The sequence below is a fragment of the Vipera berus genome, assembly GCF_964194415.1.
Source record: "Vipera berus genome assembly, chromosome: 2".
Lineage (NCBI taxonomy): Eukaryota > Metazoa > Chordata > Lepidosauria > Squamata > Viperidae > Vipera > Vipera berus.
The window spans coordinates 112158150-112446507 of NC_138203.1; the positions used below are offsets into that span (position 1 = coordinate 112158150).

Sequence of the window (288358 nt, forward strand, 5' to 3'; positions counted from 1 at the left end):
AGGGATTCGCCACTGGTTGTAGCACTTTGGGTGATTTCCCTTGCAACCTCTTAGCAGCTGCACAAGTTGGGCAGCTGGCCACATAGCTTTCTATGTCCTTTTTCATGGATGGCCACCAAAATTTTCCTTTGATTAAATGTAGTGTTTTTACAAATCCAAAGTGCCTTGCTGATTTTGTATCATGGTACAGCTGCATGAAAGTGACTCTCTGGGTGGTTGGTATGTATAACCTCTCCCTCCCATGGCAGTCCGTTTTTAATTGTGGACACGTGTTTTTTCTTCTGGAACCACTCATTTGTTTTTAAGATTTTCTGGAATTCAATTCTGGTCTGGCTACCCAGTTGTGGCTTTACGTTAGCTTGGGCCCTGGTTGTTACTGGTGCTGCTAATTGTGGTTTGGGCATGAGTGGTTTAGAATCGGTGGTTCACGTGCTATTATATTAGGGCATGCAAGACAGGGCATCTGCCAGGAGGTTTTCCCCCCCCAGCAAGTGTTTGAGTGTAAAGCAGAATTGGTGAAAATGGTGGGACCAGCATGCTTGCTTAGGGGATTCCTGGGTGTTTTTAGTGCTTCCAAATTTTTGTGATTCATCCAGACCTGAAAAGGGATTTTATTCCCTTTAAGGGAGTGGTGCCACATGAGCAACGACCATCTCACAGCATACGCTTCCTTCTCCCACACTGCCCAGTGTTGCTCCATTTCAGAGAGTTTTCTGGATGTGTACGCACATGGTTGCACTGCCCCTTCGTCATTTTTTAATAGTACAGCCCCCACCGCCACATCGCTTGCATCTGCCTCTATTATGAAAGGTTTATCTAGGTCCGGGTGCGTCAGTACAGGTTTGGCAGAAAAGAGTCTTTTTAATCTTTCAAACGCTGCTTGGCATTCCATTGTCCATTTTAGTGGCTGGGTGGGTTTCACTGAGTTTTCCCGCCTCATTTTTAACAAGTTTGTGATGGGCAGGGCAATCTGGGCGAATGAAGGAATGAATTGGCGCTAATAATTTGTGAAGCATGTTTCTGACAGAGATGAATAAAGCTGAACTTCGAGGCTTGTGAATTCTTCAAAGAACATGTTCATTGGTTACAACGTATCGGTACGGTCAAAAGTAAAACCAAGTCTGAATTTCCCACTAAAAAGTACCCAGTTACAAAGTATAAAGCCCCACCCTCAAGAATATGCATTTTACTACATTTCCCACTAGAAATGTTTGTTGGGCTTTCTAATACAGCACCCTGTCCCTAGTCCCAGGAGTGAGATATGACCTTGGTTCCCACGGGACAGAATATTGTTTAGACTAGCAGAGAGTCTGTGAAACCCCCCCTCCCTCCTTTGCATGAGGCAACCTAGAATGAGACAGAGAAAGATGGCTGCGGCTAGGCTCATTATAGAGTTGACAGGCTCCTGGAATGGAGAGGCCTCTTGTCCTTGGGCTGGTCTGGTTGAAGAAATGGAATCCAAGAGTGGACTGGGGAAGTGGGCTTTGAAGTTCCTGCCAAAGGGAAGACCCCCACATAATGAAGGGCACCCATACCAATGGGCCTCCTGATGAGAGATCAGAGCAGTTGTGGAAGGGAATACCAAGATCTAAAAGAAGTATTTAGTGAAATCAGATTGGATGAGCTCCCACCCACAGATTGTGCTGTCGAGATTGTCCTGGGGTTAAATTACCTAAACCAAAACTCTAATCAATGACCCCAAGAGAGTTAGATGAACTACGTGCTTTCATCAACAAAAATCTGGCTCGGGGTTTTATCCAGCCAGCCTGACCTAGGGTGGCCACCCCCGTCTTGTTTCAAGAGAAGAAGGACTCTCCTGTCCAACACTGCATTGACTATCATGGACTAAACACGGTGTGCATGTAGAATGTGTATCCTCTCCCCTTAATGAAAGACATGTTATCCAAAGGGAGAATTTTCTCAAAGTTGGACCTGTGGGAACCTTACTACCATGTAAGAATTAGAGAAGGGGATAAATGGAAAACTGCTTTCAATTGCCTGCTGGTCTGCTTTCAACTTAATGTGCTCCCATTTGGACTGCAAGGGGCCCCCGCAGTCTATGCAACTGATAAATGAGGTGCTGCATGAGCATCTATGCTCACAAAGGGGTGTTAGTCTATCTTGACAATATCTTAATCTACACAGAGGCAAAAGTCAAACACATCAAACTGGTCAGAGCCATTCTGAAAAAACTGCTGCCAAGCTATATGCCAAACCATGTGTGACTTTCACAAAGACAGAATCGGTACCTGAGGTATCAGATTTCTCACAAAGGGGTGGAGATGGACCCATAGAAAGTGAGGGTGGTGTTGGGAATCAGCATCTCCACGCACCAGGAAACCTACAAACCTTCCTGGGGTTCGTCAATTTTTACCACCAATCCATCCCTTCTTTTGCTCAGATAGCACTTGCTATCACTAAAAGATGAAAGGGGCGGTGGGCAAGCTGAAGCCCAGCCAGCCACTAAAATGGACCATGGAATGCCAGGCAGCATTTGAAAAACTGAAGTGGCTTTTTGCCACCAAACCAGTGCTAAAGCACCCGGACCCTGAGAAAATATTTGTCATCCAAGCTGATGCCAGCAATGTGGTGGTGGGGGCTGTGCTGTTGCAGGAAAACAACCAGGGCTAGTTACAACCGTGTGCTTATACATCTAAAAAATTAACTGAGACTAAACAACTCTGGACTGTATGGGAAAAGGAAGCATACACAATAAGGTGAGCACTCCTCTTGTGGAGGCATTTCTTAAGAGGAAAGTAAAATCCCTTTTTAGGTCTGCACTGATCATAAAAACCTGGAAGCACTGAAGACACACACTCTCGAAAATTGTCCCCTAAGGAAGTAAGGTGGCCTCAGTACTTCCAGTGGTTCAATTTCTCCCTACACTGCTTATCAGGGATGAAAAATTCCTAGCAGACTCTTTGTCACCGATGCCCCAATACAACAGCAGAAAGTGATCAGGCCTTTACTCCCATCACCCCAGTTGGCAGCCCAGGTGACCACAAGAGCACAAAAAAAGGAAAAGGCACCAATGGACATTGCCATAGCAGGTTTTTTTCAAGAAGGGGATGAGTGGTTTGCTAGCTACAGAAATGTGTGCACTGTTTAGGATGGACTGGCTTGGGTGGGGGAAAATTTTATGTACCTGCTAGCCAGAGACTGAAAACTATGGAGGTGTACCATGACTCAAAATTAGCAGGGCACTTTGGATTTGTGAAAACTCTACACCTCCTTAAAAGGCAATTTTGGTGGTCATCGCTCAAAAAAGACATTGAGAACTACATCTCCAGCTGCCCAATATGTGCAAATGCTGGTAAAGAAAAATGCTGGGGCTTCTGAAAATAGTAGCTAAGCTGTCAGCACCCGAAAGTGCAGGGAAAGTGCAGGTTGTGACTGACCTGTTCTCTAAACAGGTCCACTTTATCCCCTGTCAAACATACCCATGGCAAAGGGACTTGAAAAAATGTTTTTATATCATGTCTATCACTTATTTGGGGGCCCACAAAGAATAATTCCTTACCGAGATGTCCAATTCACCTCCGAGTTCTGGAAAGCTTTTTTGAACTTATTAGATACTGACCAGGGACTAAGTTCTAGTCACCATCTGCAAACAAATGGCACACAACAAATGAACTCTGTTCTAGAACATACCTTCGACGCTTCATCAACGATCAACAGGACCTCCTGCCTTTCGCTGAAGTAGCATATAGCAACACAATACACACAATTACTGGCTTCACCCCTTTCTGGGTAGAAAGAATGCAGGATGTGAACCTCATGCCTGAACTCCCAAGTCAAGACTCAACGATACCTTCCCTGAGAGAGTGGATAGAGCAGCTTAAAAATACTTGGCCATTAGTACGCAAGGGCTGAGGCTCGGGAGGTGTACAAGGCACAAGCCGATAAGAAAAGGATTGAACCTAAACCATTCCATTTTGTATTTGTCCAACCATTTCCTCCAATTCTTACAACCCTCAAAAAGCTAGGACTGAAATATCTCAATCGCATCATTAACTCAGTTACAGTTCAACTGGAGTTGCCTAAGTTGAGACAGGTCCACCCTTTCTTCCACTGTAGCTTATTAAATAAGGAAGTTATCTCCCTTCTGTGCAACACCCCCCCCAGGCCCCCAAACAGTTTATGGTGGAAGGGGAACAACATTTTGAGATCAAGGGGAACCACAGAGGAACCACACATTATTTAGTCAAATGGAAAGACTTCCCAGAAGCATAAAATGAATGGGTACATAAAAAACACATTAGAGCCCCCATATTATTGAAATGTTGCCATGACTGCTATCCCAATAAACCCAAATAACCTTTTTTATTCTTTTCCTTCACTTTTATTATTTTTCTCTCCTCCAGGTAACTCTTCTTCTTCTAGGGGGCAGCATGTCAGGTCCCTGTTGGAATGCTGCCATTCCAAGTGGGAGGGGGATGGCTAGTTGGGATTAAGTTTAAGTTTAAGTTTAAGTTTATTTGATTTCTATACCGCCCTTCTCCCGAGGGACTCAGGGCGGTTCACAGGGCATATATAAATAGCAGTACAAAAATTAAAAAGAAATTAAACCAATGCCCAATTAAAATACAACAACAATAAAATAGTAAAAAACCCATTAAAAAACCCATATTCCCCCATCAGGCCAGACCAGCTAGTTCAAATAAGTGGGTCTTCAGCCCGCGGCGGAAGGAGCGAAGGTCCGATGCCATCCGGAGCTCAACCGGCAGTTGGTTCCATAATGCCGGAGCACCCACAGAGAAGGCCCTCCCCCTGGGGGCCACCAGTCGACATTCCCTGACCGGAGGCACCCTGAGGAGGCCCTCTCTGTGGGCACGCACAGGGCGGAGGGGAGTTGACGCCGGCAGCAGGTGGTCCTCGAGGTATCCCGGACCCATGCCATGTAAGGACTTAAAGATCATAACCAAAACCTTGAACCTCACCCGGAAGACAACTGGTAACCAATGCAGCTCGCGGAGCAAAGGTGTAACATGGGAGTACCAGGAAACTCGCAAGACAACTCTCGCGGCCGCATTCTGTACCAGTTGGAGCCTCCGAGTGGTCTTCAAGGGAAGCCCCATGTAGAGAGCATTGCAGTAGTCCAGGCGAGAGGTCACGAGCGCATGAGTGACCGTACACAGGGCATCCCGGTCCAGATAGGGCTGTTGTGACTCAGGGTCAGCCTGTGGGTCCGACAGCCGGCTCCGATGTATCGGAGGACTCAGATGTGGGGGAGGAGGGAAACGAACCGGCTGATGATGATTTGGAGACTTTGCAGAGTCCTCAGCCGGGAACCTCTGCTCAGCTGTGTGAGCCCGAGAGTGCGGAGGAGGATGACCCACAGCTGGCCCTGTTCAAGGACGCCCGACGCAGGAGGCAGTCGAGCAGGGACAAACAAAGGAAGGCTATGGGACTCCTCGGGAGGAGGCACAGGGAGACCACGCCCTGAGCTCTCTATAAAAGGAGTGTTTGGGGAGGGGCTGGTTGCTGAAAGCAACTCTTTTGCTTGAGAAGATAAACTCTTGTGTGTTTACTATTAAATCTTGGCAGAAGCCTTTTAGCCTTGGACGCTTTCCAGTCTCTTCTTTTGATTAGGGGTGCGAGAAGAGGGCTGGTTCAGAACAGTTTGCTTTCAGCCACCCACCCCTTAATACTACGATGGAGCAGCTTCTTGCCGAGAATGCCCAGCTCAACCAGCAACTCACCTTGCTGGCCACTCAGGTGGCACAACTGCAGGCTCAGGTACATGCTGCCCCCCCACCCAGGAGGAAATGTCAGATAGCTATGCCGGATAAATTTGCTGGTAAACCAGAACTGTTTCCTGCCTTCCTGGGACAATGCCAGCTTTATATCAGCGTGAGAGCAGCTGATTTCCCCACTGACCGAGATAAGGTGGGATTCGTGTTGAGCCTTCTGTCGGGAGATGCAGCTCGTTGGGGCACGCCTCTGTTGGCACAGCCTAGCCCTTTGTTGGATAACTTTGGGGGGTTTTGTGACCATATGCGCCTCATGTACGAGGACCCGATTAAGGCGCAGACCGCCACCCGACGCCTGAAAGCTTTGAGGCAGGGTCAGCGCCCTCTACAGGCCTATATCAGCGATTTCCGGCTGCTTAGCCAGGATTCCGCCTGGAATGAGGCTGCGCTCGTGGATGCCTTTCAGGATGGCTTGTCAGAGGAGATGTTGGATGAGCTGGCCCGCGTGGACATTCCCTCAGACCTGAATGGGCTGATCCATCTTTGTCTGCGGATCGATGCTCGGCTGCAGCAGCGTAAGAGTCGCCGTGCCACCCCACAGACCCCTGCCGCCCCTGTTGTGCGTGAGCCCCCAGTCCAGAGGGAGGAGCCAATGGAGCTGGGTGCCGCCAGGTCCCGTCTATCGGTGACGGAAATGGACAGACGACGATCGGAGGGGTTGTGTTTTTACTGTGGGGACCCTGGACATTTGGCTGCTTCTTGCCCGAAGAAGCGTCAGCGGGCGTCAGTGACCAAGCCTGCCCCGAGAAAGTCCCCTGCTTTGCTATCGGGAAACGGCCCGAGCCCGATCTAGACGGTGTGAAAGATCGGGCGACCCACAACGATCACGCCGAGCGACGCCGTTCCGACGGTGCCTGTGAACCTCCACGGCATTTGATTCTGGAGGCACGACTGATCCTCCCTGGCAAGCCAGAGGGGATTCCGGTCCATGCCTTAATTGACTCTGGGGCTACCACTAACTTTATGGATTCGGCCTTTGTGGCCAAATGGGCTGTTCCCCAGTGTCCAGTGGATCCGCCCATGCTTGTGGAGACCATCGATGGTCGAGTGCTCCTGTCCGGGCCTATCACGGCCGCCACGCAACCCGTGTGTATGGCCATCAGTACCCATGTGGAGGCCATTTAGTTCTACGTCACTTCGGATCTGCACTTCCCCGTGGTCTTGGGACTGGCGTGGCTCCGGGCGCATGATCCACAGATCTATTGGTCTCAGAACTTGGTCACCTTCCCAAGTTTGCAGTGCGTGGACCACACCCGCCATATCTGTGCCGGCCAGGTGGAGGGTTCCCCAGGGGTTTCCTTGCCTCCCGAACTGTCCGACTTTGCTGACGTGTTCAGCGAGTCAGAGGCGGACCAATTACCCCCGCACAGGCCCTACGACTGCTCCATTGACCTAGTCCCTGATGCGCCTCTCCCAGTGGGGCGTTTGTACTCCATGTCGGAGCCCGAGTTGGCTGCATTGCGGGACTTCCTGACAAAGAACTTGGCTCGTGGTTTCATCCGGCCCTCGTCCTCGCCAGTGTCTGCGCCCGTGCTCTTCGTCAAAAAGAAGTCGGGCGAGTTACGGCTTTGCTGTGACTACCGGAAACTCAACGCTATCACGGTGCGTAACCGCTACCCGCTGCCCCTCATCCCCGAGCTCTTGGACCGACTCCGGGAGGCTAAGATCTTCACGAAACTGGACCTGCGTGGAGCTTACAACCTCGTCAGGGTTCGGCCGGGTGATGAGTGGAAGACGGCGTTTGGTACTCGCTATGGACATTTCGAGTACACGGTGATGCCGTTTGGCCTGACCAACGCCCCCGCTGTGTTTCAGCATTTTATGAATGACATCTTTCGGGATCTGTTGGACCAGTTTGTTGTGATTTACCTGGACGACATCCTGATTTACTCCCCGTCGCGTGAAGCGCATCATCAGCATCTCCGTCAGGTCCTGCAGCGCCTCCGGAAACATCGGCTGTTTGCCAAGTTGGAGAAGTGCCAGTTCTACCAGGTGACCATTGATTTCTTGGGTCACCGCATTTCTCCTGAGGGCATCGCCATGGAACCGAGTAAAGTTGAGTCGTTGCAGAGTTGGCAACCCCCGCGTCGCGTGAAGGATATTCAGCGACTTCTTGGATTTGCCAACTACTATCGGACATTCATCCCTGGCTTTGCTGCCTTGACAGCCCCCCTCACCCGGCTCCTGCAGAAGAAGACTCGGTTCCAGTGGAACGCCCCCGAACAACAGGCGTTCCAAGCTTTGAAGGACGCCTTCATGAAGGAGCCCATCTTGAAGCATCCTGACCCGCAACGGCCGTTTGTCGTGGAGGCGGACGCCTCCGACATTGCCATTGGGGCCGTGTTGCTCCAGGCAGCGACGCCCAACGGTACCCTTTTCCCTTGCGCGTATCACTCTCGGAAATTGAACCCCTCGGAGCGCAACTATACCATCTGGGAGAAGGAGCTGCTGGCCATCAAGGCGGCGTTCGAGGCTTGGAGGCATCATCTGGAGGGGGCGCGGCATCAAATCGAGGTCCGGACGGACCACAAGAATCTGGAAAGCCTGCAGACCGCTCGGAATTTGAACCAACGCCAGATCCGGTGGTCCCTCTTCTTTGCGAGGTTTGACTTCCGGGTGCGGTACATACCAAGCGGGCACAACCAGAGAGCGGATGCTCTGTCCAGGAAGCCCGAGTACACCCGAGTGGAAGACAAGCTTCCGCCCAGGACCGTGATTCCTGTCGAGTCTTTTGCTGCGGTGCGGGAGCCGGTGGATATACGGGCTCGGATCCGGGAGGCGCAGCAGCAGGAGGCGTGGGTGGCTCAGCGGAAGGAAGAGGTGGGGCCAGATTCGCCTTGGTCGGTCACGGATGGACTCCTGTATTATCGTGACCGGCTCTATGTTCCAGGAGGGCCACTCAGGGGACTCGTCCTCAGCCAATGTCATGATAACCCGGCTGCGGGGCATTTTGGCCTGTTCAAGACTCTGAACCTGGTCTCCCGTACGTTCTGGTGGCCCCGAGTCCGACACGATGTCCAGTCTTATGTCACCTCCTGCGTCCCATGCAGGCAGGCCAAGTCAGCGACAGGGGCCCCGCCTGGTTTACTGCAGCCTTTGCCAACGCCCAAGAGACCCTGGGGGGCTGTGTCCATGGACTTTCTGACGGATCTACCCCCATCCTCCGGCTTCACGACAGTGTTTGTGGTGGTGGACATGTTGACCAAGATGGCGCACTTCATCCCCTGTCGCGGCTTACCGTCAGCTCGCGCCACTAGTCGCATGTTCATCCAACAGGTGTTCCGGCTGCACGGCCTTCCCGATAGAGTCGTCTCCGATAGGGGGGCCCAGTTTACAGCCCGCTTCTGGCAGGAGTTGATGCGGGCGTTGGACATTAAGGTTTGCCTCTCGTCCGCGCATCATCCTCAGACCGACGGGGGTACCGAGAAGGTCATCGGCATCTTAGAGCAGTATCTGCGCTGCTACGTTAACCTGCAGCAGGACAATTGGGTGGACTATTTGGCCATAGCCGAGTTTGCCTTTAACAACTCACAGCACACCTCCACGCAGATGACACCGTTCTTGGCCAATGTGGGTTATCACCCCCGGTTTTTCCCCCTTTCTCCCGTGGACTCACCGGAGCCGGCAGCGAACGAATTCATGGCGGAGTTACAGGCAATCCATCGGTTGGTGCGACGGCAGCTGGAGAAGGCCAAGGCCGACTACAAGAGGTTCGCCGATCGGTCGAGAAGGGATACGCCTCCACTATCGGTGGGGGATCGGGTCTGGCTGTCCACCAGGAACCTGCCATCCACTCGGCCGGCGAGGAAGCTGGACCACCGTTACCTTGGACCGTTCCCAGTCGAGGCCGTCATCAACCCGGTCGCCTATCGTTTAACTCTGCCACGTTCCCTGCGCGTGCACCCCGTCTTCCATCGGTCCTTGCTGGTCCCCGAACGACCGGCTTGTCCACTTCGCCAGGCGGAACCTCCACCATCAGGAACTCGTGATGGAGACAGCACCCCCGAGTACGAGGTCGCCAGCATCAGGGATTCCCGCTGGCTGAAAGGTCGCTTCCAGTACCTGATCGAGTGGAAAGGGTACGGGCCGGAGGACTTCACATGGGAAGACGCGACCGCCGTTCATGCCCCTGCGTTGGTGACTGCTTTTCACGAACAGTTCCCATCCCGACCGCATCCGGATCGGCAGACCCGGGGGAAGGGCCCTGCGGTGCGGGATAGTGTTGTGACTCAGGGTCAGCCTGTGGGTCCGACAGCCGGCTCCGATGTATCGGAGGACTCAGATGTGGGGGAGGAGGGAAACGAACCGGCTGATGATGATTTGGAGACTTTGCAGAGTCCTCAGCCGGGAACCTCTGCTCAGCTGTGTGAGCCCGAGAGTGCGGAGGAGGATGACCCACAGCTGGCCCTGTTCAAGGACGCCCGACGCAGGAGGCAGTCGAGCAGGGACAAACAAAGGAAGGCTATGGGACTCCTCGGGAGGAGGCACAGGGAGACCACGCCCTGAGCTCTCTATAAAAGGAGTGTTTGGGGAGGGGCTGGTTGCTGAAAGCAACTCTTTTGCTTGAGAAGATAAACTCTTGTGTGTTTACTATTAAATCTTGGCAGAAGCCTTTTAGCCTTGGACGCTTTCCAGTCTCTTCTTTTGATTAGGGGTGCGAGAAGAGGGCTGGTTCAGAACAAGGGCCACAACTGGTGCACCAGGCGAACCTGGGCGAAAGCCCCCCTAGTCACGGCCACTATATGATCTTCCAAAGTAAGTCGTGAATCTAGGAGGACTCCCAAGTTGCGAGCCCTATCCACGGGGGGTAAGGACTCACCCCCCCATAAGGAGAGATGGAATATTTTGAATGTCCCGGGATGCCGGAATGCACAGCCACTCAGTCTTGTCAGGGTTGAGTTGCAGTCTGTTCCTCCCCATCCAGGCCCGAACCGCCTCCAGGCAACGGGACATCACATCGAGGGCATCACTGGGGTGGTTTGGGGTCGAAATAAAAAGTTGGGTATCATCGGCATATTGATGATACCCAACTCCAAAACCACGAATGATCTCACCCAGCGGTTTCATGTAGATGTTGAACAGGAGAGGTGAGAGGACCGACCCCTGAGGAACTCCACAAGCGAGGGTCCTAGGGGTTGACCTCTGTCCTCCTGCCAACACCGACTGCGAGCGTCCCAGGAGATAGGAGGAGAACCACTGAAGAACTGTGCCTCCCACTCCCATTAAAAGAATCCATTGCTTTCACTTTGATGTATTAGTGTGGGAAACAGGGAGGGGGGAATGGGCTGCCAGGGCCATCTGGGTGGATTCCTTTCCAGCCAGTTTCAGCCTGCTACCAAGGTCACAGCACCAAGAAGACACTTTGTTATCACGTTTTCATCTTGGAGTTCTCAAAATACCTTCATGCCTGTGTATTGGTTCCTGATGGACTGGGTCGTTGGGGTGGAGTTTGAACAATGGCAAATTAGCTTAATGTTTTCACGAGGGAACTTTAGATTCCACCCGGCTTCTCTGCAGTCACTTTCTCTCAGTAAAAAAATCCTACTGAAATAATGCTTGTTTCATGCTTTCCTGAGTAGATAGCTCTAGATCAGACATGTCAAACTTGCGATATCACATGATGTCGTGCAACATATCAGGACAGTTTTGCCATTGCCGGCAACGGGGTGGGCATGGCTTCCAGATGACATGTCTGGCTCTAGATAGTAAGGCAGGACCTTACATTAATTATAGTTGAATATAGTCTACTTTCTTTTAACAGTTACAATTTAGGCCTTTAATACATTTATAAATATCAATGTTTGCTATTTCTAATAGCTATTTCTAATTTTTTTATTTAAAAAACAGGATATTTAGCTTTAATCTTTTTACAGATAATTTAAAATTATGCCTTTATGTTGAGGCATTAATTAATTAATTTAGATTTCTGTGCATGTAACTCCAAACCAAGTCTGGCAATAAACCGATAAACAATAAAAACATAATATAAAATAAAATAAGATTGGGTTACTATTTGTAAAACCATAGACAAAAATACATCCCACAGTGGGCTCCGTCCATCTTAATCCAAGGCCTTGGGGAAGAATCAGGTTTTCAAGTCCTTATGAAACAGTATAAAATGGGAGTCACCCTGATTTTTTGGGAGGGGGAGGGGGTCTTGTTCCAGAAGGCATGAGATTGCTTCACCTACTTAGCAAAGATCCAGTTACTTTTTGACCCAAGATTTTTCAAGAAAATTTTAATTAACAGAGGTAAATCCTTGGGAATATGTTCATTTTAATCAGAGGTATATTACTCATTCTAGAAATGTTACTAGAAGATAAAGAAACTTAAAAGAGCTTAAACATAAGCATTTATTTCATATGATGGGAGGATGTTTTTGTTTTTGTCTTCCTATTGCTAAATACTATTATATTTGCTACAGCCATGGTGACAGTGCTATATTCTTTAGTATGCAACTGATGACTTCTTTCTATTCTCTTGCAGAAATATACGGTGAGGGTGGTTTAAACTATGGCTCAGTTCTATTGTAAAAGAAGCATCAATGCCCCTTACAGAGATCGCATCCCTCTTCACATCGTACGAGCAGAATCTGAACTCTCACCTGCCGAGAAAGCCTATTTGAATGCTGTAGAAAAAGGAGATTATGCTAGTGTGAAGCAAGTCTTGGAAGAAGCAGAAATTTATTTCAAGATAAATATTAATTGCATTGATCCTCTTGGAAGAACAGCTCTTCTCATTGCAATAGAAAATGAAAACCTGGAACTCATAGAATTACTCTTGAACTTTAATGTCTATGTTGGAGATGCTCTGCTACATGCCATCAGGAAAGAGGTGGTTGGTGCAGTTGAGTTACTTCTCAATCACAAGAAGCCCAGTGGGGAAAAACAGGTATCTGGGGAAGCTACCAGTTTATGAGGGTATTCCAAAGAAATATCTAAGAGAAACAGTAAATCTTTGCACTAAGATCAAGTCTGTTTGAATCAGTAGGCTTGATTGTGACAGTAACTCATGAAGGTTGAAAATGTGAAGTATGCATATGAAAGATTCAGTACTATTTTATTATGCTGCTTTTTTGTCTGATTAATTACATCTTAAAAATTATTTCCTTAAGTTCATATCCCCCAATGTGGCTAAATATTGATTTTTTTAAAGCATCCTGTAAATCTTTTAATGTTAATGCAGGTGCAGGTGCCATGGGGGGTGGCATCAATGCCTGTAGTGAACAATGTTGAACTGGTGATGCACCAGCACTTCTAGGAACAGAAGCTTTAGCTGGTTTAGAAGCCATTTTGACACCCAATTAATTTTCGTTGCGCACTTTCACTTTTCCACTCAGCTTGCAGCTTTGTTTCTCCCCTATTAAATGTCCAAATCCTTAAATTCACTTTTAGACCACTTTCAAATATTTTGCGCAGAGTGACTTAAAAAAAAACACAATTTCTTCCTTCTCAGTCTTTATATTTTATGATATATTCCTTGTCCTTTTATTTTTCACTGACAATTCGCTCCTGCGCCATCTTTCTTCCTTTCTTTTAGTATCAACTGGAGTTAAAGGTCATATACTTGCTGTTTCAAAATTCTCCTGCACAGCTCTTTCTGCATCCAAGTAATCCAAAATACAATGTTGATTGCAGGGATGGTTGCAGCGTCCTGCTCTGTTCCAAAGCCTTGGAACAGAGGAGTCCCCGAGTCCGGAGCTAATTCAGGCTCTGGGGGAGCTCTCACCCTTCAACCCCCAGAATAACAATTCTAGGGGTCTAGGGGAGCTCTACCCCTACCTGAATGCTCCCCCTCCCTGAACCTCTCTGTCTTAATGCTCTCAAACACAGCCATGATGTCAAACAGGCTGGATGCTTTGGATATCTAAAAACTCTACATCTCATTCGTCGGCAATTTTGGTGGCTGGGACTAAAATGAGACATAGAAAGACGTAAAGAGCTGTACTGTATGTGCTACCATGAAAAGAATTCCAGGAACTTAAAATAAGAGATCAGGATTATAGACTGAGAGCCTTTGCGGATGACCTGGTTATTACAGTAAGTCAACCGACTTACTCAGTTGTAGAGTTGATGGAGATAATAACCTCATATGGGAAAGTTTCTGGATTTAAGACAGGGGTCTTCAAACTTGGCCCTTTTATGACTTGTGGACTTCAACTCCCAAAATTCCTCAGCCAGGCACACTAGCTGAGGAATTCTGGGAGTTGAAGTCCACAAGTCATAAAAGGGCCAAGTTTGAAGACCCCTGATTTAAGATAAATATAAAAAAACTAAAATATTGTCTAAACATATGACTATAGAACAAAAGGTTGTTTTAGAAGAGTTAACGGGATTTGAAATAGTTAAAAAGACTAAATATTTGGGGGTTTACCTTTCAGCTTCAAATGTGAAGTTATATAAGAATAATTATAAATTGTTATGGTCAAAAACACAAAAAGAGTTGGTTGGAAAAAATTACAACTATCCCTATTGGGAAGAATTGCAGCAGTAAAAATGAATGTCTTGCCAAAATTTTTATTTTTGTTTCAAATGATACCTATACTTAAAAAGGATTTAAATTTGGAGGAGTGGCAGAAAGGTATTAATAAATTTGTTTGGGCAGGGAAAAAGCCATGAGTCAAATTTAAGATAATGCAAGATACACGTGAAAGGGTGGTCTTAAAATGCTCAATTTTAAATTATATTATGAAGCTGCTGGCTTTATCATCAATAAGTGATTGGTTTAATTTAACACAAGGGAGATTATTAAATCTTGAGGGTTATGATTTGTTATTTGGTTGGCATGCATATTTATTGTATGATAAGGTGGATAATGTGTTTAAGATACATATATTAAGGTATGCTCTGTTGCAAGTATGGAAAAAATATAGTGAAGTGAATAATTTTGGACAGAAGGGTGCAGTTCACAGCGAAATTTTGGAGAAACTTTCTTAAATTAATTGGATCATCTCAAGGCCTATCAACTGCTTTTCACCCGGCTACTAACGGAGCCACAGAATCCGCCAACAAAATGGTGGAACAATACCTTAGATGCTACGTCTCTTACCAACAAACAAACTGGACCGACCTTCTCCCTTTTGCAGAGGTGGCTTACAATAATTCAGTACATAGCAGCACCGGCTACACTCCTTTCCGTGTAGCCACAGGGAAACAATTCAACCCCATACTGGAATACCCAGTTACCCTCCACTTCCAAGACTCTTGATCAGTGGGTGAGGAGTTGGGAAGAAGTTTGGAAAAATACAAAGGTGACCTTAAAAAAGACTTTTGAGACCTACAAAAAGCAAGCTGACAAAAATAGAGCTCCCCAAAGAACATTCCAAGTTGGGGAAAAGGTCTATTTGTCGACCAAATACTTATGCCTTAAACTACCCAATAAGAAATTGGGACCGAAATTTTTGGGGCCTTTCCCCATTGTGAAAATCATCAACCCAGTTACAGTAAAATTGAAACTACCCAGACTTTTGGGAAGAATTCAACCGGTATTCCATTGTACCTTGCTGAAACCTTTTCAAATCTCTCCCCCTAAGAAAGCATCTGAACCCCTCGTGGTAGCAGGTCAGACCCATTATGAAGTGAAACGTATTCTTGACTCTAGAATCTTTAAGGGAAAATTTCAGTACCTAGTACAATGGGTACCTAGTACCCATTGTCTGAAGCCATGTGGGTGAAATCTACCAATGTGAAAGTTGACACACTTATCAAAAGGTTTTATGAGAAACACCCCAACAAACTAAAAGCTAGCTTCTAACTTGTGTTTATTTAAATTACAAGATCTGTTATTTTGTAAGGGGAGCCGGATGCCAATGCTGCAAACATTGACATGTTTTTGCACTGACAATATAAGAGACAGCCTGTTATTTTAATTGCTTCAGTTGCAAGGGGGGAAGAGGAGGATTGTACCTTCAAGGCCATCTGAACCTAAAGAAGATAAGACCTTGGCGGGTTTTCTAATGGAAGGGAAGCTGATTCTTTAAATTAATTGGAGAATATGATTGATGACAAAATTAGAAAGGTGGAGAATTGTGTTTTAATATATTGTGCAAGGGGCGGAGACTTCAGATTCCAGCTTCCTTAGAGCAAGCATTTGCCGGTGTATTAGGCTAATAAAGGACTTTTAAGGTAAACAATGCCTCAGAGTCACTTGAAAAGCCCATACGTCGGAAACTTGACATCTTTTCCCCGTCAGTTCGAAGAGCTGCCTTGGATCAAACGGGAGGGCTGCTGCCCTTCCATGATCACTTGGGTCCTCTTCATGCTCGTCGCCCCTCCAGGGCGACTTTTGACTCTTATCAGGGTCACCCAGCGGGAGAAAACCATATTGTGGAATGAACGATCTCCCCACACATCTTCTAGCACCGTGATTGAAAGCCCCATCTTTTTTTTCTTTAAATAATACTGGGTCTCCCACGGCAGATTTGGCCCATTCTTTCTCACTAAACACCTCCACTAGGTCCCGGTACTTGCTGGGGATGAGTGGCTCACCTGGTGGAGCAGTGGGCTAATGCCTCCTTAAGTAACACCAGCTGCCTGCAATTAGTGCAGGTTCGCATCCCACCAGGCTCAAGGTTGACTCAGCCTTCCATCCTTCTGAGGTAGGTAAAATGAGGACCCAGATTGTTGGGGGCAATAAGCTGACTTTGTAATAATGCCGCTTTGGGGGGGTGGTGAAAGCCCTAATAAGCAGGCATATACATAGAATGAAGGCTATTGCTAAGCACATTGGTTTGTGCTTAAATTGTAAGCCGCCCTGAGTCTTTGGAGAAGGGCGGGATATAAATGGGATTAAAATAAAAAAATAAAAATAAATAAACTATTTGCACTAGCTCATTGGATGGGCTAAGTTCTCCTGAATGTCTGTCGAGTTAAGGGAGGGGCTAGGTAACCTCACAGTCTTCATTCCCTTCTCTCACCAGATAAACGGCTTCCATTTGTCTAGCCAGGCTAGCCCTAGGATCATGGCCTCAGTCATTTTCAGAGCCACCATGAAATGAATGAACTACCAGTGCTCACCTATTTCTAAGCATAGGCATTCAGAATTGTGTGACTAAAGTTCCTCCCATTAGGGAGCCATCAGCTTGCTCAAACCTCACAGGTTTGGAGAGCAGCCTTGCTTGTATGCCCATTTTCAGGGCAAGTGACAAGCTAATAACACTCTGGAGCATCCAGAGTCCACTAGTACTTTCAAATCTACCTGTGCCCCTGTCTTAGGGATTATGAGTTTGGCAGGTAATGAAAAAGGTGGAATGTTTTGACTCACCATCACATTCTCTCCGTCATCGCTGTCGTAGGAGGTTAGAGCAGCAGCAGGTCTGGCTTGGGTCTTGGCAATGGGTTCCTGCATGATCCAGTTGGATTTCTCTTTCGCTGGCTGCTGAGCTGGTATCTTTCTCGCTGGTGGTCCTGGTCTATTCTGCTGTTGAGGGTAAAGGACTGAGCAACTTGCTGCTCGATGTCCCTGTTGTCCACATCTGAAGCAGTTGATCGATGGGCCTGCAGGTGGCCTGGGATTTTTAGTAGCCACGGCAGTTGGAGGCTTTTTCGGGGGGCTGCCATTTGGGTTGATCTGGCCTCAGCTCGGCTTCTTGTGGAGGTGGCTTCTTATAACGGCCAAGCTGGACATGCAGTCTTACTGCTGCCTGGTACCATTCTTGCAACTGATTAGAGACTGCTCAATAGACACAAGCCTGGGAGAGATGGTTGTCTAGTCTCTCTTTAAAGTGATGGTCTAGGGATTGCTCGGGCCACTTCTCTATTCAGCCGACTATCTTGCAAAACTCTCGTATGTATTCCAGTGCAGGCCTGCCAGCTTGTCTTATCTTGTGGACTCTGCTTTGAGGGCAATGGATGGGTCCTCGAACCTTACTCTCAGTCCTAGGAGGAAGAGATGGGGGTCCCCCAACTTGGGTGCTTGCTCATTGTATAAATTGTTCAGCCACTCAGATGCTTCCCCTTTGAAGCTGGATGCAACCACGTCCACCATAGCAGCTGGGTTCGGATAGAAATAGACACAGCGGTTTAAATGAGAATGCACCTGGTTGAGGAAAAAGATCAACTTCTCTGGGTCTCCATCGAATGTTGCTCTAAGAGGTGGCACCATCAGAGGTTGCTGCACTCCCCAGGGAGCCTGCATTCCCAGTGGTTGCTGGCCTCCCCACTGTGGATGTTGCACCCACAATGGTTGCTGATCTCCCCGTGGTGGCTGCTGCATCCCCAGTTGCTGCAGGCCTCCCAGTGGTTGTTGCACATTCAGGGGCTGTTGCCACCCCCATGGCTGTTGCTGCATTGCTGGTGGCTGTGGCATCTCCAGTTGCTGTATGACCCCCAATGGTCTCAGTGGCTGCTGAAATGGCACCCCAGTTGCTGTGGGTCCCCCAGTGGTTGCTGCATGTGCAGGGGTTGTTGCCACCCACACTGCTGCTGATCTGTGGGCAGTTGTGGCATCCCCACTGGAGGTGGTTGTTGCTGGATCCCCATCGGTTGCGGGCCCCTCAGTGGTTGCTGCGTGTTCGGATATGACGGCCAGCCCCACTGCTGCTGCTATATTCCCAGTGGTTGCTGTCCCCCTGGGGGCTGCATCATCCCCAGTTGCTGCAAGGCTCCCATCTGCTGCATATTTGGGGGCTGCAGCCACCCCCAGTTCATTTGCTGCACTACCAGCGACTGCTGGGCTCCCACTTGTGGGGGCTGTGACATCCCCCATTGCTGTATGGGCCCCGGGCTGGGTGGCTGGTAAGCACATCGATCTGGGCTTCGGCTGTCCCAGTGATGGCTCAGGCTCTTATCTCACTGGCGGTGATCTGGGCTTTTGGACGGGCAACGACTGGAGCTGTCTCTCCCCATGAGGCTGGAGGCCATGGTAGATGGCTTCGAGGATGGGGAAGCTGCTTTACCTGCGCAGGTGGGACTGAGACTTCTCCTTGGCATGAGTTGGTGGCTGTCTCACCGATCATCATGATTACTCGTGTATGGAGAACAGGAGGGTTGTTCTCCATTTTCCATCTCTAGCTCCTCAAATCTTTCCACCAACTTCTCCACTGATTGACTATGGACTGTGGACAGGTACTTCCACTCACCCAAGTCCTCAGCGGTAGTCAATTTCATGGTTCTCCACCAGTCCAGGGAATGCGACTTGCAGGAACCCCTCTTTGCAGCTCGACCTTGTCCACCTTCGAAGCACTTGATTGTGGCAAGGCCGTCTCGCGGTGTCTAGAGTCTCTACTGGGTAAGGTCCATTCCAACAACCAGATCAGCTCTCCTCACAGCTTGAGTCTTGCCCCCATCTGAGAGGCCTGAAAAAGTTCCTTCTCCACCAGCGCGCTGGTCTGTGCTCCCTCCTCTGAGGTAGCAGCCACTACCGGGGTGCTGGTTTCAGGCGCTTCTCCCTTCTCCATGTTGAGATCTTCCCTGAATCTTTGTCGGTCTATCCCTCAATTCTAGGGACAGCGACTGGGGCTCGGGACCCCAAAATAGTTAGGTAAAAATTGGAGTTTTTGGTTTAATGTCATGGCTGCATTTCCATCTGTTGTCAAAGCAAGAACATCTGTTATTAGCAGCGTTGGCAGCAACATTGAAGTGCAATATTAGGGGCATCGCAATGGTGAATAGAATGTGAAGGATGTGTGTATATAATGTATGTTTTTTTTATTGAAAAGTTTTTCAATACATTTTATCTTTAACAAAACAACCCCTCCCCACCACCACCACCCCTTCCCAACCCAACCCAACCCAACCCTCCCCCCTCCCCTTCCCCCCTCCCCGACTTCCCAGAGCTAAATACAAGGTATAAAAGTAAAAAACAATCATAAACTACCATATGCTAACAACAATAAACTATTAGGTCTATCACACTTTAGCTCTTATAAAATGACTACAAGCAATATAAATGTCACATCGATACTTATTCAAATGCTAAATGAAACTTTTTAGTCCCATATTTATTCTGGATGTAATCAATCCATTTTTTCCACTCCAGGGTATATCGTTGTTGCGAATGGTCTTTCAAATACGCCGAGATCTTTGCCATTTCCGCCAGGTTAGAAACTTTTAAAGTCCATTCCTCTATAGTCGGCAGTTCTTCCTTCTTCCAATATTGCCCTACTAAAAGTCTTGCTGCCGTAATTAAGTTCAACATCAACTTAATGTCCACAACAGTAGTATCAGTAATAATACCCAGTAAAAACAATTGCGGACAAAACTTTATCCTCTTCTTAAATATCTTCTGCATATTCCACCAGATTTTAATCCAAAATGCTTTAACCTTTTTACAGGTCCACCATATGTGAAAATACGTTGCGTCTTCGCCACCACACCTCCAACATTTAGGCTGGTAGTTCGGATACATACTTGCTAGCTTTTTGGGATCTAAATGCCACCTATAAAACATTTTATAAAAATTCTCTCTTAGATTTTGGGCTTGCGTGAATTTTACATTTCTGACCCTGAATCACAACACCGATGCTGTAAAGATTTTTTCTCCATAGGAACCTGGAATGTAAGATCCATGAATCAAGGAAAGCTGGACGTGGTCAAACAAGAGATGACAAGACTGAACATCGACATCTTAGGTTTCAGCGAACTAAAATGGACAGGAATGGTTGAATTTAATTCAGATGACCATCAGGTATACTACTGCAGGCAAGAATCCCTCAGAAGAAATGGAGTAGCCTTCATAGTCAATAAAAGAGTAGGAAAAGCAATACTGGGTTACAATCCTCAAAATGACAGAATGATCTCAGTTTGAATCCAAGGCAAACCATTCAATATCACAGTAGTCCAAGTCTATGCCCCAACCACCAGTGCTGAAGAGGATGAAAGACCAGTTCTATGAAGCCCTACAGCACCTTATAGAACTAACACCAAAAAATGATGTCCTTATCATCATGGGGGATTGGAATGCTAAAGTAGGAAGCCAAAAGATACCCAGAATAACAGGCAAGTTTGGCCTTGTAGTACAAAATGAAGCAGGGCACAGGCTGATAGAATTTTGTCAAGAGAATACGATGATCATAGCAAACACTGTTTTCCAACAACCCAATAGACGGCTCTACACATTGACATCACCAGACGGTCAACACAGAAATCAGATTGACTATATGCTCTGCAGCCAAAGATGGAGTCAGTAAAAGCAAGACCAGGAGCTGACTGTGGCTCAGACCATGAACTTCTCATTGCAAAGTTTAGGCTTAAATTGAAGAAAGTAGGAAAAAGCACTAGGCCACTCAGGTATGAATTAAATCATATCCCTGTTGAATATACAGTAGAGGTGACAAATAGATTTAAGGAATTAGATCTGATCAGTGGCGTAGCGTGGGTTGTCAGCACCCGGGGCAAGGCAAGTAATTTGCGCCCCCTAACCCGTGGATTTTAGCACTCGAGTCTGCCGCAGGGAGCCCCGCATCCTGGGCGTCCGCCGCACCCCCCACCCACACCTCCCCCGGGAAAAGGGGGAAGGTCCGGCATCCCCTCCCTCACGTGCAGCAGAAGCGCCGGGACCCGAGCCTGTGCCAGGAGGCGGGCGGCGCAGCGGAGCCTCCGCTTCGGAGCCGGCGGGGGGGGCGGCTGGGGGCGCCGCCGTCCCTTTCTTACCTCTGATGCCTGGAAGAGAGCGGGACCCGCCAGCGCAGCTGCCCGTCTCGCTCAGGCATGCACCGCGGCTGGCCGGGGCTTCCGCCGGGGGCGCATCCGGGCACGGGGAGCGAGGGAGGGGGCCGGCACGATGCCCCATGAGCTTGGCAGCCCTTGGCCGGAGCTGCGGCTGAGCCTGGAGCCGCACCAGCCCACACCTGCTGCCCCGGGATAGCTCGGCTCGCTCCTCTGACCCCCCTCCCGCCACCGCCGCCCCCTCAGCCACGTGCGCCGGGCTGCCACCGCGGGGGCCACTCTAGCGCGGAGAGGGGGAGGCCGGTCCCCGTTCGGCCCGCCAGCCCCGGGAGAGCCCCGTGCGAGCGCCTCGCCAGCCGCTGAAATCTGGCTTTTGACCAGGAGCGACCTTGCCCTGCTTGCCCTTGCCCGGTGCCGGGAGCAGCCGCCGCTGACCGACCCGCTTTTCGCAAGCCCCGCTACGCCGCCGCCACCTGCCGCGGGGTGAGGGAGTCGGGGCCGCACCGGCGGCCGCTTCTCTGGCAGTGGGGCATGCTGGTGCCCTGCACTGCGCTCCGTCTGCGGGGGCCGCCCTGGGAAAGGTGGAAGTGCAGCTGTGGTCTGGGATGGCTCCGAGCCCTGTCTGGCCGGCTTTGTGCCTCCGTCCCCCAAGAGTAGCTGGTTGTGAGTTGCTGCTTCCCCGAGTGCGCCTCAGCCCCGGATCCCCCCTGCGGGACTCCAGCCGCGCGAAGGGCGCTTCGGCGCGTCTTCCATCCCTCCCGAGTGCGAGCGCGCCCCCCCCAGATGTTGCGCCCGGTGCGGCCGGCCCCCCCTGCACCCCCCATGCTACGCCACTGGATCTGATAGACAGAGTGCCTGAAGAACTATGGACAGAGGTTCGCAACATTGTACAAGAGGTAGCAACCAAAACCATCCCAAAGAAAAAGAAATGCAAGAAAGCAAAATGGCTGTCTGAAGAAGCATTGCAAATCGCTGAGGACAGGAGGGAAGCGAAAGGCAAGGGAGAAAAAGAAAGATACGCCCAATTGAATGCAGAATTCCAGAGAATAGCTAGAAGAGATAAGAATGCCTTCTTAAATGAACAGTGCAAAGAAATAGAAGAAAACAATAGAATAGGGAGGACCAGAGATCTTTTCAAGAAAATTGGAGAGATGAAGGGAACGTTTCATGCAAAAAGCATGATAAAGGACCAAAATGGCAGGGACCTAACAGAGGCAGAAGAGATTAAGAAGAGGTGGCAAAATTACACAGAAGAACTATACAAGAATGAGCTTAACGTCCCTGATAATCACAATGAGGTGGTCACTGACCTTGAGCCAGAAATCCTAGAATGTGAAGTGAAGTGGGCCTTAGAAAAGCTGAGCAACAAAGCTAGTGGAGGTGACAGTATTCCAGCTGAGCTATTCAAAATCTTAAAAGATGATGCAGTAAAAGTGCTACACTCAATTTGCCAGCAAATTTGGAAAACTCAAGAGTGGCCACAGGATTGGAAAAGATCAGTTTACATTCCAATTCCAAATAAAGTCAGTGCCAAAGAATGTTCAAACTATCGCACCATTGCACTCATTTCTCATGCTAGTAAAGTTATGCTTAAAATCCTACAAGCTAGACTCCAGCAGTATGTGGATCAAGAACTACCAGAAGTACAGGCAGGATTTCGAAGAGGCAGAAGAACTAGAGATCAAATTGCCAACATACGCTGGATCATGGAGAAAGTTAGGGAGTTCCAGAAAAACATCTACTTCTGCTTCATTGACTATGCTAAAGCCTTTGATTGTGTGGATCATAACAAACTGTGGCAAGTCCTTAAAGAGATGGGCATACCATCTTATTTGTCTCTTAAGAAACCTATATGTGGGCCAAGAAGCAACAGTGAGAACTGGACATGGAACCACTGATTAATTCAAAATTTGGAAAGGAGTCCAGCAAGGCTGTATACTGTCGCCCTGCCTATTTAACTTATATGCAGAGCACATCATGAGAAAGGCAGGGTTAGAGGAATCAAAAGTTGGAATTAAGATTGCTGGAAGAAATATCAACAACCTAAGATATGCAGATGATACCACTCTAATGGCAGAAAATGAAGAGGAACTGAAGAGTCTCTTGTTGCGAGTGAAGAAGGAGAGTGCAAAAGTTGGGTTGAAACTAAACATTAAGAAAACCAAGATCATGGCATCCGGCCCTCTCAATTCCTGGCAAATAGAGGGAGAGGAAATGGAGGTAGTGACAGATTTTATTTTCCTGGGCTCCAAGATCACTGCAGATGGGGACTGTAGCCAAGAAATTGAAAGACGCTTGCTCCTTGGGAGGAAAGCCATGGCAAATCTAGACAGCACACTAAAAAGCAGAGACATCACCCTGTCAACAAAAGTGCGTATAGTCAAGGCTATGGTCTTCCCAGTTGCAATGTATGGCAGTGAAAGCTGGACCATAAAAAAGGCTGAGCGCCAAAGAATTGAGGCCTTGGAACTATGGTGCTGGAGAAGACTCCTGCAAGTCCCTTGGACTACAAGGCGATCAAACCGGTCAGTCCTAGAGGAGATCAACCCTGACTGCTCTTTAGAAGGCCAGCTAAAACTCAAATACTTTGGCCACCTAATGAGAAGGAAGGACTCACTGGAGAAAAGCCTAATGCTGGGAAAGATTGAGGGAAGTAGAAGAAGGGGACGACAGAGAATGAGGTGGCTGGATGGAGTCACTGAAGCAGTAGGTGTGAGCTTAAATGGACTCCAGAAGATGGTAGAGGACAGGAAGGCCTGGAGGAATGTTGTCCATAGGGTCACGATGGGTCAGACACAACTTCGCAGCTAACAACAACAACAACAAGTCCACGCAGAGACGTAAAGACCCATCTTTTTTCTCTTTGAACAACACAGGGGATCCCACAGTAGACTTGGCCCATTTGATGAATCCCCTCGCTAGGTTTGTATCCACATATCGCTGCATCTCCTCCATTTCAAGGGGGGACATAACGTACATTCTTGGTCAGGGGAGTTTGGCCCCTGGTAGCAGTTCAATGGAACAATCATTGGGACTGTGAGGAGGCAAGGTATCGCATTCTTTCTCACTTAACACCTCCGTTAGGTCTTGGTACTCACCAGGGATGAGCGGCTTGCCAGGAGGCCCTAAGGCAGCTATGTGTGCTTGCTCATTGGGTGGGCTAAAATCCCCTGTAACATCTGTTGAATCAGATTGGGCCCTATGGGTAGTCTCACAGTTCTCATTCCTTTTTCCCACCAGATAAGTGGCTTCCATTTGTCTAGCCAGGCTAGTCCTAGGATCATAGTCACAGACATCTTTGGAGCTACTAGGAAGCGAATAAACTCCCAGTGCTCACCTATGTCCAGGCGTAAGGGCTTTGTTAATTGCGTGACTAAAGTCCCTCCCATTGAGGAGCCATCGGCTTGCTCGAACGTCACAGGTTTGGAGAGCGGCTTGACCCATATGCCCAGTCTCAAGGCACATGACAGGCTAATGATGCATCAGGAGCAGCCAGTATCAAGTAGCACTTTCAGGTCTACTTGTGCCCCTGAATTAGGGATTATGAGTTTAGCAGGCAATAAAAAAAGTAGGATGGGTCGACTCACCATCAGGTCATTGTCCCCTTCATTGCCGCTGTCAAAACCGGGTAAAGGGGTGGGCCCTGTTGGTGGGCCAGTGTCCTCCTGGGTGGGGGACGTAACCTGGGTAGTGGGCTCCTGGGTGGCCCAGTTGGACTTTTCTCTCAATGGCTGATATGCGGGTTTCTTCCTCGTTGTTGGATCAGGTCTACTCTGCTGTTGCGGGTAAGGAACTGGGCAGTTCGCTGCTCGATGTCCCTGCTGTCCACATCGAAAGCACTTGATTGGCGGACCTGTAGGTGGTCTAAGTCTTTCGGCAGTAGCAGATGTTGGGGGTTTTTGGGGTGGTGGTAGCCATCTGGATCCTGGTTTTGGTGCAGTTTCAGGTGGGGGAGGCTTTTTATTGCGGGCGAGCTGGACATCTAATTTCACCGCTGCCTGGTACCATTCATGCAGCTGGTCGGGTACAGCTCGATAGATACATGACTGAGAGAGGTGGTCGTCTAACCCTTCTCTAAAAAGATGAATCATTGATTGCTCAGGCCATCTCTCTATCCTTCCTGCCATCTTTCGAAACTCCTGAACATACTCTAGGGCAGGCCGGTCAGCTTGCTTTATCTTATGGATTGGTTCTTCTGCTTTGAGGGCAATGGATGGGTCCTCAAACCTTTCCCTCAGCCCCAGGAGGAAAAGGTGGGGGCCTCCAATTCAGGGGACTGCTCGTTATATAAATTGTTCAGTCATTCAGATGCTTCTCCCTCTAGGTTGGATGCAATCACATCGACCATCGCACCCGGGTCCGGGTAAGAGTGACCCCAGCGATTCAATTGAGAGCGTACTTGGTTGAGGAAAAAAGTCAGTTTCTCTGGGTCCCCATCGAAGGTTGTTCTGAAGGGTGGGCTAATCATTGCTTGCTGGGGCCCCCATTGCTGCTGGCCCCACCCTAGTTGTTGGTTCAATGGCTGCTGGGGCCCCATTGGTGCTGGCCCCCTCCTGGTTGTTGATTCACCGGCTGCCAGGGCCCCCACTGCTGTTGTGTCTCCAGTGGCTGCTGGCCCCACACTGGTTGCTGATTTAATGGCTGCCAGGGCCCCCCTTGCTGCTGGCCCCTCTGGCCCTGCTGTACGTTCAGGGCTTGCACATCTGGGTCCTGCTGCTGCCACTCTTGCTGTTGTCCTGCCACCAGCTCCTGATCTCCAGGCTTCTGCACCATCCCCAGCTGTTGCAAGGCTTCTATTAGCTGGGGCAAGCTCAGAGGTTGTTGGCCTTCCACTTGTGGGGGCTCCCCAAACTCCCATTGCTGCAGAGGCCCCAGGCTGGTATCCTCTGTCTCTATGGATCTGGAGCGCTTGGCAGGGGACTCCTGCCAGGATTTTCCACTCACCCGAGTATTCAATCTCAGCTGGCCTGGCTGCTCCAAGGCTCCTGGATTCTCTGCTGGGCTTAATCCACTCTCCTGGTTGTTTGGCTCCAGCTCCCAGCTGGGAGGATTGCTGAAACTCTTTCCTTGCCGGCTTTGTTATATATTCAGAGTTATATGGTTAGTATTATGGTTAAACGTGACAGCCAGCTGGGCATCAGCTGAGCCTCTCCTAGCAACAGTATGCTATTGGTCCGGCCGTTTTTGGCGGGATCCTTGAAGTATGTGGATTGGCCGGCGGCTAGCCAGCAACTGTATATAAAGAGCGGAGCTGTGGAGAGTTCCCCGTTCCAACCACAATAAACCTTAGTTCTAATGCAGCGTCCTGTCATCTGTGTCTGACGGTCAACCCACAATACACAACAGTGGCGATGAGGGTTGGATACTGCTTGAGCTGAAGCACTAGCTGAGTCACAAGAGCTGAAGCACGGACTACAGGAAAGGAGGGAAGAGTGAACTCTCCTGATTACATTCCTTCCCGTCAAGTAGTGACCAGACCAGACCAGAATGACGCAAATTGGACAAGTACGCGAATTTGATGTCCGCCACCCAGGGCAATTGGAGTCCCACCTGGGACAAGTCGAGGGGTATCTCTTCGTGAATAAAATCATGGAAGATTGGGCGAAAGCAGCAGCGCTGCTATGCATCAGCAGGCCAGCCGTGTACGACGTGGCTGTCGGGTTAAGCATCCCAGATCCAGTCTCGGCACTACCCTACGCTGACCTCGTCGGCAAGTTGACCCAGCATTTCATGCCAAAAAAATCCGAAATCTATTGGCGACTCAGATTCATCCAGAGGAACCAGCTTCCCGGAGAATCAGCAATGGACTTCGTGGCTGCCGTACGGCAAGCCGCCCGAATGTGCAGTTTCCCCGACCTCGAAGATCGGATTTGAGACAGAATCGTCTTCGGTCTGAGCGACAATCACCTCCAGCAGAAGATAATCACAAAACCCACCCTGAACCTGTCAGAAGTCGTCAATGAAATTATGGCTCAGGAGGCGATCAACGAAAAGAACGCGTTCAAACACGGTGACAATTTTTTTTATTAAATTTTTTTTAACAATTTTATTAAACAAATTTTAAATAAAAAAAACCAAGAACATTATTACAACATACTGAAAAGTGCATCAAATAGAAAAACACCAAAACATCCTAGACACCAAAAAAACAACAACATTAGACAGGACCGGGGAGTGTAATACTACCCCTAATTTCTTTTTCTCGTGCATCCCAGGCTAAGTAACCTTTAATTACCAAATATTAGAAATCTATAATTGTATATATCTCCAGATTCTATACCTCAAGTAATAATACACAATCATCTGGTATTTCCCCCGTTGAGATTAAATATTCTATTTTGTAACCATGAATACCAGGAGTCCCAACTTTTATTGAAAAGTGATTCACTTTTCCCTTTGAGAATATATGTCATTCGATCTGACTCTGCGCATAGTAATACTTTCTCTATTACTTGATAGTCCATTGGGATTTCCATCGTCTTCCAATATTGCGCATAAATCATACGCGCCGCTGTTGTAATATGTATTACTAGATACCAAACATTTTTTGGTACTTCTTGTGGCTTCATCCCCAAGAGGAAAATAGCTGGGTCCAATTGAAGATCATATCCTGTTATTTGAAATAACCAATTTTTTATATTGGTTCAGTAACACCTAACCTTTGGACAAGTCCACCATTGATGGTAGAAAGTGCCCCTGGCAGAATCACATTTCCAACATTTGTCATTTGCATTGGGAAACATTTTTGAAATTCGTGCGGGAGCTAAGTACCATCTATACAACATTTTGTACATATTTTCTTTAAATGCCGTTGCTAACGTTAATTTTATATTTTTCTTCCAAATTTGTTCCCACTCTTCTAATTCTATAGTGCGACCAATATTTCTCCCCCAGGCAATCCTTACGTCATTTATTGTTCCCCCTTCCATCCCATGGAACAAAAGTAGATTATAGGTCTTAGATAAAAATTTAGCATCACTTCCCCATAAAATCTTGTCTAATTCTTGTGGGATTATATTGATTCCAAATTCCTGCTTATCCCTATTAAACCTTGAGCTCATTTGAGAATACGACCACCAATCCAACTCTATACCCCCAGAATGTAACTCCTCCCTGGATTTAAGATTGCCTCTCAGATCTATGAGATCTTTATACCTATAGTTTCTGTCTGGATTGTGTAACGTTGAATAAGTTACAGCTTCCAAAGGAGTAAACCAGCCAGGTATTTTTGTATAGATCCACCCTCTCACCATACGCCAAGAGTTTATCAATACATCCCTAATATAATGATTAGAGAAAACTTTATATTGACTATCCTTCCTTGGCCAGAGATAGGCATGCCATCCCTGCGTTAAGTTATATCCTTCAATAGTTAACACCCTCCTTCTAGATAACACAACCCAGTCCCTAATCCAAGCCAAGGCAGAGGCATGGTAATACAGCTCCCAATGTGGGAGCCCCAGTCCTCCCCTTGTTTTGTGCTCCTGCAGCGTTCTTCTTTTAATACGCGGCTTTAGATTATTCCATATGAATCTACCAACTATCTGTTCTAGTTTTTTAAAAAATTTCTTATCTAGTTTTGCAGGAGCAGTTTGGAATAGGTATAACCACTTTGGCAAAATATGGGTCTTAATCACTGCAATTCGTCCTAGGATTGAGAGTTGAATGTTTTTCCAGCTGTTTAAATTCTTCTCCATCTCAGTCATCAATTTTTGATAATTTAATTCCTTTATAGATGGACACCTTGAAGATAGCCAAATACCTAAATATTTAACTTTTTTAACTATTTGGATCCCCATCACCTCTTGTAATTGTACCTTGGATTCAGTTCCAATATTCTTTACCAAAAATTTAGTTTTATCTCGATTAATCTTTAAACCTGCTTCTTCTCCAAAGGCACTAATTTCCTCCAATAATTTAGGGCCTGATTCCAATGGGTCTTCCAAAATAAAAACTAAGTCATCAGCAAAAGCTTGAAGCTTATATTGCTGATCATTTATTTTTAATCCTTTAATATTATTATTTTGCCTAATTATAATCAATAGTGGTTCTAAAGTCAAAATAAACAGTCGAGGTGAAAGGGGGCATCCCTGCCTCGTACCTTTTTGTATATCAATTTTCCCAGTCATTTCACCATTGAATAATACTCGGGCAGATTGCGTAGTGTAAATTGTTTGTATAGCTCTTACAAAATTTGGTCCAAATCCCATTTTAATCATCTGACATATTAAAAATTCCCAACTAACCATGTCAAATGCTTTCTGAGCGTCAAGAAACATCATTGCCAACTGTTTGCTAGGGTGCATCTCATAATATTCCAACGTATTCATCACTATTCTCAAATTATCTCTTATTTGCCGATTTGGAAGAAAACCATTCTGATCTGGATGTATAAATTCTCTTAAGAAAACTTGAAGCCTGCCCGCCAGAATTGAGGAAAAAATTTTATAATCTGCATTCAATAGCGAAATGGGTCTATAATTTTTAACCAAGGTACGATCTGAATCTTCCTTTGGGATCAAAGATATATAAGCCTCTGTCCATGACTGGGCTATTTTCCCTTCACTCAAAACCTCATTAAATAAATCTTTTAAATGGCCACTAAACATTTCCAACATTTCTTTATATAATTCCGCCGGGAGTCCATCCGTTCCCGGGGTTTTCCCATTCGATTGTTTCCTAATTGCCTCCTTTATTTCCCCTTCTGAGATCTCTGAATTCAAAATTTGTTTTACATTCTCAGGAACCTCCTGTAAATCCACCCTTTCTAAGTAACTTCCAATCCTTTCTTCTAAAATTGGGTCTTTCTTATACAATGCAGTAAAAAATTCCTGAATCACCTTTTTCTTTTGATCATTTGATCCCACCATATTTCCCATCCCATCCTGTAACCATTCTATTTTTCTCGCGATTGCTCGCTTCCTAAGCCTATAGGACAACCATTTTCCAGCCTTGTTGGCATGTTCAAAAAAAAATTGTTTATTCCTTTGAATTTTCTCTGCTAATTCATGTTGATCCAGGAGGGAAATCTCGTGTCGCGTAATATCTTTTCTCTCCCTCGCTATTACTGAGGATGGGTCTTTCTGAAGAGCCTCCTCAGCCTTATCAACTCCAATCTCTTAACTCTCTCTTTCTTCCACTTATATGCCGAATACTTAATTGCTATCCCTCGAATCACTGCTTTCGCAGTGTCCCATATAATTTGAATTGGTGTATCTTCCCTTCTGTTCTCCTCAAAAAAGTATCCCATTTCCTGGTTCAACAAGTTTTTGAATTGTTCTTCTTTTAAAAGAGCTGTTCTCATTGTCCATCTATACCTCTTCTTTTCTCCTTTCCAAACCAAAACTAACGGGCTGTGATCTGCCCAGTCATTAGTCATAATCTCTATTTCCCTAACCATCTCTTTCAATTCATGGGATGCCCATATCATATCAATTCGGGTCCATGTATGATGCCTGGGAGAGAAATAAGTATATTGCCTCTCTTCCCTGTGGAAATCTCGCCATATATCACATATACCTAATTCCTCCCTCACTTGATCCCACACCTTAGGCAATGTTCTTTTTACCCCTTTAAGTAAACGTTGCCCCGGGGTATAGTCTTTATCAACATCTACTATTGCATTGAAGTCTCCTACGATGCATATATGCTCGTATTCTAACCCTGCTTACTTTATATAAACCTTGAAAAAAGGCACACTGATTACAATTTGGTGCATACACATTTACCAATAAGATCTTCTTCTGAGCCAATCAAAGTTCTACCATCACTACTCTACCTTCTGTATCTGAATACACCCAGTGGGCCTCAATATTTTGCCGGACGTAAATCACTACTCCCCTTTTCTTTTGTTCTGCCAGGGACACAAAAACTTCCCCCAATTTTGGACACGCTAGTACATTCTGTTGACTTTTAATGATATGGACTTCCTGGATACAAATTATATCATATTTTAATTTACAAAGTTTGGACCAAGTTTTTTCCCTCTTAGTAGGAGCATTAAGACCGTTAATATTAACAGAAAAAAGGCGAACCTCTTCCTGAATGTCACTGCTTCGCTGTATTCTTTATTTTTTTTGCTAACCGTGTCTCCATTTGAGGGCCCGAGCCTCCCAATTCCCCAGCATCTTCCTTATCTATACTCTTCTTTTCTTTTAATCCTCCGCTTCTCCCCTTGGAATCCAATTGAACTTCTTCCTGGCTTTTGCCTTCTAACTCCTCCTCACTCTCCTGATTGAACTGAGATTCAAAAAATACATGGGCATCCTGTAAGTTATCAATACAATATCTCTTGTCCTGCCACATAAAAGCCAATCCTTCTGGAATCAGCCATCAGTAGCGAATGTCAAATTTCCTAAACTGACTTGTTAGGAAATCATATTTTTTCCTCTGATCTCTCACTCTTCTTGGTAGCTGCTTAAGAATAATTACTGATCTTCCTTTAAAGGATATAGTCTTCTCTCTTGCTTTCCTTAGGACCTGCTCCTGCACTGATGTTTTATTCAGTCGGACATGTATCTCTCGGGAGTTTGTTTCGACGTGCATAACTAGTGTAAACCCAAAATACGTCATCTATATCCCTCAACATCTCTTGTGGGTTCACCTCAAGCACTCCAGCCAAAATCTCTGTCACAATAGTTTCCAAATGCTCCTCTCGGTCCTCTTCAATGTTTTGTAAACGTAGGAAGAAGGCAGATTTATCTAATTCAAGGGCAATTATTTCATCCTCCAGGCGTTTATTAGCTATCACCAGCCGGTGTTCCATACTTTCCACTTTTACATCTGTCTTGTCCATTCTCGTTTCTACCACCTGGATCCGTTCCTCTTGACTCACTACCATTGTCTGCATTTCCTGAAGCTTCGTATGTATACTCCTTATTTCTCCCTTTAAGCCTTCCATCTGGTTACCCATCTCAGCCTTCATTTCCCTCTTTAACTCCTCAAATCCTATAGCTGTAGTCTCCTGATTTTTCAACATTAAGTCTTGAAGTGACTTAAACATATCCTGAACTCCCTGGACTTCCGGTGGCGACGCGACGCCGAAGACAGCCGTTTTCGGGCTGTCCGCTCCGCAGCTGTGTTTTTCCATCGTAAACAGCGCCGATCAGCTGTTTAGATGGATTTGAAGCCCCCTCCTCGGGAGAAGAGGAGGGGGTGAGGCCCCAGGTAGGGGTTGAGCTCTCCGGGGCCGCCTGAGCTGAGAGCTTGGGCGGCTGAAGGATTGAGCCCCCCCGAAGCCTGGGTTGCTCCGAGCTGCGCAGCGCCCCTGCTCTGGGATTTTTGGAGCAGAGCCAGGCGTTAGCAACCACCCCTGCCAAAAGGAAATACTTTTGATTATCCAGATGCAGGCAGAGCGGTACAGGAGGTCAAGGTGATGTGGACTCTTATCTTTACTCTCTAGCTCAATGGATTTTATAGCTTTAAAGTGAAAGTGCGCAATAAGTGAAAGTGGGGGAAGATGGCGGCTAAAACTTCTAAAGTTCTTCGGAGTGCGGGGTCTTCCCTGGTGCAACAGACCTCATTGCAAGCTTTGCTTCCTCCTGCACCTCTTCCGGCATTGACACTTAAGGATTTACAAGATGCTCTTGGAAAGCATTCACAATTGATATCTGACATGATGGGTGAAAAGTTGAAAAAGCTGGAGGAGAAAATGGAGGAGAAAATGGAGAAATTGGAGAAGAAGATGGAAGAGAAGTTTAGAGCAATGAGGGTGGACATGTTGTCTATGATTGAATCTGTAGCTGAATGTGTGCAACAGTTGGATGTAAAAGTGGAGGATCTCAGTCAAAAGAATTCTATATTAGAAGCAAAGGTATTAGAAAATGAAAATATAAGGGATAAAATGGACGGAGAATTGAGCCTTGTTCAGTATCATCAGATGCAGTATGCTATTAGAATCAGGGGTTTAAAGGAGAATTGTAAAGAAGATTTAAAGCAGCTGATTTCTGAGGCTCTGGAAGGGGTATTGGGCCAGCCAGCATCTGAAATTGAGGGAAATATGGACAAAATTTTTCGTGTAAATTCATGGATTGCAAGACAGAGGAAGTTACCCAGAGATGTGGTGGTCTATTTTACAAAGAGAGTAATTAGAGATGAAGTCATTCAAGCTGCTTATGATACTAAATTGGTAGTGGCTGAGCAAGAAGTCTTGGTTTTAAAAGAGATTCCTTCGAAGATTTTAAGGAGAAGGAAAGATTTTGCATTTTTAGTACAGGAACTTAAGAAATGTGATATTAAGTTTAGATGGGAGAGTCTAGTTGGACTGGTGGTGATGCACGAAGGTAAAAGACATTGTCTGGTTACTGTGGCCCAGGCACGTGATTTTTATAGCAATGTGTTAAAAGCAACCCCCCTATCATTTTTGGAAGCTGCAAAGGGATACGGCGAGGGAAAGCTTCAAGATGTTGCAGATAGACAGACAGAGGACAATGGTGTTGGAGGGGATCAAGTTACAGTCTCATCGGTTGTTGCAGGAGGCCAGAGGATGACGCGTGCCACCCTAAGAAGTGCGAGACGAGAGCAAGAGCAAGACCAGCAGAAAGTTATGGAATCTCCAAAGCGTACTTACAGTGAAGCTGTGGGAGGGGTGCGGTCCAAAGAAGTTATGGGGGTCATGTCAGACGTGCTCCAAAAGCTTTGGAGCGTCAAGATTGGTGATTAAATCTTTAAATTAGAATGTCAATGGATTAAAATTACCATAGAGGAGAAAGAAAGTTTTTTTAATATTTAACACAATTTAAGATTGATGTTATTTGCTTGCTAGAAAAGTATATTAGGGTTATAGACTAAAAGTATGTGTTGAACTAAGAATGGGTACGCAAGCTCCTAATTAACAACAAGTTGTCTTAGAGACTGCCTAAACCTTTTTTTATTCTTTTTATTTGAACTCAAGGATGATCTGGAACTGCGAGACATTTGGCGTGATACATGCAAGAACTATTTTTGATCATAGTTTAGTTTGGTTGGAGATTATTAAGGTTAACAGAGATAGGCGCTTTTGGCACGTAACTGAGAATTTGTTTAGAAATTAGAGAAAGGTGGGAGAATGTAAATAGTAGGTGAAAGTTTTTTTTCATTTTTTTTAAAATTAATATGAATAAGGATTGGGATTAAGAAATTCTATTTTGAGCAAAGCTCTTTTTCTGGTTTCCTCTTTTTCTTTTTTATTTCATTTGTAATATTAATATTGTTTGTATTCATTTTATATGAGCTAGAGGGAGATAGAATTAATAGTTTATTGTTGATAACATAGGGGTGCTTATGTTTGTTTTACGATTTTATACCCTGTATTTAGCTCTGGGAAGTCGGGGGGGAGGAGGGAATGGGGGAGAGGGATGGGGAGGGTTAGATAGGGGTGGGGGAGGGGGGGATTAAAGTCAAAATGTATTGTAAAACTTTTTAAATAAAAAAAAACATATCCTGAACTCCCTGTATAGAGAGTTTATTCCCTGTCACTGTCTCATCCGGAAATTTGCGAGCTGTCAGGGGTGTAGTTGACGGGGACTGTGTGGGCACAGGCACTATGGTCTTCTTCTTGGCAAAAGTTGTTATGGTCGCCATTTCTATTATTCTTTGGTGCTCTTCCAAAGTAGCCTACACTTACTCAATCTCCAAGACTCCTTCCCAAGCACCTCGTACTCTCAATATTATCCTAATAACCCAATTTCTTCTCTAAGTTTATTAAAGTAGGGGTTAAATATGTTGTTATTATATAAGGCATAAAAAGGAAAATGTAGAGAGAATATAGTAAATAGGCCCTATCAATGGCAAAAAAGAAAGGAAATAAGTAATAATATGAATAAGCCAATATTCAAATAGGGGGATGTAACCCAGTTCAGTATATTTAAATTCCTTATTTTTCAAGGGAGCGTGGCAGTCCAATTCAGTTCAGTTCAGTTCCTCTTCTCTTCTCTGCTGACAAATGTTACGATGTTAAACCTCCAAGAAAGAAGCAGAAAGAAAAAAAACCCCGATGCCAGATCAAATAGAAAAGGGGGTCTCTAGGCTGTTATGCATTAATGAATTAACAAGTCACCATCCAGATCCCAGATATTTCAAAAGGAGAAAAAAAAACACTTATCAAAATTTAAAGAATGAGTCTGTCCATCGAAGAAGAACACCAAAGAAGTAACTGGAATCCTCAAATCAGCCTGTGAGTCTCTCTAAGGCGGCTATTGTTAAAAGCCTGTATTGTTGTCTGCCGCTTTAATCAATTAAGGCTGGATAATACTTCACGCTGCTCACCTCTCAAACGATCAACAAACGAGGGGGGGGATTCTCATTCTCTTTTGATATTCACTCTTAACTCTGCCTGGAACGTCAGTAGCTTCCTTCTAAATTGCTGAGTCACAGCTCCAGGGCAGCCATTCTTCAGGTGCCTTCTCTCAATACCGGCACCACGGGAGGATTTCTCACTGCTAAGCAGGGATTTTGCAAGTTCCCTGCAATTGCCGAGCGTCCTCTCTTCTTTGCCTGCTGATCCCCAGCTGGCGATGGCTATGTAGAGCCGCACAGTATCGGGAAAACAAGCTGCGATCCGAAGAGATATTCCAGGACCCGCTTGTCTGCTGTGACCTCAGCCCCGGAAGTATCAAACACGGTGACAATTTGAGTGGCTCCATGCATCAGGAGAATGCCACGGACGATGAAGAAGGGGAACCGGCCAACGAAGCACAAATCGATGCCATTCTCCAGAGACTGGAGAAGTTCAAAACCTGACGGGACTACACACCGTCACAGAAGAAGCCAGCTGGAACCAACAAAAGCCCAAGAGTCCAAAGCCGAAACCCGAGGGGAACCAACGCAAATTGTGCCAGCTGCGGAGGCAACCATCCCAGAGCATCCTGCCAGTTCCGCGGTGCCAGATGCCATGCCTGCAATAAAACCGGCCACATTCAAACCGTCTGCCGAGCCAGGAACCGCGACAACATAAATGACATCGATGAACTGCCAGCAGGTATCAAAAACCCCCTCAAGCCCCCTGAGACCCGGGCACCCTTAGTCATAGAAAATTTGGAAGTGGCATGCCAGACAGCAATCCACCCCCCGCTCAAACCTAAAATTAAAATAATCAGTGTGGAAGGAATCCCTTGCCAAATGGAGGTGGATTCTGGATCACCTGTGTCTCTAATCTCGTTAGAGACCTATTCGGCAATTTGTTTTAAGAGCGGTCAGCGGGTTTGCATAAAGCCAACCAAAATTAGACTAACTGATTTCCAACGTTCCCCGATAAAATTAAAAGGGCAGGCAATTGTATTAGTCAAATTTAAAGAATTCCAGGGCCCATTACAAGTTTTAATTACAGAGGGAAAACAAACTAATTTAGTGGGCTTAGATTGGTTCCAGGCCCTGGGCATTTGGTTAGGGGGCATAAACACCATCCAAACAAACACCCTAGACTCCGTCTGTAACGAATTTACAGATGTGTTCGGGGGGGCTAGCGATATACACCGGGCCCCCAATAAAATTAAGATTAAATCCAGACATCTTGCCCATTCGAATTAAGGCTAGGAGGGTCCCGTTCGTGTTAAAAGAAAAAATCAAAAACAAGCTAGATAAACTAGTGAGACAGGGAATCCTAGAACCCATAGAAGGGGGGGAGTGGGAAACTCCTATTGTTACCCCCCTTAAACCGAACGGTAACATAAGAATTTGCGCGGATTATAAGGCCTCGGTAAACCGGGCCTTGAATCCGCATGCTTACCCGGTCCCCTCGGTGAAACACGTCCTCGCTGCAATACAGTCCGGTGCCATCTTTGCCAAGCTCGACTTGGTGCAGGCGTATCAGCAACGTCCGGTCACCTGCGAAACAGCTGAAATTCAAACAATTGTCACACACAAGGGAGCCTTTCGAGTGAATCGCTTGCAATTTGGAATCGCTGTAGCTCCTGGAATATTCCAGGAGATAATGGAAAAAACACTCAAAGGCATCCCTGGTGTGTGCCCTTACTTTGACGATGTGCTGATAGCTGGAGAATCGGAGTCTGAGCTAGCTGACAGGTTGAGAGCCGTATTGCACAGGTTCCGATTGGCCGGTTTAAAATTACAGAAAGACAAGTGCCATATCGGAGTTCCCTCTACAGAATTTTTAGGGTTCAGGGTGGATGCTCAAGGCATCCACCCCACTGACTCCAAAATAAGGGCTATTAAGATGGCACCTACCCCTAGGAACAGGGTAGAATTACAAGCATTCCTAGGATTAATCAACTTCTACCATTCCTTTCTACCCCATAAAGCAACAATTGCTGAGCCTCTGCATAGGCTACTTGATAATAACGCCCCCTGGAACTGGACCACCAGACACGACAATAGTTTTAAAGCCTTAAAACAGTTAATCTCTAACAATTCAGCTGTCACACACTTCATTGAAGGAAAACCCTTATGCCTAGCGTGCGATGCCTCACCCTATGGAGTAGGCGCCGTACTTAGCCACTTGGAAGAGACAGGGGAGCAAAAGCCTATTGCTTTTTACTCCAGGACACTTACACAAGCTATGCACAGATTGATAGAGAGGCCTTTGCCCTAGTAGCAGGAGTCAAAAAGTTTCACGACTACCTGTATGGTAGGAAATTTACTATCTTCACCAATCATAAACCCTTAGGGTTATTCACGACCAATAAAATTACACCTCAAATCCTGTCCCCAAGGGTTTTAAGATGGTCTGTATTCCTGTCTGCATATTCATTTGATTTACAATATAAACCTGGTAAGGACATGGGGCATGCAGACGCACTGAGCAGATTGCCATTGTCAATTTTTGAGCCAGATTCAGCCCCAGCCTGTAATGTCATCGCCATTCAAGAACTTCCTGACTCCCCCCTGCAAGCTAAAGATATAGCAAGTGGTTCAGCAACTGACAAAATCCTAAGCAGGGTAGCAACATGGGTGGCCTCGGGGTGGTTAGCACAGTGCCCAGGGAAGGATTTCTAACCATATTATACAAGAAGAAATGAATTATCATCACATAAAGGGTGTTTGTTATGGGGAAATAGGGTCATAATCCCAGACAAATTGAGGGCTAAAGTTCTAGGGGCATTACACGAGGGACACCCTGGCATTGTCAGGATGAAGGCCCTAGCTCACAGCTATGTGTGGTGGCCAGGCCTCGACAAGGACATAGAAGTGCAAGTCGTAGGGTGTTATAAGTGCCAAAAAACCAGACCCGAACAACCTCATTCCACTGTGCACAATTGGGAACCAACACAAGTACCATGGTCAAGAATCCACATTGACTATGCAGGCCCTTTCCAAGGTCACCTTTTTTTTGTGGTAGTGGACAGTTATTCTAAATGGTTGGAAGTAGTGCCAGTGTCTAGCATGACCACAGCAAAAACTGTACAAGTGCTGAGGGGGCTATTTGCAACTCATGGTTTGCCAGATGTCATTGTGTCAGACAACGGCCCACAATTTATTTTATTTTATTTATTTATTTTTATTCCATTTATATCCCGCCCTTCTCCGAAGACTCAGGGCGGCTTACAAGCTTAGCAGTAAATCTGCTGATTTTCAGGCTTTCATCAAGGCCAACTTGATTAGACACATCACATCCGCCCCTTTCCACCCGGAGACTAACAGCCTTGCTGAACGAATGGTAAGATCAACAAAAGACGCCCTGAAGCGAATTGTCATCGGAGACTGGCACCAAAGACTGGCACAATTCCTGCTAAGCCAACATACCACCCCGTCCTCAACCTCCGGTAAAAGCCCGGCAGAACTACGTTGGGGCCGTCGCCTCAGAACTAAACTGGACAGATTGCACCCTGATCGGGTGGCATCAGAAAGACTGCAACACTGGACCGTGTCAGGGCTAGCAATTGGGGACAATGTGTGGACAAGGAATTACTCCAGTGGAGATTTCTGGGTGCAAGGGGTGGTGATTGATAAAACAGGGCCATTGTCATACCTCATTGAGGGGGAAGGGGGCTGTCAGATGAGGAGGCATTTAGATCAGCTGAGGAAGCGGGCCCCAGAAAATCAACATAGAGAAGTCACTAAAGACAGGGGGCAAACTGGTGACCAGGGAGCCACAACAACACCTGAACCCCCCCCCCCCCCGTGGTGAGTCCACCAAACATGGAAAGGCCAGGGCCTCTTATGGAAGCACAGGACCAGGGGCACCAGCTGGGAGACTCCATGCCCGGACAGGGAAATGGACAGGAGGAACATGACCAACATTGAATGTTAGCAGCGTTGACAGATTAGATAATAGGAATTTTAAGCAAGGTCTCTAGGTTTGTTTTATGCCTTTCCAGATCCATTCTTCTTTTGGGGGCCCAGCATATCAAAGAAAAGATGAAACTTTGGCAGTGCCTCTGTGTTTCAATGTGCCTTTAGATTAAGGGGGGTGTTACTTTGAAGTGGATTAGATGAGAAACACAACTTGTATGATTCAGCTGAAGACCGTGAGAAGCAGAAAACTTTTCAAGGACACCAAAACAGGTGTGGATTTGAAGTATACAGTTGCCATAACAAAGTGAACTTGTTTATATGGACTATGTAAGATGTTGTGGGTTTGTCTGGGAAAATTATTATTTAAGTGTATGAATTGGTGTTGGAACCTCAGAGTTAGTTTTGCTTTGACGTTACCATGCAGTATATCAAATAAACAGTAAGATTTTCAGAGACAGAATGAACCTGGAGATTTATTCAGATTCTCAAGCTGGTTGGGTCGATAGCCCCCACAGGGTTTTTAATGCCTCTAGGTTTTTGTAGTTCGTACACACTTCCTTGCTCCCTTCAAGGAAATGTTGGCATGTTAAGAGCATCCAGCGCATACCATTGGAAAAGTACAGCCACTATCACCACATCACTAGCATCTGTCTGAACGATAAATGGGGCTTTTGGATCTGGGTGTTTTAGGGCAGGTTTGGCTGCAAAATAAGCATTTAAGTTTCTTGAACTCTGCCTGACAACCTATAGTACATTCTAAAGGCTGACTAGGCTTTAGCTTGTCTTCTTGTTTTGTCTTTAAAAGATTAGTGATGAGGAGTGCAATCTGAGCAAAAGATGGGATAAATTGGTGGTAGAAATTTGCGAAGCCCAGGAAACTTTGCAATCCTGTGCTGGCAGGCAGCTATTATGGCCGCTTTAATGCTCGGCTGGATCAAGACCTCCCCATTGACAGTCTGGTTTGGGCCTGGACCTGACCATGGTGGGAGGACGGTCTTGGATTGTTCATCGACCGCCCCACTGGTGTGAGAGACCAGTTGGGGCAGGCTTGGCCCTGGACTCTCTGCTCTCTCCACCCCAGGTTGGACTCCTCAGCCGGAGTGAGGGGACAGCTGGGGCTACCTTCCTGATCGCCATCTCAGGTGAGAGCTGAGCTGGACTAGTGGATTGAGAGACACACCCACCAGACTCAATACTATTCCATCTGGATACCATCATTTTATTGATTCACCCATTGTAAATAATTGTAATCTTTGCCCTATGTGGACATGTTATTGTTCCATGGTTTGTTACCGTTACTCTGGAGCTGATCTGTATGCCCTTAGGGGGGTTCCTCCCTCTTGGGCACGATCAGCCGCCTGTTTCCACACTCCCATTAATGACGAGCCCAATTGTTGGGACTCTGAGAGGTGGCTAGGCTTAGACAGGGGCCTAGTGTTGAGACACGTTAAGAGGCCCCTGATACATTTTTAGCCGGTTATTTTAAAAAGTTAGGGAGAGGGAGGGATAGTAGAGTGGGGAGGGAATTATTAACCGGTGCTCAGTCTGGGCCTGTTAGGGGTCCCGACAAGACGGGGTTGGGGGAGGTGGTTGCTGGTTCTGTGAATGTTGGGGTGGGGTTTCAAATCCCCACGACGATAGGGAATGGCAGCAGGTGGTTGCACTGTCTGCGTGCGGTGGCGCGCTCCGACCCTCCGGTTATCACCCTTTTGCCCGGGGATGAGGGTGATCAGGCCCCTGAGCTTAGGCTGGTTTATTTTAACGCCAGATCCGTCGTTAACAAGGCTCCCCTCATTCAGGACTTGATCGAGGAGGAATGTGCAGATCTGGTGTGCATCACGGAGACTTGGTTGGGCTCGGAGGGTTTCCGTGTGCTACACCAGCCACGGGCTCAGGGTAGGAGTGGAGGGGTGGCGGTGGTTGTTCGGGAGACTTTATGCCCGCGGGAGACCACCATTGTCCAGATGGCCGGGAGTGAGTCCCTCCTCCTGAGATGTGGCCCTCGGGCTCAGTTGGGCTTGTTGCTCACATACCTGGTGCCCAGCTGTGTGGCAACAGCCCTGCCCGAGCTGCTCGACACCCTCTCAGGGTTGGCAGTGGAGTTCCCCAGGCTTATAGTTCTGGGGGACTTCAATTTGCCTTCACTGAGAGGGTCGTCTGAGTTAGCTCGGGAGTTCATGGCTTCCATGATGGCCATGGCCCTGATCCAAGTGATTCAGGGCCCGACTCATGTGGGGGGGGGTCACACTCTCAACCTGGTTTTCCTGTCTGGACAGTGGTTGGATGATCTGGGAGGGGATTCACCAACCATTGTTCCCCTGTCATGGTCAGATCACTATCTCCTGCGGCTGGTCTTCCGTTATGTCACCCCCCGCCGCTGGGCTGCGGAACTGACCAGGTGGTTCCGCCCCAGGCACCTAATGGACCCTGAACGGTTCCAGATGGTGCTTGGGTCTATACCCATCACCCTCACCCACAGCCCAGTCGATGCCTTGGTGGATGCCTGGGAAAGGGCGGCCGCCGGGGCACTTGACCGTGTTGTACCCTTGCGACCTCTGACCTGGCGCAGATCCCGTTGGGCTCCATGGTTCTCTGCGGAGCTCTGGGAGATGAAGCGTCAGAGACGGGGTCTAGAGAGCGGTTGGAGGTCCAGCCGATCCGAATCTGACCGATTGCAGTTAAGAACCTTTATAAGGTCTTATCTTGCGGCGATGAGGACGGCGAAGTCTAATTACTTCGCTGCCCTCATCGCATCTGCAGATAATCGCCCAGCCGCCCTGTTTAGGGTGACTCGCTCCCTCCTTAACCAGGAGGTGAGGGAGGATCCCTTACAGGGACGAGCCGAGGAGTTTAGTCATCATCTGGCAGACAAAATCGCTCAGATCCGGGCCGGTCTGGACTCTGACTGGGCAGAGTCTGACGTGGAGGAATCGGACGGTCTTGAGCATGTTATCTGGACTGAGTTTGATCCTGTTTCCCCTGATGATGTGGACAGGATCATGGGGAGGCTGAGCACCACCACCTGTTTGTTGGATCCGTGCCCCTCCTGGCTGGTTTATGCGGCCCGGGAGGAGACACGAGGCTAGTTCCAGGCAGTATTAACTGCTTCTTTGAAGGAGGGTGACTTTCCTGCCGCCTTGAAGGAGGAGGTGGTGAGACCCCTCCTCAAAAAGCCTGTCCTGGACCCGGCTGTTTTAAATAACTATTGTCCAGTCTGCAACCTTCGCTTTTTGGCGAAGGTTGTTGAGAGTGTGGTGGCGCATCAGCTTCCTCTGTTCCTGGAGGAAACTGATTATCTGGACCTGTACCAATTGGGTTTCAGACCCGGGTACAGCATGGAGACGGCATTGGTCGCGCTGGTGAATGATCTCTGGCAGGCTCGGGACAGGGGATGTTCCTCTGTCCTGGTCCTATTAGATCTCTCAGCGGCTTTTGATACCATCGACCATGGTATCCTACTGCGGCGTCTCAGGGGGTTGGGAGTGGGAGGCACCATTTTACGGTGGTTCTCCTCCTATCTCCTGGGCCGTTCGCAGTCGGTGTTGATGGGAGGGCAGAGATCCGCCCCGAGGCCTCTCGTTTGTGGAGTTCCTCAGGGGTCGGTTCTCTCGCCCCTCCTGTTCAACATCTATATGAAGCCGCTGGGTGAGATCATTCGTGGTTTCGGGGTGGGGTATCATCAGTACGCTGATGATACCCAACTTTTTCTTTCCACCTCGAACCAACCCAGCGATGCCCTCGCCGTGATGTCCCGTTGCCTGGAGGCGGTCCAGGTCTGGATGGGGAGAAACAGGCTTCGTCTCAATCCCGCCAAGACTGAGTGGCTGTGCATATCGGCATCTCGGGCTAACCAGACTATTCCACCTCTAACGATGGGGGGTGAGTTGTTACCCCCCTTTGATAGGGCTCGCAACTTGGGCGTCCTCCTGGATTCACGACTCAATTTTGAAGACCATATAGGAGCCGTGCCCAGGGGGGCTTTTGCCAGGTTCGCCTGGTGTGCCAGTTGCAACCCTATCTGGACCGAGATGCCCTACGCACAGTCACTCACGCGCTCGTGACCTCCCGTTTAGACTACTGCAATGCTCTAGAGAGGGGGCTGCCCTAGAGGACTACTCGGAGGCTTCAGCTGGTGCAGAATGCGGCCGCGCAAGTTGTGACGGGGGTTTCCCGATACTCCCATGTAACACCTCTACTCCGCGAGCTGCATTGGCTCCCAGTTGCTCTCCGGGTGAGATTCAAGGTGCTGGTGATGACCTATAAAGCCCTAAATGGCTTGGGTCCGGGATATCTGAGGGAACACCTGCTGCCGGCATCAAGCTCCCTTCGTCCAGTGCGCTCCCACAGGGAGGGTCTTCTCAGGGTACCACCGGTAAGAGATTGCCGGCGGACAACAGCCAGGGGTAGGGCCTTCTCAGTGGGTGTGCCTGCCCTTTGGAACCAGCTGCCAGTGGAGCTTAGGACTGCCTCCGACCTCCGTTCATTTCGCCGGGACCTGAAGACCTGGCTCTTCGAGCTCTCTGGCCCAGGCTGAGAATTTTAATTTTAATTTTAATTTTAACTGGGGTTTTATTTGTTCAGGGACGGATATAATTTTTAAATTGTTTTTAACTTTTGTATTTTTTGTTTTAATCACCCTGTAAACCGCCCTGAGTCCTTCGGGAAAGGGCGGTATATAAATATAATAAAATAAATAAAATAAATAAATAAATTGCTTCCTGGTGCTAAGTGGAGCCCAGTCTAGTACTTCCTGGACCGTTTGGGGGTCCATCTCCTACGTGTGAGATGTGGTAGCCTAAATAATCTATTTTACTCTGGTGGAACTTGGAGAGCTTGGTATACAGCTGAGAAGCTTTTAGTTTCTTGAGCACTGCTCTCACCAATGCTCAGCTTTTCTCTTGTGTAAATCAGTATGTTGTCTAAGTCAGGGGTCCCCAACCCCTGGGTCATGGATTGGTACCAGGCTGCAGAATGCAAGCAACCACTCCGCACAAATAAGCAAAGCCCCATTTGTGGGGTGCAGGCAGCACACAAAACCATGCACCCTCCAGTTCATGGAAAAATCTCCACAGAACCAGTCCCTAGTGCTCAAAAGGTTGGGGACCTCTGGTGTAAGTACACCAGCCTCCATTTGTATTAGGTGCTCATGCAGTACCTTATTAATTAGCTGCATGAAGACAGCTGGAGCACCCTGAAGGCCAGAAGAGAGGACTTTAAACTGGAAATACCCCAATGGACAGTTAAAAGCAGTTTTCCATTCGTCCCCCTCTTTGATCCTCACATGATAGTACACCTTCCGTAGGTCCAACTTAGCAAAAAATCTTGTCCTTTTGCTAAGTAGGTTAGTATGTCTTTCATTGGGGGCAAGGGGTAAATGTTTTCCATGCACACCCTATTTAACCCTCTATGGTCCACACACAGGTGACGTAATCCATCTTTTTTCTTCTGAAACAAAATGGGGGAAACCCCCAGAGCCACATCAGCCATGGGCAAGGTTCTTATCAATGAAAGAGCACAAATGTCAATGGGATGCCCCCTGCTATGGATCTGTCTAGCTGGCAGAATGCCACTGGAACTTTCAGCTGTTTTAATTGTATCCCAAACTTTTTTTACTAGGGCTGGGTTAACCAGGCATCTGGTACAACCTGAGTCCAGGAGTTGGCTTTTAGTCCTGACAATTGGATAATTAACTCTATGCGGACCATTACTGGCATCACTGGGCCACTTACTAAGGGGTTATCATCAATGTCAGTGTTGCTAAGCCCCTGGCCTTCAGTCAGTGAGATTGGAGTTCCCTCACCACTTTGAGGAGATGGGACGAACTCACCAACCTCCAACCCTTTCAGTGCCATTTCTCAGGATCACTGTGGCAGTTTAGCAGTTCTCCCAGTGGAACCAGGGGTGGCCCTCTGCTGTCCAATGCCCCTCCTGACTGCACTTGAAGCAAGCAGTTGAATGTGTCTGGGTGTTCTGCAGCTATACCAGCTCTCTCTTCTCTGAAAGTGGTTTCTTCCACCCGCACCCCAGGTGGTAAATTTTATGTGCCTGGTCGATCTCTACTTCTTCACCCAAAATGTACCAGCCATTGGGAGGGATTGAAATGCAGGCATTGTAAATATCATCTTTCAACCCATCCTTGAAACAGCTGATGAGGATATCTTGCAGCCAATTGATGAGTCAACATGCAAGATCCAGGAATTCTTCAGGGTACTCTGCCACCCCTCTGTGACCCTGGCAGAGTCTTTATGTCACTTTGTGGTCATCTAGGGAAACTTCAAATCATCCATGGAGTGCTGCCATAGAGCACTTAAAAGTTCTTCAACTTGGGGACATTTTCCTTGTGAAGTATGACCATCCAGCATGCGGCGGCTCCTTCCAGTGCCAAGGTGACACACCTCACCTTGCCACCTTCAGTAGGTATTTCAGGGCCATACTTCTGCATGTAGGTCAGGATATGGGCCAAGAAGAACCCCAGTTGTCGGGGGTCACCATTGAACTTCACCCTGAGGGCTGGAGTTTTCTGACTCTTCCCCCTGGCCAGGGCAGGCCTGGCTGGGGCAGCAGCTCTGGTGGGTCCCCTTGGTGCTGCTTCTGTGGCTGGGATCACTGAGGCATCTGCCATGGTGGCCATTGATAATGCTGTCCCATTGTCATTCTCCACTTGGGTCTGTTGGGCCTCGGTGGTGGTAGCCTTGGCAAGGGATGCCTTGAGAGTTTGGAAGGCATTCATCATGAGCTTCATGGCTTGCTTCATCATCAGGTAGCATGGTCTGGGTCTCCTCCTGCCTCCTCTTCATCCTTGAGCTCTTCCAGCTCTGGTTGCCACTCCCATCACCAGGCTTCATGGCTACCACAGGTGAGGGTCACTCCCTTGATCCTTCCTTCCCAGTTGTCCTTTCTGAAGCCTATGGACCATTGGGTCTCAATGAGTCACCAAGGCCTCCAGCCTCCTTTGTCCATTCAGAGAGGTCCAGTTTGGGAGGAGGTCCTCCTCCTGATCGCTGCCTTGACCTGTGGTACATTAGCATATGGCAGGTGGTACACGGCCCTACCCAGCCAATTGTAGTTGGGGGAGGGAACAAGCCAGTGCAGCACAGGACTTACTGTGAGAAAATCCTCCAGAGCTGCAGAGTGGCTGGGGTGAGGCAAAGGCCCCAGGCTCACTTCTGGCTCACCCAGATGAGAAAGGAGGAGGAGGAGGGGGAAGGAGACAGGAGAGGCTATAAAAGGAGGCAGTTTGGGTGGGAGAGGAAGAGAGAAAAAAGAAGCTTTGGGAGGAGGTAGAGTCACTCTAGCTGCAACGAAGGGAAAGAAGGAGGAGGGTGGGGGAGAGGAGAGGAGATGAAGCAAGCCAGCCATGAGCTGATCTACAACTTCTGTGGCAGCCACCTGTGCTGGCAACAAACAGGCAAGAAATGCAGCGGGGAAGGGGTCACCCTCCACAAGGAATGAAGAAAGGCAGCATCAGCTGGAGGTGAGGCAAGGAGGGAGGGAGATGGAGAGTGGAAGGATTCTTATGTGCTTTTGTGACTTTGAAGTTCTGGGATTTTGTGCAATGTGGGCTTTGTGTTCTTGAGTGTTTGGCAATTTCTATTTGGCTGATGGCTGATGCCTCATGTTAGATTCTATTGCTCTGCTATTGTTAGCTGTAAGTTTTGCTGCAAGGGATTTTGAAGTATTTTTCTCCTAAATGGATTTTGCCTGCAGCATTCCTTTACTTATGAATGGAGCCATCTGGGGAGGCTGTACTTAAACTACTTTTTTTTCTTCCTTAAGTGCCAGCTGCCAGCTCCTTAACTTTCCTTTCTATCCAGTAGCTAATTCTTAAAGGGGAATCCACCTTTTTAAGCTAGTTCCCTCAACACCTTGTCTTTTCTGTCTCTGGAGGCTTTTCCTTGTTAGATGAATATATGGGGGAGGGTTTTCAAATTGTTCCTTCAGAAGGAGATGGGCATCAGAAAGAGGGAGGCAGGGAAGGAGGGAGGGAAGGAAGTCCCGCCTTAGCACTTGGCCACCAGCAGCCCTGCCATTGATTTTGCTTGTCAAAAAGTTGCAAAAGGGACCCTGGGATACTATGACCATCATAACTATGAATCAATTGCCAAGCATCCAAATATAAATCACATGACCCTGGGAATGCTGCAATGGTCATTAGTGTGAAAAATGGGCATAAGTCATTTCAGTGCAATTGCAACTTTGAACAGGATTTTATTTTTATTTTTTATTTTAATCCCATTTATATCCCGCCCTTCTCCGAAGACTCAGGGCGGCTTACAATCTAAAGCACAATGTGCTTAGCAATAGCCTTCATTCTGTGTATATGCCTGCTTATTAGGGCTTTCCCCCCCCCCCCGAAGCGGCATTATTACAAAGTCAGCTTATTGCCCCCAACAATCTGGGTCCTCATTTTACCTACCTCGGAAGGATGGAAGGCTGAGTCAACCTTGTTTTGTGTTTTGTTTTGTTTTTGTTTTGTCATCAAGATTTTGACACCTTGCTCGGTGGTACTTGAATATTGCTATCATAAAAGTGGTACAATCAGTGAAAAGGTGGAAAAGCCCTGACATAGATCAAGGAACCTCCCTGGGTTTGTTTGGATGCTTATTATAAAACCTACACATAAGCCTATCTGCTTTCAAATTGGTACATTTCACCCAAGTAGCTTCTGATAACGGCTAACCTTTCCATTGTACCAGATACTGCAATTTCTCCTTGTACAGTCTAGCGTCTAAAATCCACTTCACTTTGTAGTGGGTCTGCCCCACTACCACTAGGGGTCCAGGGGCTTTCTTTGGAGGGGGTCTCAAAGTCAACACTCTATAAGGCTTCAGTAAACTACAATGAAAAATGGGATGAATCTTGCCCAAAAGACAAGGGAGCTTTAACCTTACAGTTACTGGATTCAAAATGCTTACATTGGAAAAAGGTCCTAGGAATTTCAGTCCCAATTTCCTGCTGTGTAATCTGAGTCTCAAATATTTTGTGGATAGATAAACTTTTTCCCCCACCTGGAATTGTCAGTGATGAGCCCTTTTCTTGTCAGCTTATTTTTTATACATTTTTGAGGCTTTTTCCAAAGCTTTCTTTGCAATGACCCAAATTAACCTTCCATGAAGATGCCCATTGATATAAAGTCTGAATGGCAGATGGTTCATGTGGGTATTCAGGTATTGGGACAAAATCCCTTCCAATGACAACCTTAAATGATGTAAGTCCCATGCTACAGTGGACAGTGTTGTTGTAAGCCACTTCGGTGAAAGGCAAGAGGTCACCCCCAGTTCATTTGTTGGTAGTCCACGTAACACCTAAGGTATTGCTCCACCATTGAGTTTGCCTTTTCAGCCCTCCCCCCCATTCGTAGATGGGTGAAAAGCCAAGACAACCCTTGTGAAGAACCAATCAGTTTCAGAAAACTCCTCCAGAATTTGGCTGTGAACTGCACCCCTCTGTCAGAGATTATTCTCTTCAGAATGCCATGCAGTCGATAAATACATTTAAGGAACAGTTTAGCTAGTTTCTGCACTGAAGGGAGTCCTTGGCAGGCAATAAAATGAGCCTGTTTTGAAAAGAAATTGATTACAGTCCATATTACCGTATTTCCCCTACTTTCAGGTAATTCGACAATAAAATCCATAGCAATTTCTTCTCATGGTAGAAAAGGGTCAGCAAGAGGCTGCAATGGTCCAAGGAGATTTCCTGGAATTCTTTTCATTGTAGCACACACTGCACAGTGTTTTACATAGTTCTCTACTATATCCCCCTTTAACCATGGCCACCAAAACTGCCTATGTGTAATATATGAGTTAAAAGAACATTTAATGTTTAACGCAAGTTTGACAGTTCTTGACAGCTGACAGCTCCACACGCGGTTTCCGCTGACAGCTCCACATGCGGCTACCGATAAACAGCTGCGAGCTGACAGCTCCGCACGCGCTCACCGCAGATTGGTCAAAATCGGAAGCGGCGGGAGAATCCTCCGGTGGGGATTGGCTGTAGGCTCGCCAGCTCAGCTATAAGAGGGGGGTTTGACAGCGGGCTAAGTTGTTCCTGTGGAGATGTAATAAACCAGCTGATCACATCCCTGGCTGCTGTCCTTATTCAATCGGGAACCCGCCGAGAACACTACCTCTGGCGACAATGGGATCAATGTGTACCCTTCCAGGGACAACTATTCCTCATCATAGTACTCAAGGTGGCTAGAGGTCATCCCAGTCAAAAGCCTAACCACAGCTAGCACTGTACAAGCGCTAAGGGGGCTCTTCGCTACGCACGGTCTCCCTGATATCATAGTCTCTGACAATGGGCCACAATTTACGTCTGCCGATTTCCAGATCTTTACCAGGGGCAACTTGATTAAACATATCACCTCGGCTCCCTTCCGGCCATCCACTAACGGCCTGGCAGAAGTCATGGTCAGGACAACGAAAGACGCATTATGACGTATAATCTCTGGCAACTGGCACCAACGTCTGGCACAGTTCCTATTAGCCCAGCACTCTACCCCCTGCACAGCCACTTGCAAAAGCCCCACTGAATTACGTTGGGGCCGCTGCCTGGTCACGAAACTGGACAGGCTGCACCCAGACAGGGTGGCAGCTGAGACGGAGCTCCCAGCCCCTTCCAGACATTTTAACACTGGGGATTATGTGTGGGCCAGAAATTTCAGACTTGGAAACAAATGGCTACCTGTGGTGGTTGTTCTTCGCACAGGGCCTATCTCATATCTGTTTGAGGTGGACGGGGGCTGTCAGCTGAGACGACATTTAGATCAGTTAAGGAAAAGAGGGTCAAATAACCACCCTCCAGCCCCTGAGGAGCAACTTGTCTCATGAGAGCCAGACGCCCTTAACCCCAGCACCCAGGAGACATTCCAGCAAGAGGAACCGGAAGATCCCCCAGACCCTGAGGAAACCCCTCTCTTTGGAGCCGAACCCAGGGCTGCTCCAAACCACCAAAGCAGTAAAGACTCCGGGGAAAATACTGTTGACATTCCCCTAAGATGCTCCATCAGAACAAGAAAGCCACCTGCATATCTGAAAGACTATGTATGGCCCGGGAGCCAAGAGTCCGGCTAAAAAAGAACATTGTACAATAGACCTTGTAAATAAGTTAACTTTTTAATCATTTTGGAGGGGGGGAAAGGGATGTAATATATGAGTTAAAAGAGCATTTAATGTTTAACGCAAGTTTGACAGTTCTTTGACAGCTGACAGCTCCACACGTGGTTTCCGCTGATAGCTCCACATGCGGCTACCAATAAACAGCTGCGAGCTGACAGCTCCGCACGCGCTCACCGCAGATTGGTCAAAATCAGAAGTGGCGGGAGAATCCTCCGGCAGGGATTGGCTGTAGGCTTGCCAGCTCAGCTATAAAAGGGGGGGTTGACAGCGGGCTAAGTTGTTCCTGTGGAGATGTAATAAACCAGCTGATCACATCCCTGGCCGCTGTCCTTATTCAAACAGGAACCCGCCGAGAACACTACACTCTGTATCAAATGCAAGGTTTTTAAATAGCCAAAGTGACCAGCCTGTTTTACATCATGGCTTCGCTGGAGTGCTTGCACACAGAGAGATTCAGGCAAGTATAACTTCCCTCCTTCCAAGCCAACCCATCCTTGTGGGTCAGGATAGTTTGATGGTTTTTGAGCCATTGGTCCTTGATCAGTTCTTGTTTTAGTTTCATAACAAGAGGATTGTCAGGTTTAGAAGAGGCAGTAGGATGTGGGTCTCGAGTCACCTGGGAAATGAGCTGTGGTGCTGACATGATAGAGTCCACAATCTGTTTGCATTGGCTTTTGTATTGCGGTAATTGGATAGGGCATCAAGCAGGAACTTTTTTCCACCTGGTATGTGCTGAAGTTTGAAATTGAAACAATTAAAGTACTGCACCCAATAAACTTGCTTAGGGGAGAGCTTACGGGGAGTTTTCAGTGCCTCTAAATTTTTGTGATCTGTCCATACTTCAAAAGGTTCCTCAGGGTGAAGATGTTTTAGGACGGGTTCAATGGCAAACAGTCTTTTCAAATTCTCAAAAGCAGTCCACAGTCCACTGCAATGGCTGGCCGAGTTGTGGTTTGCTTTCATTTTTGCCTGTTTTTAACAAATCCATAAGGGGCAAGGCAATCTCAGCAAAAGAAGGGATGAATTGGCAATAAAAGTTGGCAAATCCCAGGAAACTCTGTAGTTGCTTTTGGGTTTTTGGAGGTTGCCATTCAATAACAGCTTTTACTTTGGCTGGATTCATTTCTATACCTTCACTGGAGATTCTGTAGCCTAAGTAATGCCTTTATACAAACATTCATGTAGCACCTGGTTAATCAATTGCATGAATCCTGCAGGAGCCCCTTGCAATCTGAATGGCATAACTTTGAACTGGTAGCTACCCAGGGGCAGGGCTTTTTTTCTCATAGAACGCTCAGAACGGCATTCCGGCACCTTTTTTTGCAAACATTGCAGGGCTAGACAATCTTGGTTCTTTTTTATGACTTGAGGACTTCAACTCCCAGAAATCCTGAGCCAGCCATGCTGAGGGGAAAGGGAGAGATTTCCAAGCTGAGCCATGCTGGCTCAGGAATTCTGGGAGTTGAAGTCCTCGAGTCATAAAAGAGCCTGCACTAGAGGAGGAAATTAAAATTATTTACAGGATTACTTCTTTAGGAACTAAACTTTTAGAATCTAAAACAGCTAATTCAAAAAAGCCAACAGGAAAGAACCACACATCTGCTTCTGTCTTTTGGAAGGTAAAATCAGATAACTAATCTATTTCTTATGTTAACATCTCTGCAATGAAATCAAAGGTAACAGGAAAAAAATGAGAAACATTTTTCTCAATGTAATGTGCCTAATTTAGCTGATTCTAAGAAAAAAATAGTATCTTTTGTACACTCTTGAAAACTATTTTGAATCTAAACAATTCTTAAGAATGAAATATTCTTAATTTGGACTTTACTTTTACTGTTTGGACTGTTGTGTGTTTTGAAAAATAGATTATTTAGAATCTAGTTATGTTGCACTTCAGTCTTTAAATAATTAACCTAGTATATACATAACAATATATGATGTTTTTCCTGGTGAGCTTAACATCAATAAACATTTATTAAAAAGGCTAAAATAATTTCTGGTGGTATTATCTGTATATTAAAATTTTGGACAAACAGTGATCATGTATCCTAGCAAAAGATGTTACATATGTGCATAAGCATAGTCAGTAGCATATGCCTTTTTAAAAATATCAAACATGCAAAGATTTGTTTGTCCAATATATCTATATTACATCCAGAAATGCCAACTTTGCAACCAATATTTCTCATCCATAACTATGGCACCCTAAGGATACCTGCATACATGCAAATGCTTCTCTGGGATCAGTAACGCAGCAGGGATTGCTTTTTCCTTCCAGTAACATATACCTAAAACCAGTTTATTGCAGTTGGCAATTGTACTAAAAAAAATCTCATTGTCAACCAATATAATTCATTTAATTTGAAATCAAGTGAAAAATTGATTTAAATTATTTTATTAAAAAAATTAATGGCAATTCTTTTATAAGAAGTTGCCTCAAACAAAATGAGTTTGACATGCCTGCTCTAGATAGTTGAATGCTCCAAAATAAATTCTAGACCAGGCCTGTACATGCAGCCTACCAAGCAGCCTTGGACAGAGCACAGACTTTAAAACAAAAAAGTAATAAAATCACCACCACTGCCCTGAAAGTCATGTTGCCTAGTGCCTCCATGGCTTACCATGACCATGAGCTCCAACACTGTAGATGCTCCTCTAGTCACCAAATCATTGATTAGCCCACCAGCATTCCTTTGCAGACCACAAAGATTTTTAATTTATCAGTGTGGGCCTTTCCCTTGTACAAGTTGCACAGATCTCTCCTAGATTTTCCTCTTGCCTTTCCGAGTTAACTTGGTCTGTCATTGAGCAAGAATTGACTTTGTAGGGAAGCATATTATCATTTGATGTATATTTAACATATGTTCTACCTTTACTTACCAATTATATAATATTTGTATGCAATCCACATGGCGAGGTTTGGGGCAACTTACAATAGAAAAAATATATATATTTAAAATCATAAGATTAAAACATAAAAGCAGGGCTTATTTTCCTCATAGAACGCTCAGAATGGCATTCCGGAACCTTTTTTTTTTTTTTGCACAAATAAAAAGAGCTTTTGCACAAGCTATGCTACTCCCTTTATTGGCTTTCAAAAGCCTATTGGTTTTTGAAAGCCAATAGGAATTGCTGCTCAGTGCGCCAAAAGACCTGGCTGGCAAACGTTGCACCGGCTAGTTGTCTGCAGCAAAAGTGAGTAGGCAGGAACTTTGCATCCCTCCCTGCTGCCCAACTATACCATCTCAACTAGGTAAGAGAGGACAAGGAGTGGGAGGTGGGTTCTACGGAGTCCATGTGCACTCCTTCCTTGTGCTCACCCATGTCAGCCAGGCTGGTGGCCTACCTAGTGTTGTCCACCTAATTGCTGTTGTCCCCCCAGCTGCGGTTGCACACCCAACTGCTGCTGGCCCCCCAGTGGCTGCTGTGCACCTAGTGGTTGCTGTCTGTCCAGTAGATCATGCAGTCACCCCAGCTGTTGGATCAAGTTGTGTTGAACATCCAAGTTTGGGTCAGCTCTTCGCGCCGGTCCTGGGCTTGGGTGACAATGGTGGTGATAATCAGGGCTGCGTGACCGATGGTAGTAACTGTTAGGGGTCTCACAGTACTGGTAGAGATCAGGGCTCTGATGGTATTGGCAATGGTCATGGCTTCAATAGTGAGGGCATCTCTAGGGGCTGTCAGAATGATTCCGCTGTTTGGATCTTTTGTGATGGTGACGTTTGTCAGGAGACTGTGACAAACGATGCCGATCAGGGCTTCTCCTACGGCCAGGACTTTCACAAAGAGGTCTCTCGGGGCTGTTGGAATGATCCCACCATTTGGATCTTTCGTAATGGTGACATTTGTCAGCAGACCATGATGAACGCTGATCAGGGCTTCTCCTATGGCCAGGACTGTCATGAAGGCATCTCTCAGGGCTGTCAAAATCTTCCTGCTGTTTGGATCTTTCATGATGGTGACACTTGTTAGGAGACTGTGGTGAATGACGCCAATCAGGGCTTCTCTGATGGCCAGGATTGTCACATCGTGAGTGGCATTCTGGACTCCTTGACGATTGATGACAATCTGGACTGTCATGTCATGGGTGATGGAGAGGACTCTTCCTCCCCACTGGGTTTGAGGTCAATGCTGGTGGCTCCAAATGTGGAGTGGCTGCTCAAGCTCTTCCAGTAGGGCTAGATTGGCACTGATTCTGCCAGTCATCATGCTCACTAGTAGGCAAGGAGCGGGTGACCTGCCCCTTGTTTCCCATTTCTAGCCCCTTGAACTTCTCTACCAACTTCTCCACCAATTGGCTGCAATCTGCTGACAGGTATTTCCACTCACCCAAATCTGCTGCTGCTGCCAATCTTTTGCTCCTCTATGATCAGGAGAGCATGATTCCCATGAGGCACCTGCTTGCAACTCCGACTCAGCTACTCTTGAAGTAGCTTCTTCGGTTGGGTTGTCTCAGGATGCTTAAAGTTTCCACCAGGCAGGGTCCACTTCAAAGACCACAATAGCTCCCATGTTTTGGGCTGTGCCTCTGCTGCCAGAATTTCCAAATCCACTTTCTCCAATGACGCAATGGCTTGCTCTCCCTCTGCTGAGGCAGCTGTCATGGCCGGGGTGCTGCTCATGGGTGCTTCTTTTCTCTCCATACTGAGATCTGAATCTTTGTCAACCTCCCTCCTAGTTTTGGGAAGGTAAGTGGAGCTCAGGACCCCGATGATGTTAATGTAGCTGGGAGTTTGGAGTTAATGTCATGGTTCCGATAAATGAAACCAGTCAAAAGAACTTCAAAGCAAGAAATTAATCCTTAAAGAACATTTTATTTGGAATCAAAATATCAGCACTTACATAGTTGAACCCAAAACTGAAAGTTCCCTCCCCTGATACAAAGTTACAAATCGCAATTCCCACCCCAAGCCAAGCTGTCGCAAATCACATTCCTCAATTACAAAAAAACGGGCTTTTCTCCCCCATCCTTCTACCGCCAAAATTCTTCACTCACATTGACCTTGATTATAACCACAGCTGCAATTGTTATGACTAACTAAGAATGCTCATACATCTCCCTACCCTCTTTGTCTGTCTATGAGGAAAACCCCAGCTATTGAGTGGAAAGTTGTAAAGAAAAATAAAATTAAAATGGCTACAATTTCTTCTGTTGTCACAAAACTGACATCACCATTCTGTGGAGGGCCCACCTCCTCACCCTCAACTCAGAAGTGCACCAGTTGCTGCTGCAAAACTGCAAAGAGCTCCCAGAGGGGGAAGAGAGAAAACCAACTGGGCACCTCAAGGCCTGGATGTCAAGGCCTCCCCTCCCACCGAGCTCGAAGCCAAACCCCAATCCGAGCCACAGCAGATGCTGGCACTTTACGACAGTGATGAGGAAGATGAGGAGGACTCCATGGTGAGTCAGCCCATTTCCTCTTTTGCCATTCCTGCCAGGCTGATAGTGCCCAAAACAGGGGCTCACATGAGTTTGAAAGTCCTAATAGACTCGGGTTGCACTTGGTGCTTAATTAACTTACCCACTGTGCTCAAACTGGGAGTCCCAGCCAAGCTATTGCCCCTCCTCATGAGGTTTGAGCAGGCTGATGGGTCCCTCATCAGAGGTACCTCTGCCACAAAGCTAACTAAACCTGTGCATTTGGAAATGGGTCGGCATTGGGAAATCATCCATTTTGTGGTGGTTCCAAAGATGACTGAAGCAGTAATTTGGGGGCTATCATGGTTGGATAAATGGTGTCCTAACATCTGGTGGGAGGAGGGAATATGGAAATTAAGATGGGACAGGACCCCTCTCACCTGACACTGACAATAAAACAAAGATACTGGCCATCTGTGAGATGCAAGGGGAGCCCCAGGAAACCCTAAAGACTGTAGCCGAAAAGCTACCAGGGATTCAACTTGTCGCCACTGTGTACCGTGATTTGGTAGAAACATTTAGTGAGGAGGAATGTGACATCCTCCCCCCACACTGGGCTTCGGACTGTGCTATTGAAATTCTGCCCTGTGCCAAGCTCCCTAAGCCAAGGATGTACTCTATGACACCCAAAGAGATGAAAAAACTGAGAGAGTACATCGATAAAAACTTAGCTAGGAGTTTCATTCAGCCAGCCAAATCACCCGTGGCTGCTCTTGTGCTTTTCAAGGAAAAAGAAAGATGGGTCTCTTAGATTATGCATGGATTTTAAATCCTTCAATGCTGTCAGCATGGAAAATATGTACCCCCTCTCCCTGATGAAGGACATATTAGCCCATCTGGCTAAAGGAAAAATCTTTACCAACCTGGATTTAAGAGAGACTTATTACCAGATCTGGATCAAGGAGGGAATGAGTGGAAAACAGTGTTCAATTGCCCATTGGGGAGTTTCCAATTTAAAGTGATGCCTTTTGGACTGCAGGGGTCCCCCACTGTGTTTATGCAATTGATAAATCAAGTGCTCCATGATCATTTATATAAGGGGTTTTTGGTTTATCTTGCTAACATTCTTATTTACTCTGAAACCATGGATGAACACATCAGAATGGTCCTTGAGGTATTAAAGAGACTGCTGAAAGCCAAACTGTAAGGAAAGCTGTCAAAGTGTGTCAGAATCCTCTTTGAGACCTGTCCCAAAGAAGCCACCGGGTCCAATGGTGGTAGAGCAGGGAGACACATTATGAAATAAAACATATTCTCTTGTACAACATAGGTTGTACAAGGGGAAATTACAATACCTTGTTCAGTGGAAAGGTTACTCCCTTTCAGAAGCTACATGGGTGAAATGTACAAATATGAAAGTGGATACATTGATAAGAAAATTTTATGATAAATACCCTCACAAGCCTCAAGGGAATGCTTAACCTGCTTTTTCTTTTCCCTGCAGGCGAATCTTTCTTTTTGATGGGGAGCCGACCGTCAACTTTGAAAATTAGCATGAAAATTATTCATTTTCAGTTGACACATTGAAAGAATGGAGGGGGGATTGCCAGGTGCTTCACAAGTCAAGTCATGGGAACTAAGGTCATCAGCTGCTCTCTAGATTGCACGCTGGATGTTTCATGATAAGCCCACCAAGAAGATGTTTTGGGGAATGTACTTGCTTGCATAGCCTTAGGGGTGGGATTTCTTAACTTTGTATTGGGGAATGTTATGTGTGTCTTCAGACTTGGTTTCACCTTTGACGTGCTGATTCTTTGTAACTAATAAACATGTTATTTGAGGAATTTCCAAGCCTTGGATTTCTGCTTTATTTGTCTCTTTCTGTTGGAACTATGACAGTTTGATTTGTTTTCTTGGGATTTATGGCTGGTTTTGTGTTCTAGAGATTCTAAAGATTGGTCACCCTTCCCCCTCAATTTTAGTTTAAAGCCCTTCTAATTAGTTGGGCCAGTCTTTTTCCAAGTACATTTTTCCCTGTTTTTGTGAGGTGCAGTCCATTGCTTGCCAAGAGTCCTTCATATAGGAAATGCAGTCCATGGTCCAGGAAACCAAAGTTTTCCTGGTGACACTAACCCTTTAGCCAGTGGTTTATTTCTATAATTCTTTTTCCCCCTCAACGGGGGTTGGCCTTTCATTGGGAGTACTGATGAGAATGCTACTTGTGCTTCTTCCTCCTTAACTTTATTGCCTAGTTGCTTATAATCTCTCAATATTGTGCTCAGGTTCTTTGTTGTGTCATTCGTCCCAATATGGAGGCGGAGGAAAGGGTAGTAATCTGTGGGCCTAATTATTTTGGTTAGGTTGTCGGCCACATCTTTGATTTTTGCTCCAGAGAGACAACATACCTCCCTAGATTGTACGTCCAGTCTGCAGATGGCTGATTCTGTTCCTTTGAGGATAGAATCTCCTATTACCAACACCTGCCTTCTTTTTTTGTGGTGTGCCATCTGGGGTGCTTTTCTGTTTATCTCAGGTGTGTTTGTTGATGTGACTCTTTTAGAGATGTTTGGTGTTATTTCTTTGCTAGGTGTCTGCATGTTTTCTTTGAGGGGGAGGTTGTGGATCTGTGTATTTCCATCTAGGGGGAGAAATCAATTGCTCAGTTTTAATGGGGCTGCTTCTGGTTGGGTTAGGTTGGGCAGTAGGGGTTTGTTAGATGTCTACTGCTTCTTTCTTTGATTATTGTGTTTCCTTCTATGTGTGACATACCTCCATTTGTATTCCTCCAAGGGTTTATCAGTAGGGTCAAATCCTCTGGGAGTTATTTGTTCTTTATTTGGTTTGGTTATAGCTTTCTTGTGTAGGTTGGAGTTTGGCTAGAGTTCCTTACTTTTTCCTCCAGTAGTTTACAGGTGAAACTCAAAAAATTAGAATATTGTGCAAACGTTCATTTATTTCAATAATACAACTTAAAAGGGGAAACTAATGTATGAGATAAACTTATTACATGCAAAGCAAGATAGTTCAAGCCGTGATTTGTCATAATTGTGATGATTATGGTGTACAGCTCATGAAAACCCCAAATCCACAATCTCAGAAAATTAGAATATTACATGCAATCAATAAAACAAGGAGTGTACATAGAACAATATCGGACCTCTGAAAAGTATAAGCATGCATATGTACTCAGTACTTGGTTTGGGCCCCTTTTGCAGCAATTACTGCCTCAATGCGCCGTGGCATGGAAGTTATCGGCCTGTGGCACTGCTGAGGTGTTATGGAAGACCAAGTTGCTTCAATAGCGGCCTTCAGCTCTTCTGCATTGTTCGGTCTCATGTCTCTCATCTTTCTCTTGGCAATGCCCCATAGATTCAGGTTCAGGTCAGGCGGGTTTGCTGGCCAATCAAGCACAGTAATCCTACGGTCATTGAAACAGGTTTTGGTGCTTTTGGCAGTGTGGGCAGGTGCCAAGTCCTGCTGGAAAATGAAGTCAGCATCCCGATAAAGCTTGTCTGCGGAAGGAAGCATGAAGTGCTCCAAAATCTCCTGGTAGATGGCTGTGTTGACCCTGGACTTAATGAAGCACAGTGGACCAACACCAGCAGATGACATGGCTCCCCAAATCATCACAGACTGTGGAAACTTCACACTGGACTTCAAGCATCTTGCAGTGTGTGCCTCTCCATTCTTCCTCCAGACTCTGGGTCCTTGCTTTCCAAATGAGATGCAGAAGTTGCTCTCATCAGAAAAGAGGACTTTGGACCACTGAGCAACAGACCAGGTCTATTTTTCTTTAGCCCAGGTAAGACGCTTTTGAAGTTGTTTGTTCAGGAGTGGCTTGACAAGAGGAATACAACATTTTTTTTAATTACATTTATATCCCGCCCTTCTCCGAAGACTCAGGGCGGCTTACAAGCTTAGCAGTAGCCTTCATTCTATGTATATGCCTGCTTATTAGGGCTTTCGCCCCCCCCCCCAGCGGCATTATTACAAAGTCAGCTTATTGCCCCCAACAATCTGGGGCAATTTTACCTACCTCGGAAGGATGGAAGGCTGAGTCAAATTTGAAGCCCATGTCCAGGATCCGTCTGTGTGTGGTGGCTCTTGATGCACTGACTCCAGCCTCAGTCCACTCCTTGTGAAAGTCGCCAACACTTTTGAATGGCCTTTTCCTGACAATCCCTTCCAGGCTGCGGTCATCCCTGCTGCTTATGCACCTTTTTCTTCCACACTTTTCCCTTCCACATAACTTTCTATTAATGTGCTTTGATACAGCACTTTGGGAACATCCAACTTCTTTTGCAATTACCTTTGGAGGCTTCCCCTCCTTATAGAGGGTGTCAATGATGGTTTTTTGCACAACTGTCAGGTCAGCAGTCTTCCCCATGATTGTGATTCCTACTGAACCAGACTGAGAGATCATTTTTAAATAAAATTTTAAGGGGATCAGGGAGGCCCAAGGGATCCGGAATGAACTTGGGGGAGTTCAACCCAAACAGCAGTCCACACCATCGGATGGTCACGGGGGGGGAAGTAGGGATTTGGGGGTGGACTCAGCTCTGAGTGAGGAAGGTCTTCCTATTTTGATGGTGATTGGGAGGAGCAGAGTGTGGGAGCAGAGGGCTCTATCGTAATCGGGGAACGGACCACCGCTATTTTCAAGCGGTTGCCTGTTACCACCCTCATTGCTCTTCTTGCTCCCCTGGGGGCATAGGATTGCAGGACCCTGGGCTTAGGCTGGTTTATTTCAACGCCAGGTCCGTGGTGAACAAAGCTCCCCTCATACACGATCTCATGGAGGAGGAGAACGCGGACCTGGCCTGCATCACGGAGACCTGGTTGGGCCAAGAGGGGGGATCTCCCCCTCTTGGAATTATGCCCACCAGGCTTCCGGGTGCTTCACCAGCCATGGGCCCAGGGCAGGGGCGGGGGGGTGGCGGTTATTATTAGGGAGAGTCTTTGTCCACGAGTGGCCACTATCCCTCAGATAGGCGGGTGTGAGTCTCTCCTTTTGAAGTAGGGTCCTGGAGTTCAATTGGGCCTATTGATTATGTACCTGTCTCCCAGCTGCGTGTCAGCGGCCCTGCCCAAACTTCTCGATGTCTTGTCTGGGTTGGCGATTGAGTTCCCCAGGCTGATAGTTCTGGTTTACCAAGGGACTCCGAGAGATGAAGTGCCGGAAAAGATGCCTAGAGAGCTGTTGGAGGTCCAGCAGATCCGAATCTGACCGAACACAGCTAAGAACTTATCTTAAGTCTTACCTAGTGGCGATGGAAGAGGCAAAGCGTGTTTACTTTTCTGCTCTCATTGCATCCGCAGATAATTGCCCAGCCACCTTGTTTAGAGTGACCCGCTCACTGCTTAATCAGCGACTGAGGGATGACCCCTTGCAAGGTAGGGCAAAGGAATTTGTACAGTATCTGCAGGACAAAATCGCTGAGATCCAGAGGGGTTTGGACTCCGACTAGGCGGAGTCTGGTGGGGTGGAGAGGGCAGGTCTTGGTTTTACCATTTGGGGTGAGTTTGACCCTGTGTCTTTGGATGATGTGGACAGGATTATGCATAGACTGAATGCTACAACCTGTTTATTGGACCCATGTCCCTCCTGGCTAGTTTCGGCTGCTGGGGAGGTGACAGGGGGCTGGCTCCAGGCAGTTGTCAACACTTCATTGACAGAGGGTGTCTTCCCCTCCGCCATAAAAGAGGCGGTGGTGAGGCCCCTCCTCAAGAAGCCTGCTCTGGACCCGGCCTCATTAAATAACTATCATCCTGTCTCCAACCTTCGCTTTGTAGCGAAGGTTGTTGAGAGTGTTGTGGTGTGTCAGCTTCCGCATTTCCTGGATGAAGCAGACTATCTGGACCCATACCAGTCTGGTTTCAGACCCGGTTACAGCATGGAAATGGCATTGGTCGCACTGGTAGATGATCTCTGGTGGGCCCGGGACAGGAGTTGCTCCTCTGTCCTGGTCCTACTTGACCTCTCAGCGGCTTTTATTTTATTTATTTATTTATTACATTTTTATACCGCCCTTCTCCCGAAGGACTCAGGGCGGTGTACAGGGCAATAAATATAAAAATGGAATACAAAAGTTAAAAAACGATTAAATAATTATGCCCAAATTTAAAACAGAATTAAAAACATATTAAAACCCCAACCCTAACCCATCAAACCAGGTCAGATTGCTCGAATAAATAAGTTTTTAGATCGCACCGGAAGGAGCGAAGGTCGGGGGCCATCCGGAGCTCAACCAGCAAGCGGTTCCACAGGTCTGGCGCACCCACAGAGAACGCCCTCCCCCTAGGGGCCACCAAACGACATTCTTTGATCGGAGGCACCCTGAGGAGGCCCTCTCTGTGGGAGCGCACTGGACGGAGGGAAGTTGACGCCGGCCGCAGGTGTTGCCATAGGTAATCCGGACCCATGCCATGTAGGGCTTTGTAAGTCATTACCAACACCTTGAATCTCACCTGGAGGACAACCGACAGCCAATGCAGCTCGCGGAGCAAAGGTGTAACATGGGAGTATCGGGAGACTCCCAGCACAACTCGCGCGGCTGCATTCTGCACCAGTTGGAGCCTCCGAGTGGACTTCAAGGGCAGCCCCATGTAGAGAGCATTACAGTAGTCTAGACAAGAGGTCACGAGCGCATGAGTGACTGTACGCAAGGCATTGTTCTGTACCAGCCTGCTACCGGCCTTGCAGAAAGGCAACCCCTGTACAAACGGCAGAGGCTGGAAAACGTCTGAGGCTGGAAAACGTCTGCCAAGTTTATTACACAAACAAACAACAAAACATGAAACAAGATACCGGAGCTTTGATCCTCAAACGGAGCGGTTGCTTTCAGCAACCAGCCCTTCCCCAAACACTCCCTTTATTAGAGTTCAGGGCGTGGCCTCCCTGTGCCTCCTTCCGAGAAGTCCCACAGCCTTTCTCTGCTTGCTCCTACTAGACTGCCTCCTGCGTCGGGCGTCCTTGAACAGGGCCAGCTGTGGGTCATCATCATCCGCACTGTCGGGCTCGCGCAGCTGAGTCTCCACCAAGTAAGAGGGGCCTGGCTGGGGGCTCTGCGGAGCCTCCAAGCCATCATCAGCAAGTTCGTCTTCAACACCCTCCTCCTCCCCCTCATCTGAGTCATCCGAGTCATCCGACCCGGCTGCCGGACCCACAGGCTGACCCTGAATCACAACAGGCATCCCAGTCCAGATAGGGTCACAACTGGTGCACCAGGCGGACCTGGGCAAAGGCCCCCCTAGTCACAGCTCCAATATGCTCTTCTAAAGAGAGCTGTGAGTCTAGAAGGACCCCCAAGTTGCGCGCCCTATCTATGGGGGGTAATAACTCACCCCCCATTGCAAGAGATGGAATAATCAGAATTTCCCGGGATGCCAGTACGAACAGCCACTCAGTCTTGTCAGGGTTGAGCCGAAGCCTGTTCCTCCCCATCCAGACCCGGACCGCCTCCAGGCAACGGGACATCATGGCGAGGGCATCACTGGGGTGGTTTGGGGTCGAAATAAAAAGCTGGGTATCATCAGCATACTGATGATACCCAACTCCAAAACCACGAATGATCTCACCCAGCGGCTTCATATAGATGTTGAACAGGAGAGGCGAGAGGACCGATCCCTGAGGGACTCCACAAATGAGAGGCCTCAAGGTCGACCTCTGCCCTCCTGCCAACACCGACTGCGAACGTCCCAGAAGGTAGGAGGAGAACCACTGAAAAACTGTGCCTCCCACTCCCAACCCCCTGAGACGCTGCAGCAAGATACCATGGTCGATGGTATCAAAAGCCGCTGAGAGGTCTAAAAGGACTAGGATAGAGGAGCAGCCCCTGTCCCGAGCCCGCCAGAGATCATTCACCAGCGCAACCAATGCCGTCTCCATGCTGTACCTCGGCCTGAAGCCCGATTGGTATGGGTCTAGATAATCAGCTTCATCCAAGAACAAAGGGAGCTGCTGCGCCACCACGCTCTCAACAACCTTCGCCAGAAAGCGAAGGTTGGAGACCGGACGAAAGTTGTTTAATATTGCTGGGTCCAAGGCAGGCTTCTTGAGGAGGGTATTTTGATACCATCGACCATGGTATCCTGCTGTGACGGCTCGAGGGGTTGGGAGTGGGAGGCACTGTTTTACGGTGGTTCTCCTACCTCTCGGGCCGTTCGCAGTTTGTAGTGGCAGGGGGGCAGAGATCTACCCTGAGGCCCCTTTCCTATGGGGTACCTCAGGGGTTGGTTCTCTCCCCCCTCCTGTTTAATATCTATATGAAGCCGCTGGGTGAGATCATCCATGGCTTTGGGGTGAGGTATCTCTAATATGCGGATGATACCCATCCATGGCTTTGGTTTGATTTGTGCTTCTTAGATTGTAAGCCGCCCTGAGTCTTCGGAGAAGGGCGGGATATAAATGGGATAAAAAAAATATGCGGATGATACCCAGTTGTTCATCTCCACCCCGAGCCAACCCAGTGATGCCCTTGACGTGATGTCCCGGTGCCTGGAGGCGGTGCGGGTCTGGATGGGAAGAAACAGGCTCAGGCTGAACCCCTCCAAGACCGAGTGGCTATGGATACCGGCATCTCGCATTGTCTAACATGTTCCATCTCTTTTGACGGGGGGAGAGCTTTTGCCCCCCTCAGAAAGGGCCCGCAACTTGGGTGTCCTCCTGGATTCACAGCTTAACCTGGAAGACCATCTAACCGCCATGACCAGGGGGGCCTTTGCCCCTTTTTGGACCGAGATGCCCTATGCACGGTCACCCACGCCCTTGTCACTTGTCGCCTGGATTACTGCAATGCTCTACATGGGGCTGCCCTTGAAGTCCATCCCGAGGCTTCAGCTGGTGCAAAATGTGGCTGTGCGGGTGCTTATGGGAGTATCTCGATACTCCCATGTTACACCTCTCCTGTGCAAGCTGCATTGGCTTCCAGTTGCCCTCCAGGTGTGATTCAAGGTGCTGGTAATTACCTTTAAAGCCCTACATGGCTTAGGCCCGGGGTACTTGCAAGACCACCTGCTGCCAATGTCAACCTCCCATCGCCCGATTCGTTCCCTCAGAGTCAGCCTCCTCAGGGTTCCATCGGCCAGGCAATGCCGGCTGGCGACCCCCAGGGGGAGAGCCTTCTCTGTGGGCGCACCAACCCTCTGGAATGAACTGCCTCTGGAGCTGCGGACGGCCCCTGACCTTCGATCCTTCCGCCATGACCTGAAGACATGGTTGTTCCAACAAGTGGGCCTGGACTGACCATGGTTTTTAATTTGGTTTTGATTGTGTAAATTGTCCTGTATTTCTTATATTCATTGTTTAATTCTTTTTTAACTTTTGTACTTTATGTCTCTTAATTTTTATTGTTGTGAGCCACCCTGAGTCCTTAGGGAGAAGGGCAGCATATAAATTTAATAAATCCTAATCCTAATTTAAAGGATCAGGAACCTTTTGCAGGTGTTATAGCTTAATTAGCTGATTAGAGTGGGATACTTTGAGCCTAGAATATTGCACCTTTTCACAATATTCTAATTTTCTGAGATTGTGGATTTGGGGTTTTCATGAGCTGTAACCATAATCATTACAATTATGACAAATCATGGCTTGAACTATCTTGCTTTGCATGTAATGAGTCTATCTCATATATTAGTTTCCCCTTTTATGTTGCATTACTGAAATAAATGAACTTTTCCACGATATTCTAATTTTTCGAGTTTCACCTGTACATAGTTTACATCTAATGCATTTATAGTTTGGGTGTTCTTTGGGCATAAGCACATACATGGAACATATATTGCATACCACAATAGTATCAGTCTCCTGTTCCATGAGTTTTTTTTTGAAAATTCCTCTTTTTGGTTGGTGGATGTGCTTTGCTGTTAGCCTTGTTTCTTCCTTCTCTTTTCTAGGTGATTATGCCTATTTTTTTCCTATCTTTTTTCTGCCTGTTTCTGCTTGTTTTTCTACTTTGTTATTTATTTAACCTTCTTACTATTATATTAGTTTTATTCCCTCCATTTTTTAAGTTTTTGAGCTCCAATTGCTCCATATCTTAAGATTTGCCTCTTTATTAGTTCTAATCTTCCTTGGTTTTTAGTGTTCCACTCTTGTCCTTATCATTTGCTTATTTATTTAGCTTTTGTTTTGTGTCCTTCATTTATTTTTATTCTTTACTAGGGGTCTTCCCTCCCTTCCTATTGGGACCTCAAACTCAATTGTTGCCTTCACTTCCATTGCTCACTGCTCCAGCCTCTTATTGTTTTCTCTGCCAGCTTCCTTCTGTCTTTTGGTGCTTGTCTCTGCTCTGGTGAGGCCTCCATTCGGCTTTATGGTTGGTTCATCTCCACTGTCTGGACTGCTTCTCTCAGCCAGCCACTCAGCTTTAGAGATCAGAGCACTCTAACTCAAAGCATCTTTGTTGCTGCTGCTGCCGCTGCATTTCTCCACTCCTTAAATTTTGCTGCCACCAATTCCTCACAGCCAACGGATTGCTCCAGGCCTTTTGTCCTCTGCCAGACCAGGCTAGCTGTCAGGACCCACCCCAAACCACGTCTTAGGAAAACAAAAACTCTTGGAGTCAGTTCTAGTCCAAAAGGAATTTTTAGTAGGACATTTTTGGTTGTGGAAATACAAGACAGGACCTGGTATTGTTTTACAGATTGAAACTTTATAAAGAGTTCTCGGTTCAACCCCCTTCCCTCAACCCCATTTGGTCAGACCCTCATCATTTACTTCATGTCATCCCTTTCATGGGAAAAAGGGAACTTCAGATCTTTATGGTTATTGCCTTCTTCCTTTACAGATTCAAATGGAGACACAGGCGAGATGCCTTCTTCCCTAACCCTCCCCTTTGTTCCCCCAGTTCAAAAGGTTTCTCTTGGTCTTTGAAATAACCTAAGGCAGGCTGAACCCACATCCGCTCCTCCTTCCTCAGGAGATGGCAGAATCCAGGGGGTGGGATAATGTTTTAAACATACATTTATGAATGTGATATAAATGGATTCTGACAGTCCGCTCTCCTTAAAAGAAAGATATGTCCATCTGTACGGAAAAAACACATATAAATGTTAACCCAGTTTGTTCAGATATTCTGTATGAAATCTCTTAAGCAGCTTTGGTGCTTTAACGTGGCGTTTATTGACCCATTCATTTTCTGAGGAGGGGAGGTGTTTCCAAGCCACTAAATATTGGGTCGTTCCATGATGTTTTCTGGAATCAAAAATTTCTTTCACCTCAAAATGTTGTTCCCCTTCCACCATGATGGGAGGTGGTGGTGGTGGGATTTTTGTTCGTAGGGGAGATTGTTGTTCTCTCTTTATTAGTCTGAAGTGAAAGATTGGGTGTATTTGTCTAAGATTTTTAGGTAGTCCTAATTCAACTGTTACTGGGTTTATGATTCTTTTAATTGGAAAAGGTCCAATATATTTTGGTCCTAGTTTTTTACAGGGTTGGAGTGATTTAAGGTATTTTGTGGACAGATATACCATCTCTCCCACCTTGAACAGTGTGGGATCGGCTCTTTTCCTGTCTGCCTGTGTCTTGTATGCTAGTCTAGCATCTGTTAACGCTCTTCTGACAATAGGCCAGGTGCATTGTAATTGAGCAATCCATTCCTTTAGTTCTGGAATTACCGGTTCTTTTGGGGTTAGTTCAGGTATGGGGTTGAAACTTTGACCAGTAGCTACTTAAAAAGGAGTGTAACCTGTGCTGGAGTGGACTGCATTATTATATGCCACTTCTGCAAAAGGCAGTAGGTCCGTCCATTTGGACTGCTGAAACTTTACATAACATCTTAAATATTGCTCAAGTACTGCGTTAGATCTTTCATATTGCCCATTTGATTGAGGATGATGACTAGATGTCAATCCTTGGGTAGTTCCTAACAGGGATAAAAATTCCTTCCAAAATGCCAAGGTAAATTGCACCCCTCTGTCAGATATGATGCGTTGTGGTGCCCCATGCAATCTGTAAATATGCTGTACAAAAGGTTTTGCTAATGCTTTTGCAGTTGGAATTTTTTGGCAAGGTATGAAATGTACTTGCTTAGAGAACAGATCTGTGATAGTCCAGACAACGGTGTTTCTGTTGCTTTCTGGTAGTTCTGCGATAAAGTCCCTGGCTATTTCTTTCCATGGGGCTGAGGGATTCGCCACCGGTTGTAACAGTCCTGGCGATTTCTTAGCCATCGCGCAGATTTGACAACTGCTCACATAGCTTTCTATGTCTTTTTTCATAGATGGCCACCAAAATTGCCTTTTAGTTAAGTGTATTGTTTTTACAAACCTGAAATGTCCTGCTGATTTTGTATCATGGCACAGTTGCATGAAATTGATCCTCTGGGTGGCAGGTATGTATAACTTCTCACCCACCCAAGGTAGCCCATCTTTAATTGTGCACACCTGCCTATTTTTCTGGAACCATTCATCGCTTTCCAAGAACTTTCAGAATTCTATTCTGGTTTGGCTGTCCACTTTCGGCTTCATTTTTTTTAAATTGAAAAGTTTTACAATACATTTTTTTAAAAGACAAAACCCCTCCCAACCCCCTCCCCTCTCCCCAAACCTCCACAACTCTTCCCTCCCCTCCCCCTCCCCCCTCCCCGACTTCCCAGAGCTAAATACAGGGTATAAAAATACAAACAATCATAGTCTACCATATGCAAACAACAATAAAATATTAAGTTATATCGCACTTTAACTCTTTAAAATAACTACAAGTAATTTATATATCACATCAATACTTATTCAAATGCTAAGTGAAACTTTTTAGTCCCATATTTATTCTGGATATAATCAATCCATCTTCTCCACTCCACAATATATCTCTGTCGCGACTGGTCTTTCAAGTACGCTGAGATCTTTGCCATTTCCGCCAAATTGGAAACTTTTAAAGTCCATTCTTCTATAGTCGGCAGTTCTTCCTTCTTCCAATATTGCGCTACTAAAAGTCTCGCTGCCGTAATTACATTCAACATCAACTTAGTGTCCACAACAGTAGTATCTGTAATAATGCCCAGTAGAAACAATTGCGGACAAAACTTTATCCTTTTCTTGAATATTTTTTGCATATTCCACCAAATTTTAATCCAAAAAGCTTTAACCTTTTTACAGGTCCACCATATATGAAAATACGTTGCATCTTCACAACCACACCTCCAACATTTGGGCTGGCAGTTCGGGTACATACTTGCTAATTTTTTAGGATCTAAATGCCACCTATAAAACATTTTATAAAAGTTCTCTCTTAAATTTTGGGCCTGTGTAAATTTTACATTTCTCACCCAGATCTTTTCCCAAGTATCCATTGTAATAACTTCTTGAAAATTCTGAGCCCACTTTATCATACAGTCTTTAACAAGTTCCGTCTCTGAATCAATTTCTATCAATGCAAGATATATCCTTTTTATATGTGCTTGACCTTGATCTCTAATTTGCTTTACCAAATTTTCATCAATCATTGAAAAACCAATTTTCTGGTCTTCCTTACACCTAGCCTGTAATTGCCCATACTGAAACCAAGTTTGTACAATCTTTTCTTCTTTTAAAATATTATATGGCTTTAATTGCCATACATTCCTTTCCAAACTTAAAATGTTCTTATATGTAGTCACATCATGTTTAAACCCAACATTTATATTTTCTATTGCATGTTTCGGTATTGCCCATATAGGTATCTTATAATTTAACTTGTGTCTATACTTTTTCCAAACTCGCAACAGAGCATACCTTAAAATATGTATCTTGAACACATTATCCACCTTCTTGTCATACAATAAATATGCATGCCATCCAAATAACAAATCATGGCCCTCAAGATTTAATAATCTCGCTTGTGTTAAATTAAACCAATCACTTATCGCTGACAAAGCAGCAGCTTCATAATATAATTTAAAATTAGGCATTTTAAGAGCACCTCTTTCACGTGTGTCTTGCATAATCTTAAATTTAACTCGTGGCCTTTTCCCTGCCTAAACAAATTTATTAATACCTTTTTGCCATTCCTCCAAATTTAGATCCTTTTTAAGTATAGGTATCATTTGAAATAAAAATAAAAATTTTGGCAAAACATTCATTTTCACAGCTGCAATTCTTCCCAATAAAGATAATTGTAATTTTTTCCAACTATCTAATTCTTTTTGAACTTTTCCCCATAACTTTTCATAATTATTTTTATACAACTTTACATTTGAGGGTGATAAATATATCCCCAAATATTTAACCCTTTTAACTATTTCAAATCCCGTTAGCTCTTCTAAGACAGCCTTTTGTAATACTGTCATATTCTTAGGCAACATTTTAGTTTTTTGTATATTAACCTTAAATCCAGAAACTTTCCCATATTGCGTTATTATCTCCATCAATTCTACAACTGAATAATCAGGCTGAGTCCCTGTAACAACCAGATCATCTGCAAACGCCCTCAATCTATAATCCTGGTCTCTAATTTGAATTCCCTTAATTTTATCCGAATCCCATATTTTAATCAATAATATTTCCAATGTTAAAACAAATAATAAGGGTGACAACGGGCATCCCTGCCTTGTACCCTTTTCAATATTACATACTTCGGTCAAACTATTATTAACTATTATACGGGCTGTTTGCTTTTGGTAAGGTAAAGGTAAAGGTTCCCCCGCACATGCGTGCTAGTCGTTTCCAACTCTAGGGGCCGGTGCTCATCTCCGTTTCAAAGCCGAAGAGCCAGCGCTTGTCCGAGGACGTCTCCGTGGTCATGTGGCTGGCATGACTAGACGCCAAGGGCGCACGGAACGCTGTTACCTTCCCACCGGAGTGGTCCCTATTTTTCTACTTGCATTTTTACATGCTTTCGAACTGCTAGGTTGCTTTTGGTATATTGCCCTAATTGATTGTAAAAATTTATCCCCAAATTTCATTTTATCTAATACTTTCAACAAAAATTGCCAATCCAATTGATCAAAGGCTTTTTCAGCATCCAAGAAGATCAACGCTGCAGGGATCTGATTGTTTCTTTCCAAAAATTCCAACAAATCTACTATATGCCTCACATTATTCTTCATTTGTCTACCACTTATAAACCCAGTTTGATCACCGTGAATTACTTGTTGCATTACCCTCATTAATCTGTTAGCTAAATCTTTAGCAAATATCTTGTAGTCCGTGTTCAAAAGTGATATTGGCCTATAATTTTTTGCTTGGGTGACATCCTGGTCTTCCTTCGGAATCAAAGAAATAAAAGCAGTTTTCCATGACAGAGGTACCCCTCCTCCTATTTGAATTGTCTGAAACAATTCCCTTAAAGGCTTCACCATCTCTAACTGTAAGTTTTTATAATACACAGCAGTCAGTCCATCCGTACCTGGCGCTTTGCCTAATTTCAATTGTTTAATTGCTAAAAGAATTTCTTCATCAGTTATCAATTGGTTCATCTCTTCCTTTTGTTCTTGCGTAAGAACAGGAATATTGGCTTTCATCAAATATTCATCAATATCTGCCTCACTAATCTTATCTCTAGCGTACAACTTAGAATAAAAATCAACTAAGGTCTTTTTGATAAGACTCTGCTGGTACACTACCTTACCCTTATGTTCTATTCTATCTATATTAGAAACCCTTTGCTTCTTCCTTAACAAATAAGCTAGCCATCTACCTGGTTTATTGGCATTGCAAAAAGTATTATGTCTAACATACCGTAAGTTAGTTGCCACTTGATCAGCTATCAACTTATCAAACTGTCCCCTTAATAAATTAATTACCTCTTTAGTCTTCCCATCCGATGGGTTCAAAATTAAAGCCTTTTCTTTTTCCTTAATTTCATTCTCTAATTCTTTCCTCCTAAATTCCAAGTTATGTCTATATTTGTTGTTCAAATATATTAATACACCTCTCATATAAGCTTTACTAGCATCCCAAACCATTTCAATAGAAGTACCTTTATACATATTAATTTTAAAAAATTCCTTCATCTGTTTTTTACACTCTTCCACATTTTCCTGATATCTAAACAAATTTTCATTTAAACGCCAGGAGCACCTATCCCTATTATCTTTTTCTATCTCTAACCATACTGGACTACGATCAGACATAGTTCTTGGACAAATCTTAATCTTCTTAATCCTAGAAAAAAGATCATTAGTAATTAATATAAAATCAATCCTGGAGAAAGATTGATGTCTATCAGAGAAAAAAGTATAGTCCTTTTCTTGCAAATTTCTTTCTCTCCAAATATCTCGCAATTCCAAGTCATCCTTCATCTCAAAAAAAGATTTAGGCAATTTAGCATGACTTTTAAAAAACACCCTTGTCCATTTGTACATCCAAAATGCCATTCCAGTCTCCCATAAAAATACAAGATTTATAATCCCACTGAGTAATCTTGCTGTGTAATAACCTGTAAAAATCTGCTTGTTGTTGATTAGGAGCATATAATCCAACCAAAAGCGTTTTCTTGCCTTCTATTAACAGTTCAATTATAACGTATCTTCCTTGTTTATCTGCTTCAATTAAAGCCGCTGTCAGAGTATTCTTAACATAAACAATCACTCCATTTTTCTTATTCATTGCTGAAGCAATAAATTGTGTACCCAACCTTGAGTTTAACAAATACTTTTGATCCGTGACTCTAATATGTGTTTCTTGTAAACAAATAACATCATTCTTAAATTGTTTTAAATATTGAAAAAACCTTCTTTCTCTTCTGTGGTGAATTTAAGCCATTAACATTCCAGGTTAGAAACTTTGTCGCCATCTTTTGCGACCTGAAGCTTTTGGAGTGCTTCTTCCAAAATCACCTGCACTCTCTTAGGTCGCGCTCCTCCCACTGCTTCACTGTAAGTAAGTTTTGGAGGTACCATCATAACTTTCTGCTGTTCTTGTTCTTGCTCTCGTCTCATTCGTCTGGCAGCAGCACGTGTCATTCTCTGGTCTCTAACCTCCTCTGATGATACTGAAATTTGATCCACTCCTGTAGCTTTCTGGAATTCTCCATCTTTCATCTGCATAGTTCCTTCAGCACCTTGTAGATTCTCACTTCGTGATTGACACTCTCCCTCACCATTCTTGTTTTTAGATTCCAAAAGTGGTATGGGGACTGCTTTTAAAACATCGGTATAAAAATCACGTGCCTGCAACACTGTAAGAAGACGATGTCTCGTCCCTTCATGCATCATCACCATACCCACTGGTATCTCCCATCTGAACTTAATATCGCGTCTTCTTAATTCTTGTGCCAGAAAAGCAAATTCCTTCCTTCTCCTTAGGATTCTTGGAGGGATCTCTTTTAAAATCAAAACTTCTTGTTCAGCAATTGCAAATTTATTATTGTAAAAAGCTTGGATAACCTCATTTCTAATTGCTCTCTTTGTAAAATAAACCACCACATCTCTGGGTAATTTCCTTTGTCTTGCAATCCACGAATTAACACGGAAGATTTTGTCTATATCCTCCATGATTGCTTCTGCTGGTCGCTCCAAAACACCTTCCAAAGCCTCTGAAACTATTTTTTTCAAATTTTCTTTAGAATCCTCTTTTAAGCCTCTAATTCTCACAGCAAACTCCATCTCTCTGTACTGCACCAAGGTCAAATCGTCGTCAATTTTATCCACCACATTTTCAGTCTCTGTCATTTTTGCATCTAATCTGATAGTATTTTGGCTGAGATCTTCCACTCTCGTCCAAGCGCTCTATGCATACAGCCATGCCTTGAAATGCAAGTAAGATGTCTGCCCTCATTTCAGTAAACCTCTCATCCATAAGATCAACTAGTTGTTGAGATTGCTTTTTCAAAGCCTCTTGCAAAACATCCTGCAAATCTTTTACTGTAAAAGTTGGTACAGGTGTAGGTGCAGGTGCAGGTGCAGGGGGGGCATTAAGGCTTGTAACGAAGATTGCTGCACCGGAGAAGCCCCCACACTTCTAGGAACTTTAGAAGACTTGGCAGCCATTTTCACCCACTATTGCCTGATACGCACTTTCACTTTCATCAAACTCCACAAAGTCCACCGAGTTAAAGATCATAAATTCACTTTCACCTGATTCTCCTGTATCACTCTGCCTGCATCCAAGTTCTCTAAAGTTTTCTCTTGCTGGCAGGAATGGTTGCTACGCCCTGCTCTGCTTCAAAAACCCGAAGAAGAGGCATCAGCAAGTCCAGAGCAAACTCAGGCTTCGGGGGGCTCAATCCTTCAGCCGCCAGAATTTTAGCTCTGGCGGCCCCGGAGAGCTCTACCCCTACCTGGGCGCTCACCCCCTCCTCTTCTCCTGAGGAGCGGGCTTCTGAGCCGTCAAAACAGCTGATCGGCGCTGTTTTTGGCGGCTCTACGGAGACGACGGGGCTGACAGCCAGAATGGCTGCTGACGGTGGAGCCTTGCCACCCGGAAGTCCACTTTCGGCTTCATTTTTACTTGTGCCCTGGTGGTGACTGGTGCTGCCAGTTGTTGTTCTGGTACAAGTGGTTTAAAGTCAGTTACCCGTGTGCTGTTATATTGGGGCATGTGAGATAATGCATCTGCCAGGAAGTTCTCCCCCCCCCGGCAAGTGTTTGAGAGTGAAATTGAATTGGTGAAAGTGTTGGGACCAGTGGGCTTGCTTAGGAGTGAGTTTCCTGGGCATTTTTAGTGCTTCTAAATTTTTGTGGTCTGTCCAGACCTGGAAAGGTATTTTATTCCCTTCCAAAAATTGGTGCCATGTTAATAATGACCAGCTTAATGAGAATGCTTCCTTCTCCCATATTGGCCACCATTGTTCTGTTTCCGTGAGTTTTCTGGATGTATATGCGCAAGGTTGCAACGTCCCCTCATCATTTTCCTGTAATAATATGGCTCCGACTGCTACATCGCTCGCATCTGCCTGTATTACAAAAGGTTTCTCGGGATCTGGGTGTTTTACTACAGGTTCAGCAGAAAAGAGTCTTTTTAGCCTCTCCATTGTCCATTTTAGGGGCTGGCTGGATTTCACGGGGGCCGCCCCTTTGTTTTCAACAAGTTCGCGAGGGGCATGGCTATTTGGCCAAATGCGGGGATGAATTGGCAATAGAAATTTGCAAACCCCAGGAAACTTTGCAATTGCTTCTGTGTGCAGGGAGGTGCCCACTCTAATACTGCCCTGATCTTCTCAAGGTCCATTTCAATGCCCTCTGGAGATATGCAATATTGCAGGTAGTTGATTTTTTCCTGATGGAATTCACACTTTGATAATTTAGCATATAAGTGGGCAGCTCGCAACTTTTTCAGGACTGCTCTGACTAGTTTGATATGTTCCTCTTTGGTCTCCATAAAGATAAGAATGTCATCCAGGTAAACCAGGACCCCCTTATATATGTGCTCTCTTAGCACGTCATTAATTAATTGCATAAAGACTGTGGGGGCCCCTTTCAGTCCGAATGGCAATGCTTTCAATTGGTAGCACCCCATTGGGCAGTTGAATGCAGTCTTCCATTCGTCTCCTTCCTTAATCCTAATACGGTAATATGCTTCCCTCAGGTCTAGTTTAGTTTCCTTCTTTTCGATAGGTGGGATAGCATATCCTTCATTAGGGGTAGGGGGTACAGATTACATTCACTAATTGTGTTCAGATTTCTGTAATCCACACACAGATGGAAAGAGCCATCTTTATTCTCCCTGAACAGGACTGGGGCTGCCACTTTGGGTTTGGCAGGCTCGATGAACCCTCTTTCTAAGTTTTTCTTTATGAATCTTTCCATTTCTGCCATTTCCCTTGGGCTCATGGCATACATCCTGGGTTTTGGGAGCTTTGCCCCCGGTTTGAATTCTATGGCGCAGTCTGTGGGGGGTGGGGGTGGGGAAAGCTCATCTGCCCACTCCTCACTGATAACTTCAGCAAGGTCCCTGTATTCCTCCGGTATCTTTGGTAACCCCTTCTCTTTCCCCACTGCTGCTGTCTCCTCCCTTCGGGTTGGGGGGTGCTTTGGGGGGGTTACATTTTCCTGCTCCCCTTTTGGGAAATTGAGTTCTGCTGTCCTCCAGTTTATCCTGGGGTTCCATTTCTTCAGCCATTCCAGTCCTAAAATCATTGGGCATTCTATGCCTGGGGCCACTATAAACGTTATGTGTTCCTCATGAGACCCCAGGGACAGGTGAATTGGTACAGTGGCTAGGGTAGCTGGTCCCCCCTCTGCTATTGATCCATCTAATTGACTAAAGGAGATTGGTTGTTTTAGCCTCCTCACTGGGATGCTCAGTCTCTCCACCAGCATTGGGCTGATGAGGCAGTGGATGCAGCCAGAGTCTATCAGAGCTTTTATTTTGATGGCTTTAGATATAGAGGAAGCTAATATAGTCACTGTCTTAAGTATGGGTGGAAAGTGGTCCACTTACCAATGGTTCTCCCTCTGAGCTGTCTTCCGAGGTGTAGGCCGGAGTCCAATCCCAGTTCTTGGCTGGAGTTGTGGACTCTACAGCCTCTGTCCCCTTCATGGAAGATTCTTTTGGGTTGCCTTGGAGCTTCCCCAGCTTTTTGGAGGAGGATGCCTCTGTTTTGCGTGGAGGGGCTTTCGAACGACATTCTGCAGCACGGTGGCCCTCTCTCCCGCAATTGAAATATCCCATTGATTTTTTAGCTGTGGCCGGTGGTTTTTCCTCCTCGCGTGTTTGCTCGAGTGGCAGGCGGCCCCATGGTTTTCCTCTGCAGTGTCTCTTCAATAGGTCTATTTCCATTTCCTCTGCCAGGACATACCAGTCGTTGAGATGGTATGGGTCTCCTTGAGGCAGGCAAGCCTCATACAGGTCGTAGTTTAGTCCGTCTTTGAAATGGGTAAGGAGGATGTCTTCTGGCCAATTCAGCTTGCTGGCGATGGCTCGGAATTCTTGGGTATATTCGGCCACTGCTCGCCTGCCCTACCTCACCATTTTGATTCTCTCCCAGGCGTTTTGGTCAGCCAAAGGATCTTCAAACCACCGCCTCAAGGATGACATGAATTGGTTGAAGTCGTTGAGTTCTGGGGCGTTGGAGTCATGCAAGTTCACCACCCAGTCTGCAGCCGACCCGTCCAGGGCAGATTGCACAATTCGAAAGCGGGTTTTGTCACTGGGGATATCCTGTCCATATTCTTCCATATAGCTGAGAACTTGGGTTAGGAAAAATCCCAGTCGTGATGGCTCCCCCTTGAACTTTGCTTCCAGGGGCGGGAATCTTTGACTGGAGCATTGTCTGCGCCACAGAGGGTATCGCTCCTCATCTTGATCCCCGTCTGTGGTTCTGGGGGGCGGTACCACTGAGCCAGCGACTCCTGTTCCATTGGACGGCCCCGGGGTTTCACGTGCTGGATCCCCTCCGTTACCACTCCAGTTGTGGCCCCAGGCGTTGCGTCGGTTGCGGTTTTCAGCTATCTTCTCCCTTAGTGAGCTCAGGGTTGCCTTCATCAGGTCAATAGCTTTTTCCAGGATCCACTCCTCCTCACTGGCATGCAGGGAGCTCTCCATCTCTTGTCTCCATTCCAGTTGGTGGTCGCTCCGTGTCAGGGTCACTTCTCCTGAAGCCTTTTCCCACTCACTTTTCCTTCCAACACCCATTGACCACCGGGGTTTTTGGTCGTGCTGTTCCACCGCTTTTTCCCATGGGGAATATGATGCTTCAGCTTCCCACCGTTTCTGGGATTTCGGTTGGGAAGAAGACTCCCTTTCTGTGGGGCTTCCCTCCTCTCTTGCTTTGTCGTCAGACATTGTATTTATTGCAAAGTCCCCCGGTAAGGTTTCTCCCTTCCAGGTTGACTTTCAGTGCAGGTCCTGTCTACTGTCAGGACCCACCCCAAACCATGTCTTAGGAAAACAAAAACTCTTGAAGTCAGTTCTAGTCCAAAAGGAATTTTTAGTAGGACATTTTTGGTTGTGGAAATACAAGACAGGACCTGGTATTGTTTTACAGATTGAAACTTTATAAAGAGTTCCCTGTTCAACCCCCCTTCCCCCAACCCCATTTGGTCAGCCCCCCCATCATTTAATTTAATTTAATTTAATTTATTAATATTTCTATACCGCCCTTCTCCCGAAGGACTCAGGGCGGTGTACAGGGCAAGAATAAAACACAGAAATTTACAAAAACTAAAAGATAATTAAATACATGCCCGATTAAAATACAATTGATCCATAGTAAAAACCCCAATAAAAAATAATAAAAAACCCCACCAATCCCCCCTCAGGCCAGGCCGGCTTGCTCGAACAAGTATGTTTTCAGATCGCGGCGAAAGGAGTGCAGATCGGGCGCCGTCCGGAGCTCAACCGGTAACTGGTTCCATAGCTCCGGGGCGCCCACAGAGAAGGATCTCCCCCTGGGGGCCACCAGTCGACATTCTCTGACCGGTGGCACCCTGAGGAGGCCCTCTCTGTGGGAACGCACAGGGCGCAGGGAGCTTGATGCCGGCAGCAGATGTTCCCTGAGGTACTCCGGCCCCATGCCATGGAGGGCTTTGAACACCATTACTAGCACCTTGAATCTCACCCGGAAGACAACTGGCAACCAATGCAGCTCACGGAGCAGAGGTGTCACATGGGAGTATCGGGAGACTCCCAACACAACTCTCGCGGCTGCATTCTGTACCAGTTGGAGCCTCCGGGTGGTCCTCAAGGGAAGCCCCATGTAGAGAGCGTTGCAGTAGTCTAGACGAGAGGTCACGAGCGCGTGAGTGACCGTGCATAAATCATCCCGGCTTAGATAGGGCCGCAACTGGCGCACCAGGCGAACCTGGGCAAAAGCCCCCCTAGTCACAGCCACCATGTGATCTTCCAAGGTAAGCCGCGAATCTAGGAGGACTCCCAAGTTGCGAGCCCTATCTACGGGGGGTAATAATTCAACCCCCATAGAAAGAGATGGAATATCCGAATAGACCCGGGATGAAGGTATGCAAAGCCACTCGGTCTTGTCGGGGTTGAGTTGAAGTCTGTTCCTCCCCATCCAGACCCGAACCGCCTCCAGGCAACGGGACATCACGTTGAGGGCATCACTGGGGTGGTTTGGGGTAGAAAGAAAAAGCTGGGTATCATCAGCGTACTGATGATACCCAACTCCAAAGCCACGAATGATCTCACCCAGCGGTTTCATATAGATGTTGAACAGGAGAGGCGAGAGGACCGACCCCTGAGGAACTCCACAAACGAGAGACCTCGCGGTCGACCTCTGCCCTCCTGTCAACACCGACTGCGAGCGTCCCTGGAGATAGGAGGAGAACCACTGTAAAACCGTGCCTCCCACTCCCAATCCCCTGAGACGCCGCAGCAGGATACCATGGTCGATGGTATCGAAAGCCGCTGAGAGGTCTAATAGGACTAGAACAGAGGAATGACCCCTGTCCCGAGCCCTCCAGAGATCATTCACCAGCGCGACCAATGCCGTCTCCGTGCTGTGCCCGGGCCTGAAACCCGATTGGTACGGGTCTAGATAATCCGCTTCATCCAGGACCAAAGGGAGCTGATGCGCCACCACACTCTCAACAACCTTCGCAAGAAAGCGAAGGTTGGAGACCGGACGGAAGTTGTTCAATACAGCTGGGTCCAAGGCAGGCTTCTTGAGGAGGGGCCTCACTACCGCCTCTTTCAAGATGGCAGGGAAGCTACCCTCACTCAAAGAAGCTGATATAACTGCCTGGAACCAGCTGCGTGTCCTCTCCCGGGCTGCATAAACCAGCCAGGAAGGGCACGGGTCCAATAAACATGTGGTGGAGCTCAGTCTCCCCATAATCCTGTCCACTTCCTCCGGAGTTACAGAATCAAACTCCTCCCAAGTGATATCGACAAGACCACCCGCGTCCTGATCGCCAGACTCTGCCCAGTCAGAGTCCAGACCGGTCCGAATCCGAGTGATTTTGTCCGACAGATAATTGTTAAACTCCTCGGCACGACCCTGCAAGGGTTCCTCCCTGACCTCCTGATTAAGGAGGGAGCGAGTCACCCTAAACAGAGCGGCCGGGCGATTATCTGTGGACGCGATAAGGGTAGCGAAGTGATTAGACCTCGCCACCCTTATCGCAGCGAGATAAGACCTAATATGGGTTCTTAGTCGCAATCGGTCGGATTCGGATCGGCTGGACCTCCAACCGCTCTCTAGGCCCCGTCTCCGGCGCTTCATCTCCCGGAGCTCCGCGGAGAACCATGGAGCTCGACGGGATCTGCATCGGGTCATCCCTTTTGTGGGAAAAAAGGGAACTTTGGATCTTTACAGTTATTGCCTTCTTCCTTTACAGATTCAAATGTAGACACAGGGCAGATGCCTTCTTCCCTAACCCTCCCCTTTGTTCCCCCAGTTCAAAAGGTTTCCCTTGGTCTTTGAAATAACCTAAGGCAGGCTGAACTCACATCTGCTCCTCCTTCCTCAGGAGATGGCAGAATCCAGGGGGTGGGATAATGTTTTAAACATACATTTATGAATGTGATATAAATGGATTCTGACACTAGCAGGAGGTGGGGGAGCCAGATGCTGATCTCACTGGGGAGGGAATGCTGATCAAGTCCTCCACTTGGAATTTTTAAGAATCCTAAATGGCTTGCTTCCTTAGCATCATGAACTGACTAGAACTGACTCCAAGAGTTTTGCAGGGCTTAGACCCTGAGGGTGCTAGGAAGGTACAACTTGGAACCCTTCCATGCTAATTCATCCCTATAGGTTAACCGCTGTCTGTTGTCTCAGAATCAGGGGTTGGATTTCAGTTCTTTAGTTTCTGGGTTAAGCTGCTTTCAGTGTTGATGGACTGTTTGAGGGCTTGATGCCTAGTGGTGACTTGAGAGGCTTTTTGAGGTAAGGGGATGATAATGTTCACCACATCCTTCCAAGAGCTCTTGTACTGTGGCATTCTAGACAAGGCATTAGCCAGGAAGTTTTTCACCCCAGGAATATATTTGAGAAAGAAGTTAAAACAATTGAAATATTGTGCCCATCGAAGCTGATTGGGGATAATTTGCACAGAGTTTTGAATGCTTCAAGGTTCTTATGATCAGTCCACACTTCAAAGGGTATATTACTAACCTCTAGGAAGTGATGCCATGTTAGCAATGCTCATCGCACAGCAAATGCCTCCTTCTCCCATACAGCCCAACACCATTCTGTGTCAGTGAGTTTTCTAGAGGTATATGCACATGGTTGCAGTTCCCCCTTATCACTTTTTTGAAGAATGGTAGCCACTACAATTTCACTTGCATCCGCTTGAGTGATGAACTGTTCCTTGGAGTTGGAATGTTCAAGTATTGGTTCTCCCGTGAACAACCTTTTGAGTTGCTCAAATGCTGCTTGGCGCTCTATAATCCACTTTAAATATTAAATGGGCGGTAAAAATAAATTATAAAAAATGACTTCCAACCTTTTTTATTTATTTATTTATTTATTTATTTATTTATTTATTTATTTATTTATTTGGATTTATATACCACCCCTCTCCGAAGGGACTCAGGGCGGTGTACAGGGCAATTAAAACACTATAAACAACACAATGTATAAAAATCAAAATGAAATTAAATCAAATAGCCCTAAACAATGAACACATGCTAAAATTTAAAATTTTTAAAAGATCTAAAATCCCAGTCCCTCAGTCCAGGCTGGCAAGTTCAAATAGTCAAGTCTTCAGGTCACGGTGAAACGAGCGAAGGTCGGGAGCCATCCGGAGCTCAACCGGAAGCTGATTCCAGAGGGCAGGCGCGCCCACAGAGAATGCTCTCCCCCTGGGGGCCACCAGTCGACATTTTCTGACCGACGGCATCCTGAGGAGGCCCTCTCTGTGGGAACGCACAGGGCGATGGGAAGTTAACGCCGGCAAAAGGTGCTCCCGTAAATAACCCAGACCCATGCCATTTAGGGCTTTATAGGTCATCACCAGCACCTTGAAACTCACCCGGAAGACAACTGGAATCCAATGCAGCTCGTGGAGCAGAGGTGTTACATGGGAGTATCGGGAGATCCCCATCACAACTCTCGCGGCCGCATTCTGCACCAGCTGGAGCCTCCAAGTGGTATTCAAGGGCAGCTCCATGTAGAGAGCGTTGCAGTAGTCTATCCGAGAGGTCACGAGCGCATGAGTGACTGTGCTTAGGGCATCTTGGTCCAAATAGGGCTGGAACTGGCGCACCAGGCGAACCTGGGCAAAAGCCCCCCTGGTCACAGCTCCTATATGATCTTCAAAATTGAGCTGTGAATCAAGGAGGGCACCCAAGTTGCGAGCCCTATCTATGGGGGGGTAACACTTCAACCCCTATAGATAAAGATGGAATAGAGTGGACAACCCGAGATGCCGGTATGCACAGCCACTCAGTCTTGTCGGGATTTAGACGAAGCCTGTTCCTCCCAATCCAGACCCTCAGCGCCTCCAGGCAATGGGACATCATGGCGAGGGCATCACCGGTTGATCTGGGGTGGAAATAAAAAGCTGGGTATCATCAGCATACTGATGATACCCCACCCCAAAACCAAGAATGATCTCACCCAGCGGCTTCATATAGATGTTGAACAGGAGAGTCGAGAGGACCGACCCCTGAGGAGCTCCACAAACGAGAGGCCTCGAGGCCAACCTCTGTCCCCCTGCCAACACCGACTGCGAATGACCCAGAAGGTAGGAGGAGAACTACTGTAAGACAGTGCCACCCACTCCCAACCCCCTGAGGCGCCGCAGTAAGATACCATGGTCGATGGTATCAAAAGCCGCTGAGAGGTCTAATAGGACTAGGACAGAGGAGCAACCCCTGTCCTGAGCCTGCCAGAGATCATTCACCAGTGCGACCAATGCCGTCTCCGTGCTGTACCCGGGCCTAAAGCCTGATTGGTAAGGGTCCAGATAATCCGCTTCCTCCAGGAACAGAGGAATCTGATGAGCCACCACACTCTCAATAACCTTCACTAATAGTTATTCAAAATGGCTGGGTCCAGGGCAGGCTTCTTGAGGAGGGGCCTCACCACCACCTCCTTCAAGGTGGCGGGGAAGCTGCCCTCTCTCAAAGAAGAGAGAGGAGGGGCACGGGGCACGGGGCACGGGTCCAGTAAACAAGTGGTGGAACTCAGCTTCCCCATGATCCTGTCCACTTCTTCTGGAGTCACAGGATCGAATTCTTCCCAAGTAATATTCCCAAGACCGCTCGATTCCCCATCGTCAGACTCTGCCCAGTCGGAGTCCAAGCCGGCCCGAATCTGAGCGATTTTATCCACCAGATATTGACTAAATTCCTCAGCACGAGCCTCCTCCTCCTCCCTCTTATTATACAAATCCTTTCAGCCCTTCATTTAATTCCTGTCTTTCTCAATCTTCAAATACATAGATCATCACAGTCATACTCATATTTAGGGCTGTGGAACACCAGATTTATAGGTGGAAGGTTGTTTCAGAGCATGAGGGGTATGAATATAGAATTTATGTGCAATGTTGAATTGAGGGGGGAAAAATCCACCACCACCAAACAAGTTTTATGGCTTTATATGGTTCAAAAGCACTTTTTTACCAGATTAATAAAATGTCATGCAGTATACAATTTCATGTAATTAGGGGTTGGTTATCTGAACCCACAAATAGCATATTGAAATAAAAAAAATTGAAATATATTTGGTATGCAAAATGGGCTATGCATTCTTTTCAAATGGCCAAGTTGAAAGATATATATTCAGGAGTACAATAACGAGGAGGGAACTTGCAACTTGGGCTAATAGGAATAAGAAGAAAAAAATACCCAGATGATTCCCAGTCACTGGGAGTTGGGTGTTATATACAGGTAATAGAGAAACATACTTTGAGACTAACTTATCATGCCAGTTTTTAAACATACTTTGAGACTAACTTATCATGCCAGTTTTTAAACTTCAAGCACATTTGTTGAAGCTTTAATGTAAGGAAAACAGCTTTCCTCAAATCCTTTCTCATCTTTCCCGAAGCATCTTTAGTCATCAGCTACCGGTTGAGCTCCGGACGGCGCCCGACCTTCGCTCCTTTCGCCGCGAGCTAAAAACATACTTTTTTGAACAAGCTGGCCTGGCCTGATGAGGGGATTGGGGGGGGGGGGTGTTATTGTTATTTTATTGGGTTTTAAAGATGTATTTTAGTATATGGGCATTTATTTAATCTTGTTTTAACTTTTGTAATTTCTGTATTTTTATTCTTGCCCTGTTCACCGCCCTGAGTCCTTCGGGAGAAGGGCGGTATAGAAATATTATTAAATTAAAATTAAATTAAATCCTTGCATGGGGCTGAATCAAGATTTTGGACAAAGCCCACTTCCCTCACTTTTTTATATCCTTTCTAAGTCTCTAAATTTCATTTTTTTATCCAACAATACATTGAAAACTTCACTTGTTTGATTTTTTCCCCCAAGGGATTATACAATTAATCCTTGTTTCATGACCACATTTGGGAACAGCAACTTGGTTGCTAAGTGAAACTGCAACTATGCTTATTATCTTACCTCAACTTTCCTTTGCTTTATGGACCTGTAAAGATTATAAATGCAAGCATTGATTGAAAAGTTAACTTTTCATCACTATTGTAACTGCAAATTATTGTTACAGAAAAACTATATACAAATTTTATTCTGTAAACAATAAGAATATAGGAATTGATCATTGACATCAGCTGGAATTCTGATTTTGGAAAGCTTGAAGTAGATTTGCTCTGAGGTGTCATAGAGGATGCACAATGAAAAGCTCTTTTTTATTGAAAAGTTTTATAAAAAGTTACAATATTATCCCCTTCCCACCCACCCCTAAGCCCCCCCTCCCCCACTTCCCAAAGCTGATTACAGGGTTACAAATGTACAGTAATCATAATCTAACTAACATTAATCAACTATATAAAAAAGCAAATACATAATACACTTTAACCCACTTTTAACATAATTACCAACACTCTAAAATACACAACTTCTAAAAAAATTAAATTATAACAATAACAATCTAAAATTTACTCATAAGCTGAATGGAACTTTTTAGTCCCATATTTTTTCTGAATATAATCTATCCATCTTCTCCAAACCAAAATGTATCTCTCTTGTGAATGATCTTTCAAGTAAGCAGAAATCTTAGCCATTTCTGCTAGGTTTGACACTTTAAGCGTCCACTCCTCTATGGTAGGCAGATAATCCTTCTTCCAATATTGCCCTACCAATAACCTCGCAGCTGTTATCAAATTCAACATCAAATTAATTTCTTTAGTGTCACAGTCTATAATAACACCCAATAAAAATAATTGTGGGGTAAACTTTATCTTTCTCTTAAAAATCTTTTGAATGTTCCACCAAATTTTAATCCAAAAAGCTTTTATATTTCTACAAGTCCACCAAATATGAAAATAGGTAGCATCCAAACTACCACATCTCCAACATTTGGGCTGTAAATTAGAATACATACAAGACAGCTTTTTAGGATCCAAATGCCATCTATAAAACATTTTATAAAAATTTTCTCTTAAGTTTTGGGCTTGAGTAAATTTTACATTTCTAACCCAAATTACCTCCCATACATCCAATGGAATCGGTTCTTGAATATTTTGAGCCCACTTTACCATGCAATCTTTCACCAATTCCATTTCCGAGTCCAATTCTATTAAAGCATTATAAATTCTCTTTATGTGCGCTCGAGTTTGATCTTTGATCTGTTTTACCAAATTTTCATCCATCAACGTCAAACCAACCTTCTGGTCTAACTTCCACCTGGCTTGCAATTGAGTATACTGAAACCAAGACTGTACAATATTTTCTTGTTTTAACTCGACTAGCGACCTTAATTGCCAGTCACTCCCTTCCAATCTAAGTAATTGCTTATAAGAAATCATATCCAAATTCACACCCATAGATACCCCCTCTATTGCGTGTCCAGGAATTCCCCAAATTGGTATTTTATAATTTAACTTATAATAATACTTTTTCCAAACACGCAATAAAGCACTTCTTAAAATGTGAGATTTAAAAGCCTTATCAACTTTTTTGTCATAAATCAAATATGCATGCTACCCATATAATAAATCCCATCCCTCAAGATAAAGTATACTTTTATTAGTTAAATTAAGCCAATCACTAACCAATGTTAAAACCACTGCATCATAATATAATTTCAAATTGGGCACCTTAAGTCCTCCTCTTCCCGAGCATCTTGTAAAATCTTAAGTTTAACTCTCGGTTTTTTCCCCGCCCAAATAAATTTATTAATACCCTTCTGCCAGTCATCCAAATTAGCAACTTTTTTCAAAATAGGTATCATTTGAAACAGAAAGAGAAACTTTGGTAAAACATTCATTTTAAGAGCTGCAATTTTCCCCAACAAAGATAATTGTAATTTTTTTCAATTATTTAAATCCTTTTGTACTTTTAACCATAACGTCTCATAATTATTCTTATATAATTTCACATTAGAAGCTGTAATATATACCCCCAAATATTTAACCTTTTTCACAATTTCATAACCTGTCAATTTTACTAACATATCCTTCTCATTCATAGTCATATTTTTAGATATTTTAGTCTTATTATTATTCACCTTAAAGCCTGAAACTTTCCCATATTGTATTATAATTTCCATTAAATCTATAACCGATTAAATCGGTTGAGATAGTGTAACAACCAAGTCATCTGCAAATGCTCTTAACCTATAATCATTCTGTTTTATTTTTATTCCCTGTATTTTAGTTGATTCCCGAATTTTAATCAATAAAATCTCCAATGTTAAAACAAACAATAATGGTGACAGGGGACACCCTTGTCTTGTACCTTTTTCAATTTTAAATGCATCTGTTAATCCCCCATTAATTATAATTTGCGCCGATTGTTGTTGATATATGGCCTTAATAGATTGCAGAAATTCATCCCCAAAGTTCATCTTTTCCACAACTTTCAATAAAAATTGCCAATTCAATTGATCAAAAGCTTTTTCAGCATCCAAAAATATCAATGCTGCAGGGACTTGGTTATTCTTATCCAAATACTCAATTAAGTTAACTAATTGTCTTACATTATATTTCATATATCTTCCAGTTATAAATCCAGACTGATCTGTATGAACCATCTGTTTCAAAACTAACATTAATCTATTTGCCAATATTTTTGCAAAAATCTTATAATCTGTATTTAAAAGCGATATAGGTCTATAATTCTTAGGCTGAGTAAGATCTTGATCCTCCTTTGGGATCAACGATATAAAAGCCCTTCTCCAGGATGGAGGCACCTCCCCTCCGGCCTGGATATTATTAAATAGTTCCTTTAAAGGTTCTACCATCTCTGTAAGTAAAGTTTTATAATAAATTGCTGTTAAGCCATCTGTTAAGCCATCTGCCTTACCCACTTTTAACTGTTTAATTACTGAAATAATTTCTTCAGAAGTGATTAAACAATTCATCCCTTCCCTTTGTTCATGTGAAAGCATAGGAATATGCGCTTCCTGTAAATATTTATCTATATCTAAGGTTTGTACATTCTCACTAGCATATAACTTTTGATAAAAATCCAAAAAACCCTTTTTAATCAAATTTTGTTGATATGTTTCTTTGCCTTTATATTCTATTTTCTCTATTGTACGTAACCTCTGTTTTTTCCTTAATTGATAAGCTAACCACCTACCAGGCTTATTTGCATTACAAAAAGTATTATGCTTCGCATATCTCAAATTAGTTGCAACCTGATCCGCCATTAACATATTAAATTGCTCTTTCAACAAATTTATTGAAATCCTTAATCTCTTATCTAATGGATTCAAAATAAAAGCTTTGCCCTTCAATTTAATCTCTTCTTCCAATTCTTTATGTTTTTGCATCTGCTTACGCCTATGACCATTGTTCATATGAATCAAAATCCCCCTCATATAAGCTTTACTGGCATCCCAAACCATTTCAATCGGTGTTCCTTTATGCATATTCAGAACAAAACACTCTTTCAAATAATCTTTACATTTTTCTAAAAGTACATCATATCTAAATAAATTTTCATTCAACCTCCAAGATCTTCTTATTCCATCTTCCCTAAATAATTCCATCCATACAGGACTATGATCCGATAACGTTCTAGGAAAAATCTTGACATTCTTGACCCAATGAAAAGCTCTTGTCAGAATCCATTTATATCGCATTTCTAACTAACTCCTCTGAGCTAATCCCAAATCTCATCTCCCCCTGGATTCTGCCATCCCAAGGGGAAGAGGGAACAGGCATGGAGTTTTATAGCTTTCACTTCCTCCCTTCAATGTAACCTTTGTTTATTCTTCCTGCTTGCTATCTATCACAATATAATCAATTGCTTTCTTACTAGGCATTCTCGCTCATCTTACGGGCAACTAAGAAAGTGGGTGGAAAAGGGAGGAATGAAACTTTCCGGAATCTAGTTTGTTTCTCCGAATGAAGTATGAGGGGGGTGGAAATGATCCTGCTGCAAACGGACTGTTCTGTCTCCTCTTCCCCAATGGGCTTATCACCTGGAGCTTGGCTGATTCAGAACTGACCGAATGAACTGTGGGGACACTTTAAAAATATCGAACTGTGAAGGGATTCCTCAGATCCTGTTTATTATGCCTGCTGTCTCCTATTTCTTAGTAAAAGTTCCTGCTTGGAAAATCTTGTCTCCAAGAGTCCTTTCTTATGATGTGGGCTGAAGTGGGTTTTGACAGCTCTCATTTTTATTGGATTTAGTTAATGTGAAATCAGTCTTTAAGCTTTGGTAATTGGGATTGAACAAGAACTAAGGAAGAGCTGTGGTGGTGCAGTAGTTAGAGTGCAGTATTGCAGGCTAACTCTGCCTGCAGCCAGGAGTTTGAGCCAGACCACTCAAGGTTAACTCAGCTTTCCAGCCTTCCGAGGTTGATAAAATAAAGATTCAGATTGTTCTGGGCAATATGCTGACATTTGGAAACCACTCAGAGACTGCTATAAAACACTATAGTATATAAGTCTAATTGCTATTGCTATTGCTAATAAAATGAAAGCCATACAATATAGAGACATTTGGAAGAGTAATTTATGTCTTTAATTTCTTTAATAATTCTGTGTTTACTTGATTTTCAGATTTTTTGTTAAATTTCAATGTATTCTCAATACGCTTACACTTATATGACTTACATGCTTAATGTGACTGGTCCTAGCCATTCAGCTGTGGATAAGATATGATGAAAGTCAGATTGGTTTAATAGTTAAAGCACCAGGCTACAAAGCAGAAGACCATGAGTTCTACCATAATACCACCTTAGTCATGAAAGCCAGCTGGGTAACCTTGGGCCAGTCATTCTCTCTGAGCCCAACTCATCTCACAAGGTTGTTATGGGGAAAATAGGAAGGGGGAAGTGCACGGGATATGTTTGCTGCCTTGAATTTTTTGTAAAAATTAATAAAGGTGGGATACATACATATATACATACATAAATAAATTCCTTTCCCACCCCCCACAGGTACCACCCACATTACTGGATACACAGTTCTCCGAATTTACACCAGACATAACACCCATTATCTTGGCTGCCCATACAAACAATTATGAGATCATTAAACTTTTAGTCCACAAAGGTGTGTCTGTTCCCAGACCACATGAAGTTCGCTGTAACTGTGTGGAATGTGTCTCCAGTTCAGATGTGGATAGCCTTCGTCATTCCCGATCCAGGCTAAATATCTACAAGGCTCTTGCAAGCCCATCTTTAATTGCCCTATCAAGTGAGGACCCATTTCTTACAGCATTCCAGTTAAGTTGGGAACTTCAGGAACTGAGCAAAGTGGAAAATGAGTTTAAATCTGAATATGAAGAATTGTCACACCAGTGCAAGCAATTTGCAAAAGATCTATTGGATCAGACTCGGAGTTCAAGAGAATTGGAAATTATTCTTAATTACAGGGATGATAACAATCTAATAGAAGACCAGAGTGGAAATGATTTGGCAAAATTAAAACTGGCAATTAAATACCGTCAAAAAGAGGTAGGTATATAGATAAAATATTAATGGATTTCATTGCAATGAGTGAGATAATATGCTTCATAAATAAGACCAAGTGCAGTTCAGATCCTCTATTCTTCATTATTTCATTATATCTCTATTTTTAAAAATTGAACATTTTAAGTTATTAGGGTCTAGAGGGCACTGAAATATTGAAAAAACTGTTGTGGAGAAACTAGGAGGAAGTTGTGTTGGATATATTTGCTCCCTTGAGTTCCACCCCCCCCCCCAAGATGGCTAGATTTCTCCCCCAACGTGGCTGCTGAATGGTAGGAACTTTTCTTTTTCCTGCCAATGTTTGACTGATTTTGTTGCCAAAGCTGGTTCTTTGGCAGTACTACTCCCTGGATTTGAATGGGAGCATTTAGGAATGACCCCTGACAACTTTTGGATGACCGTGGACCCACTTGGGATTAAGAATCTTCATTACTGTTCCTGGTGGAAATGGTGGAAAGTCAGGTCATCCATGTTTTCCTCTTGATAGATTAAGCATGCCTGGGTATTAACTTCATTTTTAAAAGCTTTTGTTTCACTTAGCTCAGGAGTCGGCAACCTCAAAGAGCCACTTGGACCTGTTTCCCAGAGAAAAGGAAACACTGGGAGCCACAAAAACCCCGCGTGTTTTGATTGAAGAGTTTAATTAAAAGAAATAGAGGCTGCTGTGCATGAGTTCTCCCCCCTCTCTCTTTCTCTCTCTTTCCTCTCCCTCCCTCTCTTTCTCTCTCTCTCTCTCCCCCCTCTCTCCCTCTTTCCCATCTTCTGCTCACCTGGCCAGCTGGCCTCACACTGTTCTCCAACAAGCTGACACACATTCTTATTGGGCTGGTTCTCCTGCCATTGGTCTGCCAGTCCTTTTCCTCCACTTAGTGTAAGTGTGTGTTGTGTGTGTTTGTGTGTGTGTGTGTGTGTGTGTGTGTGAGAGAGAGAGAGAGAGAGCTGCTGCTTCCTGCGGAGACGCAGCAAAAGCAGGAGCCCTGCCCAATAAGCTTGTCAGCTTCTCAGAGAACAGTGAGAGAGGGGGGGGGAGCGCAAGTGCTTCTCTGTGTATCTCTCTCTCTCTGCAAATGGCAGAGGAGGACTGGGAGCTACAGTAGAAGGCTGAAAGAGCCACATGCGGCTCCAGAGCTGCAGGTTGCCGACCCATGACTTAGCTCTTTATCTGTCAAAGTTGACTGACTGTTGAATGCTGATATATTTTAACTCCTTGCTGGACTTTCTCTGGGTTTTTTTCTCCTTTTTTAAATTTATATTCTTTTGAACAATATATGCTTTTCCATAAGGAAATCATGGCTATACATAAAGGTAAAGGTTCCCCCGCACATGCGTGCTAGTCGTTTCCGACTCTAGGGGGTGGTGCTCATCTCCATTTCAAAGCCGAAGAGCCAGCGCTTGTCCGAGGACGTCTCCGTGGTCATGTGGCCGGCATGACTAGACGCCAAAGGCGCACGGAACGCTGTTACCTTCCCACCGTAGTGGTCCCTATTTTTTTACTTGCATTTTTACGTGCTTTCGAACTGCTAGGTTGGCAGAAGCTGGGACGAGTAACAGGCGCTCACTCTGCTACGCGGCACTCGGGATTCGACCCGCCAAACTGCCGACCTTCCGATCGACAAGTTCAGCGTCCTAACCCACTGAGCCACCAAGTCCCTGGCTATACATATCATCCTCCTATTCAGCTATATTAGGATATCCCCCTAATATCTTAGTATTGTCATGTATACAAGATAAATGAAGATGAAATGAACTTTTTCCAAGACTCCACATTCTAAAAGCTAAGTATTATTAAATCTAGAGGGTTCTAGTATTAAATTTGACAGAGCTCTAGTATCTAGAAAAGCTATATTAAAGAGAATATTTATCAAGATGTGTTTTTTCCGTGACTCTATAATTATAAAGGGACATGGTGGCTCAGGATTTAAGATGCTGAATCTTAGACCGTTAAAGGTCTATACCTTAGATCCGAGTGCTGTGAGCTCCCATCACTTGGCTCAACTCCTACCAACCTAGCAGTTTGAAAGCATGGAAATGCAAGTAGGTAAAAAGGTACTACATATAAGCATGTGAGAAGGTAACAGCATTCCGTGTTTTACCATATGCTATATGCTATGGCATGGTGTCATGCTGGCCACATAACCACAAATGCTGGCTCTTTGGTTTAAGAAATGGAGATGAGCAGTACCCTCTAAAGCCTGTCACAACTAGCAGAGTTGTGGACATCTTTTACCCTTTACTTTTTATAATTATAAGCAGAAAACCTCATCTCCTAAATGAGGATAAAGATGAGGATAAATATAGTAGATATGAGGATATAATGGAGGACAAAAGTTTTCTGTTTTTAATGTTACTATATAAAAATTGTGTACTTTAATACAAGGAATTTCACCTAGTAATAAATGCAGTTAAATATATTCAATTTCTTCTTGCATGTTACATTTTGTATATAAGAATTTACTAGATAGAAGAGTTTTGATTATTTCTTTTGTTTTGCATTAGTTTGTTGCTCAACCAAACTGTCAACAGCTACTTGCCTCTCGTTGGTATGATGAGTTCCCAGGGTGGAGGAGACGCCATTGGGCTGTGAAGATGTTGACTTGCATCATAGTTGGATTCCTTTTCCCCGTGTTCTCTGTCTGCTACCTGATAGCTCCCAAGAGCCCACTGGGACTATTCATCAGGAAGCCATTCATCAAATTCATCTGCCACACTGCTTCCTACTTGACTTTCTTGTTTCTTCTTCTACTTGCCTCTCAGCACATTGACAGGTCAGATCTGAATATGCAAGGGCCTCCACCAACCATCGTTGAATGGATGATCTTACCATGGGTCTTGGGTAAAGTATAGTAAAGCAAATATGCTTGATTTATGTATTTCTTTAATATTTGTGTTTGGAGTAATTGACTCACACAAGAGAAAGCTGAAGCAAATCATTGGAATATATCAAATTTTTACTAGTTATATATTAGTTCTATGATACATCTGTAGCCATTCAGGACAATAATATTCAATTCAAATCAGAATTATTTTTAAAGAACTAGCAAAAACTGGTGTAAGTCAATCATTTTCTTATTCCCATGCCAGTTAATATTTATATCCAAAACGTGAATTACCAATTAAGGATTATAATCACAAACAAATGTATTCAGTCTTGAGCATTGTCTTCTGTTCATGATAGTCTCAGCAATCATCAACTCAAAATTTGCCCATGAATATTAATTCTTAGCAAATTTCATACCTTTATTATATATTTTAGAACTGGGTTCTTTTTGTCCAGTTTTAGAGTTTAGACTTAAGCCTAATTTCTCTGTTCTCTATTCTGTATTCTCATGGGCTGGAACAGGTAGCCATGTTGGAGAGAATGGGAACTGAAAAAAATTGTGCCTCTGGGAGCAGAATTTTTATTAACTATTTTTATAGGTCACCCATCTCACTGTTGGAGCAACTCCAGGCAAGTTACAAACCCTTTTTAGAAGAAAAGACAACTGTCCTTTCTTCCCTGAAAAATGAGCATGCTGTTTCATTAGGTTTCCCTGATCCACATTCTGGTCCCACCACAGCTTTAATTTTTGAACCTGGCAGGTTTAAAAAATGCAAAACAAAAAATAAAAACATACAAATACAAATAGATGAAAAGGACTTCTACCCACAAATTAATTGCAAAATGGGAAGATATTTAAACTAAATGTTTAAACTAAATGTTGCCTCACATGCTTGTTAATTGTTGCTAAAAAATAAAGTACACACAGCGTAAATTGGTTATGAGTTTAGAAGAGCTAACGGAATAACAGAGTTGGAAGGTACCTTAGAGGTCTTTTGATCCAACAGTCTGCTCAAGCAGGAGACCCTATAAGATTTCAAACAAATGGCTCTCCAGTTATTTTTTTTAAAGCCTTCAGTGATAGGACACCCAGAACTTCTGAAGACAAGCCATTCCACTGGTTTATTGTACTCACTGTCAGGAAATTTCTCCTCAGTTCTAGGTTGCTTCTCTCCTTGATTAGTTTCCATCCATTGCTTCTTGTCTGCCTTCTGGTGCTTAGGAAAATAGGTTGACCTTTTTCTTTGTGACCACCCCTCAAATATTCAAATATTGCTATCATGTTGCCCTTAGTTCTTCTTTTCACTAGACTAGAAATACCTAATTCCTTTGCACATCAAACCTCAACTTTTTACTTTTCCATAATAGTATAATATAGTATAATAGTATAAACTGGCCGTTTCTATAACAAGAAATTAATCTAATCGGTAAAACCCAAAATCCCTCTCCCTTTTTTTCAGTCATTACGTTTTTGACAAATACTGTCATGTCCTGAAAGTGGTAGAATCTGCAAAAAGGTTGTCTTGTGGAACTTGCATTTTGAGAGTTTTGCATAGCAAGGAGTTTTTTTCTAGCACAGCTTACTTGTTCATCCATCGTTTCAGTGTAGATCAAAACTTTTTCTAAATAAACCAAAACTCCTTTAAATAAGTGTTCATGTAGCTGCATGAACACTGCAGATGTCCTTTGCAAGCCACACCCGAAATTGCCCAGTGGGCAATTAAAAGCGATCTTCCACTCATTCTCTGCTTTAATCCGTGCTCAGTAATAGACTTCCCTCAAGTCCAGCTTTGTAAAAAAAATTCTCTTTGGTCAGGTGGCTTAGTATATCCTTCATCAAGGGCAGGGGTTATACATTCTCCACACAGATAGCACTGAACCCATGGTAATCTATGCATAGTCTTAGGGAGCCATCTTTCTTTTCACAAAATAAAATAAAATGGGAGCTGCCATGCACAATTTTATCCTGACCAGGCTTTTATCAATGAAGGCTATAAGCTCTTCTAGTTTTGTAGGTGTAATTGAGTATAGTTTGGGTTTTGGCAGTTTGGTCCCAGGTAGAATTTTGATGGCATAGTCTAAGGCAGATATATCAAACACAAGTCCCGTGGGCCGGAGCTGGCCTGCGATTGGCTGATATTTGGCCCATGGGGATGCCCCGGAGATGGCAAGGGACTGGCCCCTGCCACCCAGGCTCCTGCCCCAGTCAGCCCAGCGGCCCCAAGGCACGCGCACAGGAGGCAGTGAGTGTTTGGGGGCCAATGGTGTCAGGCAGCAGGGGCTGCATAGCCCTTTGTGAATACCGAGCTGGCCCTCCAGCAGCAGCGCTACAGTGGCACTGGCATGTGGAGTTGGGGGGACACGTGATGTAGACCACCAGATATGCCTACTCCATCCTATCTCTTTTTGGTTGGAGAGCAGGTTGCCACTGGTCATTTCAGCCCCCTCACAGGTCTTGCCCTTGGCCTGTAGGTGGAGTGCATTCCCCATGTGGCGCTGATCTACAACCTGGTTGCGTCCATCAAAGCCAGAACATGCTCAGCCTAAGTTCCACTGGAACCAGTAAGGAGCTGCCCCGTGGCTTGTCCTGCCCCCTGGGTGTGTGCACAGGAGACAGCCAGTGCTGGCATCCTGGTGAAGCAGAGATACTGGACTCTACTTGCGCACGCACTCAGGGGCTGGGGTGGGGCTGCCCCATGGATTTAAGGCTGAGTGCATTCTGGCTTTGATGGATGCAACCAGGTTGTAGATCAGCACCAACCCCCCCACCAGCACCTCCAGCCTCGCAGCCAAGAAGCTTTCCTTTCACTGGGACAGACACCCCCCCCACGCGGGATAGCAAGACCGGTGGCAACGTGGCAGCGCTGGCAATCTCTTCCCCTCCCATGAGAAGGAGAGAAGGAAGGAAGAAAGTGTAGCAGAGAGGGGAGTTGGGGAGGGATTGGTGCTGGCTGGGATCGGTGTGTCAGAACCCACCCCAATCCACATCTTAGGAAAGAAGAACTCTTGGAGACAGGATTGTCCTAGCAGGAACTTTTACTAAAACATGATTGTCAGTAGATAATCTAGACAGGATCTAGAAACTGTGTTGCAGATTGATACTTTTAAAGTGTCCCCAAGTAAAAAACCCTCCCCTCAGTCCATTTGGTCAGTCCCGGATCAATTAAGTTTCAGGTGTCAAAACCTTCCATGGGAAAAGGGATCTTCCATGCATTTACAACATTTACTTCCTCCCCTTCAAATTCCAATCGGAGATACAAACCAGAATCTCTCCCCCCACTTTCTTTGTTCTTCTCAGTTCAAAGGTTCTTTCCCTGGTCTTTGATGATGGCCTCCAGGCAGGCTGAATAAACAACCTTGCATCTAATGGATAGGGATGGCCAATTAACATCTTCTCTTCTCCTCCTTGGGAATGGCAGAATCCAATGAAAGGTGAGATTTAGGGTTGCACAGATAGGGGTTTAGGAATGGAATATAAATGCATTCTGACAATCTGCTCTCTTTAAAAGAAAGATAGGTCCATCTGTAGAGGAAATAAAATATAAATGTTAGCCCAGTTTGTTAGGATATTCTGTATGAAACTTCTTAAGCAACTTTGGTGCTCTAATGTGGTGTTTATTGACCCACTCATTTTCTGAGGAGGGGAGGTGTTTCCAAGCTACTAGATATTGAATTGCTCCATGGTGTTTCCTGGAATCTAGGATTTCCTTCACCTCCAAGTGTTGTTCTCCTTCCACCATGATGGGAGGTGGTGGTGGTGGGGTTTTTGTTCGTAGAGGTGACTCTTGTTCTCTTTTTAGTAAACTGCAGTGAAAAATTGGTGTATCTGCCTAAGATTTTTGGGTAGTCCTAATTCAACTGTTACTGGGTTTAGGATTCTTTTAATTGGAAAAGGTCCAATATATTTTGGTCTGAGTTTTTTTACAGGGTTGTAGTGATTTAAGGTATTTTGTGGATAAATATACCATCTCTCCCACCCTGGATCGACTTTTTGTCTGCTTGTGTCTTGTATGCTTGTCTAGCTTCGTCTAAAGCTTTCCTAACGATTAGCCAGATGTTTTGTAATTGAGCAATCCATTCCTTCAGTTCGGGAATTACTGGTTCGTTTGGGGTTAGTACTTTCCAAAGACTTTCAGAATTCTATTCCAGTTTGGCTATCCACCTTCAGCTTCATTTTAGCTTGGTACCTGGTGGTGATTGGTGCTGCCAGTTGTTGTTCAGGCATAAGTGGGTTAGAATCAGTGGCCCGTGTGCTGTTATATTGGGGCATGCAAGATAATGCATCCGCCAGGAAATTCTCACGCCACTCCACCCCGGTAAGTGTTTGAGAGGGAAATTGAATCGGTGAAAATGTTGGGACCAGCGGCCTTCCTTAGGAGTGAGTTTCCTGGGTGTTTTTAGTACTTCCAAATTTTTGTGCTCTGTCCAGACCTGGAAGGGGATTTTATTTCCTTCCAGGAACTGGCGCCATGTAAGTAATGACCATCTCACAGAATAAGCCTCCTTTTCCCACACGGGCCAATGTTGTTCTGTCTCTGTGAGTTTCCTGGATGTATATGCACATGCCCCCTCATCATTTTCCTGTAATAATACGGCTCCCACCACCACATCGCTAGCATCTGCCTGTATTACAAATAGTTTATCAGGATCTAGACAGGTCTCAGGACAGGTTCAGCAGAAAAAAGTCTCTTTAGGCTCTCAAATGCTGCTTGACATTCTATTGTCCACTTCAGAGGCTGGCTGGGTTTCACTGGGGATCCCCACCCCTCATTTTCAACAAGTTTGTGAGTGGCAGGGCTATTTGGGGAAACGAAGGGATGAATTGGTGGTAGAAGTTTGCAAACCCCAGGAAACTTTGCAATTGCTTCCATGTGCGGGGTGGTGGTGGTGCCCATTCTAATACTGCCCTTTCTCAGGGTCCATTTCGATGCCCTGTGGGGATATGCGATACCCCAGGTAGTCTATTCTTTCCTGGTGGAATTCACATTTTCATAATTTAGCATATAGGTGGGCGGTCCACAACTTTTCAGAACTGCTCTGAGTAGGTTAATATGTTCCTCTTTGGTCTCAGTGAAGATATGGATGTCATCTAAGTAAACAAGGACCCGCTTATATAGGTGCTCTCTTAGCACTTCATTAATTAATTGCATAAAGACTGCGGGGGCCCCTTGCAGTCCAAATGGCAGGACTTTGAACTGGTAGCAACCCATTGGGCAATTGAACACAGTCTTCCATTCATCTCCTTCCTTAATCCTAATGTGGTAGTATGCTTCTCTCAGGTCTAGTTTGGTAAAAATCCTTCCTTTCGATAGGTGGGATAGCATATCCTTCATTAGGGGTAGGGGATACAGATTACATTCACTAATTGTGTTCAAATTTCGGTAATCCACAGACAAACGAAAAGAGCCATCCTTCTTCTCCCTGAACAGGACCGGGGCGGCCACTTTGGGTTTGGTAGGCTCAATAAATCCTCTTTCTAAGTTTTTCTTTATGAATCTTTCTATCTCCACCATTTCCTTTGGGCTCATGGCATACATCCCGGGCTTTGGGAGTTTTGCCCCAGGTTTGAATTCTATAGCACAGTCTGTGGGGTGGTGGTGGTGGAAGCTCATTTGCCCGTTCCTCACTGAAAACCTCAGCAAGGTCCTTGTATTCCTCCGGTATCTCTGGTAACCCCTTCTCTTCCCCCACTGATGCTGACTCCTCTGTTCAGGTTGGGGGTATGCTTTGGGGTTTAAAGCTCCTATGCTCCCCCTCTGGGAAGTTTAGTTCTGCTGTCCTCCAATTTATCCCGGGGTTCCATTTATTAAGCCATTCCAGTCCTAAAATCATTGGGCATTCCATGCCTGGAGCCATTACAAACGTTATGTCTTCCTCATGAGTCCCCAGGGACAGGTGAATTGGTAAAGTGGCTAGGGTAAAGTGACCCCCCCTCTGCTATTGACCCATCTAACTGGCCAAAGGAGATTGGTTGTTTTAGTCTCCGCACTGGGATGCCCAAATTCCCCACCAGCGTTGGGCTGATGAGGCAGCGGGTGCAGCCAGAGTCTATTAGGGCTTTTATTTTGACGGCTTCAGGCATAGAGGAAGCTAATATAGTCACTGTCTTAAGGATGAGTGGAATGGATCCACTTACCAATGGTTCTCCCTCCGAGCTGTCTTCTGAGGTGTCCACTGCCCCTGCAGTGTAGGCTGGAATCCAATCCCATTCCTTGGCAGGGGTTGTGGACTCTACAGCCTCTGTCCCCTTCATGGAGGATTCTTTTGGGTTGCCTTGGGACTTCCCTGGTCTCTTGGAAGGTGATGTCTCTGATTTACGCTGAGGGGCTTTTGAGCAGCATTCTGCAGCACGGTGGTCCTCTCTCCCACATTTGAAACAGCCTGTTGATTTTTTAGCTGTGGATGGTGGTTTTCCCCCCTCATGTGTTTGCTCGGGCAGCAGGCAGCCCCATGGTTTTCCCCAGTGGTGTCTCTTTAGTAGGTCTATCTCCGCCTCCTCTGCCAGGACACACCAGTCGTCGAGATGGTGTGGGTCTCCTTGAGGCAGGCAAGTATCATACAGGTCATAGTTTAGCCCGTCTTTGAAATGGCTAAGGAGGATGTCTTCCGGCCAGTTCAGCTTGCTGGCAATGGCTCGGAATTCTTGGGTATATTCAGCCACCGGCCATCTGCCCTGCCTCACCATTTTGATTCTCTCCCAGCCCTTACGATCAGCCAAAGGGTCCTTAAATGGCCTCCTCAAGGATGACATGAATCAGTTGAAGTCATTGACTTCTGGGGCGTTGGAGTCATGCAGGTTCACCACCCAGTCTGCAGCCGGTCCGTCTAAGGCAGATTGCACGATACGGATGTGGGCTTTGTCACTGGGGATGTCCTGTCTGTATTCTTCCATATAGTTGAGGACTTGGGTTAGGAAAAACCCCAAGCATGGTGGCTCTCCCCTGAATTTTGCTTCCAGGGGCAGTAGTCTTTGAATGGATTGTTGTCTGCGCAGCGAGCGGTATTGCCCCTCATCCTGACCCCCGTCCTTGGTTCAGGGGGGTGCTACTGAGGTGGCAGATTCTGGTCCAGCAGACGGCCTCAGTGTTGCAGGTTCCGGATACCCCCACTGTCTCTCCAGTTGCAGCCCCAGGCGCTGCTGCGGCTGCAGCTTTCTCCTCTCTCAGTGAGCTTAGGGTTTTCTTCATTAGGTCAATAGCTTTCTCTAGGTTCCACTCCTCTTCACTGACATGCAGGGAGCTCTCCATCTCTTGTCTCCATTCAGGTTAGTGGCCGCCCCGCCTCAGGGTCACTTTCCTCAATGCCTTTTCCCACTCGCTTTTCCTTCCAACATCCATGAACCACCGCGATTTGCAGTCATGCGTCTCTACCACCACTTCCCCAGAGGAATATGATGCTTCAGCTTCCGACCGTTGGTGGGGTTTCATTCAGGAGGAAAACTCCCTTTCCATGGGGCTTTCCTCCTTTCTTACTTCATCGTTAGACATTGTATTTTTTGCAAAGTCCCCCGGTAAGGTTTTTCCTTCCAGGTTGACTCTTAATGTAGATCTTGTCTAATGTCAGGACCCACCCCAATCCACATCTTAGGAAAGTAGAACTCTTGGAGACAGGATTGTCCTAGCAGGAACTTTTACTAAAACATGATTGACAGTGGATAAACTAAACAGGATCTGGAAATGGTGTTGCAGATTGATACTTTTAAAGTGTCCCTGAGTAAAAACCCCTCCCCTCAGTCCATTTGGTCAATCCCAGATCAATTAAGTTTCAGGTGTCAAAACCTTCCATGGGAAAAGGGATCTTCCATGCATTTACAACATTTACTTCCTCCCCTTCAAATTCCAATCAGAGATACAAACCAGAATCTCTCTCCCCCCCCTCTTTCTTTGTTCTTCTCAGTTCATAGGTTCTTTCCCTGGTCTTTCCCTGGTTTATTCAGGCAGGCTGAATAAACAACCTTGCATCTAATGGATAGGGATGGCCAATTAACATCTTCTCTTCTCCTCCTTGGGAATGGCAGAATCCAGTGAGGGGTGAGATTTAGGGTTGCACAGATAGGGGTTTAGGAATGGAATATAAATGGATTCTGACTGGCTGGGAGGCTTTGCCAGAGTTCTGTGGATTCGGCACAGGTCGGGAGCTCTGGTGGCAGGGCAGGGCTCTTGGGGAGGGATTTTTAAAGGGGAAGAGATTGACTGGGGGAAGATTTTATTTTCTCTTTTCCAGAGAGACAAGCCAAAAGGAGGGAGATTGAGGTAGGAAGTTTATTCTCTGGAGAGAGAATAAAAAGCTTTTTTGCCAACTTCTTTAGAATACAGGAATATCCTCAATCCACACTCATATATGCTCCCCCTCCCCTTTCTTATGGCAGTCTTCCAGAGGGACCTGATATACTGCCCCCCCTAAAAGAATGGAAGATCCACCTGGAGAAAATAAAATAACAAAGAGGGAGAAGAAAATAGTGGTTAAGTAATTATTGAGGCTTATCAGAGTAACAGGCATGAAAGCATTGAATTAGTCTACGAGCTTTTACATTATTCTTTTGCACCCATTCAGGCTGAGCCCCAGGGATATGGGTTCTAGATTACTAGGTACTGGGTGGCTCCCCAGTGTGTGCGTGAGTGAAGGATTTCCCTAATCTTGAAATGCAATTCTCCCTCCATCAAGATGGATTCAGGGACTGGAGGGGTGTTGGCCTTAAGGGCAAAACCACTTCTGGTTTAAGGAGGCTGCAGTGGAACACTGGGTGGACCTTTCTCTAATGATTTTGGTAATTTCAATTCCACTGTGACTGGGTTAATAATTCTTTTTATAGGAAAAGTCCCTATGTACTTTGGTCCTAACTTCTTTGAAGCTTGTAGGGACTGTAAGAATTGGGTGGACCAATGTACATGGTCCCCAATGTAGAAAGGCTTAGGTTCAACTCTCTTTTTGTCAGCTTGGGGCTTTGTACACCACCCAGGCATCTGCCAAGGCTTGGCCACATATTTTCTAACTGATTGATCCAGTTTTTCAAACGGGATTGTGGGCTGCTGGGCTGGTAGTTCAGGCATTGGGTTAAGATCCTGCCCGGTCACCACTCAAAATGGCATGAAACCTGTGCTGGTATGCACAGCATTGTTATAAGCCACTTCAGCAAATGGCAAGAGGTCAGTCCAGTCATCTTCTTGATAATTAATAAAACAATGCAAGTACTGCTCCAATACTGAGTTGTATTATGCCATTTGTCTGAGGATCATCCTGACTAAGGTTCTAGTCACCATGACTAGAACCTTAGTCAGTTCCTAAGAGGTCCAGAAAGGGTCTCCAGAACTTTCATGTGAACTGGACCCCTCTGTCCAAAATAATGTATTGTGGTGCCCCATGTGGGATGTGATGCAGGAACATTTTTGCCAATGCTTTAGCTGTGGGTATTTTCTGGCAGGGGATGAAGTGGACCTGCTTGGAGAATAAGTTGGTCACAACCCAAATTACAGTGTTTACCGAGCTTTCGTGGAGCTTCACAATAAAATCCATGGAAATCTCTCTCCAGGGTCTTGAAGGTTCAGCTACTGTTTGGAGTAGCCCAGGCATTTTTCCCTGCCTCCATTTTGCTGAAGCACAAATGGGGCAGCTGGAAACATAACTTTCAATGGCTTTTTTGTGTCAGGGCCACCAGAACTGTCTTTTGAGAAGGTGTAGGGTTTTCGCAAACCCAAAATGTCCCATGTTCAAATCGTGGCAAATTTGCATAGTCCTTAGTTCTTTGATTAGCTGGCATGTATAGTTTTCTGGGTACCCATGCCAGTCTATCCTGCATGGAGCAGAGGTTTTTGTGGCTGCAGAACCATTTGTTTCTAAGGCTTTTTAAAATTTGGCTGCAATAACATTGTCCATGGATATTTTTTCCCTTTCTGCTGCACTTTGGTGGTTACCTGGGCAACCAGCTGTTTTACAGAAAGAAGGGGCTTTAGTAATTCCACCCTGAAGCTTTTGTATTGTGGCATTCTTGATAGAGCATTAGCAAAGAAGTTTTTTTCCCCTGGTAGGTAGCACATGGTGAAATTGAACCAGTGGAAGTATTGAGCCTACTGTGCTTGCTTTGGAAACAATTTGGGGGTGGGGTTCTCAGAGCTTCCAGGTTTTTGTGATCAGTCCAGACCTGGAATGGGATTTTGCTACCTTCTAGGAAGTGCCTTCATCATGAAATGCATCGCTTGATTCATGAGGGCGTCTGCACAGTCAGGCTCTTCATCGTCAATATCAAACATCTCTAGCTGTCTCCTCCATTCGTGCTGGTAACTGCCTCGGGTAAGGGTGACTCCCTTTGTCATCCTCTCCCAGTCTTCCTTCTTCCCCATGCCAATGGACTACCTTGGTTTTGAGGAGTCCCCCAGGCTAGCAGCTTCCTCCGTCACTTCAATGGAGTTTTTGTGGGGGTGAGTTTTGACATTGTCTTCTCCACAGTACTCTTCTTCTTCTTGATCATTGCCTTGATGAGACATCTCTTGCATAGTAGGGCAGGTGCCTCTCTGCCTCACTTTTCAGATTCTGCCTAATAATAATAATAATAATAATAATAATAATAATAATAATAATAATAATAATAATAATAATAATTTAATTGTAAGGACCTGCCTCAGCTATTCCCCCAGGAAAGCACACTCAGGAAACAAGCATTGTGTCAAGGTTCCAACTAATGAAACCAAATAAATCAGAACTCCAAGGCTTCAAGTTTCCTCAAAACACCTGTTTATTGCTCTCTCTCCACTTTCTTATGGCAGCATTCCATAGGGACCTGATACATATTTTGCAAATCAGAATAACATTAGTCTTTTTCCATGGCTATTTTTTCATGACTAGTTCATTTACAAATTAAACATTTCAAACTTTTCAAAATGTTCTAAAATGTGAAAGATTTTTCCAAAAATTATTAAAAATTAATTTTTAAAACAAAAATTTAAAAGTTCTAAGTCATTTCAAATTTTCAGGACTAAAAATGAAATTTAAAAATTTAAAAGAATTTTTTCAGACATTTAAAAAAATTCATTAAATATTAAAATTTTCAAACATTTTCAAATTCCCAAAAATTTAGATTTAAAAAAAAATAAAAATAAAATTTTCTATTTTAAATATTAGTCTTTTAAAATAACAACAGTCAAAAGGGATGTTGGAGGTCTTCTAGTCCAATTCCCTGCACAAGCAGGAAACCCAATTCCATTCTGGAGAAATGGCTGTCCAATCTCTTCTTAAAGACCTCCAGTGATGGAGCACCCACAACTTCTGAATGCAAACAGTTCTACTGCTTAATTGTTCTGTCATTTTTAGCAGTTCTTAGTTCCCTTTTGATCCTTCCTGTGGCTAATGTTTACATAGAACTTAAATGCAAGTGCACAGCTGTGTTAAAAATGACAGATGAATAAAAGCTGAAAGGAAAAAAATAAAATCTCAGGTGAAAAGAAAAAATAGTATCTCAGCTGAGAGTAAAAAATTTAATATCAGCTTGAATTTAGTGTAAAAGATTGTAAAAAAATAATGTCAGGGCTGCTTCTACTCAAATCTTAAGAAAATAAAATCCTTCACTTCACTGATTTAGAGAAAAAGGTACTTTTAGTAAGAAAGTAGTAACTGCAGTTAATTCAGACAAGATCTGAGGCAAAATAAGCATCTAATTGTAAAAAAACCCCAAACCCCATTGTGTGGTTTATGCAGCTCGGGAGGGGACACGAGGCTGGCTCCAGGCGGTAATAACTGTTTCTTTGAGAGAGGGTAGCTTCCCTGCTGCCTTGAAGGAGGCGGTGGTGAGGCCCCTCCTCAAGAGACCTGCCCTGGACCCGGCCATTTTGAAAAACTATCGTCCGGTCTCCAACCTTCGCTTTTTAGCGAAGGTTGTTGAGAGTGTGGTGGCACATCAGCTTCCTCCATTCCTGGAGGAAGCGGATTATCTGGACCCATACCAATCGGGCTTCAGGCCCGGGTACAGCACGGAGACGGCATTGGTCGCACTGGTGAATGATCTCTGGCGGGGTTGCTCCTCTGTCCTAGTCCTATTAGACCTCTCAGCGGCTTTTGATACCATTGACCATGGTATCCTACTGCGGCGCCTCAGGGGGTTGGGAGTGGGTGGCACTGTTTTACAGTGGTTCTCCTCCTACCTCCTGGGTCGTTCGCAGTCGGTGTTGGCAGGGGGGCAGAGGTCAGCCTCGAGGCCTCTCGTTTGTGGAGTCCCTCGGGGGTCAGTCCTCTCACCCCTTCTGTTCAACATCTATATGAAGCCGCTGGGTGAGATCATTCATGGTTTTGGGGTGGGGTATCATCAGTATGCTGATGATACCCAGCTTTTTATTTCGACCCCAAACCACCCCAGTGATGCCCTCGCCATGATGTCCCATTGCCTGGAGGCGCTGAGGGTCTGGATGGGGAGGAACAGGCTTCGTCTAAATCCCGACAAGACCGAGTGGCTGTGCATACCGGCATCTCGGGTTGTCCACTCTATTCCATCTTTATCTATAGGGGTTGAGGTGTTACCCCCCATAGATAGGGCTCGCAACTTGGATGTCCTCTTTGACTCACAGCTCAGTTTAGAAGATCATATAGGAGCTGTGACCAGGGGGGCTTTTGCCCAGGTTCACCTGGTGCACCAGTTGCAGCCCTATTTGGACCGAGATGCCCTACGCACAGTCACTCATGCGCTCGTGACCTCTCGGATAGACTACTGCAATGCTCTCTACATGGGGCTGCCCTTGTAGAGGCTCCAGCTGGTGCAGAATGGGGCTGCCCTTGTAGAGGCTCCAGCTGGTGCAGAATGCGGCCGCACGAGTTGTGATGGGGGTCTCCCGATACTCCCATGTAACACCTCTGCTCCACGAGCTGCATTGGCTTCCAGTTGTCTTCCGGGTGAGATTCAAGGTGCTGGTGATGACCTATAAAGCCCTAAATGACATGGGTCCAGATTATTTACGGGAGCACCTTTTGCCGGTGTTAACTTCCCATCGTCCTGTGCACGACACGTTCTGAGAGGGCCTCCTCAGGGTGCCGTCGGTCAGGGAATGCCGACTGGCGGCCCCCAGGGGGAGAGCATTCTCTGTGGGTGCGCCTGCCCTCTGGAACCAGCTTCCTGTTGAGCTCCGGATGGCTCCTGACCTTCGCTCTTTTCGCGGCGACCTGAAGACTTGGCTATTTGAACTTACCGGCCTGAACTGAGGGATTGGGGTTTTAGATTTTAAATTTTAAATTTTAAATTTTAGAACATGTTTTATTGTTTAGGGCCACTTGGTTTAATTTATTTTAATTTTTGTATATTATGTGTTGTATATAGTGTTTTAATTGCCCTGTACACTGCCCCGAGTCTTTCGGGAGAGGAGCGGTATATAAATCCAAATAATAAATAATAATAAATAATAATAAATCCACTCCCCGGCTGCGCGTGTGCAGGACTGCCCTGCCGGCTCCCGCCCAACGCTCTTCCCTCTTGAGGCAGCATCCCCGAGGACTCCTTAGGAGCCGGGGAGCGATGCTGCCTCAAGAGGGAAGGGCGTCGGGCGGGAGCCGGCAGGGCAGTCCTGCACACGCGTGCACTCCCCGGCTGCTAAGGAGTGCTTCTTAACAGCCGGGGAGCGCGCGCGTGCGCAGGACTGCCCTGCCGGCTCCCACCAGACACCAGCCTGCCCTGCTTCCTCCACAGTGAGAGAGGAGGGCGTGCCTTCCCAGGCTCGCTGATTTTCCGGTGTATAAGACGAAAAAACTTGAAAATCATCTCAAAAGTTGGGGGGTCGTCTTATATGCCCAGTCGTCTTATACACCGGAAAATACGGTAACTTTAACTTTTAAAGCACAAACTTGTATAAAATCTATTAATTACAAATAGCCATTTCCAGGAAAAATGGTATCAATTCAATTATGATTGGTGAAGAATAATAATGTATTGTTAATGGTTTTCAGTTATCATAAAGTATCCATCGCTTTTCAGCAGAACTTCAACTGTTCAAAGCTGCTGGGAAGTGCTACATGCTGTAAGTTTTGGAAGGGCTGCACCAAAAAAGTAGCTAGAGCCCTGATTGGTTTGCATTGTATTTGAACTGCATTTGGGGCCCTGATTGGATCTCCATCGCTTTTCAGCAGAATTTCAACTGTTCAGAGCTTCTGGGAAGTGCTACATGCTGTAAGTTTTGGAAGGGCTGCACCAAAAAAGTAGCAGCCCACGGACCTAACGGCGCGCGGATTATATAACTAAAAATCAAAAACAGCAGTGGTACATTCAGGGCAAGTGCATCTGAGATTCGTTGTAACTCAGCATGTCTGGCTTAGTTCAGTGCAACACTTGTTTTGCAGCTGTCTTTCGCAGTACCCTTTTCAAACTTAGAAACTGTCCTATCTGTAAACAAATCACTCATCTACAAGGACAGATTATTTATCTAGGGTCTGTAATCTGTGCTCTTCAGGAAGAAATTAGGTGCCCAGTTCAGCCCTTCTACCCTATTGAGCCTCCGTGCTATCAGCCCCCTCTACCACAAAGATCCTGCAGAAGAAGGGCAGTGTGGACAACCGTGGGATCTGGCAGGGTGAGATCTGTGAACCATAAACCCAAAGCTTTTGCTGTGTCCCTACACAACAGATACAGTGCCCTTTCTGACCTTAATAGGGACATTAAGGAGACAGGTAAAGGTATCTGTGATAATAACTCAAATAAGCAGGGGATCGTGGTCCAAGATGAAAAACTTGTTTTCGACAGGGAGAAGTGTGAATCTGGTATTACACACCAGTCATGAAAGAACAGAAAGGCATCCAAAAAGAGAAGCCACCTTCTGGTTGGTGATTCAATTATAAGGGATGTAAATTTAGGAAAGGACACAGAGGTTTTGAAAGAGGTCAGGTGTCTTTCAGGTGTATTTCTAAAATAATCAAGAATGCCAGCAAGGACTGTGATGTGGAGGCTATTGTACATCTTGGCACTAACGATCTGTCCCAAAATGATGTACTCTCTGTGCAGAATGATTTCCAGAGCTTGGGGCAGGAACTTAGCAGAATAGGCTGTAGGCTTACTTTTTCAGAGGTTTTACCAGTGTATAAGGAACAAAATGGAAAAGGCCAGCATATAGCAGAATTTAATATGTGGTTAAAGGAGTGGTGTAAAGGAGAAGGCTTTGGTTATATTAGTGACAATGTCTGTAGCTGGTCCAATGAAAAAATGTATAGAAGAGATGGTCTGCATCCATCCAAGAAAGGGACTGAGTTACTTGGCAATAAAATCACAGCTTTTTTGGAGGAACATTTAAACTAAGTAATGGGGATACTGAGTTAATTGATATAGAACATCACTGTCCCTGGCAATCTAAGAAAATAGGGGAAGCCAGGCACCACACAAGTTATGCAGCAAGTAAACACAGGGTCAGCCATAAAGGACTCAAATGTCTATACACATAGTATGAACAGTAAGCAGGGTGAACTAGAAATTCAGGTACATGAGGGCAGATATGATATTGTTGCCATTACAGAAACATGGTGGGACGAAACCTACAAATAGAACACACAGCTAGAGGGATTTAAACTATTTAAAAGAAACAGACTAAACAAAAGAGGAGGTGGAGTTGCTCTCTATATAAGAAATAACTTTATCTCTACAGAAATAGAGCACAACAATGACGAAAACTGTAAACCTGAATGCATTTGGGTCAATATAAAAGGGGGGGAAATGACATTGCCATAGGTGTATACTATAGGCCGCCCAACCAAGCAGAGGAAATAGATGAACTTTTTGCTAGTCAGCTAACTAAGGTATGTAAGAAGCACATCACAATAGTAATGGGGGACTTTAATTACCCTGATATCAACTGGGAGACAAACTCTGCACCAAGTGGAAGATCAAACAGATTCCTGTCAAACCTAGCAGACAACTTTCTCTCCCAAAAAGTAGAGAAGGGAACTAGGGGATTAGCCATATTGGATTTAATTCTCACAAACAGAGATGAAATGATAGAAGGTGTCGAAGCCACAGGAACCTTGGGGGGAAGTGATCATGCAATATTGGAATTCAACATTCTGGAGGCACAAGCAATAGAACACAGCCAAACTAGAGTCTTGGACTTTAAAAGAGCTAATTTCAATAAACTTAGAGAGACCATGGGAAGAATTCTATGGATGAGAATCCTAAAGGGGAAAACAAGAAGCTTGGGAAATTTTGAAAAGTGAGATAATAAAGGCCCAGTCTAGTACAATACCAACAAAGAAGAAAAATAACAGCTCTCAAAAGAAACCAGCATGGCTACATAAAGAACTCTCTGATAAATTGAAAGATAAAAAGGACAAGTATAAGAATTGGAAAGAGGGGTACATAACTAAGTCAGAATATCAGCAAATAGCCCGTGCCTGCAAAGATGAAGTGAGGAAAGCTAAGGCTCAAAATGAACTAAGGCTTGCGACCAAAGTCAAAAATAACAAAAAATGCTTCTTTCAACATATAAAAAACAAGAAAAAAGTTAAGGAAATGATTGGTCCATTAGTGGGGGAAAGTGGCAAGAAGGTGACAAGCAATAGGGAGAAAGCAGAACTATTTAACTCGTTTTTTGCATCTGTCTTTACACAAAGGGAAAAAAAACAGTCCAACCTACCAAAACCAGTGCCAAAAAAAACAATTAAAAACACAAGTTAAAATACTCAAGAAAATGGTAAGTGAACACCTGTCCAGCCTAGACAAGTTCAAATCACCAGGACCAGATGGATTACACCCCAAAGTTCTCAAGGAACTGGCAGACGTGATCTCAGAACCACTGAACTATATTTTTCAAAGATCCTGCAGCACTGGGAAACTACCAGAGGACTGGAAGAGAGCTGATGTAGTTCCCATCTTCAAAAAAGGGGAAAAAATAGATCCAGGAAACTACAGACCTATCAGCCTGACCTCAATACCTGGGAAGATTCTGGAAAAGATAATCAAACAACAAATCAGCGAACACCTTGATGCGAACAAAGTTATCACTAAAAGTCAACATGGGTTTGTCAAAAACAGATCATGCCAGACAAATCTTATTACATTTTTTGACCAAGTGACAGAATTAGTGGACCAGAGGAATGCAGTAGATATAATTTACTTGGACTTCAGTAAGGCATTTGATAAAGTAGATCACAACCTACTACTTGATAAGATAGAAAAATGTGGGTTAGATAGCATCACCACCAGATGGATTCGTAGCTGGCTGACAGGCCGTACTCAGCGTGTAGTCCTCAATGGAACTGCATCTACATGGAAGGAAGTGTGTAGTGGGGTGCCCCAGGGCTCTGTTCTGGGCCCAGTGCTCTTCAATATCTTCATTAATGATTTGGATGAGGGGATAGATGGGGAACTCATCAAATTTGCAGACGACACCAAGCTGGCAGGAATAGCCAATACTCCAGAAGATACAGAAGGATCTGGACAGACTTGAACACTGGGCACTATCTAACAAAATGAAATTCAATGGTGAAAAAAGTAAGGTTCGACATTTAGGAAGGAAAAATCAAATGCACAGGTATAGTATAGGTGGTACCTTGCTCAATAGTAGTAACTGTGAGAGGGATCTCGGAGTCCTAGTAGACAATCACTTCAATATGAGCCAGCAGTGTGCTGCAGCTGCCAAAAAAGCCAACACAGTGCTAGGCTGCCTTAACAGAGGGATAGAATCAAGATCAAGTGAAGTACTAATACCACTTTACAATGCTTTGGTAAGGCCATACCTGGAATACTGCATCCAGTTTTGGTCACCACGATGTAAAAAAGATGTCGAGACTCTAGAAAGGGTACAGAGAAGAGCAACAAAGATGATTAGGGGGCTGGAGGCTAAAACATATAGGGAATGGTTGCTGGAATTGGGTATGTGTAGTTTAACGAAGAGAAGAGTGAGGGGTGACATGATAGCAGTGTTCCACTATCTCAGGGGCTACCACAAAGAAGAGGGAGTCAAGCTATTCTCCAAAGCACCTGAAAGCAGGATAAGAAGCAACGGATGGAAACTAGTCAAGGAGAGAAGCAACCTAGAACTAAGGAGAAACTTCCTGACAGTTAGAACAATTAACCAGTGGAACAACCTGCCTCCAGAGGTGGTGAATGCTCCAACACTGGAGGTTTTTAAGAAGAGACTGGACAGCCATTTGCCTGAAATGGTATAAGGTTTCCTGCCTGAGCAGGGGGTTGGACTAGATGACCTCCAAGGTCCCTTCCAACTTCTTCTTCTTCTTCTTCTTCTTCTTCTTCTTCTTATTATTATTATTATTATTATTATTATTATTATTATTATTATTATTATTATTATTATTATTATTATTATTATTATTAATCTATTTTCTGACAATAGTTAATTGTAAATGAGTAAAATTTTCATCATACAATTTCACTTGAGTGCCATTTACCTGACACATGAACATCTACAGAAACTCGAAAAATTAGAATATCGTGCAAAAGTTTATTTATTTCAGTAATGCAACTTAAAAGGGGAAACTGATATATGAGATATTACATGCAAAGCAAGATAGTTCAAGCCATGATTTGTCATAATTGTGGTGATTATGGCTTACAGCTCATGAAAACCCCAAATCCATAATCTCAGAAAATTAGAATATTACATGCAATCAATAAAACAAGGAGTGTACATAGAACAATATCGGACCTCTGAAAAATATAAGCATGCATATACTCAGTACTTGATTTGGGCTCCTTTTGCAGCAATTACTGCCTCAATGCGGCGTGGCATGGAAGCTATCAGCCTGTGGCACTGCTCAGGTGTTATGGAAGACCAGGTTGCTTCAATAGCGGCCTTCAGCTCTTCTGCATTGTTCGGTCTCATGTCTCTCATCTTTCTCTTGGCAATGCCCCATAGATTCTCTATGGGGTTCAGGTCAGGCAGGTTTGCTGGCCAATCAAGCACAGTAATCCCACGATCATTGAACCTGGTTTTGGTGCTTTTGGCAGTGTGGGCAGGTGCCAAGTCCTGCTGGAAAATGAAGTCAGCATCCCCATAAAGCTCGTCTGCGGAAGGAAGCATGAAGTGCTCCAAAAATCTCCTGGTAGATGGCTGCATTGACCCTGGACTTAATTAAGCACAGTGGACCAACACCAGCAGATGACCTGGCTCCCCAAATCATCACAGACTGTGGAAACTTCACACTGGACTTCAAGCATCTTGCAGTGTGTGCCTCTCCATTCTTCCTCCAGACTCTGGGTCCTTGCTTTCTAAATGAGATGCAGAAGTTGCTCTCATCAGAAAAGAGGACTTTGGACCACTGAGCAACAGACCAGGTCTGTTTTTCTTTAACCCAGGTAAGACGCTTCTGACGTTGTTTGTTGTTCAGGAACGGCTTGACAAGAGGAATATGACATTTGAAGCCCACGTCCAGGATCCGTCTGTGTGTGGTGGCTCTTGATGCACTGACTCCAGCCTCAGTCCACTCCTTGTGAAAGTCCCCAACACTTTTGAATGGCCTTTTCCTGACAATCCTCTCCAGGCTGCGGTCATCCCTGATGCTTGTGCACCTTTTTCTTCCACACTTTTCCCTTCCACATAACTTTCTATTAATGTGCTTTGATACAGCACTTTGGGAACATCCAACTTCTTTTGCAATTACCTTTATGGCTTTCCCTCCTTATGGAGGGTGTCAATGATGGTTTTCTGCACAACTGTCAGGTCAGCAGTCTTCCCCATGATTGTGATTCCTACTGAACCAGACTGAGAGACCATTTAAAGGCTCAGGAACCCTTTGCAGGTGTTATGGCTTAATTAGCTGATTAGAGTGGGACACTTTGAGCCTAGAATATTGCACCTTTTCACAATATTCTAATTTTCTGAGATTGTGGATTTGGGGTTTTCATGAGCTGTAAGCCATAATCATCACAATTATGACAATTATGAACTATCTTGCTTTGCATGTAATTAGTCTATCTCATATATTAGTTTCCCCTTTTAAGTTACATTACTGAAATAAATGAACTTTTGCACGATATTCTAATTGTTCAAGTTTCACCTGTACATTTCCTTGAAAATAAAAAGATTGTATAACCAGTGAATTTATTCATTGATTATTACACACACCTTTTTAAGGACAGGTATAAATCTGAGGTCTCACTTTTAAACCAGTGGGAGTGAAAGTTTAACAGAAGCCACTGATGCTTGACAACTTTATATCTGAACCTATCCGATCTGATTTGCAAATATCTAGATGGAGATTACAGTTAGAGTTTTCTGTAACTTTTTATTGCCGTTAGGTAGCTTGTAGATTTCTGTAGCCCTGATTCTATTCATTATGGAAACTTCAATTAAAATGATTACTTAAATAATTAGTGATGTAGTTAATCTTTGCCTTTTTATATTTATAGGCTTTATTTGGGGTGAAATTAAACAAATGTGGGATGGCGGCCTGCAAGATTACATTCATGACTGGTGGAATCTGATGGATTTTGTTATGAACTCTCTATACCTGGCAACAATATCACTGAAAATAGTTGCATTTTCAAAGGTAACAAACTCTTAACAAATACTAGATGCTTGACATTTTCTTTGGATGTATTCTGCTCCATATCTATTCTTTTTAATCAAAAGAATTACAGGTAGTTCTTGTTTAGCTACTATAGTTGGGGCTCACAACTTGGTCATTAAGCAAAACAGTCACTAAGTGAAAACACAGCTGTTCTTATGATCTTATTTCAGCTTTCCTTTGCTTTACAAACCTGTGAAGATCATAAATGTGAGGGCTGACCATAAAGTACTTTTCATCACTGTTGTAACTGAATTGTCTCTAAATGGGGCAGTTGCTAAACAAGTTGATAAGTGCTCACCATCTCAGTTTATGATGACAAATTCTCTTAAGTTTATACTTAGGTTTATTTAGACATCCAATGTCCAGGACCAAAGACTGTAGGAAATTGTTTTTGTTTCCTAGAAATAAACTAACTCTACAGTCCTATACAGCCATACAAGTTAGAAAATCCATTTAATGGCTCTATGTACCATGTGTATATATTATCAATGTCTTCCATTGATCAGTTTTATATCATTATTACTTGTAATAATGATATATCATTATTACACAGCCATCTTCCTCCATGTTTTATATTAGACATTCCATATTCCAGACATAAAAAAATAACAGAAATAGAGCCAAATGTATGTAGTGATCCATATTTATTATCAATCCTCTAGGTCCACATGGCAAAAAATGAAAATAATGTCCTGTGATAATTTCCTACTATTTATTGTGACTCTTGCTTCATATTCCTCCTAAGTCTATCTGAGATTGCTCTTTGTTTAGCCTTCTTAAGGGAATAAAATTATGTCTTATTCTAATTTCATAGCAACTGTTTGCTGTGAAACAGTTTGCTGCTAGTTGCCCATTCCCTGGTAGTGTGAGTATCAGAATCCATTTATATTTCACTTCTAACTCTCTTTTCTGTGCAAACCCAAATCTCACCCTCCCCCTTGGATTCTGCCATTCCCAAGGAGGAGAGGGAATAAACATGGGGGGTTATTGCTTTCACTTCCTTTCCTTAGATGTAACTTTTTGTTTATTCTGCCTGCCTGCTATCCATCACAATAAGAGCAATGAGAGGCATTTTCCCTCTCATCCTACGGGCAACTAAGAAAGGGGGTGGAGAAAAAAAAACCCTCTGGAATCTGGTTTGTTTCTCAGGATGGAATGTGAGGGGGTGGGAATGATTTTGCTATGAATGGACTGATATTCTCCTTTTCCCACAAGGGGCTTACCACCTGGAACTTGGCTGATCCAGAACTAACCAAATGAACTGTGGGGTGGGGCTTGCTTGGGGACATTTAAAAATATCTATCTGTGAAGGGATTTCTCAGATCCTGTCTATTATACCCTCTATCTTCTTAGTAAAAATTCCTGCTTGGATAACCTTGTCTCCAACAGTCTTTCTTTCTTAAGATGTGGATTGAAGTGTGTTTTGACATTAGACAGGATCTGCATTAAGAGTCAACCTGGAAGGAAAAATCTTACTGGGGACTTTGCAAAAAATACAATGTCTAACAACGAGGCAGGGAAGGAGGAGAGCCCCATGGAAAGGAAATTTTCCCCCTGACTGAAATTCCACAAACTGTCGGAAGCTGAAGCAGCATATTCCTCTGGGGAAGAGGTGGTGGAGACACGTGACCACAAACTGTGGTGGTCGATGGGCATTGGAAGGAAAAGCAAGTGGGAAAAGGCATTGAGGAAAGTGACCCTGAGATGGGGGGGGTCAACCCGAATGGAAGCAAGAGATGGAGAGATCTTTGCACGTTAGCGAAGAGGATGGGAGTTATGCACCACATGCAGACTGGATCCTAGAGAAAGCTATTGACCTGATGGAAAAAACCCTTGGCTCTCTAAGGGAGGAGAAACCTGAGTCCTGCAGCCACACCAGCACCTGGAGCTGCAACTGGAGAGACAGTGGGGGGGGATCTGGAACCTGTGGGCATCTGCTGAACCCAGAGCTACCACCTCAGCAGCACCCAACCCCCAACGACCCGCAGATGGGGATCAGGATGGTGGGCAATACTGCCAGTGGTGAAGGCACTGATCCATTCAAAGACTCCTGCCTCTGGAAGGGGGGAGCTGCCACACTTGGGGTCCTCAGTTATATGGAAAAATACAGATGGGACATCCCCAGTGACAAATCCCGCATCTCTCCAGGTTGCTGCCGCCGGCGAGCGAAGTAGAGCCGCCAGTACAGCTCTGACCGCCTCGGCATGAAGTGTTTGCTGAGGCGATCTGTGAGCTCGGCGTAGGGCACCGTGGCGACCGGGTCCGGGCTACAGAGTCCAACAGCGATGTCGTATACCGCCGGCCCGCTGAGGCATAGGAGCGCGGCGGCCTTGTGGCGGTCCTCGGTGATTTTATTCACAAGGAGGTACCCCTCGACTTGGCCCCAATGCGACTCCCAGCCTTCCGGGTGTCGGACGTCGAACTCTCTCACATGCCCGAGATTAGCCATGCTGGGTCCGCGGTACTGTGGCACTAGAAGGTTTCGCTTGCCCCAGTCGGTGACTTAGCTCGTGACTTCAGCAATTTGACTGGGACAGCTTCGCCTCTAGGCCGTGACTTCAGCTAGTACCGGTATCCCACCTTCGTCGCCAGGTGAAATAGCGGAGGCAAGGATGAGAGAGGCGACGTCGTCAGTTCAAAAAGGTTTATTAACATAGCCCGGACAAAAGACAGGACGATTACAACGGCCTTATATAGGCAACGGTACAACAAGTTGACGAATCAGGGGCGGGTGTTTTCCCGCCGATGGACCCTGTGCCAATAATCAGCTGGCAGCTTTTGACATTTCCCCAGTGATAACGGATGCGCGTTGGACTGGGGAAATCCTGTCAGCTGGCCGCCCGAGCATGCCGGGGTCGGGATTATCCAGCCGGCATTTTGACAGCTAGCGCCTGTCAGAATATGCCTAGGCGCATGCGCCATTTTGACAGCTCTGCAGCTGCCGCCACTTTGACAGTCCGCGGCTTCTGCTGTTTGACAGCTCGCGGACTAGGGCGCATGCGCAGCTTTTGACAGCTGTCAAAGCGGCCGCGTGGAGCGGTTTTGACAGCTCGGGGAGTGCGACTGCGCGTGCGCGTTTCCTTTGACAGCTGTCAGTGCGGCCACGTGGAATGGCCTGTGACAGCTGTCATTTGTGGAAATACGCTGCATGCATTGTGCAATCCGCCCTGGATGGACCGGCCACAGACATGTTCTGTTCCCCCCTCCCGGAGTACAAACAGACAAGACTAGCAAGAGTTAATCCTACAGACTTTAGTTAATTGCCTTCTGATAAGGCCTTGGCAGCAAAATAGGCTCGTTACCTCAAACTTCAGCTGGAATGAGATAACGTGCAAGTAAACAGTCCAGTAGCAGATGTACAGAAGCGTTGCCAAGAATGCAGACCAGGGTTTCAAACACAAAGCAGAGTTCCAAAGATGTGACCAGAAGTTGTTTAAAATATTGTTTGTCACAAAGTGCTGAGAGCAGCCACACCCCCTTTATATCTTATGGGGTGTGGCTCAATGACTCAGCTACTCCCTGGCCCTTCTACCCAACCTATGTTGCTGCAGACGCGTGGCCCTGCATTTTTCTCTAGGGTCTAGCCATGACTCATCTTCACCTGGCTGCTCCCCGGCTGTACCTCTTGGCCTCCAGATGGAGACGGAGGCCGTGCCAGAGAGGAGGGCCCCGGAGAGGGAGGCCTTGCCAGTTCCTCCCCATCATCCTTAGAGTCCTCTTCCTCGGTTAGGACAGGCATGGGGGTCGGGGCCACAACAAGACTGGGTGGTGAACCTGCATGACTCTGATGCTGCAGAACTCAGTGACTTTAACTGGTTCATGTCATCCTTCCTTATTGAAAAGTTTTATAAAAAGTTACAATATTATCCCCTTCCCAAACCCAACCCTGACCCCCCCTCCCCCACTTCCCAAAGCCGATTACAGGGTTACAAATATATAGTAATCATAATCTAACTAACATTAATCAACTATATAAAAAAGCAAATACATAATACACTTTAACCTGCCTTTAACATAATTACCAACACTCTAAAATACCCAACTTCTAAAAAAAATTAAATTATAACAATAACAATCTAAAATTTACTCATAAGCTAAATGGAACTTTTTAGTCCCATATTTTTTCTGAATATAATCTATCCATCTTCTCCAAACCAAAATGTATCTCTCTTGTGAATGATCTTTCAAGTAAGCAGAAATCTTAGCCATTTCTGCTAGATTTGACACTTTAAGCGTCCACTCCTCTATAGTAGGCAGACAATCCTTCTTCCAATATTGCCCTACCAATAACCTCGCAGCTGTTATCAAATTCAACATCAAATTAATTTCTTTAGTGTCACAGTCTGTAATAACACCCAATAAAAATAATTGTGGGGTAAACTTTGTCTTTCTCTTCAAAATCTTTTGAATGTTCCACCAAATTTTAATCCAAAAAGCTTTTATATTTCTACAAGTCCACCAAATATGAAAATAAGTAGCATCCAAACTACCACATCTCCAACATTTGGGTTGCAAATTAGAATACATACAAGACAGCTTTTTAGGATCCAAATGCCATCTATAAAACATTTTATAAAAATTAAGTTTATAAAGTTTTGGGCTTGAGTAAATTTTACATTTCTAACCCAAATTACCTCCCATACATCCAATGGAATCGGTTCTTGAATATTTTGAGCCCACTTTACCATGCAATCTTTCACCAATTCCATTTCCGAGTCCAATTCTATTAAAGCATTATAAATTCTCTTTATGTGCGCTCGAGTTTGATCTTTGATCTGTTTTACCAAATTTTCATCCATCAGCGTCAAACCAACCTTCTGGTCTAACTTCCACCTGGCTTGCAATTGAGTATACTGGAACCAAGACTGTACAATATTTTCTTGTTTTAACTCGACTAGCGACCTTAGTTGCCAGTCACTCCCTTCCAATCTAAGTAATTGCTTATAAGAAATCATATCCAAATTCACACCCATAGATACCCCCTCTATTGCGTGTCCAGGAATCCCCCAAATTGGTATTTTATAATTTAACTTATAATAATACTTTTTCCAAACACGCAATAAAGCACTTCTTAAAATGTGAGATTTAAAAGCCTTATCAACTTTTTTATCATAAATCAAATATGCATGCCAACCATATAATAAATCCCATCCCTCAAGATAAAGTATACTTTTATTAGTTAAATTAAGCCAATCACTAACCAATGTTAAAACCACTGCATCATAATATAATTTCAAATTAGGCACCTTAAGTCCTCCTCTTTCCCGAGCGTCTTGTAAAATCTTAAGTTTAACTCTCGGTTTTTTCCCCACCCAAATAAATTTATTAATACCTTTCTGCCACTCATCCAAATTAGCATCTTTTTTCAAAATAGGTATCATTTGAAACAGAAAGAGAAACTTTGGTAAAACATTCATTTTAAGAGCTGCAATTTTTCCCAACAAAGATAATTGTAATTTTTTCCAATTATTTAAATCCTTTTGTACTTTTAACCATAACGTCTCATAATTATTCTTACATAATTTCACATTAGAAGCTGTAATATATACCCCCAAATATTTAACCTTTTTCACAATTTCATAACCTGTCAATTTTACTAACATATCCTTCTCATTCATAGTCATATTTTAGATAATATTTTAGTCTTATTATTATTCACCTTAAAGCCCGAAACTTTCCCATATTGTATTATAATTTCCATCAAATCTATAACCGATTGAATCGGTTGAGATAGTGTAACAACCAAGTCATCTGCAAATGCTCTTAACCTATAATCATTCTGTTTTATTTTTATTCCCTGTATTTTAGTTGATTCCCGAATTTTAATCAATAAAATCTCCAATGTTAAAACAAACAATAATGGTGACAGGGGACACCCTTGTCTTGTACCTTTTTCAATTTTAAATGCATCTGTTAATCTCCCATTAATTATAATTTGCGCCGATTGTTGTTGATATATGGCCTTAATAGATTGCAGAAATTCATCCCCAAAGTTCATCTTTTCCACAACTTTCAATAAAAATTGCCAATTCAATTGATCAAAAGCTTTTTCAGCATCCAAAAATATCAATGCTGCAGGGACTTGGTTATTCTTATCCAAATACTCAATTAAGTTAACTAATTGTCTTACATTATATTTCATATATCTTCCAGTTATAAATCCAGATTGATCTGTATGAACCATCTGTTTCAAAACTAACATTAATCTATTTGCCAATATTTTTGCAAAAATCTTATAATCTGTATTTAAAAGCGATATAGGTCTATAAGATCTTGATCCTCCTTTGGGATCAACGATATAAAAGCCCTTCTCCAAGATGGAGGCACCTCCCCTCCGGCCTGGATATTATTAAATAGTTCCTTTAAAGGTTCTACCATCTCTGTAAGTAAAGTTTTATAATAAATTGCTGTTAAGCCATCTGTACCCGGAGCCTTACCCACTTTTAACTGCTTAATTACTGAAATAATTTCTTCAGAACTGATTAAACAATTCATCCCTTCCCTTTGTTCATGTGAAAGCATAGGAATATGCGCTTCCTGTAAATATTTATCTATATCTAAGGTTTGTACATTCTCACTAGCATATAACTTTTGATAAAAATCTAAAAAACCCTTTTTAATCAAATTTTGTTGAAATGTTTCTTTGCCCTTATATTCTCTCTATTGTACGTAACCTCTGTTTTTTCCTTAATTGATAAGCTAACCACCTACCAGGCTTATTTGCATTACAAAAAGTATTATGCTTCGCATATCTCAAATTAGTTGCAACCTGATCCGCCATTAACATATTAAATTGCTCTTTCAACAAATTTATTGAAATCCTTAATCTCTTATCTAATGGATTCAAAATAAAAGCTTTCTCCTTCAATTTAATCTCTTCTTCCAATTCTTTATGTTTTTGCATCTGCTTACGCCTATGACCATTGTTCATATGAATCAAAATCCCCCTCATATAAGCTTTACTGGCATCCCAAACCATTTCAATCGGTGTTCCTTTATGCATATTCAGAACAAAAAACTCAAAAAATCTTTACATTTTTCTGAAAGTACATCATATCTAAATAAATTTTCATTCAACCTCCAAGATCTTCTTATTCCATCTTCCCTAAATAATTCCATCCATACAGGACTATGATCCGATAACATTCTAGGAAAAATCATGACATTCTTGACCCTGGAAGTAAGATCACCAGTAACTAAAAAAAAGTCAATTCTAGAAAACGATTGATACCTGTCCGAAAAGAAAGTAAAATCTCTATGCTCCAAATTCTGCTCCCGCCAGATATCTCTCAGTTCCAAGTCTTCTTTCAAATCAAAAATACTTTTAAGCAATCTAGAATAGATAGGAGAATTTTTAGAAGACCTCTTCTTGTCCTTATTTGAATCCAAAACACCATTCCAATCACCCATCAAAATAACAGATTTATAATCCAATTGAATTAGTTTATCATGTAAAAACTTATAAAACTTTCCTTGCTGTTGATTAGGAGCATATAATCCGATAATGAGAATCTTCTTGCCTTGTAACAATAGTTCAATAATAACATATCTTCCCTGTGGATCAGATTCAATTAACGTAGCAGATAAATCTCTCCTAAAGTAGATAACCACTCCACTCTTTTTATCTGGAGCAGATGCTATAAAATGAAGTCCCAACTGAGAATTAATCAAGTATTTTTGATCTTTTGCACAAATATGAGTTTCTTGTAGGCAAACAATATCATTTTTATGTTGCTTCAAATAATGAAACACTTTCTTTCTTTTTTGTGGTGAATTTAAGCCATTAACATTCCATGTCAAAAGCTTTAATCGCCATCCTCAGTGACCTGGAACCTCTGGAACGCCACCTGGAGATCTGCAGTTGGTCTCTTCGGTCGCACCCCTCCCACCGGCTCCGTAATAACAGGGCCTTGTATCATAGGCCCAGAATCCATCTTCTGTTTCAATTGTTCCTTTTCTCTCTGTTTATGCGCCGCACGTGTCATTCTCTGGTCTTTTGGATCAGCCTTTAACATCAAACTCTGTTCAGTGGGTTCAGCCAATTGTGCCTCTCCAACAGACTGTGCTGATGCACCTTCAACTTGTTGTTTATCTTCTTCCACTCTTTTAGGCAAAGGAGATGGTGGTGAACCTGCTTTCAGGACATAAGTATAAAATTCTTTTGCCTTAGCAATCGTATTAAGTCTATATCGTGTCCCTGCATGATTCACCACTATTCCAATAGGAATCTCCCATCTGAACTGAATTTGTCGATTTTTAAGTTCATCAGACAAAAAACCAAAATCCTTCCTTTTTCTCAACATCTTAGGAGGTATTTCTTTCAAAATTATAATATCTTGACCTGCAATTTGAAATCTCTGTTGATAGAAGGCCTGGATGATCTCATTTCGAAGTGACCTCTTAGAAAAATAAATCACCACATCTCTAGGTAAATTCTTCTGCCTCGCAATCCAGGAATTGACCCTGAAAATTTTTTCCACCTCCCTTGATAACTCCTTAGGATCCCATCCCAGGATGGGAGCAATGTCCTTAATCACCTCTTCCAGTAAATCCTCACGGGGGTTTTCTCTCAACCCTCTTATTCTCAGAGCAAATTCCATTTCTTTAAATTGTGAAATCATCACCTCATCCTCAGTTTTATCAATTTTATTTTCTGCTTTAGCAATTCTATTTTCAAGTCTTTCACTATTTTCCACAACCTCATCCACGTGGTCATCTAAACGTTCAATATGTGCAGCCAGCCCTTGAAATGCAAACAAAATGTCTTCTCTCATCTCTATTTTTAAGCTCAAGAGGTTCAGCTACCTCTTCCTTTATTTGTAAAGTCATTTCTTGTGCCTGCAACTTCAAAGCATCCTGCAGGTCTTTAAGTGTAAGTGCTGGTGGTGGAGGAGAGGGTGGAGGGGATCTGGGTTTTGCAGTAGGTTGAATGACAGGAGAAGAGATTGAGGTTTTAGAAACAACAGGAACTGCCTGCCATCTTGAAGCCATTTTCACTTGCTACAAATCACTTTCTCTTATCACTTTCACTTTCCCTCTGCACTCCGGAGGGGAAAAAAATCCAAAAAAGAGGAGAGGAACTCTTAATAGCAATGATAATAAGAAAAAGAGAAAAAATTCCAATATATTGTTTAAATTTTAACAAAGTCCTCATAATTTATTCTTTTAAAAAGAAAAAACATTTTGGTGCCATTTTTTTCCCTTTCTTCAAAGTCTAATTTATATATGGAGAAGATTAAAGCACCTCGAGTTAAAGTTTGAATACTTGCAACTTTACTCCTCCTGGTCAGCTCTGTCTGCTTTAAAAGCACTCATAAATCACTATAATCCGCAGATGTGGATGCAGCGTCTAGCTTCGCCCCTACGCGGAGCAAAGGCATCCTGGACTCGGAGAAAGCCTCGGACTCCGTGGGGGCTCTCACCCTCCGACCCCCAGATAATTCTGGGAGGTCTTGGGGAGCTCTACCACTATCCGAGAAAGCTCACCTCCCCCTCTTCTCCCGAAGGGAAAGTTTATGAGACGCGGAACAGCTGATTGTCACCGTCTCCACGGCTCCAACGAAGCCTCAGGGCGGGCGGCCAGGAAAAAGCCGCCATTCGGCGCGGCGTGGCCACCGGAAGTCGGTTCATGTCATCCTTGAGGAGGCGAGGACCCCTTGGCTGATCATAAGGCCTGGGAGAGAATCAAAATGGTGAGGCAGGGCAGATGGCCGGTGGCTGAATATACACAAGAATTCCAGGCCACTGCCAACCAGCTGAACTGGCCGGAAGACATCCTCCTTAGCTATTTCAAAGATGGGCTAAACTATGACCTGTATGATGCTTGCCTGCCTCAAGGAGGACCACACCACCTTGATGACTGGTACATCCTGGCAGAGGAGGCGGAGAAAGATCTACTGAAGAGGCACCACTCAGGGAAACCACTTCCCAAGCAAACACGCAAGCCAGCGAAACCACCAGCTATGGCTAAGAAATCAACATGCTGTTTCAAATGTGGGAGAGAGGGCCACCAAACCACAGAATGCCACTCAACAGCCCCTCAGCACAAATCAGACCCATCACCAGCCAGGAGTTCAGGGAGGTCCCCAGCCAAACCAAAAGAATCTGCCATGTGGGGGATAGAGGCTGCAGAATCTCAAACCTCTGCCAAGGAATGGGGGACAACTCTGGCCTACACCACAGCTCTGGTGGACACCTCAGAGGACAGCTTGGAGGGCAAAACCCTGTTAAGTGGATCCATTCCACCCATCCTCAAGACAGTGACTATATTAGCCCCCTCCATACCCAAAGCTGTTAAAGTGAAAGCCTTAATAGATTCTGGCTTCACCCGCTGCCTCATTAGCCCAACGCTAGTGGGGAACGTGGGTATTCCGGTGAGGAGACTAAAGCAACCAATCTCCTTTGGCCAGTTAGATGGGTCCTTAGCGGGGGGGGGGTTACCAGCTACCCTAGCCACCTAATCAGTTCACCTGTCCCTGGGGACCCCTAAACACAATTAGTGAAAATAATCTGTATCCCCTACCCCTCATGAAGGATATGCTATCCCACCTATCAAAAGGAAGGATTTTTACCAAACTAGACCTAAGAGAAGCATACCACCACGTTAGGATCAAGGAAGGGGACAAATGGAAGACCGCATTTAATTGTCTAGTGGGTTGCTATCAGTTCAAACATCTGCCATTTGGACTGCAAGGGGCCCCTGCAGTTTTTATGCAATCAATCAATGAAGTGCTAAGAGAGCACCTATTTAAGGGGGTCCTGGTTTACTTAGTTGACATGCTTATCTTCACTGAGACCAAGGAGGAGCATATTAATCTAGTCAGAGCAGTTCTAAAAAAGTTGTGGGCCACCCACCTATATGCAAAATTATCAAAATGTGAATTCCACCAGGGAAAAATAGACTACATTGGGTATCGCATATCCCCGCAGGACATCAAAATGGACCCCGAGAAAGGGCAGTATTAAAATGGGCACTACCCCACACAAGGAAGCAATTGCAAAGTTTCCTGGGTTTTGCAAATTTCTACTGCCTATTCATCACTTCATTTGCAGAAATAACCTTGCCCCCTCACAAACTTGTTGAAAATGAGGGGGGGCAGTGAAACCCAGCCATCCCCTGAAGTGGACAATGGAATGTTAAGCGGCATTGAGGCTTAAGAGGTTTTTCTCTACCGAGCCTGTACTGAGACATACAGATCCTGATAAACCTTTCGTAATACAGGCAGACGCAAGCGTTGTGATGGTGGGAGCTGTATTATTACAGGAAAATGATGAGGGGGTACTGCAGCCATGTGCATATAAGTCCAGGAAACTCACAGAGACAGAACAACATTGGCCCATCTGGGAGAAGGAGGCTTACGCTGTGAGATGGTCATTACTTACATGGCATCATTTCCTTGAAGGAAATAAAATCCCCTTCCAGGTCTGGACAGACCACAAAAATTTGGAAGCACTAAAAATACCCAGGAAACTCCTAAGCAAGCCTGCTGGTCTCAGCATTTTCACCAATTACATTTCATACCTAAACACTTACCGGGGGGAAAGAATTTCCTGACAGATGCACTGTCTCACCTGCCACAATATAACAGCACATGGGCCACTGACTCTAAACCACTTATGCCGGGACAACAACTGGCAGTGGCAGTAACCACCAGGGCCCAAGCTAAAATGAAGCCACAGCTGGATAGCCAAACTGGCATCAAATTCCAGAAGTCCTTGGAAACAGATGAATGGTTCCAGAAAAATAGACATGTGTGCACAATCAAAGATTGTACATTGGGTGGGTGAGAAGTTATACATACCTGCCACCCAGAGGATCAATTTCATGCAATTGTGCCATGATACAAAATCACTAGAATATTTTGGGTTTGTAAAAACCTTACATTTAACTAAAAGGCAATTTTGGTGGCCATCCATGAAAAAGGACATAGAAAGCTATATGGCCAGCTGCCAAACATGCGTGATGGCTAAGAGGCTGCAAGGAAAGTCATCTGGACTGTTACAACCAATGGTGAACCCCTCAGAAATATCCATGGACTTTATAGTGGAATTACCAGAAAGCAGTGGGAACACTGTCATCTGGGGGTTACGGATTTGTTTTCTAAACAGGTACGCTTTATCCCTTGCCAAAAGATTCCCACCGCAAAAACCTTAGCGAAACTATTCGTGCAGCACATTTAGAGACTGCATGGGGCACCTCAACGCATCATATCTGATAGGGTAGTACAATTTACATCAAAGTTTTGGAAGGATTTTTTATTCCTCTTAGGAACTACTCGGGGACTAACATCTAGTCATCATCTTCATGGGAACAGTCAATCAAAACGCAGGAACTCTGTACTTGAGCAATATTTAAGATGCTTTATTAATTTCTAACAATCAAATGCTTACAATAACGCAGTCCACTCCAGCACAGGCTACACTCCTTTTCAAATAGCCACCGGTCAAAATTTCAACCCTATGCCAGAATTAATCCCACCTGAACCAGAAATCTCATCGCTGAAAGAATGGATGGCACAATTGCAAAACACCTGGCCAATCGTTAGGAAAGCTTTAGACGAAGCTAGGCAAGCATACAAAGCACAGACAGACAAGAAGAGAGTCTATCCCACACCATTCAGGGTAGGAGAGATGGCATATCTATCCACAAAATGCCTAAAATCTCTACACCCCTGCAAAAACCTGGACCAAAATATATAGGACCTTTTCCAATTAAAAGAATCATAAACCCAGTAACAGTAGAATTAGAACTACCCAAAAACCTTAGGCAAATACATCCAATCTTCCACTGCAGTTTGCTAAAAAGGGAAACACAGTCACCCTTATGGCTGAAAACACCACCACCACCACCTCCAATCATGGTTGAAGGAGAACAATACTTTGAAGTAAAAGAAATCCTAGATTATAGAAAGTATCATGAGGGGATTCAATATTTAATAGCTTGCAAACATCTTCCCTCCTTAGAAAACGAGTGGGACAATAAACACCACATCAGAGCACCAAAGCTGCTAAGGAGGTTTCATACACAGTACCCCAACAAGCCAGGTTAACAATTATAATTTTGTCTCCTGTACAGGTGGATCTCTCCCATCTTTAAGGGGAGCAGGATGTCAGAATCCATTTACTCTCTTTTCTGTGCAAACCCAAATTTCACCTCCCAACACACCCTTGGATTCTGCCATTCCCAAGGAGGAGAGGGAATAATCATGGGGGGTTATTGCTTTCACTTCCTTTCCTTAGATGTAACTTTTTGTTTATTCCGCCTGCCTGCTATCCATCACAATAAGAGCAATGAGAGGCATTTTCCCTCTCATCTTAAGGGGAACTAAGAAAGGGGGTGGAGAAAAAAAACCTCCGGAATCTGGTTTGTTTCTCCGGATGGAATGTGAGGGGATATGAATGATTTTGCTATGAATGGACTGATATTCTCCTTTTCCCATGTTTTCCGGAACTTGGCTGATCCGGAACTGACCGAATGAACTGTGGGGTGGGGCTTGCTTGGGGACATTTAAAAATATCTATCTGTGAAGGGATTTCTCAGATCCTATCTATTAAACTCTCTATTTTCTATGTCTTAGTAAAAGTTCCTGCTTGGATAACCTTGCCTCCAAGAGTCTTTCTTTCTTAAGATGTGGATGGAAGTGGGTTTTGACAGTGAGAGACGTTTTGTACAGTATGGGCCTGCTTGTACCCTTATGGACAGTCTAAATTTTTAAGTGAACTTCCTTTATCTAACAGTCATAAGTATTTTACATTTCTTTTTTGATTCAGTTGTTTTAACACTTTTACTAATTTGGTTCATAGTTCACATTTCTTTAGTGATGTGCAATCCTTTATGAGAAGGGATTCTCTATTCTCTGCATAGAGACTACTGTTCTCATGGAACAGTAAAATAAGAAAAGAAAGAAGCTCTAGCTAGGTATCACTTTGTAAAGAAAGGCCTTGGGGTAATGTGTTATCAGGATCTGGATTTCGGGGACATTAACATCACTCCCTTGCCATGGATGAACCACTTCTTGATGTTAGATTTCTCTACAGCCACACACCCTCACTATTCAATCAGCTCACTCCAGGCACCTGATGAACCCAATGCAATTTCAGAGGGCACAGGTTTTTTTTCCTGAAGCTGTTGCACTGTTTGGCAGAAGCTTTCATTGCAGCTTGGAATGAACATATGATGGGAGCCATAGACCAAATCCCATCTGTCCTGACTCTCTGTGTCCATGGATCTCAAAGAGCCTTATGGCACACCAAGTGTCTCAGAGAGATGAAGCAACATAAGAGACACCTAGAGTGCTGCTGGAGGATTACAAAGAGTGAGGCCAACCAAGCACAGTTAAAAGCCTTCATTAGGCTTTACCTTGTGGCAATAAGAGTGGCAAAGTGTTATTACTTCTCTTGCTCATAGGCAACCAGCAACCTCTTTCAGGTAATCAGATCTCTCCTGAGTAAGAAGGAAGTGGAGGAACCCTTGCAAGAATATTTTCAGCATCTTTTAGATAAAATCGCTCGACTTCACTCAGAATTGGACTCTGACTGGACAGACTCCTTGGATGTGATGGAGACATGTCTGAGCCTTGGGAGTTCAAGCCAGTTACTCTTGAGGAAGTGGACAGGATCCTTAAGGCTGTGAGTTGAGCCACCTGTGTTCTGGATTCATGCCCCAGGAGGTGGCATATGGTTGGATCCAAACTGTGATTAATGCCTCTCTGCAGGAATGGGTGGTACTGTCTGCCTTGAAAGAAGTAATAGTACACCCTCTTCTTAAGAGGCCATTCTCTGGATGGGGTGGTACTTCCTCAGATTGAGCTGATGTGCAAATTGGGGATCCTCCTGGACTCAAGGCTCCTGCTTGAGGAGTAGAGGGCAGCCATGGCAAGGGGGTGCCTTTGGTGTGCCAATTGTACCCTTTCCTTGATCAGGAGGCCTTGTTCATGGTCACCCATGCCTTGGTCACTTCCTGTCTGGATTACTACAGCACACTCTACATGGGGCTGCCCTTGAAGGCCACCCAAAAATTTAAACTGGTCCAGAATGCAGCATCAAGCAAAGTAATGGGGCCCTAGGTTTGCCCATGTAACACCTCTGTTGTGTGAACTGCACTGATTTCCAGTTTCAATGTGCAAATCAAAGTGCTGGACACTAAAGTGATGGCACAGGACAGGTTACCTGAATTACTGCCTTTCCTATCAGGTCAGATGGGGTGGGCATGTTCCTGGTTCTTTTCCCCAAAGATAGGAAGTCCCTGCCTTGTAGAACATTTTGTCCCCTTATATTAGCAGGCATCCATCCTTTTAACTTTCCACAAAACCTTAAAAACTGTTTTTTTCTCCCAAGTGCTGGGAGATTAGATTATGGTATGTTAGCATGGATTGGCACCAGGTTTTTGTTATTTTTGATATTTTAAGTTTTAACTAGTTGTGTTTTATAGATTTTAAATAATTTTATATAGATATATATTTAATCTTTGTTTGGAAGCTGCCCAGGGTTGACTGAAACAGTATAAGTGAATGAATGAATGAGCAAGCTTTATTTGGGCATACTCTTGAGTTCATAAAAAAAATAAAAGTGTGATTTAAAGGGCTGCTACAATAGATAAATACTGGTTAATATTGTCTCATTATTTTGTTTACAGTACAGTGGGCTGCTTGCAAGACAAAGCTGGGATATGTGGCACCCAACACTGGTTGCAGAGGCCCTGTTTGCTATTGCAAATATTTTTAGTTCTTTGCGTCTAATCTCATTATTCACTGCAAATTCTCACTTGGGACCACTACAGATATCTCTTGGAAGAATGCTACTGGATATTTTAAAATTTCTCTTCATCTACTGTCTTGTACTGCTAGCTTTTGCAAATGGACTTAACCAGCTATATTTTTATTATGAAACAAATGAACCTAATCGCTGCAAAGGAATACGCTGTGAAAATCAAAATAATGCATTTTCAACGTAAGTTACACTTTAAAAAACTTTATTTTATAGCATGTTTAAAATTGCATATTTTATCTGTATCCTTTTTCTTTTCTCAGAACTGCAATGATAAATAATCTTTATGAGAAGGTAGAATGATATTTTAAAAGTTTCAATCATAAGCACCATTTTGCAGTAATAATATAAAGTGAACTACATGAAAATGTATGAAGGCCAAAGTTAAATAGGTGACAGTGTGAATAATGCAGATAGTCTGAACGTTGATGCTGATGAAGCCACTTTAAGATACAACAGTCCTACAAAGGAAAAGAAATTACTTTGAATTGGAAGCACTGCAGGGAGCAGTTTAAAGTGGTTTTCCACTCATCCCCCTCCTTGATTCTGATCCAGTAATATGCCTCTCATAGGTCTAACTTGGAGAAAATCTTCCCCTTTGAGAGGTGGGGCAGCATGTCTTTCATGAAGGGCAAAGGATATACACACAGCATTCAAACATCTGTAATCCATTCAGAGATGAAGAGACCCATCTTTTTTCTCTTGAAATAACACTGGAAATAACATTTTCTGTCTAGCCGGTTGAATGAAACTGTGTGCCAAATTTTTATCTATAAATTTGTGCAGTTCTTCTAACTCTCAGGGGGGTCATTGAATAGAGCTTGGGTTTGGGCTCCAGGGATGATTTCTATGTCATAGTCTGTGGAACAGTGAGGGGGTAGTTCATCAGAACATTTCTCACTAAAAACCTCAGCCAGATCCTGGTACTCTCTGGGTATGCCTTTTGGTTCCTTACTGCTAAGTGCTGCCACCACTTCACACTTAGGTTTTACTCTGGGGCTGTGGCGGCCATTGGGTGAAAGGTGTTTCTCCTTAGGGAATCTCAATCCTCCTGTTCTCCAGTTCACCTGTGGGTTCCATTTTTTAAACCAGGCCAGTCCTAGGACTAGGGGCCACTCCATGCCAGGGGTCACTATAAAAGTCAAAGTCTCAGTGTGGCTCCCCTTGGTTAAATTCATGGGTACCATGGTGAGGGTGGCCGTGATACCCCTGCAATAGACCCATCTAATTGACAGAATGAGATTGGCTTTTTTAGTCTCTTTACACAAACCCCCAAATTTCCCACCAGGGTTATTAAACATCTTGTGCAGCCAGTAAGACCAGTAAGGTCTTCAGGGCTACCTTCTCCATGCCAGGAATTAAAAGTTCTATGGACATAATAATTGGTGGATGGGTCCACTTACCAAGGGTTCATCATCGTAGTTGCTGTTGGACGTCTCTGGACCCTTCTCCGGTGGGGTCGGAGTTCCTTCTCCCCATTTCTCAGTGGGGTAGAACTCCATGACCTCAGCACTTTTCATCACCGTCTCCCTGGGACACTGGGGGGGGGTTGATGGTTCCCCCCAAGTTGGTCTCCTTTTCTCACTGGAGTTTTTAAATAGCATTCTTCAGCTCGATGGCCCTCTTTGCCACACTTTAAACAGGCAGTTGAATGCGGGGTTGCTGCCTCTCATTTCCTCTCTGGCGGAGAACATCTCAGTGCCTGGCTGAAGTGCTGATTCCAGGCTTGGTTGATCTCTGCTTCCTTGGCTAGGATGAATCAGTCATGGAGATGTGCAGAGGCTCCTCAGGCAATGCAAGCATAGTAGAGGTCATCATTCAGCACATCTTTAAACAGCTCACTAAGATGTCCGCTGGCCAGTTGAGAAGGCAAGCCAGATCTTGAAACTCTTCAGTGTATTTGGCCAAAGGGTGTCAGCCCTGCCTGACCATCTTAATGCAATCCCAAATGGCCAAGGGATCTTCAAATCACTGCCTCTGTGCTGCCATGAGGCAGTTGAAGTTGCAAAGTTTGGGTGTCTCAGCTTTGTGCAGGATCACCATCCACCAAGCCACTGTACCTTCCAGGGCCAGAGTAACGACCCTGATCTGGGTGCCCTAACTAGGAAGTTCTCAGCCACACTCCTGCATGTAGGTCAGGATGTGGGCCAGGAACAACCCCAGTTGCTGAGGGTCCCCATCAAACTTTATGCCCAGGGGTTAGTCTTATGCTCTGGTCAGTGAGTCCCCCTTCTTCGAGCTCTGTGACTATTACCACCAGCTGGTATGGCCTGAGTTGGGATCATTGCTACCATTGTGGCCCCCATGACATCAGCGATGTTGGCGCCTTTCTCTCCCCTCTCCCAGCCTCCTCCTCCAGTCTCTCTTCGACCTCATCTTGGCAGGCATCTGCCTCTTTGAGGTTTTTGAAGGCCTCCACCATTAGGTTTATGGCTTGCTTTAGGAAGCGATCAGCTCAGGTCGGCACTTTGTCCTTTTCCTTGCTGAGGTTAAGCAAACGCTCCATGTCTCCACCCCAGCTTTCGGCTCCTGCAGTCATTGGTTACTTTCCAGGACCTCCCTTCCCAGTCCTCCTTTTTTCCAGCGCCGATTGACCATCTCAGCTTTGACAGGTTCTCCCCGTTTGCAGCCTTGTCTCCCAAGTCAGAGGAGCTGTCACTAAGGCAAGCCTTCAGGGAGACCTGTACCTAGTGCTCAGTCTCTTCCCTCTCACTGCCATGGTTAGACATCATGTGCACGGTCCCCACAGTAGGGGTTTTCTTCCCTCTGGGTTGGCCATTTTGCAGATCTCACCTATCTCAATTAATTCTCCCAAGAAAGCAGACCTCTTGAAACTTGCATTGTTTCAACAGGAACTTTTATTGGAAGTTATTGATAGCAGGAGAATAAGGCAGGATATAAGGATTTCCCGCATGAAACATTACATTAAAAGAGCCCTTTCAAACCCCTCCCCAAATGACCAAATGACTGGTTTGATTTGAACCAATCCATAGGTGTGGGAAACAAGTGATAAGGTTCTGTTCTCAAGGCTCTCCACAGCTCCTTCCCATCTGACTGGAGATAAGGCAGATGGCCGAAGGCCCATTCCTTCCTCCTTTCACACCCCAAGTAAGGTACTTCAAAGAAGATGCTGGTAATGACCTATAAAGCTCTAAATGGCTTGGGTCCGGATTATCTAAGGGAACACCTGCTGCCGGCATCAACTTCCCATCGTCCTGTGCGCTCCCACAGGGAGGGCCTTCTTAGGGTACTGCTGGTCAAGGAATGCCGGCGGGTTATCCCCAGGGGAAGGGCGTTCTCTGTGGGTGTGCCGGCCCTTTGGAACCAACTTCCCATGGAGCTTAGGACTGCCCCCGACCTTCGCTCATTTCGCAGGGACTTGAAAACTTGGTTTTTTGAGCTGTCTGGCCCAGACTGAGGGGTTTTAATTATTTATTAATGGGGTTTTAGTTTAAATTCAGGGACTTAATTTAATCTTAGTTTTAATTGATTTTAACTTTGTATGTTATGTATTTTTAATTTTTCCCTGTAAACCGCCCTGAGTCCTACGGGAATAGGGCGGTATACAAGTTTAAATAATAAATAAAATAAATAAGATAGAACAAAACAAAACATTGTAGAAGATACATAGGTCACTTTCTAAGCACAAGCCTCCCACCTCCCAGCAGAATGGCAGAACTCAAAAAGGAAAGGCATAGGAAAAGAAATAGATTGAGGGTCTGACAGGTACTCACATTGATTCAAATACTAAAGTTATCTTGACTCCAATTTAGTGCTATAAATTAACATTTACAACTGCTATGTTAAAAGTAAATTATTTATTATTAATGAACATTAAAAGCTGAACTTGATTTATAATGCTTTAAATTTATATTTAAATTTCTGTTGCTAAAGCAGTCCCATGGTGCTTTTCCAAAAGGCAACTGGACTTTATGTAATTTTTTGTAATGTTTTGCTTCTTATCCAATTCTGTTCTAAACTGAAGTTTGGAACAGTTCAGAATTTCAGTTCTGAAGTCAGAACTGAAGAAGATTCTTGGATGAGAAGCAAGAAAAGCACGTTACTAAAGCATTTTCACATTCCACTCCAGAATCAGTTTTGAGATTCTGAAGAGAGTGTCGGACTTGTCCTGACTTAGTTTAGGAAAAAAGAGCCTTCAACTGCATTCATAGTGAAAGGAATACTTTTCCAAATATAAATGGTTACAAGATAGAAAAAACAGATCTGAAGTTTGAGTGTGAAAACTGCCCACTTACTTTCCCCTTTCCTATATCCTCCCCCCTGACTATCTCCCTGGTGTCCAATTGGATTCAACCAAATTGTTTTAGTAACAGTCCTGATGATTGGTGAGCTTGATTATGATTCACATTTCATTCCCATGGTTGTGATCCTGGGGTCAGTCAGCTAATGTCTCTGATAGGCACTTGAAGTGGTTTTGGTTTCATGTCTTCCCTCCCTACTTGGTAGCTCCCTCCCACTCTCCCCCAGGATTCATGGCAGTCTGGCATTGGCAAAGCTGTGATGGGGAAAAGCAGGATTGAAGCACTGACATTCTACCCCCTCAAAGAAAAGGCTAGTCCTAAGAGAGGAAAAGAAAAGAAAAGAAAAGAAAAGAAAAGAAAAGAAAAGAAAAGAAAAGAAAAGAAAAGAAAAGGTTAATGGGTCATTTCAGTGGGGTTTGTCAGGGTACAGGTTATCTTCAAGTTATGACAGTTTACTTAGTGATGGTTGAAAATTACAATGACATCCCCAAAAGTACCCAGTTGCAAAAATTATAACTGTTGCAATACTCCTGTGATCGTTCACCCTCATGAGCAACCATAAAGACACTCAGCACACCCCCACACATGTATTCACCCACCACTATTTCTCCTCATCCATCCTGCCCCATCTGTTCCTCATAGATATTGGGTCTGTTTTGCCAGCCGAACGGGTTCCACATGCTTTACTCTGCTGTCCCCACCCCACTCTGATTGCTGGCTTACCTTTCCAAGATCTCCAGAGGCTGGCCTATGAAAGGAGAAGGTTGCTGCATTGTCGAGCCATGTCACAGAGTTCTAGAAGCAGGCTGGCCTTTTCCAAGATGCCAGCAAAGTCCCAGCTTTCTTCCCCAGCATGGGGGAGGGAGAACCAACAGCCCTTTCTTGTAAGCTTCTCTTTTTTGGCCAAATTAGCATAAATAGTTTGAGAAAGAGCGCCAGCAAGTGCTTTACCTCCAAATGCATTAGCAGGGAAACTTTAGGAGAAAAAAAAAGTCTTTGCTTTTCTAAGTTGAAACTCTTAGCAAATGCAGTTAAACTTGGGAGGTGGGGACAAGAAGTGGTTAATGCTTTAGAAGCATTTCATTGGCTTTTTTAGCATAGATAGAAGCTAGCCCGTGCAACTGTAGTTTGGGGGAAAGCAACAAGTTTGTTTTCCTTTGCAAAGCTTGTAACATGAAGCCTTTCTTTGCTTCACCTTTAGGCTTTTTCTGCATGTATTTGTTGGCTTACAAGCTTAAAATACTGTGCCCACCACACCTGTTTTGGAGATAGTTTCCAAGGTGTTTTTAATGCTTCTAGGTTCTTGTAATCCATGCACACCTCAAAAGGAGTGTTGCTCCGTTCTAGAAAATGTTTCCTGGTGAGAAATGCTGATTGCACCACATAGGCTTCCTTTTCCCAAACCACCCACTTATGTTCTGCATCTTTTGGGAGGTATAGGCACCAGACTGCAGGGTCCCTTCTTTATTTTTCTGAAGGAGAACTGCTATATCATTGATGTCAGCTTGGATGACAAAAGATGTGTTGGGGTCTGGGTGTTTAAGGATGGGTTCAGCAGCACACCAGACCCCTTTGTATAAGTGCTCGTGCAGAACCTCATTAATCAGCTGCATGAAAATGGTGTGTGGGGGGAGGGCATGCAGTCCAAAAGGGAGAACTTGAAATTGGAAATATCCTAGGGGGAAGTTTAATGTAGTTTTCCACTCATCTCCTTTCTTGATTTGCACTCAGTAATAGGTTTCCATCAAGTCCAGTTTGGTAAAAAAAATTCCCCTTTGCTAGATGAGCTAACATGTTCTTCATTAGCAGCAGGGTGGTATACATTTTCCACTTAAAGTGCATTGAGCCCATGATAGTCTACATATAGATGTAGGGAGTTGTCTTTTTTTCCTTTTCACTGAACAGCACTGGAGCTGCCATGCGTGATTTGTGGGTTGAATGTTTTATTCAACCCACAAAGTCATGCATGGCAGCTCCAGTGCTCTAGTTAAGTTTTTAATCTATGAATGCCCTCAGTTTCTCCAGTTCTCTCAGGGATAGAGTTTTGGTTTGGTTAATTTGGCCCCAGATAGAATTTCAGTGGTGCAGTTTGTGGGTTGGTGGGATGGAAGCACATCCAAGTTCTGTTCATTAAATATTTCTCTTAAATCCCAGTACTCTCTTGGGATTAGGGAAATGAAGTTTTCCTGTTTGCAAAAACAGATGTTTTTTTCTTCTATATTCCCCACAAAAGGTAGGCATCAAATGAGAGAATGAAGAACTCTGGAAGACAGCAGCATTTGATATGGTAAATAGAGATGTACTATGGAGTAAATTGACATCTCTTAAAAAGAACCCAGACTCCTGGCTTTGTTTAAAGCCCTTTACACAAGTACCTGTTTGAGGGTGCGGTATGGGGTTAATGGGGCCCTGACTAACAGGATTCACACAAATAAAGGGATAAGGCAAGGGTGTATCCTGGCCCCATTATTATTTAATTTATACATCAATGACTTGTCAGGGTTAATGAAGGATACCATGGTACACATGCCAATGATCCTAAATACTTACTATAACAGCTTGCTTTATGCTGATATGATTTTATTATTATACTCACAAGTAGGCTTACATAGGCTATTAAGAAGATTCAGCTCTTATTGCCAGGATAACTCCCTAATCATTAGCAAATCTAAATAAAAAATAATGGTGTTTGGAACCATCAGAGACATAAGTGGCAATTAGATGGTCAACCAATTGAACAGGTTAACACCTTTGTATATTTGGGCGTAACTTTTTCCAAGACTGGATCTTGGGCCTGCCATCATCAAAGCCCATTTGAATTTATTGCTCAAACCATAGTTGCCCAGGGTCCCTAGCCCCATTAATCAAGGTTTATAAAGCTAAAGTTACCAAAATGGAGCAGAAATTTGGGGTCTTTACTCAACTACAGTCCTAGAACAAACACAGTCCCAGCATTTGAGATGTATTTTGGGTGTAGATCCAAGAACATCTGCTGCAGCAGTTAGAGCTGAATTGGGAATTCATACAATTCAGGCATTATCTAAAATTAGAGCTTAAAACTACTGGTGCAAAGTTAATGAAATGGAGACTGATAGATTCCCCAAATTATGCCTACTAGAGCAAATAAAACTACAATCACAAATCTCCTGGATCACCAAACTAACAAATTTTGTAAGAAGCTGTGGCCTTCCTGTCTCTTGTGTAACAGGAGAACAATCTAAAAAAAGAGTTGCCCAAAGAATTAAGGATATACAAGCACAAACTGATATAGCTATCCTTAGTAAGGTGGGTAAGTTGAAATGGCTGAGTAAATACAAATGTACTTTTCAAGTAGACAGTTATTTGAAGTTACAACTCCCAAAACATCTTAGGGAGATATTTACGAGAGCGAGATTCAAACAGCTTGACACAATGGTCAGATATGGGAGATTTCATGCTATACCGTACAATGAGCGTCTCTGCATTTGCGGAGTGGCAGAGGTAGAGGACCTGGCTCACATCCTATTTGACTGTTGCCTGTATAAGAGGGTGAGAGACAGGTATCTTGGTCTATATACCAAACGAATGATCCATTGTGATCCCCATATCAAAATAACTTACCGTACCTTATGTCCGGCCAGAACTTGAAAATAGCACAGTACTTAAACAAAATGATCCGGTTGAGATCCGCATATGTGGGACTGATTGGGGTAGATTGCAAGGGCAACTCTGAAATATAATGTTATCCTATTTTATCTATATCTTAAATTATTGTACATAATTACAATTTCATTTTAGATTGTATTTTATTACTATCTCATCTTAAATTGTATTTTATCAAATTCCATTTTAAATTGCCTTTATCAAATTTTAGTAACAATTTGTTGCTGGAACTTTGCACTTTGATATGGTCCAAGGGCTAATCAATAAAGACTTAAACTCTGGAAGACAACCACTGGTTTAGGGGATGATGCCATTGAGAGAACTTTGGATTCTTAGACCATGGTTTACAAAATCTGCATGGGGGGTCCTTTGGCAGGGGATGGGCTACATCTGACAAGAACTGGGGAAAACATCTTTGGAAACCAACTGGATTGCCTTATCTGAAGAGCTTTAAAGTAAAACCAGAAGCTAATTCCAATCACAAACCTCAGGACAGTCAAACAAGTGGTAAGAAAGAAAGGGAACTAAGAACAAAACAGTTGTGTAGAAGCAAAGGGACTTTGCCTTTGCACCACTGCTCAAAAGTATGAGTGTCATGGTTCTGACAGATGAAACTCTTCAAAGAACTTCAAGGCATTGTTTACCTTAAAGAACCTTTATTTGAGTAGCATAGCATTGGCACGTACATAGTCAAAGCCAAAATCTGAATTCCACTCCCCTGAACACATAGTATCAAAGCACAATTCCCTCCTCTAATTAACAGTCATAAATCACATTCTCCAATTAGTTTGAAATGCAGACTTTCACTCCAGTTCTCCAACCTGCCATTTTTATCATCTCTTATTTCAAAAAACCTTGAATCACACACTACTACAATATTGTTATGTCTAACTAATTCCCCTACACATTCTTCCTCCTCCCCTCCCCCAGTATCATCTAATTCTAACTCCAAGAGTAACGCACAAGTTAAGGGAAATGACTGCATCTCCATATGTTGTCAAAGCAAGGGCATCCGATGTTAGCAGCATTGACATTGAGAACAAACGGTGAATTTGACATCTAAGTACACATGGGCAGATATGACATCATTGCCATTACTGAAGCCCATAAATGGAATATGCAGCTGGAGGGATTTAAATTGTTTAAGAGAAACAGACCTAATAAAAGAGGAAGTGGAATTGCACTATATATAAAAATTAACCATATCTCTACAGAAATACAGCAGAACAATAATGAAAACTAAAGTAAGTAAGAATGGGGGACTTTATAAAAGCCCATGCTAGCACTATACTTAAGAAGAAAAATTAAAAACTGGCATGGCTGCACAAAGAATTCTCTAATAAACTGAGTGACAAAAAAGACAAATATAAAAAGTGGAAAGAGGGGCCCATAACTAAGGCAGAATATCAGCATATAGCCTGAACCTGCAAAGATGAAGTCAGGAAAGGTAAGGCTCAAAATGAACTAAGGCTTGCAACAAATGTGAAAAACAACAAAACAAAAAGCTTATTTCAAAATATGAAAATAAGAAAATAGATAAAGAAAACTATCGGTCCATTAATGGGAGACAATGGCAAAGTGATAAGTAGCAGGGAGAAAGCAGAACTGCTTAAATCATTCTTTGCAGTCCAACCTATCAAAAATAGTATTGTAAAAGATTAGGAATACAAGTCAAAATAGGCAAGAAAATGGTAAGACAACAGCTATCCAACTGATGAGTTGAAGTCACCAGAGACATTCTATCTGAGAGTTCTAAAGGAGCTGGCAGACATGATCTCATACTGAACTGTATCTTTCAAAAATCCTGGCATACCAAGGAACTACCAGAGGACTGGAAAAGAGCTGACATGGTTCCCATCTTCAAAAAAGGAAAAATGGATCCAGGTAATTACAGACCTGTTAGGCTGACATCAATACCTAGGAAGATTCTGGAAAAGAGAATTTTCAAATACCTACAGGCAAGCAAGGTCAGAAGCCAACATAGGTTTATCAAAGATTGGCAAACCAATCTTTGACAAAGTGACAAATTAGTGGATCAGCAAAATGCTATGGACATAATTTACTTGGACTTCAGAATCAGAATCAAATAGAGCTGGAAGGGACCTTGGAGGTCTTCTAGTTGAGCCCTCTGCTCAAGTAGGAGTCCCTATATCATTTCAAACAAGTGGCTGTCCAGTGTCTTCTTAAAAACCTCAACTGATGAAGCATCCACAATGTCCGAAGGCAAGCTGTTCCACCGGTTAATTGTCCTCATTGTTAGGAAGTTTCTCCTTAATTCCAGGTTGCTTCTTTCCTTGATTAGTTTCCATCCATTGTTTCTTGTCTTGCCTTCTGGTGCTTTGGAAAATAAATTGACCCCTTCTTTGTGGCAGCCCCTCAAATACTGGAATATTGTTGTCATGTCCCCCTTAGTCCTTTTCTCTAGACTGGCCATTCCCAAATTCTAATCATCTTAGTTGCACTTCTTTGCACTTTTTCCAAAGTCTCAACATCTTTTTTTGTAATGTGATGACCAAAACTGAATGCAGTATTCCAGGTGTGGCCTTATAAGGCTTTATAAAGCAGTACTAATACTTCACATGATTTTGATTCTGTACCTCTGTGTATACAACCAAGGATTATAATAGCTTTTTTGGTGGCGGCTGCACACTGCTGACTCATGTTTAAGTGATCATCCACTACGACTCCAAAGTTCCTCTCACAGTTACTGTTTTGGAGCCAGATTTCACCTAATCTGTACTTGTACCTTTAGCTTTTCCTGCCCAGGTGTAAAACCTTGCTTTTCTCCACATTAAATACATTTTGTTGGATAGGGCCCATTGTTCAAGTCTGTCAAGATCTTTTTGGATTCTGAGTTTGTCTTCTGGGGTGTTGGCTATTCCTACTAGTTTAGTGTCATCTGCAAATTTGATGAGATCCCCTTCTATTCCCTCATCTAAGTCATTTATAAAGATATTGAACAGTACTGGGCCTAAGACAGAACCTTGTGGTATCCCACTGCTTACTTCCCTCCATGTAGATGTAGTGCCATTAAGGACTACTCGTTAATCCTACAACTGAGTGGCTATAGAATTTAGAGCACACTGCATTCAGCAATTTTCATCTTTAATCTTGAATGGAGTTACAGTTCCTCATTAAAGTCTGGTGCACAATCTGGGGTTTTTTCTTGGACTCCCAATTCCTGTTCATAGAGTAGATGGCAACTGTGGCCAAGAACAGTTTTGTATAGGTTCATCTGGTGTACCAGTTTGTACACCTTCTTGGACTGGAAGGCCCTTCAAACAGTTACTCCTACCTTACTCAGTTCATGGCTTGACTACTACAACACAGTTTACATGGGCTGCTCTTGAAGACTATTCAGATGGTTCAACTAATCCAAAATGCAGGATGCAGGCTGTGATGTGCATTCTTTGGTATGTCAGTGTCACACACTGGTTTGCAAATTGCACTTATTGTTGGTATGCCTCTTGGATTATTCAAGGTGCTGCCTATCATTTATTGTATAAAGGTTTCCATGTTTTCTGCCCATCTATAAAAGTTGGCAGAGTTAACATGCATTGGCTGCCATCAATTAAACAATCCATCAATACTCAGGAAGTGTGCCTTTCTCTGTCACAATGTCTGTCTTGTCTTCTGGAAAGAGAGCCCTTCAGAGATATTTGTAGTTCCCAACCTGATAGCCAGGGCTTTTTTTCTCATAGAACCCTCAGAACGGAGTTCTGGCACCTTTTTTGGATAGAACCTTCTGGAGTAGTAGGCAAGGTGGGGTTTTTTTTACAAAAAAAGCACTGCTGATGGCAATTCAGGTAGCCTTGACAACCAGGCTATACTTTCAGTCTTGGAATAGCATGGATGTGTCCCTCTTGTTAGACATGTTTTTGTATATATAGTGTACTATTTGTATAGATACTATTTTATTTTTTGATTGTACAGTTTATAAATTGTTGCTTGTTTTAAGCTGTGAGCTACTGGGTCATGTTAGAGTCAAGCTGTACCTAACTCTAATCAAAGAGAGAGATCTGACCTATTTTTGAACTCACTTTATTTTTCACTTGCATTTCCTGGCTTAGAAAATTTGGCCCTAATCTAACTTGTTTTCTTACTGACAGTCATAGAGCCCCTTTATATAATTGCTTTCCAACATTTCATTGTGTTGGAAAAAATAAAAAGTAAGAAAAGCCCACAAATTGCACTCAGTTCCCAGGGTCCCATTTGCTACCTTTACACACCAACACAGTGAATGGAACTGAAAATTGTTGTGGGGGATTGGGGCTTTAAGGCTTACTAATAACAATCTTTAAACTCTCTCTCCCCCAAATCAGGTGGATTTGTTTCATTTTTCTTTGTACTGTGTAATGAAGAAACTTGTTGACCAGTTTTGCTCTTTAAGTTTTCTGTTCACTCACGAAAAAAGGATACATATATTTCAGCCTCTACCAACTGTGGTGCTAGAATAGGTTAAGCAGAGCAGAAGGAAGAAATGATAGGCTGAATATGGTAATTTAACTGTGCTTCTATATACTATAAGGATATTTAGGAGGAAGGCGGAAAAGGAGACACTTACTTTTAGAAATAATGATATACAATGTTAAAGTGTTCTCATTCGTGTCCTCTAGTGCTACAGAAATAAAACCAATTTTAGACAAGAACATTGATAGTTTTGTGTTCAGCATATCACCCAGAGTTCCTTCACTTTTTGATTCTTTTACCAAACCATCAGGTGGAATAAAAAAAGGCACTTGGAAAGTGACTGCATAGCCAACATTACTGTCATAGGAAGATTGACTTGAGTCAGATAACAATGATAGCTAATATTAAATAGTGTTTGGAATACAACTTTAGTTGTCATGACCTTTAACTAGGCAAAATAGTGCATTGTAGGGCAACAGGTTTTGAACCAATGCACCTCAAATGACTTAAATTACAGAATGTGTCCAAAATTCAGGAGCCATGACTCCCAAGGGGATGAAATTTGGGGAAGTTGTAGCTTCTTCAGTGCTACTGACTAATACACAGCTGCACTGCTGCTGTAGTCATATGATCTTTATTTTCAACATTCTGTGACAGTTTTCAGCCAATCATGCAGTCTCTTGCTCCCTCCTCACCTAGCAGCAGCCACTTACCAAAGGGAAGGGAAGGGAAGAAAAGGGGAACTTGATTTCCAATGCTCCCTGCCAGATTCCTAAAGGAAACTCAATGGAAGTTTGAGTTTGGAATTTGGCTTGCTGGCAAGCCAGCAAGAATTTGAAAGTTGCTCCTGCTCCTACTGCATTTTTGCACACCCTTCTGGGCAAACGTTTTGATTCTCTATTTAGATAAGGACATCTCTCTGAAACAATGACCCCAAAGAGTACAGAATATCTAGTTATGCTTTAAATATTACTTTTAGTGTTATGAAAATACTAAGTAAGCAATACTTACTTATTGGCCAAAATATAAATGCTGATATTCTGTCATTGATTTTAGCAGAGATAAAAATAATCTGGAATTAAACACTACAATAAATATCAGTATGCCATTAATATTGGCAGCCAACCATCCTGTGCTTCCCTGCATTTGACAAAGTAGACCACAAGCTACTTCTTGGTAAACTAGAAAAATGTGGGATTGGACAACATCACCACCAGATGGATTTGTAACTGGCTGACAAAATGCACTCAATGAGTAGACCTTAAAGGTGCTATATCTACATGGAGGGAAGTAAGCAGTAGGGTACCACAAGGCTCTGTCTTAGACACAGTGTCATGGTTCTAATATGACATTGAATGTTCTTGCTTTGACACATAGTATTCTTCAGTATCTTCATAAATGATTTAGATGAAAGAATAGAAGGGGAACTCCTCAAATTTCAGATGACACTAAACTAGTAGGAATAGCCAACACCCCAGAAAACAAGCTAAGGATCCAAAAAGATCTGGACAGATTTGAACAATGGGCCCTATCAAACAACATGAAATTTAATGTGAAGAAAAGGAAGGTTTTACACCTGGCAGGAAAAACCAAAGGTACAAGTACAGATTAGGCAAAACCTGGCTCAAAAACAGTAACTGTGAGAGGAACCTTGGAGTCCTAGTGCAGAAATCCCCATTACTGGGCCACAGCCTCTTGGCCACTGGACCACGTAAGTGGCTGGCCAGGGTACATGCGTGTGTGTGCACACTTACACCTCCTTGCACTGGCACTAGCCAAGCCGCAAGCCTCGTGCCAACACTAGCTGAGCCACAAATTGTGATCGTGCCAGCACTAGCCAAGTTGTGAGCTGCAAGCCTTGCGCTGGCCCTAGCTGAGCCACAAGCCTCACACCAGCACTAACTGAGCCACGAGCTGCACACCAGCGCTAGCCAAGCCGCGAGTCTCGTGCTGTCACTAGCAACCCCATATGTGGAGAGCACATGCTTCTGGACCCATTCGCGTGTATGCAACCACATTAGTATGTGTGCACATGCCTACCCTTGGTATAGGTTCTCCTGCTTGAGCAGGGGGCTGGACTTAGAAGACCTCCAAGGTCTCTTCCAGCTCTGTTTTATTCTATTCTAGTAAAACCTGCATTGTATTCTGATATTATCATCTTATGCATTTTTCTGATCAAGAGCAACAGAATTGGCTGTCATAGTGGATTTGTAGAGAACAAGTTTTGCCTTCTGTTCTTCTCACTTTATGTAATTGACTTGGCTTGTTTAACTTATGAGAATAATGTGATATTTAAAAACAATAGCTGTATTTTAATACTTTGTATCTGTAGGTCTCTAGCCACCTGAAATAAGTTCTGATAATGATTCTTTGCTGCTTTTTTGTTTGTTTTCTTTTCCAGTTTATTCGAAACTCTCCAATCATTATTTTGGTCAGTCTTTGGACTCATCAACCTGTATGTGACCAATGTTAAAGCTCGTCATGAATTCACTGAGTTTGTTGGGGCCACTATGTTTGGGACCTACAACGTCATCTCACTGGTGGTCCTGCTTAACATGTTGATAGCCATGATGAACAATTCCTACCAGCTTATTGCTGTCAGTAGTTAATATTTTGCTTTTTTACTCTGAAATAATATTGACAATGACTTCTTATATGCTTAGAAATTTAGATTCTCTATCTCCAAGACAACAAACATCAACTTATTGCAAATTCCAGAAAGTATACTACTGAGCTTCCCAATTCAGTTCATATATCCAATCCAATACAACACTCAAAGTCTAGTGTATAAAGAAATTAGTTTTCAAACCAAAATATCCTTACTAACCAATAACTATGTTAACATATCAGACTATGCTAGCTTTATAAACTGCTTCTCCCTAGCCAGGAATTTTCTCAGTCCCAATAATTTGTCTCTTACATTTCATTTCTATATCTTCCAAACCCTTGACTATTTAGTCTGCATATTTTATTCATCTTCATGCTTTATCCCTAATGTACCAATAAATTATCTGTTATTTCACTCCTTTTTCTGACAACTTCTCCTTTACTTCTTAAACTTCTATTATCAACTTACTTTATTCTTATTTCATTTTTCTTTTACCTTTAATTTGGACTAATTAACAAAATTTCCTGCAGAAGTTTGCTCCCCTTAGTGATCCACATTTTTACAGCCCAGATATAGTAGTCCTATTTTTAATTGTCCCTACAGGCAATCCTTGCTTACTGACTGCCTCATTTAGTGACCATTCAAAGTGAGGATTGTGTAAAAAACAGCTTTGTGACTAGCTCATGCATTTACAACTGTTACATAATCCCACAACCACATGATCACCATTTGGGTGGTTAACAACTGGCATGCATTTACAACTGATGCATTGTCCCATAGTCACATGATTGCCAATCTTGTGCTTCACAACTAGCTTCCACTAAGCAGAGTTAACGGAGGATAGAGAAGTAAAATCACTAGTCATAGACATGTGATGTCTTGCTTAGCAACTGCAGTGTTTTTTTAACAACCAAATGAGAAAAGAAATCATAAGCCTGTGGCAGTCATGGTCACACTTAGTCACTATGTCCATAGTGATACAGTTGCAATTATGTTTTTTAACTGAGGCCTACCTGTTTTTTAAATTCTTTTACAGCTAAATATATACAGACAGTCCTTGACTAACAAACAGTTGCTTAATGTCTGCTTTAAATTATAAATGTAATTGTGTGGCATGACATTGTAAATTGTCATGCCACACACCCACCAAGCAATCACATGACTGCATTTCACATGCTTATAAAATCATAGAGCTTGTCCTTCCCTCATTTGCTTCAGTTAGGACCCAGTGCTCAAGGCTGTCAAGATCCTTCTGAATCTTGAGTCTGTCTTCCAAAGTATTAGCTTGTGTCATCTGAAATGTGATGAGTTCCCCTCATCTAGATCATTTATGAAAATGTTGAACAGTACTGGCCCAAAGCAGTATCTTAGCTACCCAACTGCATGCTTCCCTTGATATTGATGTAGTTCCATTCAGGATTACATACTGTGTGTGATTGGTCAGACTATTGTGAATCCATTTGGTGGCAGTACTGTTTACCCCATATTTCTCTATCTTACCAAGAAGTAGGCTGTGGTCTACTTTGTCAAATTCCTTTCTGAAGTCCAAATATATCCACAGTATTTTGCAATAAGGCAATAAGATTTGTCTGATATGATCTGCTTTTAACAAACCCATACTGGCTTCTAGTAATCATTGTACATTTCTAGGTACTTATTATCATAATGCAATTAATAAAACAAGTACCAGCATTATACTCAGAAGGCCAACAACAAACACCCTGTGAATCAAATACTCATAAAAATAAAATGATTTTAATGGCCTTCCAGAGGGCAATGAGGGTTTGGCCCAAACACACCTACAGCAATACATTCCACCATGTGAGAGTCTGTCTTAATGCATTCTCCTGTTATCTTCCCCCAGCAACAGAGGTAGAAAGACAGCTGTTTTGAGAATAAAACTTATCACAAATCTTCCATAGGCTTTGTTTTTCTCTATAGCATATCATTGGTTAGGCTCTTTTTTGAAAACTTACTTTGAACAGTCTGCTATTTTCCTTTTTCATTCTTAGCTATTCTCTCCAAGATGGTATTGGATTATATGCCTTGGAGAAAGGGAGCTATAAGAAAGGAAAAAGATTAACATTATATTCATGTAAATATAGTATTTCTTTTTGTTCTTTTTTTGGAAAAAAATTATTAATTTTATAGGGTTAACAAAGAAGGTAGGGAAAAAGGGGACTTGGAGTAGGGTAGAGGAAAAATTAAGGGTAGGGATTGGGATATATACATATATTTGTGAAGCAATATGGTGGTTGGGTAATCCAAAGTAGCAAATAACAAATTATTTGTAGATAGTTCAGGTTGCATCAATAAAAATTCCCTCTCTGATTCCCTTAATTTTCACATAGTTAAAGTAATTAAGTTAATACAGTTCTAGTTATGAGCTAGTCAATTAACAAATTTTTCAATATAGTTAGACTAATACATATCAAAATCCTGTTTTTAGGTTTTACCTAATTGCAATAAAAATACTCTAAGGTAGCCTATAATATGCAGAAAAGAGCTTACCCACAATTCCCTGTTTCAGTAAAGAATAATTCTCTTGTCTACAAAACTTACATTGTTCATTACATATCATTCTTATGATTTAACAGTAAAGTCTAATTTTCATCTTAACACATCACCAATTTATTAAAGAGAAAAAAGAAAAAAAATTGTCTTAACCATTCAACATTTAATAAAATATTATCTTCTATTTTGTTTTCCTTTAAAAATCTAAAACCTAAACTGATTCTATATTTAGGTTTTAGATTTTTAAAGGAAAACAAAATTAAGCTTTTAGGATAAAACTTTGAATTCTACAATAGAATTTAGAAATTTATAATAGAATATCTTCTATTTTATTAAATGTTGAATGGTTTAGACAATTTTTTTTTCTTTTTTCTCTTTAATAAATTGGTGATGTGTTAAGATTAGCAAGGTGTATTCAAAAAAAGCCTTGACAAATACTTAACACACATACACACACACACACGCACACACACACACACACACATATATATATATATATATATATATATATATATATATATATATATATATATATATATATATATATATATATATATATATATATATATATTTAAGATTATATATATATATATATATTTAAGATTATATATATATATATATATATATATATATATATATATATATATATTTAAGATTATATATATATATATATATATTTAAGATTATATATATATATATAATATATATATATATATATATATTTAAGATTCCCCTTAGTCCATCAAAAGACATTTTTTAAGTTCTGTCTTTACAAATCCCCCAAAAAAGAGACACATCTAGATCTTTAAATCTCTCGCCTTCTTTCTGTGCCAATCAGGCTTCCATCTTAGTGGTTTTAAGTTCTCCAATGTGTCTCCGTTTCTTCCTCCACCTCTTATTTGAATCCATGGAGACCATCCAAATGACAGTTTTGCCAAGCTAATGTCCTCTTTATAATCATTGAAGTATTGGTTTAATAGCTCAATTTTTGATGTTTGCTGTGATATGATTGTCATTAATTCACTCTGGTCTTTATCTTGTTCCGTTTCCATCTGGGTTAGGTAATAAGTAGTAGCTGATGTTGTTATCATTTGATTAGCTGAATCCTCAACATACTGTATTTGGAGGCCTTTCATTAGTGTTTACAGCTAAGTCTTCCATGGAGGCTATTTTAATAAGTAATTTTCCACCTCCAATGTTTCTAAAATCTTGTTTTAACGTTTGTATTTAGTATTTTATTCTGCCCTGTGAACCGCCCTGAGTCCTCAGGGAGAAGGGCGGTATATAAATATTATTAAATTAAAATTAAATTAAAAATTAAAAGTTTTTTTTTCAGTGCCAGGTGTTCCCACACTTGTCTTTAAAGATAATATCAAGGACAGCTCTCCGCTCTCAAAATAAGCAAAAGGTTTACTTGCAATTCCAGTTTAGCCACAGGATGTCATCAGTAGCATATAGAATAAGTTGTAAAGTTCTTTTTATCTTTCCAAATTAATATAAAACTTTTATATAGTTAGTCCATTCTTTTTTCCTTAGATCACATCTTAAACAGAAAATAGGGTAGTAGATCCCCACAAAAATAGGAGCTTTTTAGTAAGTAGGAATGAAATTATTTAATTTCTTTGTTTAATCAGCTGGGGTTTTTTTCTTCAACACTTTAAGGCTTAAAATGTTGATCCCCCACGTATACAGATGCCATTTTCTCAAAAAAAGGGGGGATAAATTTTTCAGAAAAGTCCCACAGGCAAGCAGTTAGGGGGATAAGAAAGAAAAGGTCTCACCCAGGTCCTCCAGATTGCTTTGTTGTGCTAGATGGTGCTTTTGGCTTTCGGCAGGGAGCGGCTTAGTGATTGGCCATGTTGATGGCCGGTCTCTTCTTCTTCAGGCCAAAAGGAGCTGCTCTGGATTCAAGCGGAGGGCTGCTGCCCTTCCACGATCATAGGAGGGTCTCCTTATGGTGGTTGCCCCTCCAGGGTGACTTTCAACCCTTTTCAGGGTCCTCCAATGAAGAAGGGTCAGACGGCAGGGAGGGAGCTCTCCCCTGTGCGTCCGAAAGCGCTGTGCGTGCAAACCAGAAGCCATTTATAGTATTTCTTTGGGCTATTTACAAAATAGAAAGTATCAATGCAATGAAATCACAACCATTTTAAAATTACAAAGAGGTTAGGGAAAAAGTAACCCAAAACATTTATTTGAGAACCAAATAAAGTAGTTAAATGATCAGTGATCACATCCTTGGAGGTTAATGAAAGTCAGGTGAAACAAAATAAATTACATGGGTTTGGATCCCTGAATTTATTTATTTATTTATTTATTTATTTATTTATTTATTTATTTATTTATTTATTTATTTATTTATTTTATTATTTTCTAAGTACTAATGCCATTTCAATTCATCTATTCTTATTTAGAAGGATATAAAATTGTTAAGAGTGTTTTAAGAGAGAATATTTCACTCTGCTCTCCAGAGCTTTTGGCCTCCAGAGTAACTTCCTGCCATCAATTCAGCCCTAAGAAGAAAAGTAATCACTATCCACCCCCTGTAGCTTCCACAGGTCTTATTGAATTTCTATCTGAATCTTAATTTCTTCCCTTCTGTAATGTATTGGGATTTTACTTGAACTGTGTTCATGTGTCTTTTGAATGCTGCTTAAGGTTGCTCAATTGAGGTGTCTGTGTAACGGTTGCTGACTAGCCAGACATGCAGTCTCCAAGAAGATCATTGGATGATTTGGGGTGGGAATGGGTTCCTTTAAACTCCGTGGTGGTGAACCTATGGCACGCATGCCACAGGTGACACGCAGAGCCCTCTCTGTGGGCACACATGCCATCGCCCCAGTCCTAGGGCTTCAGCTGGGTTTTATAAAACCTTTTCACTTTAAGCCTCTGCCGCTGTGTGCAAAAAAAAATTTCAATTAATCAATTTCAACTTCTCACAGGAAAAAAAATATCTTGCAAAGTTGGAATTGATTGAACTTTTTAGTCCCACCCAGTCTGCTGTTACCACCACAGCCATGCCCACCCAATGGGCTACACTCACCCAATGGGCCACCCCCACCCAGCACCCGATGATACATAAGTGGGTTTGGGATTGCAGTTTGGGCACTCGGTCTCTAAAAGGTTTCCCATCACTGCTTTAAACCTATTGGGCTCCGCCTAGTGGCCAACCATATAAATATCTACACAGAAGCCTCTGATTCAGTTCTGTTCCTGTTTGCCTCAATAAAGAAATGTTCCTGTTTGAAACCTCTTGTCTTGCTTCCTGCCTCCAAAGAACTCACTACACAACACTAGTGACAAGGGTGGGATCCTGCTTCTTTGGAAGAGCTGAAAGTCACTAGGGGGTGAGGCCAGCAAAGCGCCTGGCAGGGAATGTGTTTTTCCCCCCCTCAGTCAGCCTAGCAAGCCATGCTAGTGACCACCCCACCCTGCGGACCAGTCCCAGGGCCAACAGAAGGAGCAGGATGAGGCAACAAGAGACCCGATCTGTGAAGACTTCCCAAAGATTATGAAAGTTGGAAAGCTTGAGGAATTTGATGTTACTCACCCAGAGAGATTGTCATCCCACATCTCAAGAGTAGAAAACTACCTCCGCACCAACCAGGTCGCTGAAGACAGCCTGAAAACTGCAACACTCCTCTGTGTCTGCAGGCCTGCAACACTCGACATCGCGGAGAACTTAGTCACACCCGTGCAGTTGGAGTCAGTTACTTTCATGGACCTGAAGAAATAGCTTGGCAACCATGTCCAGCCCAAGCTGTCGGTGATCGCATCAAGGTACGCCTTTGAACAACGAGTTCAACAACCGTTGAGACAAGCTTTGTGCCTGTGCCAATTTTCAGACTTAGAAGAAAGGCGTCGACACCGACTCGTCTATGATTATGGAGCAGAGAGCTGCAACAGAAACTTTGCAAAAGAGACTCTCTCGCTCCAAGAAAGTCATGGTGGACCAAGTCACCAGCGGAGCTGTGAAGGCCATGCTGCCCACCAAAAGCACTCAGCACAAGGAGGCTGTCCACCACGAGGATGCCAAACTTCCAGAAGACGTTGACTCCAACCACGAAGTTGACAAGATCCAATGGCACCACGACAAGGAATTGAAGACTCCTTACAAGGCAGTTCCCTTCCCTTGGTGTTTGGGCTGTGGTGGCCACCACCAACAAGCAAACTGCAGGTTCTGGACAGCCACATGTTGGGCCTGTGGGAAAACCGGCCACATCGTGTCAGTCTGCAGAGGTCACCAGAAGGACTGCCAATTGGATGTTCCAATCAGGAGAGGTACCGGGGCCCCGGGGCAGCATAGTGTAGGGTTTTGCTCCAAGTCAAATGCCTGCAGTTCAGGATTATCGTGGCCCCAGGAATTTTCCAAGGTATCATGGAGCATATGCTCAAGGGCATTCCAGGGGTTTAGCCCTACTTTGACAATGTGCTCATCGCTGGTGAGTCCACTGAGGTGCTTGCAAGGAGGCTCAAGGCCATCCTTCAATGGTTCCACAAAGCAGGCCTTAAATTAAAAAGAAATAAGTGTAACATTGGGGTCTCTTCTACTGAGTTCCTGGGTTTCCGTATTGATGCTGAAGGCATCCACCCTTCCGAGTCCAAGCTGAAGGTCATTCAGCTGGCACCTAGCCCCAGGTCAAAAGGAGAGCTTCAGGCATTCCTGGGTCTCCTTAATTTTTACCATGCGTTCCTTCCTAACAAGGCCACAGTGGCAGAGCCGTTACACTGGCTCTTAGACAAAAACACCCCATGGAAGTGGACCAAGGTTCACAAAAACAGCTTTAAGGCAGTAAAATCACTGCTGTCTTCCAATTCAGTGCTTACGCACTTTAAAGAATCATTGCCTGTATGCATTGCGTGTGGGGGCTGTTTTAAGCCATTTGGCAAGTGATGGGACTCAAGTCCCAATTGCATATTATTCAAGGACATTGTCCTCAGCTGAGTGCAATTATGCTCAAATTGACAAAGAGGCCTTGGCCATTGTGGCCGGAGTGAAGAAATTCCATGATTACTTGTATGGCAGGGAATTCACGGTCTACACTGACCATAAGCCACTGTTGGGGTTATTAACTGCAGATATGCAGATGCCTCAAATACTGTCCCCTAGGATGTTAAGATGGTCCATCTTTATGTCAGCCTACAGCTACAGGCTGATTTACAAACCCGGCAAAGACATGGGCCATGCAGAACGGCCTCAGCAGGTTGCTATTGCCACAGGTAGAGCCAGATCCAGCTCCAGCAGCTCTCATTTTGTCAATTCAGGATTTGCCTGAATTTCCCCTCCATGCTGGGGATGTGGCTGCAGAAACTGCTACAGACAAGGTTTTAAGCAGAGTCTTGCCATGGATTCACACAGGGTGGCTGGAAAACAGCCCTGGACCAGAGTTCCAGAGCTATTTCACATTTAGACACGAGCTTTCACCTCACAAGGGTTGCATCTTATGGGGGAGCAGGGTTATTGTCCCCAATTCATTAAGGAACCATGTACTTCAGTCTCTGCATGAGGGACATCCAGGCATAGTCCAGATGAAGGCATTGGCACGTAGCTACCTATGGTGCCCAGGGTTAGATAAGGCTATCGAGGCCCAAGTACATGGGTGTTACACGTGTCAACAGTCCAGACCAGAAATGCCACACGCTCTTGTCCACAGATGAGAGGAAACTCATACACTGTGGTCAAGAATTCACAATGACTTCACTGGGCCCATGTTTTTACTAAGGATTTGTTCTAGTCATGTTAGTTATCCAAATTCCATTACCTATGGTGATCAGTAAGCAGTAAACATTGCTTCTGCACATATATTAGCTTTGGGGATTGAGAAAGGACTAAATGGCAGTAATAGCAACTCTCCTCTTCCTGGCTGTCTTCAGGTAGACCATGGTAATTCTGAGTTGAGGAAAAATAGCAAGGTTTATTTTCCAAACCAATCTGAGGTAACTTCTATTTTGTTGAAAAATGTACATGAATGCATATAGTCCTCAGGTTACAACCCCAATTGGAGCTATTTAACTGGTTCTTTGCATCTGTCTTTACACAAAGGTAAAAAACAGACCAACCTATCAAAAATAGTGCTATAAAAACAGAATAGAAACACAAGTTAAGATAGGCAAGAAAATGGTAAGTGAGCACCTGTCCAGCCTAGACGAGTTCAAATCACCAGGACCAGATGGGTTACACCCCAAGGTTCTCAATGAACTGGCAGATGTGATCTCAGAACCACTGAACTATATTTTTCAAAAATCCTGGAGCACTGGGGAACTACCAGAGGACTGGAAAAGAGCTGATGTAGTTCCCATCTTCAAAAAAGGGAAAAAAATGGATCCAGGAAATTACAGACTTATCAGCCTGACCTCAATACCTGGGAAGATTCTGGAAAAGATAATCAAAGAACGAATCAGTGAGCACCTAGAGGCAAACAAAGGCCAACATGTGTTTGTCAAAAACAGATCATGTCAGACAAATCTTATTGCATTCTTTGACCAAGTGACAAAATTAGTGGATCAGAGGAATGCTGTGGATATAATTTACTTGGACTTCAGTAAAGCATTTGATAAAGTAGATCACAAGCTACTACTTGATAAGATAGAAAAATGTGGGTTAGACAGCATCACCACCAGATGGACTCGTAGCTGGCTAACTGGCCGTACTTAGTGTGTGGTCCTCAATGGAACCGCATCTACATGGAGAAAAGTGTGTAGTGGGGTGCCCCAGGGCTCTCTTCTGGGCCCAGTGCTCTTCAACATCTTCATCAATTATTTGGACGAGGGGATAGATGGGGAACTCATCAAATTTGCAGATGACACCAAGCTGGCAGGGATAGCCAACTCAGGAAGATAGGCTTAAGATATAGGAGGATCTGGACAGACTTGAACACTGGGCGCTATCTAACCAAATGAAATTCAATGGTGAAAAAAGTAAGGTTCTTCATTTAGGCAAGAAAAACCAAATATACAGGTATAGTATAGGTGGTACCTTGCTCGATAGTAGTAACTGTGAGAGGGATCTCGGAGTCCTAGTGGACAATCACTTAAATGTGAGCTGGCAGTGTGCTACAGTTGCCACAAAGGCCAACACAGTGCTAGGCTGCATTTACACAGGGATTGTCAGAATCCATTTATATCCCATTCATAAAATCCTATATGTTCTAAAAATCTTACAATCCCACTGGATTCTGACATTTTTCCAAGGAGGAGAAGAGAAGATGTTAATAAGCGCAAGGATGTTTATTCAGCCTGCCCAGAGGCTGTCTTCAAAGACCAGGGGGAGAACCTTTTGAGTCCTTCTGGAATAGGGTAGTATATAAATTAAATTAATAAATAAATAAATAAACTGAAACAACAAAGGAAGGGGGGGGAAGAGATCTGGTTTGTATCTCCGGTTAAAATCTCTTAAGGAAGGGAGTAATTGTTGTAAAGACATGAGAGTTCCCTCTTTCCCATGGAAGGATTTGACACCTGAATTTTAATTGATCCGGGACAAACCAGATGGCTTGAAGGGAGGGGGTTTCGACTTGGGGACTCTTTAAAAGTACCAAATTGTAACACAGTTTCAGATCCTGTCTAGTATTTCAATCTCCAAACATGTTTTAGTAAAAGCTCCTTTTGGACAATTTCTGGTTCAAGAGTTCTTTCTTTCCTAAGATGTGGATTGGGGTGGGTCCTGACATTAGACAGGATCTGCAGTAAGAGTCAACCTGGAAGGGAAAACCTTACCGGGGGACTTTGCAATAAATACAATGTCTGACGATGGAATAAGAGAGGAGGAAAACCCCATAGAGAGGGAGTTTTCCTCCCAAATGAAATCCCAGCAATGGTCATAAGCTGAAGCATCATATTCCTCTGAGGAAGAAGTGGTGGAGCTGTGCAACTGAAAACCCCGGTGGTTGATGGGCGTTGGAAGGAAAAGTGAGTGGGAAAAGGCATTGGGGAAAGTGACCCTGAGGCAGGGTGGCCACCAACCGGAATGGAGGCGAGAGATGGAGAGCTCCCTGCACGTCAGTGAAGAGGAGCGGATGCTAGAAAGAGCTATTGACCTGATGAAGACAACTCTTAGCTCACTAAGAGAGGAGAAAGCTGAGTACCGCAGCCGCAGCAGCGCCTGGGGCCACAACTGGAGAGACAATGGAGAGGATCCGGTACCTGCAACACTGGGGCCGTCCACTGGAACAGGAGTTGCTGCCTCAATAGTACCCCCCCAGAACCACAGACGGGGATCAGGATGAGGGGCAATACTGCCTGCGGTCCAGTCAAAGACTTCCACCCCGGAAGCAAAATTCAAGGAGGAGCCACCACTCTTGGGGTTTTTCCTAACCCAGGTCTTCAGCTATATGGAAGAATACGGACAGGACATCCCCAGTCACAAAGCCCGCATCCGCATTATGCAATCCGCCCTGGATGGACCGGCTGCAGACTGGGTGGTGAACCTACATGACTCCAACACCCCAGAACTCAACGATTTCAACCGATTCATGTTATCCTTGAGGCGGTGGTTCGAGGATCATTTGGCTGATCAGAAGGTCCAGGAGAGAATCAAAACGGTGAGACAGGGTAGATGGGCGGTGGCTGAATATACCCAAGAATTCCGAGCCATTGCCAGCAAGCTGAACTGGCCAGAAGATATGCTTGCCTGCCTCAAGGAGACCCACACCATCTCGACGACAGGTATGTCCTGGCAGAGGAAGTGGAAGTAGATCTACTGAAGAGACACTGCCAAGGAAAACCATGGGGCTGGCCGCCACCTGAGCAAACACACGAGGGGGGAAAACCACCATCCACAGCTAAAAAGTCAATGGGCTGTTTCAATTGCAGGAGAGAGTGCCACCGCACCACAGAATGTCACTCAAAAGCCCCCCAGCATAAAACAGAGGCATCACTTTCCAAGAAGTTAGGGACGCCCCAAGACAGCCCTAAAGAATCTTCCATGAAGGGGACAGAGGCTGTAGAGCCCCAACCCCTGCCAAGTACTGGGATTGGATTCTGGCCTACACCGCAGGGGCAGTGGACACCTCAGAAGACAGCTCAGAGGGAGAACCATTGGTAAGTGGATCCATTCCACCCATTCTTAAGACAGTGAAGCCGTCAAAGTAAAAGCACTAATAGACTCTGGTTGCACACGCTGCCTCAATTTCATGCAGCTGTGCCATGATACAAAATCAGCAGGACATTTCAGGTTTGTAAAAACCTTACACTTAAGTAAAAGGCAATTTTGGTGGCCATCCATGAAAAAGGACATAAAAGCTATGTGGGCAGCTGTCAAATTTGCGCGATGGCCAAGAGGCTGCAAGGGAAATCGGCAGGACTGTTACAACCGGTGGCGAATCCCTCAGCCCCATGGAAAGAAATAGCCATGGATTTTATAGTGGAACTACCAGTAAGCAATGGGAACACTGTAGTCTGGACTGTCACAGATCTGTTCTCTAAGCAAGTACATTTCATACCTTGCCAAAAAATCCCTACTGCAAAAGTATTAGCAAAACTTTTCATACAGCATATTTACAGATTGCATGGGGCACCACAACACATCATATCTGATAGAGGGGTGCAATTTCAGATTACCATCCTGACCTTTGATGAAAAAGAAGCCTGGCTGAATTCCACAGGGCTGGCTTTCTTTGGAATAAAAGAGGAATAGGCTGGGCTCTGGGACAACTTCATCAACACCAATGGCCGGCAAAACCCTCAAACCATAAATGTCACCAAGTTGCTTCCGCCACTCCACCGCACTTTGGACCTGGAATGGAATAATGTTTCTTCTGTGCCTCTTCTCCTCCCAGATTGTCCAAACTGTCCGGCAGTGATTCCCCTCACCACCGGTTAGGGGCTGTTTTTTCTGATGGGGCACCAAGTTGTCCCCACATCCAGTTGGTTGGGGCAATTTGTTCTGTGCTGATTTGGCCATGCTCACCCAGGTGTACTGACGCAGCCATGCCCACCTAATTTGCATGAAATCCATCCATGGAATTTATCTGTCTGAATCATAGCAAAAGCAGCTGTGTGAATCAGAATACTTCCAAACAGCCATTTCAACTTCTTTTACCAAGTATTAGTGCTCACAACAGGCCACTATATCTCTACTATCAAGTGTCAATCAATCAATCAATCTTTATTTATTGATTAGCCCATGGGCCATATCAAGTTACCAGATTCCAAAAACAAAATATCACCAAAACTTGACAAAAACAATTCAAATGCAACTGGATAAAATACAATTTAAAATAAAACTGAAACAAAGTACAATCTACATGAAATCAGGATAAAATACAATGATTTAAGAAACAGGTTAAATATAATTAAAATTATATTACAATGTCACCCCTGCATCTGCCCCAAACAATCTTAAAACTACTTTTAAAATTACATTGTTAAATCAAGTGATCTTTCCTACAATCTACCACACTCTGCTGCACCAACCTTGTTCTTATTTCCATCAGCTTTACAGCAAATTTGGCAATCCATTTCACCAACTGTAAATTAGAACCTAACAATGATGCAAGAAGCGCTCTTTAGACTTAGGGGTACTGGTATAAAAGATCCTGCCCAATTGGTGTTTCCTCAAATCTGAATACAGGGGACAATCAAAAATTACATGGGACATTGTTTCAACTTCCCCCATCTTGCATAAACACTCTTTCACTTACAGGAATCCCCCTATACCTGCCCCAAAGCATGTTTGTTTGAAGTTGGTCCAATCTTAATTTGGTAAAAAATCTCCTTAAGATGGGAGATAAAGGCAAAGTTAAATATTTTTCTATTTAAAAAAATTGTTTATTAGCCAATAACCAGGGACAAACTTTTACTGCTGTCACCTGTGCAATGTCCGATTGTGCACTTATGTCCTTAAATCTCTGTGCAATCCAAGATCGAATTTGCCTAAGATCGTACTGCTGCTAGTTTAACGGAATACCAAAGCTAGATACCTGCTTCAAAACTCTTGATAACCAATTATTTTTATTACTTGAGATTATCTGATCCATTAGCGCTAGCTTAGGTAACCCTTCCTCCATCTCAAATAATCTGAGCCAATAATAAATGGCCTTCAGCATGGCCCTAGTGCCAATCGCATGGATTCCCGTTTCTGCCCTTACTACGCAAGCTGGGGTTCCAGGGGATACTGCCAAAATTCTCCTCAGAAACTTGTTTTGAGGAATTTCCTGCCCAGGCAGCTTAACTAATCCCCATATTTCTGCCCCATAGGTTAGTACTGGTTCAATTTTCGCCTGAAAGACCTTTAGCACTGGGGTTAATGAAGATGGAGTTTTCTCTAAAATAAGTTTGTTTAATTGGGCCATCCGAGCCACGGCCTTCTGAGCTCCAGCTTTTACATGCTTGTTCCATTTACCATTTGTCTGGAATACTAGCCCTAAATAGGTAAATGACTGAACTTGTTCTATTCTTCTGCCATTTAAAACCCATCTCCTCATCTTTTGTTGCCTGCTAAATATCATTACCTTTGATTTTTCTACATTAATTGTCAAACGATTTTTTATACAATATGCTGCCAACCTCCCTAGTGACCTTCGTAGCCCCACCTGTGAGGCCGACAGCAAAATTATATCATTGGCATATAACAGGCAATTTACCTGTCTTGTTCCTATACTAGGCCCATGAAGTGATGTCTTCCAGACACTTTGGAAAATCATTTAAATATAAATTAAAAAGTGTTGGGGCTAAAATACAACCTTGTCTTACACCCTTCTTAATTGGAATTGCATTTGTTACCGATCCTGTTTTGTTCACTCAAACTCTTACCTGGGTTTCCATATATAACAATCTAATTAAGTATAGCAGTTTCTTTTCTATTCCCATGGCCTCTAATTTATCCCATAAAATTGATCTATCAATTGTATCAAAGGCTGCCTTCAGGTCTATAAATGCCACGTACAGTGGTTTTTCCCAAAACTTAAACTTTGTTATTAAATGATACAACACAAAACAATTGTCCATTGTAGATCTTCCGCTCCTGAAACCAGACTGTTCGTCAGCTAAAATGTTGTTTCTCTTTATCCAGTCTTATGCAACAAATACTTAGCATACATTTTTGCTGAAATGTCAATTAGACTAATTAACCGGAAATTATCTGGATTATCTCTAGAGCCTTTTTTATCTAATGGAACAATTATTGATGTACGCCAACTAGCAGGAATTTGCCCTGTTCTATTAATAAAAATAAAGAGACCTGCCAGGACAGGCGCCCACCAGACTTGTTGTTGTTAGTTGCGAAGTCGTGTCCGACCCATCGCGACCCTATGGACAATGTTCCTCCAGGCCTTCCTGTCCTCTACCATCTTCTGGAGTCCATTTAAGCTCACGCCTACTGCTTCAGTGACTCCATCCAGCCACCTCATTCTCTGTCGTCCCCTTCTTCTAGTGCCCTCAATCTTTCCCAGCATTAGGCTCTTCTCCAGTGAGTCCTTCCTTCTCATTAGGTGGCCAAAGTATTTGAATTTTAGCTTCAGGATCTGGCCTTCTAAAGAGCAGTCAGGGTTGATCTCCTCTAGGACTGACCGGTTTGATCGCCTTGCAGTCCAAGGGACTCGCAGGAGTCTTCTCCAGCACCATAGTTCAAAGGCTTCAATTCTTTGGCGCTCAGCCTTTCTTATGGTCCAGCTTTCACTGCCATACATTGCAACTGGGAAGACCATAGCCTTGACTATATGCACTTTTGTTGACAGGGTGATGTCTCTGCTTTTTAGTGTGCTGTCTAGATTTGCCATGGCTTTCCTCCCAAGGAGCAAGCATCTTTTAATTTCTTGGCTACAGTCCCCATCTGCAGTGATCTTGGAGCCCAGGAAAATAAAATCTGTCACTACCTCCATTTCTTCCCCATCTATTTGCCAGGAATTGAGAGGGCCAGATGCCATGATCTTGGTTTTCTTAATGTTTAGTTTCAACCCAAGTTTTGCACTCTCCTTCTTCACTCGCAACAAGAGGCTCTTTAGTTCCTCTTCACTTTCTGCCATTAGAGTGGTATCATCTGCATATCTTAGGTTGTTGATGTTTCTTCCGGCAATCTTAATTCCAACTTTTGATTCATCTAGCCCTGCCTTTCTCATGATGTGCTCTGCATATAAGTTAAATAGGCAAGGCGACAGTATACAGCCTTGCCGGACTCCTTTCCCAATTTTGAACCAATCAGTGGTTCCGTGTCCAGTTCTCACTGTTGCTTCTTGGCCCGCATATAGGTTTCTCAAGAGACAAATAAGATGGTCTGGTACGCCCATCTCTTTAAGGACTTGCCACAGTTTGTTATGATCCACACAATCAAAGGCTTTAGCATAGTCAATGAAGCAGAAGTAGATGTTTTTCTGGAACTCTCTAGCTTTCTCCATGATCCAGCGTATGTTAGCAATTTGATCTCTAGTTCCTCTGCCTCTTCGAAATCCTGCCTGTACTTCTGGTAGTTCTCGATCCACATACTGCTGGAGTCTAGCTTGTAGGATTTTAAGCATAACTTTACTAGCGTGAGAAATGAGTGCAATGGTGCGATAGTTTGAACATTCTTTGGCACTGCCTTTCTTTGGAATTGGAATGTAAACTGATCTTTTCCAATCCTGTGGCCACTGTTGAGTTTTCCAAATTTGCTGGCAAATTGAGTGTAGCACTTTTACTGCATCATCTTTTAAGATTTTGAATAGCTCAGCTGGAATACTGTCACCTCCACTAGCTTTGTTGTTGCTCAACTTTTCTAAGGCCCACTTCACTTCACATTCTAGGATGTCTGGCTCGAGGTCAGTGACCACCTCATTGTGATTATCAGGGATGTTAAGCTCATTCTTGTATAGTTCTTCTGTGTAATTTTGCCACCTCTTCTTAATCTCTTCTGCCTCTGTTAGGTCCCTGCCATTTTGGTCTTTTATCATGCCCATTTTTGCATGAAACGTTCCTTTCATCTCTCCAATTTTCTTGAAAAGATCTCTGGTCCTCCCTATTCTATTGTTTTCTTCTATTTCTTTGCACTGTTCATTTAAGAAGGCATTCTTATCTCTTCTAGCTATTCTTTGGAATTCTGCATTTAATTGGGCATATCTTTCTTTTTCTCCCTTGCCTTTCGCTTCCCTCCTTTCCTCAGCTATTTGCAAAGCTTCCTCAGACAGCCATTTTGCTTTCTTGCATTTCTTTTTCTTTGGGATGGTTTTGGTTGCTACCTGTTGTACAATGTTGCGAACCTCTGTCCATAGTTCTTCAGGCACTCTGTCTATCAGATCTAATTCCTTAAATCTATTTGTCACCTCTACTGTATATTCAACAGGGATATGATTTAATTCATACCTGACTGGCCTAGCACTTTTCCCTACTTTCTTTAGTTTAAGCCTAAACTTTGCAACAAGCAGCTCATGGTCTGAGCCACAGTCAGCTCCTGGTCTTGTTTTTACTGACTGTATAGAGCTTCTCCATCTTTGGCTGCAGAGCATATAGTCAATCTGATTTCTGTGTTGACCGTCTGGTGATGTCCATGTGTAAAGCCGTCTCTTGGGTTGTTGGAAAAGAGTGTTTGCTATGACCATCATATTCTCTTGACAAAATTCTATCAGCCTGTGCCCTGCTTCATTTTGTACTCCAAGACCAAACTTGCCTGTTATTCCGGTTATCTTTTGGCTTCCTACTTTAGCATTCCAATCCCCCATGATGATAAGAACATCATTTTTTGGTGTTAGTTCTATAAGGTGCTGTAGGGCTTCATAGAACTGGTTAATTTCATCCTCTTCAGCACCGGTGGTTGGGGCATAGACTTGGACTACTGTGATATTGAATGGTTTGCCTTGGATTCGAACTGAGATCATTCTGTCATTTTGAGGATTGTATCCCAGTATTGCTTTTCCTACTCTTTTATTGACTATGAAGGCTACGCCATTTCTTCGGAGGGATTCTTGCCCGCAGTAGTATACCTGATGGTCATCTGAATTAAATTCACCCATTCCTGTCCATTTTAGTTCGCTGATACCTAAGATGTCGATGTTTAGTCTTGTCATCTCTTGTTTGACCACGTCTAGCTTTCCTTGATTCATGGATCTTACATTCCAGGTTCCTATGGAGAAAAAATCTTTACAGCATCGGACTTTCCTTTCACCACCAGACACATCCACAGCTGAGCGTCCTTTCGGCTTTGGCCCAGTCACTTCATTCTTTCTGGCGCTACTAGTACTAGCCCTCTGCTCTTCCCCAGTAGCATATTGGACGCCTTCCGACCTGAGGGGCTCATCTTCCAGCGTCATATCGTTTTGCCTTTTGGAACTGTCCATAGGGTTTTCATGGCAAAGATACTGGAGTGGGTTGCCATTTCCTTCTCCAGTGGATCACGTTTTGTCAGAACTCTCTGCTATGACCTGTCCGTCTTGGGTGGCCCTGCACGGCATAGCTCATAGCTTCATTGAATTACGCAAGCCCCTTCGCCACGACAAGGCAGTAATCCATGAAGGGGAAAAAACCAGACTATGTTTTCTTTAAATAGTGATGCCGGGAGCGCATCCGGTCCTGGAGCTTTATTTGTCTTCAGGGAAGAAATTAACTGTCTCACCTCTGTGACTGACACTTCTGCCCACTGGGGTAAGGCTTCAAATCCCTGTATTAAGCTCAGAGAGGATATCACTTCATCAGAGCTCTCTGCTACTGCTGGAGTGGCCAGATGCCTCTCCCAACTTTCTGCAGTAATATTTGGGTCACTTATTGGTTTTTTATCTTTAATAATTTTTGAGACCTCCAACCAGAAAAGTGTGGGTGAGGCCAGCTTTGCTGCCTGTTCTAAGCCAGCCCATAAGTCGTCAATATAAGAGGCCTTTTTCCTCTTCAGTAGCTGCTTATAATTCTACCTCATGGTAATATACTTCTTCTGTAATTCCATCTTTGGGCACATTAAGTATCTCCTAAGTGATTTCCTAAGCTGTTTTTTCCCTTCCTTGCATTCATTATCAAACCATGATGAATAACTAGAATCAGACTGGCCCATTGACTTAGTAGTCATTAAAAAAACCTTCAATTTCTGACATATTTCTGCAAAATATACTATAAGCTCTTGTTCACCCGTACTATTTGAACATATATGCGCTAGGGCTTCCATACGTGGTGAATTCATAAATTCTGTCACTGTTTTCCCATCAACCCTCTTCCATGTTAGCCTTCTCTCCTGAGCTATTTCCAAGTTGAAGCCTATTTGTTGAATTATTTGGTTCCTTTTCCTTAAGTCAGAAGGGAGTGCCAGGGACATCTCAATCGGAAGATGGTCACTTTCTGGCCTTGGTAACGTCAAGACCGAAGTGGCCCCCGATACTAAACTGTGAGAAACACAGAAGTAATCAATAGAACTACATGCCTTGGGACCAAAAAAGGTTATGGGGTACCTTCTAACCTCTGAATACTGGCCTACAATTTGAAGATTACAATTATATACCATTGTTAGAAATTTTTCCCCATCTTTGTTCTTTTTCCTATCTTAGGAGACCCATGATTGTTGGTTATGTAAATAACCATCTGGAATTGTACCATTTTCAACAAAAGGCTCCAATGAAGGACCCACACGGGCATTAAAACATCCTGCCAAAATTAAAGGTGTTTTTATAAAATTTTTACGTATATCTAATATCTTTACTTCTAGTGCCTCCCACAGATCACCCATTGCTGGATTGACGTACACATTTATAAATACCATTGACTTCCCTCCATATGCCAAATGGATTGCTTGAAAAAATAAAGGGCCGGCACACAAGCATATCTCATTTCCCTTCCAACCCTAATTCGGCTTTAACCAAAATACACAACCCTCCTGAAGCTCTTCCCTTTATGGCTACCCTCTTTGCTGGCAACTGCCAAATATTAAACCCAGGGAGCTCAATTGGAGCCTCATCACCACTAACATCACCTAACATCACCTGCAAGGCAATTACATGATACCTGTTTAAAAATTTAATACAATCATCTGTGCACCAACTCCCTCTCCATCCTGCCACATTCCAAGAGAGGAAGTGTACTCTTGAAGAATGTGAGTGCTCGCTATTTCCTAGTCAGGCTTCTTGAATAATCTCTTGCACCCGTCCTTCCCCATTTACACTCACACACCCATTTAATTGTCTGCGCTCCATAAAACTCTGTTTAGGCATCATTTCTCTGCCTGTTACTTTTAGACTTGCAGATCCATAAGTTCTATTAATCTCTGCCTCCACAATAAATGATTTTACTTGAGGCTCCGTGCTTATGTCATTTCTTGGTATCATTTGTGCCACTGAGGAGGACTGGGAGATTCCTTCCTGGATACCTTCCATCTCTGGTGTTCGTCCCACAGCACTTTGCACTGTCAGGTCAGGTGTCTCTGGCACTTTCTGCTGTATAGACGCAGATGTCCGGTTTCCTGAGCTTGTAAACTGCTGACTCTCTGGAACTGCATCATAACTTAATGGGGACAGAACTATCGGCACCAAAGGGGTGGCAGAGGAAATGGTCTGCTTCAGCAGATTCCTCGTCTCTTTTAGTTTTTTAAGTACTTCTTGCTGCTCCGTTAATGAAAGTAAAGAAAAAGTTTCTAAGCAGGCAGAATCAAATATCTCATCTTGCGTTAAGCCAATTGAAGGAAGTTTCACAGTTGCTGGAACCAAAGCCTCAGCCAACATTTCCTTTGTGATGCTAGATCTCCTCCCTGTTTCAGTTAACTTATTTTCCCCATTTCATTTACTTTTCGAGTCAGCTGCCCCATGCACTGCACCACTCTCCCTAGGGGCTCTCTGGATCAACGGGCTGACTTCACTACTAGAAAAAACTCGGGTTGGTAAAATTTGGTAAAAAGCCAGGAATCTTCTCATTCACGTGAGCAGACTTGGAAAGAGCTGTTGTTTGAATTTAAGAAGGATTCTGGAATAATTATCACATTTTGGAATATATTCATATGCTACCAGATCTATTGCCCCCTTGTCACTCCGAGTAAGCTGTGACAAAGAGGTCACTATCTGTCTTCTTGAAGACCATCTTCCTGCATTTATCTCAGAATTATATATGTTCAATACAATCTGCTCCTTCAACAATCACCTTTTCCCCCACACACACCTGTGCCATGGGATTTCAGGCCCATCCAGCTCACCATCTTTTTCTCCGCCATTACAGCCAATATGTTGTCTGCTTACTCCTTCCCTCGTTCACACCATTGATGGTGTCTGACCAGGTCGTTCTGTCTGGCAACCAGCCAAAATTACCTGCGGCTTTTCAGTCTGTACCACAGCAATAAGATTGATCACAGAGTCCAACTTTAAACGCACCTCTGCAAACTGGTCAAAAATGGCCCAAACTGTTTGAGGTGAGCATGCTGTGCCGGCTGATGAAATCCTTTATGCTATCACTTAGCTGGTTTTCAAGCCCTAAAGCTGATCCATTTTGATTGTCAAACTCCAACTCTAGTCCCTTATCCTTATCCTGGCTTGGAACTGACTCACTTAAAACTGCTGAGTCATTTGTCATCCAATTACACAGAGGGATTAGCGAGCCTCTTAACTGACTTCTTAACTGGCTCTCTTCGGCCTGCGCCTGCAGATCCCACTCCAGGGAAGAATCTCCAAACAATGCCAAAGCCTCACATCTGTCCAGCAGGAGAAAAGGGGAGGATGCACGACTTACTGTAGATGGTATAGGCTGACAGAATCCATCAATTTTCTGTAGTTTTTGTGGGTTGTTTCTATCTTCCCTACTATTTGGAGAACACTGTGCCGTCTTTCTTTTCTTCCCCTTGGGAGAGGCCATTATTACCCTCAAGAAACAAATGAATAAAAATAGATAAAGAGCTGTTCTGTAATATTGTCTTTGCTGCTTTGGCCTACTGGCTCCTTCCAAGATTCCTTTAAAAGATTTTCCTTGAAAATCCCAGGTTCAGTTCATTGCCTTAAAACTAGGTTAAAAATAGGTTTAAAAGGTTTTAAAAAGTTAAAATAGATTAAAAAGGGGTAAGTTAAAAATACAATGTTAATAGAGGTTAAAAAAAATAAAGTAAAATAAAATTAAGCTTTTACTTCTGGAGGAGCTCTTTACAGCAATCATTTTTTTCTGTTATACTGATTATACAGTCTTTTACTTAGCTTTTTGTACTTGACACTACTAAATACATAATATGTAACATTACGTAATAGATGAATGAATAAATAAATAAGGTAGAGAAACATGTAACTGAAAAAGTAGTAAAATAACAGAGATCATCATACATTCTGTGAAGCACAAGCATTTACTCAGTTGTTACTTCATTAAAACCTCCTGTAACTTGCAAGCAAATTTTTTTTATTGAAAAGTTTTAAAATACATTTTATCTTTAACAATCCCCTCTCCCCCTCCCCTACCTATCCCTCCCTCCCCCTCCCCCCCCTTTCCCCCCTCCCCCCCCCCCCGACTTCCCAGAGCTAAGTACAGGGTATAAAAACAAAAAACAATCATAAACATCCATATGCTACCAACAATAAATTCTTAAATCTATCACTCTCTAGCTCATATAAGGTAACTACAAACAATACTAATATTTCATATAGGAAAAAAAAAAGAAAATAGAAAGGAAGACTTATTCAAATGCTAAATGAAACTTTTTAGTCCCATATTTCTTCTGGATATATTCAATCCATTTTTTCCACTCCATAATATAGCGTTCTTGCGAATGATCTTTCAAATAAGCCGAGATCTTTGCCATTTCTGCCAGGTCAGAAACCTTTAAAGTCCATTCCTCTATAACTTGCAAGCAAAATTTAAAGAGATAGATGGAGTTTTATCCAAGAGTAGGTGTCTTTAGTTAAAATAAATGAGTGTGCTCAGGAAAAATTGTATTTGTCTAAAGTTGACAGTTAAGGATGTGAACTGTTATTTAATGGCACCAAATGTACACAGTTTGTTTGTTTGTTTGTTTAGTAAATTGATGTGCCACCTATTTTTTCAAAGACGACTCTGGGCAGCTTACAAGCATTAAAACTATTAGACATTAAAATACTAAAACAACAATAAAAACAGTAATAAAGACAACTTCTTTTTTGTATTATGTGCATAATCTGGGGGGGGGGGTCCCCTGGACACATGACTCCTATTTGAGGAGCAGGTGGCAGTCATGGCCAGGGGGGTCTTTGTGCAACTGCAGGTTTTGCACCAGTAACATCCTTTTATGAACCAACAATCCCTACTCATGCCTGTTGCAAGGTGCTCTACAAAGGGCTACCCTTGAAAAGCATCCAGAGGCTCCAGCTGGTTCAAAATGCAGTACCTCACATGGTTTTGTGCAGATCTCAGTGTGCACATATATCACCTCTCCTACAGGAGCTGCATTGGTTGCAGATTTGCTTCCGGGTACAATTCAAGGTGCTGATTGTCACCTTCAAAGCCCTTCATGGCTTGGGACCAGGTTATCTGAGGGACCATCACTTGCCGGTCACATCCACCAGCAAGAGTGGAGAGGTTGCAGGTCCTATCACCTAAAGAGGTACATCTGGCGAGCCCCACCATGGGTCTTCTCCATGGTGGCTCCCTCCCCATGCTATATCATCCCTTCAAAAAGTAGACAAGACCCCACTTTGATATTCTTTCATAAGGCCCTGAAGGCCTGGGGAACCCAGAGTGGGATGGAGCCCATCAAATGGGTTATTTGACTGTGTGTGGTTGCGGGGGGGCGGGAGGTTATTGTGTTTTATTTATTTATTTATTTATTTTCTATATATGTTTTTATTGTTTGTAAGCTGCTTAGAGTTGCTATGAGCAAGTAGGTGGCTATATATATTTTCTAAATAAAAATTCCTCTTTCATAACCAATGTAAGAGCAGTAAAATTAACTAAGATAAATGGCCTTCTAAACTTTGGGATTATAACATTTAGGCACTGGGTAGGTTTTCATTTTAGAAAAAGAGTATTTGCAAATATACCTCTGGGAAAAGAGTCCTGTTTTCTTTGACGTTGTACAGTACAGCACAAGCTTTGTTTTTCTTATATGCCAGCATCAGTATCATCTCATTGGAGAATTCAATTTCTTGGCAAGAATTTTTTTTTCCAACTGAGGATAAAAATATTAACTTCTATTAAATGGGCCAATCCAATTTGGCATAAGAACAACCTTATAAGCAAGTCTTGCCTCCTCTTTGGTAATGCCTGTTTTCAGTCACAGAGCTATATTTGAAATGAAGAAAACAATTCGAAATATATTTTATAAGAATTTGAATGGAATATTCCTCAGTGCTGCCATATTATTATATGAACCTATAAAATAACAGAACATGTGCTTTGTCTAATGCAGCAAATACAATCTGGCAAAATAAAATTATTTCATTACTAAGGTGGGTTTTTTTAAGCATTTGGTATTATATAATCCAGATAGGCATTTTGTTTTCTTATTGTCTAAAAAATCAAGACTTAAAAAGTTTTTTGTTTGTTCAACTGCAGAGCTATCCAGTTGCCAAGTCTGGACATTGGGGCATTTGGAGCTCATAAAGATAACATAATAACACAATACTCCTGCCCTCAGAGGAATTTCTTTTGTGAAATGACCTGAAATATGAGTTTCCATGAAATCCAAACAGCAGAAGTAATAGTTCTCTGTTAATAAAGGCACTTATAAACTTACGCTATACAGAAATTGAATCAAATAAGATTTAAAATTGATGAATATAGCTTATAAATGAAGAGTAGGGTTGCTAGTATATTTCTTGGCTAAGCATTGGAGCCTAATTCAAAGAGAAAAATTCTGAGCTAAAATCCGCCTGTTCCTCCTGAAGTATATGATCTATTTCAAAATTATCCAATAATTGTCCTATAGAAGTTTGGTGTATACAGATAGTCCTCACTTACTGATAGTGTTGCTAAGATATGCTCATCCCATGCACCAACTTACAACAGCAGTTCTGAAAGTTGCTGTCATTAAGAAAATCCCCCATTATTGCAGGGTCCCAATAACTTCTTGGGTTTCTGAAAAGTTCTTTTTTGCTAGTAGTTTTGCTAGTACAGAATTTTGAAAGCCTACCATTCTCCTTCCTCACAGCACAATTCAGGTAAAGTTGCTCTTTTTCATTTTCTTCTCTCCCCTCAGAGAGGAAAACCAGCTGAAATGCCTGTTTGCAAAAAAAATTGTTTCCTTCTTCACTTTCCCAAAGTCTGTTAGACCTTCCCCAGATATTTCTCTAAGTGGATATTCTTCCATTATTATTTTCATTTATTCTTGGAGTTCCAATTGCCTCAGTCACTGTTTTGATACTCCATTGACTAACTTCTGGCACCCAGTAGAATAGCATTTTTCTCCACAATCACATTCACTCAGAAAGTTACCTATTTTTCACATAACCCATCTCTGGTTCTTTCATTATGGCCATTCAGTTAAGAATAATGTGCAAACATCACTCCTAACATAATTATCTATATTAAATAGAAAAATAAAAAAACTGCATTGTGAACATACATTTTAGTTGTGGTTTAGCTAAATATTTCCTTTGTCTTATTAGTATCATGGCACAGTTACCAGATATTTAGACTGGATTTTGCATTTTTTATCCATCTGTTGAGTCATTAATATTATTTTACTTTAAAATATAGAAAGTTACTTATAAGAAAAGGTGATGGGCACTATAAAAATCAGTCAAAATGAATGTTAATTCAATAAACTAAGACACCAGAAGTATTAAAATTCAAAGGGAGAACACAAATTGGATTTCAGCTCTTCTAGTATCTTTTTTTAAATTTCTGATAGTATCTTTCTGAAAACCTACAACAATAATAATTCAATAAACCTATCCAGTATGAGATAAAAATGTGTTTTCATGCTTTATACATTCAGGATCATGCAGATATTGAATGGAAATTTGCTCGTACAAAGTTATGGATGAGTTACTTTGAAGAAGGAGGGACTTTGCCCACACCTTTCAATGTCATACCAAGTCCAAAATCTCTCTGGTATCTAATAAGATGGCTGTGGAGACAACTATGCAGACAAAACATTAAAAAAAAAACGGAAAGTTTTGGAACTATTGGGGTAAGCAAAATAAGCCATTTTCTTCCTCATCCTTGTAAGACTGGGTAGTGGTGACATCTTACCTACAGAGGCTAGAAGGATGTATATTTCTGCTTTTTGACAATGCCAAAAAGTCTTTTGAATCAACTGTACTTTCCCTTCTTTCTCTTCCTGATTGTTTAAAATAATCACCATTTCCCCATTTGGTGAAGTAATATATTAGGAGTGTCTAAAAATGTAAACAAAATGGAAAAAGTGTTTATTTTGAGCTCAAAGCTAAACTTCATTCAAAGCATTCCTTTGGCCATGTTACAGTGAAACAAAACTCAAAATAATCAGTGTGTTCTATCTGAAATAATTCCAAATATTTAAAAGGTTCCATAGAAAATAATGGGAATTTAAAATAATAGTTTTGTGAGGGCAAGTATAAGCAACTGCCCTGGGTCCACATATAGAGGAAGCACTATCCAAAATATAATTTAGAATTTGAGAAGTACAGAGTGTGCCTTTTTATTCAAGATAGTGATTAGAATATAACTAAAGAATCAAGAATTATTCCAAACTGTTTTATGATAGTTGGATCATTTGATCCAATTTTTTGACTTGTACATTTAATCATGATATGGCACACCATCATTGCCTTTACCTAGCTTGGCCCAGTTGGACAATGTGGCAGTTGAAACATAGGTGGAGGGCATAAAGTTGTTTTAACTGCAACACTGAGAAATTCTTAATCAACTAAAGTTCTTGATAAGTAATATTGTCTTTCTCCCTTTTTAAATCTTGTGACCTTGAAACTCAAAAAATATTAAATAAAGAGAAAACACACTAAACTCTTCACCCTCACATTATGGCTTGACTATTTCTGCCTTGGAGCTATTGTATTAGGAGCATTCGAGATAAAGACTCTGCCAGGAAATTCCTCCCCCCGGTAAATAGTGTAGGGTGAAATCAAATCATTGGAAGCATTGGGTCCATCATACCTGCCCATCCACATGGAGAGAAGTAAGCAGTGAGGTACCACAAGGCTCCATCTTAGTTCCAGTACTCTTCAATATCTTCATCAATGACTTAAATGAGGGAATTGAAGGATTACTCATCAAATTTGTAGATGACACTAAACTGGCAGGAATTGCCAAACCCCAGAAGACAAGCTCAGGATCCAGAAAGATCTTGACAAACTTGAACAATGGGCCCTATCCAACAAAATGAGTTTCAATGTGGAGAAAAGCAAAGTTTTACATTTAGGCAGAAAAAATCAAAGATATAAGTACAGATTAGGTGAGACCTAGCTCAAAAACAGTAACTGTGAAAGGGACCTTGGAGTCAAATTGCTCCTCCTTCAAATCTGCCAGCAATTCCAGTCTATCCAATTGTAGGTCTGGCATGGTTGCAGTTGTTTGCATCTGTGTATCCTCTTTAGGTTGATTTGAAAGCCAGGTAATTTTATCAAGCTTTTTAACCAAATTTTCAATTTGAACTTGTAGATTAAAAAACTTTTTTTCAAAAGAAACCCACCAGACATTATCTTTAAATTGGTGCATTATTTGCATTTTTAATATAGAGTAGACTCTCTTTATCAAAGCTTAAATAGCTAAAAGAAAGAATTTCTTTTCAAGACAAAAAGGTTAAATGTATTGTAACAAAATGGCCATAGACAACTTTAAAATTATATTTCTCACAATGAAGGTGTGAAGAAAAAGGAAAAAGTTCCATCAAAAAATTTTTTAAAAATCCATACCAAAGCTTTTTAAAAGTTAAACCCTGTGGTGAAATCCAATATAGTTGTAAATCCAATCTGATCAGTTTCACTACTCAGAAAGTTGTTGTTAGCTTCCATATGGAAAGCCAAAGTAATTCATGGCAAAAGATGTTAAAATCCAGCAGGAGGTAGAGTAAATCAGCTTTCAACCAGTCAGCTAATTTTAAAAAATAAGAAACAAAAAAAACACAAAAACTTTGAGACATGGGGTTAAAAGCCAAATGTTAGGTCTGTCCCGACTTGGACATTTAGGAAAGAAAGACCCTCGACTCCAGTTCTTTGAAGTGAAAGGTTCTCTTATTAAAATCAAGCGGCTATAGCGAAAGTAAAGCTGGATATGAGTATTCCTGCACAAAAGTTTCCATTTCCTCTTTCCCCTGCCCTCCCCCCTCTTGACCAGTCCATCAATATCCAATACGATATATGACTGATGTTTGAGGATTGGCTTTGAGGTTTGGCATCTCTTGTTCTCAGGCTATATGTCCTTGGTGGCCAGCATATGCCAGTTTGACACCTCTGGTTCCTATCAGCTTGTATTCCTCCCCTTTTTCTTTTTTCTTTCTTTTTTCTTTTTCAAAACAAAATTAAAATACAAAATACAGAACTCAAAAAACTTTAAAAGAACAAAAGGAAGAATAGAAAACAAAACATTAAAAAGATGCATCAAAAAGTTATACACATATTATCCCCTTTAGCTGACTACTGATTAATATATTACCACAGAGACATCCTCAGACAAGCGCTGGCTCTTCGGCTTTGAAACGGAGATGAGCCTAGAGTCGGAAATGACTAGCACGCATGTGCGGGGGAACCTTTACCTTTTTACATTAGTTCCCACCCTTTGCAAAACAAGCCCTTCAAAAAATTTTATACTAAATCTGTTTGCAACTTGTTGACCTGTCTTCTGTATATTATATTAATGACCAAATAGTCAATAGAAAAAACAATATTAGTGAAACAAAACAAAATTAGAGTTTCAAAACTCTCTGTTAACAGGCTGTTATTGTAACCCACTCGTAGAAAATTTACCACAGCATTTTATCTATCTCAAATCATCCCAAAAGTTATAAACAAATTGTCCTGGGTCAAATATCCATGCTTGTTTCTTAATGTCATCTCTAGTCAATTGTTGTTTAAGTATAAACAATAATAAAATCAGTCTCCAAAATAGGTCTATCTTCTGATCACATTGCAAGGAGAGGTAGTTTCAATTAATTTTAATAAATCCATTCAGTCTCCCTCAGACTTCGTAGAAGTCTGGAATCTGTCTCTTTCCTTTTTTAGTCAAAGTTGAAAGAATGTGCAGACTTAAACTGCAGATGAAATCGGAACAATAGATGAAATCAACTTTGCTGTTGATTTCCAGCTGTGAGATTATCTCTTTGATCAAGTTCTTTTATGTATCTTCATCCACATCCAGAGATAAAGTTTCAGATCTTAACATTCTTATAACAAACATTAAACCAAGTTTTCCAGAGAGGAATTCAGCTAGAAGCTGCACATCCATGAGTCATTCCCTAGTTGCTCACATTCGATCTAGGGAACCAAGAAATCTGTTTTGGTGGCAAAATCAGCTGTTTGTCAGCAGGAGAAGCAAATCCCCCTGACACTGTTCAGCATGCCATCTTGGAGGACTGTCCCTCATTGAAAGTTTTGATTAAACTCAGTTTTGAGGAAAATGTCTTGGACCTATTGATCATCATGTTTGCTCTTATGTACCAGTTTATGACATGTTTTTCATTTTCAGAGACGTGCAGCAGATAATTTGAGAAGACATCATCAGTATCAGGTAAGAAGTTTCTTATTTTATTCTGTACAATTTAATTGATTAATATCACAACTGAAGTCAGATGCATTTGCCATCATGTCAATAGAGTTTAGATATTGGGGAAAAATATTTTCTGGCAAAAGAGACAATTATTTCATTTGGATGCACATATATTTGTATAAGCAATTTAGGATAAAACATGAGGAATGAAATGCTTCCACCTCTATTATTTTAGTTTAAATGTAGATAGTTAATATGTGAAATAGGGGGGGAAAACTTGGATGAGCATTTGTGTTACTTGCATTTTTCCTCACCATTCATTACTCACTTCTACCCTTTGTCCCTTACTGAGGACTTAACAATTCTTCCTACCTCCTTTTTGGAGTCAAACAGATGCTCACAAATTTTAAGAAAAGGTAGAAGCCACATAGCATCAAGTCTGAATTGTATGGCAGATGGTAAAATACAATAAAATCTATCTTTGCAATTGCTTCTGGGATGGCTCATGATGGCACAACAATGTTATATTGCAATAAAATTTCCTCTTGTCTGCTTAATCGTTCTGCTTAATCATTCAGGTGTTATAAAGTGGTGCTCTAAATTGATAGTTCAAGAACATCAAGGTAAATTATACTATCTGCACTCCAAAAACCTGTATTCATGAGTTTTCCTGCCAAAACCTGGGGTTATTTTTTCCACAGGTGAGGCATTATGAATGATGGTATTCCATGGGCTGATACTTATTTGAAGGTTATAAGCCCATGTTTTGTTGGCTATCACTATGTTATAAAGAAATTCCTTACCTTCATTCACAACTGCTGGCAAATTTCAAATCTTGACTTTTTCATTTTCGGCATACAAAGAACCTGTACTGGAGAAATCTTCCAAATTTGAAGGACATTTTGCCCACACAGGTTTCCATGTAAATGGAAGCTTTGCAGTAGTTTCTCTTTGATGATTCAACAATAGTTGAATTTCCTGTGTGAAATTTGTTGGTCACTATCAGATTTTGTCCACTTTGTTCAACATCAATCCTTCCCAGTTCATCCACTTTAAATTTTAAGCTAGTATCAATAATGCACAGTAGTAATGTTAATATATTCACAACCATAAACAACCTGTATTTGTTGGTGAATTTCAATTGGATGGAGTTTTTTTGAAGTGAAAATGCATTGCTTAAAGCACACTGATGACTTACAAACCCAAAATTTCCATTGCTAAGTAAGATAGTTGTTAAGTGAATTAAGTGAATTTTTCCCCAATTTATGACCTTTCTTGCCACAGTTGTTAAATGAATTGTTAGTATTATGGTTGTTAAGTGAATCTGGCTTCTCCATTAACTTTGCTTCTCAGAAGAATGCAAAAAATGATCACATGACCCTGGGATACTGCAACTGTGATAATATGAGCCAATTGCCAAGCATCTGAATTTTGATCACATGACCATAGGGATGCTGCAATGGTCGTAAAAAATGGGCATGTGAATGGTGAATGGTCACCCCTGAATGGTCACCAATGAATAGTGAATGGTCACTAACCAATGGTTATAAGCAGTGGTGGGATTTAGCCGGTTCACACCACTTCGGTAGAACCGGTAGCTAATTTTTTGTTGCTCAGGCCCAGAACGGACTTCTGGAAGTGGCATCCATACAGAGAACCAGTTGTTCACATATTTGAATCCCACCACTGGTTATAAGTGAAGGACTACCTGTACACACTGTAGGGTTCTCTTTCACAAATAACAGCAAACAATTTCTTTTTACAGCAACTTCCCATCAACTGAAGTGGCAGAACAGCTGCTAAAAAGCACATTAGAATTTCTAGTTGGTCATTGTTGCCTTCTATTGTGATTTACAAGAATGAAGTATTACGGTAGTTATTCAGGTCTTTATTTGCAATCTGGAGGCAAATCTCATTAGGCATAGGTTATCGTTCCCATTTGATTTAATACTAAATGCATCTTTAACAGAACAACACAGTTGGAAGGGAACTTAGAGATCTTCTAGTCCAGACCCCTGCTCAATAGGAGACCGTATTCCATTCCAGACAAATGGCTGTCCAAACTCTTCTTAAAAACCTCCAGTGATGGAGTACCAACAACCTCTGGAGGAAAGCCATTCCATTGATTAATTGTTCTCACTGACAGGAAATTTTTCTTTAATTCCAGGCTGGATCTCTCTTTGATAAGCTTTATCCATTACCATTGCTCTCACATACTTTGGAGAATTTGACCCCCTCTTCTATGTGTTAGTCCTTCAAATAAGACTGATATCATGTCACCCTTCCTTCTCTTCGTTAGACTAGACATACCCAGTTCCCATAACCATTCATCATATGCCTCAGCCTCCAGTCCCCTAATCATCTTTGTTGCACTTCCCTGCGCTCTTTCTAGAATTTCAACATCTTTTTGTATTGTGACCAAAACTGGATACAATATTCAAATGTTGATCTTACCAGTATAAAGTGATACTAATATGACCTTGATACTATCCCTGATTATGCAGCCTCAGACTGCATTGGCTTTTTTTCACAGTTACACAACACTACTGGCTCATATTTAACCATCCAATTGTACTCCTAGACCTAGATCCATCTCACAGTTACTGCTATTGTGCCAGGTACTACCATTCCTGTGTATTTGTTTTTTCTTGCTTAAGTGGAAAACCTTACTTTTCTCACCATTGAATTGCATTTTGTTGGATAGGGCCTAGTGTTCAGAGTAATGGAATAACAGAGTTGGAAGGACCTTGGAGATCTTCTAGCACAAGCAGGATTTCCCTATAGCATTCTGGACAAATGGCTGTCCAATCTCTTCTTAAAAACCTCCAGTGATGGAGCACTCACAACCTTTGAAAGCAATCCATTCCACTGGTTAATTGTTCTCACTGTCAGTGTCAGAACCTACTGTACTTCAACCCATATCTTAAGAAAGTAGGACTCTTGGAGACAAGTTTTTCCAAGCAGGAACTTTTACTAAAAAATAGGAGATAGCAGGCATAATAGACAGGATCTGAGGAATTCCCTCACAGATCAATATTTTTAAAGTGTCCCCAAGCAAACCCCACCGCACAGTTCATTCGGTCAGTTCCAGATCAGTCAATCTCCAGGTGGTAAGTCCATCATGGGAAAGGAGAGAAACTTTAAACAAATAATAATGGAAGAAGAGATAAAAGCAATTTTGATAAATATAAATGGACTAAACTCAACCATAAAAAGGAAAAGAACACTAAATAAACTGGGGAAATTAAAAACGGACATAATCTGCTTGCAAGAAGTTCATATTAGGAAACAACATAAAAATCTCTTAGAATATCCAAATTATATACTTCACTTGCAGATCAGAGTAAAAGAGATGTGGCATTATATATTCAGAAAGCAATACAAACTAAATTGATATATTCAGACGGAGAAGGATGAATCTTAATGGTGGAAGTAATTATGAATTGTAAAAAAATCATTATTGGTAGTGATCTACACTCCAAATGAAAACCAAGAAAATTTCTATTTAAAATTACACAAGAAAATAATAGAATTGGAATATGAAAGCATATGTACGATTGGAGACTTTATGCTATTGTAAAGGCTGAGCTGGATTATAATACGACAAAAAAAAACCAAGACCCTAAGGAGAACACTTCCAAAATCTTTTTATAATATGGTGGATGAACTAAATATATTAGATGTTTGGAGAGAAAAATATCCAGAAAAGAAGCAATATACATTCTACTCTAACAGATACCTGTCCTAGTTGAGAGTAGATATGATATGGATGTCAACAGACTTATTTACAAATATACAAAATATAGCCATAGAAATAAGCACATGGGCAGATCCCAACCCAGTTACAATCATATGGAAAGGACAAAAAAAGAGAAAAAGATGGACGTTAAACCAAACTGTATTGAATGAAAAAAGCTTTCAGCAATATATGGAAAAAGAAATGACTTTCTTTTTCAAGGAAAACAAAAAAGAAGATTCAAAGTGTTCATTTCAAAATGTTTGGGACACGGTGAAACCGTACATGAGAGGGCTTGCTATGACCTATTTGGGGAAAAAGAATAAACAGAAAAGACAAAATAAGAAAAAACTGGAGGAAGAATATAAGACACTTGAGAAAATTACACAAAGATACACAAAACAAAAAGATTAAAAGTTTAATGGAGTTGAACAAACATAAAATGAACTTAATAGAAAATGAAGAAGTGGCAATGAAAATAAAAGCAGCCAAACAAACCTTTTTTGAATATGCAAATAAACCAGGGAGATAGTTGACATATAAAATTAAAAAGGAGAAAGAGAAGAGATGGATTAAACTGGAAGATGCTGAGGGAACTTTTACAACATCGGAATGAACAAAAGAAAAAAATAGCTTGGGAATATTATGAGAACTTATATAAGCAACAAATAGTTCCAGATGACAGGATAAAACAATTCTTGGAAGAAACAGAGGTACCTAAAATAGCAGAGAAATTTAAAAAGTTATTAGAAGGGAAAATAACAATGATGGAATTAACAGAAGCAATTAAAAGACAAAAAAATGGTAAAACACCAGGACTGGATGAATTACCAGCAGAGTTATACAAGACATTGCAGGCAGCACTAGGCAATGTAATGTTGGAACTTTATAATGAACTTCTTTCTGAAGCTAAGATACCAGATTCATGGTCCAAAGCACTTATTACCCTGATACCAAAGGAAGAAACGGAAATGCAGAAAATAAAGAACTACAGACCGATTTCCCTACTGAATGTGGATTATAACATATTTGCATCAATAATGGTGGAAAGACTTAAAAAGCTTTTAAATGAATTTATACTGTCAGATCAAAATGGTTTTCTACCTAAAAGACAGATTAGAGACAATATGCGAATTGTATTGAACATATTAGAATATTATGAAACACACCCAGAAAAACAGATAGCATTGATGTTCCTGGATGGACAGAAGGCATTTGACAATGTGAACTGGCAATTCACGATAAGGCAATTACAGACTATGGACTTTGGGGAGAAATTTATAAATGTAATCAAAACAATTTATAATAAGCAATTAGCCAAAGTAATGGTAAATGGAGATATGACTGAGAAGATTAATATTATGAAGGGAACAAGACATGGATGTCCTCTATCTCCACTATTGTTTGTCTTGGCATTAGAAGTACTAAACAGAAGTATAAAACAGAATAATGACATAAAAAGTATGAAGATTAAGAGGGAAGAATATAAGCTACAAGCATTTGCAGATAATTTAGTATTTATCTTGGAGGAACCATTAGGACCTGTATTAATAGAAGAAATAGAAAAATATGGTGAGGTAGCAGGGTTGAAGATTAATAAAGATAAAACAAAAATGCTAGTGAAAAATATTACCAAAAAACAAAAAAAAAGGATTGATGGGAAAGCTAGATATACAGAATGTAAAGAAAGTGAAATATCTAGGGATCCACCTGACAGTAAGATATACAACAATTAAAGAGGATAATTATCACAAATTGAAAAGACAAATTGAAGTAGATTTGGATAAATGGAAAAATCATTAATGGGAAGGATTGTGATAATCAAAATGAATATATTACCACGATTGTTGTTTTTGTTTTCAACAGTACCAATAAGATTGGAAAAGAAATATTTTGAGGGGCTTAATAAAATAATTCTGAAGTATATTTGGCAGGGGAAATTGGTCTGTAGAAAGCATTATTTGAAGATTCCAAATTGGCTCTCAAGTATGGAAGCGCTAATACACCCCAATATGCTTAATTTGGGAACATTTTATCAGATATATTATCAGATATTATAAGATATAAAGACTTACTAACAGATACGGGGGAGCTGAGAAACAATCTAGATATGAAAAAGATGTTAAAATAAATGGTCTTAACTTGGGGACAACAGAGTTAGATGAAATATGGCAGGGCTTTTCAACCTTTACACCCATTGTACCACTTTTAGGATAAGGCACTCTCCGAGTACCACCAGTCACCCAGCAAGGTTTCAAAAACGTGACCAAAAAAAAGGAAAAAAATGATAAAGTACAGGTAGTCCTCAACTTACAACATTTCACTTAGTGACTGTTCAAAGTTACGACAGCACTGAAAAAAGTGACTTATGACCATTTTTCACACTTGTGATTGTGCAGCATCCCCAGGGTCATGTGATTTACATTCAGATGCTTGGCAACTGATTCATTCTTATGACGGTCAGTGTCCCAGAGTCATGTGATCACCTTTTGCAACTTTTTGACAAGCGAAGTCAATGGCTGGGGGGGAGCACTCATCACTCAGGTTGCAGGTGCCTGTGTGGGGGGAATCCATGGGTCTCTGGTGGAGGGGGGTGGGACTGAGGTAGGTACCCTCCTTCCCTCCCTCTCTGCCATTGTCCCTTCCTTCTTTCCTTCCTTTCTTATCTCCTTCTTTGTCCCTTCCTCCTTCCCTTCCTCCCTTCCATTGTCCCCCTCATGTTGCAGGGTGCCTGTGTGTGTGGGGGAATCCATGGGTCTCTGGTAGAGGGGGGTGGGACTGGGGTGGGTGCCCTCCTTCCCTCCCTCTCCCATTGTCCTTCTTTCCTTCCTTTCTTACCTTCTTCTTTGTCCCTTCCTTCCTTCCCTCCCTCCCTCCCATTGTCCAGCGCTATGCTGTCCAGACCCCAGCCTGGAGAAAATCATGGCCCTCCCTGTGCACGCGCAGAGGCAGAGGAGAGTGCCACCTTTAGGACATGACAATATTCAATGGCTTAGCAAGATGTCAAAAACTTTATTGACCAAACAAAAACAGGAAAACAGTGAACCAATTTACTTAACAAGGTGTCAAAAACTTTATTGACCAAACAAAAACAGGAAAACAGTGAACCAATTTACTTAACAAGGTGTCTAAAACTTTACTGACCAAACAAAAACAGGAAAAAAGTAAACCAATTTACCACACTTTTAATGGGAAACTTGTGCCTGCTTCTCTGCCATTAATCTTTGCAGTCGTGGCTGGAGAGTGCTTACTGACAGAATTACAGTAAGTCAGGTTCCAGCTGAAGGCAATTCCTTTCCTTAGTTTTTATACATCAATATGGAAGGAAGAAAATGAGGAAGAAAATGCCTTCTCGGACAAGTATGTAGAACCAAATGTCAATAAGGCTGTGATAGCCTTTCCCCCCACTTCCGGGTATAGTTTTGCAGCTTGGCTCTAGAACTCACTCAGTGTTTTTTCATTGAACAGTTCCTTCAAACTGCGGTTTGATATCAATTCCAGATGTGCCTCTTGCTCTGGAGAGGAAAGGTCAGAATTCTGAACATTGCCCATGGTGAAGGGTGATGCAACCCAGCAAATTCTAGTATCACATCCTGTTGAGACGAATGGAAAATACAACACAAACTCTGTGTGCAATTTTTCCAAATGATTTTTGATGACTGTTTCAATGCCATCAGTGTCAACAATAGAATTTAGTTTAATAAACACTGACACATTTGGAAATAAGGCAATATTCTTTTTTTCTACTTGTCCTATCCACAGGGAGATTTTTTTGTGGAAGGCACAAACTTTGTCTTCCATAACAGACACATTATGACTGTGGCCCTGCAGCGACCGAATAAGTTCATTTAGCTTTTTAAATACATCAGCCAAATAGGCAAGGCAGGATACCCAAAAGACATTTTGAAACTTTTCTGCTAAGGGTGATGAAACATTTGTCAGGAACAGGTGTGTTTCATCTCATAGCTGGAATAATCTCGATAATGTTCTTGACAACCAACGTACTTCTGTATGAAAGAGAAGAGTGATGTCCTCAGAATCCAAATCCTTGCATAATTGCCGGAATAAATGTCCATTCAATGGCTGGCTTTTGATGAAATTTATTATTTTTGCAGCATCCACCAAAGTCTCATGTAACAGTGGGCTCATCCGTTTAGCAGCAAGTGCATGTTTATGCAAGATGCAATGATGTGAAACAATGGAGCTGTTTCTTGCCTTAGCTCGTGCTATCACCCCCGAAGCTCTTCCTGTAAGAGCTGCTGCACCATCAGAACAAATTCCTACCACCAAGTCCATAATATTCCATATTCAGTGAAAAAAATATCAATTATTGTGAATATTTCTTCGCCAGTTGTTCTGCCAGGTAGTGCGTGGCAAAATAATATGTGTTCCAGTATATCGACCAACCCCTTCATCGATTACTGCCTTGTCGTGGTGAAGGGTCTTGCATAATTCAATGAAGCTATGAGCTATGCCGTAAAGGGCCACCCAAGATGGACAGGTCATAGCAGAGAGTTCTGACAAAATGTGATCCACTGGAGAAGGAAATGGCAACCCACTCCAGTATCTTTCCCATGAAAACACTATGGACAGTACCATAAGGCAAAACAATATGACACTGGAAGATGAGCACCTCAGATCAGAATGCGTCCAATATGCTACTAGGGAAGAACAGAGGGATAGTACTAGTAGCGCCAGAAAGAATGAAGCCACTGGGCCAAAGCTGAAAGGACACTCAGCTGTGGATGTATCTGGTGGTGAAAGGAAAGCCCGATGCTGTAAAGATTCTTTCTCCATAGGAATCAAGGAAAGCTGGACGTGGTCAAACAAGAGATGACAAGACTGAATATCGACATCTTAGGAATCAGCAAACTAAAATGGACAGGAATGGGTGAATTTAATTCAGATGACCATCAGGTCTGCAGGCAAGAATCCCTCAGAAGAAATGGAGTACCCTTCACAGTCAATAAAAGAGTAGGAAAAGCAATACTGGGATACAATCCTCAAAACGACAGAATGATCTCAGTTCAAATCCAAGACAAACCATTCAATATCACAGTAGTCCAAGTCTATGCCCCAACCACCGGTGCTGAAGAGGATGAAATTGACCAGTTCTATGAAGCCCTACAGCACCTTATAGAACTAACACCAAAAAATGATGTCCTTATCATCATGGGGGATTGGAATGCTAAAGTAGGAAGCCAAAAGATAACTGGAATAACAGGCAAGTTTGGCCTTGGAGTACAAAATGAAGCAGTGCACAGGCTGATAGAATTTTGTCAAGAGAATACGATGGTCATAGCAAACACTGTTTTCCAACAACCCAAGAGACGGCTCTACACATGGACATCACCAGACGGTCAACACAGAAATCAGATTGACTATGTGCTCTGCAGCCAAAGATGGAGAAGCTCTATACAGTCAGTAAAAACAAGACCAGGAGCTGACTGTGGCTCAGACCATGAGCTTCTCATTGCAAAGTTTAGGCTTAACCTGAAGAAAGTAGGGAAAAACACTAGGCCACTCAGGTATGAATTAAATCATATCCCTGTTGAATATACAGTAGAGGTGACAAATAGATTTAAGGAATTAGATTTGATAGACAGAGTGCCTGAAGAACTATGGACGGAGGTTCGCAACATTGTACAAGAAGTAGCAACTAAAACCATCCCAAAGAAAAAGAAATGAAAGAAAGCAAAATGGCTGTCTGAGGAAGCTTTGCAAATAGCTGAGGAAAGGAGGGAAGTGAAAGGCAAGGGAGAAAAAGAAAGATACGCCCAACTGAATAGGGAGGACCAGAGATCTCTTCAAGAAAATTGGAGAGATGAAGGGAACGTTTTATGCAAGAATGGGCATGATAAAGGACCAAAATGGCAGGGACCTAACAGAGGCAGAAGAGATTAAGAAGAGGTGGCAAAATTACACAGAAGAAGTATAAAAGAATGAGCTTAATGTCCCTGATAATCACAATGAGGTAGTCACTGACCTCGAGTCAGACATCCTAGAATGTGAAGTAAAGTGGGCCTTAAAAAAGCTGAGCAACAACAAAGCTAGTGGAGGTGACAGTATTCCAGCTGAGCTATTCAAAATCTTAAAAGACGATGCAGTAAAAGTGCTACACTCAATTTGCCAGCAAAGTTGGAAAACTCAACAGTGGCCACAGGATTGGAAAAGATCAGTTTACATTCCAATTCCAAAGAAAGGCAGTGCCAAAGAATGTTCAAACTATCACACCATTGCATTCATTTCACATGCTAGTAAAGTTATGCTTAAAATCCTACAAGCTAGACTCCAGCAGTATGTGGATCGAGAACTACCAGAAGTACAGGCAGGATTTTGAAGAGGCAGAGGAACTAGAGATCAAATTGCCAACATACGCTGGATCATGGAGAAAGCTAGAGAGTTCCAGAAAAACATCTACTTCTGCTTCATTGACTATGCTAAACCCTTTGATTGTGTGGATCACAAACCTATATATGGTCAAGAAGCAACAGTGAGAACTGGACACAGAACCACTGATTGGTTCAAAATTGGGGAGTCTGGCAAGGTTGTATACTGTCGCCCTGCCTATTTAACTTATATGCAGAGCACATCATGAGAAAGGCAGGGCTAGATGAATCTAAAGTTGGAATTAAGATTGCCGGGAGAAATATCAACAACCTAAGATATGCAGATGATACCACTCTAATGGCAGAAAGTGTAGAAGGAGAGTGCAAAACATGGGTTGAAACTTAACATTAAGAAAACCAAGATCATGGCATCTGGCCTTCTCAATTCCTGGCAAATAGATGGGGAAGAAATTGAGGTAGTGACAGATTTTATTTTCCTGGGCTCCAAGATCACTGCAGATGGGGACTGTAGCCAAGAAATTAAAAGACGCTTGCTCCTGGGGAGGAAAGCCATGGTGAATCTAGACAGCACACTAAAAAGCAGAGACATCACCCTGTCAACAAAAGTGCGTATAGTCAAGGCTATGGTCTTCCCAGTTGCAATGTATGCCTGTGAAAGTTGGACCATAAGAAAGGCTGAGTGCCAAAGAATTGAGGCCTTTGAACTATGGTGCTGGAGAAGACTCCTGCGAGTCCCTTGGACTGCAAGGTGATTAAACCAGTCAGTCCTAGAGGAGATCAACCCTGACTGCTCTTTAGAAGGCCAGATCCTGAAGTTGAAACTCTTTGGCCACCTAATGAGAAGGAAGGACTCACTGGAGAAGAGCCTAATGCTGGGAAAAGTTGAGGGCAAGAGAAGAAGGGGATGACAGAGAATGAGGTGGCTGGATGGAGTCACTGAAGCAGGAGGCGTGAGGTTAAATGGACTCCAGAAGATGGTAGAGGATAGGAAGGCCTTGAGGAATGCTGTCGATGGGGTTGCAATGGGTAGGACACGACTTCACAGCTAACAACAACAACAACAACATATCATCCGAATCAGGAACACACACGAAGACAACTAATTGTTCCTCACCAGCAATGTCAGTGCTTTCATCCAATTGAAATGCAAATTTTTCTGCTGCTGTGATTTTTTCCACCACTTGTTGAATAACATCTTTGGCCATATCTTATATTCGTCTTTGGATGGTGTTATCAGAACATGGAATATGACAAATAGCAGCAGTCATTTTTCCATCAAAGAAAATTGAGGAAATTGCAATGGCAGAGGGAATCACGATTTCTTCTACAATTGTGTGAGTCTTATTTTGTTTAGCTGCTAACAAGGACAATTGGTAAGGTGCTTCCAGACATTTTTTGGAGATGGTAGTGGTCTTCATGAAAGCAGCACGGCATTTTATAAATTCATCTCTCTTCTTCACAAAAAATGCTACTGGCTTTTCAGTGTGCTTTTTATGTTTTGTTGTAAAATGTCTCTGGAGCAAAGAAGGCTTCATGGAATGCTTGCATAATACTTCATTGCAGATAACATAAACAGGACGCTGCTGATCATTCTTGTAAAGTATGTGAGTGACATACAGGATAACAACTACAGGAGGCGCTGTGCTGGACAGCTCCGGTAAGGAGCCGCGTTCGGCGGGAAAACCTCACAAGCCCATTGGTTGACAGCCTGGCGGGAAACCCAGGTTTGAATCCATTGGCTAGCATTCACCTGGACAGCTACAAAAGGACTAAAAGTAACCTCCTTTCCTCACTTCGCTTTGTTCCAGTCTGCCATTCCAATAAAGACCAATTGTAACCTCCACGTGTGTTGTGTTACTGCTCCAAACTTAACAGTGGCGACGAAGGTGGGATCCTGTTTCGGTATCCGCAACCAGCTGTGATCAACCGGGCAACCCAGCGTTGACCGCCGAAGCAGCCGTGCTCAACTGGTCTACCCAGCATCGACCACCGAAGCAGCCATGCTCAACCGGCCTACCCAGCATTGACCGCTGAAGAGCCAAGCTCAACCGGTCAACCCGGCGGATGCTTGAAGCAGGATTGGAACCCAGGAGCAGAGAAATGGCAAGATTTGACGCGATGGCACAATTTGGTCAGATACCTGCGTTCGACATCACACATCCAGAACGATGGGAGTCACATGTGGGGCAAGTGGAGCTGTTCATGAAAATGAACTGCATCAAGGATGATGAGTTAAATGTGGCAGCCCTACTCTGCACAAGTGGATCGGATGTGTATGATATAGCAGTAGGGTTGTGCACTCCGGAATCCCCAGACGAAGCCGACTACAGCGATCTCCGGTCCAAGTTGGACCAGCATTTTAACCCGCAGATGTCGGAGCTGGCCTGGAGATACCAGTTCATGAAGCGAGATCAGTGGCCCAGCAAGTCGGCCGCTAACTTCATCGCTGGGGTCCGGCAAGCGGCCAGGTTGTGCAAGTTCGACAACCTGGAAGAATGTATAAGGGAAAGAATCATTTTCGGTCTCCGGGATCGAAAGATGCAGCAGAAACTTTTTGCTCGACCCAAGATGACGCTGCAGGAGGTCCAAGACGAGATTCTGGCCTGAGACATGGCCGAACAACCAGAACAATCAGAGTCCCAGACCAGCAGTTCTGGGGGAGCCGTTCACCAGGCGAACACATGCGGGAAAAGCAGCGGCACCATCAACCAAACCGGAGTAGACGCAATCCAGACGAAATGGGGCCAACCACCAGTGCGACGAGATGACCAGAGGGGACAACGGTCAACACCAGCCAACCCAGAAAAGAAATGCTCTGGATGCTCTTGCTGCAGCACCAAGCCGAAGTGCACAGGATGCGGAGGCAACCACCCTCGGTCTACCTGTAAGTTCCGGATGGCCAAGTGTAGAGTGTGTGGAAAGACCGGTCACATTGAGGCCGTCTGCTGCAACCGCACCAAGCCTTGGTGGAGCAGTGGGCTAATGCCTCCTTAAGTAACACCAGCTGCCTGCAATTAGTGCAGGTTCGAGTCCCACCAGGCTCAAGGTTGACTCAGCCTTCCATATTTCCGAGGTAGGTAAAATGAGGACCCAGATTGTTGGGGGCAATAAGCTGACTTTGTAATAATGCTGTTTGGGGGGGCGGGCGAAAGCCCTAATAAGCAGGCATATACATAGAATGAAGGCTATTGCTAAGCACATTGATTTGTGCTTCTTAGATTGTAAGCCGCCCTGAGTCTTCGGAGAAGGGCGGGATATAAATGGGATTTTAAAAAAAACAGCCTACACGACGTGGACGTGGAAAACCATCAATTGACAGGTACTGGGGCCCAACAGCAAATTACGTTGGTTAACTGTTACGAAGGCAGGCGAGCCGTCTATAACATGGAGACCCGCCGGCCGTTAACTCCAAAGATCAGGCTGGATGTGCGGCTCCAGGGTATCCCATGTAACATGGAGCTTGACTCTGGCTTGGCAGTCTCAGTGATCTCACACAAGACATTTACCCAGATTTTTAGCCGGAGCAAGCAGAGGGCCACCTTGAGGCCATCTAGTCTCACCCTAACAGATTTTCAGCAAACGCCTATCAAAATTAAGGGGGAGGCAACACTTGCAGTGTGCTATGGGGGATTCCAGGGGCAATTGGATGTCCTAGTGGTCGAAGGGCAGAGGACTAGCCTCATAGGGTTAAACTGGTTCAAGCCCCTGGGCATCAAGATAACAGGAATACATACCACCTGTGCTCACAACATCGAATCTGTTTGCAATGCTTTTGCAGATGTATTCGATGAGACTCTTGGGAAGTATACAGGGCCACCAATCACATTTAAATTAAACCCCAATGCCACCCCAATCAAAATCAAACCCTGGAGGGTACCGTTCACCCTCAAACACAAGATAGAGAGGGATCTGGATAAATTAGTCACGCAATGGGTCCTAAAGCCAGTTGATGGAGCCGAGTGGGAGACTCCTATAGTCACCCCACTCAAGGCAAATGGTGAGGTGAGGCTCTGCGCAGACTATAAATGTACAGTCAATTGAGCCTTAAATCAGCATGCTTACCCGGTCCCAATAGTCAGTAGCATCCTTGCATTGCTTCAGGGCGGCGCAATTTTTGCTAAACTCGATCTGGCACAAGCGTATCAGCAGCTGCCAGTCAGCAAAGAGACCGTGGATGCACAGACAATTGTAACCCACAAGGGGGTGTTCTGGGTAGACCGGTTGCAATTTGGAGTTAGCGTAGCTCCAGGCATTTTCTAGGAGATCATGGAGCGAACGCTCAAGGGCATTCCAGGAGTATGCCCCTATTTTGATGACATCCTGATTGCAGGCAAGATCGAGGAGGTATTGGCTGAGCATTTAAACGCTGTGCTTGAAAGGTTTAGGGCTGCAGGTCTCAAACTCAAAAGGGACAAATGCAGCATTGGGGTAACTGAATTCCTGGGGTTCAGGATAGATGCTCAGGGTATCCGCCCTGCAGCATCCAAGGTGGCAGCAATTAAAGGAGCTCCCACACCAAAGAATAAGGCAGAACTCCAAGCCTTCTTGAGGTTATTAATTTTTTACCATGCCTTCTTACCCCACAAAGCGTCTATGGCAGAGCCCTTGCATAGGCTTCTAGACAAGAAAACTACATGGAAGTGGACAAACATGCATGACCTCCACGTGTGTTGTGTTACTGCTCCAAACTTAACAATTCTCTTCCAGGATATGAAATCCAAACTTCAAATAATCTTCACTGTATTTTCAATTTGGTGCCAGTTTTGATTTCTTCGGTGGTGGTTCCAATTGCTGAATCACTTTCCTTTGCACCGATGAAGGTATGAGGAATTTCTCCATATTAATATGCACCACTACCTTGATGGTCAGGTGGCTGGTCAGCTGTTCTTCCTCTCTCTCACTCTCTTTCTTTCTCTCTCCCTCTCTGCTACTGTAATAATTAAGATGAGCAGTGTTAAGTCCAATATAAAGGAATGACTAAATCTCTTGATACAGGAACAGTTGCAAAAACTTCATGCCAAGATTCTGGTGCAAGAAGGGCAAATAAGTGAAGCCGCAGGATAAGTGGGCTACCTGTATGTGTCTGTGTGTGTGTATGAGAAAGGGAGAGGGAGAATGTATATGAATATGCATATCTATTACTGCATATATTCATATTTTATAATACTATTCAAAGTTCATATTATCCAGATTGTATACTTAAATTTCATCTTGCTGTATGATTTGATATTGTTTTGTAGCCAAAATGTTTGTCTGAAAGTATTTTTAACTATCCTGAATTTCTCACTTTAGTTTTGGATATTCTGAGTATTTGAATGCCAATTCTTTTGTTCTGGTTAATGACTGCAATAAAGTTAAGATGATGATAATGATAATGCAACCCAGAAGGGTGCAGTAAGTTGAGAAATATTGAAAAGAATAACGCTTTGATTCAACTGATCAAGGATAGTATTTATAGCTAAGGGTTGACATGAGGGGTCCTTGGTGCTCTCTGAACTTGGTTGTTTTCTTGCAGATTTTCATTACCCAAATTATGAAACATCAGCAGTGCTAGTAGGTAGGGAATAGGGTTTGCTGTTAATTTATATTCTAGTAGTGGGTTGCCCTGTTACTATAGGGAGGAGTGATCTTAAAGGAGTGATCTTTTATGTTTCTTTGCAACAAAGCTCAGAGAGCGCTATGCTTTGATTCAAATTGGCAGAAATTTGCTATGAAAAGTAAAGTAATTAAAATTTGGGAGACAAGGATCTTGATGTGTAACATATTACAACTGACAGGAAGAAATAAGAAACTCTGGAGAAATCAAATAGATTGAGATTGAATGAGATTATAACTGCTTGAAAACTGTAGCTAATCAAGGAAATTACAATTAAGCAGATTCAAACAAGAGAGACAATTGCATGTAGTGAAGATGTCAGGGTAGATCTCACTAGAAAGGGAATTCTTAGAAATTCTTAGAAAACATCCTTAGAAAGTCCACTTTTCTCTCCATTATCAGATGTGCATAATGGCAGAGGAGTTTGCTGCAAAGATGAAGTCTCCAGAAGTCTCCCTTCTGCCTTGCTCTGTCCACCTGGAGACCTCCCCTCCAAGAAGAACATCTGTAATGTCAAAGACCTTCCCTTCCTGTTAGATCACAGGTCGCAGGAAGAACGAAGGTAGCCAGGACTTGTGTAGCAGACCTTTATTAAGCTTGGTGGTGTTTCGGCTTGGGGAAAGGGTTTACCTGGCGTGTTTATATACCTGCCCAGGTGAATGCCAGCCAATGGATTCAAACCTGGGCTTCCTGCCACTGCAGGTAACCAAGACACCTCGGCTTCCCGCCAGTATGGTTATAGTCCGGAGCTGTCAAACCTGTTTGAACCAGGCTTTCCCGCCAAATGCAGTTATAGCCTGGAGCTGTCCAGCTCTGAGCCTCCTGCTGTGCTGACAGCTCGTGTATGCTAGCTGCATCCACTACACCCCTTCCCCCCTAGGTGAGGATGCTACTATTGTTTCCCTTTTCCCCCCTTGTAACTATATACATTTATTTACACATTTTTATTTCTCTCCCCCTGCCTTCCCTCTCAAGACTGCATGGAGTCTGAGAGGTAAGCTGGGGCCTTCTGTGTCCTGTTGGACCACCTCAGGTTTGCCCCTTCAGTTGGAGTGATGCTGGGGCTTAAGTCCATTCTGTTGTCACCGGTCCTCTTATGCTGGTTTGGAGGGGTGCTGCATGTAGATACTGGTGATTCAGTCTCAGGGGAGCTTAAAGGTCCGTCAATGCGGGGCCGGCTGAGTTGTGGGCTTGCTGGTGTTATTGGGTCAGCAGTTGCCCTGTCCCAGCCTAAGCCAGGCTTGATCCAGTGACCCCCCCTTTGTTACTTCTGCTGTTTTGAGGCAGCCCCTGTTCTCCTGACTCCTCCTGATCATTATCACCAGGAATTTTCTCCGATGCCCTTGGCCTCAGCTGGGCTAGATGTCTTCTCCACTGGAGTCCCCGCTCTACCCTTACGACGTAAGAGAGAGGCCCAGTTTTGTCCACCACCTCCCCAGGTACCCATGGGTGGCCTGTGCTGTAGTTCCTTGCCCATATGGCATCCCCCAGGGTGAAACTTCTGTTAATAGTTGGGGTTCCTACGTCTGCTGCCACTCTATCTGGGTGCAGTCTGTCCAGAGTGGTGATGAGACGCCTCCCCCAACGCAGTTTGGCTGGGCTCTTGCCGATTGTGGTACAAGGTGTGGAGTGTTGGTGGAACAGGAATGTGGCCAGCTGTTGCTTCCAGTCCCCCTGGATGATGCGTTTGAGGGCATCCTTCATGGTGTGCACAAAACATTCTGCCAACCCATTACTGGCCGGGTGGAATGGAGCAGGAGTGATGTGCCTAATCCCCAAGGTCCTCAGGAACACCTGGAAATACGATGAGGTAAATTGTGTCCCGTTATTTCTCCGATGCCCTTGGCCTCAGCTGGGCTAGATGTCTTCTCCACTGGAGTCCCCGCTCTACCCTTACGACGTAAGAGAGAGGCCCAGTTTTGTCCACCACCTCCCCAGGTACCCATGGGTGGCCTGTGCTGTAGTTCCTTGCCCATATGGCATCCCCCAGGGTGAAACTTCTGAGTTGCAAAAAGTCCTCTTAGCACCTGGATGGTCCCCATCATTGTCATGTTCCCCACAGGCACCACCTCTAGCCACTTAGAGTGACTATCTACCACCACTAGAAATGAATGGCCCTGGAAAGGTCCGGCATAGTCAATAGTCCCCTCCTGTTCAACATCTACATGAAGCCACTGGGTGAGATCATTCATGGTTTTGGGGTGGGGTATCATCAGTACGCTGATGATACCCAACTGTTTTTCTCCACCCTGAACCAACCCAGCGATGCCCTCGCCGTGATGTCCCGTTGCCTGGAGGCGGTTCAGGTCTGGATGGGGAGAAACAGGCTTCGTCTCAATCCCGCCAAGACTGAGTGGCTGTGCATATGGGCATCTTTGGCTAACCAGATTATTCCACGTTTAACGATGGGGGGTGAGGTGTTACCCCCCATTGATAGGGCTCGCAACTTGGGCGTCCTCCTGGATTCACGGCTCAATTTTGAAGATCATATAGGAGCCGTGACCAGGGGGGCTTTTGCCCAGGTTCGCCTGGTGCGCCAGTTGCGACCCTATCTGGACCGAGATTTATTTATTTATTTATTTATTTTTTATTTATTTATTTATTTATTTATTTATTTATTTATTTATTTATTTATTTATGGGATTTATATCCCGCCCTATCTCCCAAAGGACTCAGGGCGGCTAACAACAAAACATATAATAAGTACAGAAATTAAGATAAAAATAAAATTAAAATCATCTGTGCAATAAATTAAAATTAAAAACTAAAAATAAATTAAAAATTGTAAATATAATTAATTAAAATGCTTGTCAGTCCAGGTCAGCCTGGTGGAATAGGAGTGTTTTGAGGCCGTGGCGAAAGGATTGGAGATTTTGGGCCATCCGAAGCTCAGGGGGGAGCTGATTCCATAGGACTGGCGCTCCCACAGAGAAGGCCCTCCCCCTGGGGGTTGCCAGCCGACATTGCCTAGCTGACAGTACCCTGAGGAGGCCTTCTCTGTGTGAGCGTAATGGGCGATGGGAATTCGTTCCCGGCAGCAGATGGTCCTGCAAGTATCCCGGGCCTAAGCCATGTAGGGCTTTAAAGGTAAGTACCAGCACCTTAAATCTCACCCGGAGGGCAACCGGTAGCCAATGCAGCTCACGCAGGAGGGGTGTAATATGGGAGTATCGGGGTGCTCCCATCACTACCCGTGCAGCTGCACTCTACACCAGCTGAAGCCTCTGGGTGGTCTTCAAGGGCAGCCCCATGTAGAGAGCATTACAGTAGTCTATACGGGAGGTAACGAGTGCGTGGGTGACTGTACGTAGGGCATCTCGGTCCAGAAAGGGGCGCAATTGGTATATTAGGCGAATCTGGGCAAATGCCCCCCTAGCCACGACTCCAATATGAGTTGTCCTACGCACAGTCACTCATGCGCTCATGACCTCCCATCTAGACTACTGCAAAGCTCTCTACATGGGGCTGCCCTTGAGGACCACTCGGAGGCTTCAGCTGGTGCAGAATGCGGACGCACGAGTTGTGATGGGGGTTTCCCAATACTCCCATGTAACACTTCTACTCCGCGAGCTGCGTTGGCTTCCGGTTGCCCTCTGGGTGAGATTCAAGGTGCTGGTGATGACCTATAAAGCCCTGAATGGCTTGGGTCCGGGATATCTGAGGGAACACCTGCTGCCGGCATCAAGCTCCCTTCATCCAGTGCGCTCCCACAGGGAGGGTCTTCTCAGGGTGCCACCGATAAAAGACTGTCGGCGGATAACACCCAGGGGAAGGGCCTTCTCTGTGGGTGCGCCTGCCCTCTGGAACCAGCTGCCCATGGAGCTTAGGACTGCCCCCGACCTTCGCACATTTCTCCGGGACCTGAAGACCTGGCTCTTTGAGCTTTCCGGCCCAGGCTGAGAATTTTTAACTGGGGTTTTTAATTTTAGGGATGATTTAATCTTTTTTTAATTTGTTTTTAACTTTTGTACTGGTTGTTTTAAATGCCCTGTAAACCACCCTGAGTCCTTCGGGAAAGGGCGGTATATAAATTTAATAAAATAAATATGCACTCTGGACCAGGGTGTATGTGTCTCTTCCCATTTGTGGACTGGAGCATGGGGTTGCTCAGGTTGTGACCTCTGGCAAGTGTAGCACCCTGCTACTAACCCTTCTATTTCTTTATCTAGGCCTGGCCACCATAGATATCTCCTGGCCAGAGCCTTTATCCTTACGATCCCTGGGTGGCCCTCGTGCAGGAAGACCAAAACCTTTTCTCTTAACCCCTGGGGTTTGATTACCCGCCCCCCCACACAATAGGCAGCCTTTGTGGGTAAACAGTTCGTGTCTTCTAGTGAAATATGCTGAGAACTCTTGACCAGGTGATTTGTCCTGCCACCCCGTGCTCACCCATGAGTGGACCTGGCTCAGTACCTTGTCTTTGGTTGTCTCTGCTGCCACGTCCCTGGCACTGAGGGGACATTCTGGCAGCTCATGAATGGCCAATATTTGAGCTGCAGGTGCTGGGTCAGGTTCTGTGTCTTTTAAGGGTAGCCTGCTGAGGCCATCCACATGGCCCATTTCCTTGCCTGGCCTATGCACTAATTTGCAAGAGGAAAATGGACCAACGCAGCATTCTGGGTGACAGAATCTGAGGCGTTTGCTTGTCAGTGGTGAACAGACCAAGCAATGGCTTGTGGTCTGTGAAAATTGTGAAATCCCTTCCATATAGATAGTTGTGGAATTTCTTAACTCCCGCGACTATTGCCAGAGTCTGGAGTAGTATGCAATGGGGGCTTGAGTTTTGTAGGTGACTAAGCACAGCCCCTACTCCATATGGGGATGCATTGCACACAATGCAGACAGGCTTGGTCTCCACAAAATGTGTGATTGTGGCATTGCTAGCCAATAGGTCTTTCAGTGCCTTGAATGCAGTTATATGAGCCTGCGTCCAGTTCCATGTTGCCTGTTTGTCTAGTAGTCTATGTAGAGGCTCAGCAATTGATGCCTTATTGGGCAAGAAGGCATGATAGAAGTTGAGCAGACCCAGGAAAGCCTGCAATTCTGCCTTATTTTGGGGAGGTGGAGCTTCCTTAATTGCCCTTACCTTGGATGCCACTGAGTGTACCCCATTAGCATCAATTTTGAACCCCAGGAATTCAGTTTCAGTCACCCCAATTCTGCATTTGTCACACTTTAATTTTAACCCAGCAGCCCTGAACCTGCCTAGGACAGCCTGCAGCCGATCTGCCAGAACGTCCTCAGAGTCTCCTGCGATGAGGACATCGTCAAAATATGGGCAAACCCCCGGTATACCCTTAAGGTTCGCTCCATCACCTCCTGGAAAATCCCAGGAGCCACACTAACACCAAATTGCAGCCGGTCTACCCGGAACGCCCCCTTGTGGGTAACGATGGTTTGTGCCTCTGCGGTCTGTGGGTCGACCGGTGGTTGCTGATAAGCCTGAGCTAAATCCAACTTTGCGAATACAGAGCCGCCCTGCAGGGAGGCGAGGATGCTGCTGACTGTGGGTACTGGGTAAGCATGTGCGCTTAATGCTTTATTAATGGTCCCCTTATACTCTGCGCAGATCCTGACTTCCCCATTAGCCTTGAGGGGTGTGACGATGGGGGTCTCCCACCAGCCTCCCTCCACCGGGGCTAATACTCCCTGGTCTACCAGCTTGTCCAGCTCCCGTTCTATGTTATGTTTAAGTGCGAATGGGATCCGCTGGGGTTTGATTCGAATGGGTTGCACCAGAGGATCCAGCTTAAGGTTATGGGAGGCCCTGTGTACCTACCTAGCTTCCCATCAAAAACATCTGCGAACTCCTCGCAAACTGCTCCTAATTTGCGGCCGACCTGGGTCTGATGTATCCCGACGATTTGAATGCCCAGTGCCTTGAACCAGCCCAGCCCCACGAGGCTGGTGCGTTGCCCCTCTACCACCAGGACATCCAGAAACCCCCAGAACCCATTGTACTGCACCTCTACCATGGCTTCCCCCCAGACGTTTATTGGTGTGTTCTGGAAATCCATGAGGGTCAGTCTGGATGCCCTCAAGGGAGCCTGCCAGCCACTCCAACTGCAAACTGCTTTGAACGTTTCACTGGAGATAACGGATACGGCTGAGCCAGAGTCCAGTTCCATTCTACACGGAACTTCTTGCAACCACACCACCAGCTTTATTTTGGGGGTGGTGGCAGGCTGACCCCCCATTTGGCAGGTGACCGCCTTGCCCTCTGTGTGGCTGATGGAAATTGCTTGGCGCGGTCCCACAGTACCTGTTGCTGCCTGGAATTCCGCCTCCACCTTGTGTAGGTTGTCCCGTTTCTTGTTCCGGCAAACAGACGCGATGTGTCTAGTCTTGCCGCACGCCCGGCACTTAGCTGACTTGAAACAGCAGGTAGACCAGGGGTGATGTCCTCCACAGCTCGCGCACTGGGTAGACCGGGGATGACTGGATCCGCAGCTGCCGTGCTGGGTAGACCAGGGTGGATTGGCTCTGCAGCCGGAATACTGGGTAGACCAGGGGTTGCTGGCTCCGCACCTGCAGTCCGGGCATCTTTGCTCCGCCATTGTCAGCCGCTGGCCCCTCGGAGTGCCTCGTTTAGCGTTAGCCGGCATCGCTCCACAGTGGATCGCGTCGACCTCTGTCACTGCTCCCTCGTCCCCTCTGTAACCGCTCACCTGGTGCAGGGCTCCATTGGGGCTGCTGCTGCGAGTCTCTGTCTGCTCCTGCCCTTCTGCGATGTCCCAGGCTAGGAACTCTTCCTGGACCTCCCGTAGCGTTAGCTTTGTCCTGGCAAACAGCTTTTGCTGCAGCTTCTTGTCTCGCAGCCCACAAACAGTGCGGTCCTTCAGCCTCACCTCCAGGTTCTCGAAATTGCACTGGTGGGCTGCCTGCCGGAGTACCGCTAGGTACCTTTTGGCTGACTCTCCCGGTCGCTGGTCCCTTTTTTCAAATTTGTACCGTCACGCAATCTCTGATATGTCCAATCGGAAGTGTCGATTTAGGGTGTCCAGCAGGTCTTTGTAGGAGACAGACTCGATGTCCTCCAGTGAACACAACCCGACTGCCAGCTGGTAAGTGTCCCTACCACAGCTACATAGCAGCGCCATCGCTTTCTGGCTGTCGTCCTCGACCTTGTTTGCCCATAAGTAGAATTCCAGCTGCCCCATGAATGTTTCCCAATCTTCCGGTTGCTCGCTGTTGAACTGGGGAAGCTGGCTGAGCTGAGCCATGTTGGGTCCTGGGTGGTCCTGCTCTGATGCCGATGAATTTCGGTGCACGCGGCCGATTGTGAATTCTTCCGATGCCCTTTGCCTCTCGGATCAGGATCCCATCCTCGTCACCAGTGTTAGATCACAGGTCGCAGGAAGAACGAAGGCAGCCAGGACTTGTGTAGCAGACCTTTATTAAGCTTGGTGGTGTTTCGGCTTGGGGAAAGGGTTTACCTGGCGTGTTTATATACCTGCCCAGGTGAATGCCAGCCAAGGGATTCAAACCTGGGCTTCCTGCCACTGCAGGTAACCAATCACTTTAAACCTAGGCTTCCCACTGGTACGGTTATAGCCCGGAGCTGTCAAACCTGTTTGAACCAGGCTTTCCTGCCAATTGCAGTTATAGCCTGGAGCTGTCCAGCTCCGAGCCTCCTGCTGTGCTGACAGCTCGTGTATGCTAGCTGCATACACTACACTTCCCTTCCTTCCATCCCCTCTCTCTTTCCCTTCCTTCCCTTCCATCTCCCCCTCCCTCCTCTTCACTCCCTCCCCTCCTCCCTCCCTCCCTTCTTTGGGAGCTTGAGGTTGCTGAGGCCAGTAAATACTTGCTGCAAGGAAAGCAATTGGGATGCGCAGGAGAGGGAATTGGCATTTCTCAGCACGGCCCGATCTCACGCTCCTACAATGTCTCCCGCTCAGTTTCAGCTTGCTTTCTGTTGCAGAAAGCAAACTGAAACAAAGAGAGGGAGACTGTCAGGAGTGCAAGATCACCGATCTCGCGCTCCTGCAATCTCTCCCGCTCGGTTTCAGCTTGCTTTCTGTTGCAGAAAGCAAACTGAAACAAAGAGAGGGAGATTGTCAGGAGCGCGAGATCAGCGCATGATGAGAAATGCCAATCTTGAGCTCCTCGTCCCAATTGCTTGCCTTGCTGCAAGGAAAGCAATTGGGACGTGCAAGAGAGGGAATCGGCATTTCTCAGCATGGCCTGATCTCACACTCCTGCAATCTCTCCTGCTCGGTTTCAGCTTGCTTTCTGTTGCAGAAAGCAAACTGAAACAAAGAGAGGGAGACTGTCAAGAGTGCAAGATCACTGATCTCGCACTCCTGCAATCTCTCCCGCTCAGTTTCAGCTTGCTTTCTGTTGCAGAAAGCAAACTGAAACAAAGAGAGGGAGACTGTCAGGAGTGCGAGATCAGCGCATGATGAGAAATCCCGATCTCGAGCTCCTCGTCCCAATTGCTTGCCTTGCTGCAAGGAAAGCAATTGGGACATGCAGGAGAGGGAATCGGCATTTCTCAGCAGGGCCCAATCTCATGCTCCTGCAATCTCTCCTGCTCGATTTCAGCTTGCTTTCTGTTGCAGAATGCAAACTGAAACAAAGAGAGGGAGACTGTCAGGAGCGCAAGATCAGCGCGTGATGAGAAATGCCAATCTTGTGCTCCTGGCAATCTCCCTTGATTTCTACTTGTGAAGTTCGGGGCCAGCCTTACGGAGTTGTCAGAGCTCCCATTGGCCCGGGAGCATGCATACAGGGCTGCTGATCACCTGACAACTCCGTACCACCAGCCCCGACCTCCATCAATGGGCTCCAGTCGGCAGAGGTCAGGGCCAGCTGTACAGAGTCACCAACAGTGGGGGGGAGGAAGCCAGGTGGGTGCATTTTTCCCTCCACATTCTGATGGATTCGCCTACGTTGGCGCAGATCAGAAAGAAAACGTGGGTCTTGATTCCCACCTCCTGCTGCGGGATGAGTCCTCGGGGACTCATTGCCGCTTTGCTTTCCCCTCCATAAAGAACATCAGGAAGAGAAGAGGGGGGAAAGAAAAGAAGATGGACACATACCTGCCGAGGATTTCTCTGTCCCCTTCAGGCTCAGGCTTGCTTCTGGGAGAAGGTTGCTGACAATCAGTCCAAGGGGAGGGTGGGGCATCACTCTGCGCCTGCGCTCTTCATGCACCCTGATAGGTTCCTGCAAGCAGCATGTTTTCCAACAGCAAGTGAGCTGGTAAGGAGCAGGGGGAGGGGGGAGGCAGCGGGGAGGAGGCAGCAGGGGGAGGGGGGAAGGTGGGGGGGAGGAAGGCAACGTCACGTACCACCAGCCAGGTGCTCGCATACCACCAGTGGTACGCATACCACCGGTTGAAAAGCCCTAAAATATGGGAACTGAAGAAAAATGGATAACAAAATGTATAGTTACTTATTACATATGGAATTAGAGGAGGAACAAGTGAAAGAGACAATGATAAAATGGATAAGGAATTTTGGATATACGATTGAATTAGATAGATGGCAGCAACTATGGGAAAGAAACTATAAACTGACAATGGCGACAGAGTATAAAGAAAATATGTACAAAATGTTTTATAGATGGCACATGTCTCCAGAAAGGTTAGCTAAAATGTTTAAGACAGATCTATGAAATGTTGGAAGTGCCATCAAATACCAGGTTCTTTTTATCATATGTGGTGGACGTGTGTAGAAGCTAAAACTTATTGGAATATAATTAGAACATGGATAGAAAAGATGATACAACAATGTATAGAACTAAGACCAGAAATATTCCTGTTGGGTGTTTTACCAGAGAAATATAATAAAGAGAAAATGTATTTGATTATCCATATAGTCACTGCAGCTAGGATTGTGTTTGCACAAAATTGGAGAGCACTGAAAGCACCCCCCCAGAGGGAGAGGTGATTGAGAAAATATTGGAATGTGCGGAAATGAACAGATTAACAATGATAATTAAAGATAAGACAGAGTCAGTATTATGAAATTTGGAGAAATTTTTATGATTGGGTGAAAATGAGAATATGGTTAAAAGATAGCTAACACTAATTTAGATGGAAGAAAAAGGAGGAGATAAGGACCCAGGCGACACAGTATTGAATAACCGGAGGTTGTATAAATATTTATAGAAGTATATACCAAGAAGGCCAGATAAATAGAAGTATTAACGCAATAGAAAATTAATCTTACTATATTTAATATACATATTGAACATTTAGGGAGAGGAGTTGCTTGGACATCACCCCTGAATTGTATCTGAAGAGGAATGAGAGGGAAGAAAGGAGAGGAGAGAGAGAAGAGAGTAAAGGAGGAGGGAAGGAAGTAGGAGGAGAAGAGGAGGAAAAGTGGAGAGAAATGGGAGGGGAGTGGTGAAGGAAAGAGGAGAGGAGAGGAAGAAGAGGGAAGTAGGGAAGAAAGAGAAAAAAGGGAGAAAAAAGGTAGAGAAGAGGGAAGAGAGAGAAGGAGTGTGGATACAGTGAAAGGGGAAATGGACGAGCAACACCAAAATCTATGTGTATGTATTTATTTTATTAAGAGTATCTGATAGATAAGAATGTAAAAAGAATGTATGTTAACACTTGATAAAATATTACGGTATATTTGTTGATATGTATGGGGGAGAGTTGGAAAAAATAAAAAAAAATTTTTAAAAAAAGATGTGTATTTTGAATATTAGATCTTGTGATGAATGGTGATAGAGGAATTGGGAGTATATTAAAAATCTTGGGAATGATAAATATCAAACGTTAAATTTAAATGTTAGTGGAAATTAAAACTGGAAAAACTTATTAGATCATTGATTGTCTAAAAGATTCTATGCTAAAACTAGAATATATATAAACTGAAAACTATTAATATATGTAAGAAAAGTTATTTTCTATGTGATGGATAGAATAAAACTTGTTTTAATTCTACAATAGACAGTATATAAAAAAGGTAAAGGTTCCCCCACACACGTGTGCTAGTCGTTTCCAACTCTACAGGTACCGTTTCAAAGCCGAAGAGCCATACATGAAGGGAAAAAAGAGAGGAAATTTTTATGGTAGCAATTTGAAATCTGTACTAATGATATCTGTATGTAATTGAATTATTACAACCCAGCCGCCACGTTGCTTTTCACATATGTGAATGTAATATTAGAAAATCAATTAAATTTGTAAAAAAAAATACAGAGAGAAAAAGAAAAAAAACAACTTCTTTACCCTGTTTTTTGGGCAGACAAACAGAGTGAGGGTTATTTTCCTTTTGGTGGCTTATTTTAAGCAGAATTTCTAGCAGAATTTTAAATTCTTTTCTCTTTAGATTAGAGACAATTAACAGTCACATTTACCTCACACACAAAGACTTTGACACACATACACACAAAAAGACAAGGTAAAGAGAGCAGAAAAGGGAAACAGAATTCTTTAGTTTTACACATCCTGGTCATTCCCACCATAAATCTCAGTTAACTCAAATAAGGAAAGGCACAATTCTTAAATATAACACATGGTTGCATAGAAACAGAGAGAGAATCACTATTTCTATATTTTAATTTCTTTTTAAGTACCTTTATTTAGCCAAATTGGTTTCCCAGCAAAGCCCTGAGCAAAGTCCATTTTTTTTACACAAATCTTCCACCTTTTTCTTTTTCATACCTGCTTGGACACACAATTGCCTCCTGTCACAGGTGTCAAGCAAGTCTTCCAATGGGGAGCCTACCATGGCCTTCAAGCTACAGCTTCCCATATTTCCCTATTCCTAATGTAGGGATTCACTTTGTCTCCACCAGGCCCCAGCAAATTTTGGGCTTCCTAGTGAAGCCCCTCAACCCGTCTACAGTTTTCAGACTAAAAAGGGTCTGGGAGGACTCTGCTTCCCTTTACAGAGTATGGACCCCTCCTCCAAGGGAACTCTGCCATCAATTTTCAGACCAAAAAGGGGTCCAGGAGGACTCCAGCTGCTCCCCACAGTGAGTATGGGAACCTCCTTTCCTGGCCTTTTCCTTTTCCCACCTGCAGTTTTCGGACTCACTAAAGTCTGGGACTACCTCCGCTTGCTTCCTAGATACCTGTTTTTTCAGGGCTTTGCTTAAAGGGCCTTATCAGCTGGTTGCCCAAATCCTATTCTCTCATTCATTTTTCCATTCCATCTCACACAGCCTCTATCTTTTCCCTAACAAAAGATCCTGTGCTCTGACACTTAAACAGACCCTTTCTGCAATTAGGAAAAGTCAGAGGGAGCAAAATCCAACTGTGATTGGGAAAAGGGTCTTCTCACTCACACACAGACAGACACACATTTCCTTTGCTCCCCTGAGCTTTAAAAGTTAAAAATTAGAGGTACCCACCTTCTTTCCAAAGCAGTCCTTGAGCTCAAACTCAAAACTCCCTTTTACCACCCTTGATCCACATGGCCAGGGTCTGGGAAACCCATCCACAGACACAAGGGGTCTGCTGCTGACAAGATGGGGCTTACCAGTCTTAGTCCATTGGAGAGGTTAGCTTGGAATCCCATCTGGGATGCCAAATTATTGAAAGAAAAGTCTTCTTCAGGGTCCAGTCCAAGCTGGGAATAAACAATATGGTGACTGCTTTAGAGAGAAGGTTGTAGTTTATTGAACAGGCGAGCCAGACAGAAAGATGGCTCTGGAAGAAAAGAGAGCACATGTAGTAGGGAGTGGATTTTTATACCTTATTGAGCTTTTGTTTGGAGTTGTTCCTGTGGCATGAACTTTGACCCGAGTCTGAGTGTGACTTTCTGGTATTCTGATGGTGGTGGATTAATCCTATTATGCCCCTAAGGTCATATCCTGCTTTCCTGGGGCTGGGGCTGATGACTGTTGGATTTTTGGTGTGAGGGATTGTTGACTCTAGGAGTTTCCTAGCTCCAATCTTTCTGACAAGATTGTCACATCTGCATTTTTACAGACCTTGTTTCTGTTTTGGGCAGAGAGAATTGGGGGGGGGGGAGTTTGTGCCTTTAATTTTTGGGGGGAAATATATTCTGCCTTTTTAATATTTCCCAAAATATTTCTTTGTCTGGATTCGTCCCACAGCAGTATAAAGTAAAACAAAGGACTTGAAAAATCCTTCATAGACATATATTTCTCAAGTGCATATTGTCACTGCTTTGTGAATATAACATAAATCACAACCTAGTATGACTAAAACTAAAGCTCATAAGGAAAGACAGAAAAAATTATCTGTTATTCACTATGATAAGGCAGATTGGGGAGTACTTTGTCTTTCAATTTCTACAAGAGCATTTTCAGCACATGGTAATAAATATTGCAGTCAATTCTACCTATCATAATTCAGTAGCTATGTCCCAATCTTTAGGACATGGAAGACAGCAAGGAGGCAATAGAAATTCCCTTGCCAGCATGATGAAGATGATACAATTGGCCACAGAAGTTCATCATTTAGACATTTCAGAACAACTATTTTGTTCATCAGATATTAATCAACAACCTTGACAATCTTGTTCTTATATTTCAGGAGGTGATGAGGAATTTGGTTAAGAGATATGTGGCAGCAATGATAAGAGATGCTAAAACTGAAGAGGGACTAACAGAAGAGAATTTTAAGGTAACTGCTTTAATAACAAAGAATCACAAACTCTACAGTAAAAATATAATATAGTACATCTTTCTGGAAGTTAAAGATGTATATGGGATAAATTTCATTTGTCATATCCACTTATACTAAATCTCGACACCGTTATACAATTCAAGGCATTAATTGAAACCCTACATCAGGGGCAGTGGTGGGATTCAGCCAGTTCGGCAGAACCAGTAGCTAATGTTTTGTTGTCCAGGCCCTGGATGGACTTCTGGAAGCAGCATCCACACAGAGAACTGGTTGTCCACCTATTTGAATTCCACCACTGATCAGGGGTCTCCAACCTTTTTCAATTGGTGGCCCAATAGGAGAGGAAGGGGCAGGCATCTTACGTGCACATGCGCAAATGTGAATGTGGCCACACATGTATGTGTGCACACAAACAGGGCTGTGAGCATGCGTGCAAGGCTCTCAGTGACAACAGTGCCTGTGTGAGGCTTGTGGCGCCACTGCCAAGCTTGCAGCGATGCTACCACCAGCATGAGGATCGCACCACGGCCTGCAGCAATGCCACCTCAGTGTGAGGATTGTGCTGCCGCCCCCACACAAGGATCACTCCACAGCCCTGGCGCAAGGATTGCACCCCCACCCCCACACAAGGGTTACACCATGGCCTGCAGTGATGCCACCCCGACGCAATGCCCGCACTGCCACTCCACACAAAGATTGTACCACGGCCCACCTGCTGCTTACAGCACTGCTGCCACCCATGCAACTTTTGTGGCAATGCCGCCACCTTTGTGTGGCATGCCACCTGATGCTTTGTGGTGCTGCTGTCCCCACACAAGGCTTGTGGCAATGCTGCTTCCCACGCGATACTCGCAGCACTGCCACTGCCCACACAACACTCATGGTAATGGTGGCATGGGGGGGTTGAGCATGTGCACACATGCATGCACTGCCCAGCTACTCACGTGGCCCAGCAGCCAAAAGGCCACAGCCCTGTAATGGACCACGGCCCATAGGTTGGAGACCTCAGCCCTACATGACTGGGACCTGATGATCTGAAGAACCCTTTTGTCCAGGAATGGGACAACACAACAGCCAGGTGTGCCTGGATGGGTGGGCATGGGCTGGTGGGCATGACTGGGTTGTGTTATAAAATGAATGAGTCAAACTCACTCAAGATAAGGTTTAAAAATAGTTATTTTATTCTTGTGTTATTCGGACAGAAAACAAGGCAGGTGCTTAATCATAGTTGATTAATACATGTTACTTGTTTGTTATTTCATTTAGTTTGTTACAATAGTTTCCCAACTAGGTTAAACAACATTACTTTTTGCCAACTAGGCTAAACAAAGAATAATAAGCAACTGCCCAAGTAGGCTACCCAAAGATTGTGCCCAACTAAGCTAAATAAAGAACTATGCCCAAAAAGGCTAATCAAATTACTGTGCCCAACAAGGCTATTCAAATAACTGTGCCCAACAAGGCTATTCAAGTTACTGTACGTATTGCTGCCCAACTAGGCAACTCATTCACACAATCAATACTTACAAACACTCAACAACAGTTGGCCAGGCTGTGTTAGAGTGGGCTAGGAATTAGACTTTAGGGCAGTGATGGCGAACCTTTTAGAGACCGAGTGCCCAAACTGCAACCAAAACCCCAGTTATTAATTATCGGGTGGCCCACTGGGTGGGCATGGCCAGCTTGACATCACTCACATCAGGGGCACTTGGGTGGGCCTGGGCAGGACTGGGGCAGACGTGAAGGTCTCCAGCAGAGGGGGTGGGTGGGACCGGGGCGAGCACCAGGGCATGGTCCACTGGAGGAGCCTCACTGAGCCTCAGGCAATGCAGGGGGCCTCTGCATTGGAGCTCTGGGCAGCAGAGGTCAAGCACCCAGCCCGGCCCTTGAGCTCCCATGGCACCAATCCAAGTAACCAATCCAAGTAAGCAGCAGGAAGGCTCCACTTTGCAAAAGAAGAGAGAGAGAGAGAGAGAGAGAGAGAGAGAGAGAGAAGATTCCAAATGTTCATCTGTATGGAAATTCATCTTTTCCATCTCCAAGTGTAGTGATGCAAATATAAAAGTTGGATTAATTGAATGAATAGGAAATTAGAATGTATATTTATTATAAGAAGCTATTTTGCTTTATTTATTGATAATTCATTTGTATTGAATTTAATATAGCCTGTACCGTAGGACCAATGGAGATGGATATTAATTTTAAATTAAAGAAAAACCCATCTCCATTGGTCCTTCAGTACAGGCCCAATCATTCTTTCCTGTTCTGCAATAAAGTAAATAACAATATGCATAAACCTGTACATATAAGGCTAGCTTAAGTGGCATCTGGTTTTTTAAAGAGTGTGTGTAAGGTAATGGGACACTGATCCCTTTGCTGGTCTTGGGAATCTTGACAATTCCAGATCTCACTTTCCCAAATTCCAAACTCACGCTGTCCTACGCTCGTCTTCCCAGTTTGGAGTTGGAGAAGGCAAGTGAGGGAAGTAGGCTGTGAAACACAATGAGGCTGTGAAACACAGAATGCACACACACACGCACACACACACACACACACACACAGAGAGAGAGAGAGAGCGCTTCCAATCTTGTGAGCAATTCCAACAGCTAAACTAACCTGAGAGAAATTCCAAATCTCCTCACCTTCCCAAACTCCAAACTGTCCTACGCTTGTCTTCCCATTTTGGAGTTGGAGAAGGCAAGCGAGGGAAGTAGGCTGTGAAACACAGAATTCTCTCTCTCTCTCTCTCTCTCTCTCTCTCTCTCTCTCTCTCTCTCTCTCTCTCTCTCTCTCTCTCTCTCTCTCTCACACACACACACACACACACACACAGAGAGAGAGAGAGAGAGAGAGAGAGGTTCCAATCTTGTGAGCAATTCCAATAGCTAAACTAGCCTGAGAGAAATTCCAAATCTTCTCTTGCTCCCTCGACAGCGTTAAAAGAAGAAACTGGAAACCCACCAAACCCAGGGAGGCTGGTGCAAGACAAGTACTTATTCATTCCTGCTTCTTTCCGCAGGCTGCAGAAAATGGGAGGCAAGACACTGCCATGCACCATTTTAGACACACACACACACACACACACACACACACACACATATATATATATATATATATATTTGTTTTCGTAGATTCTCGCGGGTGTCTGTATGTGTAGGTCTAGAGTCTCGGGTTTCTTCCCGCGTTCCTTTCATCTTCAGAAAGTTGTGGCGACGTTTCGACGAAATCCCATCCGTCATCATCAGGCCGGAGTATTCCTCCTGCTGCTTTCAGGAGCAATGTGTGGTCTGTCTGTTCCTTTCCTTCCAACTGCCGGTGGGGCTGTGTTCCGACTGGGTGGAGGCGTGGCTGCTTTCTGATTGGGTGGGGGTGTCTTCCGACTGGGTGGAGGCGTGGTTGTCTTCTGATTGAGTGGAGGCGTGGCTGTCTTCTGATTGGGTGGATGTGTGGTTGTCTTCTGATTGGTTGGAGGCGTGGCTGTCTTCTGATTGGGTGGGGTGTGTTCTGAATGGGTGGGGTTTTTTGTTGTGTCGTAATATCCTGAGTGTTGTGATTTGGTGTCTTGAGGAGTGGGCTGTGTAGTGGCCTCCAGAGCTTTGGCTTGGCTCCGAGTTCGAGGACCCGCCATGCATCTCTGGTATGGGTCAGTCAGGTTCGTGTGTGCGTTCTTCTGCTTGGGTGATAGAACTTTTGCTTGACTTGTTCTATCTTCTGTGTGGGAGAGTTTTTGTTCTGGGTGTGGATGAGTCTTGCTGGGGCTGGTGGCATTTGGGGTTGTTTGTTGGTTTTTTAAATCCTTGTTTGCTGAAATTCGTTTGTCTATCAATGCTGGTTTCCAAATGGCATGTAGGCGGGAGGTGTCGTCTCGCTTGTTCATACTGTCTGGGTGTTTTTCTATTTCAATGGCTTCTCTGATTATTCTGCTATTGAGATGTTCTATTTTGGCGATTGTTTTTGTACCTTCAAAATTGATGTTGTGTCCCGTAGTGTTTATGTGTTGTACTAGTGAAGATGTGCGATCTTTCTTCTGTACTGAGTTCTTATGTTCTTCTACACGTACCTCTATTCTTCTGTTAGTCTGTCCGATGTATGTTGCTGGACAGGAGGCGCATGGGATTTGGTATATGCCCTGGTTTTCCAGTTCTATTTTGTCTTTGGGATTTCTCAGGATGGTTGATATCTTTCTGTCAGTGTTAAATGCGGTTTTGATGTTATGTTTGCGTAGTACTTTACTGATTTTGTCGGTTGTTCCTTTTATGTAGGGCAAGATGGCTCGTCCGTTGTTCTGTTCTTCTTCTTGGATGTTTTTCTGTTTCGGAGTCTGCTGCTGAATTATATTGGTGATTTTGTTTTTTTGGAACTTGTTTGCTGTCAATATGTCTGTCAGGGTGTGTAGTTCTGTTTGTATATGTGTTTCATCTGCAAGGCGTCTGGTTCTTGTTATTAGTGTTTTGGCTACTGAATTTATTTGTGCTGGGTGATGATGTGATTGCGCATTGAGGTAACGGTTGGTGTGTGTTTTCTTTCGGTAGACTGTGTGTCCTAGGGTTCCGTTTTGTTTTTTGTATATAAGTACATCCAGGAAAGGTAACTGGTTGTTTGTTTCAATCTCCATGGTGAATTTTATTTTGGGATGTAGGCTATTCAGGTGTGTTAGGAAGTTTTCTAGCTCCTTTCTTCCGTGGGGCCAGATCACGAAGGTGTCATCCACATATCTGAGCCACAGTTTTGGTTTGTTTGTAGTCTTTTCTAGAGCGTTAGTTTCAAATTCTTCCATGAAAAGGTTGGCGATAACTGGTGATAGAGGGGATCCCATTGGTGCGCCTTCTATTTGTTTGTATCTCTGGCCTCTGTGTATGAAGTATGTGTTTGATAAGCAGTGTTCTGCTAGTTCTATAATATGGTTAGGTGGTTGGTATTTGCTTCTTATTGTTGATAGAGCTTCTTGGACTGGCACCTGGGTGAATAGTGATACCACATCGAAGCTGACTAGCAAGTCTTTTTGGTCTATCTATAGATTTTTCACTAATTCTATAAAGTGGTATGAGTTTTGGACATATGAAGCTGCCATTTCTGCTAGAGGTTGTAATTGTTTTGCTAGGTATTTAGCTAAGTTTTGTAGTGGTGAGCCTATAGAACTTACTATGGGTCTTAGTGGGATTCCATCTTTGTGTATTTTGGGGAGGCCATATAGTTTTGGGCATCTGGATGACTTCTCCCTAGGAATGATTGTTTGTTGGATTTCTTGGCTTATAGAAGTTGATTTTATCTTTTTCTTGGTGGTCTTTTCTAGATAGGTTGTGGGATCTGTATATATAGGTTTGTATGTAGTTTCTTTGAGTAAGTTGGACAGTTTCTCTTCATAGTCTGATGTGTCCATTACCACTGTAGCATTGCCTTTATCTGCTGGTAGTATGATTATGCTGTTGTCTTTTCTTAGGTTTTGCAATGCTTCGTACTTCTAACTTTTCGTAAGTCCTGGTTAGTTGGTAGATGTCCTCCCCGTAGAGGTACCAGGACTTACGAAACTACCAACTAACCAGGACTTACGAAAAGTTAGAAGTACAAAGAGCAAGAATACTAAGTGACATACCTTTCCTATGCCAATGTCGAGACCTAAATATAAGACCAAATTGTTTCAAATTGAAATTCCACATCAATACCACTTCAACCAAACGCATTCTAAGAAGAACAGAAATGGCATTACTAAGAAATGAACTCCACAATAAAAGATTTCAATTAGACCAAACAAACAAGGACCTACTAACATTACATCTCAAACTCAGCAACATTATTCACCCAATACTATGGGACAAAGTGAAACAACTGGCGGTTTGGAGAGCAGAAACAGAGACCATCTATAAAAACAACAGACATTCAAAGAAACTCAAACAATTAGAGAACTACAACAACCAAACAACCACACCACAACAACATCTAAAACAAGTAGTGCATAACATCTCCCACAGAAGACTAACAACAGCAGAAACAAACGTCCTAGCAAAAGGTTTCAACTTCGCTGTTGCACCAAAGAAAATTCCCACAGAAACCATCATATGTGGAGTGGAAACCAGCTTAACTAAACTCAATACAGACGAAGCAGACCAAGTCAGACATGAAGTCACCCACATCCTATGCACAAGCAAACCACCCAAAAGCAACCTATCAAAAGAAGAACAAGCAGCATTGCAAAACCTAAGAAAAGACAACAGCATAATCATACTACCAGCAGATAAAGGCAATGCTACAGTGGTAATGGACACATCAGACTATGAAGAGAAACTGTCCAACTTACTCAAAGAAACTACATACAAACCTATATATACAGATCCCACAACCTATCTAGAAAAGACCACCAAGAAAAAGATAAAATCAACTTCTATAAGCCAAGAAATCCAACAAACAATCATTCCTAGGGAGAAGTCATCCAGATGCCCAAAACTATATGGCCTCCCCAAAATACACAAAGATGGAATCCCACTAAGACCCATAGTAAGTTCTATAGGCTCACCACTACAAAACTTAGCTAAATACCTAGCAAAACAATTACAACCTCTAGCAGAAATGGCAGCTTCATATGTCCAAAACTCATACCACTTTATAGAATTAGTGAAAAATCTACAGATAGACCAAAAAGACTTGCTAGTCAGCTTCGATGTGGTATCACTATTCACCCAGGTGCCAGTCCAAGAAGCTCTATCAACAATAAGAAGCAAATACCAACCACCTAACCATATTATAGAACTAGCAGAACACTGCTTATCAAACACATACTTCATACACAGAGGCCAGAGATACAAACAAATAGAAGGCGCACCAATGGGATCCCCTCTATCACCAGTTATCGCCAACCTTTTCATGGAAGAATTTGAAACTAACGCTCTAGAAAAGACTACAAACAAACCAAAACTGTGGCTCAGATATGTGGATGACACCTTCGTGATCTGGCCCCACGGAAGAAAGGAGCTAGAAAACTTCCTAACACACCTGAATAGCCTACATCCCAAAATAAAATTCACCATGGAGATTGAAACAAACAACCAGTTACCTTTCCTGGATGTACTTATATACAAAAAACAAAACGGAACCCTAGGACACACAGTCTACCGAAAGAAAACACACACCAACCGTTACCTCAATGCGCAATCACATCATCACCCAGCACAAATAAATTCAGTAGCCAAAACACTAATAACAAGAACCAGACGCCTTGCAGATGAAACACATATACAAACAGAACTACACACCCTGACAGACATATTGACAGCAAACAAGTTCCAAAAAAACAAAATCACCAATATAATTCAGCAGCAGACTCCGAAACAGAAAAACATCCAAGAAGAAGAACAGAACAACGGACGAGCCATCTTGCCCTACATAAAAGGAACAACCGACAAAATCAGTAAAGTACTACGCAAACATAACATCAAAACCGCATTTAACACTGACAGAAAGATATCAACCATCCTGAGAAATCCCAAAGACAAAATAGAACTGGAAAACCAGGGCATATACCAAATCCCATGCGCCTCCTGTCCAGCAACATACATCGGACAGACTAACAGAAGAATAGAGGTACGTGTAGAAGAACATAAGAACTCAGTACAGAAGAAAGATCGCACATCTTCACTAGTACAACACATAAACACTACGGGACACAACATCAATTTTGAAGGTACAAAAACAATCGCCAAAATAGAACATCTCAATAGCAGAATAATCAGAGAAGCCATTGAAATAGAAAAACACCCAGACAGTATGAACAAGCGAGACGACACCTCCCGCCTACATGCCATTTGGAAACCAGCATTGATAGACAAACGAATTTCAGCAAACAAGGATTTAAAAAACCAACAAACAACCCCAAATGCCACCAGCCCCAGCAAGACTCATCCACACCCAGAACAAAAACTCTCCCACACAGAAGATAGAACAAGTCAAGCAAAAGTTCTATCACCCAAGCAGAAGAACGCACACACGAACCTGACTGACCCATACCAGAGATGCATGGCGGGTCCTCGAACTCGGAGCCAAGCCAAAGCTCTGGAGGCCACTACACAGCCCACTCCTCAAGACACCAAATCACAACACTCAGGATATTACGACACAACAAAAAACCCCACCCATTCAGAACACACCCCACCCAATCAGAAGACAGCCACGCCTCCACTCAATCAGAAGACAACCACGCCTCCACCCAGTCGGAAGACACCCCCACCCAATCAGAAAGCAGCCACGCCTCCACCCAGTCGGAACACAGCCCCACCGGCAGTTGGAAGGAAAGGAACAGACAGACCACACATTGCTCCTGAAAGCAGCAGGAGGAATACTCCGGCCTGATGATGACGGATGGGATTTCGTCGAAACGTCGCCACAACTTTCTGAAGATGAAAGGAACGCGGGAAGAAACCCGAGACTCTAGACCTACATATATATATATATATATATATATATATATATATATATATATATATATATATATATATATATATATATATATATATAGAGAGAGAGAGAGAGAGAGAGAGAGATGAATTCACTGAATGAATAAGCGGGGAAAATGTAAGGTTGCTATTAAATCCCAACATGACTCCCATGGAAGATGCACAACGGAGGGGGGGGCGGCAGGGGTCTGCTGCTGTGCGGAGTAGGATTAGAGAGGGAGGGAGCGAGCCTCCCTCTTCCTCCTCCCAAACTCATTCATGATAAGGACCATAGCCTTGCCATGTGCTCCTTGCCGGCCCAGATCTAGGGCTGCAGAGCAATTTCGCGAAATCGCTCTTGAGGCTTACTTACCTGGACTCGTGCTGCAGCTGCCTCTACCATCCAGCCCAGATCTGCCCAGCTTTTGCAGCTGCTCCTTGACTCTCAGTTCAGAGAGAAAGAGAGCAAGAGCCAAGGAGCACGTGGATAGGGGGCGGGTTAGCCTGGCCCCGCCTCCCTCTTGGGTGATGGCCCGCATGCCCACAGGGATGGCTTCCCATGCGTGCCATAGTTTCCCCACTTCTGCTTTAGGGTGTCCCCTACTCCACAAGGAGGTCTCATGCTTCCAAAGTTCATCAGATTTTATTTCTCCTTTTATATCCAATTTATTTATTCCAAGTCTAAATTTATGACATGTCAGAAATGTTTCAGATGGTTCGCGTAACTCCTTTCCTTGTTCCATTATTTCTTGAAAAGTGCAGCATATTGCATTCCATACACCCACTCGATATACCAGCCGTTATCTGTTGCTCTCTCTCACACACACACATCCATCCATCCACTCTGTACCTTGTCATGACATGCATTCCAGCAACATGAATTTCCTGAAGGGTTCATGAATAGGGTAAACATGGCTATTCTTTGGTTCTATTATAGACATGATTTTATATATTTTAATTTAATTTAATTTAATTTAATTTAATTTAATTTAATTTAATTTAATTATGGGACTTGTATGCCGCCCTATCTCCCGAAGGACTCAGGGCGGCTAACAACAATAAAACAAGAATAAAAACAATGAATACAAATATTAGAAGAGATTAAATTTTACAAAGCCCCACTAAAAATCAATAAAAATTAAAACAAAATTTAAAACCCTGTCGTCAGTCCAGGTCGGCCAGTTGGAAAAGGTATGTCTTTAGGTCGTGACGAAAGGACCAGAGATAGATATATACTAGAGACTATATTCTATATAGATAGATAGATAGACAGATAAGGTAAAGGTAAAGGTTCCCCCGCACATATGTGCTAGTTGTTTCCAACTATAGGGGCCAGTGCTCATCTCCGTTTCAAAGCCAAAGAGCCAAAGAGCTTGTCCGAGGACGTCTCTGTGGTCATGTGGCCAGCATGACTAGATGCCAAAGGTGCATGGAACGCTGTTACCTTCCCACTTTAGTGGTCCCTATTTTTCTACTTGCATTTTTACATGCTTTCGAACTGCTAGTTTGGCAGAAGCTGGGACGAGTAACAGGCACTCACTCTGCTACGCAGCACTCGGGATTTGACCCGCCAAACTGCCGACCTTCTGATCGACAAGCTCAGCATCCTAACCCACTGAGCCACCATGTCCCTTTAGATAGGTAAAGGTAAAGGTTCCCCCACACATGCGTGCTAGTCTTTTCCGACTCTAGGGGCCGGTGCTCATCTCCGTTTCAAAGCCGAAGAGCCAGTGCTTGTCCAAGGATGTCTCCGTGGTCATGTGGCCAGCATGACTAGATGCCAAAGGCACACGGAACGCTGTTACCTTCCCACCCTAGTGGTCCCTATTTTTCTACTTGCATTTTTACGTGCTTTCGAACTGCTAGGTTGGCAGAAGCTGGGACGAGTAACAGGTGCTCACTCTGTTACGCGGCACTCGGGATTCGACCCGCCAAACTGCTGACCTTCTGATCAACAAGCTCAGCATCCTAACCCACTGAGCCACCTTTAGATAGATAGATATAAATTGTCGAAACCCTGTCCTTCTATGGGCATGGGGTTTCTTGTTCTTTTCTGGTTCTACCATTCTCCTGGGAGGGAGGGGGAAGCTTTGGGTTGCTGATGTGTATTTCTTTTGCTCTGTTCCTTACTCTGATGTTTCTCCATTGGGGTGAGATGGAATGTGCCATCTGCCTTATCTTTGAGTGCAGAAGAAGTGGCATAGAGAGACCAAACAGCCTTGGAAGCAGCGCCTTATCACCCCATTCCCACAGCTTTTTCACACTGTGGATTGGCTTGTTTGAACCGTCCATATCAAGGGTCTTCAAACTTGGCCCTTTTATGACTTGTGGGCTTCAACTCCCAGAATTCCTCAGCCAGGCATAAAAGGGCCAAGTTTGAAGACCTCAGCCCAGATGGATAGTTGGGGTGAAGTTACTATTGATTCTTTTGACCTATTGATTTGTGCAGGAAACCCTCAGATCATGCCTTCTATTCCTGCTGTCAACATCTCTCAATAAAAGCTACTTTTGAAATGAGGTTCATTTCAAGAGTTCTGCTTTCTTGGGAGGACTGCTTGAGGCAGGTCCTTACATTAGGCAGGATCTGCAGGTTGGTCAACCCAGAGGGAAAAACCCTACCATGGGGACCGTGCAAATGATGTCAAACCATGGAGGTGAGAGGAGAGAAGAGAAGGCAACCTTTGTGGGGAAGCTCCCCCCATGGATGGCCTGAGTGGGAGCAGCTCAGATTCCTACAGCTTTTCCAATGAAGCCGTGACCAGAGAGAGTTGGGATAAACCTAGATGGTTGATCGGCATTGGAAGGAAGGAAGAATGAGAGGCAAAAGCCAGGAAGGTGACCCTTAAGTATGGCAGCCACCAACCGGGGTGAAAGCAAGAGATGGAGAGTTTGCTCAACTTCAGTGAGGAGGACAATGAGAGCCCAGCCCAATCTGAATGCTTCCTCAAGCAAGCCATCAACCTGATGATGGAAGGTTTTAAGTCCCTTAAAGAGGAATAGGAAGACCCTTGCCAGGACTCGATGGTGCCAGAGATGGTGGAGGAGGAATGCCAGGAGGGTGAGTTAGCTAACCCAGGTCCTTCTACCTGCATGTGAGAGGCTATGGAGGCCATGGCTGCAGCAGCCACCCCAGCGCAGATCACCCCAGCTGGGGGAGATGGGTGCTGAGCTGGACAAAGAAGAACCCACCAGGCCAGCTGACAGGTACCACTTTTGGGAGTGAAATATGATGGAGCATCTCAGCAACTGGGGGTTTTCCTAGCCCATGTCCTGAGCTACATGGAAGAATATGGACAAGACATTCCTAGCAAGGGTGAGAGTCATGACCATGGCCCTGGAGAGAGTGGTGGCTCAATGGATAATGACCTGCATAACGCTGATGCCCCCGAGCTCCAAAGCTTCAACCAAATTCATGGCTTCCCTGAGGACCCCGTAGCTGACAGGAAGGCCAGAGAATGCATTAAAACCATGAAGCAAGATTGTCGCCCAGTGGCTGAGTATACGGAGGAGTTTAGAGACCTGGCATGCTGTCTCAACTGGCCAGAGGACCTAGTGGGTCATTTCAAAGATGGGCTGAACAATGACATGTACCACGCATACATCACCAGGGGAGACCCAAACTGCCTCAACGATTGGTGTATCTTGGCTGAGGAAGCTGAGATCGACCAAGCCCAAAGCCAGCAACTCCTGGGGCAAACCTGGAGATGCTCACCCCCAAGGGGAAAATGAGAGGCGGCGAGACTCCCCATCGCAGCTCTGCGTTCAACAGTTTGCTTCAAGTGTGGTAAGGAGGGGCACCGAGCTTCAGTATGCCGTTCAAAGACCTGCTGTCAACATTTCCCAATAAAAGTTCGTTTTGAAATGAGGTTCATTTCAAGAGTTTTGCTTTCTTGGGAGGACTGATTGAGGCAGGTCTTTATATAGATAGAAAAATAGATATCGATATTGATATTGATATTGATGAGAGATGAGAGATAATAGATAATAGATGATAGATAGATAGATAGATAGATAGATAGATAGATAGATAGATAGATAGATAGATAGATAGATAATAATTCATTACAGACATGACCAGGTGGGTGTGGATGGGTGAGTGTGGAGGAATGGGCATGATTGGTTCGACATGGATGACTTGGCACAGATGACTTGACACAACCATATGGGCATGGATGAGTAGGAATGAGCAGGTGGATGCAGATGGCTGGGCATGAAACAAATCACCCTGGCCAATGGGACATGGGGACAACTCAATGTCCCACCAGCTGCTCACCTCTCCAAACTACCAGCAGTCAAGTACATGCCTCCCAAAGCCCATGCTGGAGCCTGATGGTCAATCCGCAACCTCACCCAGAGAAACTTCCTTTCAGATCTGGGGGGGCAGAGTTTGAAAGAGCACAAATCTCCAGATGCATTAATAGTCTGCGGTGATGCCAGTGCTCTTGTAATTGTACCTGGGACTCACTCCACTCAACAAATTTTCCATCACCAGTTGAAGTCCTCCATTTCCTGCCTGGCTTTTTTTCTTAATGGTGGGATGAGGGATAGCTTTCCGATGGGGCAGTGTCTCCCTGGTGTGTGACAGGAGTCCTTCTGCCTTCCTGCTTCCCCTTTCCTCTAACTCTCCTTCCCTTCCTCACAGCTGCTCACTGGCTCACTGGCTGCCAACACACCCAGAATTGCACACCCACAGCTCCTGGTACACCCAGTGTAAATACTGCAAACATTGACATATTTTTGCACTGACAATATAAGAGACAGCCTGTTACTTTTGCTTCACTTTGGGGGGGAAACAGCGGATGTTTTGAGGAGATTAGAAAAGCTCGCATACAGAATGGGAAGTAAAACCTCATATGTAAAATTAATTGGATAATGTGATTTATGACGTGTAGATAAGGGCGGGGATTGTATGTGTTACAATGGGTTTGGGGGGAGGAGATCTCAGATTCTGGCAGCCCCCCATGAATGCCTATGTTTCGTTTCATTATTAAGACTTTTTAGATAAACAATGCCTGCATTTTGTTTGAACTGTCTCATTTATCGGAACCATGACATCATGCCAGAATCTTCCTTCTTTCAAAGGGGGATCCTGAACCCCCACCGCTGTCTCCGGTAAGAGAGATAAGCTGGCAAAGATTCAGAGAAGAATCCTCAAGATGGAAAGGGAAAGCCTGGCTGCTGGCGAAACTTCTGAAGAGAAAATAATACAGTTTTCTGTGGGAAGATGAATTTGGGCCGATCTCCAACCCTCAGCAGATAATTGAGCCTATCTGGTCATCAGGCTGGAACCACTCCAGTGGAGACTACAGAGGCCAGACTGTGCTGCAAGAGGCCCCCAGAAGAAAAATGGGGGAGAGATGACAGACCATCTGCCACTGAGAATTTGGGTGAGTCGAACATCCTGTCTGCAGATCAGACAGCCTGCCAGGAAGTTGGGGAACCCCCACAAGTGAAATGCCAATAACCTTTGAGCTTACCACAGCTAATAGAGGCTTTGCAACAGCTGGGGGTGGTGCAGAAGCCTGGAGATCAGGAACTGGTTGGAGGACCACAGCAAGGGTGGCAGCAGCAGGACCCAAATGTGCAACCCCTGAACATACAGCAGGACCAGTGGGGCCAGCAGCAGTGAGGGCCCTGGCAGCCATTAAATCAACAACCATGATGGCGCCAGCAGCAACTGGAGACACAGCAACAGCAGTGGGGACCCCAGCAACCATTTAACCAATAACCAGGGTGGGGTCAGCAGCAATGGGGGCCCCAGCAACCAATGATGAGCACTTCAGAACAACCTTTGATGGGGAACCAGAGAAACTGATTTTCTTCCTCAATCAAGTTCACTCTCATTTGAATCACTGGGCCTATCTCTGTCTGGACCCAGGTGCTATGGTCAATGTGATTGTGTCCAGCCTAGAGGGAGAAGTATCCGAATGGTTGAACAATTTATATAATAAGCAGGCCCCTGAATTGGAGGACCCCCAGATTTTCCTCCTGGGGATGAGCAAAGGTTTTGAGGACCCATCTATTGCCCTCAATGCGGAAGAACAAATCCATAAAATAAAGCAAGCTGGCTGGCCTGCCCTAGAGTACGTGTCAGGACCCACCCCAAACCACGTCTTAGTAAGACAAAAACTCTTGGAGTCAGTTCTAGTCCAAAAGGAATCTTTACTAGGAAAATGCTTGGTTGTTGGAATACAAGACAGGACTTTGTATTGTTTTACAAATTGAAATTTTATAAAGGGTGCCCGGTTCAACCCCACCTTCCCTCAACCCCATTTGGTCAGCACCCATCCTTCTATTTCGTGTCATCCCTTTCGTGGGGGAAAAAGGAACTTTGAATCTTTATGGTTATTGCCTTCTTCCTCTCCAGAATTAAAAGAAAACACAAGCCAGATACCTTCTTCTCTAACCCTCCCTTTTGATCCCCCCAGTTCAAAAGGTTTCCTTGGTCTTTGAAAAAACCTAAGGCAGGCTGAATCCACATATGCTCCTCCTTCCTCGGGAGATGGCAGAATCCACATGGGGGGGCGATAATGTTTTAAACATACATTTATGAATGTGATATAAATGGATTCTGACATCATGTATGGGAGTTTCGAAAGATGGCAGGTTGTATAGAGAGATGGCCTGAGCAATCCATAATTCATCTTTTTAGAGAAGGGTTAGATGACCACCTTTCTAAGGCATGTATCTACTGAGCTGTGCCTGACCAGCTGCATGAATGGTACCAGGCAGTGGTGAAATTATATGTTCAGCTCACCCGCTATAAGAAGCCTCTCCTTCCTGAAAAACCTTATTAGTTTTTATAAGGTTAAAGAAGAGGGTAAGGGAATGGGGGTTTGGGATAGGGTAGAGGAAAGGTTGGGGGAGAGGGTTGGGTTTTCCCCCAATAACATTCAATATTTTGCAAACAGCATATTGCCTGGGTAAATATACATAAATAAAGGTAATAAAGCTAGTAGTAACAATGATAGGTATAATAGATTATCAAAAACAATACTAAATTTTCAATGTATAGTATCATTCTTGGGCTTGGATAGGGGCCTCGAGTTAAGACGCGCTAAGAGGCCCCTGATCAGATTTTTAGCCGGTTATTTTAAGAGGTTAGGGAGGGGGAGGGAGGGGGGGGGGTGGGGAGGGAACCTGTAACCGGCACTCAGTCTGGACCTGTTAGAGGTCCTGACGGGACGGGGTTGGGGGAGGTGGCTGCTGGCGCTGGGAATGTGGGGGTGGGGCATCGAATCCCCACGGCGATAGGGTATGGCAGCAGGTGTTTGCGCGGAGAGTCATATCAACATCTGGGATCGCGCCCCCGCTATCTTCGAGCGGTGGCGCGCTCCGACCCTCCGGTTAGCACCCTCTTACCCGGGGATGAGGGTGATCAGGCCCCTGAGCTCAGGCTGGTCTATTTTAACGCTAGATCCGTAGTTAATAAAGCTCCCCTCATCCGTGATCGGATCGAGGAGGAATGTGCGGATCTAGCGTGCATCACGGAAACCTGGCTGGGCTCGGAGGGAGGGGTGCCTCTCACCGAGTTATGCCCGCCGGGTTTCCGGGTGCTGCACCAGCCACGGGCTCAGGGCAGGGGTGGTGGGGTGGCAGTGGTTATTCGGGAGACTTTGTGTCCCCGGGAGGCCACCATTGTCCAGATGGCCGGGAGTGAAACCCTCCTCTTGAGGTGTGGTCCTCGGGTTCAGTTGGGCTTGTTGCTTACATACCTGGCGCCCAGCTGTGTGGCAACAGCCCTGCCCGAGCTGCTCAACACCCTCTCAGGGTTGGCGGTGGAGTTCCCCAGGCTTATAGTCCTGGGTGACTTCAACCTGCCATCACTGGGAGGGTCGTCGGAGTTAGCTCGGGAGTTCATGACTTCCATGACAGCCATGGGCCTGACCCAGGTTATTGAGGGCCCGACTCATGAGGGGGGTCACACTCTCGACCTGGTGTTCCTGTCTGGACAGTGGTTGGATGATCTGGGAGGGGGTTCTCCATCCATCACCCCTGTCATGGTCAGATCATCACCTCCTGAGGCTGGTTTTCCGTCATGCCATCCCCCGCCGCTGGGCGGCGGAGCCGACCAGGTGGTTCCGCCCCAGGCGCCTAATGGACCCAGATCGGTTCCAGAGGGCACTTGGGCCTATACCTATCACCCTTACCCACAGCCCAGTCGATGCCCTGGTGGAGGCCTGGGAAACGGCAGCCACCAGGGCACTCGACTGCGTTGTACCCATGCGACCTCTGACCCGACGCAGATCCCGTTGGGCCCCATGGTTCTCTGTGGAGCTCCGGGAGATGAAGCGGCGGAGACGAGGTCTAGAGAGCGGTTGGAGATCCAGCCGATCCGAATCCGACCGATTGCAGTTAAGAACCTTTATAAGGTCTTATCTTGCGGCGATAAGGACGGCGAAGTCTAACTACTTTGCCGCCCTTATCGCGTCTGCAGATAATCGCCCGGCCGCCCTGTTTAGGGTGACTCGCTCCCTCCTTAATCAGGAGGTGAGGGAGGATCCCTTGCAGGGATGAGCCGAGGAGTTTAGTCATCATCTGGCGGACAAAATCGCTCGGATCCGGAACGGCTTGGACTCTGACTGGGCAGAGTCTAATGTGGAGGAATCAGGCGGTCTTGAGCACGTTATCTGGAATGAGTTCGACCCTGTTTCCCCTGATGATGTGGACAGGATCATGGGGAGACTGAGCACCACCACCTGTTTGTTGGATCCGTGCCCCTCCTGGCTAGCTTATGCGGCTCGGGAAGGAACACGAGGCTGGTTCCATGCAATTATAACTGCTTCCTTGAAGGAGGGTGTCTTTCCTGCCGCCTTGAAGGAGGCGGTGGTGAGACCTCTTCTCAAGAAGCCTGCTTTGGACCCGGCTGTTTTAAACAACTACCGTCCAGTCTCCAACCTTCGCTTTCTGGCGAAGGTTGTTGAGAGTGTGGTGGCACATCAGCTCCCTCTGTTCCTGGAGGAAACTGATTATCTGGACCCGTACCAATCGGGCTTCAGGCCCGGACACAGCACGGAGACGGCATTGGTCGCGTTGGTGAATGATCTCTGGAGGGCTAGGGACAGGAGTTGCTCCTCTGTCCTGGTCCTATTAGATCTCTCAGCGGCGTTCGATACCATCGACCATGGTATCCTACTGCGGCGTCTCAGGGGGCTGGGAGTGGGAGGCACCGTCCTACAGTGGTTCTCCTCCTACCTCCAGGGCCGCTCGCAGTCGGTGTTGACAGGAGGGCAGAGATCCGCCCCGAGGTCTCTCATTTGTGGAGTTCCTCAGGGGTCGGTTCTCTCGCCTCTCCTGTTCAACATCTATATGAAGCCGCTGGGTGACATCATTCGTGGTTTTGGGGTGGGGTATCATCAGTACGCTGATGATACCCAACTTTTTCTTTCCACCCCGAACCAACCCAGTGATGCCCTCTCCGTGATGTCCCGGTGCCTGGAGGCGGTTCAGGTCTGGATGGGGAAAAACAGGCTTCGTCTCAATCCCGCCAAGACTGAGTGGCTGTGCATATCGGCATCTCGGGTTAACCAAGTTATTCCATCCTTAATGATGGGGGGTGAAGTGTTACCCCCCGTCGATAGGGCTCGCAACTTGGGCGTCCTCCTGGATTCACGGCTCAATTTCGAAGACCATATAGGAGCCGTGACCAGGGGGGCTTTTGCTCAGGTTCGCCTGGTGCGCCAGTTGCGACCCTATCTGGACCGAGACGCCCTACGCACAGTTACTCACACGCTTGTGACCTCCCGTTTGGACTACTGTAACGCTCTCTACATGGGGCTGCCCTTGAAGACCACTCGGAGGCTTCAACTGGTGCAGAATGCGTCCGCGCGAGTTGTAATGGGGGTTTCCCGATACTCCCATGTAACACCTCTACTCCGTGAGCTGCATTGGCTTCCGGTTGCCCTCCGGGTGAAATTCAAGGTGCTGGTTATCACCTATAAAGCCCTACATGGCCTGGGTCCGGGATATCTGAGGGAACACCTGCTGCCGGCATCAAACGCCCTTCGCCCAGTGCGCTCCCACAGGGAGGGTCTGCTCAGGGTCCCGCCGGTAAGAGATTGCCGGCGGGTGACACCCAGGGATAGGGCCTTCTCGGTGGGAGCGCCTGCCCTCTGGAACCAGCTGCCGGTGGAGCTGAGAACTGCCCCCGACCTCCGATCATTCTGCCGGGGCCTGAAGACCTGGCTCTTCGAGCTCTCGGGCCCAGACTGAGGAGAAATTTTTAATTTGGGGTTCTTTTAATTGAGTACAGGGTTAATTTAATATTTTTTAATTTGGTTCTTAATTTTTGTATTTTGGATTTTTAATTCCCTGTAAACCGCCCTGAGTCCTCAGGGAATAGGGCGGTATATAAATATAACTAAATAAATAAATAAATAAATAAATTCTTACTCAAATAAATTCAAAATTGCATATCACATTCCTTTCTCTCTAACTCACTTATCTAGCCATTGATAGAATTTATTCCAAGTTTTATAGTAAACTGAATGTTCTTTCTCTTTAATCTCTAAAGTTAATCTATCCATTTCTGCACAATCCAATATTTTCTTAACTGATACTTCTTCAATCGGTAACTTTTCATTTTTCCAATATTGGGCATACATAATTCTCACTGCTGTATCATGTAACATTAAGTATCCGCTCTCCTTGTCATAGTTGGGGCCTATCATTCCTAAGGGAAACAATTCTGGTTTAAATTCTATTTGTTTTTTTAATTATCTTCTCCAACCATAAATGTATCTTAAGCCAAAACCTTTTTGCTTTAGGCAATGCTTTTTTTCTTAAAAAAAAAAGGTGCCAGAACTCTCATCTTGACAGGCGCAGGAGGTGGGGGGGTGGCACTGCTGTGTTGGGCTGCCCCCCAGGGCCGGAGCTGGCACTCCTGGTGCTGTGGGAGCAGTGGGGCCTGTTCTATGTGGCGGGGATGTGCAAGCTACATTAATTGAACACATGGCACACATCACAAATCAGATTCCTCTTTAATACACTATTCCTTTGCATTACCGTAGGACATTTAGAAACACAATTACATTCTGATGCTACCAAAGCATTCTTCCTTATCTTCCTGGTACATTGATCACCATAAAAATACTCAAGGTCTCTTGGCATAAGAATAAGTATGTTATTTAAGGAACGCAATAGAAAGCATTCACAATACACAAAGTATTTAAATTTCATTTTGTTTGAGGCAATTTCTTATAAAAGATTTGGCATTAATTTCTTTTAATAAAATAATTTAAATCAATTTTTCACTTGATTTCAAATTAAATGAATTATATTGGTTGACAATGAGATTTTTTTAGTACAATTGCCAAATGCAATAAACTGGTTTAGGTATATGTGTGCATTAATTATTTCAACCCCTTCATGGATTACTGCCTTGTCATGGCGAAGGGGCTTGCGTAATTCAATGAAGCTATGAGCTATGCCATGCAGGGCCACCCAAGATGGACAGGTCATAGCAGAGAGTTGTGACAAAATGTGATCCACTGGAGAAGGAAATGGCAACCTATTCCAGTATCTTTGTCATAAAAACCCTATGGACAGTACCAAGAGGCAAAACGATATGACGCTGGAAGACGAGCCGCTCAGGTCGGAAGGCATCCAATATGCTACTGGGGAAGAGCAGAGGGCTAGTACTAGTAGCGCCAGAAAGAATGAAGCGACTGGGGCAAAGCTGAAAGGACACTCAGCTGTGGATGCGTCTGGTGGTAAAAGGAAAGTCCGATGCTGTAAAGATTTTTTCTCCATAGGAACCTGCAATGTAAGATCCATGAATCAAGGAAAGCTGGACATGGTCAAACAAGAGATGAGAAGACTGAACATCAACATCTTAGGAATCAGTGAACTAAACTGGACAGGAATGGGAATGACCATCAGGTATACTACTGTGGGCAAGAATCCCTCAGAAGAAATGGAGTAGCCTTCATAGTCAATAAAAGAGTAAGAAAAGCAATACTGGATTACAATCCTCAAAATGACAGAATGATCTCAGTTTGAATCCAAGGCAAACCATTCAATATCACAGTAGTCCAAGTCTACTTCACCAGTGCTGAAGAGGATGAAATTGACCAGTTCTATGAAGCCCTACAGCACCTTATAGAACTAACACCAAAAAATGATGTCCTTATCATCATGGGGGATTGGAATGCTAAAGTAGGAAGCCAAAAGATACCCAGAATAACAGGCAAGTTTGGCCTCAGAGTACAAAATGAAGCAGGGCACAGGCTGATAGAATTTTGTCAAGAGAATACGATGGTCATAGCAAACACTGTTTTCCAACAACCCAAGAGACGGCTCTACACATTGACATCACCAGACGGTCAACACAGAAATCAGATTGACTATGTGCTCTGCAGCCAAAGATGGAGAAGCTCTATACAGTCAGTAAAAACAAGACCAGGAGCTGACTGTGGCTCAGACCATGAACTTCTCATTGCAAAGTTTAGGCTTAAATTGAAGAAAGTAGGAAAAAGCACTAGGCCACTCAGGTATGAATTAAATCATATCCCTGTTGAATATACAGTAGAGGTGACAAATAGATTTAAGGAATTAGATCTGATAGACAGAGTGCCTGAAGAACTATGGACAGAGGTTCACAACATTGTACAACAGGTAGCAACCAAAACCATCCCAAAGAAAAAGAAATGCAAGAAAGCAAAATGGCTGTCTGAGGAAGCTTTGCAAATAGCTGAGGAAAGAAGGGAAGTGAAAAGCAAGGGACAAAAAGAAAGATACGCCCAATTGAATGCAGAATTCCAGAGAATAGCTAGAAGAGATAAGAATGCCTTCTTAAATGAACAGTGCAAAGAAATAGAAGAAAACAATAGAATAAGGAGGACCAGAGATCTTTTCAAAAAAATTGGAGAGGTGAAGGGAACGTTTAATGCAAAAATGGGCATGATAAAGGACCAAAATGGCAGGGACCTAACAGAGGCAGAAGAGATTAAGAAGAGGTGGCAAAATTACACAGAAGAACTATAAAAGAATGAGCTTAATGTCCCTGATAATCACAATGAGGTGGTCACTGACCTCGAGCCAGATATCCTAGAATGTGAAGTGAAGTGGGCCTTAGAAAAACTGAGCAACAACAATGCTAGCCAGCTGAGCTATTCAAAATCTTAAAAGACGATGCAGTAAAAGTGCTACATTCAATTTGCCAGCAAATTTGGAAAACTCAACAGTGGCCACAGGATTGGAAAAGATCAGTTTACATTCCAATTCCAAAGAATGTTCAAACTATCGCACCATTGGACTCATTTCTCATGCTAGTAAAGTTATGCTTAAAATCCTACAAGCTAGACTCCAGCAGTATGTGGATCGAGAACTACCAGAAGTACAGGCAGGATTTCGAAGAGGCAGAGGAACTAGAGATCAAATTGCCAACATACACTGGATCATGGAGAAAGCTAGAGAGTTCCAGAAAAACATCTACTTCTGCTTCATTGACTATGCTAAAGCCTTTGATTGTGTGGATCATAACAAACTGTGGCAAGTTCTTAAAGAGTACCAGACCATCTTATTTGTCTCTTGAGAAACCTATATGCGGGTCAAGAAGCAACAGTGAGAACTGGACACGGAACCACTGATTGGTTCAAAATAGGGAAAGGAGTCCGGCAAGGCTGTATACTGTCACCCTGCCTATTTAACTTATATGCAGAGCACATCATGAGAAAGGCAGGGCTAGATGAATCTAAAATTGGATTATACCACTCTAAAGAGCCTCTTGTTGTGGGTGAAGAAGGAGAGTGCAAAACGTGGGTTGAAACTTAACATTAAGATAACCAAGATCATGGCATTCGTCCCTTCTCAATTCCTGGCAAATAGATGGGGAAGAAATGGAGGTAGTGACAGATTTTATTTTCCTGGGCTCCAAGATCACTGCAGATGGGGACTGTAGCCAAGAAATTAAAAGACGCTTGCTCCTGGGGAGGAAAGCCATGGCGAATCTAGACAGCACACTAAAAAGCAGAGACATCACCCTGTCAACAAAAGTGCGTATAGTCAAGGCTATGGTCTTCCCAGTTGCAATGTATGGCAGTGAAAGCTGGACCATAAAAAAGGCTGAGCACCAAAGAATTGAGGCCTTTGAACTATGGTGCTGGAGAAGACTCCTGCGAGTCCCTTGGACTGCAAGGTGATCAAACCAGTCAGTCCTAGAGGAGATCAACCTTGACTGCTCTTTAGAAGGTCAGATCCTGAAGCTAAAACTCTAATACTTTGTCCACCTAATGAGAAGGAAGGACTCACTGGAGAAGAGCCTAATGCTGGGAAAGATTGAGGGCAATAGAAGAAGGGGACAACAGAGAATGAGGTGGCTGGATGGAGTCACTGAAGCAGTAGGTGTGAGCTTAAATGGACTCCAGAAGATGGTAGAGGACAGGAAGGCCTGGAGGAACATTGTCCATAGGGTCACGATGGGTCGGACACGACTTCTCAGCTAACAACAACAACAATTATTTCAACACCAATACATTTTAACAACATATTCTAAATGTAAATGAATGCAAATGCGAATTATACAATTTTTGTGCAAAAATAAAACAAAGAACAGATTTAAGAGCTGTTATCATTAGTTATCCTTAGATAAAAAATAATTCCATCATCCAAAACTTTGTTATACTGTATTTAATGGACAGATGCTTTGGGATTAAAAAAAAAGACTGACTACATTTGATTGTGTATCACCATGGTATTAAGACAAAATTCGAACAGTGTATGAAAAATAAAGGTTCCCTAAACGTCTGCTGGCTATATCCATACATTTTCCTTGATAGCACTCTATTGCCTTCTTTTTACCATTTTTTTCAACTTCCCAGCTTAAAAAAGGCAAGGCGTCCTGCACCAGGAGCTGAAAGTTTGTTTAAGCAGGTTGCTAGGCAACCTGTTCACACTCGGCCCTTCTTACCCTCCCACTTTTGAATTAGCCTGTACAAAACGTGTTTCGTTCTATTTGAGCCATCTGAAGGCCCGTCGCTGCGATGCATTCTGCTGCTCTGCAATCTGGCTTCCTTGTTGGTGTGCTGCTGAGGAGAATTTGGCTCTCCGGAACAATTTCCTTCAGCTTTTTTTTCTCTGTGTGTGTGTGCAAAAAAAGGTGCCAGAACACCGTTCTGAGCGTTCTATGGAAAAAAAAGCCCTGGCTTTAGGACATGACCCCCAGATATGGTAACAAGTACCTGGTCTTTGATTACATTTCCAACAAACATTTGTAGACCAGGCCTCCAGAGAAGATGGCCGCTCACGGCTGAGTGCTAGGAGCGAGGGAACGAGTCTTGACATACCGGGCATTGATGGCATTGATGGGGCTGTTGCTTTGTTGCCCGGGTGGGTGACGGGACCCTCCGGGACCCAGATGAAGTCCTTTGTGGATGCTGGAGGTGACGGCGATGACGACGGCGAGGTGACTTGGGCGGCGGGGCGGCGAGGCTCTCGGACCTATGGTGGCCGAGCAAGGTGGCTTGAGCAGCTTGGACAGCGAGGCTCCGGGCCTACGGCAGCCTGTAGTCAGACCTGCTGCAGCCTGCGGTGGGCCTGTTGCAGCCTGCGGCCTGCGGCGGACCTGCAGCAGCCTAGAGAGGCGGTCTGGACCTGCGGCGGGGTTGTGATGGCCTGCAACAGCCTGGAGAAGCAGTCCGGGTGGCGAGGCTCCTGGCCTTGTGGCTGCCGAGTCCATCTGCTCATCTGTTCGATCAGTGAGCTTCCCCCTCTGGTGGAGGTTCCTTGGAAGGTGGAGGCCGCCATTCGCTGGATTGAGCACCGTTTGGAGCCCTCCTGGACTTGTTTGGAGGGTGGAAACATCTGTGGCCGCTTGAAGTTGGGGATGGAGGTGGAGCGTGCCAGATGGTGCCCGAGATGGTGGTTATCTTCTTGGGGGCCATACTAGAGAACTGAGGTGAGCCTCCTTCATTTTCCGCATCCGGAGACTTATTACAGCCCCTTTTGGTCGCAATTACATTCAAGGAATGGAGATGGATGACTGGCCCGGCCCCTGTTGCCACCCATTGACATCCTTGGTGGCTTTGGAGGTCTTGGCGGTGCGGCTTGGTGATATTGGGCAACAGAGGGACCCAGCTGTTGCCGGCTGGGCCTGGAATCTGGAGCCCAAGACTTATTTACATCTGCTTATCATCGGAACTACGAATGCCATCACCAATAGACTGTTTTACTATCACCCAGCCATCAGACTTTTTCTCCTTCTGCGACCTACCCAGAGCTGGACAGTGGTTTCTCCCTGAGATTGGAAGATCTTGGTCACTGTGAGAGGGTGACCATGTTTTGGGAGTCACTGTCCAGCTCTGTGGACTTATTATTAATATGCATTTTGTTCCAACCAAATCGTTCCTTTTGCTTTTATCTTTTGATGGCTTATACTGTAAGTGAGTTGCTTGCCCTGAGAGATTCCCCCCTCTCTCAGATGTGGCCATCCAATCTGTGCCGCCATTTCCTTAATGACGGGTCTTGGGACCCCGAGAGGTGGCATGGTGCAAAAAGGAGGCTTTTGGGTTTTCTTATAAAAACTTTTAATGGGTTAGGGAGGGGGAAGGGCTATCAGGCCCGACAGAATGAGGGGGGGTTGCCGGACCTATTTCAGCCTAGGTTGGCTGATGGTCATGGCAATAAGGGGGCCGGGGAGAGTCCTGGGGCCCAGGGGGATGGGGTGGGGATAGCGATCCCCACGGTGATTGGGAATGGTGGCAGATGGATGAACAGAGGGCCATATCGTAATCTGGGATTGCGCCCTCGCTATTTTCAAGCTGTGGTGCGCTCCGACCCTCTGGCTGTCACCTGCTTTCCCGGGGGAGCGGTAGGGCAGATACCTGAGCTCAGGCTGATTTATTTGAATGCCAGGTCTGTTGTGAATAAAGCTCCCCTCATCCGTGATTTGATCGAGGAGAAAGACGCAGACCTGGCATGCATTACGGAAACTTGGTTGGGCTCGGAGGGAGGGGTCCCTCTGATTCATTTATGCCCTCCAGGTTTCCGTGTGCTGCATCAGCCTCGGGCTCAGGGTAGGGGCAGTGGGGTGGTGGTTGTTATTAGGGAGGCCCTTTATCCGCAGGAGGCCACTGCCCCTTAGATAGGTGGATGTGAGTCCCTCCTCTTAAGGTGGGTCCCTGGTGGTCAGTTGGGCCTGTTGCTTACGTACCTCTCTCCCAGCTGCGTGGCAATGGCTGTTCCCGGGTTACTCGATGCTCTCTCGGGGTTGGCGGTGGAATTTCCCAGATTTTTGGTGCTGGGGGATTTTAACCTACCTTACCTGGGGGGGGACATCAGAGGTGGCCCGAGAGTTCATGGCTTCCATGATGGCCATGGATCTGACCCAGATTATTCAGGATCCGACCCATGAGGGGGGAAACACGCCCGACCTTATTTTTATCTCCGGGCAGTGGCTTAATGATCTGGGTGGGGTTTCTCCATCTGTACAGCCCCTCTCATGGACAGATCATCATCTCCTGCAGCTGAGCCTCCGTCATGCCACCTCCTGCTGCTGGGAGGTGGAACCGACCAGGTGCTTCTGCCCCAGGTGCCTGATGGATCCAGAAAGGTTTCAGATGGTGCTTGGTTTGATTCCTGCCTCCCTCTCCCACAGCCTGATCGAGACCTTGGTCAACGCCTAGCAATGGGCTGCTTCTGAGGCTCTCGACCGCGTTGTTCCTTTGGGGCCTCTGACCTGGCGCAGGTCCCAGTTGGCCCCATGGTTCTCCGTGGACCTACGGGAGATGAAGCGCTGGAGGAGGTGCCTAGAGAGCGTTTGGAGATCCAGTCGGTCCAAATCTGACTGAGTGCAGTTAAGATCTTTCACTAGATCTTATCTTGTGGAAATGGAGGCGGCGAAGCGTACTTACTTTGCCGCCCTCATTGCATCCACAGATAATTGCCTGGCCGCCCTGTTTAGGGTGACCCGCTCCCTTCTAAATCAATGGACAGGGGAAGATCCCTTGCGGGGACGGGCTGAGGAGTTTAGTCAGCATCGACTGGACAAGATCTCTCAGATTTGGACAAGCCTGGACTCCGATTGGGCAGTGTCTGATGAGGAGGAAGCGATAGGTCTGGCCAATATTATATGGGAGGAGTTTGACCCTGTGACTCTGGATGGTTTATGCAGCTTGGTAGGTTACACTTGGCTGGCTCCAGGCAGTGATCAATGCTTCTTTGGGTGAGGGGTGTTTCCCTGCCACCTTGAAGGAGGCGGTGGTGAGGCCCTTCCTCAAGAAACCTGCTCTGGACCCAGCTATTTTAAATAATTTTCTTCCTGTCTCCAACCTTCGCTTTCTTGCGAAGGTTGTTGAGAGCATGGTGGCACGGCAGCTCCCGTTGGTCCTGGAGGAAACTGAGTATCTGGATCCGTACCAATCGGGTTTCAGGCCTGGGTACAGCATGGAGATGGCATTGGTCGCGCTGGTAGATTATCTCTGGTAGGCTCGGGATAGGGGTTATTCCTCTATCCTGGTCCTATTACATCTCTCAGCGGCTTTTGATACCATCGACCATAGTATCTTGCTGCGACGTCTCCAGGGGTTGGGAGTGGGAGGCACCGTCTTATGGTGGTTCTCCTCCTACCTCTCGGGCCATTCACAGACAGTGTTGGCAGGAGGACAGAGGTCAACCCTGAAGCCCCTTGATTGTGGGGTGCCTTAGGGGTCAGTCCTCTGTCCCCTCCTGTTCAACATCTACATGAAGCCACTGGGTGAGATCATACATGGTTTTGGAGTAAGGTATCATCAATATGCTGATGATACCCAGCTTTTTATCTCCACTCCGAACCAACCCAGTGATGCCCTCAACATGATGTCCCGTTGCCTGGAAGCGGTGCAGATCTGGATGGGGAAGAACAGGCTCCAACTCAACCCGGCCAAGACCGAGTGGCTCTACGTATCGGCATCTCATATTGTCCAAGATTCACCATCTTTGGTTATGGGGGGAGAGGTGTTGCCTCCCGTTGATAGGGCATGCAACTTGGGTGTCCTCCTGGATGCACGACTCAATTTAGAAGACCATATAGGGGTCGTGGCCAGGGAGGCATTTGCCCAGGTTCACCTGGTGCACCAGTTGCACCCCTATCTGGACCGTGATGCCTTACGTACGGTCACTCATGCACTCGTTACCTCCCGTGTAGATTACTGCAATGTACTCTACATGGGGCTGCCCTTGGAGGCCACCCGGAGGCTTCAGCTGGTGCAGAATGCGGCCACACGGGTTGTGGTGGGAGCATCCCGATACTCCCATATTACACCCCTCCTGCGTGAGCTGCCTTGGTTGCTGGTTGCCCTCCGGGTGAGGTTCAAGGTGCTGGTTCTTACTTATAAAGCCCTACATGGCTTAGGTCCGGGATATTTGCAGGACTGTCTGCTGTCAGGAATGACTTCCCATCGCCCTGTGCGCTCACACAGAGAGGGTCTTCTCAGGGTGCCGTCGGCCAGACAATGTCAGCTGGTGACCCCCAGGGGGAGGGCCTTCTCTGTCGGGGCGCCTGCCCTTTGGAATCAGCTCCCCCAAGAACTTCAAATGGCCCCAGATCTCCGGTCCTTTCGTCGCGACCTAAAGACATACCTTTTCCAACTGGCCGACCTGGAGTGACATTGGGGGTTTTAATTATGTTTTCAATTTTTACAGGTTTTAGTGGGGCTTTGTAAAATTTAATTTCTTTTAATATTTGTATTCATTGTTTTTATTGTTGTTTTTATTGTTGTTAGCTGCCCTGAGTCCTTTGGGAGATAGGGCGGCATATAAGTCCCAAAATTAAATTAAATTAAATTAAATTAAATTAAATTAAATTAAATTAAATTAAATTAAATTAAATTAAATTAAATTAAGTATTTTTAAACATTTTAGCTAGTCTCACTGGTGTCATGTGCCATCTATAAAACATTTTATACAAATTTTCTTTATATGATACAGCTTTGGTTAATCTATCTGTCCCATAGCTTTTCCCATTCTTCAAGCTCTATAGTATGTCCAACATTTTTTGCCCATATTATCATTGTTTCTTTAACTTGTTCCTCCTCCATCTTTAAGTTAAGCAGTAATCTATAGACTTTTTTAATCAGCTTTTCATCTGTTTTTAGCAATGTAAGATCAAGTTCTGTCTGTTCCTTATAGAGCCCCATTTTTTCATGTCTTTTTCATATCTTGATTGGATTTGTAAATATGGCCACCATGATTGGTCAATACCTTGTTGTTGTAAGTCTAGTCTATATTTCATTCTTCCTTCATTGTCCAATAAGTCTTTATATGTTACAAGTTTATCATCGTTAATTAAGTTTGGGTAAGCAAAGGCTTCCATTGTTGAAAGTCATTCAAGTATCTTGGTATAATTTTTTTCTTTTCTTTTTTCCCATTCTAAGAGAAGTGCATTTCTTATTGCATGGTTCTGAAAAGATCTGTGTACTTTATTCTTTCCATACAACAGAAAGGCATGCCAGCCAATCTGCAGGTCATGCCCCTCGGTGTAGTAATCTTTTGTCTCTAAGTGTTATCCATTCTTTAATCCACGTTAAGATAGCTGCTTGGTAATATAATTTCCAGTCTGGGAGTCCAAATCCTCCCCTTTCTCTAACGTCCTGTAGCAATTTGACTTTAATTCATGCTTTTTTACCTTGCCAAACAAATTTCAATATTATGGTATTCAGTTCATCAAAAAAGGCTTTTTCTAATTTTACCAGAATGGTTTGAAATAAAAAAAGTATTTTCGGTAAGATATTCATTTTAATTGTAGCTATTCTCCCCAATGTTGACAGATTGAGATTTTTCCACTTTTCTAAGTCCAATTTTATTTGTTTTAATAATTTTGTATAGTTGTCATCTTTCAGTGTTATACATCTTGCTGTTAAATAAATTCCCAAGTATTTAACTTTTTTAACTATTTGAAGATTTGTTTTTCTTGCAAGTTGCATTTTCTGTTTTTCTGTTAAGTTCTTTGTCAAAACTTTAGTCTTTTCTCTATTTATTATCAGGCCTACAACCTCACCATATTGTTCTATTATGGCCAACAATTTTGTGCTTGTTTTCAGAGGTTCTTCCCATATAAAGAACAAATCATCCGCGAATGCCTGCAATTTATATTTTTCACTCTTTATCTCCAGTCCTTTGATCTCAGAGTCTTGTCTAATATTTCTCTTCAATACTTCCAAGGTTGATATGAATAGAAATGGGGATAAAGGACATCCTTGTCTTGTGCCATTTTTAATATCAAAGTTTTCTATGTAGTCTCCATTTACAATTACTCTAGCAGTCTGTTTATAATAAATTGCATAAATTGCATTCATTTTCCCCAAAATCCATTTCCAGAAGTTGCTGAAACATAAATTGCCAATTTAAGTTATCAAACGCCTTTTGTGCATCAAGAAATATCAAATCCATCTATTTGCCTGGATGAGCTTCATAAATACTCTAGAACATCCAAAATTGTTCTTAAATTGTTTTTTTATCTGTCTTTTAGGCATTATAAAGGCAAAGATTTTATAGTCTACATTTAGCAATGAAATTGGTCTGTAATTTTTTATATGTAACAAATCTGTATCTTCTTTGGGTATTAAAGTGATATTAGCTTCAGTCCATGTCTTTGGTATTTTGGTTTTTAGGAGAGTTTCATTACAAAGTTCTTTCAGGATCGGAGTAAGGACTTCTTGTAATGCAGTGTAGTATTCTACAGATAGTCCGTGTGGCCCCAGAGTCTTGTCCTTTTTTTGCCTTTTTATAGCTTCTATAGTCTCCATCATTGTTATTGGTTTGTTCAATATATTTTGGATATTCTGAGGAATACTATTTAGAAGGTAGCAAGCTGCCTTCTGAAGTATGGACAGATCACAAAAATTTAGAGGCACTAAAAACTCCCTGCAAATTGTCCCCAAAGCAAGTGTGATGGGCACAGTACTTTAACTATTTTAACTTTAAAGTACATACCGGGAAGGAAAAACCTCCTAGCTGATGTGCTATCCCAACTGCCACAATACAAAAGTGAACACGAAGAGGTCTACGAGGCAATTATCCCCAGTTCACAACCTGCAGGACAACTCACACCTCACAGAACCCCAAATCCTGATGACCCGGGAGTGAAGATGATAAAATGAGAGCTCCAGGGCTTCCGGTTTGTGCGTGTGGCACTTGCGAACGTGCAGGAAGAGCTCTCTCCCTGCTGTCTGATCTTTCTTTCTTGGAGGACCCTGAAAAGGGTCAAAAGTCAGCCTGGAGGGGTGACCACCACGAGGAGGCCCTCCTTGTAATTGCAGAAGGGCGGCAGCCCTCTGCTCGAATCTGGAGCATCTCCTTTGGCCCGAAGAAGAGATCGGCCATCAAGACAGCCAATCATTAAGCTGTTCCCTGCTGAAAGCCCAAAGCACCATCTAGCACTACTAAGCAATCTGGAGGACCTGGGTGAGACCTTACCTTTCTTATTCCCCTAACTACTTTCCTTTGGGACGTTTCTGAAAATTTCCTCCCCCTATTTTGAGAGACCGATGACTCCATACTTGGGGAATAAATTTTAAAGCCTTAAAAGAAATCAAATGGCTAAGCAAAGAAATTAAGCAATATTATTTGTACTTATTAAAAAGCTTTTATTTTTGTGGGGATCTACCACCCTATTAAGCTGTGAATTAAGGGGAAAAATGGACTAATTGAACAAAAGCTTTATATTAATCTGGAAAAAGACTTTATATCTTATTCTATATGCTATTGATGACATCTTTTGGCAAAACCTGGTATAGCAAGTAAACCTTTTTTTATTGTGAGAGCTGACTGAATAACAGAGCTGTCCTTGACATTATCTTCAAAGATAAGAATTGGAAACACCTGGCACTGAAAACAATCTTCAGGAATACTGGAGGTGGACAATCATTCTTATTAAAATAGCCTCCATGAAAGACTTATCTGTAAACATCAACAAAATGGAGGAATATATCCCACCACTTAACTACAAACTGATACTTGACACAATCATGGCAATGACTGAGCAAATCAAAGCCAAACTGCAAGATAAATCTGACAGCTTAAAGCTACCAAATCAAACTTTGACTTTAAATGATGAATTGACAATCCAAAAACAAACAGAAGAAGTGGAAACTAACATTAAGGTAGGAGACTTTAAAGAACAACAAATACAATTTACATAGAACTTTGAAGCCCAAACCTCGACCTCAACTATAAAACCTACAACTCAAAAAACAATAGTACCTGAAGAAAGCAACATCAAGAGGGAAGATATTAAAGACTTTCAAATACAGTACATTGAGGACCCAGCCAATCAAATGATAACCATAACATCAGTTACTACTTCTAACCTAAGCCAGATGGAATTGGAAGAAGAAAAAGATCAAAATGAACTAATGACAATTACATTACACCAAACATCAAAAATTGAGCTATTAAAGCAATACTTCAATGATTACAAAGTGGACACTTTCTTTGCAAAACTGATAATTGGATGATCTACCTGGATTCAAACAATGTGTGTAGGAAGAAAGGGAGACACATCTGAGAATCTAAAGGCACCAATATGGAAGCCTGGTTGAAAAGAAGGTGCGAGTTAGATTTAAAAAATTAGACTTATATCTTTCTTCAGATTTGTAAGAATAGAGCTTAAAAAATTTATTTTAATGGGCTAAGGGGAATCCTTAAAAAATATAAACTGATTTTATATTTAGGTTTTAGATTGTTAAGGGAAAACAAAATTAAGCTATTAGAACATAACTCTGAACTATATTATAGAATCTGGAATGATATAATAATTTAATAATTGATGAACTATTAAGATGACATATAGAATATATTTGTTGTAATGATATAGACAGTGCTTTTTTGTAAAAGAAAAAGGTGCCAGAACTCACACGTCATATAACCCGCCTTGCCTACCCTACAAGGTTCCATCCAAAAAAGGTGCCAGAACTCCGTTCTGAGCGTTCTATGAGAAAAAAAGCCCTGGATATAGATATAAATTGATTTTGTATTTAACTTTTAGGTGTCTAAGGGAAAGTAAAGTTGGCTATTAGAATTGATTTATATTATAGAATTTGGAAGGTTATATAACAAAAGATATTTTTCTAATAATTGGTGAATTATTAAGATGACAAATAGAATTTACTTTTAAAAATAAGAATGTATTGAAATGAACAATGTAAGTTCTGTAGACAGGATAATTACTTTTTATTGAAACAGGGAAATGTAGGTTACTCGAAAATTAAGTTTTCTTTTATAGATCATAGGCTATTCTAGGATATTCTATTGCAATTAGGTAAAACTTAAAAACAAGACATGGATATGTATAAGTGAAAATATATTGAAAATTCTTCTAATTGATTATGTCACAATTAGAAATGCATTAATTCGATTAATTTGATTATGTTATAACTAAGGGAATCAGAGGGGGAATCTTTGTTGATGCAACTTGAGCTATTTAAAAATAATTTGTTATTTACTATTGTTTACTTTTGAGTACCCAACCACCGTATTGCTTCACAAATATATGAATGTAAAATTAAAAAATGAATAAAACTTGTACAAAAAAAAAGAGAGACAGAGCTCCTTACCGATCAAGGGTTCAAAAATAATCAAACCTCCCTAACATTCAGGGATGGTTTGGCATACATGGGGGGGAAATTGTATCTACCTGAAACCCTCCGTCTCAATGCTCTCAGACACAGCCATGATGTAAAACAGGCTGGACACTTCAGATATTTAAAAACTCTACACCTCATCCGCCAGCAATTTTGGTGGCTGGGGCTAAAACAAGATGTGAAAAACTATGTCAAGAGTCATACCGTATGTGCCACCATGAAAAGAATTCCAGGGAAACCCCCTGGGTTACTGCAGTTGGTAGCTGACCCTTCTCAACCATGGGAAGAAATAGCTATGGACTTTATTGTAGACCTGCCCAACAGTAGAGGAAATACTATCATCTGGACTGTGATAGATCTGTTTTTGAAGCAGGCTCACTTTATTGCCTATAAAGGACTCCCATCTGCACAACGACTGACTAAATTGTTCCTGAAACATATCTACTGACTGCATGGTGCCCCTAAGTGAATAATTTCAGATAGAGGAGTGCAGTTCACAGCGAAAATTTGGAGGAATTTCCTTAAATTAATTGGATCATCCCAAGGCTTATCATCTGCTTTTCATCCAGCTACCAATGGGGCTGCAGAATCCGCTAACAAAATAGTGGAGTAATATCTCAGATGCTATGTTTCTTACCAACAAACTGAACTGACCTCCTCCCTTTCGCCAAGGTGGCCTACAATAATTCTGTTCACAGCAGCACTGGCTACACGCCTTTCAAAGTAGCCACAGGAAAAGAGTTCAGCCCAATGCCTGACTATTATTAGGTGCCCTCCGCTTCCCAGACACTTGATCAATGGGTGAGGGGGTGGGAAGAGGTTTGGAGAAACACAAAAACGGCACTAAAAAAGACTTCTGAGACTTATAAAAAACAGGCTGATAAAAATAGGGCTCCCCAAAGAACATTCCAAGTTGGGGAAAAGGTTTATTTGTCAACTAAATATTTACATCTCAAATTACCCAGCAAGAAATTGGGACTGAAATTCTTGGGGCCTTTCCCCATTGTGAAAACCTGGTCACAGTAAAATTGAAACTCCCCAGACTTTTGGGGAAAATTCACCCAGTGTTCCATTGTAGCTTGAAACCTTTTCAAGCCTCCACTTTAAGACCTCCCCCTAAGAAAGCACCTGGACCCCTCGTAGTAGCAGCTCGGATCCATTATATGAAGTGAAACATTTTCTTGACTCTAGAATCTTTAAGGGAAAATTGCAGTACCTAGTACAATGGAAGGGATATCCATTGTCTGAAGCCATTTGGGTGAAATCTACCAATGTGAAAGCTGACAGACTTATCAAAAAGTTTTATGAGAAACACTCCAACAAACCAAAAGCCAGCTCCTAACTTGTGTTTGTTTACATTACAGGATCTGTTCTTTTTGTAAGGGGGCCCGGATGTCAATGCTGCAAACACTGACATATTTTTGCACTGACAATATAAGAGACAGCCTGTTACTTTGAATTGCTTCACTTTGGGGGAAAACAGTGGATGTTTTGAGATTAGAAAAGCCCACGTACAGAATGGGAAGTGAAACCTCATATGTAAAACTAATTGGATAATGTGATTTATGATGTGTAGATAAGGGTGGGGATTGTATGTGTTACAAATGGGTTTGGGGGGAGGAGATCTCAGATTCTGGCATCCCTCCATGAGTGCCGATATTTCGTTTCATTGTTAAGACTTTTTAGATAAACAATGCATGCATTTTGTTTGAACTGTCTCATTTATCGGAACCATGACACCCAGCTTGACGAGAGTCCCTCCCTGCAAACAGTGCCTCTCAGCTCTCCCCTGTGAGTGTGCCACTCTGGGTGTGTTGGAGCCAGTGAGCCAGAGAGCAGTTGTGAGGGTGTTTCCAAATAGGATGAAATTCCACAGAAATCAATGGCTCATGGTGGATTTGAGTTAGGAGGGAAGAGAAGGGGCGGGATCTCTCTCCCCATATCAGAAAACTATTGTTAAGGGGGTTTCTAGCACCAGAATGGGATGACTTATAGCTGCAATGCAAAGTTGTAATTCTTAGAAGGGGGAGGACAGTGGAGCAAACTGAATCTTCTCTTGGCCCTGGGGTGGGGAACATGTCCATCCCCCCTTTTTTTGCTTGATTCCAAGAAAGGTTATAAGTGCTCTGGCATCACTGCAGAGCTTTTAATGCAAATGGACATTTGAACTCTTTCAAATTCTCTCCCCCCACCCCCATGATCTGAAAGGAAGTTTTTCTGGGGAGGCAGTGGATTAACCACTGCCAGGTTCCAGTGCAAGCTCCAGGAGGCACACACACGGCTGCCAGCAGTTTAGGGAGGTGAGGAGCTGGTGGGGCATCATGTCCCCACTTCCAGTTGGCCAGGGAGACATGTTCCATGCTGACCTGACCATGCCGAGCTATTTGCAGCCACCCAGGCATGCCCATCTGCCCACCCCCACCTGGTCACAGAGTCATCCACTCTGAGTCATCCGTATCAACCCAGCTTTGCGTTCACCTAGCAACACCCACTCAGTCAAGATCCATCCAAACATACCCATTCATGCCCACCCATCCATGCCCATCCAACAAGATCTAATAGGGAAGGTACTCTTTTAGTCCCTCCTTGAAGGATGGCCATCTCAGGTAGCACAAAGCCTTTTTATTGCTGTCTTCTTCCTTAATTTTTATGAGTAATGGTAATTTTACATGACCATTGGAAGAAAATGGTGTGGATAGGGTTAGGATAAATATTTCCACTGGCACTAGGTGAATTTAAGATTAGAGGTTTAACTGAAGCCTATTTATGCCTTTACATAGTACATAGTTCAAAAATAAAATTATTAAATTATAATGTTATTATTAATAATTCTTTAATCAATATTTCAAAACAACTCATTTTCTAATACAATTTTTTTAAGTTGCATGTGTCATTTATTTTCTTCTACTTCTTCAGGAATTAAAGCAAGATATTTCCAGTTTTCGCTTTGAAGTATTGGGTCTTTTAAAAGGAAAAAAGCTGACTAATCTACAACACTCTAAAACTAGCACAGAAGGCTCCTCCTCCTTGACAGAATCTGATGAAGAGAGTGAAAGTGGAAGAAATGAAAAAATCACAAAGAAAAACCTCAGTCTTTTCGAAATAACTACAATGATTCATCCAAGAGTAGTGGCAAGAGTTTCTGAAGCATACAACCAAAGCAATGGGTCGGCAGTGAGGTCAACTGAGTCCACAAAGGAAAAACAAAAAAAAGTAAACTTTATAGCTGATGTAAAAAAGTTTAGGTTATTTCATAGACAATCAAATAATTCTACTGAGCACAGTACAAAAAATATTTATTCAATTTCTGAAGAAATTTCCCATCAAAAAGTAGAACATAAGAAAGTAATTGAAGTCGGAAATAAATCATTGGCTGTGAACTGTGAGCTAAACAAACATGATTTCAGTACAAAGTGCACAGTTCCCAATAATAAGCAAGGTAGAAAGAAGACTTTAGACTCCATGCTGAATAAGAAAGCTGCTCCTTTTGACTGGAGGACCACCAAGGGGCAGGTCTCAGATTTCCCCAGAGAAAATTATTTGCTAAACAATGAGCAGGACATCAGCATCATAAAGGAAGAAACAAATATTCAGAGCAGCTATATGATAACAAGGTTGTGATGAAAGCAGGTACAACCTGTAAAACTATGTATAAACCGCAAAATGCTTTGAAGCAGAAATATTTAAAATTAGTTACCAAATACAGCATTAGAATATTCAAGAACTGTAGGACAAAATGTTGTAATATAGTTCTATGATGAAAAATAAAAAGAAAAATTGGTTTTGTAATCTGCTTTTGTTTTCACAATTATTTTTACAGTTTTTTTAAACAGAAGTATCTGATATTCTTCTATTGTTGAAATAAACACAGTAAAATTTATAGCTATCTTTTTCAATCTGAAGTATAAAAATTTGCTTTGTGATAGTTGATACCTATAGAAAATATTTTTCTATGCCTCTTCAGACAAAGAGCAAAGCCTGAAAAAAACCTTTTCCTGCATCTCCAGGCCAGGGAGAACATAATTAAGTGTACGTGTTTCAAATTCGGTCTCTCTCAAAAGTGAAGCTTAGTGGCTGAATTCATTATACTTATAATTAATTATAATGATTGTAATAATTATTTAATAATCATAATTAATTATATAGTTATAATATAATTACAGCATCATACTTAAGTATAATTACAATATTATAATTTATAATTATGTTATATATAATTAATTATAACATAATTATAATATTATAATTATAGCAAATTCAGCCACTAAGCTTCACTTTCGAGAGAGATCAAAATTGAAAAATGGACACTTAATCATGTTCTCCCTCTCCTGAAGATGCAGGAAAACCAGGATTTTTCAGGATTAGCACTTTGTCAGAGAAGTTAGTACATGGCATAACATAATTGCTAGCAGAAAATTATGAATTAAAATATTGTAATACAAATTTAATATTATAATATCACAATGTATTTATAATTATAGTGTAACTATATCGTAATCATAAGGGACGCGGTGGCTCAGTGGGTTAGGATGCTGAGCTTGTCGATCAGAAGGTCGGCGGTTTGGCGGGTCAAATCCTGAGTGCCGCGTAACAGAGTGAGCGCCTGTTACTCGTCCCAGCTTCTGCCAACCTAGCAGTTTGAAAGCACGTAAAAATGCAAGTAGAAAAATAGGGACCACTACGGTGGGAAGGTAACAGCGTTCCGTGCACCTTTGGCGTCTAGTCATGCCGGCCACATGACCACGGAGACGTCCTCGGACAAGCGCTGGCTCTTCGGCTTTGAAACGGAGATGAGCACCGGCCCCTAGAGTCGGAAACGACTAGCACACATGTGCGGGGGAACCTTTACCTTTACCTTTACCGTATATCGTAATCATAATTACATAGTGTAACTATATCATAATCATAATTACAATAATAAAATTCTAGCAAATTCAGTCACTAAGACAGTCATAAAATTTGAAAAATGGAAAATTGTTTTCTCCATGCTCTAGAGACACAGGAAAACCAAGTTTTATGTTATATATAATTGTGCGTGCATGTGTGTGTGTGTGTATGCTAGCAATTATGTAAAAGAGCAATTTGTAAAAGAGACATATTGAAACACTGATCTCTGGGACAAAAAACTTTATTACATACTAAGCTTTCATCAGCAACTGCTGATGTTGTCAAAGTGTAAGCTAACATTGGGAGGCCCTCCTCTTTATAGTCCTTTGAGTATCAACAGTTTGGCCATTCAGCGCATTACAGGTCCGTCCGCCTGCCGCCCACCTTTGATTGGCTGTATCTGTATCTGCATTTCTATCTTATACAACAGATTCACCAGCAGGTGGTGCTATAACATTAGATGCAGGCACCTTTGCCATTTTATACTGCACTTGGTCATGAGACGTGGGAGCCCCCTGTTCCCATTCATCTGACACAACACTCAATTGTGGGTGTGTTTTTAGCTTTGAAGAAGGCAAAATGGCTGAACCTTGTGGGTGTGGCTTAGGTGTTGGAGAAGAAGGCAATATGGCCGCCTCTGGAATGTGTATGTCAGCAGAGTCTCTCCCCTGCTGCTTAATCATGGCTGCATATGCCTTCGCCTGCTGTAGCTCTTTCAAAAGCCTCAATTTGTTCATAATAACTTTTCAAAACCTTCTCCTGCACAGTTTGTTCAGGACTAGGAGGATAATGGACCACTCCCTTTTCTAATGAGCCTTTTGGTCTAGCACCAAGCCCCTCAAAAATAGCCTATGCTCCACCAGAGTAAGTTACTTCTGGGGCATCAGCTTGAGTAAAATCAGAAAACGGTGAAACTGACCTTGACTCAGAGGCTGGATTCTCTTCTCCAAGACGTGTAGCAGATGCTAGGGGGGTCTGTAAACTTGAAAGAAGATATCTCTGAGAAGTCTCCTCCACAGCAGGCTGATAACGAGCCTTCTTCTTTTTCTTTGGCATATTTGCAGCAATTAATCACAGCTTCCTCAGTGCCGGACTAATTAACTGAATAATGCATCTCAGTAGCAGTAAATCTTGAAAATAAAAACATACCACCCTCTGCTACCAAATGTCATGGAAGAATTAATCTTCCTATCAGAGGGGAACAAACCGTGGTTCATTTGATCCATGGTGAACATCAAAGAAAGAAATCCAAGGCATATTCTACTGTAAAACTTTTAATGAGAAAACTTTTAACTCCTCAGGGAAAGCTCAAATCTGGAAGACCAGTGGTTTGGGTTTTGTTTTTTTTTCTCCAGCATGGGAGAAGCTGAATATATGTTTGTTTTTCAAATTGGAGCTCTGTGTCAAAATTTCACTTTTCTGGCAGAATGGGATTTTTACCATCAATTGTGAGATATAACGTGGATTAACTCCTCAGGGAAAGCTCAGATCAATTAAAAAACCTGGGTTACTGGCTTCAATAACCTAAAGGGGGAAACTTTTTAAATGTTTTTTTCAGTTTTGAGTTCTGTCTCATAATCCTAATTTTCTGGCAGAATGGGATATTTACCAATTGGGAGATATGCCTTGGGCTAACTCCTCAGCGAAAGCTCAAATCTGGAAAACCAGTGGTTTTTTTCAGTTTCCCCAGCACGGGGGAATCTAAATATATGTTTGTTTTTCAACTTGGAGCTCTGTCTCAAAATTTGACTTTTCTTGCTTAATGGGATTTTTGCCACCAATTGGGAGATCTACTGTGGCTAACTCCTCAGGGAAAGCTCAATTTCAGAAAACAAGCCTGGAGGAGCCTGCATATATGTTTGTTTTTCAAATTGGAGCTTTGTCTCAAAATTTCACTTTTCTGGCAGAATGGGATTTTTCCCACCATGAGGGAAGTTAAATATAATTTAAACGAGATGGTGCTAGACTTCCAGAGAAAAAGAGAGGAACCTGCCCCACTTTACATCAGTGTGGGGGGGGGCTGTGTTGAGAAAGTTTCCTCCTTTAAATTTCTGGGAGTCTACCTCTGTGAAGATTTTACCTGGAAAGTTAATACAACCAAGGTGGCCGGAAAGGCCCAACAGAGACTCAACTTCCTCAGGGTCTTGTGGAAGAACAGACTAATGACCTTCTTTTACCGGTCTACTATAGAGAGCGTCCTCTCACACTGTATTGTGGTTTGGTATGCTGGCCTGACAGCCATGGATAAGAAAGTACTACAGAGGGTGGTGAGCACAGCACATTGTGGGCTGTCCCCTGACACCACTGGATGACATCGCCAGGGCTTGCTGCCTTGGAAGAGTGAGGAAAATTCTCAGGGACGACTCACACCTTGGTCGGTATCTCTTTACTCTCCTACCATCAGGTAGGAGATACAGGAGTATAGCCAGCTGCACCAACAGACTGAAGAATAGCTTTTATCCATGGGCTTTTAGGCTCTTGAACGGGACATAATTTTATGTATGACTGACTTGCAAGGCCAGTGTGTTGTGCAATTAGCTCACATGGTGTAACAAGATGGTTTTCTTGTCACTGTGAGTTGTGGTGGGGAGGCACGAAGGGAGGCTCAGCCAATCTCAATGTATACATGGTTGTACTTTGACAATAAAGTTCATTCATTCATTCATTCATATGTTTGTTTTTCAAATTTGAGCTGTCTCGAAATCCAATTTTCTGGCTGAATGGAATTTTTACCATCAATTGAAAGAAATGCCTTGGGCTAACTCCTCAGGGAAAGCTCAAATCTGGAAAACAAGTAGCTTTTCTGTTTCCCTAGGATGAGTGAAGTGAAATATGTTTGTTTTTCAAATTTGAGCTCTGTCTCAAAATTTCACTTTCCTGGTAGAATGAGATTTTTACTACTAATTGTCAGAAAAACACTTGACTAACTCATCAGAGAAAGCTCAAATCTGGAAAAAAAATAGTTTTTCTGTTTCTGCAGCATGAGCGAAGGACTAACACATCAAGGAAAGCTCAAATATGGAAAACCAGTTTGCCCAGCATTGTTGTTGTTGTTGTTAGCTGCGAAGTCGTGTCCGACCCATCGCGACCCTATGGACAACATTCCTCCAGGCCTTCCTGTCCTCTACCATCTTCTGGAGTCCATTTAAGCTCACACCTACTGCTTCAGTGACTCCATCCAGCCACCTCATTCTCTGTCGTCCCTTTCTTCTCTTGCCCTCAACCTTTCCCAGCATGAGGCTCTTCTCCAGTGAGTCCTTCCTTCTCATTAGGTGGCCAAAGTATTTGAGTTTCAACTTCAGGATCTGGCCTTCTAAAGAGCAGTCAGGGTTGATCTCCTCTAGGACTGACCGGTTTGATCGCCTTGCAGTCCAAGGGACTCGCAGGAGTCTTCTCCAGCACCATAGTTCAAAGGCCTCAATTCTTTGGCGCTCAGCCTTTCTTATGGTCCAACTTTCACTGCCATACATTGCAACTGGGAAGACCATAGCCTTGACTATACGCACTTTTGTTGACAGGGTGATGTCTCTGCTTTTTAGTGTGCTGTCTAGATTTGCCATGGCTTTCCTTCCCAGGAGCAAGCATCTTTTAATTTCTTGGCTACAGTCCCCATCTGCAGTGATCTTGGAGCCCAGGAAAATAAAATCTGTCACTACTTCCATTTCTTCCCCATCTATTTGCCAGGAATTGAGAGGGCCAGATGCCATGATCTTGGTTTTCTTAATGTTAAGTTTCAACCCAAGTTTTGCACTCTCCTTCTTCACCCGCAACAAGAGGCTCTTTAGTTCTTCTTCACTTTCTGCCATTAGAGTGGTATCATCTGCGTATCTTAGGTTGTTGATATTTCTTCCGGCAATCTTAATTCCATCTTTTGATTCATCTAGCCCTGCCTTTCTCATGATGTGCTCTGCATATAAGTTAAATAGGCAGGGCGACAGTATACAGCCTTGCCGGACTCCTTTCCCAATTTTGAACCAATCAGTGGTTCCATGTCCAGTTCTCACTGTTGCTTCTTGACCTGCATATAGGTTTCTCAAGAGACAAATAAGATGGTCTGGTACTCCCATCTCTTTAAGAATTTGCCACAGTTTGTTATGATCCACACAATCAAAGGCTTTAGCATAGTCAATGAAGCAGAAGTAGATGTTTTTCTGGAACTCCCTAGCTTTCTCCATGATCCAGCGTATGTTGGCAATTTGATCTCTAGTTCCTCTGCCTCTTCGAAATCCTGCCTGTACTTCTGGTAGTTCTCGATCCACATACTGCTGAAGTCTAGCTTGTAGGATTTTAAGCATGACTTTACTAGCATGAGAAATGAGTGCAATGGTGCGATAGTTTGAACATTCTTTGGCACTGCCTTTCTTTGGAATTGGAATGTAAACTGATCTTTTCCAATCCTGTGGCCACTGTTGAGTTTTCCAAATTTGCTGGCAAATTGAGTGTAGCACTTTTACTGCACTGTCTTTTAAGATTTTGAATAGCTCAGCTGGAATACTGTCACCTCCACTAGCTTTGTTGTTGCTCAGCTTTTCTAAGGCCCACTTCACTTCACATTCTAGGATGTCTGGCTCGAGGTCAGTGACCAACTCATTGTGGTTATCTGGGACGTTAAGCTCATTCTTGTATAGTTCTTCTGTGTACTTTTGCCACCTCTTCTTAATCTCTTCTGCCTCTGTTAGGTCCCTGCCATTTTGGTCCTTTATCATGCCCATTTTTGCATTAAACGTTCCCTTCATCTCTCCAATTTTCTTGAAAAGATCTCTGGTCCTCCCTATTCTATTGTTTTCTTCTATTTCTTTGCACTGTTCATTTAAGAAGGCATTCTTGTCTCTTCTAGCTATTCTCTGGAATTCTGCATTCAATTGGGCATATCTATGTTTTTCTCCCTTGCCTTTCGCTTCCCTCCTTTCCTCAGCTATTTGCAAAGCTTCCTCAGACAGCCATTTTGCTTTCTTGCATTTCTTTTTCTTTGGGATGGTTTTGGTTGCTACCTGTTGTACAATGTTGCGAACCTCTGTCCATAGTTCTTCAGGCACTCTGTCTATCAGATCTAATTCCTTAAATCTTGAGCCTTGGTGGAGCAGTGGGCTAATGCCTCCTTAAGTAACACCAGCTGCCTGCAATTAGTGCAGGTTCGCATCCCACCAGGCTCAAGGTTGACTCAGCCTTCCATCCTTCCGAGGTAGGTAAAATGAGGACCCAGATTGTTGGGGGCAATTAAGCTGACTTTGTAATAATGCCGCTTGGGGGGTGTATGAAAGCCCTAATAAGCAGGCATATACATAGAATGAAGGCTACTGCTAAGCTTGTAAGCCGCCCTGAGTCTTCGGAGAAGGGCGGGATATAAATGGAATTAAAATAAATAAAATAAAATAAAATCTATTTGTCACCTCTACTGTATATTCAACAGGGATATGATTTAATTCATACCTGAGTGGCCTAGTGCTTTTCCCTACTTTCTTCAGTTTAAACTTAAACTTTGCAAGGAGAAGCTCATGGTCTGAGCCACAGTCAGCTCCTGGTCTTGTTTTTACTGACTGTATAGAGCTTCTCCATCTTTGGCTGCAGAGCATATAGTCAATCTGATTTCTGTGTTGACCGCCTGGTGATGTCCATGTGTAGAGCCGTCTCTTGCGTTGTTGGAAAAGAGTGTTTGCTATGACCATCGTATTCTCTTGACAAAATTCTATCAGCCTGTGCCCTGCTTCATTTTGTACTCCAAGGCCAAACTTGCCTGTTATTCCAGTTATCTTTTGGCTTCCTACTTTAGCATTCCAATCCCCCATGATGATAAGGACATCATTTTTTGGTGTTAGTTCTACAAGGTGCTGTAGAGCTTCATAGAACCGGTCAATTTCATCCTCTTCAGCACTGGTGGTTGGGGCATAGACTTGGACTACTGTGATATTGAATGGTTTGCCTTGGATTCGAACTGAGATCATTCTGTCATTTTGAGGATTGTATCCCAGTATTGCTTTTCCTACTCTTTTATTGACTATGAAGGCTACTCCGTTTCTTCGGAGGGATTCTTGCCCGCAGTAGTATACCTGATGGTCATCTGAATTAAATTCACCCATTCCTGTCCATTTTAGTTCGCTGATACCTAAGATGTCGATGTTCAGTCTTGTCATCTCTTGTTTGACCACGTCCAGCTTTCCTTGATTCATGGATCTTACATTCCAGGTTCCTATGGAGAAAAAATCTTTACAGCATTGGACTTTCCTTTCACCACCAGACACATCCACAGCTGAGCGTCCTTTCGGCTTTGGCCCAGTCGCTTCATTCTTTCTGGCGCTACTAGTACTAGCCCTCTGCTCTTCCCCAGTAGCATATTGGACGCCTTCCGACCTGAGGGGCTCATCTTCCAGCGTCATATCGTTTTGCCTTTTGGTACTGTCCATAGGGTTTTCATGGCAAAGATACTGGAGTGGGTTGCCATTTCCTTCTCCAGTGGATCACGTTTTGTCAGAACTCTCTGCTATGACCTGTCCGTCTTGGGTGGCCCTGCACGGCATAGCTCATAGCTTCATTGAATTACGCAAGCCCCTTCGCCACGACAAGGCAGTAATCCATGAAGGGGTTGCCCAGCATGGGGGAAGCTAAATATAAGTTTGTTTGTCAGGTTTGTCAACCTTTTCACCCATTGTACCACTTTTAGGATATGGCAACATTCGAGTACCACCAGTTACCTAGCATGGTGTCAAAAACCTGATGACGGAAAAAAAAAGGAAAAAAGTGATGAAGTACAGGTAGTCCTCGACCTACAAGAGTTTGCTTAGTGACTGTTTGAAGTTACAATGGCACTGAAAAAAGTGCCCCACAAGCCACAGTCGAGCAAGACACCTGCCTTCTGGGCTAAGAAGCGCCAGGATCAGTGCCAAGCTCCAGCTGGAGCCTGGCACTGATCCTGGTGCTTCTGCTGAGCCCTGACAGCCCTGCAGCTCCAGCCAACTCTTGCTCAGGCTTGTGCGGTCCTGCCATTCCCCTCCCCCGCTACTACTTTTCTAGGATGGTCATGTACCACCTGCCAGGTGCCAATGTACCACAGGTGGTACCCGTACTACTGGTTGAAAAGCCCTGCTTTATACCATCAATTGCAAGAGATAGCTTGGGCTAACTCCTCAGGGAAACAGAGGAGTTTCTAAACGTATCTTTAGCTTCACTCATGCTGCAGAAAGAAAAAACCTACTTGTTTTCCAGATTTGAGCTTTCCCTGAGGAGTTAGATCAAGACATCTCTTGCAAGAAAGTAAAAATCCCATTCAGTCAGAAAAGTTGGATTTTGAGACAGAGCTCACATTTGGGGGAAAAACAAAACATATGCACATTCCTCTGGACTGGGGAAGCCGAGAACCAACTTATTTACCAGAATTGAGCTTTCCCTCAGTAGTTAGCCCAAGGCATATCTTGCAATTGATGCTAAAAATTCCACTCAGTCAGAAAAGTCCGATTTTGAAACAGAGCTGAAAACAGAAGAACCAAAATATATGTAGTTTCCCCAGGCTGAGGAAGCCAAAACCCCAGCTTTTATCTTGATCTGAGCTTAATCCTAAAGAGTTAGTTGACATTATATATCACAATTGGTGATAAAAATCCAATTTTGCCAGAAAAGTAGGATTTTGACACAGAGCTCAAATTTTAAAAAGAAACATATTTAGCTTCCCTCATCCTGGGGAAACAGAAAAACAACTTGTTTTCCAGATTTCAGATTTCCCTGAGGAGTAGAAGGCATCTCTTGCAATTGATGCTAAAAATCCCATTCTGCCAGAAAAGTAGGATTTCAAGACAGAGCTCAAATTTGAAAAACAAACATATATTTAGTTTCACTCATGTTGGGGAAACAGAAAAACAACTTGTCTTCAGATTTGAGCTTTCCCTGAGGACTTAGCCCAAGACATCTCTTGCAATTGATGCTAAAAATCCCATTCTATCAGAAAAGAGAAATTTTGACATAGAGCTCAAATTTGAAAAACAAAGATATATTTAGCTTTGCTCTTGCTGGGGAAACAGAAAAACTACTTGTTTTCCAGATTTCTGCTTTCCCTGAGGAGTTGATCAAGGCATCTCTTGCAATTGATGCTAAAAATCAGATTTAGCCAGAAAAGATGGATTTTGAAAGAGAGCTCAAATTTGAAAAAGAAACATATGTGCAGGTTCCTCCATGCTGGGGAAGTTCAAAAACCCCTTGTTTTCCAGAATTGAGCTTTCCCTCAGGAGTTAGCCCAAGGCATGTCTCGCAATTAATGCTAAAACTCCCATTCAACCAGAAAAGTCCAACTTTGAAACAGAGCTCAAAACAGAAGAGCAAACATATGTAGTTTCCCCTAGGCTGAGGAAGTTAAAAACTGAGGGTTTTTTCTTGATCTGAGCTTTCTCTGAGGAGTTAGACCGCATTATATCTCACAGTTAGTGGTAAAAATCCCATTCTGCCAGAAAAGTAGGATTTTGACACAGAGCTCAAATTTTAAAAACAAAACTATATTTAGCTTCGCTCATGCTAGGGAACCAGAAAAACTACTTGTTTTCCAGATTTGAGCTTTCCCTGAGGAGTAAGCTGAAGCATCTCTTGCAATTGATGCTAAAAATCCCATTCTGCCAGTAAAGTAGGATTTTGTGACAGAGCTAAAATTTGAAAAACAAACATATATTTAGCTTCCCTCATCCTGGGGAAACAGAAAAACAACTTATCTTCCAGATTTGAGCTTTCCCTGAGGACTTGGCCCAAGGCAACTCTTGCAATTGATGGTAAAAATTCCGTTCAGCCAGAAGAGTCAGATTTCAAGACAAAGCTCAGATTTGAAAATCAAATATATATCCAGGTTCCCATGGGCTGTGTAAGTCGAACACCCACTTGTTTGCTGGTTCCCATGGGCTGTGGCTTTTGCAATTGACGGTATTAATCCCATTCAGCAAAAAAACATGGATTTCAAGACAAAAACTGAAAACCATATATATATATATATATATATATATATATATATATATATATATATATATATATATATATATATATATATATATATATATATCCACCATCCTAAGAAACCCCAAAGACATAATTGGGTTAGAAAACCAAGGAGCATACGAAATCCCATGCACCACCTGCCCCACCACATACATTGGACAGACCAACAGAAGAATAAGTGCACGCATTGAAGAGCACAAAAACTCACTCAGAAAGGGAGAACAAACTTCATCCCTGGTCCAACACTTTGAAGCCACGGGACATGAAATTGATTTTAAAAAAACCAAAACTATCGCCAAAATTGAACATTTTAACAACAGAATAATCAGAGAAGCCATTGAGATAGAAAAACGCCCCCACAGCATGAACAAACGAGATGATACCTCTCGCCTACCAGCCATTTGGAAACCCGCCTTGATTGACAGACGAGTCCCAACCACCAAGAATGATACCAGACCCAAACTCATGATAACATCACATGACATCACCACCACACAACCATTCAAAAAGCAAATCCGAACCCACAATGATAACAACGCACAACCACAAAACAGAAACCTAACTACAGTTGCAACATCAGCCACTTTAAACCCCTCCAAACCACACAATAAGCAAACTGACACCCACTATAAAAACATGGCACCACCACAAACACGAAGCCGAACAAAAGCAGCACAACTCACCAGCTCAGGTCTAAGGCTGGCAGCTGAGACCAGCCCATCCACTCAAAACACACACACACCCAATCAGAACACACCCACCATTCAAAACACACCCCCACCCAATCAGAACACACCTAATCCCCCACCCAATCAGAGCACACCTCCACCCACAGAACACACCCCCTCTGGCAGTTTAAAAAAGAGGAACAAACAGCCACTACCACATGCTTCTCCCAGAAGAAGGAAGCTGAAGCCACCCAGGCTAGGGAAGCCAGAAGCCCAGTTTTTTTCTTGATCTGAGCTTCCTCAGAGGACTTAGTCCACGTTACATCCCAGAATTGGTGGTAAAAATACCATTCTGCCAGAAAAGTAGGATTTTGAGACAGAGCTCAAATTTGAAAAAAAAACATATATTTAATTTCTTTTGAAATCCGACATTTTTGGCTGAATTGGATTTTTAGCATCAATTGCAAGAGATGCCTTGATCTAACGTCAGAGAAAGCACAAGTCTGGAAGACAAGTTGCTTTTCTGTTTCCCCAACATGAGTGAAACTAAATATATGTTTGTTTTTCAAATTGTAGCTCTGTCTCGAAATCCTACTTTTCTGGCCCTCCATGCTCTCTCTCCTCCGTACATTCAAACATTCCCCCATTCACTCCAAGCACTTCCCTTCCCTCCAGGCACTTTCTCCTCTGTCCATTCACAAAATCCCCACTCCCACGTTTGCTCCAACCTCTCTCTTCCATTCCCTCCAGGCTCTCTCTTCTCCATACATTTGCACAATCCCTCCCCCCACCCCGTGCGCGCTAAGCTCTCTCTTCAGTTCCCTCCATGTTCTCTCTCCGTGCATTCCCACATTCCCTCGTTCACTCCAAACTCTTCTGTCCCCTCCAGGCTCTTTTTCCTATGTGCATTCGCACATTCCCCTGTTCACTCCAGGCTCCTCTTCTGTGCATTCGCACATTCCCCCGTTTGCTCCAAGCTCTCTCTTCCATTGCCTCCAGGTTCTTTCTCCTACGTGCATTCGCACATTCCCCCCCCCCATTCACTCCAGGCTCTCTTCCGTTCCCTCCAGGCTCTCTCTGCTATGTGCATTCGTACATTCCCTGTTTGCTCCAAGCGCTTCTGTTCCCTCCAGCCTCCTTCTCTTCAGTGCATTCTCACATTACCCCATTCTCTCCAACCTCTCTCTTCCATTCCCTCCATGTTCTCTCACCTCTGTGCATTCGCACATTCCCTGTTTGCTCCAAGTCCTTCTGTTCCCTCCAGGCTCTCTCTGCTACGTGCATTCGCATATTCCCTGTTTGTTCCAAGCCCTTCCATTCCCTCCAGGCTCTTTCTCCTCCATACATTCACAAAATCCCCACTCTCACGTTCGCTCCAATCTCTCTCTTCCATTCCATCCAGGCTCTCTCTCCTCTGTGCATTTGCACATTCACCCATTCACTCCAAGCTCTTCCATTCTCTCCAGGCTCTTTCTCCTCTGTACATTTGCGCATTTCCCCCTTTTGCTCCAAGCTCTCTATTCCGTTCCCTCCAGGCTCTCTCTTCTCCATACATTCGCAAAATCCCCCCTCCCCCCAGTTCGCTCCAACCTCTCTACCCTTCTCTCCAGGCTCTTTCTCCTCCCTGCATTCACACATTCACCCATTCACTCCAAGCTCTTCCGTTCACTCCACGATCTTTCTCCTCTGTACATTTACGCATTTCCCCCATTCCCTCCAAGCCCTTCCCTTCCCTCTAGGCTCTTTCCCTTCCATGCATTCGCACATTCCCCCTTTTGCTCCATGCCCTTCCCTTCCCTCCAGGCTCTTTCTCCTACGTGCATTAACACATTCCCATTCACTCCAGCCTCCTTCTCTTCCCTCTGTGCATTAGCACATTCCCCTATTCCCTCCAAGCTCTTCTGTTCCCTCCAGGCTCTTTCTACTGCATACATTCGGAAAATCCCATCTCCCCCCCCCCCGTTTGCTCCAACCTCTCTCTTCCGTTCCCTCCAGGTTCTCTCTCCTCCATACATTCGCACAATCCCCCACCCCGTTCACTCCAAGCTCTCTCTTCCATTCCCTACATGTTCTCTCTCCTCCGTGCATTGCCACATTCCATCGTTTGCTCCAAGGTCTTCCATTCCCTCCAGGCTGTTTCTCCTACATTCATTCACACACTCCCCCATTCACTCCTGGCTCCTTCTCTTCCGTGCATTCACACATTCCCCCGTTCAATCCAAGCTCTCTCTTCCATTTCTTCCAGGCTCTTTCTCATCTGTGAATTCACACATTTCCCCCCCCCCCTGCGCCGTTCACTCCAAGCTCTCTCTTCCATTCCCACCAGGCTCTCTCTCCTCTGGGCATTCACACATTCCCCCATTCACTCCAGGCTCCTTCTCTTCCATGTATTTGCACATTCACCCATTCGCTCCAAGCTCTCTCTTCCATTCCCTCCAGGCTCTTACTCCTAAGTGCATTTGCACATTCCCCCGTTCACTCCAGGCTCCTTCTCTTCTGTGTATTCGCACATTCCCCCCCCCCCATTCGCTCCAAGCTCTCTCTTCCATTCCCTCCAGGATTTCTCTCCTCCGTGCATTCGCACATTCCACCCACTGCCCATTCGATCAAAGCTCTCTCATCCATGCCATTCAGGTTCTTACTCCTACGACAATTCACAAATTCCCGTGTTCACGCTATAAGGGATTTTTCCTAACAAATGCGAGATATAACCAGGGCTAATTCCACAGGGAAATATCAGATCTGCAAAACTCATGGTTTTTTGGTCTTTGGTGAGCCGGGGGAACATGAATACATGTTTGTTTTTCGAATTTGAGCTCTATCTGCAATGGGCACTTTTCATGCTACAAGCAGTTTTTCCTAACAAATGCAAGATATAACAAGGGCTATCTATCACTGCGTGTTTTTTAGTTTTGCCAGCTTCGCTCATTTTTAAGTGTACATCTCTTTCTGATCTGCACCTTATCTTATCTTGTAACCATAGTGACTCCAGCTATGTCCAGCCAATGTTTTGGTTTTAAACTGTTCTGTGCGCAGGCGTAAAAAAAGTTCAGTTTCTGTTTTACTTTTCCCTTCTGCCTGACGAGAGAATGTGGTCAGTCTAGGTCTTTTGTTTTCTCATTAAAAGTTTTACTATAGAATATGCCTTGGATTTCTTTTCTTTGAAATTGACCATGCAAATGAACCACGGTCCATCCACCTCTGGTCGGACTGTTAATTGTTCCACGACACTATCTCCGCAAGGAGACATCAGATCTGCAAAACTCATGGTTTTTTGGTCTTCGGTGAGCCGGGGGAACATGAATACGTGTTTGTTTTTCGAATTTGAGCTCTATCTGCAATGGGCACTTTTGATGCTATAAGCAGTTTTTCCTACCAAATGCAAGATATAACATGGGCTATCTCCGCAAGGAGACCTCAGATGTGCAAAACTCATGGTTTTTTGGTCTTCAGTGAGCTGGGGGAACATGAATACGTGTTTGTTTTTTGAATTTGAGCTCTATCTGCAATGGGCACTTTTCATTCTATAAGCAGTTTTTCCTAACAAATGCAAGATATAACATGGGCTATCTCCGCAAGGAGACATCAGATCTGCGAAACACATGGTTTTTTGGTCTTCGGTGAGCCGGGGGAACATGAATGCGTGTTTGTTTTTTCAATTTGAGCTCTATCTGCAATGGGCAATTTTCATGCTATAAGCAGTTTTTCCTAACAAATGCAAGATATAACATGGGCTATCTCCGCAAGGTGACCTCAGATCAGCAAAACTCATGGTTTTTTGGTCTTCGGTGAGCCGGGGGAACATGAATACGTGTTTGTTTTTTGAATTTGAGCTCTATCTGCAATGGGCACTTTTCATGCTATAAGCAGTTTTTCCTAACAAATGCAAGATATAACATGGGCTATCTCCGCAAGGAGACATCAGATCTGCGAAACTCATGGTTTTTTGGTCGGTGAGCCGGGGGAACATGAATACGTGTTTGTTTTTCGATTGAGCTCTATCTGCAATTGGCACTTTTCATGCTATAAGCAGTTTTTCCTAACAAATGCAAGATATAACATGGGCTATCTCCGCAAGGAGACATCAGATCTGCAAAACTCATGGTTTTTTGGTCTTCGGTGAGCCGGGGGAACATGAATACGTGTTTGTTTTTTGAATTTGAGCTCTATCTGCAATGGGCACTTTTCATGCTATAAGCAGTTTTTCCTAACAAATGCAAGATATAACATGGGCTATCTCCGCAAGGAGACATCAGATCTGCAAAACTCATGGTTTTTTGGTCTTCGGTGAGCCGGGGGAACATGAATACGTGTTTGTTTTTCGAATTTGAGCTCTATCTGCAATGGGCACTTTTCATGCTATAAGCAGTTTTTCCTAACAAATGTAAGATATAACATGGGCTATCTCCGCAAGGAGACCTCAGATCAGCGAAACTCATGGTTTTTTGGTCTTCGGTGAGCCGGGGGAACATGAATACGTGTTTGTTTTTTGAATTTGAGCTCTATCTGCAATGGGCACTTTTCATGCTCTAAGCAGTTTTTCCTAACAAATGCAAGATATAACATGGGCTATCTCCGCAAGGAGACATCAGATCTGCGAAACTCATGGTTTTTTGGTCTTCGGTGAGCCGGGGGAACATGAATACGTGTTTGTTTTTCGAATTCGAGCCCTATCTGCAATGCGCACTTTTCATGCTATAAGCAGTTTTTCCTAAGAAACGCAAGATATAACACTGGCTATCTCCGCAAGGAGACATCAGATCTGCGAAACTCATGGTTTTTTGGTCTTCGGTGAGCCGGGGGGAACATGAATACGTGTTTGTTTTTAGAATTTGAAGTCTATCTTAAATGGGCACTTTTCATGCTATAAGCAGTTTTTCCTAACAAATGCAAGATATAACATGGGCTATCTCCGCAAGGAGACATCAGATCTGCAAAACTCATGGTTTTTTGGTCTTCTGTGAGCTCTATCTGCAATGGGCACTTTACATGGTATAAGCCAAGGGTGTCAAACTCAATTTCATTGAGGGCCGCATCAGCATTGCGGTTGCCCTCAGGGGGCCGGGTGGGTATGGCCAGGGTGGGCGTGGCCTACTGGGTAGGCGTGGCCAGCTCTACATCGTTCACATCAAGGGTGCCTATGGGGGCCTGGACAGGAGTGGGACGGATCTGAGGGTCTCTGGCAGGAGGAGGGTCTCTGGGCCAGGGCCAAGGCAGTGGGGGCCGTTCCCTCACTGTTTCCAGGATGGCTTCGCGGGCCGCATGAAACCACTTTGCGGGCCGGATCCGGCCCCCGGGCCTTGTGTTTGACATGTCTGCTATAAACCATTTAGAGAAGGCTGTAAAGCACTATGAAGCACTATTGCTTTTGCTATTAAATAACTGCCTATATTCCCATTAGAGTTCAGAGATTCCATACTGTAGAGGCTATATGCACTCAACATCAACAAAGATGTTTTGAGTCATGATGTACAAATGTTATCATTTGGGTTATTTATGGATTGACAGCAACATTCACACGCCACTTGCCCACCCCCCACTCTGCAGGCTCCCACATGAGGTGGTCACAGAAATGTGTAATGGTCCATGCATTCTTGGAGAAGTTGGGACTAGGATTTACTTGATTAACCCTCATTCCTCCCAGGTTTCTCTGATCTTCTGCACAATCACACATATGCATAAAAGACATTGCATCAAAGCTCTCTTCCTAGGACCGGTAACTTTTTGTGCAAAAGTAGCAGAGATTTACTTAAGCAATTCAGTTTCCTGCAAAATTAAATATCCATGTATATATCATTAAACATGATGCATGGCTGCAGATTCCGTTAACACATTTTTTTTCTGCTGATTCCTTGACATGGAATGCCCATTGTTGACGTTTAGCCAAAATACATTGCAACCATATTCACGTTTCATATTAATGGAGACATATTCTAGGATACCAAAGAAATCTATTAATCCACTCATCTTACATAAACGAAGAACATATTTACCCTGAAAATACCAATATTAAACAACTTTCCTGTCTCCATACTTTGGTCTGTCAGTTATCAGCCTTGCAGAAATGTGATCTATTATACTTTTATTGGTGTAAAGAGGTACGAACGAAAGCATGCTTTCTGCCATGGGGGTCTCTACTACAGATAATTGTGCTCTATTAAATAAATAACAGGTAAAGGATCATTAAGAGAACCAACCTGGAATTAAGGAGAAATTTCCTGACAGTTAGAACAATTAATCAGTGGAACAGCTTGCCTCCAGAAGTTATGGGTGTTCCATTACTGGAGGCTTTTAAAAAGAAATTACAACCATTTGTCTAAAATGGTATAGGGCACAGGTATCAAACTCAATCACATCACATGATGTATTGTGGTGTATCACAATGTTTTTTGCTTTTCTGGAGCTGGGATGGGTGTGGCCTGCATGTGACATTTGGCCCATGGGCCACCAGTTTGACACTCCTGGCATAGGGTCTCTTGCTAGAAGACCTCCAAGGTCCCAACACTACTCTATGTTCTAACTCACAGAACCTGCTAAACCATCAAATAAAGAGTTTATCAACTGCACTGGCTGGATTTTAAAAAAACCACTTGAATTCAGAATTAAATAAATCCCACTTCAGCGGAAAATAAAATGGAACAATCCAACCAATTTGTTTCTTACTCAGAAAACCATGGATTAAACCAAATGCATGAACCAAGTTGTTGGGGGGGGTTAGGGTTATAGAGTTGAAGCAGGTAAGCTATTAGTCTGAGTCTTCTTGCATCCCCAGACTTCCAATCTGGCTTCATCAGGTGAGTAGAGTAGTTAGAAAGATCGAGATTGAAATCTATTACAAGTTGAGCTTTGCTCATGCTAATGTCAACCAGGTAGAAGATACCTGGACACTGTTACAACAGTAGCTTGCAGTTACTTCTACAGTTTAGCAATCCTTTATCATATAGTGTCTTCCATAGAACTAACAGTTGAGGGTTGCCTACCCCTGGCTCTAGATAAGAGATGACATAAAAAATGGGGAAAGTTAGCCCTTTTCTGCCATCCAGCTTTCTGCAACCCAAGTACAGGTGGTGTCTTACATTTGTTTAGAGCTCATTTGAGGTCACACCACCACATAAAGTGACTTATGAATGGTCCTCATGCTCGTTACATGATCAAAATTTGGACACCTGGCAACTGGTTTTGTGTGTGTTATCTATGACATTTACAGCACCCCAGAATCATCTGATCACCATTTCTAACCATCCCAGCCAGCTTCCAACAAGGAAAATCAATGGGGGGGGGGGAGAAAGCTGTATTTACTTAACAGCCATGAGATTCACTTACATTACTGCAGTGATTCCCTTATCCATGGGGGGGGAAGGTGGTAAATTGGGAATGACTCATTTAAGAACCCTCCAGCTTAGCAATGGAAATTGTGATCCCATTGGTGGTTCATAAGTCAAGGACTATCTGTACAAGATTCTTAGAATCTTAAAAAGACCCAAATGTTTATGTGGAATTATTTCCATCAGCTTTGCTAGAACTGCTAGTTGTTGTGTATGCAATAAATTGTTCCTAGGGTGATGCTGTTTCAGAACTGTTTTTTAAGACACGCAGATTCGTGGGAACAGTTTGAGTACTTTCCTCTGAACTCTATGAATTTTGTTGACTCTGGCTGGACTGGAGTTATTGTAGTGTGTGAATTTGCTCTCAAATGACTATTAGCATGACAAGTTTCACTGGTATTGTCAAGACAAGACTCGCACCACAAACTACCATTAAAGAAAGAGGCAGAAGAGAAACCTGGAAGATTTTTATTTTATTTTATTTTTCCAACAGAGTTAAAAGTTGCTTTCTGATCTGACAGCAGCACTGAAATTCCAAAGTTGGTCGTCAGGTGTCTTTTGAATGTTTATTACTCTTATGTAGCCAATTTTTTTTTAAAAAAAAAACTTTCCCCAGCTTGTTTTAGCACTTTTCTGCCTGCCTTAACTTGAAAAGCTATTCCTTTGCAAATCTTTATAGTGAAACCTCTCCTTGCCCTTCCATTCTGCCTCCTGATCCACATCAACACAGATAGTCCCTTATGTCCAGTTGCTTAGCGACTGTTCAAAATTACAATAGTCTCCCTTCTTCCCCCCACCCCCCCACAAAAAAGGTAGTTATGATCTGGTTCCAAACTTTTGATGGTTACCCCTGGTTACATGACATTTTAGTCAAGTGATTTATGACAATTCTGCAGAACACTGGTATTATTTGTCCTTTTTAGCAAAAATGCTCCATAGCAAACAATGAGTTCGTTTAAGGACCACAGATTCACTTAACAACCATGGCAATTTGTTTAATGATCACCATCCCCAGAATTGCCCACATCGCTGCATTCCACACCAGCCATAGCTTCCAAGCACTCTTTCAAGGATAGCTCCACATAGACCTCATTACAGTAGTCCAATGGAGATGACCAGGCACAAATATAGTAGACTGCTGTTCTTAAAGCAAATAGAGCAGGGGTCTTCAAACATGGCCCTTTTATGACTTTGTGGACCTCAACTCCCAGAATTCTTCAGCCATTAGACAGAGCAAACAAGTGCTCAATGTTATAAATCCAGAAACACATCACTAGAAGCCAAAATCACAAGACTACATTGGATTTACTTTAAACGTGCAAATTCATTGGAGAAGTGATGCTAGTGGATCAAAAGGCAAAGATCTCACTCACTTGGTATTGGTCAAATATGATACAAAGATGAATACCCCCTTTTCTTGACAGGGTAGCATGAGTCAGAAATGACTAAACGTTGAACCATTTTAAAATCTTTAAAACATATACAAGCCTGAAAACCAAGCTCAAGAGATTTCAACAAGGCAAATTGATAATTCCCAATTTTAACTTATGCTGCATGGTTTTCAATTTTGACGTCTATTGCGTTGTACAATACCCTTAGGAGCCCAACCTGAAAGGTTTTCCCCTTTATTAAAACTTTCCAAGGTACACTGAGAACGTACAGAAACTGATCTTGGCAACTAGGGGTGCCAAGAGATCGGGGTTAGAAGGAAGGTGGGTTTGTGTTAGAGCAAGAGCCTGAAGCAGCCCAAGGCAAAAATAATGAATTGCTATTCTCCAGAAATGGGACACACAAATAGTAGTAGTGGAGGAGGAAGAGCTGTAAGGTCCCCGAGCCCCACCAAGCCATCTACATTATTCAAATAAACCACGAATTTTGCTATTTGCCTAGATAAAGCTGGGTTCTGAATCTCCTAAATATTGGGAGGGGGGAAATTGGGAAATTTCATCTGGAACTGTAAGTTTGATTAAGACAAATGCAGAATACTCTAAATGCAACAAAAGTTTTAAGTCTTTGAAACATGTTGGAAAACAAGCTGGTCCAAGATTTAATTTATATTTATTTCTTAAGATGCAAGCACCACAGCAGAGAGACGACTATATTTTCCATGTATTATCTCTTTTGAAAGGACCTTATAAATGGTTGTTCATCAGAATAAGCATGATGTACATTGTTAGCCTAAACCTAGAATGCTGCCCCCCCTTAAAATTCAAATTGTTCCAACTACCAACTTTTTGAAAACCCCTTTTAAGATCTTGTTGCTTATCAGTTGAGTCTCCCCAAATTTATGACATTGAGGTATCCCCCAATTTATGACATTCTAATTTTCTAGTCTTGCTTTTGGTTTTTAACCATATTCACTGCCCACTTCATGGCAGTAAAACAGAACACAATGTTTGTTGCTAGTCCCTGGGCAGCATCTGTTTAACTTTTATTTTAATCTTTCAAATTTTATGTCATATAATAATACACCTTTGTATTGCTTCTGACACAATGAACTACCCAGAAATGCTTTGACAAAATGAGGGGCACTATAAATCAAATATTGTTCAAATGATAAAATACTGAAGAACACACCCCAGGTAAGTATCAGGCAGAATTCATAGGTAGGAAGCTGTCCCAAGGTTTCTTGGTTAAAAAAAAATCATTATCAGGAGTTTGAAACAACTGTAATGTATCTGTGACATGCATTTGTCACGCAAAAGGTAGATTTATTATTCAGTAGAAAAAGATGTTATCACAAATCCCAAAGTTGTAGGAAAATTAGGGCCACAATTTATACTAGGCCAGCACCAAATGGCAAGCAAAATCTTTTAATGGGAATTGAAAATTAGGAGCCAGGTGCATGCACCCTTCATTGTATGAATAGGAATATTAAAGTTATCTTTTGCTTGTCAAAAATAGAAACCAAATGTATGCTTCTGTTCTAAGGATTATTAAATAGGAGAAAGGACTATCAAAAGTGAGAGTGTATATGTGTGTGTGCGTATTATATTCACTGCCTTATAGAAAACTGGGATGTCTAAATAAATCTTAAGCAGTGTTTCAACTCACAAAACTATTAAAATAGCCACTATAAGTCCCAGAAACCTTCACATTAATAGTCTGCCAAAGCCACAAAATGATTTGGAAAAAAGCCGCCTTTTCTCTACCCAAGAAGGTATAAATGTAAGAACGTTAACAAAAAAAACTATCAGAAATCTGTATGGATTTAAAACATTTTGTCAGGGAAAAACCTAAAAGTAGATGAACTGAATCAGGGGATTAATGGTTTATTCCTATGTAGGTAATTGTGCTTAGAAATATTAGAGGGGCATCTGATTCCCCATATTGGCTGTTGCTGGGCAGAAAACAATTAGGAAATTAAATATCAATTATTTTGGGAGTCTTTTGAATGTTTTTTGAAGGCTGACATAGCGTATACTGAACATGCTTCTGGACTTGGATAGTTTTTGCTGGAGCAGTAAAATATTGGATTAAGGGCTCAAAAAAAAAGGCAAGGCAGCCATTTAACTTGAAAGCAACCTTTTATGAAATATATAATCAATCTTTCAACTAGAAAAGCAATCCAAATTTTTCTTTAAAGCCCAACAAAGCAACTCATTTTAAAAGACCTTTTATAAAACCCCTTGCTGGAGAAAATTAAATACTACTAGTAGTAGAGTCCCAGCTACAGGCTTTATTGCTAAAAACAGCTATCTCCCTGCAAAGTTTCTAAGTAAGAGCTGAATTATCTATCACCGGCCCCTTTCCTTAAAATTGCTTCTAGATTGCCCCAAAAAGGAAATACAAGCAGGCCAACTCTAATAAATTCCTTTAATTGCTTCAAACTGTATTTTAAGATGTTGCATTTCTTCCCTTCCAGGCTATCATTGCCTAACTTAGAAACCTTAAAGAGGACTTTTGTGTTCAAATAAACCCAGATAACAAAGACTTAAGATCAGTTTTGAAATACTATTTTTACTGTTTTATGTACTGTGTAATTTTAATAGAAGAGGTTAATGTTGCGTATAGAAAAGCCTAGACTTCAAGACTTCCAACACCCAGATTTTTTAAAAAAACCTACAAAATACCAGCGCTAGCCCAACTTAAATGTTAAAAAGGTTTCCTATGTAACTATTTGAAAAAGCCTCATCTTCTCTATCGACCAGGCAAATCAAGAATGATCTCAAAATGGAAGGGTAGCAAACTTAGTGTGGGGGGTAAAAACATGGAACTAGGAGTGCATTTTGGCAAAATGAACCTAAAATGGCAATAGGAACTTGGGCCAGAAAATTAGCAAACTTAATTACTGTTTTTAGAAACATTGAAAGGCCTTTGAACAATAGCAAGGCAGCCATTTCCTAACTTGAAGGCAACTCAGAAGATGCACCCCAAATCCTTTCCAATAGTTAACAAAAGCAGCCAATTTCTCATCTTTTGTGTTTTGCAGAACTATTATTGGTCTAGTCCCAACTAGGCTTTTCTTGCTGAAGTAACTATCTCATTGCAAAGTTGCTAAATCTTATCACCTTCCCTTCCCATAGTTAGAAATTTAATCTAAATACAGAATTCAAACTTTCAAGCAGGGCAGTTGACGTAAAATTTCTAGAACCTTAAACCTTTCAAACTCTTCTGCCTCTTTCCCATAAAATAAACGTTTTCAGCATAACTGAAAAAACCCTATTGTTTTTCCAGTGAAAAAAACCCAAATTCTACACAAAACCCAGATGTGAAAAACGCAGTTAAATCAGCATTTAACTAACTTTTTTACCTAGCTAATATTCAGGATAATGTGGTGCATAGAGATTAGTTGAATTTTAGAAGCCCTAGAAACCTAGTCTTAATTGAATTTTGAAATAAAACGACAGAAACCCATCCAGTTTTTTAAAAATAAAACCCCACATTTGAGTCTATAAAAAAAATTTCTGTCACTGGCAACCCCGTTTTATAAAAAGCCTTTTCTCCTTCCACTTTTAACTAAGACAAATTCCCACTAATGGAGACCGAGCGTTCGGAAAAGCTTTAGAAAAAATGTTTTCTTAATAGATATATCAGGCTCTCTCGATAAAACCCCCACCACAAAATAAAACGGAAAAAAAACTAAAGAGAATTGCAAGTGCTGGCCCCTACCGCAACAGGAAAATAAAAAGCGATTGTTTGAACGAAACAAACACCATACTTTTCCTACTCACCACCCCCCCACCTCTGAAATGAACGGAGCTGGCTCTGCAGCAAGCAATATAAACTTCAGGACTATACCAACTTCAAAATAAAAGGGGGGACTCGAGGGAGAAAACTTTCTTATGTATCTCGAAGGGACATTTCCAGCCAGATCTCCTGACTGCTACAATGAAATCGTATTTATACTAGTTTGTAAGTCGTTCCAACCTTGTAGCATATTTTATTTCAGGAGCTGGCGTTTGACTTTTAAACTGTTCTCCCCCCACCCCCCAGTTTCTATTTGAACATTCCAGCCCGGACCAATATTTTCCAAAGCGGCAGTTTCAGTAAAAAAAAAAAAGAAAACAGAAAATTGCAAACTAATAATGGTTTAGTGGGTTGCATGCAAAACTTGTAATGGTTGAGTGAGCTGCATGAAAAAAAAAGGAAAGATAGCCCAAATTTTGCTCTGACTTTCTGGAAAAGCTTCTCAAGTCAAAGCGATTGTCTGCTGGATTTTGCTGAGAGGGCAACTGCTCTACACAAGTACATTCTCCCCTTTGAAGGAGAAACTGCAGTTTGCAATGCAAAATCTCCAATATAAATACAAAAGAGGATGGCATTGGAAGGGAATAAATTTCAGCTGATGAAACAACCCAGCCTACAACCCACCACTGTATGCTTTTCATTGTATGCAGATTCTATAGTATGCAAATTGTATTTATTGTCTGCAAAGTACCCTGTAAACCGCCCTGAGTCCTTTGGGAAAGGGCGGTATATAAATTTAATAAAAAATAAAATAAAATAAAATAAATGGTTGCACTTGATCGCAGTTCCTTTAAATAAATCCTGTGACATATAATAACAAAATTGCTATGTTCAAATAATAATAATTGGGCTATAAAGTAAGTTGTGGAAATCTGTCTACCCCATGCATTGGTAATACTGCATGCTCATTTGGCCAAAGTCCTTGCATTTTGTCAACTTAGGTCAAAAAAGTCAAAATGGCAGCTAGGTCATTGCAAGTAAAATTTTGACTTTTTTATGTTCATTATAAAAAGACACATTTGACACCCCTGAGTTAAGGATGGGGGAACCCAACCCCCTATACTTTGTTCCAGAAGATTTTTCTTTACAATTCAGATTAAATTTAAAGACCAAGGAGTTGGTCTTGCCATCTCTGAGTGACCTACAGGTGCACTGGCTGTTACGGTTGACTTGCCCTGACGGTCACTAAGTGTAACACGTCACTAAGTGAAACATGTGTTGCCTATTACTATTCAGTTGGTCTTGCTGCTTCTAAGTGACCTACACGTGCACAGGCTATTACCATTGACTTGGTCTGACTGTCACTAAGTGAAACACATGTGCTGGCTGTAACCATTGAGTTGGTCTTCCATCTCTGAGTCACCTACACGTGCACTGCTGTTACCGTTGACTTGGTCTAACCGTCACTAAGTGAAACACGTCACTAAGTGAAACACATGTGTTCCAAACCCTAACCCTAACCCCAAACCCCAACCCCAACCCCAAACCCTAACCCGCAACCCCAACCCCAATGCCAACCCTAACCCCAAACCCCAACCCCAACCCCAACGCTATCCCTAACCCAACCCTATCCCTAACCCTAACCCTAACCCTATCACTAACCCCAAACCCTAACCCTATCCCCAAACCCTAACCCCAAGCCAACCCCAAACCCCCAACCCGAACCACAAACCCCAACCCTAACACTAACCCCAAACCCTAACTCCAAACCCTAACCCTAACCCCAACCATAACCCCAACCCCAACTCCAACGCCAACGCTATCCCTAACCCTAACCCTATCCCTAACCTTAACCCTAGACCGAGCCCTAACCCCAACCCCAACCCTAACCCTAACCCTAACCCCAAACCCTAACCCTATCCCTAACACTAACCCTAAACCTAGCCCTAACCCTAGCCCTAACCCTAACCAAAACCCTAACCTTAACCTTAACCCTAACCCTAACCCTAACCCTAGCCCTAACTCCAAACCCGAACCCTAACCCTATCCCCAAACCCGAACCCCCAAACCAACCCCAAACCCCCAACCCTAACCACAAACCCCAACCCCAACCCCAAACCCCAACCCTATTCCTTACCCAAATCCCTAACCCTATCCCCAAACCCTAAACAAAAACCAAGCCCAAACCCCCAACCCTAACCCCAAACACCAACCCTAACCCTAACCCCAAACCCTAACTCCAAACACTAACCCTAACCCCAAACCCCAACCCCAACCCCTAACCCTAACCCCAAACCCGAACTCTAACCCCCAACCCCAACCCTATCACTAACCCTATCCCTATCCCTAACCCCTAATCCTAACCCTAACCCTAACCCTAACCCTAACCTTAACCCCTAACCCAAACCCCTAACCCTAACCCTAACCCTATCCCTAACCCTAACCCTATCCCTATCCCTAACCCCTAATCCTAACCCCTAACCCAAACCCTAACCCCTAACCCTAACCCTAACCCCACCCTAACCCCCAACTCCCAACCCTAACCCTAACCCCAAACCCCTAACTCTAACCCCCAACCCCAACCCCAACCCTATCCCTAACCCTATCCCTAACCCCTAATCCTAACCCTAACCCTAACCCTATCCCTAACACCAAACCCTAACCCTATCCCCAAACCCTAACCCCCAAACCAACCCCAAACCTCCAACCCTAACCCCAACCCTAACCCCAAGCCCCAACCCCCAACCCAACCCCCAACCCCCAACCCCCAACCCTAACCCGCATCCCAACCCCAACCCTAACCCTAACCCCAAACCCTAGCCCTAACCCTAACCCTAACCCCTAATCCTAATCCTAACCCTAACACCTAACCCAAACCCTAACCCTAACCCTAACCCCAAACCTAAGCCTAACCATATCCCTAATGCTAACCCAAACCCTAACCACTAACCCTAACCCTAACCCTATCCCTAACCCCAAACCCTAACCCCCAAACCAACCCCAAGCTCCCAACCCTAACCCCAAACCCCAACCCTAACCCCCAACCCTACCCCCAAACCCCAATCCTAACCCCAAACCCCAACCCCAACACCCAACCCCAAACCGCAACACCCAACCCCAAACCCTAACCCCCAACATCAACACTAACCCCTAACCCTAGCCCTAGCCATAACCCTAACCCTAACCCAAGCCCTAACCCTAACCCTAAACCGTAACTTTAACCCTAACCCTATCCCTAACCCCAAACCCCAACCCTAACCCCTAACCCTAAACCCCAAACCCCAACCCTATTCCTAACCCAAATCCCTAACCCTATCCCCAAACCCTAAACAAAAACCAAGCCCAAACCCCCAACCCTAACCCTAACCACAAACCCTAACCCCAAACCCCTAACTCTAACCCCCAACCCCAACCCTATCCCTAACCCTATCCGAAACCCTATCCCTATCCCTAACCCCTAATCCTAACCCTATCCCTAACCCCAAACCCTAACCCTATCCCCAAACCCTAACCCCCAAACCAACCCAACCCCAAACCCTAACCACAAACCCCAACCCTAATCCTAACCCCAACCCCTAGCCCTAACCCTAACCCCTAATCCTAACCCTAACTACAAACCCTAACCCCCAACCCCAACCCTAACCCTAAGCCTAACCATATCCCTAATGCTAACCCAAACCCTAACCCCTAACCCTAACCCTAACCCTAATCCTATCCCTAACCCCAAACCCTAACCTTATCCCCAAACCCTAACCCCCAAACCAACCCCAAACCCCCAACCCTAACCCCCAACCCCAACCCCCCAACCCTAACCCCAAACCCCAACCCTAACCCCCAACCCTACCCCCAAACCCCAACCCCAACCCCAACCCCGAACCCCAACCCTAACCCCAAACCCCAACCCCAACCCCAACCCCTAACCCCCAACCCCAACCCTAACCCCTAGCCCTAGCCCTAACCCCTAACCCCTAACCCTAACCCTATCCCCTAACCCAAATCCTAACCCCTAACCCAAACCCTAACCCCTAACCCTAACCCTAACCCCACCCTAACCCCCAACCCCCAACCCTAACCGTAACCCCAACCCTAACCGTAACCCCAACCCTAACCCTAATCGTATCCCCTAACCCTAACCCTAACCCTATCCCTAACTCCCAACCCCCAACCCTAACCCCAAACCCCTAACCCCAAACCCCAACCCCAACCCCTAACCCCTAACCCTAGCTCTAACCCTAACCCTAACCCTAACCCTAACCCCAAACCCTAACCCTATCCCCAAACCCTAACCCCCAAACCCCCAACCCTAACCACAAACCCCAACCCTAACCCCAAGCCCCACCCCCAAGCCCAACCCCCAACCCCCAACCCCCAACCCTAACCCCCAACCCCAACCCTAACCCCAAACCCTAGCCCTAACCCTAACCCCTAATCCTAACCCTAACCCTAACACCTAACCCAAACCCTAACCCCTAACCCTAACCCTATCCCTAACACCAAACCCTAACCTTATCCCCAAACCCTAACCCCCAATCCAACCCCAAACCCCCAACCCTAACCCCAAACCCCAACCCCAAACCCCAACCCCAAACCCCAAACCCAACCCTAAGCCCCAACCCTACCCCCAAACCCCAACCCCAACCCCAACCCCAAACCCCAAACCTAACCCCAAACCCCAACCCTAACCCCTAGCCCTAGCCCTAACCCCTAACCCTAATCGTATCCCCTAACCCTAACCCCACCCTAAATCCCAACCCCCAACCCTAACCCTAACCCCAAACCCCTAACCCCTAACCCCAAACCCCAACCCCAACCCCTAACCCCCAACCCCAACCCTAACCCCTAGCCCTAGCCCTAACCCCTAACCCTAACCCTAACCCTATCCCCTAACCCAAATCCTAACCCCTAACCCAAACCCTAACCCCTAACCCTAACCCTAACCCCACCCTAACCCCCAACCCCCAACCCTAACCGTAACCCCAACCCTAACCCTAAGCCTAACCATATCCCTAATGCTAACCCAAACCCTAACCCCTAAACCTAACCCTATCCCTAACCCCAAACCCTAACCTTATCCCCAAACCCTAACCCCCAAACCAACCCCAAACCCCCAACCCTAACCCCAAACCCCAACCCCAAACCCCAACCCTAACCCCCAACCCTACCCCCAAACCCCAACCCCAACCCCAAACCCCAACCCCAAACCCCAACCCCAACCCTAACCCCAAACCCCAACCCCAACACCTAACCCCAACCCTAACCCCTAGCCCTAACCCCTAACCCTAACCCTAATCGTATCCACTAACCCTAACCCTAATCCTAACCCCTAACCCAAAACCTAACCCCTAACCCCTAACCCTAACTCCCAACCCCCAACCCTAACCCTAACCCCAAACCCCTAACTCTAACCCACAACCCCAACCCTATCCCTAACCCTATCCCTAACACCAAACCCTAACCCTATCCCCAAACCCTAACCCCCAAACCAACCCCAAACCCCCAACCCTAACCCCAAACCTAACCCCAAGCCCCAACCCCCAAGCCCAACCTCCAACCCCAACCCTAACCCTAACCCCAAACCCTAGCCCTAACCCTAACCCCTAATCCTAACCCTAACCCTAACACCAAACCCTAACCCTATCCCCAAACCCTAACCCCCAAACCAACCCCAAACCCCCAACCCTAACCCCAACCCTAACCCCAACCCCCAACCCCCAAGCCCAACCCCCAACCCCAACCCCAACCCCTAACCCCCAACCCCAACCCTAACCCCAAACCCTAGCCCTAACCCCTAATCCTAATCCTAACCCTAACTCTAACCCTAACACCTAACCCAAACCCTAACCCCCAACCCCAACCCTAACCATATGCCTAATGCTAACCCAAACCCTAACCCCTAACCCTATCCTTAAACCCAAACCCTAACCTTATCCCCAAACCCTAACCCCCAAACCAACCCCAAGCCCCCAACCCAAACCCTAAACCCCAACCCTAACCCCCAACCCTACCCCCAAACCCCAACCCTAACCCCAAACCCCAACCCTAACCCCAAACCCCAACCCCAAACCCTAACCCCTAACCCTAGCTCTAACCCTAACCCTAACCCCAAACCCTAACCCTATCCCCAAACCCTAATCCCCAAACCCCCAACCCTAACCACAAACCCCAACCCTAACCCCAAGCCCCACCCCCAAGCCCAACCCCCAACCCTAACCCCCAACCCCAACCCTAACCCCAAACCCTAGCCCTAACCCTAACCCCTAATCCTAACCCTAACCCTAACACCTAACCCAAACCCTAACCCCTAACCCTAACCCCAAACCCTAACCCCCAACCCCAACCCTAACCCTAAGCCTAACCATATCCCTAATGCTAACCCAAACCCTAACCCCTAACCCTAACCCTATCCCTAACACCAAACCCTAACCTTATCCCCAAACCCTAACCCCCAATCCAACCCCAAACCCCCAACCCTAACCCCAAACCCCAACCCCCAACCCCAACCCTAACCCTAACCCTAACCCTAACCCTAACCCTAACCCTAACCCCAACCCTATCCCTAACCCTATCCCTAACACCAAACCCTAACCCTATCCCCAAACCCTAACCCCCAAACCAACCCCAAACCCCCAACCCTAACCCCAAACCTAACCCCAAGCCCCAAGCCCCAAGCCCAACCCCCAAGCCCAACCCTAACCCTAACCCCAAACCCTATCCCTAACCCTAACCCCTAATCCTAACCCTAACCCTAACACCTAACCCCTAACCCAAACCCTAACCCTAACCCCAAACCCTAACCCCCAACCCCATCCCTAAGCCTAACCATATCCCTAATGCTAACCCAAACCCTAACCCCTAACCCCTAACCCTATCCCTAACCCCAAACCCTAACCTTATCCCCCAACCCTAACCCCCAAACCAACCCCTAACCCCCAACCCCAACCCTAACCCTAGCCCTAGCCCTAACCCTAACCCTAATCCTATGCCCTAACCCTAACCCTAACCCCTAACCCAAACCCTAATCCTAACCCTAACCCTAACCCTATCCCTAACACCAAACCCTAACCCTATCCCCAAACCCTAACCCCCAAACCAACCCCAAACCCCCAACCCTAACCCCAAACCTAACCCCAACCCCCAAGCCCCAAGCCCAACCCCCAAACCCAAACCCAAACCCTAACCCCCAAACCCAACCCTAACCATATGCCTAATGCTAACCCAAACCCTAACCCCTAACCCTATCCTTAAACCCAAACCCTAACCTTATCCCCAAACCCTAACCCCCAAACCAACCCCAAGACCCAACCCAAACCCCAACCCTAACCCCCAACCCTACCCCCAAACCCCAACCCTAACCCCAAACCCCAACCCTAACCCCAAACCCCAAACCCAACCCCAACCCCAAACCCTAACCCCCAACCCTAACCCCTAACCCTAGCCCTAACCCTAACCCTAACCCCAAACCCTAACCCTATCCCCAAACCCTAACCCCCAAACCCCCAACCCTAACCACAAACCCCAACCCTAACCCCAAACCCTAGCCCTAACCCTAACCCCTAATCCTAACCCTAATCCTAACCCCAAACCCCAACCCTAACCCAAACCTAACCCCAAACCCTAACTCCAAACCCTAACCCTAACCCCAAACCCCAAACCCCTAACCCTATCCCTAACCCCAACCCTAACCCCTAACCCTAACCCTAAACCCCAACCCTATCCCTAACCCCAAACCCTATCCCCAAACCCTAAACCCAACCAACCCCAAACCCCCAACCCTAACCCTAACCCCAAACCCTAACTCCAAACACTAACCCTAACCCCAAACCTAACCCCAAAGCCCAACCCTAACCCTAACCCCAAACCCCTAACTCTAACCCCCAACCCCAACCCTATCCCTAACCCCTAATCCTAACCCTAACCCTAACGCCTAACCCAAACCCTTAACCCTAACCCCATACCCTAACCCCCAAACCAATCCCAAACCCCCAACCCTAACCCCCAACCCTAACCCCAAACTCTAACCCCAAACCCCAACCCCAAAGCCCAACCCTAACCCTAACCCCAAACCCCTAACTCTAACCCCCAACCCCAACTCTAACCCTATCCCTGACCCCTAATCCTAACCCTAACCCCCAACCCTAACCCCCAACCTAACCTTATCCCTCATGCTAACCCCTAACCCTAACGCTAACCCCTAACCCAAACCCTAACCCCAACCCCCAACCCCAACCCTCCCTAACCCTAATCCTAACCCCTAACCCAAACCCTAACCCCTAACACCCAACCCCAAACCCCCAAACCAACCCTAACCCCAAATCCTAACTCCATACCCTAACCCCAAACGCCAAACCCCAACCCCAACCCTAGCCCTAACCACTAACCCTAACACTTACCCCTAACCCAAACCCTAACCCCCAACCCCTAACCCCCAACCCTAACCCTAACCCAAACCCTAACCCCAAACCCTAACCCCCAACCCCCAACCCCTAACCCTATCCCTATCCCTAACCCCTAACCCAAACCATAACCCTAACCTCCAACCCCTAACCAACCCTAACCCCAAACCCCAATGCACAAACCCTAACCCTAACACTAACACTAAACCTAGCCCTAACCCTAGCCCTAGCCCTAACCCTAACCAAAACCCTAACCTTAACCTTAACCCTAACCCTAACCCTAGCCCTAACCCCAACCTGAACCCAAACCCCTAACCCTAACTCCAAACACTAACACTAACCCCAAACCCCATACCCCATACCCCAACCCCAAACCCTAACCCCAAACCCCTAACTCTAACCCCCAACCCCAACCCTATCCCTAACCCTAACCCCTAATCCTAATCCTAACCCTAACCTTAACCCCTAACCCAAACCCATAACCCTAACCCTATCCCCAAACCCTAACCCCCAAACCAACCCCAAACCCCCAACCCTAATCACAAACCCCAACCCTAACCCCAAGCCCCAACCCCCAAGCCCAACCCCAACCCCCAACCCTAACCCCCAACTCTAACCCCCAACCCCAACCCTAACCCCCAACCCTAACCCTAACCCTAGCCCTAACCCTAACCCCTAACCCTATCCCTAACACCAAACCCTAACCTTATCCCCAAACCCTAACCCCCAAACCAACACCAAACCCCCAACCCTAACCCCAAACCCCAACCCCAAACCCCCAACCCTAACCCCCAACCCCAACCCCAACCCCAACCCCCAACCCCAAACCCGAACCCTAACCCCAAACCCAAACCCCCAACCCCAACCCTAACCCCTAGCCCTAACCCCTAACCCTAACCCTATCCCCTAACCCTAACCCTAATCCTAACCCCAACCTGAACCCAAACCCCAAAACCCTAACTCCAAACACTAACCCCAAACCCCATACCACAACCCCAAACCCTAACCCTAACCCCAAACCCCTAACTCTAACCCCCAACCCCAACCCTATCCCTAACCCTATCCCTAACCCCTAATCCTAACCCTAACCCTAACCTTAACCCCTAACCCAAACCCCTAACCCTATCCCTAACCCCAAACCCTAACCCTATCCCCAAACCCTAACCCCCAAACCAACCCCAAACCACCAACCCTAATCACAAACCCCAACCCTAACCCCAAGCCCCAAGCCCAACCCCCAACCCTAACCCCCAACCCCTAACCCCCAACCCTAACCCTAACCCAAACCCTAACCCCAAACCCTAACCCCCAACCCCCAACCCCTAACCCTATCCCTATCCCTAACCCCTAACCCAAACCATAACCCTAACCTCCAACCCCTAACCAACCCTAACCCCAAACCCCAATGCACAAACCCTAACCCTAACACTAACACTAAACCTAGCCCTAACCCTAGCCCTAGCCCTAACCCTAACCAAAACCCTAACCTTAACCTTAACCCTAACCCTAACCCTAGCCCTAACCCCAACCTGAACCCAAACCCCTAACCCTAACTCCAAACACTAACACTAACCCCAAACCCCATACCCCATACCCCAACCCCAAACCCTAACCCCAAACCCCTAACTCTAACCCCCAACCCCAACCCTATCCCTAACCCTAACCCCTAATCCTAATCCTAACCCTAACCTTAACCCCTAACCCAAACCCATAACCCTAACCCTATCCCCAAACCCTAACCCCCAAACCAACCCCAAACCCCCAACCCTAATCACAAACCCCAACCCTAACCCCAAGCCCCAACCCCCAAGCCCAACCCCAACCCCCAACCATAACCCCCAACTCTAACCCCCAACCCCAACCCTAACCCCCAACCCTAACCCTAACCCTAGCCCTAACCCTAACCCCTAACCCTATCCCTAACACCAAACCCTAACCTTATCCCCAAACCCTAACCCCCAAACCAACACCAAACCCCCAACCCTAACCCCAAACCCCAACCCCAAACCCCCAACCCTAACCCCCAACCCCAACCCCAACCCCAACCCCCAACCCCAAACCCGAACCCTAACCCCAAACCCCAACCCCCAACCCCAACCCTAACCCCTAGCCCTAACCCCTAACCCTAACCCTATCCCCTAACCCTAACCCTAATCCTAACCCCAACCTGAACCCAAACCCCAAAACCCTAACCCTAACCCTAACCTCCAACCCCTAACCCCCAACCCTAACCCCAAACCCCAATGCCCAAACCCTAACCCTAACACTAACCCTAACCCTAACACTTACCCCTAACCCAAACCCTAACCCCCAACCCCTAACCCCAACCCTAACTCTAACCCAAACCCTAACCCCAAACCCTAACCCCCAACCCCCAACCCCTAACCCAACCCTAACCCTATCCCTAACCCCTAACCCAAACCATAACCCTAACCTCCAACCCCTAACCCCCAACCCTAACCCCAAACCCCAATGCCCAAACCCTAACCCTAACACTAACCCTAAACCTAGCCCTAACCCTAGCCCTAGTCCTAACCCTAACCAAAACCCTAACCTTAACCTTAACCCTAAACCTAACCCTAGCCCTAACCCTAAACCCCAACCCTAACCCCTAACCCTAACTCTAAACCCCAAACCCTATTCCTAACCCAAATCTCTAACCCTATCCCCAAACCCTAAACAAAAACCAAGCCCAAACCCCCAACCCTAACCCCAAACCCCAACCTGAACCCAAACCCCAAAACCCTAACTCCAAACACTAACCCCAAACCCCATACCACAACCCCAAACCCTAACCCTAACCCCAAACCCCTAACTCTAACCCCCAACCCCAACCCTATCCCTAACCCTATCCCTAACCCCTAATCCTAACCCTAACCCTAACCTTAACCCCTAACCCAAACCCCTAACCCTATCCCTAACCCCAAACCCTAACCCTATCCCCAAACCCTAACCCCCAAACCAACCCCAAACCACCAACCCTAATCACAAACCCCAACCCTAACCCCAAGCCCCAAGCCCAACCCCCAACCCTAACCCCCAACCCTAACCCCCAACCCTAACCCTAACCCCTAACCCAAACCCTAACCCTAACCCTATCCCTAACACCAAACCCTAACCTTATCCCCAAACCCTAACCTCCAAACCAACCCCAAACCCCCAACCCTAACCCCAAACCCCAACCCCAAACCCCCAACCCTAACCCCAAACCCCAAACCCCCATCCCCAACCTCAACCCCAAACCCGAACCCCAACCCTAACCCCAAACCCTAACCCCCAACCCCAACCCTAACCCCTAGCCCTAACCCTAACCCTATCCCCTAACCCTAACCCTAATCCTAACCCAAACCCAAACCCTAACCCTACCCTAACCCCCAACCCCCAACCCTAACCCCAAACCCCTAACTCTAACCCGCAACCCCAACCCCAACCCTATCCCTAACCCTATCCCTAACCCCTAATCCTAACCGTAACCCTAACCCTATCCCTAACATCAAACCCTAACCCTATCCCCAATCCCTAACCCCCAAACCAACCCCAAACCCCCAACCCTAACCACAACCCCTAACCCAAACCCTAACCCCAACACCCAACCCCAAACCTCCCTAACCCTAATCCTAACCCCTAACCCAAACCCTAACCCCTAACACCCAACCCCAAACCCCCAATCCTAACCCTAGCCCTAACCCTAGCCCTAACCCCAAACCCTAACCCTATCTCCAAACCCTAACCCCAAACCAACCCTAACCCCAAATCCTAACTCCATACCCTAACCCCAAACGCCAAACCCCAACCCCAACCCTAGCCCTAACCACTAACCCTAACACTTACCCCTAACCCAAACCCTAACCCCCAACCCCTAACCCCCAACCCTAACCCTAACCCTAACCCTAACCCAAACCCTAACCCCCAACCCCTAACCCAACCCTAACCCTATCCCTATCAGTAACCCCTAACCCAAACCATAACCCTAATCTCCAACCCCTAACCCCCAACCCTAACCCCAAACCCCAATGCCCAAACCCTAACCCTAACACTAACCCTAACCCTAACACTTACCCCTAACCCAAACCCTAACCCCCAACCCCTAACCCCCAACCCTAACTCTAACCCAAACCCTAACCCCAAACCCTAACCCCCAACCCCCAACCCCTAACCCAACCCTAACCCTATCCCTAACCCCTAACCCAAACCATAACCCTAACCTCCAACCCCTAACCCCCAACCCTAACCCCAAACCCCAATGCCCAAACCCTAACCCTAACACTAACCCTAAACCTAGCCCTAACCCTAGCCCTAGTCCTAACCCTAACCAAAACCCTAACCTTAACCTTAACCCTAAACCTAACCCTAGCCCTAACCCTAAACCCCAACCCTAACCCCTAACCCTAACTCTAAACCCCAAACCCTATTCCTAAACCAAATCTCTAACCCTATCCTCAAACCCTAAACAAAAACCAAGCCCAAACCCCCAACCCTAACCCCAAACCCCAACCTGAACCCAAACCCCAAAACCCTAACTCCAAACACTAACCCCAAACCCCATACCACAACCCCAAACCCTAACCCTAACCCCAAACCCCTAACTCTAACCCCCAACCCCAACCCTATCCCTAACCCTATCCCTAACCCCTAATCCTAACCCTAACCCTAACCTTAACCCCTAACCCAAACCCCTAACCCTATCCCTAACCCCAAACCCTAACCCTATCCCCAAACCCTAACCCCCAAACCAACCCCAAACCACCAACCCTAATCACAAACCCCAACCCTAACCCCAAGCCCCAAGCCCAACCCCCAACCCTAACCCCCAACCCTAACCCCCAACCCCAACCCTAACCCCCAACCCTAGCCCTAACCCCTAACCCAAACCCTAACCCCTAACCCTAACCCTATCCCTAACACCAAACCCTAACCTTATCCCCAAACCCTAACCTCCAAACCAACACCAAACCCCCAACCCTAACCCCAAACCCCAACCCCAAACCCCCAACCCTAACCCCAAACCCCAAACCCCCATCCCCAACCTCAACCCCAAACCCGAACCCCAACCCTAACCCCAAACCCTAACCCCCAACCCCAACCCTAACCCCTAGCCCTAACCCTAACCCTATCCCCTAACCCTAACCCTAATCCTAACCCCTAACCCAAACCCAAACCCTAACCCTACCCTAACCCCCAACCCCCAACCCTAACCCCAAACCCCTAACTCTAACCCGCAACCCCAACCCCAACCCTATCCCTAACCCTATCCCTAACCCCTAATCCTAACCGTAACCCTAACCCTATCCCTAACATCAAACCCTAACCCTATCCCCAATCCCTAACCCCCAAACCAACCCCAAACCCCCAACCCTAACCACAACCCCTAACCCAAACCCTAACCCCAACACCCAACCCCAAACCTCCCTAACCCTAATCCTAACCCCTAACCCAAACCCTAACCCCTAACACCCAACCCCAAACCCCCAATCCTAACCCTAGCCCTAACCCTAGCCCTAACCCCAAACCCTAACCCTATCTGCAAACCCTAACCCCAAACCAACCCTAACCCCAAAACCTAACTCCATACCCTAACCCCAAACGCCAAACCCCAACCCTAACCCTAGCCCTAACCACTAACCCTAACACTTACCCCTAACCCAAACCCTAACCCCCAACCCCTAACCCCCAACCCTAACCCTAACCCTAACCCTAACCCTAACCCAAACCCTAACCCCCAACCCCTAACCCAACCCTAACCCTATCCCTATCAGTAACCCCTAACCCAAACCATAACCCTAATCTCCAACCCCTAACCCCCAACCCTAACCCCAAACCCCAATGCCCAAACCCTAACCCTAACACTAACCCTAACCCTAACACTTACCCCTAACCCAAACCCTAACCCCCAACCCCTAACCCCCAACCCTAACTCTAACCCAAACCCTAACCCCAAACCCTAACCCCCAACCCCCAACCCCTAACCCAACCCTAACCCTATCCCTAACCCCTAACCCAAACCATAACCCTAACCTCCAACCCCTAACCCCCAACCCTAACCCCAAACCCCAATGCCCAAACCCTAACCCTAACACTAACCCTAAACCTAGCCCTAACCCTAGCCCTAGTCCTAACCCTAACCAAAACCCTAACCTTAACCTTAACCCTAAACCTAACCCTAGCCCTAACCCTAAACCCCAACCCTAACCCCTAACCCTAACTCTAAACCCCAAACCCTATTCCTAAACCAAATCTCTAACCCTATCCTCAAACCCTAAACAAAAACCAAGCCCAAACCCCCAACCCTAACCCCAAACCCCAACCTGAACCCAAACCCCAAAACCCTAACTCCAAACACTAACCCCAAACCCCATACCACAACCCCAAACCCTAACCCTAACCCCAAACCCCTAACTCTAACCCCCAACCCCAACCCTATCCCTAACCCTATCCCTAACCCCTAATCCTAACCCTAACCCTAACCTTAACCCCTAACCCAAACCCCTAACCCTATCCCTAACCCCAAACCCTAACCCTATCCCCAAACCCTAACCCCCAAACCAACCCCAAACCACCAACCCTAATCACAAACCCCAACCCTAACCCCAAGCCCCAAGCCCAACCCCCAACCCTAACCCCCAACCCTAACCCCCAACCCCAACCCTAACCCCCAACCCTAGCCCTAACCCCTAACCCAAACCCTAACCCCTAACCCTAACCCTATCCCTAACACCAAACCCTAACCTTATCCCCAAACCCTAACCTCCAAACCAACACCAAACCCCCAACCCTAACCCCAAACCCCAACCCCAAACCCCCAACCCTAACCCCAAACCCCAAACCCCCATCCCCAACCTCAACCCCAAACCCGAACCCCAACCCTAACCCCAAACCCTAACCCCCAACCCCAACCCTAACCCCTAGCCCTAACCCTAACCCTATCCCCTAACCCTAACCCTAATCCTAACCCCTAACCCAAACCCAAACCCTAACCCTACCCTAACCCCCAACCCCCAACCCTAACCCCAAACCCCTAACTCTAACCCGCAACCCCAACCCCAACCCTATCCCTAACCCTATCCCTAACCCCTAATCCTAACCGTAACCCTAACCCTATCCCTAACATCAAACCCTAACCCTATCCCCAATCCCTAACCCCCAAACCAACCCCAAACCCCCAACCCTAACCACAACCCCTAACCCAAACCCTAACCCCAACACCCAACCCCAAACCTCCCTAACCCTAATCCTAACCCCTAACCCAAACCCTAACCCCTAACACCCAACCCCAAACCCCCAATCCTAACCCTAGCCCTAACCCTAGCCCTAACCCCAAACCCTAACCCTATCTGCAAACCCTAACCCCAAACCAACCCTAACCCCAAAACCTAACTCCATACCCTAACCCCAAACGCCAAACCCCAACCCTAACCCTAGCCCTAACCACTAACCCTAACACTTACCCCTAACCCAAACCCTAACCCCCAACCCCTAACCCCCAACCCTAACCCTAACCCTAACCCTAACCCAAACCCTAACCCCAAACCCTAACCCCCAACCCCTAACCCAACCCTAACCCTATCCCTATCAGTAACCCCTAACCCAAACCATAACCCTAACCTCCAACCCCTAACCCCCAACCCTAACCCCAAACCCCAATGCCCAAACCCTAACCCTAACACTAACCCTAAACCTAGCCCTAACCCTAGCCCTAGTCCTAACCCTAACCAAAACCCTAACCTTAACCTTAACCCTAAACCTAACCCTAGCCCTAACCCTAAACCCCAACCCTAACCCCTAACCCTAACTCTAAACCCCAAACCCTATTCCTAACCCAAATCTCTAACCCTATCCCCAAACCCTAAACAAAAACCAAGCCCAAACCCCCAACCCTAACCCCAAACCCCAACCTGAACCCAAACCCCAAAACCCTAACTCCAAACACTAACCCCAAACCCCATACCACAACCCCAAACCCTAACCCTAACCCCAAACCCCTAACTCTAACCCCCAACCCCAACCCTATCCCTAACCCCTAATCCTAACCCTAACCCTAACCTTAACCCCTAACCCAAACCCCTAACCCTATCCCTAACCCCAAACCCTAACCCTATCCCCAAACCCTAACCCCCAAACCAACCCCAAACCACCAACCCTAATCACAAACCCCAACCCTAACCCCAAGCCCCAACCCCAACCCCCAACCCTAACCCCCAACCCTAACCCCCAACCCCAACCCTAACCCCCAACCCTAGCCCTAACCCCTAACCCAAACCCTAACCCCTAACCCTAACCCTATCCCTAACACCAAACCCTAACCTTATCCCCAAACCCTAACCTCCAAACCAACACCAAACCCCAAACCCTAACCCCAAACCCCAACCCCCAACCCTAACCCCAAACCCCAAACCCCCATCCCCAACCTCAACCCCAAACCCGAACCCCAACCCTAACCCCAAACCCTAACCCCCAACCCCAACCCTAACCCCTAGCCCTAACCCTAACCCTATCCCCTAACCCTAACCCTAATCCTAACCCCTAACCCAAACCCAAACCCTAACCCTACCCTAACCCCCAACCCCCAACCCTAACCCCAAACCCCTAACTCTAACCCGCAACCCCAACCCCAACCCTATCCCTAACCCTATCCCTAACCCCTAATCCTAACCGTAACCCTAACCCTATCCCTAACATCAAACCCTAACCCTATCCCCAATCCCTAACCCCCAAACCAACCCCAAACCCCCAACCCTAACCACAACCCCTAACCCAAACCCTAACCCCAAACCCTAACCCCCAACCCCCAACCCCTAACCCAACCCTAACCCTATCCCTATCAGTAACCCCTAACCCAAACCATAACCCTAACCTCCAACCCCTAACCCCCAACCCTAACCCCAAACCCCAATGCCCAAACCCTAACCCTAACACTAACCCTAAACCTAGCCCTAACCCTAGCCCTAGTCCTAACCCTAACCAAAACCCTAACCTTAACCTTAACCCTAAACCTAACCCTAGCCCTAACCCTAAACCCCAACCCTAACCCCTAACCCTAACTCTAAACCCCAAACCCTATTCCTAACCCAAATCTCTAACCCTATCCCCAAACCCTAAACAAAAACCAAGCCCAAACCCCCAACCCTAACCCCAAACCCCAACCTGAACCCAAACCCCAAAACCCTAACTCCAAACACTAACCCCAAACCCCATACCACAACCCCAAACCCTAACCCTAACCCCAAACCCCTAACTCTAACCCCCAACCCCAACCCTATCCCTAACCCCTAATCCTAACCCTAACCCTAACCTTAACCCCTAACCCAAACCCCTAACCCTATCCCTAACCCCAAACCCTAACCCTATCCCCAAACCCTAACCCCCAAACCAACCCCAAACCACCAACCCTAATCACAAACCCCAACCCTAACCCCAAGCCCCAACCCCAACCCCCAACCCTAACCCCCAACCCTAACCCCCAACCCCAACCCTAACCCCCAACCCTAGCCCTAACCCCTAACCCAAACCCTAACCCCTAACCCTAACCCTATCCCTAACACCAAACCCTAACCTTATCCCCAAACCCTAACCTCCAAACCAACACCAAACCCCCAACCCTAACCCCAAACCCCAACCCCCAACCCTAACCCCAAACCCCAAACCCCCATCCCCAACCTCAACCCCAAACCCGAACCCCAACCCTAACCCCAAACCCTAACCCCCAACCCCAACCCTAACCCCTAGCCCTAACCCTAACCCTATCCCCTAACCCTAACCCTAATCCTAACCCCTAACCCAAACCCAAACCCTAACCCTACCCTAACCCCCAACCCCCAACCCTAACCCCAAACCCCTAACTCTAACCCGCAACCCCAACCCCAACCCTATCCCTAACCCTATCCCTAACCCCTAATCCTAACCGTAACCCTAACCCTATCCCTAACATCAAACCCTAACCCTATCCCCAATCCCTAACCCCCAAACCAACCCCAAACCCCCAACCCTAACCACAACCCCTAACCCAAACCCTAACCCCAACACCCAACCCCAAACCTCCCTAACCCTAATCCTAACCCCTAACCCAAACCCTAACCCCTAACACCCAACCCCAAACCCCCAATCCTAACCCTAGCCCTAACCCTAGCCCTAACCCCAAACCCTAACCCTATCTGCAAACCCTAACCCCAAACCAACCCTAACCCCAAAACCTAACTCCATACCCTAACCCCAAACGCCAAACCCCAACCCTAACCCTAGCCCTAACCACTAACCCTAACACTTACCCCTAACCCAAACCCTAACCCCCAACCCCTAACCCCCAACCCTAACCCTAACCCTAACCCTAACCCAAACCCTAACCCCAAACCCTAACCCCCAACCCCTAACCCAACCCTAACCCTATCCCTATCAGTAACCCCTAACCCAAACCATAACCCTAACCTCCAACCCCTAACCCCCAACCCTAACCCCAAACCCCAATGCCCAAACCCTAACCCTAACACTAACCCTAAACCTAGCCCTAACCCTAGCCCTAGTCCTAACCCTAACCAAAACCCTAACCTTAACCTTAACCCTAAACCTAACCCTAGCCCTAACCCTAAACCCCAACCCTAACCCCTAACCCTAACTCTAAACCCCAAACCCTATTCCTAACCCAAATCTCTAACCCTATCCCCAAACCCTAAACAAAAACCAAGCCCAAACCCCCAACCCTAACCCCAAACCCCAACCTGAACCCAAACCCCAAAACCCTAACTCCAAACACTAACCCCAAACCCCATACCACAACCCCAAACCCTAACCCTAACCCCAAACCCCTAACTCTAACCCCCAACCCCAACCCTATCCCTAACCCCTAATCCTAACCCTAACCCTAACCTTAACCCCTAACCCAAACCCCTAACCCTATCCCTAACCCCAAACCCTAACCCTATCCCCAAACCCTAACCCCCAAACCAACCCCAAACCACCAACCCTAATCACAAACCCCAACCCTAACCCCAAGCCCCAACCCCAACCCCCAACCCTAACCCCCAACCCTAACCCCCAACCCCAACCCTAACCCCCAACCCTAGCCCTAACCCCTAACCCAAACCCTAACCCCTAACCCTAACCCTATCCCTAACACCAAACCCTAACCTTATCCCCAAACCCTAACCTCCAAACCAACACCAAACCCCAAACCCTAACCCCAAACCCCAACCCCCAACCCTAACCCCAAACCCCAAACCCCCATCCCCAACCTCAACCCCAAACCCGAACCCCAACCCTAACCCCAAACCCTAACCCCCAACCCCAACCCTAACCCCTAGCCCTAACCCTAACCCTATCCCCTAACCCTAACCCTAATCCTAACCCCTAACCCAAACCCAAACCCTAACCCTACCCTAACCCCCAACCCCCAACCCTAACCCCAAACCCCTAACTCTAACCCGCAACCCCAACCCCAACCCTATCCCTAACCCTATCCCTAACCCCTAATCCTAACCGTAACCCTAACCCTATCCCTAACATCAAACCCTAACCCTATCCCCAATCCCTAACCCCCAAACCAACCCCAAACCCCCAACCCTAACCACAACCCCTAACCCAAACCCTAACCCCAAACCCTAACCCCCAACCCCCAACCCCTAACCCAACCCTAACCCTATCCCTATCAGTAACCCCTAACCCAAACCATAACCCTAACCTCCAACCCCTAACCCCCAACCCTAACCCCAAACCCCAATGCCCAAACCCTAACCCTAACACTAACCCTAAACCTAGCCCTAACCCTAGCCCTAGTCCTAACCCTAACCAAAACCCTAACCTTAACCTTAACCCTAAACCTAACCCTAGCCCTAACCCTAAACCCCAACCCTAACCCCTAACCCTAACTCTAAACCCCAAACCCTATTCCTAACCCAAATCTCTAACCCTATCCCCAAACCCTAAACAAAAACCAAGCCCAAACCCCCAACCCTAACCCCAAACCCCAACCTGAACCCAAACCCCAAAACCCTAACTCCAAACACTAACCCCAAACCCCATACCACAACCCCAAACCCTAACCCTAACCCCAAACCCCTAACTCTAACCCCCAACCCCAACCCTATCCCTAACCCCTAATCCTAACCCTAACCCTAACCTTAACCCCTAACCCAAACCCCTAACCCTATCCCTAACCCCAAACCCTAACCCTATCCCCAAACCCTAACCCCCAAACCAACCCCAAACCACCAACCCTAATCACAAACCCCAACCCTAACCCCAAGCCCCAACCCCAACCCCCAACCCTAACCCCCAACCCTAACCCCCAACCCCAACCCTAACCCCCAACCCTAGCCCTAACCCCTAACCCAAACCCTAACCCCTAACCCTAACCCTATCCCTAACACCAAACCCTAACCTTATCCCCAAACCCTAACCTCCAAACCAACACCAAACCCCCAACCCTAACCCCAAACCCCAACCCCCAACCCTAACCCCAAACCCCAAACCCCCATCCCCAACCTCAACCCCAAACCCGAACCCCAACCCTAACCCCAAACCCTAACCCCCAACCCCAACCCTAACCCCTAGCCCTAACCCTAACCCTATCCCCTAACCCTAACCCTAATCCTAACCCCTAACCCAAACCCAAACCCTAACCCTACCCTAACCCCCAACCCCCAACCCTAACCCCAAACCCCTAACTCTAACCCGCAACCCCAACCCCAACCCTATCCCTAACCCTATCCCTAACCCCTAATCCTAACCGTAACCCTAACCCTATCCCTAACATCAAACCCTAACCCTATCCCCAATCCCTAACCCCCAAACCAACCCCAAACCCCCAACCCTAACCACAACCCCTAACCCAAACCCTAACCCCAACACCCAACCCCAAACCTCCCTAACCCTAATCCTAACCCCTAACCCAAACCCTAACCCCTAACACCCAACCCCAAACCCCCAATCCTAACCCTAGCCCTAACCCTAGCCCTAACCCCAAACCCTAACCCTATCTCCAAACCCTAACCCCAAACCAACCCTAACCCCAAATCCTAACTCCATACCCTAACCCCAAACGCCAAACCCCAACCCCAACCCTAGCCCTAACCACTAACCCTAACACTTACCCCTAACCCAAACCCTAACCCCCAACCCCTAACCCCCAACCCTAACCCTAACCCAAACCCTAACCCCAAACCCTAACCCCCAACCCCTAACCCAACCCTAACCCTATCCCTATCCCTAACCCCTAACCCAAACCATAACCCTAACCTCCAACCCCTAACCCCCAACCCTAACCACAAAACCCCAATGCCCAAACCCTAACCCTAACACTAACCCTAAACCTAGCCCTAACCCTAACCAAAACCCTAACCTTAACCTTAACCCTAACCCTAACCCTAGCCCTAACCCTAAACCCCAACCCTAACCCCTAACGCTAACTCTAAACCCCAAACCCCAAACCCCAACCCTATTCCTAACCCAAATGTCTAACCCTATCCCCAAACCCTAAACAAAAACCAAGCCCAAACCCCCAACCCTAACCCCAAACCCCAACCTGAACCCAAACCCCAAACCCTAACTCCAAACACTAACACTAACCCCAAACCCCATACCCCAACCCCAAACCCTAACCCTAACCCCAAACCCTTAACTCTAACCCCCAACCCCAACCCTATCCCTAACCCCTAATCCTAATCCTAACCCTAACCCTAACCTTAACCCCTAACCCAAACCCATAACCCTAACACTATCCCCAAACCCTAACCCCCAAACCAACCCCAAACCCCCAACCCTAATCACAAACCCCAACCCTAACCCCAAGCCCCAACCCCCAAGCCCAACCCCAACCCCCAACCCTAACCCCCAACCCTAACCCCCAACCCCAACCCTAACCCCCAACCCTAGCCCTAACCCTAACCCCTAACCCAAACCCTAACCCCTAACCCTATCCCTAACATCAAACCCTAACCTTATCCCCAAACCCTAACCCCCAAACCAACCAAACCCCCAACCCTAACCCCAAACCCCAACCCCAAACCCCCAACCCTAACCCCAAACCCCAACCCCAACCCTAACCCCAAACCCTACCCCCCAACCCCAACCCCAAACCCGAACCCCAACCCTAACCCCAAACCCCAACCCCTAACCCCCAACCCTAACCCCTAGCCCTAACCCCTAACCCTAACCCTATTCCCTAACCCTAACCCCTAACCCAAACCAACCCCTAACCCTAACCCTAACCCCACCCCAACCCCCAACCCCCAACCCTAACCCCTAACCCCCAACCCCCAACCCCCAACCCTAAACCCCAACCGCAACGCTAACCCCTAGCCCTAAACCTAACCGCTAATCCTAACCCTAACCCTATCCCGTAACCCAAACCCTAACCCCTAACCCTAAACCTAACCCCAAACCCTAACCCCCAACCACAACCCCAACCCTAATGCTAACCCCTAACGCTAACGCTAACCCTAACCCAAACCCTAAACCTAACCCTATCCCTAACCCCAAAACCTAACCCTATCCCCAAACCCTAACCCCCAAACCAACCCCAAACCCCCAACCCTAACCCCAAACCCCAACCCTAACCCTATCCCTAACCCCAAACCCTAACCCTATCCCCAAACCCTAACCCCCAAACCAACCCGACCCCCAACTCTAACCCCAAACCCAACGCTAACCCCAAACCCCAACCCTAACCCCAAACCCTAACCTCCAACGCCAACCCTAACCCCTAACCCTAGCCCTAGCCCTAACCCCTAGCCCTAACCCCTAACTCTAACCCCCAACCCCCAACCCCCCCCTACCCTAACCCTAACCCTACCCCAACCCCAACGCTAACCCTATCCCTAACCCTAACCCCCAACCCGTAACCCCTAACCCCTAACCCCAAACCCCTAACCCCCAACCCTATCCCTAACCCCAAACCCCAACCCTAACCCCTAACCCTAACACCCAACCCCCAACCCTAACCCCCAACCCTAACCCTATCCCCAAACCCTAACCCTAAACCAACCCCAAACCCTAACCCTAACCCTAACCCCAAACCCCAACCCTAACCCCAAACCTAACCCCAAACCCTAACTCCAAACCCTAACCCTAACCCCAAACCCCTAACCCTATCCCTATCCCTAACCCCAACCCCTAACCCTAACCCTAAACCCCAACCCTATCCCTAACCCCAAACACTATCCCCAAACCCTAAACCCAACCAACCCAACCCCCAACCCTAACCCTAACCCCAAACCCTAACTCCAAACACTAACCCTAACCCCAAACCTAACCCCAAAGCCCAACCCTAACCCTAACCCCAAACCCCTAACTCTAACCCCCAACCCCAACCCTATCCCTAACCCCTAATCCTAACCCTAACCCTAACGCCTAACCCAAACCCTTAACCCTAACCCCATACCCTAACCCCCAAACCAATCCCAAACCCCCAACCGTAACCCCCAACCCTAACCCCAAACACTAACCCCAAACCCCAACCCCAAAGCCCAACCCTAACCCTAACCCCAAACCCCTAACTCTAACCCCCAACCCCAACTCTAACCCTATCCCTGACCCCTAATCCTAACCCTAACCCCCAACCCTAACCGCCAACCTAACCTTATCCCTCATGCTAACCCCTAACCCTAACGCTAACTCCTAACCCAAACCCTAACCCCAACCCCAACCCTCCCTAACCCTAATCCTAACCCCTAACCCGAACCCTAACCCCTAACACCCAACCCCAAACCCCCAATCCTAACCCTAAACCCCAACCCTAACCCCCAACCCCAACCCCAACCCTTACCCTAGCCCTAACCCTATCCCTAACCCCAAACCCTAACCCTATCCCCAAACCCTAACCCCAAACCAACCCTAACCCCAAATCCTAACTCCATACCCTAACCCCAAACGCCAAACCCCAACCCCAACCATAGCCCTAACCACTAACCCTAACACTTACCTCTAACCCAAACCCTAACCCCCAACCCCTAACCCCCAACCCTAACCCTAACCCAAACCCTAACCCCAAACCCCAACCCCCAACCCCTAACCCAACCCTATCCCTATCCCTAACCCCTAACCCAAACCATAACCCTAACCTCCAACCCCTAACCCCCAACCCTAACCCCAAACCCCAATGCCCAAACCCTAACCCTAACACTAACCCTAAACCTAGCCCTAACCCTAGCCCTAGCCCTAACCCTAACCAAAACCCTAACCTTAACCTTAACCCTAAACCTAACCCTAGCCCTAACCCTAAACCCCAACCCCTAACCCCTAACCCTAACTCTAAACCCCAAACCCCAAACCCTATTCCTAACCCAAATCTCTAACCCTATCCCCAAACCCTGAACAAAAACCAAGCCCAAACCCCCAACCCCCAACCCCAACCTGAACCCAAACCCCAAAACCCTAACTCCAAACACTAACACTAACCCCAAACCCCATACCCCAACCCCTAACCCTAACCCCAAACCCCTAACTCTAACCCACAACCCCAACCCTATCCCTAACCCTATCCCTAACCCCTAATCCTAATCCTAACCCTAACCCTATCCCTATCCCTAACACCAAACCCTAACCCTATCCCCAATCCCTAACCCCCAAACCAACCCCAAACCCCCAACCCTAACCCCAACCCCTAACCCCAAACCCCAACCCCTACCCAAATCCTAACTCCAAACCCTAACCCCAAACCCCCAACCCCAACCCTAGCCCTAACCCCTAATCCTAACCTAACCCTAACCCTAACCCTAAACCTATCCCCAAACCCCAACCCTAACCCTAACCCAGGGGTAGGCAAGCTCGGCTCTTTTATGACGCGTGGACTTCAACTCCCATAATTCCTGAGTCAGCTATGCTGACTCAGGAATTCTGGGAGTTGAAGTCCACGCGTCATAAAAGAGCCGAGCTTGCCTACCCCTGCACTATTTCTTTAACATTAGCGTAATCCTTAACCTGCAGCTAGTCGGCCGCGGGGAATTGTCACCGAATTGCCTTACTCCAGGACGCGCCGAGGCCGCGCTTGCGCCCGGAGCGACCTCCCGCTTTTGGGGAGCCGCGAAACCTCCGTCGCCGGCGAGCCTTTTCTTGCTTTTTTTTTTTTTTGCGGAAGTTTTGAAACGAGGAAACCAGAGCAGCGGCAGAGCAAGCGGCCGGGGCTACTTCCGATGCCTTTGCGCGGGGCCAGCATGGCCGTGCGGGTGGCTGCTCGGCGCTGGCTCAGCCGGGAGCCGTTCATTCGGCCGGCCGGAGCCGAGGGGGGATCCGGCGTGCAGCAGCTGTTGCAAAACGCGACCGTCGAGATGGAGGAGGAGGAGAAGAAGAAGCGGAAGGTGCAGCGCGCCCCCGAGAACACCTCCGTGTTGCTCTTTCCCGGCCAGGGCAGCCAGTTCGTGGGAATGGGCCGCGGGCTGCTGCGCTACCCCAACGTCCGCGAGCTTTTCCGCCTGGCCGAGGCCCTGCTCGGCTACGACCTCTGGCACCTCTGCCAGGACGGCCCCAGCGCCCAGCTGCACCGGACCGTGCACAGCCAGCCCGCCGTCTTTGTCTGCTCTTTGGCTGCCGTGGAGAAGCTGCACCACCAGCGGCCCTGGGTGAGGAGGGTCCCTGGCGAGGGCGGCCGTGTGGGAGACTCCCAGACCCCGAAGGCGAGGAACGAAAAGAAGCCGAAATCTTGGGGGAGAGAGAGAGAAAGAGAGAGAGAGAGAGAGAAAGAGAGAGAGAGAGACCATCCTGGAGCCTTTCGAGCAGCTCCATTGCCAGGGATGGTCTCAGCAAGGGGGCTGGACTAGAAGACCTCTAAGGTCCCTTCCAAGTTCTAGGATTTTGAGCTGTTGCTGCGGCAGAATCCACCCAAGCTGTTTTTTTTAATGACGTAGGTTTAAGGGAGTGTTCCCCCCAAAAATCCACTCCTACAGTGGTTTAAAGTGAAGTACGCGAAATAATCTTTTCTGTGGGAGGAGGAGGAGAAACCATTAAGCCTTTGGCACCTTATTATCTCAGCCAAAAATCAGGATCCTCCCTGCAAAGGTGT

At 44.5% G+C, this 288358-nt stretch overlaps 2 protein-coding genes across 3 annotated transcripts in view; both read left to right on the forward strand.

The window, feature by feature from the left end:
* Window positions 1–12266: 12266 nt before the first annotated feature.
* Window positions 12267–238629, forward strand: TRPC4 (transient receptor potential cation channel subfamily C member 4; the record flags this gene model as incomplete). The annotated part of the gene is made up of 11 exons (XM_081316449.1): window positions 12267–12644; window positions 89301–89819; window positions 92331–92667; window positions 112970–113109; window positions 128052–128180; window positions 128765–129078; window positions 143611–143806; window positions 169085–169279; window positions 172768–172809; window positions 201939–202028; window positions 237925–238629. The coding sequence occupies 11 exons, from the start codon at window positions 12267–12269 to the stop codon at window positions 238627–238629; spliced, it is 3045 nt and encodes a 1014-aa protein (XP_081172575.1).
* Window positions 238630–287247: 48618 nt separating this feature from the next.
* The window catches only part of LOC308661927 (malonyl-CoA-acyl carrier protein transacylase, mitochondrial-like), a 10354-nt gene continuing 9243 nt past the window's right edge, over window positions 287248–288358 (forward strand). For both annotated transcript variants that reach the window (XM_081317174.1, XM_081317175.1), the window contains exon 1: window positions 287248–287918. In XM_081317174.1, coding sequence (XP_081173300.1) covers window positions 287493–287918 — 426 coding nt within the window. In that variant the 5' untranslated portion in view covers window positions 287248–287492. The remainder of the gene's footprint in view (window positions 287919–288358) is intronic.